Source organism: Polypterus senegalus, chromosome 10 (genome assembly GCF_016835505.1).
Source record: "Polypterus senegalus isolate Bchr_013 chromosome 10, ASM1683550v1, whole genome shotgun sequence".
Lineage (NCBI taxonomy): Eukaryota > Metazoa > Chordata > Cladistia > Polypteriformes > Polypteridae > Polypterus > Polypterus senegalus.
This window is the reverse complement of record NC_053163.1, coordinates 8,774,256-9,062,613: the sequence shown is the minus strand read 5'-3', so window position 1 is coordinate 9,062,613 and position 288,358 is coordinate 8,774,256. Positions and strand designations below refer to the sequence as shown.

The window sequence follows — 288,358 nt, the reverse complement described above, 5'->3', positions numbered from 1 at the left end:
CAACCATATGCAGCCACACACACGCTCCTCTCACCTCTCATTCGTGTGAATGTTTTTGACAGACACAGTTTCTGCTCTCTCAGCTCTTATAAATTTTTACTTTTTCCTCACTTTAAGTTCCCAATAAAAGAAGATGTATTATGTCCAAATCTTATTGAAGAATTTCATCATGAAGGGTTATCAACAGTAAAAATGAGTACACAGCCAATCCTAGCAGTGAGAAACAATGAAGTCAAATGAATTAACATCAAAAATGTCGATCAGTTACACGGCAAATTGGTTAAATGCATGTCAATAGACTCTCCTGAAACAGTTGATGGTGATCGTGCGGAAGACGAAAACATCAACTTACAATATCCAGTAGAATATCTACAACCGTTAACACCATCCAGTCTTCCACCGCATGAATTACTGTAGAAAGAAGGATGTATGCAAGAAAGATAATGTAGTACATCTTCAGTGGATACCATTAGACAGCAAAGAAGATCTTAAAACGTTAACAGTTTCCATTAGAATAGCTTTTGCAAAGACAATTAACAAATCTCAAGAGCCAAACATTCGAAAAAGTTGTTTTATTCAATAGAGAGAAAGATACGAAATTCACTCACAGGTAGTTATACATTGCATTGTCAGGATGAATGTCCAAACAACGAATCAAAATTCAATGCGACATTGATGAAAATTTAATTTAAAAAATTGTTTTACTGAAGTTTTACAGTAAAAGTGTAAGTTTAAGAAGTATTTGCGTGTTATTTTCAAAGCAAAATAGAACGAAAACCATTACGCAACGAATAACTCTAATGTAACATGAAACATAATTTACTTTCAAATTATTACATTTTACTACTTTTTAATATATTTAATTATTCACTGTAATGTAATGTAATTGCGTTTTTATTGCTCTTAATTAATATTGTTTTTATCAGTATGCTGCTGCTGGAGTATGTGAATTTCCCCTTGGGGATTAATAAAGTATCTATCTATCTATCTATCTATCTATCTATCTATCTATCTATCTATCTATCTATCTATCTATCTATCTATCTATTATGCATATATAATAATTCCCATCAAAGTAAAAATCTGTTTAAATTGTACATCCGCATCCCATTATGCAAGTAGCAGAACCGCAAAGAGGCTTGCGTGTAGCGCGGGCACGGGGGGTGACGTGCGAAGCTAGCTGGGGGCAAAAACCTCTAGTGCTACTCAAATTCCTTGGGAAAAAATCACTATTATTAAAAATTTTAGTGTAGTGCAGGAAGAGAAATAAACGCCCAAACCTATTAACCTTTTGAGACCTAAGCCCAAATGTCTACCTGGGCTGTCTTGACATTTTTGACTGAAAAACTGTGATTTTTTTTTTCATAATGTCATTAAGTGTTTTATATTCCCTTATTTAGCCCAAGACAACATGTGGTGAAAATAATTTGGAAAAAAATATATATTTTTTCTCATTTTCAATGAAATACAATGAGAACATACTGAAAACAATGCAATGATAATAGTGATAAGCACAATAGCTCAGTTTCATTTCACATTTTTTTAATACAATGCAATGAATATTTCTCCCTTAGTTATTCCAGCTGCTACTCACTGGATAGTCTATGTTTCCTTCCATGTGGCTGCACATACTCTCATCTGTCTCATGCACTGCCTATACATTTACGCTGCTTTCCACCTCTCACTGCTTATTTGGGGTCATTGGCACTCACATTCCTCAACTCCATAAATCGATCCAAGCCAGGATCCTTCCAAAGACTAGCTACTCACCACACATCCTTGACAATTGACAACAGCTGTGGCAAGTGCCTTGAAGGTACTTTCAGATCAGTGCACTCTAGTTGTGTTCGCCTTACTGTGCTCAGCACCAGAATAAATTTTTTATGCTTTTGCACATAAAAAGAAATATTGCAGAGGAGATAAAATATGTTTGTTAACAGCGCAAATTTAACTGGTTACGAAACAATTTGGTTCATAAAAGTTTTGTAAAGCAAAACTCTTATGTTTTACTGTGAATTAAATTTAGCACTAATCATTTTGCTGACCTCCAGTTATAAACGTTACTTTAAGTGTCTTTGCTCCTGCATAATCCAGTTTAACAGAAAAAAAAAACTTTTAAAATAAATCACCATTTTTTTCCCCAAATGAACTTATCTCAACTGATTGTAAGCATTCAAAATTAAAAAGGAATTCAGGATAAGTTTTTCATTTTATTTTTATAGAGCTGCAGTTCTGTTTTTGTTACAGGGTGGGAAAGGGATATTTTACTGCTTATTAATGTAATTGTGACCCAACATTTGTGCGATAGACATATGAGCGCCGACAAAATAGCGCCGATTAAAACGCGGCGTCAAAATCGCGCCGACAAAATCGCGAAAGTTTCATTAAATATGAATTACTAGTTTAAAGCATATATAATAATGTTTATTTTAGAAGTCAATATTATGAGACGCGGCACGCCATCAGCACAGCACGCAGATAGTCCTTAAGATCACACCCTGCATATGTAGGAAGAATTGCAGCAAGACATCTTGATAGTTGAGCGTATTTAGACTTGCTGGCTGCCTGACTGCTGGTAATTTCGCTTTGTATACAACGCGTTATGCCAACCCTCGACTGAGTTATTTGTTTGCGGCATGCCATCAGCAGTTATAACCTAGCACATAATGTGTACATAATGCGCACGTACGCGTCCCACTCTCTTGGCCTCTCTCGCGATTTTGTCGTGGCAATTTTGTCGGCACGCATTTGTCGAAAAACCAGTTAGCGGGTTTGTCGGTGCTCATTTGTCCGTCGCGGTTTTGTCGGTGAACCTAATGGAATACTGTCTTTAAAAAACAAACTCTCAGGGAGCTAGTGCACCCAGATAAATGCACTGAGGGCACAAAGAAGAATATTTTTCTTGACAAATAATTACATTGAGTATGTGATAGAAAATTGGAAAAAAAAAGTTTCTTAAGAAAAAAAGCTGAGACTTGTTGTAAACATTTTAATAATAACTTAAATTACTGAAGGAAGCATTATTACTTATTTTTACAACATCTGGATGGGGCAGTGCCTTCTGGCCCTTAATGCAGACTCTACACAATGATGTGCAAAGAGAAACACAAAAATGTAAATAACTTTATTACACTTTCAGATTAGAAACAAGAGGGTATACAGATTGAAAAAAAAATGGAGTAAAAACATGAATCCCTTTTGGAAATTGTTAAAGCTACTTCACGTCTGGATATTATCGTTTTCCCTTGCTTTTTTAATTCTTTTCTTTACTTTTGCTTATTCAGTTGTTTTTTATTATCCATGTTGTGATTTTTTTGTTACTAATTTCTCTCTCTCGCTCGTTGTAGTCTATTTTTTTTATTCTAGCACTTTGTTGTTTATTGATCAATTTGTATTTTTTCTTTGCCTTCTCTTTTTGCTATTTTTTCTTATTATTTTTCCAGTTCTATCAATATGGAGTCCAAGGCAGGGCTCAACACTAATTTTTACCAGGCATCAGCGTTTGCTTCCCGAAACTGAAAATGTGGTTGCCATTTTTAACAGCCTATACAATGTGATTATACATCAGCTTATCAATGAAACCACAACATATACATTTTAAATCTTTATTAACCAAGCTAAATTAATTTCAGCTTGTTTTACCTGCTCCTTTACAACATTTCACTCTAAGTGTCACTGCTTAAAAAAAGTCATAAAGTCAGCCCTCAATCCCTTGTATATAAAGTGCCATTAGTAGAACAGTTACGTATTTTCATTTTGATTATAGTTTCTTGAAAAATGAATCTGACAAGTCACTGCTTGCTCATCCATTCATCTGACTTAAGGCAAGCTGCTATAGAATACATTCTTTGTTTTCTCACCATGCACTGAACTTAATTCACATAATACTGTGGACTAGCAAATGAGAATAAATGTCTTAAACAAGACTAAACTAGCAGAGTTGGCTTCTGGAAGCCATTCTGAGCCCATTAAAATGAAAAAGATTACAATTTTTGACAGTGATCTTCTCTCTTAAAAGCTTAAATCCTCAGATCACAACAGTATAAGCAACAGTATAGATATTTCTTACAGGCTTCTACAAATTACCAGTAATATAAATATATTAACACAATATAATGTTTTATATTTTAATAGATTCATTATACATATATTCAAATTCTGTATACTGTACCAGACATAATGTGAATTAAAACATTTAACATTCCTAACATAGGGTTAGGGTATATTAGGGTATATTCGAATGCAAAATAAATCTAATGACAAAATGAAACTGAAAGATGTCAGTTAACCTGCATTACTGGTTCTTAATGACAAAAAGCAGAATTTCAGGTTTCAGCACCTAACCGTTTTTTTGTTCTCTCTATTATACAAATGTTGCACTACGCAATTTTTGTTCTCTCCTCACTATACAGTGCAAAGAACTATGGCGGAGATGAGCCTTATTGGTCTATCAGTACACATAGAGATCATTTCCTTCTAGGTAATGTTGCCTGTGATAGGTAGGCTTGTAGAAGTTGTGCTACAGAGCTGCTGTGAGTGTGAAAGTCCTCCACACTTTCTGTCAGTGTCTTGGAATGAAATACAAACAGAAGACTTGGAGGCATTTACTCTGAAGTTCTTGTCATCTCTGCTCACACACCTTCTGTTTTATATTGTTTTCTCTAAAATATTTAGGAGTATTACTCTTGCTCATTTATTAAGTTTCTAAAATAGTGATCCTTGAATTCTCTCTGGTAATTGAATGATCATTATTACTAGAAAATATATTGTTTTTTTAGTAAATTGTATTAATACTGAAGCACTTTGAAGGAACATTTAAAAAGAAGTGAACAAATGTATCAAAAGTATACTGTAGCTTTATGTAATGAAAGTTCATAAAAGTCTGAGCATTCTGTTCTGTGGTGTAATCTTAAATTTCTCATCAGATCTGTAGTGCTGTCTTTGTTTTAGTCCCATCAGGCCGGACTTTTTGCTGGCACATATTGCAGTTAGTAATATCTTTACATTTATATTCACTTATTTTGCTACTGTCTCTTTCCAAGCTGACTTACAACATTTGAGGTACTATTGGCTACATTTCTTTTGGTTTTCCAATTGGAGCACAGGCCAATGAAGTGACGTGCACAGAGTCACACCAGGACAGTAGTTTTACACACTTTAATACAGTGGTTCTTAACCTTTTATTCATCTAATGTCTCCCAGTGGACCCCTACACGGGCAATGACATTTTCTCACTTGTACTTTTCCTGCAGTCTTATATTTGAACTTACATTTATTTACATCATATTTACTGTTTGATTTTTTTAAAGCATAATACAAAATTAATAGGCCATTTATGGATTTATTAAAGAAATGTTATTTCTAATGGGTTGATTTCTTATTTTTTCTATATATAAAGCAATAACGTGTCAATCTGTCAGTCAGTCTATCTAGCACCCATGTCTGGACATAATGTCTTGGGGCATCCACAAAAGAATGGGAATATTATATGAACAAGGGCAAGTGGGTGTTAGTATAAGATAGTAAACTGTACGCTGTATACCTGTATGTCCAGGTGTCACGTCATCCACTGTCTGCACCAGGGTAGAATGTCCAATGAAAAAGGCATCAAGAAGCATAAAGAAAGAGGCATATAAGGGCTAGCATATCATGTGAACAAAAGTCTCTAAATGTGCAACACGCTTAAAAGAGACAAACTTACCTTTCTACTACTAGGTGTAACTGGTCTCCACCACACGTGCCGTACTGCTGCATCCTGGCCTTTGGCTTCGGTTAACCCTCAAAGCTTCTGCGTTGTGATATATATGCAACGTGCCGTACAAAACCGCCACGAAACAATACTGCAAACACCCTTTAGTTCTTGATGTTTTCTAATTGTTTATTAATGGTCTGAAATATTAAACAGAGAACATATAAAGTGACAATTCAAGCTCTGTGATTCCTCCTCCTCTAACAGTAACACAATGAATACTGGGAGAGGCTCACACTGATGACATCACATAACACAACAAACAGAGTAGGGAAATATAACAGGACCACAACAGGAAAACATACAACACAATGAATGTTATCAGGATTTGGTGAAGCTCTAAACAACTAAACTTTTTATTTTATACACCTGTTACATTCACCCCTCCTGCAAATCACCAACATCCTGATAATCTTTCTGATTAGTCACCAAACAACATGGTTTGCTTTTATCTGGCACAAGTATGAATGACAACTGAGTCATCTGGTAACTTGAAAGTTACCCTGAAATAAAAAAAGGTTAAGTGGTACATGAAGTTGATCAGGTTTCATAACCCCTTACAATAATGTGACTCCTGGTATGCCACATAACACTTTGCCAATATATAGAATGTATCAGAAATATATAATATAGATATCTGCATCTTATTCATGTATGCAACCCATTAGAAAAGAAATGTAATGTTTAAACAGAACAAAAAGAGATGAGGAATGACTAGTAACTGAGCTGGAATCACTCTTAAGAAAAGGTTTCTGAACCATAGTTTCAATGAGCCGGTTGACAGATTTAACCACCCTGCCAGTTTTTGTTCTAATAGCTGTAGTAGAAGCAAGGTTATGTATGGGTTGAGTGGCATGTGAATGTGTCACTACACCTGAGGGTAAATGTGGGACTACAGAAGAAGCAGGCTGTATAACTGGAGAGGCTGCTGTTTCACTCAGAGCGTCGGCGGATTGATTAGATCTCTACATGTGTTGTCTTGACATTGTATCTCACATTTTGCCAGATAAGAGGGCAGAGTTGGGGAGCAGGAAGTCTGACAACTGTCACTATCTGTGATAGCAGGCGAATGAGAAACTAACATTCTGGACATGGGTATTTGGGTAACTTCTCCCGTACCTGCATAGCTGAAATGATCCTGGTTACCATCAACAGGAGTTAAGTTAGATTCTTCTTCATTTGCGAAATAATTCCATGTACAATCTCCAAAAGAGGTGCATGAAGACGTAGAGACTGTATGAATCTATTGAGGATCCGCATCTGAGAGGTTCAGTGGCAAAAAACTAACATCTAGTACCAAGTTCCTATGTACCACTCTCTCATGTGCCAGTTCATCCTTGATCTTATAAACATGATTTTGAGGATCTCCATCCACAACAGTAAACACTGTGCTTTCCCATTTGTCAGCTAATTTTCTTTTGCCTCGGTCATTCTTGTCAGCCACAAGCATACGATCACCAGATCTGAGATGGGTGCCTATGATCTTTTTGTTGTATTGCTGTGCTTGATGATGCTACTCACTTAAGGAATGCTGCTGAGTAATAGTCATTGCATTTTGCAAGTCGGAGAGTAAAGTCTTTGCATATGTACTATAATCAACTACAACAGGGTCCTGCAAAACTTGTTTGAACATAACATCCACAGGTAGTCTCGGAACACAACCAAACATAAGGAAAAATGGAGTATATCCTGTTGTTTCATGCACTGTAGCATTGTAGGCAAAAGTTAATGTCTGAATCTGCTGAGGCCATAAGTGTTTTTATCGTAGAGGGAGGGTACGAAGCATGTGCGATTGAACCGTTCTGTCCCTCCATTCCCCATGGGGTGGTATGCAGTCATGTACTCTTGACAAATAAAGCAATTCAGCTATTAGGTCACTCTCAAAATTTACACCCTGATCAGTGTGTATCCTTTCAGGAAACCCTTAAACACAAAATACATTATCCCAAAGTTTTTTAGTAATTTGCTTTGATGTTTGGTTAGCACAGGAAATGCATGAGCCAGTTTGTGAAATGGTCTGTAACCACAAAGACATCCACAGATCTTTGCTTGTGATCTTCTGCTGACCAGAAATCAAGGCAAACCAACTCCATAGGAGCAGAAGTCTTGATACTCTCTAATGGTGCTCGTGCAGCAGGCTCAGGGGACTTGGCAAAAACACATCTCTGATAGCATTTCACATAGGCTTTGATGTCATTTTCCAACGCTGTCTGGCCAGATACAGTGTTCGAGCCTGTCCCTGATGTCCTACCAGATCATGAATGCCAGATATTGCTTTCTCCATCAACGAATAAGGAAGAACATACTGAACTTTCTTCTTACCCAGCACAGGGTCTTTAAACACTCTGTACAAGATGTCATTTGAAAATTCTAACCTATCGCATTGTTTCAACAACCTCAGAATCTTTGAATTTGCACCATGTCGTTCCCTTCGTTAAGGTCGTCTTTTTCGGATCACAAAAGTTAGCACCTTGGAAATGACAGGGTCATTTTGTTGTGCAAGTTGAAGTTGTTGCTCTGTAAATGCAGGAAAAAAAAACTCCTGGCCAGTGGAAACTTGATGGAAATGCTGAGCTAGACTAATAGCTCTAAACTCTGCACCTGTTGTGTGTGAGGACTAACCCAAAGCCTGAATCTCACTGCAGGCGTAAAAAAACGTAATTTGAGTACTGTCATGGTCACCCGGATGTTCAGTATAGCTGGGTCGTCCCTGAAAGAAAAGGAGGAAGATCAGGCTTTTCAGGGCACTGCATCCCCCAGGACGCTAGGTGGCAGCTCCCCTGGACAGCAATGGTTCCCAGGATTCCCTCAAAGCATCCTGGGACATGGAGTTCATTTCCTCAGCCCTGTTGGGTGCCACCAGGGGGAGCTCATAAAGGACCTGGGGACTCCTATTATTACGATAACCCGGAAGTACTTTGGAGTCACAAGGATGGAAGCCTGCAGTACTTCCGGACTGCATAAAGATGATGATGTGGCATTAACCCGGAAGAGAAAATGGAAATCTTCTGGGTTATAGACTATTTAAAGGACTTTGGGAAACCCAGCAAGGAGAGCCGGAGTTGGGTGGTTGAGTGACTAAGCTGCTGGGAGTGGAGGATTGTGTTGTTATTTGTGATTATTGATTATTTATTGAAGAATTGTGAAGGGTGTGGTGCTTTGTGCACTTTATTCAAGAATTATTAAAGATTGTTCTGGTGCTTTTACAAGTGTGTCTGGGACGTCTGTCTGGTGGGTTCAACGGGGCAATAGAGACCCCTAGTGTCCACAATTGGCGTAGTCGGCAGGATTCTGGCCGTCTATTTGCTCAGAAAACCTTTGAAATTTGACGTGGACCGAACCCCCAGACAGCGACACACTAAACTGCCAAACCCGTTTCGACCATTCATCATGGGGAAAAAGAAAATGACGAAGCCGACCGACAGTGCTGAGGGAAGTCTGTTGCAAAATATCCCCTGCGTCCAGAAGGAGCAACGGAGCGACGCCATCATACAGCGAGACATTTTTCCGGGTGCCGATAACAAAGACGAGGTATGTGCCGGGGGAGGGATTGAAAACATCTTTAAAATAACCCATTTTGTCCCCTGCTCATACCTCGTAGATGACGTGCACCCGGAGGTCATCATTAATACGGCAAGTCATCCCGAAGATGGTCGTACATTATCCGAGGGGAAAGAAAGCACGGAAGACTTCCGCAGGAGATCGGACAGCCTAGAACACATGACCAGCCCCGATGCATCACGGGAAGGAGAAGGTCAACTGCGGTCCGTAGGCTGGAGTCAAGACCCCTTGATGGACGCGGTTTGATCGAAAAGGGAGGGGAAGGCGGACGAAGCGTCGCACGCCACAATTAACAGGTAAGGAGTTTCGGGGAATGATCGATCGATCCACCATAAAATTGAGTCAGGCGGATCACAGTCGACTTGAAGTCAATCTCTGAAACTCCAATTCCCAAAAGGCAGTGCGAGGCCCAACTGCACAGGCGCAGGTGACGCCTACCGGCTCCAGGTCGGAGGACAAGGATTTTAAAAGTCTGAGATTGTCACCAGCCGATCGAGCAGGGGACTTAAATGTACGGGAGCTGGAAAGGTTAATCCAACCTATATCAAGTATTTTCCAGGTCATCACCTCGATGAAGGAAATCATCGAAGAATTGGGAGCGACGGCCAAGGCACCTTTAAGGCGGATGAATGAATATTTACGCCACTTCGGACGGGAGTTTTCCCAGATGACAGATTCGGCAGTACAGGTGGGTTCATCCGGTACCGTATATGGAGTCGGGACGCAGAGTACAAAGGCAGCGCGATTGATTAGTATCGGCTGCCAAGTAATCTCAAGTCCCAGAAGTGATCGGGGAGTGATGACTGAGTGTCTGGTGGAAGGAACAGGGGCGTTGGAGCAGCAGGGTAGTGCTGACTTCCGGGCTTTCCCAATCCTTAAGACATGGGAGCCAGTTTCGCCCAAATCTAAAGAGGTTCAGACAGTAAAGGGTCTATCTCTTACTCATAGGGAAACCCAAACTGTGAGTAAGCGCCAAAAAGAAAAGGAGAACCCACAGGAAAAGCCGGGAACTCCTGACAAAGAGCTTGTGTGGAGGGGACACTCTCCGCATGGGCGGGGAGACAGTCCACCCTCAGCTGGCCAAAGGGCAACGCAGATGTTGCCAGCTTTCTTCCAGTCCCGCAGGACATTACAGTCTGGGAGGCGGCTGTGTTATGAATGCCATCGGCCGGGCCATTATTGGTGAGAATGTCCAGGGAAAATCGGGGAGGTTACTAAAAGAAAACAAAACTGCCATGTCTCCCCATTTTTCTCCTGCTCTTGTTTTACAGGGAGAAACCATGGTCCGGTCAGTGCAGACAGTCCCTCCCAAGAAAGGATTACCCTAGCGGGGCTGGCCGCTTCGCATTATAATGCTCAGCTGGGGGAGGAATACTGTCATGGTCGCCCGGAGGTTCAGTATGACCGGGACGTCTCTGAAAGAAAAGAAGGAGGAAGATCAGGCTTTTCAGGGCACTGCATCCCCCAGGACGCTAGGTGGCAGCTCCCCTGGACAGCAATGGTTCCCAGGATTCCCTCAAAGCATCCTGGGACATGGAGTTCATTTCCTCAGCCCTGTTGGGTGCCACCAGGGGGAGCTCACAAAAGACCTGGGGACTCCTATTATTACGATAACCGGGAAGTAGTTTGGAGTCACAAGGACGGAAACCCGCAGTACTTCTGGACTGCATAAAGATGATGATGTGGCATTAACCCGGAAGAGAAGATGGAAATCTTCCGGGTTATAGACTATTTAAAGGACTTTGGGAAACCCAGCAAGGAGAGCCGGAGTTGGGAGGTTGGGTGACTAAGCTGCTGGGAGTGGAGGATTGTGTTGTTATTTGTCATTATTGATTATTTATTGAAGAATTGTGGAGGGTGCGGTGCTTTGTGCAATTTATTCAAGAATTATTAAAGATTTTTCTTCTGGTGTTTTTACACCAGAAGTGTCTTGGATGTCTGTCTGGTGGGTTCAACGGGGCAATAGCGACCCCTAGCATCCACAGTGTCTAGCTGAGGATGTGAACTTATCTTACCAAGTAGTTGTGGCTGGCAAGTCAATCGCACTGTAACCTTCTGCTACCTTCTCAGCTTCACATAATACCTGACAATATGGTTCCTTTAAAAGTCGGCTGCTGATTGACTTTGTAAAGAGGTCTTGACTTAGTGCATCTGCCACAACGTTTTGTTTGCCAGAGATATGTTTAAGGTCAAAAGTAAAAGATGCCAACTTGGACACCCAACTGCACACATGCATCAATTTTAGGCTTAGTTAACAGATATGTAAGCAGGTTATTATCAGTCCATACTGTAAAGTTATGACCCTTCAACCAATGACTGAATTTTTCACACATGCTCCATTTCAAAGCCAGGAATTCCAGCTTATATGCTGGATACCTTCTTTGGGCCGCACTTAAGGTCAGAAATCCATTGGTTTTTCACCAGGATGAGGCAATGTGTTGTAAAAGTCTGCAAGAGGCATACTGGAGTAAGTCAACTCACTAAAATGCTGCTTCAGAATATCAAAGATTATTTGAGGGGTCGCGAGAGTGGTCTATGGAAGGATTATTGCAAATTATGATTTTAACTATGTCTCCTGCTTTGCCAATCAGTCTGACAAGTATTTCCTGGGATTGCTCTTGCAAAGGGACATTTCGTTTTCTCAAAAAAATACGCATAAGACCTTCCCACTCATGAACTGAGTATTTGTCAGAACCATCCCCTCTGAACAAAGGAGGTTCTTTTGCATCTGATTGCAGGACAAATTTAACATTTGATAAAGGTGCATCAGAAAATTGACTCAGGCCAGCTGTTTCTGCAGATGTGCTGCTAAAGCTACTCATATTTACCTGCAACTGAGCTGTAATAGAATGACTAAGTTGATCAGCTAATTTTGTGACAAGTGTGCCTAATCCTAAACAGTGTGAGTCCAAAGGTGACGTGGAGAATTCATTGCAATGTGTGGAATCAACAGGTGGTGTACCAATTAATCCCACTCTCCTCTGTGGTGTTACATCTAAAGCCTTAAATAAAAAGCCCCTCCCCAAACTAAAGTGATTTTTATAAGAATCTTCTTTAGATTGGTTATTTATATTTTGGTATATTTTTTTCAGTCCGTGGCAGTGTACCTTGCAATTACAGGCTTAAGTTGTAGCGTCCCACGGCAAACAAACTGGCGTCATTCTGTAGAAAAAAAGAAAAGGGTCACGGCACCAATGAAACCGGTCTCCACCGTACGCGCCGTACGTACTGCTGTGTCCTGGCCTTTGGATTCTGTTAACCCACAAAGCTGCTGCATTATGATATATATGCAACGTGCCGTACAAAAGCACCATGAAAGAATACTGCAAAAACACCCTTTAGTTCTTGATGTTTTCTTTTTTTATTAATGGTCTGAAAAGTCATAAAAAGTGACAATTCAAGCTCTGTGATTCCTCCTCCTCTCACAGTAACACAACGAATACTGCTCAGTCTAAATTGCAACGACATACATAACCATGCATAGCTCAATATACAAATAAAAAAAATAACATACCTGAAATATTAAACAGAAAACATAAAATGTGACAATTCAAGCTCTGTGATTCCTCCTATTAACAAAAGAAAACCATGTGGAAAGGCTGTTGAACGCTCACATTAGCACATAACAGAAATTAATAGAAAAGCATTCAAAACATTTCAAAACAACAACTGTATACAACAAAAATCATATTATAATTGCTGTCATATACAAAAAAAAATAACTCAAATAATTTAAAATAATTTAATTAATTTTACCATACAGAGAATAACAGCGTGCTTACATCCTCTCACAGTCACATAACGAATACTGGGAGAGGCTCACACTGATGACGTCACATAACACAGCAAACAGAGTAGGGAAATATAACAGGAAAACATACAACACCATGAATGTTATCAGGATTTGGTGAAGCTCCAAACAACTAAACTTTTTATTTTATACACCTGTGTGGTAGATAGGTGGCGCTATCGCTCCCTTGAACCCCTGTCCACGACTCCAGACACCAGGTAAAAGTCCTCAATTCGACTTTATTCTTCAGCCACAGTGGACAAAACACCCTCTCCTCCACAATACTCATATAAATCACTAATAATCACAATAATACAATCCTCCAGCTCCCAGACGCTTTGCCACCCTTCCACCCAGCTCAGCTCGCCGTCTGGGAGCTCCCACAGTCCTTTTATATCTCCTGACCCGGAAGTGTTCCCAATCCCCAGTCCATGTGATTCTCAATCACTTCCGGGTCAGGTAAAAGCTCTTCTCTTCAACCCGGAAGCCCGTCGCTCTTCCTATGACGAACTTCCGGGTCATAGGGCACGAAGAAGTCCTCGGTCCTCCCTGCAGCTCACTCTTGTGGCCCCCATGGCATCCAGCAGGGCTATGCATTAAACCACATTGTCCATGATGCCCTGCTGGTCTTCTGGGGACCTCCATGCTGCAAGGAGGGCTCCACCTGGCGGCTTGGGGGTATTGGCCGGGATAAACGGCCAGCCATCCTCCACACCTGTTACATAGGCACGTTTTAATAAATGAGCAATTCACTATACTAGTTACAATGACCAGATATTTTTTATGGATAAATAATGAACAATATTTACCAAAATTAAAAATTGCAAGTGTTTTGATAACAACTAAGCTACTAGCTGGCCCTAAGTATTAATTTTTAAATTTAGCATAACATGATTAAATATTTGTGAAAGCAAAAAAAAAAATCACAAGTAATTTTTTAAAAGCAGAATTAGTCGCAGCAGGCATCTTTTCGTAACTTAATTGCAGAAAGTACTCTGTTATCCTGTGGATTCAGCACTGGAGTATTTTCATCAGTAACAGCAATCATATTTAACCCAAGTGCAAATGCAAACGAGTTTTTGCTCCACATACAACAATCAAGTCATAAGAAAAGACTAAAGCGTCATGTAGGGCAGCAGAAGCAGTAAGGTAAGCTGCAGTAGGGTGACCAGTCCTGATACCTGTGCAGCTTTAAAAATTGAGAGGAATGCTGTTAGTGGCATGTGAAGTCAACCTATCATTTCTTTAATGAGACTGTCAAATCTTTCCCATCTTGGTCAAACACTAAATCTCTTATGTGGCTGTTCTCAGGTCACCTTCTTTTCATTTTCTCTTGTTGGGTTATTACGAACAGCCCACTACCACAGATTAGATAAATGTGAGTGACCACTAAATCACAAATTGATGTGCTTATGTGGGAGGTCCATCCTGTCTCTGAACGATGACAACTTAATGCAAGGTGAAGATGTAATCAGGTTGACTATATATGGATACAATTTACATATGAAACAGACTTGAAAGAGGATCTTTGAGAAAACGTACAGTCATTGTCTACTATATATAACATGGTTTAAGATCCCAGTAGATGCAGCCCATGGACATTAAGCTTTACACACCTGGGGCCTCATGTATAACGCCGTGCGTAGAACTCCCACTATAACATGGCGTAAGCACAAAAGCCGAAATGTGCTTACGCACAGAAAAATCCAGATGCAGGAATCTGTGCGTACTCCAACTTCCACGTTCTTCCGCTACATAAATCCCGATCAGCGTGAAAACTAACGCTCGTGCACACGCATTATGTAACGCCCCAAATCCTCCCAGAATTACGCCTATTTGAATATGCAAATCAATATAAATCGCCCTTAAGCGCAGCCTTCTGTGAAAAGACAATGGGAAAAGCACGGGGAAAATATAAGAATTTCAGCGAATACCAAGTGGAGGCAAAGGAAAAACATACTATTTGTTCAAATAAACCGTCGAATAATCAACAAAAGGAAGTTGATCGAATGGCATAGCGTGTTGGAGAAACATGAAAGCTCACATTCACAAAATCGCACAGTGCCGGAAATAAAAAAGAAGTCACATATCAAAGTCGCCGTGAAAAGCCGAGTTGTAAGCCCACTGTCTGAGTGTCATATGAAAGCTTATTAGGGTACAGGGAAAAAAGGCACACGGTGGGGAAAAAGCACGAAATGTCCACTTCAATCTCGACATTTCCACTTTAATCACGTAGTTTATTTTGTCATTAAAGTAGAACATCATAAAATTCATCTTAAAATCGTTTAATTAAACAGTTTCTAAAATCACATCGTAATTAAAGTAGCCCGTTAAATGCTTTGTTTTGTATTTGATTTTCTATGTGTATGAATCACTACTTGCTTCTTAAACCGGCTCTCTTCCTCCAACTGGACACAGAGTCCATTACATTTGTGATATTACAGCTCTCTGAATAACTAAAATACTGAGATGTATACGTGATGTCATTTTCATGATGATAGGAGTTAAAGCACGTTATTAAACATGGGTTTCACTTCGATGAAATAATTTATTGCAGCACTGTTTATCTTTCTGTTTTATATTCAATATATATTGGCATAGCCGTCACTGCAGTCAGTGCTTTTCTTTCCCCAAGTAACCGATCGCCATACAATCAGCTCTGTAAGCTTAGCGCCGATTCTTCGAAACGTTTAAAGAACATTGAAATATCTTCGTAGTACATGTTTAATTATTCTATCCTTAACGACAGTCCCAGTGAAGAATATAGATTATTTAAATGAAGTTAAAGTTTTATGTGTATAATTTAACAAACATATTTTGCTGCATTTCACCTTAAAAATGATATCGTCATCATATGTAAATACGCGCTTTATAAAGTGGCTCAGGTTGTGCGATATTATAACTATAGTGCAAGTTTACATTGAGGTGATTGTACTTATAAGTACAAACAGTTCTACAAGGAGCACTTGATTAGCTGCATTTAAAGTTCTTGGGATTAAACTGTTTTGAACCGCGAGGTCCGTACAGGAAAGGCTTTGAAACGTTTTGCCGTGGCAGAGACAGCGTGTGCTTAATGCCGTATACCGATAATTCTCTTTCCGATCAGCTGCTGCTGTGATTCACACTCAGATACAGTGATATAAATACTCCGAGTCGTGCAGTGGGAGAAATATGGAAAAAGATGATCCGCTGTGGCAACTCCTAACGGGAGGAGCTGAAAGAAGAAGAAGAAGGAGAAGTGAGAGTAACAACGCTAAAGCAGTTATGGTATTTGGAATACTATGGCTATTCCCTGGACCATTATATTGTTACAAGTTAATTACAATCAGATGCGTTACACTAATAAACAATATGCGGTTAGTTTGAGTGTATTTATAAAGCCGCGTCAGGAAAATAATGAGTAACCACACAGGAACAGTAGCACTGCTTTGACGCTGGATGCCGCCAGTCTGCAAAACCGAGCGGAGAACTTGCGTACGACAAGGCATGAGATACCGTGGAAAAGTGCGTGGCTTTACGCCAAGTGTAGGTTTTATACATCATGATTTGAACGTGGAAAAGTTCTTACTCAACATTTCTGTGCGTACGCACCGTTTATACATGAGGCCCCTGCTTATTGACTTTTAGTGTTTTAATTATTTTGCTGCTATTTTGTCTTTATGTGCAGTCACCTTTCGGTAACCCTAGAAGTTTATTCCAGTTGAAAACCACAGCCTTATAAGAATTCCACATAGCAGATATACTGTATTGCTGCATTCGTTCTCTGGTCACTCTGATTACTAGACACGGATGTTACTGCAGAACCAAAAAGACTTTTTTTTTTCCTTTTGATTATCAGACAAAAATAAATAGTGCTGACAAATGCAGTCAGCCATGTTTTACAGTCTGCAGGTTGGCATAGCAGTCTCTTAGCATGTGCACCATGATGCCAGGCAAAAAAGTTTGCTTTCTGCTGTTTGACTGTCATAAACCTCTTTATGATTTTTCTACAGTTCAGTACATTTTTTCTTGGTGACTTGTTCAAAATTTTCTGAGGTTTTGAGTCACTTAGATTTTAGTTTTACTATTTTTTTTTCTCTCTATCCTTGTTATGACAAAATGTTAGCATGACCATATTTAAACTCCTGCCATTTGTGTTAATCTGCGGTGGGCTGGCGCCCTGCCCGGGGTTTGTTTCCTGCCTTGTGTTGGCTGAGATTGGCTCCAGCAGACCCCCGTAACCCTGTATTTAGGATATAGCGGGTTGGATAATGGATGGATGGATGGGTGTTAACTTTGTGGAAGTTGGAACCTTAGGCAAGTGTCTATTTTTAACCTTTTGTATTTAGAACTTTTGGCCAGAGCCTTGGCTTCAGCTTTTTGATAACATAATGGACTTTGACACACATTAATTTGTCTCTCTGATTTTGACTTTTGTTTTTTATCTCCTGTTGCTTAGGGACTTACAGTCCTGTCACCAGCTTGTACTGTAACAGTACACTGACAACAGCCTTTCCAGCTCTTCTGAGACTTTAAGTTTTCTTTCAGCACTCTTGAATTGAAATCAAGACATTGTTCTGCATAAGAAAAAAGGAAAGGAGAAATTTACTGAAATAAAGGTGGCCATTTTATGCACCTACTGTCGGTTGGCACCACTCACTCTATATAACTCAGTGGATTATTTCAACCTGGTATATGAAAAATGCTGTAGTCTTTCCTTCCACTGGAAAAAAGATTATATTTGTCCCCATGCAAATCCCTACCTTTTCACAGATGGGCAATGATATTAATGTACATTGAAAGTGTTCAGCATGCAGTCAAGTAATACATAATAGTGGTACGCTCAGATTGTGAACTTTCACATGGAAGATGAAGTGTCTTGAAATATTAAACCAATATATGCTAAATAAAGCTGAGGAAAAACACATTGCGAACAAACAAGACTTGGCATTGTCCCATAGTAATCCCCCATGCCTTGATTAACTCTCATTGATTTGATTACACACCAGTGGCACTTTCGTCTCACATCATGAAGACTTTTGAGAGCCTGGTTCTGGGCTAGTTAGTCCTCTTAGTCCTTTTAGTCCTCTTGTAGTAGACCACCTGGATGCACTGCACTTTGACTACCAGACAAAGATTGGAGTGAAGGATGCAATTATCTATCTGCTTCATACAGTAAGTCCTTTTCTTACCTGGACAAAGCTGGTAGCACTGTGAAAACTGTTTTTTGATCACTCCTGTGCCTTCAATTCTATCCAGCTGTCCCTGTTAAGGGGTAAACTCAGAGATATGCAGGTGGATGAGCCTGTGGTGTCCTGGGTAATGGATCAACTGTCAGGCAGTCCGCAGCTTGTGAGACTCATGGGCTGTGAGAGCAACACTGGATCACCATGAGGAACAGGGCCATCCCTGTTCTCTTCACACTGTACACCATAATATAAACATAACAGCAGGTCATGTCACTTGCAGAAATTCTCAGATGATTCTACAATTATGGGTTGTATTGATAAGATGAGACAGAACCCAGCCACAGGGGATGCACAAACCAGTGTGTTTCTTCGCCAGTCCCAAGCCCGGATAAATGGGGAGGGTTACGTCAGGAAGGGCATCTGGTGTAAAATTTTTCAAAATCAATATGCGGACAACAATACAAATTTCCATACTGGATCGGTCGAGCCCTGGGTTAATAACGACCGCCACCAGTACTGTTAGCCAACAGGGTGCTAGCGGAAATTGGGCTACTGTTGGCCGAAAAAGAAGAAGGAGAAGTGTCCGGAGGCAGGAGGAGAGGAGGAAAGTAAAGAGAGTGGAACTGAGGGTAGGAACTTTGAATGTTGGCGGTATGACGGGTAAGGGGAGAGAGTTAGCAGATATGATGGAGACTAGGAAGGTTGATATATTGTGCGTGCAAGAGACTAAATGGAAGGGGAATAAGGCCAGGTGGATCGGAGGTGGATTCAAATTGTTCTATCATGGTGTGGATGAGAAGAGAAAAGGGGTAGGAGTTATTCTGAAGGAACAGTATGTCAAGAGTGTTTTGGAGGTGAAAAGAGTGTCAGACAGAGTGATGATTATGAAGCTGGAAATTGGAGGTGTGATGATGAATGTTGTTAGTGCATATGCACTGCAAGTTGGGTGTACAATGGGTGAGAAAGAAGTTTCTGGAGTGAGTTGGATGAAGTGATGAACAATGTACCCAATGGACAGAAAGTGGTGACGAGTGGATTTCAATGGGTATGTTGGTGAAGGGAACAGAGGAGACGAGGAGGTGATGGGTAGGTATGGTGTCAAGGAAAGGAATGAAGAAGGTCAGAGGAGAGTGGATTTTGCCAAAAGGATGGACATGGCTGTGGTGAATACGTATTTTAAGAAGAGGGAGGCACATAGGGTTACATACAAGAGTGGAGGAAGATGCACACAGGTAGATTACATCCTATGCAGAAGAGTTGATCTGAAGGAGATAGAAGACTGCAAAGTGGTGGCAGGGGAAAGTGTAGTTAAGCAGCATAGGATGATGGTCTGTAGGAGGATGTTGGAGATCAAGAAGAGGAAGAGAGTGAGGGCAGAGCCAAGGATCAAATGGTGGAAGTTGAAAAAGGAAGACTGCAAGGTTGAGTTTAGGGAGGAGGTGAGACAGGCACTGAGTGATAGTGAAGAGTTACCAGATAGCTGAGAAACTACAGCAGATGTAGTAAGGGTGACAACAAGAAAGGTGCTTGGTGTGACATCTGGAAAGAGGAAGGAAGAAAAGGAAACCTGGTGGTGAAATGAGGTAATACAGGAGAGTATACAGAGGAAGAGGATGGCAAAGAAGAAGTGGGACAGTCAGAGAGATGCAGAAAGTAGACAAGAGTACAAGGAGATAACGTGCAAGGTGAAGAGAGAGGTGGCGATGGCTAAAGAAAAGGCGTATGATGAGTTGTATGAGAGGTTGGACACTAAGGAGGGAGAAAAGGACCTGTGGGCTACAGAGAAGGGCCAAGCTGGGAAAGATGAGGAGCAGGTTAGGGTGATAAAGGATAAAGATAGAAACGTACTCAAAAACGAGGAGAGTGTGTTGAACAGATGGAAAGAGTACTTTGAGAGGCTGATGAATGAAGAGAACAAGAGAGAGAAGAGGTTGGATGATGTGGAGATAGTGAATCAGGAAGTGCAACGGATTAACAAGGAGAAAGTAAGGACAGCTATGAAGAGGATGAAAGATGGAAAGGCCATTGGTCCAGATGGCATACCTAAGGAAGCATGGAGGTGTTTAGGAGAGATGGCAGTGGAGTTTTTAACCAGATTGTTTAATGGAATCTTGGAAAGTGAGAGGATGCCTGTGGAGTGGAGAAGAAGTGTACTGGTGCCGATATTTAAGAATAAGGGGGATGTGCAGGACTGCAGTAACTACAGGGGGATAAAATTGATGAGCCACAGCATGAAGTTATGGGAAAGAGTAGTGGAAGCTCAGTTAAGAAGTGAGGTGATGATTAGTGAGCAGCAGGATGGTTTCATGCCAAGAAAGAGCACCACAGATGCAATGTTTGCTCTGAGGATGTTGATGGAGAAGTTTAGAGAAGGCCAGAAGGAGTTGCATTACATCTTTGTGGACCTGGAGAAAGCATATGACAGGGTGGTTGAGAGGAGCTGTGGTATTGTATGAGGAAGTCTGGCGTGGCAGAGAAGTATGTAAGAGTTGTACAGGATATGTATGAGGGACGTGTGACCGTGGCGAGGTCTGCGGTAGGAGTGACAGATACATTCAAGCTGGAAGTGGGGTTACATCAGGGATCGGCTCTGAGCCCTTTCTTATTTGCAGTGGCAATGGACAGGTTGACAGATGAGATTAGACAGGAGTCCCTATGGACTGTGATGTTTGCTGATGACATTGTGGTCTGTAGTGATAATAGCTAGCCAGTTGAGGAGAACCTAGAGAAGTGGAGATTTGCTCTAGAGAGGTGAGGAATGAAGGTCAGTAGGAACAAGACAGAATACATGTGTGTGAATGAGAGGAAGGTCAGTGGAATGGTGAGGATGCAAGGAGAAGGTGGATAAGTTTAAATACTTGGGATCAACAGTACAGAGTAATGGGGATTGTGGAAGAGAAGTGAAAAAGAGAGTGCAGGCAGGGTCAAGAAATGCCATGAAGGTAGTTTCTCTGCTTTTTCAAGTAAATAAAGCTTGTTAATATCTCAAATGCATATAAAAGTAAATTATGAATGTACCGCAAAGGCTTTCCTGGCAAAACTTCAGGTCCCAAAGGGTTGAATTAATAATGCGGCAAGTGCTATCATGCTGTGTTTACTGTTGTACTTGGCTTTCATGGCAACATCCCCATCATTTTTTTTTAATTGATCTCAATGCTTTGTTATTTAAGATCCTTCAGTTCAGCAAATTCAGGAATAAATAAGGAATATAAGCTCTGATAAAAACATACATATATGACCATCGAGATGCTGCTCAGACTCAGTTGTTTGTGATGTTGTCTGTCATGTTTCAAAGACGAGATCCTAGTGGCACTGAGAGATAGGAATGGAGCTGACAATGTAAGATGCAAAAAATTTCCTCTTCTTTATTGGTTGCCATCTGAATACAATCTACTAAGTTAACCGTCACACAGCAGTCTATGTATGTCAAATATAAAGAGCAATTTCAAAATAATATGTATCAAATTAGTATTGCCTGTGCTGATGGTGTACAGTGATGTGTCACATACCAGGCAAACACTGAGTTGAGGATCATAATGAAGCAGAGCATTCTGTAACGTAAGCTGCTTTATGTCCTTTTAAATTCAGATTTACACTTTTCTAACCAAGACAAATATGTTCCCTTATATAACAATGTATCCAATAATTCAGAATGGTTGCCAGAATAGGTTTGAATCAGCCATAGTAATTAATCAGGCCCATCAATGATTTCAATTGAATGAGATAGAATGGAGCCTGTACCTTGCCTGTAGTCTTTATTTTTTCAAGATTTTAAAGATTTCCTACATTGAGGTATTCGTCCATATTTTTCAAGGCATCCTAGGACTTTCCCTTTCTGCTTTGCCTTCATTTATCACACCAAGCTTCTTATAAAAAATGTAACATATTTATCCTACATCAGTCCTAGTGGGTTTGGGTGGATAAACTTTATTTTAAGTTTATTTTTTAAAACCTATCTCTATCATATTGTGGCAGATGATTACATATAATGGGAGAACAGCAGTTTCTATATTCATTCTCACTTGTACATCCCAGACATAGAGCTTCTTTCTTTGTATGTTCTCAAATCAATGTTCATTGGATGCAGAAGCAAATGGTTTGCACTGCCCAATATATCTCTGTTGAAATGAAAGAAACTGTTGTACCAATAACAAGCTTCATCCCTTAAGGTATACCTTCAGTTTCTCATCTTGCATTGTATACAACAACTTGCAGTGGATTCAGAAAGAATCCAGACCCTTCACTTTGTGCACACTTTATCATGTTGTAGCTTTCATTTTAAATGTATAAATTTGACATTTTTGCCCATCAATCTACACTCAATAACCCATAATGATAAAGTGAAAATGTGTTTTCAGAAAGGTTTGCAAATATTAATAATCCAAAACTGAAGTATTCAGACTCTTTGCCGTAGTACTGTAAATTGTGCTTGGGTGCCTTGTGTTTGCTTTAATTCTTCTTGAGATGTAGTCTAGAACTTATTTGGAGTCTGCCTGTGGCACATTGAATTGACTGGACTTCATTAAGAAAGGCACACATGCACCTCTGTATAGAAGGTCCTCAATTCATATTGCATGTCAGGACAAAAACCAAGCCATGACCTCCAAGGAACGCTCTGTAGACCTCCATGATCGAATAATAGTAATGCATTGATCAGGTGATCAATTTATTACTTATTACTATTATTTATTATTGATTTTTTTGTGATCAATAATTTAATTTAAATTAAACAAAATTCAGCAAGTGGCCTCAATAATTGTAAAATGAAAGAAGTTTGGAACCAAGACTCAAAGCTCAGACTAAAACCTCATATAACATCTGTGGAGATGGCAGTTTACAGATGCTTTCTATCCAATCTACTAGAGCCTGAGAGGATCTGAATGGAAGAATGTGACAGACGGCCCAAATCCAGGAGTATAAACTTTGTGGAAACTGAAAGCTGTAATGACTGCTAAAAGGAATTCTAGAAAACACTGAATTAAGTATCTGAACACTTATATGAAGTAGAGGAAAAAAGAAGATGGTGCCAGAAGAAGATGTGAAATATTTTCAGATACATTAAAAAGTACATTCTAAATGTAAAAATTGGATTTAGCGACAAAAAAAAAAAATAAAACACTATAATGGGAAGTAAATCTTTCCAAAAACAGTAAACCATTTATAACACATTTTTTGTGATTTTAAATATTATTTACCTTCTAATTATTTGTTTGTTGTAATTTTATTTGTTTATCACAATGTTTGTGTTTTCCCATTTTGACATATGGATGTGATTGTTTTTATTTCTTAGCACAGACCCACATTACTAACACATCACAATCAGAAAATCAGAAGTGACGTCTTGACAGCAGGGCACTCACTATCTATTGTATCCAAAAACCTGGATTCTAGAAATACTAATTTCACTGTTTAGTTTGTGGGTTCTGATAATCTGTTAGGCTCTGTACTTTGCTAATGTTTCTTAAAACATCTTTTGATTAGCATATTGCTTTTTTCCCCCTTTTTTGTTGGTTTTGACCCGAGCTTGTTTCACACTAAGACAGCGTTTCTCAACCTTTAAGTATTTGCGACCCGAGTTTTCATAACAGTTTTAATTGCGCCCCCTAACATTTTTTTGAAATGTAGATGCATATTTTAATATACCTACTTAACTTTTATCGACATTTATCTAACTCTGTATTTATTGTTCTAGTATCAGAATGTAGTTTAAGTTCATTTGTTTTGGTTTCAACAGATGGTTTTTTTTCATATTTTTGATTCTTGTTTTCTTTTTTTTCACATCTTTGCGCCCCCCTAGGGGGGCCCGCCCCACAGGTTGAGAACCACTGCACTAAGAGTTCTTCTTTATTCCTCTGTTTTCATATTTTAAGTTTCTGCCTTTTTCTAACATGCCAGAATAACTCCAAAGCCTGCTTTTGCATCAAAACTAGTATTTTTTTAAACTGGTGCACCATAATTTACAAAACCAGATACTTTAAAGCATTCTTTCATAACTGGAGGTGCTGAGCCCTTTATTTAGTTTCTGTGGGTTGTGTTTCAAATAAAGTGATCTCTCACAGGATGCAAGCTGTCTAGCAGGCTTGTTAAGAAAGACTAAGATCCATTAACTAGGTTATGTGTGTTTTAAAAAGATTGGTGTAACTGGACAACTAGTAAGGCACTGTGTGAAAAAATCTATAAAGTGCAATGACACATAATTAGAGTGAGAGGTTGGGAGCATGGGCTGATACCGCATGTTGCTGTACACACAACCTAGATTGGGTCCCAAGTGCAGCCATGCCACAGGTGACACCTCAACACCACACTGAACAGTGTGAGATTTTTCACAGTGGCTGGAGTGCCAGTCCTGTCACCAACCCCAACACTTTCCCTGTAAGTTGGAGGAACTGTTTGCACGGCTGGATGAAGATTCATGTCGTACCCAGGATGGAGCAATTGCAGGTTAAGGTCCTTAGTCCAGGGCCCAACGGAGTAGAGTCACTTCTAACGTTTATGGGGTTTCTGTGCCTTCTGATTGCCGGCACAGATCCCTATCCTCAGAGCCACCACTTCGCCCATATGTGAGATAGTACACATACCTATCTTCACCAACTTTTAACTGCTCCCTCATGACTAGGGTGTGGTACCGTGTTAGCCATTATGAATGTAGAGAAAAGCCAAGCAAAATGACCCCTTTTATTGGCTAACTAAAAAGATTACTAAATGCAAGCTCTCAAGGCCCCTTCTTCAGGAGTTGCCTCGAAAGCTTGCATATTGTAATCTTTTTAGTTAGCCAATAAAAGGGGTCATTTTGCTCGGCTTCTTTCAACTGCTCCCTCTGGAAGAGTTTCAGATGCTCTCACGATATTTGAGAGATGTCACTCTTCCAAGATGTACTTAGTCAGCCCTCTGGATCTTCTTGCAATGGAAGGTTCCAATAGACATTTCCTACTTTAATATGTGGCAGGGCTAAAACCCTTGCATTTTTGGGAAGACTTGAAACATGGCAGTTGCAGATAATGGAAGTATGAATGGATGGATTTCTTCCCAGATCTTTTAATCAATTGCATTATTTTTAAACTTGGTCATTCAGAGTACTATTTGATGTATTCTGTTTGTGAAAGAAGCTCATTATATTTGAGGAAGTTACACAGTTAAAAATCTTAAAAGATTTTGCAGAAAGCTGCCTAATACAGTAATTGCTATGTACTGTATATTTAACCACAGAAGAGTGTTAATGCACAGGAAAGGTGATCTTGAGTGATGCTAACTTAAGAGTGTAGTCTGTCAGAACGAGGTCCCGTAGAGCTGCATTTTACTGAGTCTAATCCACCTTTCCATTTTGTTTTTTTCACAGAGCCAAATCTGACTATTTTACCTCGGTTTCGGTCCATAAATGAGAAACAGAACATTTTGTGCAAGCTGCATGGCTGTCGTTTCAGTAATTCTACAATCAGCTGGAAAAACAATGGAATACTTTTTAGCACAACAGAATGTCAAAACGTGAAGGAGTGTGTAAGTGAAGCCAGCCTACCACTCTTTAAAGAAAATATCACATGTGAGGCTGAAGTGGAAGGACTTAAGCTGAAAACTGTGCCTGCTTTATTCACTATTAATGGTAAGAAACCATCAATTTTATGATACTCCCCAAACTCATTGCATCTTTATAGCTTAGCTTCCTTAAGCTGACCCATAGATTAAATGCTATCCTGTTTAGATTATTATTATTTTTAAGGATTTTGTTTTCTGAAATGTACAGGATCTTACTGTTTCATGGGCCACTTTATTAGGTACACCTCTTCAACATCTTATTAATGCAAATATCTAATCGGCCAATCACTTGGCAGCAACTCATTGTATTTCGGCCTGTAGACATTTTCAAGACGGCCTGCTGAAGTTCAACTTCAAGCATCAGAATGGAAAAGAAAGGTGAGTGAAGTGACTTTGAACGTGGCATGGTGGTTGGTGACAGATGGACTGGTCTGAAGATTTCAGAAACTGCTGATCTACTGGGATCTATACACACACAACCATCTAGGGTTGACGAGAATGGTCCATAAAAGGAACAATATCCAGTTAGTAACAGTTCTCTGAGAAAGATGCCTTGTTGATGCCAGAGGTCAGAGTAGAATGGCCAGACTGGTCCGAGGTGACAGAAAGGCAACAGTAACTCAAAAAAGCACTCGTTACCTCTGAGGTATGCAGAAGAGCATCCCTGAACACACATGTCGAACATTGAAGCAGGTGGGCTACAGCAGCAGGAGACCATCACCAGGTGCCGCTCTTGCCAACTAAGAACAGACCACTGAGGCTACAATTCACATAGTTCACCAAAATTGGACAATAGAAGATTGGATAAACATTGCCAGGCCTGATGAGTCTCAATTTCTATTGTGACACTCGGATGGTAGGCTCAGAATTTGGTGTCACCAAAATGATAGCATGGATCTATCCTGCCAATGGTTCAGGCTGGTGCTGGTGTAGTAATGGTGTGGGGATATTTTCTTGGCACACTTTGAGCCCCTTTGTACCCACAAGTGCCACAGTCTACCTGAGTATTGTTGCTGACCATGTCCATCCCTTTATGACTGCACTGCCCCCATCTTCTGATGGCTACTTTCAACAGGATAACAACCCATGTCACAAAGCTTAAATCATTTCAAACTGATTTCTTGAACATGACAATGAGTTCACTGTACTCAAATGGCCCCCAGCAGATCTCAACCCAACACAGCCCCTTTGGAATGTGGTGAAATGGGAGATTGGCATCATGGATGTTCAACCAACAAATCTGCAGCAACTTTGTGATGCTATCATGTTAGCATTGACCACAATCCCTGAGGAATGTTTCCAGAACCTTGTTGAATGTATGCCATGATGAATTACAGCAGTTCTGAAGGCAAAAGGGGGTCCAACCGGGTACTGACAAGGTGTACCTAATTAAGTGTAGATGTAAGGAGATGTTTATAGCAGTAGTTTTGTTAAATTAAAGGTAAAATCATCACAACTGCAATATATAATTGCATTTCATGCAGCTGTCACTTCACATACCTTGTCATACTTCTCTGATGTCTTCAGCCTTGTACAATTTCCCTGTTCCAAAGATGTTATCAATCTCATTTTGTGATATTATTATAAGACGCTTTAGTTCTCATTTAGCCATATTCACTCTTTGTAAATTAGAACAAAAACAAAGAAACACGTAAGGACAATAAACTCTTATTCTGAATTTCATAATATCTTGCAAGTAATACAATTGACTTGATTTAACTCATGGTCGTACACATAAGGAATGTGATGGTCCTGAGAAGGCACAGCTCACATTCTTCCAACCTCTGTTTACATGCAGTGCAATATGAAAGTTTATCATTTAATTTATTATTTTTAACAGCATTATATTGCTGTGGGAGGTTACAGAATAAAAAAAAAAATCTGTTTATTATGGGTGTACATCCATGTTGTGTCCATCTTGTGATTTGACCCCAAATTCAGAATATATCAATGTGTTACTGAGAATGTTTTATTCATTTTGCACTTCTTATGACATTGTTTTCTGTTTTTATTAGTCTTTACACGTTTCTTTTTTGTGATGAAATGTTGTTTACACAGATACGTGAAATACTGTGGGATTCCGTTTTGCATTGGCTTCTAGCCTTTTACAGAAGCTCTCCTTTCTTTTATTTTTTGATATTTTTTTATCCTTAATTATTAATGTTAAGATTTGGCCACTGGCTTTTTTTCTAGTAATTTTCAAGTAGATTTTTAAAATGAAGATATGTTGCTTTCTCAACAAGCTACAGACCTCACAAGGTGAGTATAGAGGATCTGAAGGGTACCTCACATGAGAATGTAACAGACTCTGAGGATTGTAAAATGGGATATTTTCAATTTTCTCATACTCCGGTGGTAGTACTGCTATCACTGCCACCTAAGGAGCTCTGTTACATCTCATCGGAGAAGCTGCACATCCAAAGGTGAACAGATCCAGCGCAAGGATAAAACTGCCTCAGTATAAAGAGGAATGTTCATTTGCTTTCAAATAACTTGAATGAACTGTCATATCTCAAGGTGAGTCATGATGAGTTCAAGTACTGTCGTATTTTCGTTACTGCAGAGCAACCAGCTTAAGCTTCCTATTTGAGAAGACGGGTTTTATCTGCTAAGATCATTCAGAGTGGAAAATGCAGAAAGGGGACTGGGAATTATTAGATAGATAAATAGACTTTATTTATCCCCAATTAAAATTTATGAATGAGTAATGGTAAAAAAATGAGAAAATTATAATAAAACAAAAATTCATGATCCAGATTTTAGAATGCTGAGTGAATCCATCCAGGTTACCACCTAGAGATATAAGTTACATCATCCTGATTAATGTTTACTAGCTAAGAAACAGAAAAAGATTCACTCTGTTATTCACACTTTAATGACAAATCATTCTGACTCTAGAATACTGGTAACTTCAACTAGGGACCGTTGGAACGAATACACTTCAATCAGCATGTTCCATTTTTGGACACAACAAGCTAGACCTGCTGTATTTAAATATGTCTTCACATATATGCCAGTGGTACAACTGGGCATGTCTGACTTCATTTAACTGCCAGCCTGTTATTGACAGCAGCAGCTCTTTTATTATCAAGCCAGAAGCACTTATATGTGTTTGAGCGGTTGTTTATTATGATATTTTTCTTAAGCTTCTGTAACTAAGCACTTTTCATTTTAAAAAATTAGTTGAATAGGATTGGTGAGCTTATTGAGCCAGTTGCCCCTTTGCTCCCACCCTCTGGCTGTGTGTGTCCTGTATAATATCTGCTTTCTCAATGTCACAAGAGTGTTGCACCACACTGGTCCATGCACTTTCTTGATTATAGGAAGCAAATAATCTCTTTTACTATTGTAGTACATTTTTCTAATGTACTGATGATATCAAGTAGCTTTGTCATCAAGTGTATACACTGGAAAATATTTCTGGACTTGTGAAGTATTTGAATGAACTCATTTTAGCTAATAAAAACATGTGTCCCGCTCCTTATTGGCTTCTTCACCAACCCCACCACTCAACTTTTATATGTACTTGAAATGCCTCCATGAATGAATCACCCACCTAGAGTATATGTCAATTATACTTTGGAAAAATATTCTCTCTCATTAGACCACGCACATTCATATTAATAGCCTAGACTTCCTATCCAGAGTGGCTGTCAAATAGTCTGCTGCCGCCTTTGTTGACCTGCTATTAGGATAAGAGATTGCTTAATTTAAACATTTGTTACCCAGGTTCCTATCATAGCTGGTCATGTTCTGTACTGGTCACGCTTAAATTACTTGACAGTGTTTCTTCCATGGTGTGCTTTTGAAGTCTACTTGTAAACCTTGGATGAATGAATCTTTGTCATCTTGTATTATTCTTGATCTTTTTTTTTTTTGACTTAGATCTAAGAACTTACTTGCAGCTTTTTATGGTGTTGTTGCAACAGATATCAAGCAGAGAAAATCTGGAGTCATCGGTGAGACACACAGAACTATTGATTTTTAACTGTTGAGAAGTAGTTTACAGCTTTAATCCTTCACTGTTTCAGTTTAGATATTCTGACACACTCTTTTTCTTTACAGTAAGGCGCAAATTTTATAGTAGAGTATCTAGTTCACTCTAGTGAATAAAGTGGATACATTAGCATAAGGTATGTCACGATCCACATTACACACTTCTATTTCAACCAGCTTACACTGTTCAATAAACCAAATTAAACTATATTTGCTGTAGGTTAATTCTTAGTTAGTCTTATCTTTTATTACATGATAAAAAATAACCAGTAAGTGTACAGTGGTAAAGAGGCAGATTTTAAAATTAATGCTGATTTAATGTATGTTGCCATAATGAGCACTCTGAGTTGTCAGGCAATAAAAAATTGTAGAGATAACAGACGCAGTATGCTGGTGCTCTCTGGTTTGAAAAAGCAAGCATCAATATGCATTCTCTTTGAGAAACTTGTGAGTTTTGTTTCTGTCAGTTCTGGAAATGGTCATGTAAAGAAGAGATTAATACAAGACCTTCATTTTGTTAACAGGTCGACATACACCTGTACAAGTGTCCACAAGAGTTCACCACCTGATGTTCTCATTTCTGCTTCTTCTTTTGGTGTTGGTTGTATTTTGTGGATACAAATACATTCGTAAGAAGGGTAAGTCACATTTTATGCATTTTATTTTTCATATCTCTGTTACACACTCAAACTTTATTCTAAACACATAGATTGATATTATAATTGTCTGTTTTCTGTGTCTTGTTTGCGCTTCCTTCGTAAGCAATATTACTGTGCATGTCCCATTGGATTTTGGAATAAGTAAATATTCTTTGGTAATACTATATTTGTACTAATTTACCATACAGAAATATAATATTTCAGGATAAGGCATTATGTATATTAATGTAACATCTGAAATATATATTTATCCCAGTAAACCTGGTACCATACAAACGGCAAAAAAATAGTGTAGATCCTAGTATTTACAGTATAATTATTTGTACTGTAAGTAAATATCCTTACATACCAACCAACGAGTTCCATTCCAATAGTGAGTTTGCAAGTCCAGTTTGTTCGTAAGTCCAGCGAAGTTAGAGTAGGCACCCGGAAAACACAATGCAGCCCTCCAACCCTCAGCTCTTGTTGAAACCATATACATGTACAGCTATTTGTACAACCCCAATTTCAATGAAGTTGGGACGTTGTGTAAAACGTAAATAAAAACAGAATACAATGATTTGCAAATCCTTTTCAACCTATATTAGATATTCAATTGAATACATTACGAAGACAAGATATCGAATGTTCAAACTGATAAACTTTATTGTTGTTTTGCAAATCTTCACTCATTTTGAATTTGCAAAAGACTGGGAAAGTTGAGGAATGTTCAAAAATCACCTGTTTTGAACGTTCCACAGGTGAACAGGTTAATTGGAAACAGGTGTTTGTCATGATTGGGTATAAAAGGAGCATCCCTAAAAGACTCAGTCGTTCACAAGCAAGGATGGGGCGAGGTTCACCACTTTGTGAACAACTGCGTGGGCAAATAGTCCAGCAGTTTAAGAACAACGTTTCTCAAAGTACAATTGCCAGGAATCTAGGGATTTCATCATCTACTGCCCATAATATCATCAAAAGATTCAGGGAATCTGGAGAAATCTCTGCAAGTAAGCGGTAAGGCCGAAAACCAACACTGGATGCCCATGACCTTTGATCCCTCAGGCGGCACTGCATTAAACACCGACATCATTCTGTAAAGGATATTACCACGTGGGCTCAGGAATACTTCAAAAAACCATTGTCAGTTAACACAGTTCGTCGCTACATCTACAAGTGCAAGTTAAAACTCTACCATGCAAAGCGAAAGCCATATATCAACAACACCCAGAAACGCCGCCGGCTTCTCTGGGCCCGAGCTCATCTGAGATGGACTGACGCAAAGTGGAAAAGTGTGCTGTGGTCTGACGAGTCCACATTTCAAATTGTTTTTGGAAATCATGGACGTCGTGTCCTCCGGGCCAAAGAGGAAAAGGATCATCCGGATTGTTATCAGCACAAAGTTCAAAAGCCAGCATCTGTGATGGTATGGGGGGTGTTAGTGCCCATGGCATGGGTAACTTGCACATCTGTGAAGGCACCATTAATGTTGAAAGGTACATACAGGTTTTGGAGCAACATATGCTGCCATCCAAGTGACATCTTTTTCAGAGACGTCCCTGCTTATTTCAGCAGGACAATGCGAAGCCACATTCTGCATGTGTTACAACATCGTGGCTTTGTAGTAAAAGAGTGTGGGCACTAGACTGGCCTGCCTGCAGTCCACACCTGTCTCCCATTGAAAAAGTGTGCCGCATTATGAAGCGTAAAATATGACAACGGTGACCCGGGACTGTTGAGCAACTGAAGTTGTACATCAAGCAAGAATGGAAAAGAATTCCACCTCCACAGCTTCAACAATTAGTGTCCTCAGTTCCCAAACGCTTATTGAGTGTTGTTAAAAGGAAAGGTGATATAACACAGTGGTCAACATGCCCCTGTCCAGGCTTTTATGGAACGTGTTGCAGGCATCAACTTCAAAATGAGTGAAGATTTGCAAAACAACAATAAAGTTTATCAGTTTGAACATTAGATATCTTGTCTTTGTAGTGTATTCAATTGAATGTAGGTTGAAAAGGATTTGCAAAGCATTGTATTCTGTTTTTATTTACGTTTCACACAACGTCCCAACTTCATTGGAATTGGGGTTGTACATAAGAAGCACTTTTAAAAGTTAATATTAGTATTTTTTGTTATAGATTTCTAGCGCATTTTAACAACAAACCACTGAAGGTTATTTTTTATTCCCATTGTTTTCCATCAGCTGATCTCAGTACAGTAGACTTGCTTACCGAATGAAGCTACGTATGCAGACCTAGCATACCACTTTTTCCTCAACCCTTACAAAAACATGTTATTAATAATGTCCATACAGTACAAATAGTTTTAAAAGTTAATATTTTTACTGTGAGATTTTTGAGACCCTGACAACCCTTCTACTGTCCTGTGTGCTGAAACTCTGTTAACACAGGCAGGTTAACACTTGTCAGCCTCCAGTGCAACTGCAAGTTCAAACAGCCTGTTTTCTGACCTGTGCATGAAGTATCTCTTTTAATCTGAGAAGATGTGATCATCTTCTTGCCTGAAGAAGGGGCCTGAGTTGCCTCGAAAGCTTGCATATTGTAATCTTTTTAGTTAGTCAATAAAAGGTGTCATTTTGCTTGGCTTTTCTCTACATTCTTTGTCTTGTAAACCTCTCGCCCAGTACTCCTTTCAGATAAAACTCCTCCACTCCACCTCTGTTTCCCATTCCAAGGCCATAGCTGTACTCTTCAGATGGGGCTTTAAAACCCAGACCATGAACCACTTCTAGATGAGCCCCTCTGGTGGGACATATCTTCTAGGATGTTTTGTTGGGTTCATTTTTTTAGTGCTTTAGATTTTTACCTAACCCACTAGTTAATCAGTTTGGGTGTTCGCATGCACTCACATTAATGAGGTGATTGCCGTTTAACAGCATTTGAATGCACGCTGTTAGTTATGTTAGAGGTTGTCACACACGTGCGCATGGGAGCCAGCTAAAGGGCTTGAGTAAGGGCAGTTCCGAGACATACCGGGACGTGGCAGAGTGCACTGACTCTTTTTCTCCCTTTCCTGCAGACCATTCACGGGAGATTCCACCTGGTCCTCTTGATGTCACTTCAGGGACCGAGCCAATGGAAGGAGACCTTGCCGGCTCTGGCCCCTGTGATGTCACGTCCAGGCTCGCACCAATGGCAGAAGACCTTCATGAGCCCGACCCCCTTTGACTCCACTTTCTGTCTTCCCCGTTAAAGGGCCTCCATCTTTTCCATATTCCCTCAGTTCTGTTTTGGACTCGGTTTTGTGCACATCGGTGCTGTATCTATCAAAAGCTACTTTGTAGCCCAAAACCTTTATATGACCCTGTCTCGTGTTTGAGACAAGGTACTGATAAAAATGAGCGGATAAGCAAGGAGGAAGTTCTGAAAAGAAAGAAACAAAAAAAGAACTTTGAGGAGAAAGAGAGATTAAAGCAGAACAGGATGGAGAGAACTCTATGCAGGTTCTTGTAGCGGCAAAAAAAAGAGAGAGAAATGTGATCAAGCTGGAAGGACAGATCTGGATCTGCTGAGCGACTTTAAAGGAGAAGTAAAGGAAAAAGGCAGCTGACTAGTGGAAAGGAATGCTCTGGGGAAACCACACCAACGTGACACTGTGTGCAAAATTGCGAAAACTGTGTATGCCATAGCTGGCCATAGGCAGGTTGCAATAGGAAGGTGAAGCTGTGTGCAAAGCCAAGAGGAGTTGCTGCTGTGTGCAGGGCTTGGAGCAATGGTGGCTCAGGGGATGTTGCTAGGAGTTTGAAATGAAATACTGAGAGGGCTGAGCTAGGTGTGACTCTGTGGGTAAGTGTCTACAACATGCTTCCAATGTGGTGTAAAGGATTTGTAATTTCATTTTTTCAGATTTTATTTGATCCCTCTCTATGTGACTGACTGTTTTATATGCCTGTTATGCTTTTAATAGAATTATTTTAACGTCTGTTAATTTGTCCAATAACAGTGTTTTTAAGAGGCATCGTGGACACTTTAATTCTTTGTTGTGGAATGAACACTTTCTACTTTTTTGCACTTTACTCTTGGCTGTCTCCTCATTTGCTACTGGTCAATCCTTGGTCTACAAACTTCTAGATGGTCCACAAAGGAGCAATGCTATGGGTCTCTGGCATGGGACATCACAGCCCCCAACATCAGTTGCAAACTTTCTGGTGACAAAACAAAGTCCTGATGCCAAATGTGTAGAATTATCCTTAGTGGAATTAGATGAGTATACATGTATTTCTCACAGTAAATTTGTACCCAGAAATTCAAGAATTCACACTCTCATAAGTACCCTTGTTAATTTTAACCCTTTTCCACTTCAATAAGATTATTGGCTGGCCCATGTCTATAATAGTAACTGCTAGACATGTTGCACATCATCAGACTACACATCTCCAATTCAATAATGTTGTTACAAGTTTATTTCCAGGTTAAAGCATTCCAGGAGAAAGAATGAGACCAACCGTGCCTCAACATTTGGCCAGGAGAAGGGACTATATAAAATGTCTCACTACAACAGTTCATCGGACCATTGGAGGAAAGCAAATTTATCACTTCTGGTAACTACCAACACTGAGGTTGAGCAAAGTTCAGCCAGCTTCACTTCATGAACATCAAGCCTTATCTTATTCTCCTGTGCCTGAGTTCTGTCCTTGAGTGGATTAACACCATTCCAGCACCACGGGCTGAGCCCAGCTCAGAATTAGACCATTTAAAAGGAGGCTTTCAAAGGCCCTGACAAAGCACACCGACTTAAAAGCAGCTAACACTACTCAGATAGTCATATACTGTAAATATACTATTACTGTTGTAACCACAAGGGGGTGCCAGTGAGCCCAAAATCCGAGACACAGTAACACCCAAGATACTTTTAGGATAAAATAAAAGAAATGTATTTATCCACAGGACCTCTTCAACAAATAAACAAATTCTTACTCCTTAGTGTTGCCTGCTGCCTCACTACCCTGACTCATTGATGTCAGACACAGGAATACATCCAGTGCTATGCCATGAATGCTGGAAGCATTTCTGGGCCATAAAGAAAGTAGGACGGTCCTCCCCCAACAGCAGCGTCCATCAGCATTCCGGGACCTCAACTCCCAAGCACCCCTATTGGGTGTCCCGACTGAGCTGCCACACGAGCACCACTGCCTCCTGGCATATGGGGGATGGAACTGCTTCCTATTCTCAGCTTCTGCTGGTCTATCCAATATATTATACCAGCTGGGCACAAATAAATTTTTCTGTCATACCGTCCAATCCATCTGTCATTCCACACTAGCCTTCTGTTCGGGTAACAAAATATCCTCTTGTCTGGACTGGATGCCCATTCTTCTCCTACAGTGTATATGTTAACGATTAGCCAAGCTTACAATTGTTCACACTCTGAAGAAACCAACATTCAATTCTTTTCTAACACCCCATATTTATAGAAACTTGCTGCAGTCAATGTGAATAAATAAGGCTCAGACTCATAATTCTATATATCTAAAAGCAAGAACTTTGAGCTAACAGTTTAATCATTTTCTTTCCTTAGAAGTAACATATAAGATAATATGTACATTTTGTTATTTTAGAAATCCTAAGGCTTCCTAATGCAAGATGAAAACATGCTTAGAATGTCACTCCCATGTCATTCAAGCCCACTATCAAAGGAAGGAAAACATGGACTACAGCCCTGTAGCTTTCGTTACCTAACAGGACAAGCCCAGTTATAAGGTTTCAGCTCTGAGTCCTGCCCTATATAGTGTTGTTTCAGAAAAGGCAGAAGTTAACGCATGTGAGTGAATGCAACCTAAAGTACTAAGCATTACCAGTGCCTCTTCCATTATAACGAGCATTTTACAATAAAAGAAACTGGCGGAACTGACAAGGAGAAAAATGTAGAAAAAAAACACATCTCGGGCAAAATCCCAGGAAATCTTGTCAGCTTCTGATATTTTTTGAACGGAGTGTTATGACTATATAATGTTACCCTGAAGTTGACTTATGTACACTTGTATCTGATTACATTATCAGATCATCTTCAGATAGTTTATTAAAAACCTGTTTGTACCAGCAGTGCAAAATACATATTTACACTTACAGCACAACTAAATTAAAAGAAAAAAAAAGTCTGCTGTTTTCATTTTGTTAACTGACCACAGCCTTTAGTGGGCGAGAAGCTGAAAATGCTTGGCAGTGTTGTAAAATAGATATTTCATTGGGATTCAGTCACAGAAAGACATAATCAGTGGTTATGGGGAATTTGAAGATAATAATTTAAGCATTTTGTCCTTTAATTTGGTCTACAGCACAAGTGTCGAACTCCGGTCCTCGAGGGCCGCAGTGGCTGCATGTTTTCATTCTAACCATCTTCTTCATCAGTGAGCCATTTTTACTGCTAATTACCTTCTTTTGCCTTCATTTTAATTAACTTGACTCAGGCCCCTTAGTTGTCTTTTTATCCTTAATTAGACAATAATGAGACATCAAACAAGCCACCATATGACCAGCTCACCTCTGCCCATCACATAATATCATAATAACATAAGAAAGGTGAAGGTCTCAGTAAGGTTGTTCTCTCAGGTCACCAAAACATTTTGATGGTGTTCTTAGAAAAAATGGAAAAATCAACAGATTTGGAAATGTCTGCTGTGGCAGAATGAGAGCAGCAACAAGCCATTGAATTAAATAATGGGCTTAATTAACAGCAAGAATCGGCTTCTCATTAAGAGACTGTTTGGAGTGAAATTGGTTGGAGCTTGAAATCCCAGTTTAGCTGGTCATCTGTTGGCTCGTTTCTGTTCGGCTGTCATTTAATGAAGAAATACATCAATTCAGAGGACTGAATCCTTAAAACAGGGCCATTGAAATGAAGGGAAAAGGAGTTAATTAGCAGGGAAAACTACTCACTGATTAGGTAAAGGGTTAGAATGAAAACCCTGTTTGACAAGCGTTGAAAATTGTTTGACATCCCTGGTCTACAATATATTAGTAGATTACCACTAAATGTCACATGATCCCATTTTTATCTCCTGGTCTTTATTCATTTAAGGGTGCATTTGTATACAAATTTCTGTATGTTTTATATAGTTGACTTTCACACCTCAGACATAGTCACAGTATTGAAACCATTGAACCTTTAACTTAATTCTTTTTGGAAATGTTATTTTGAACACGCTTGATTTGCTTTTGTAGTGCCTAGTACTTCACCAGTGCAAATTGTGCATGTGAGAATGTGCAAATGGAAAACTGCCATCAGCAGACGTGAAAACAGCAATTGTTTTTTTATCCTATGAATAAGCTATATATTTTTATTTAAAATGGTTTACAATACACCATCTGTACAGTGGCTTTAGAAGGTATTCACACCCCTTTGCTTTCTTCACATTTTATGTTGCAGCCGTATGCTTAAAATCATTTAAATCCATTTTTGTCCCACACAAAGTAACTCTGAACACCCCTAAAAACAAAAACAGGATTGTAGGAAATTTTCATAAATTTTTTAATAATAAAAAACTCAATTATTCAATTGACACAAGTATTCAGACCCCTTACACAGTACTTACTTGTAGCCTCTTTGGCACCGATCATAGTCTGGAGTGTTCTTGGGTGTGACTCAATGGTTGGCTCGATGATTGTCGCTCTGGAAGGTTCTCCAGAACTCAGCCAGAGTAACCACTGGGTTCTCATTCACCTCTCTTACTCTGGCCCTTCTCAACTGCCCAGTTTGGCTGGGTGGCTACTGTAGGGAGAGTCATAATTGTATCTTCTTCCATTAGAAAATTATGGCGGTCATTGTACTCTTTGGAACCTTCAATGCTGCAGGATTATTTTTTTTTGTCACCTTCCCCAGATCTTTAATACAATCTTGTCTTTAAACTCTGCACGAACCTCATAGTTTGGTTTTAGTTTAACTGTGGGACCTTCTGTAGATAAATGTGTGCCTTTCCTAAACATCCCAATAAATCAGATTGATCGCAGGTGGATTCCAGACAAGGTCGTCAATAGAATGGCATGCCCCTGCACCAGATTTCAAGGGTCAAGTTTTCATTTTTAATAAACTGCAATATTTTCTAAAATAGCGTTTTTGCTTTGTCATTGTGGGGTATTGAGTGTTGCTGGATTAGGGGAAATTTAATTTAAATGATTTTAATACAAGGCTGCAACATAACAAAGTGTGAAAAAGTGAAGGGGTCTGAATATTTTCTGAATCCACTCTATAAAGATTTTACATTTCATGTATTCATGGCACATTACTTTAATAACCTGTAACAGATGAAGTCTTGTGCCTTATTTATCTTAACAGTCTATAACAGACTTAATCTACTTGTAATTAAGGGTTTATGGTCCTTAGAATTAACAATATTAAAAACATCCATCCATCCATTATCTGACCCGCTATATCCTAACTTATCTTACAAACATCATTACTAAAATCAAGTAAGGGTATCAAAGCCTCACAAATGCACAATTATTCTGTGTATCCTTGTAGACTTCATCTTGTGCTGCTATTTTGATCAATTTTTATTGTTTTTTAAATGTTAATATCAATGTTAATTTGCAGTGGGTGGAACATTTACATTATAATAGTATCAAGTGTTAAACGTAATATTAATCATAAATGAAATCTTTTATATACTATATATATATATTTTTTTTTTTTAATAATCCTGGGCTGGCACCCTGCCCGGGGTTTGTTTCCTGCCTTGCGCCCTGTGCTGGCTGGGATTGGCTCCAGCAGAACCCCGTGACCCTGTAGTTAGGATATAGCGGGTTGGATAATGGATGGATGGATGTTTTAATAATCCAAAAATCCTGAGAAAGCTGAATGTTCTAACTGTTTCAGCCCTGCATGAATTAACAAGGGATTAATTCCAGATTCCTTCTACTGGACATGAAAGCCCCAAAATATACCTGAAGAGGCCGTCTGTTGTTAATTCTTTAGCTGACTCCAGTAGTTATAAGCTAGTAAAACATTGACTGAAAAATGCTGTTTACACTGCTGTTTAGCATTAAACAGGTTTTGCACTCAAATAGTGTTCTGATAGTGTCCACTATCAGTACATTGGTGAATATTTGGTGACTTGCTATGTTCCTGTTTTTATAGCTTTATACTGCTGTTGTGATGAATGTAAATATTTGTAAATAGTTTGTTAGTTAATACCATCCTTCGTGATGGGTAGTGGTGCTTAGAGATGTCGCTGGAAACATGCAACAGACAGCTCTGTCGTACAGTGCTGACATGACTGTGAGGTATGTACATGTAAAAAATAGTTTGCTGTAACCCGTGTTTTATGTTCCACATGATGTATGTACCTTGCTACTACAGCAGCCTTATACTGTATATTGCTGTCATTTGTAGATTATTTAAATTACATTATTTTCTGAATTCTGTAATTTTTAGAGTTACATTATGAATATTTTTTTACATGTTCTAAAAACCTAATAAACATTTTTTATTCTGATTCCTAACTGAATGATTTGGCATTGATCTTGAAAAAAAAGTACTAAATGTTTTTCCTCTGAATAATGAAAGTTTGGCAAAGGAAAAGAGAGGTAGAAGATGGAAATGGCATTCTCTTAATTAATTAAACAAAATGTATTTTTCTTTTAACCCATTTTTCTACACGATTCTACTAAGGAGTCAGTAGTTACATATTGTATTACAGGCATTTCTTGTGGGCCTCTACTCACCGGTGCACAGTACCGACACCTTCAACACAGAATACTGGCACCTGTTTTTAACGTATCATTGAGCACTGAAATATCTTTGAGAATCTTCAAGGGGGAAGGAGAACCACCCTCCACTTCGATTGAGTTTGGATGTATCCTGGCATTTGAATATCACTGTATTGCAATATACAGAGTACTGCTAGTAATTTGCCTCCACTTCAAGCATTGATTACATGTGTTATGGACTGGGGATCCCAAATCACAGAGTTCCAAATACACTTCTAAAAATACTCAGTAGTGGGGGATATACTGCCAAACCCCAGCTAGATATAACAGCAAAACACAGTCTTTATAACACAGAGTCTTTATAAAAATAAAGTTTATTCTCACAAAACTTTTCTGTTGCACAAAACAAGCCCTGTAAGAGACAAGAGACTTTAAAGAGCTGTCTGATCAGTAAGGTAATCTAAAGCAAATAGGGTCCCAAATAGGGTACTCCGGTTTCCTCCCACAGTCCAAAGACATGCAGGTTAGGTGCATTGGCGATTCTAAATTGTCCCTAGCGTGTGTTTATGTGCGCGCACCCTGCTGTGGGCTGGCGCCCTGCCTGGGGTTTGTTTCCTGCCTTGCGCCGTGTGTTGGCTGGGATTGGCTCCAGCAGACCCCCGTGACCCTGTAGTTAGGATATAGCGGGTTGGATAATGGATGGTTGGATGGATGTCCCAAATAGATCATGTAATTGTGTAAGTTAGAAAATCACAAAAAATCACAATAAGCACATAAAATCACAGTAACTCACCACTCCTGAGCCCAATCAAAATGAACAACTAGGAACTGTGAGAGTCCCTCTAGATTTGTAAAACAGAAGGCAGTTCCTGGCAATGTTTGGCAGGTGGACCTGCCTCTTCGGGAATCACCCTCAAACACAAGGAACATAGCCCAAGCACAGTAAATAAATCAAACAATAAAAAGAAAAAGTAACATTAACATACATCAATGATTCAAAAGTGAATGAAAAAGACATAAAACAATACTCTGAATCCCAGCGAGAGGAGGAACCCTGGCTGAAATATAATAACCCATGTCTAAAGTAGGCTATGTAGTGTGAGTCACATTGATGATTAATAAATACTTCTTCCTCAATGAACACCTGTCACATCTGACATAGCACACATGTTAACTGAAGGCATTGTCTTTTTAGTAATTACAATGAATCAAGCAACTGTTGTTTTCCTATTGAAAGTGCAATCATACCAACCATCAGATCATCTGCTGTGTATCAGTTAGTACATACACCAAATTTAAGTATAATATTTTTGCAAACCCCTTACACTACTTTTCTATAATGTAAAAATATGTTTAACCAGGATATATACATATATATATATTTTAGGTGTGTTAATATATAATGTAAAAAGCACCCATTGCAATAGCCATACCTTTCTGTCTGTCCATTGCACAAAACAGCTCAGTTCCCAGTGGAACGATTCTGTTAAAATTTGGCCAGTTTTTTTCTTCATGAAAATGTCATGGTTACAGTTCAACATTTATTGAGATATCTTGAATGCAGCGTACTGTACACATTTTTGAAATTGCACAATCTCTCATTGAAAAGTATTGGTGTAATTCGCAAACTCCTCTATCTAACACAGAAAGACATTTTGTGTCAGTCCAATTTAAAATAAGTTTACTGTTTCAAAATTATCTTGATATTGGTCACTTCATCTCGTATGTTGTGCATACTTTCATCTTTTACACACTCCTGGTGGTAAAATGGTTGTCCAATACATGTTAGTCAAACGCAGAGCATGGACAGGCCTCTTTCTGGTATCTCAGCTCACTTCTGCTGCTGCATGGGGAAAATGAACCATAAAAGTATAAAGAAAAAAAAATAGAAATAACAAATAAGTGCAAGACGAAAGTAATTCTGTAAGCACATAGAGTAAAGAAATATATACTCTATATTCACTCACCAGTGAGTGAGTAAGTGCTGTGCCGAGTGGAGGCAGACCCTCTGCGTTTTTCCCAGTTGATTCAGGGGTTTGTCAGGGGTGTGTTTTTGCTCCTACTCTGTTCAGTGCTTACATGGACTGGGTGTTGGGTGAGGTCATGGGGTCCAGTGGCTGTGGGACATCTGTTGGTGAAGAAAGATTCACGGATCTTGATTTTGCTGACGATGCTGTGATTAAAACCAAAGATCCAGGCCTTTAATGACCTCTTGGGCATGGCCATCAGCAGTGTGTCTGTCTGCAGAGAGAGTGTTGACCTCATCGAGAGGTTTACTTACCTTGGTAGTGACATTGGGTTGTGTACCGCTGGCTTGACTTTGCATTGCTTTGAGTCCCGAATGAGGCACATTACCCGCATTGTGATGGAGTGTCAGTTACGGCACTATGGCCATGTGGCACGATTCCCTGAGGGTGATCCAGCTCGCAGGATCCTCATTGTTGAGGACTAGAGTAGCTGGATTGGGCCAAGCAGATGCCCATGTAACACCTGGCTGCAGCAGATAGATTGGGATCCTAGTTGCCAACTAGGATCCCAAGCTGTTTTGTCGTGTGGTGGGTGCGGTACCATGCCGTACCAGTGCATGCTTCTCAACCTGATGTGACCTGACCTGAGCCTTCTGCTAAACTTCTGTACACAAAATTAAAAGTAATGCTAGTTGTCCCTTATGAGCTCTATAATATAGCGTAGCGTTGTCGCAGAGTGCCACAATGGATGGCTTCTGTGCTCTTCACATGGCTCTCTGAGCTGGCTTGCTATCTTGTTGCTGCACTAGATGGAAAAGAATGTAACTTCTAGGCTTGCCATTTATATAGGCCCCCCTGCCACTGGTGATGTAATGTCAGCTCATACTTGAGTGACTCATCGCTGATTGATGTAACTTGTCAGTGCCGTCACATAGCCCTCCCACTGAAATCACTGTCTCCAGCGACCACTTCTAACTCCTTGCAATGGTGCATAGACTTGTTAAAATGGAAGTGTGGTCTTCTCCCATGTTTCAGTTGTGCAGTTGTTGAGGAGGGCACATCACCAGGGATCGTGAGTGCCATGTTGTTACATAGCACAGCTGGGATGTGGAGTGTTGTGCTGTCACACGGTACAGCAGAGGTGTTCAGTGCTGGTCAGTTGTAAGCAATCAGGCAAACTTCTTTTTGTGGAGATTCAAATGTTCTACTCTCTTGGTTGTTTTTCCTTAACTGAACTGGCGATGGAAACTGTGCTCCAGGTCTGAATCTCAACTCTGTATCTCTTCCTCCATCGCAGGTTCACAACACCTCTGTGATCTGCCTTGTCCTTTGCTTGTGCACTTTTACCACCAGCCCTGCTTCTCACAGGTCACTTGGACTCAGTGGCAACTCAATTTGCCACACTTTTTCACAGTTCTGTGAGCCTGAAGCTCTGCTGGTGCCAGTGCACCCAGGCTACTACACCTTAGCAGATGGAGAAACAGTGGTGGTGCTGTAGAGGCAGCAGTCTCTCAGTTGTCTTCCCCTCTGTACTGCTGCTGCAGACGGCACTCCAGATTCCGGATCTGAGCTTTGAGACTCTCCAGCAACTCCTCCAAATTACCAAGTAGATCTGTTTTAGGTCTTCAAGGCACTCAGCACTCTGTTAAGTCCGTGAGAATCCTAAATCCAAAGAGGACTGTTTCATTTATGTTAGGTAGAATGCCCAGAAGGGACTGGGCGGTCTCATGGTCTGGAATCCCTACAGATTTTATTTTTTCTCCAGCCGTCTGGAGTTTTTTTGTTTTTTCTGTCCCCCCTGGCCATTGAACCTTACTCTTATTCGATGTTAATTAATGTTGATGTATTTTGTTTTCTTATTGTGTCTTTCATTTTTCCATTCTTTAATATGTAAAGCACTTTGAGCTACTATTTGTATGAAAATGTGCTATATAAATAAATGTTGTTGTTGTTGTTGTAAGTCAGACTGTAGGTCTTCTCTTCTCACTTCTGGCACCAATGTAGCATCAGCAGTGAGTGCCCTTTGAGGTGGCTCGCTATACTTAAAAGGACTGCTTCACTTTTGTTGCACTAGTTGTAAAAAACACATGATTTTGCAGGTTTGCCACTTCTATAGGTGCCCCTGTCACTGGTGATGTAATGCCAGTTCATATTTGGGTGACTCATCGTTTGCTGATGGAACTTTTCAGTGCCATTACATAGGTATAGTCTTGGTCACAAAATGAATTCACTTTAAAACTACTATCAAAATAAGCCTAAACAAAAACACAAGTTTGGTTTAATAAACCAAAAAAAGATTTCATCATCATTACACCTCATACAGTGTGATGCACTTTGTCAGAACTTTTTCTCCCTTTTCTAAGGTTTTTTCATTGGGAGAGATATTTATAATATTTGCATTAGGGAACAGCCCTTTGGATACAATGCTGCAAATTGTTCCTGGTGATTCCCACATCTTAGCATAAGTGAGAAAGAAACTTAGAGAGTGTTAGGAAATTTATTTTTCACCGTGTGCTGCAGCAAGCTTTCCTTCTCCCCCAACTAGACTGGCATAAGTCCATTAATCATTGGGTTTATTTCAGTGTGCAAAGGTAAATAGTCTCACAACTGTTACATTCTTAAATGTATGTTTTTAATTGTGTGCAAGTAATGTGCTTATGTACTTTGTAGCAATTTAGCTATGAAGTAAGAGTTATGTTACACAGAAAATTCTTTGGAGTTTTGTGGTAATTATAAAATTAATTTACATTCTAGATGAAATACACTATATGGCCAAAATACACCTGAGTGCTATACAAGCTTGTTGGACATCCCATTCCGTAACTATCAGCATTAATGTAGAGTTGGCATTCCCTTTGTGGCTATAACTGCCTCCACTCTTCTGGGAAAGCTTTCCACAAGATTTTGGACTTTGTCCATATGAATTTTGTGCCCATTCAACCAAAAGAACATTTGTGAGGTCAGTCGATGTTTCCACTTCACATATAATAGCATTTAGAATTTGGCCTGGACAGATCTGAAATTTTATGTACTGTCTTGTGGCAAAGGTGGCATCCTATGACAGTGGCATGTTTAAACTCACTGTGCTCTTCAGTATGACCCAAAGTGTGTCAATGAAGACTGAATGATTGTGTACTTGATTTGATGCACCTGTTAACAATGAAACACCTGAACTCAATCATTTGGAAGAATATCTACATAGTTTAGGGCATATAGAGAAGGTAAATTTAATGGTAATGATAAAACATTAATTGTGTTGACCGCATTAATTTTACTGATACAAATGATAGACTTAAATATACTTCTGACAGTTTTTAATGGGATTTGAACTACAGTTCATCACAGAACTCCAAAGAAATGAAAAATAAAAAAAATCTCCCTAATATCTTTATGGTTTGTCCTACACAACAATGAAATAATGAAGAAAATGAAGACATTGTCTTTTGTCTCCTGCTTCCCAGATTTTTCTTCTGAGACAAAATACCCCACAAGGGTCATCTCCTGAGTTTCAGCAGAGATCTCAGCAAAGTCACAGATTTTCAAAGTAGTGTCTTGACATTTTTTATCAACTTGAAAGTATTTGCATTTTGTGCTCAGTAATTTAGGGTGGAATCTATGGACAGTTGTCTGTGGTAATAAAACATTTTACTAGGATTACAAAACTGTAGTTATTGCTTCTGGGCAATATCGTTGTCCTAATTTATGTTGCTGTGCTCCAGTTAGATCACACTGATTCTAGGAGAAAGGACAAGCAGTGTGACTAAGACTTTGAACTTCAAACCCTGAGGCTGTGGATTCAAATCCCACTACTGACACCACTGTGTGACGAGAAAGCCACTTCATCTGCCTGTGCACCAATTGGAAAAACAAAAGAAGTGCAACCGATTATATCTCAAATATGGTAAGTCACCTTAGATAAGGGCTTCAATCCAATAATAAGTAAAACAATATGACGGCTTGAAAGAGATTAGAACAAGACTAAAAAGAGTTCTCAAAAATATAACATGCATTTCAAACCAAATTCTCAATTTTGACTCCTGTCACTTCAGTTGTATCTCATGTCTCATTTTTGTCTAAAGCTGTTTCTCCTAAGGAATTTTAGGAGAAACATCTGGGACAAAGTTGAAAATAAAACATAAATGAGAATCTCTTTTAAGTCTCTTGAGCCATCAAAGATCAATCTATGAGCAGTCAAATTTTCCTATGGGCCTCCTCAACCAACAACTCTGCCTCAGTCAATGCCATTTTAAAATCATTTGAATTGCTGCTGTGTATGAAAGCTATTGAGCCACCACAAGCTTATGTGGGTTCCATTTTTAATCTACGTTACATGGTATTGTAAAGTGTTCTTAAAAAGAATATTTAATGTAGTCTACTGTCACATTAATTATGCTCCATTATCTGTTACTTCTGAATATCGCTCACAACAACAATATTTAATAAACTAAAATCAGATAACTGACTCTTTGAAGTAGCTAATAAAGTAAAATGCTCCACCTTTCCAAACTTTTAATTTTGTCCCTGAATGCACCTGACAATTACACCATGTACGCCAAGCAAACATTTTCTAACTAATATTACATTTACATGAGCAGTATTGTATCCAGAACACTGGTTACAATATATTCTCTAAAAGATTATAATTCACTGTACTAATAAAGAATATTTGGTCAGATATTTCCATAACTACACAAATGTCTTTGTGGAAATAAATAAAAGTGTAAGTCTGGTGCTCTTGTCTTCCTCTTTTATTTTCCTTGCCCATTAATCTTCAACTGTAAAAACAGTACTGAATTTAATGAATTTACTGGAATAATTAGGATTAAATTGTGATTTAATCTAATGACCCCTGGGTATGTATACAGAGGTTAAGGTTTAGTGGATGTAATTATAGTCATATTCTCTCAAGAAGAATGGGCTTCCCAAGGGGCAGTTGGTGATTTGGTGGCTTTTGAGTATTGTTGATCACAGTTCTCTTTATGGTGTGTGTATATTTGTATTGGTTTGTATTTTATTTGTTTGTGGTTCACTATATCATATTCAAGTGAAGCCTAGAGGTATTATGACAATAAAATACATTTAAAAAGTTACATATGGAACCCAGTATCACCATTAATTAAACATTAGAGCTTTGAGGATTTAAATTCCCCAAGGTGTACATGCAAAATCCAGTCTAAAACACAAGCAGATTTTGCTTAAAGTAAAATGGAGACTTGCCAAGAGGCAATCTCAACAAATCATGTAATGTACAGGCTATCAATAACATTTTAAATGGTTTTAAGATTAATTTTAACTGCCTAAAAATAGTGGAACAGTACTAGCTGAAATCATAGCCTTGGTGACTGTATGTTTGGAGTGTGTGCATACTCTCCAAGAATTCCCACTTCCCTCCTACATTGCAAAGACTTGTATAGTTCATGTAACAAAGTAGAAAGAAGACCAAATAAGACTTGGGGTAAACCCTGCTAATGTCAGGTGGTTCACCCTAAAAGAAGAAAAAAAACAACAACAAAAACAAAGTGAATAGTGTCAGCGCACTGTCAGGAGAGAAATGTCTTGCACAGACTCAAGTCTGTTATGACTGCCTACATACTGGAGCGAAGATATGAGAAGGGTCCAGCTGCAGACTTCTGCATCTCCACGATTTTGGAACTCTACTGAACAGTTAGTTCGATTTTATGTCCCTTGGTTTATTTGACAGTTATCATTTGTGTTATGTAACTCTTCCCACATCCCTAATCTTAATCAAAGTGTCACCAGGTCTATTACATAACATCACTGACATATAATGCAAAGCAACAACATCTTCAACAGAGCAGAGCTCTGATGGTCTGCAGCCAGACTCTATGGGATGTTTTAAGCAGATCCCTGGTGGAAGAGCAGGGACGGATTAAGACCTTTAGAGGCACTTAAAAGATTTTGGTGCCCCCATATATATCTAATTTAATTTTATATTTATGGGTTCACCAAAATTCATTAACCTCTATTACTGCTGTTTTATTGTTATTTTTATTATTGTATATCTGTATGTCATTTTTTAATTTAATGTGGGAGCCTCTTTTTGTGGTTCAGCAGCACCATTTGCAGTTTTGCACCATTTGATCCATGATAAATCAAGCAATGGAAAATTTCTGTGGTACCCACCCCCGCACCCCTTCCCTTAATGCCCTGAGCACAGCCTTATTTTACTTAATTGTCAATCCAGTTTCAATTTAATGAAATGCTGGCTTCTCTGAAGCAGGAGCAGTGGAATGATGACTCCCTAAAATTTGCGAAAAATGCAGTTGTGCTTGTCAATGGCCAACACACTCATCAACTCATGCCATAGGGTCCTCACTTTGTGTTTGGAAATGACTTATATCGAGTAGCGGAACATGTGAGAAAGCTGTTGTTAATCCCGCGAACCTACAGGTGGCAGGTCTGTGAATTAGCACACACCCACCTGCTAAAAGGCCATCCGGGCACCGAAAACACGTTAGAGCAAACTAAGCTACAACTTTTTTGGCCGGGAATTAATGAGGAGGTTTGACGTTTTTGTGTCTCTTGTCCAGAGTTTTGATTACGGCAAATTCCTAGAAGGGACTGCGCTCCTCTCGTTCTCCTTCCCCTCATTGATGTTCCATTTGAACACATCAGGATCGATATCGTAGGACCCGTGGAACCCTCAGCCCAAGGATATAAGTACATATTAGTCCTTGTGGATTATGTTACTTGGTATCTGGAGGCTGTTTCTTTGCGCTCAGCAACGTCTAAGGCAATCGCATGGGAATTGGTATGGGTCTTTGTGCGTGTTGGCATCGCTAAAGAAATCCTTACAGATCAAGGGACACCTTTCACCTCTGAGACGTTCAGGGAGACTGCCAAGTTACTTATAATAAAGCACTTAAAGACTGTGGTGTATCATCCTCAAACCGACGGTCTTGTTGAGAGGTTTAATCAGACTCTCAAACACATGCTTTGCAAGGTGGTCAGTGGGAATGGGAGAAACTGGGATCAGCTCCTCCCCCTCATTCTGTTTGCATATTGGGAAGTCCCACAAGCCTCCACAGGGTTCTCACTATTTGAATTATTATACAGAGAATTATTATATGGACGACAATCCAGGGGAATATTGGATATTTTAAAAGAAGGATGGGAAGGAGAGGTTCTTCCCTCTACCAATATATTAGAATATGTTGCACAATTACGCAATAGATATGAAAAAATTCGACCAATCTTAAAAAGTCACATGGAGGAAGCACAAGCAGCACAGGCCCACTATTATAACCGTGGCACAACCCTGTGAGAATTCCAACCTTGGGATCGTGTCATGCTCTTGGTCCCAACCTCTCATTCCAAGTTACTTGCCCACTGGCAAAGACCTTACGAAATTAAGGAAAGAAAAGGACTTATCGATTATTTGGTGAAACAGCCCAATTGTCGACCGAGCAAGTGGGTTTATCACATGAACTTGCTGAAGCTGTGGAAGGAATGGGATCCAGATCCTTTCTCTGCTCAGCCCCACTCTTTCTTTGCTCAATCTACCACCCTTAATTTCGGACCAGAGTTAAGTTCCAGGCAGAGGTTATAAGTGAGAAACCCGGAAGGACCTCTCTGATTGCACACAATATTGTGACAGAGCCCGGGGTTGTTGTTCAAGAGCACCCCTATCGACTTCCCGAAGCAAAGAGAGTTGAGATGGAACTTGAAATCAAGCGTATGCTGGCACTAAGTATGACAGAGGAAAGATATAGTTCCTGGTCCAGCCCAATTGTCTTAGTAAGACTGACGGGAGTTGAAGGTTTTGCAATGACTTCCGTCGGTTTAATCAACTTTCCCAATTCGATGCTTATCTGATGCCTCGAGTGGACGACCTTCTCGAGATGCTTGGACAGGCAAAATTTTTGACCACACTTGACATGACGAAGGGGTATTGGCAGATTCCTTTAATGGGCTCCGCGTTGGTCAAGACAGCGTTTACTACCCCTAGCAGACAGTGGCAGTATTGTGTCCTTCCATTCGAGTTACACAGGGAACCTGCAGCTTTCCAGTGTCTGGTGGATAGAGTGCTCCGCTCCGCTCCCATAATGTGTACAGTGCTGAAACAAAGGTAAATTAATTGAAATTTAATTTGATAAAAAATGTTGTATGTTCTAGTTTCTACCTGTGAAATTGATGTAACATGAGACCCGCCTATAATGAAAGCCAGAAAATAAGAGTGGCAAGAAAAGTAATGAGAACCCTTAGTAGTTACCTGTTTTTCTGCATTAATTGGTTATAAAATGTGATCTGATCTTCATCTAAGTCACAAATGGGTGGGGGTTGATTTGATATGAACATTTATTTGTATGGAATGTTATTTGATTTTAATAAATTCAATGAAATGTTTAAAAAAAGAAATATAAATATGAAATCATACAACCTAAATGATTCAAATCAGGGTCACACATCAAGCTTCATATCAGGTGACTGCTGCTTTGGCTGTTGTAGTCTTTGTTTTCCTAAACCAGATGTGATGCTTGGGAGTGGAGGGGTGGTCTGAGGGTGGTAAAATCTGACCAGGTGGTCTTCTCTTTGGCAATTGTTTGTATCTCTCTCCTCCTCCTAATGTATCTCTTAAAATCTTTTTAATTTATAGTTTCATGCTGGATAACTTATGCAAGTATTGCATCAGATGAAACAGTGAGACATCTGATATGTCCTGATTGTCCAGCTGATTGTTAATTGTTATTTTTGAAATATGTTTATTTTAGAGTCCCAGTCTTGGGAAAACTCCTTTGGATATTCATAATCTAATGAGGCCATTTGTACCCACCTGCAATTTCAAGAGCAGAACATCTCCAACATGAGCACTGAGCCCACAAGTTAATCATTATCTAAATAATTCTAAAATAAAAATATACTGAAATAAAATACACAAATGAAATATTACAAGTCATATTCTCTCATACTGTAAAGACTCAATTTTCTAACGGTGTTACACAGACATTTTTAAAAACAAATTTTTACGTAAATACTGTTATTTGACAAGGGTAAACATCCTTTTTCCTGCCGCTGTATGTCATGAAAATTTTATAGTACTATATTTAATGCTTTTTCTGTTAATTATAAGTTTTTTAAACTTTTAATATTTTCCTGTTTTTAATAAACTATTTTAAACTATATTTACTTTTGATTATTACCATAGTTGTTTTTACCCCTGAGAGTGGGGTTTGTCTTAAATTCAAGGGCATCCAAATTTCAAAGCAAACTAGTATAATACCTCCAATCCCTGCAATCCCCCCAGTTGTCTTTGCTCAACTCCAGAAAGTCTGTTATACATTCCCTTAAGAAACAAAATAAGACAACTATGAAAGACCAATCTTTTAGACAATATACAAATAGACACTTTTTTCAAAAACATTACACACAAGGTGGCAGCTATTAATTTGAATGGGCTTACGTTTGATTGATATATGCACATAGCAATAACGTGTATGTTATGGTGCTCCATGTTTGATCAGTATCACAAGTGCAACTATCATAATTGTAAATCCAGAAAATTCATAATATTTATTCTTATGTCTTATATCTTTATTCAATATATTCTTATGGAAGGGACTGGAAATATTAAAATGTGAATTTAAGTATTCTGTGGTGGGCTGGCGCCCTGCCCAGAGTTTGTTTCCTGCCTTGTGCCCTGTGTTGGCTGGGATTGGCTGCAGCAGACCCCCGTGACCCTGTAGTTAGGATATAGTGGGTTGGATAATGGATGGATGGATGGAATTTAAGTATTAATATAATGGAGTCAATGATTTAAAAATAATCCCTTCAACATAATAAGCTTTTAAACCAAAGTGCTTGCCTTCCAAGGTAGTTAAGAGGGATTATGTATAGCTGAGTGTTTTTGAAATGTAGATTATCCATCCAAAAAAATACCACCTTCTGGAAGTCAAAAAATTCTTCATATTTGACAATATATTATTAAGCTGTAATGCATCTTGATAACAATCTTCCTGTGAAGAAAAGACTTAGAAAAGAGTTACTCTGATAACAGATAAGTTTGACTTGGGAGTGACATAGTTTTGCAGTAGTTACTGATTCTCCTTTATGGATTAGGTGTCCTAGGTTCATATCCTACATATGGATGATGTATATGTAAAGGTTGAATGTTCTCCTAGTGTCTGTGAGGGTGTTCCTCCCACATCTCCAAAGACATGCAAGTTAAGATGATTGGAAATTCCAAACTGGCTTCAGTATGAGGATGCCCTATGATGGCAGGATAGACTCTGGGGACCTGAATTGGATTAAGTAGGTATGAAAATGATAACACAAGAACCTGCTGCTTTTGACACAACAGTCTTTTTTCCTCATTGTACAAACATAATAGTATGATTATTACTTTATAAATAAGTTACAATATATTGGCATTAATATTCAAATAAAAACAGCAAAAATATTTAAATACTAAACATTCCCTTGGAAATGGCAACATAATCTGGTATAATTACATTTTAGCAATCAAAGAACAGTCGAATAAAGACAGGTGATTAGGACAACTGATAACATAACTGAGCAATAAGGTTAATGGAGATGTTTCAGATTAACAAACCTAAAAGATAATGTATAAAGTTAATGAAGGTCAATGGAGGCAAAGGGGAATTAATGTAATTTGCTGAGCTGGTTACTGATTCACGTCTGCCAAAAATATTAATGAAAGTTATGTAATAAAACTTAATGGATGTAAATGTGATGTATAGTAATAATCAGCAGAAAATGTTATTTGATTGTCTTCTTTTAGAACAAAGGGACTGTCCTAAGAGAACTGAGTAGAAGAATTCAACCAGTGGAACTTGAAATGGACTGCCAGATGGTCTTACACACTTTCCTGTAAAGACGAGTGTGCAGGTAGAAAAGAACTGAAAATCTCATACTGACCTTTACGGATTTTGACATTATTGATATCCTTCTGCTGTGAAACATTCTGACCTGTCATTGTTTACACGTCTTAAACAACTATCATCATACACTGATCATTTCTGTATTATCTATATCTATGATTTATTATTTATTTATTATATTACATATCTATTAACTATATTTATGTATCTAGATTGCAAATACCATACATTGCATCAATGTTCATATTGCTAACTACACGTCAATATTGCTGCTACCTCTTTGTCTTGTCTTTGCACAAAGTCTTGTCTTGTTTGTGTTTTAATTTAAAATTTAAATCTATTTTTAATTTATTATTTGCATGTCTTGTTGTTACACTGTGGACCCTGAGCTTTGCAATTTCATCTATCTGTATACGATCAGCATGAGCTCAAGCGCGTGCAGAAGGAACTCCGAGTCCAGCGAAGGAGCAGTACAGGAGAAAGCTGGAGCAGAAGTTGCAGAATAACAGCATGAAGGGAGTGTGGGATGGGATGAAGATCATCACTGGTTGCAGCTCGAAGCAGGGTGCCACCATTGAGAGACATGGAGAAAGCAAACCAGATGAACAACTTCTTCAACAGGTTTGACAACCCTAACCCACTCTCACCTCAGAGTACTGCACCCTCCACCCATCCTTCTGCTGATACAAGCATAGGAGAGACATGCCCACCCACAATTACAGCAGAGCCGGTGAGCAGAGAATTGAGGAGACGTCGTGCCAGCAAAGCATTGGGTCCAGATGGAGTATCACCACGACTGCTGAAGGCCCTGTGCGTTGGAGCTGGGGAGTCTTCTACAGTGCATCTTCAACCTGAGCCTGGAACAGGGGAGAGTCCCTAGGCTTTGGAAAACATCTTGCATCACCCCAGTCCCAAAGGTATCACATCCTAGTGAGCTGAACGACTTCTGGCCTGTTGCTCTGACGTCACATCTGATGAAGACCATGGAGTGGCTACTGCTTCACCACCTGAAGCCACAGGTCCGTCACACCCTCGACCCCCTGCAGTTCGCATACCAGGAGAAGGTGGGAGCAGAGGATGCCATCATCTATATGTTACACTGATCCCTCTCCCACTTGGACAGAGGCAGTGGTGCTGTAAGAATTATGTTTCTGGACTTCTCTAGCGCCTTCAACACCATCCAACCTCTGCTCCTTAGGGACAAGCTGTCAGAGATGGGAGTAGATTCATACCTGGTGGCATGGATCGTGGACTATCTTACAGACCTCGGTATGTGCGTCTCGGGAACTGCAGTTCTGACATTGTGGTCAGCAGCACAGGAGCACCACAGGAGAGTGTACTTTCTCCGGTCCTGTTCAGCCAACATACATCGGACTTCCAATACAATTTGGAGTCCTGCCACGTGCAAAAGTTCGCTGACGACACTGCTATCTTGGGCTGCATCAGGAGTGGGCAGGAGAAGGAGTATAGGAAGCTAATCAAAGACTTTGTTAAATGGTGCAACTCAAACCACCTACACCTGAACACCAGCAAAACAAGGAGCTGGTGGTGGATTTTAGGAGGCCCAGACCCCTCAAGGACCCTGTGATCATCAGAGGTGACTGTGCAGAGGGTGCAGACCTATAAATACCTGAGAGTGCAGCTGGATGATAAATTGGACTGGACTGCCAATACTGATGCTCTGTGCAAGAGAGGACAAAGCTGACTATACTTCCTTAGAAGGCTGGCGTCCTTCAACATCTGCAATAAGATGCTGCAGATGTTCTGTCAGACGGTTGTGGTGAGCGCCCTCTTCTACACGGTAGTGTGCTGGGGAGGCAGCATAAAGAAGAAGGACGCCTCACGCCTGGACAAACTGATGAGGAAGGCAGGCTCCATTGTAGGCACGGAGCTGGACAGTTTGACATCCGTGGCAGAGCGATGGGCGCTGAGCAGACTCCTGTCTATCATGGAGAATCCACTGCATCCACTGAACAGGATCATCTCCAGACAGAGGAGCAGCTTCAGCGACAGACTGCTGTCACCGTCCTGTTCCACTGACAGACTGAGGAGACCCCTATGCGACTCTTCAATTCCACTCGGGGGGTAAACGTTAATATTATACAAAATTATTGTCTGTCTGTTATACCTTCATTTTTATCACTCTTCAATTTATTATTGTTTTTTATCAGTATGCTGCTGCTGGAGTATGTGAATTTCCCCTTAGGATTAAAAAAGTATCTATCTATCTATCTATCTATCTATCTATCTATCTATCTATCTATCTATCTATCTATCTATCTATCTATCTATCTATCTATCTATCTATCTACTGGTATATGGTTGAGATGACAATAAAGTTCACTTTGACTTTACTGAAAACATCAGTCTTCTGTGTCTTGGAAAATGCCTTCATCTCCCATGAAGACAGACAGTCCTAATGTTCTATGCGTTACTTTAACCTACACTATTTGTAGATGGAAATAAAAGCAGTACTTAAAACAAGCTAAGTAAAGCTAAAGACTTTGCCAGAGTCTTTACAACTGCTCAGCAATTGGAACCATGACTGCTATCATCGGAGGTATCATTTGTAAATGTATAAAACTGTATTAGATTAACCTTCTTTGTTATTAGCTTTGCAGGAGTACATTGTTGTGGTGAGCATCTATGCAGTGAAACCTTTTGTGGTAATCGTTTTATACTTTGGTCTGAGCTGGTTTCCTCAGGTCACTCATTTAAACATTTCCTGTTAACGCTTCCTCTCTAGTGGTAGCCAATGTAGTTTAGCTTTTATGTTTGTTCTTCAGAAAAAAAAAGGAACAGGAAAAAAATGTCATTTCTGAAGAACTACAATCTGAAAAAGTGAGACAAAGCATGCAGATTAATGGCAGTCAATTCTATAAAAGGATTTGTGTGAAATAGAGATGGTGGTTTGACCCAATAAGCCTGACATCGAAAGGTGCATTTTATGGAAAGAAAGTTATTGTGTAATCTAGATATAGAGAAATAATTACAGTATTAATATTTATTGTTATTTATTTTCATAGTTTTAACCAAGGCAACTTAAAAATCATAAACATTCAATTCAATGATTTAATTATTTCTGTGACTGGAGCCCTAGCTAGTCAACTGTGTTATTGTTAAGGATTTAACTGGAAACTTGCACCTTATAGTCCAAACAACCAGATGCAGTTATTTGAAAGAAAGAAAGAAAGAAAGAAAGAAAGAAAGAAAGAAAGAAAGAAAGAAAGAAAGAAAGAAAAAGAAAAATATATGGAGCAAGTCTTTAAATATTCAAGGTTCCCAAACTCTTTACAGTAATGTCAGTTTTGACTGTGCCCACAGTGTATCAATGGCAACATCCATTTGTAATATTAAGACAAAAATGTACCTAATATATAATCCATTATTTTAAGTAATGTATCACATTGAATTAAATACATTAAGCACCACAGCACACTGCTGTATATCGACAGGGTGTTCCTCCTGAGTGGTGAGCTTCAAATGCTCCCACCAAGTTTAATAAGAAGCCACCTATAAAAAAGAGCTCAGTGTCAGTGCAAACAAATTTGAAATTATTTTGGAACTGCAGAACTTTGGGGACACTGATAAAGCTAGAAATTTGTCAGGACTATATATACACACATTTAAAAAGAGATGCTCTTATTTGCTAAATAAGAGGTAAGTACATTGGCTTAATAAAAAATGTCAATTCAGTTGTCCCTTAGTATCCTCAGGAGGGTCAGGAGTCAAAATTTTTGGATGCTATTGGAGAGTCCTTTCAATCTTTCTGGATATAAAAAAAACTTCCCTTTGTAAAGGCAGTAGTCTTTGTTGAACAATCCCTGCAAACATTAAGACAAAGGAGCATTTTACTGATGTCAGAAACAAAGTCATTGCAAAGCACAATGCAGGAAATAGTTACTAAAAATAATGAAGAGTTTGAATGTTCTGGTAAGCACTGTTCCATCATCAGAAAGTGGAAGGTTCATCACAGCACCATACCTACAGTGAAATATGGTGGTGGCATTGTCATCCTATAGGGATACTCGGACTGGAAATCTTCTCAAAGTTGAAGGGACAATAGATGGACGGGCACAAACACTGCACAATGTGGCAGGAGAATTTGTTCCAGTCTGCTTATGAACTTACTGTGGCTGGGGAGAAGATTCATCTTTCAGCATGACAATGACCATAAGAAAAAGGCCAAACTGACCCTGGGATGGCTCAAAACGGACAGGTGAATGTTTTGGAATGGCTAAGTCAAAGCCCTGATCTTAACCCTGCTGAGAATCTGTGGCACTATTTGAAAACTGCTGTCCAGAGGTGCCATCCCACCAACATTGAGGATCTCTAGAAATCCTGCCAAGAAGAATGGGGAAGAATCACTCCTGAGTAATGTGCAAAACCGGGACATTCATCTCAAAAGAATGAAGGCTGTTATTGCAGCAAAAGGCTTCTCGACAAAATATTAAAGTGTAGAACTTGAATACTTCTGCAAAAACTAACTGTAGAGTTTTTCTCATTTAGTTAAATATCTACAGAAAGGGTTTACTTTGACTTTGGAAATGTATTGTTACAGCATAAGAGTCCACATTAAAAATACTGAATGGATAAATATGTGGACAAATATTTTGGCATGCAGAAAATTAGGATGGCTTTCATGGGGATTGAATGCTTTTGCATGCCACTGTAGCTTTAGGCAAAAAGGAGACATGATATACAACTGAGGTAAAAGGAGTGTATACTGTATATAGGAGTTATATTTTGAGAGATTTCTTTTTAGTCCTGTTTTAATCCCTTTCCAAGACTTCATATTTTTTGCTTATCATTAGATGGATGCAGTCTTTCAAGGTGACTTACAACATTTGAGATATGATTAGTTCTATTTCTTTTTCCAATTGGAGCACAAGCAGATGACGTGACTCATTTATGGTCACAGAGTGGCGACAGTAGTGGGATTTGAACACACAAGCACAGGGTTTGAAGTCCAAGGTCTTAACCAGTATGCCACACTGCCTGTCTTTTCTTCTAGAGTGAGTGTGATCTAACTGGAGCAATATAAATTAGAACAATTAATAATATTATTCAGAAGCAGAGACTGCAGTTTTGTAATCATAGTAAAGTGTGTTATTACCACAAATGACTGTCTGCATATTTCAACAGATATTACTGAGTACACAATGCATATACTTTCAAATTATAAAATAAATGTCAAGACACAACTTGGAAAATCTGAGCCTCTCATGTGACTTTGCTGAGATCTCTGCTGAAACTCAAAAGGAGACTCAGGATAAACATCTGAGAAGCAGGAGACAAAAGACAATGTCTCTGTTTTATTTCTTTCTAATCTCATTGTAGTCTAGGAGAAACCAAAATGACATTAAAGAAATCTCTTTTTTGATTTTTCATTCCAGTGGGAAGGTCCTTCTATCACAGATCACATAACACAATACAAGTTAAACACCTTCATACTGGTGTATATGTGCAAAATATATTGATGTGTAAAAATGGAAATACTGAGTAAAAATAACACAGAATCATTTAAAGTATGAATCACAGTAACCTACTAATAATTAATTATATGTACTGCACACCACAGATCTAAGCAAGTATTTATTAAGTACACCCTGAAATCAACGGGTGACCTGCTCAGAGTTGATTAATATCTTATACTTGATGTTGCCAGGATCCATCATCCTCATTGAAAGTAGTAGAGGTAAAGAATGAATAAAGATAAACAACACAAGTTTTATTAAATTCTTATTTCTTCATCTTAGCAGGACTCATCAAGCATGGTGCATATCCTTGTTACAATTCTGAGAAAAAATCAGAATGTCATCATTTGTACTGTAATTATTTAGGAGATTGCAAAAATGTAGTTTAAGAAAAATTGAAATGTAGCAGAAGCATTGGTGAGCACCAATGACATAAAAAGACATTCATTGTGGTCTATAAGTCTTTGAGAGGCAACTTCCAGTCATCTTTCTCTTGAATAAACATACTTAGCTAACTTAAATCTAGTTAGCTAATTTCTTGAATTTGTTTAATAATGCGGGGTTACATTGAGGAAGTTATTTAAGAGTATATTTATGTTTACATCCCTAAAATTAGTATGTGGTATTAGTGAGCAACCTTTCTGAAACAAAAAAGAATGAGTAAACTCAGTTTCTAAATATTGCATGACCTAATCTTCTATACACTTTGCACTAGCCAGGGGTTCTCAAACTCGGTCCTGGGGGACCCCTGTGGCTGCAGGTTTTTGTTCCAACCAGCCTCTGTTTTTAATTGGACTCCTGGGCTAATTAAGTGAACTGTTGTTTCCCAGATTCCCTGTTTTAGGAACAATATACAAATTAGAAAACTAAGTTTGGCAAAAAAAAAAAAAAGTATTAAAATGTACTAAGCAGTTATATGTTTTTTTTTCTTTCTAACAGTATTGTCATCTTGATTGTCATTCTTCTTTTCTAGGTGTTCCAATTGTTTAATTAATCCGTTATTTACTACTTTGTGGGGCTGACGCTAAAGTAGTTCTGGCCTTTCACGATTGAGTGTTGTTTGCTTGGGTTTCTGCTCTGCTCGTTTTTAATTGTCATTATTAAGATTCAATGAAGGGAGCAAACTGCACAGAGAAAGGGCGAAATCTAAGAAAAAGAGAGTTAAGCATTTAAATCTATAGCAAAAACAGATATTTCTAAGTTTCTTATAAATGTAAAACTCCTGCTGCTGTGCTTTTCTGAATGTAGAATAAAAGATAAATAAGACCAGCTAATTTAAATGAGATCAGTGCTATCAGGTGTTGTCACTGATTAAGAATCTGGTTGGAACAAAAACCTGCAGCCACAGTGGGCCCCCAGGACCGAGTTTGAGAACCTCTACGGTAGACTGAAATAGCATATAATATGCTTTTGGGAATGACATAAATGGCAACAATGCAATTGAAAAGTCACATTAGTGTTGAGGTGGAAATATAAGCGCCTTTTGCTTGATAAACATATTGGTAAAATTGGGATAAGATAAAGGCAATTGAGGCAGTGGCAAAGATGGTAATGTTATTGTGTTGAAAAGACAAACACAAATTTTTGGTAATAATTCCACTATGTAATAATAATGCTACTTGTATGATTAATTAGCAGACTATACAGCATGAAAATATGGATATTCAAATTAATAATGTGTATAAGTCCCCACAAGTATAAACAAAATATATTCAGAATTTAATGTCCCAATAAAACCTTCACTTGACTTTGAGTATCTGCAATAATTCAGTACCAACTGACCTTCTTTAATGTACCTTAAATATTAATCTTATGTAAAGTTTTGAGACCTCTAATGAATTATATATAGATATGCTATATAAAATTAATTGACTCAAATTTTATATCTTGGCTATGTCTCTTGCCATGAATTTTCATTGTGAGCACTCTTTGGTATTCTTAAGCAGTAGTCTCTGTTTCACCTTAAGTGAACAGACATCCTCCATTACATTCCACCCACTACACAAAGCTTTAATAATTGAATGTATTTAATGTATTTCCCCTAAGCATATTACAAGATATCTTTTTAGCAAAGATATAAAGATATAAAAATTTTGTCTTTAAACATAAGTGAGATATTTTGGCATTTCAATATACAGTATAACTGTCTTCACAAACAACTGACCACATTTCCTGAGCTGTGCAATCAGACCTGTTTCACACATACAGCAGTGTTCAGAAGTGTGTTACCCATTCGGCTGTCAGTTTTCATGAGATATGGCTGCAGAAAAAATAAATTGTGAAAAAACATTTCAACGTGGAGGAGCATCCTCTACCAGACATCAGCACTCAGGTATCCTTTTTTAAATCATTTGTAAATAGCACAATGGGAATAAAGGACCCAAATAAAAAACTGGATGCTTAACTTTCTAAAGTAACTAAAACAGATAAGCACTTCCAAAATGTATTATTTTTCTGTTAAAAGTAACTGCAAATCAGTGTTAGATTAGTAAGCTTTTCAAATAACTTGAGTGTGTCTTAATATATCCATTAATTACACCTTAAAAATACTTATTAGTATGACATTGTAGTCTAGAAGTGTTTCTAATCATATGACTATGTTTATTTCTGTGTTCTGACAACATGAGCACTAGCAGATTAATTGCCTTGCTCAGGTCTAAAACATTTATGATCCTGATGTCCACCGCCATTACTGTTAGTTTTCTTTTCATTCGAGTGGTAGAAGATTAAGAGCTATAATGCTAGCATCAGTGGTGCATGACCGAAGCTCACCTTGAAGGGAAAAACATGCTGTTGAGTATTCACAAGAGACTAGAAGTCAAGCCGTATTTTCTAATGAACCATATTTTCTTGGGAAACTTGATTTGTAACCATTAACATGGTGTCTTACATTGAGGTGACTGTCTTAATGTTCTATGTCACTGATTTAGTTAAACAATTCACTTAATCTGAATTCATTATGACTTTTTGCTTCTCATTTTGTCTACACATTTACAGTGTCATTTTAAAAATCAGATGTTGTTTTTTGGTGACCGATCTGCACTAGAGTAACTAGTATTTCACTTTCAAGTAATGAAGTGCTTATACTGTATGTATTCTGGTACACCACCAGAGATCTTGCCTTGTGCCCAGAGATGCCTGGGTGGATTTAATTCCTCAAAAGTCGAATATACATTGTGATGTATTGGTGAATTGCATGAAAGATTCTGAGAAAGGGGACTCGGTAGATAGGAGTGCTTGCCTACAAAAAACTGTGTGTGATACTGAAGTCAAATGTGTGTTGCAGGAAGAGCAAGGAGGAGTACATGAGACAGGAGTATGACAAAAAGGTTATAGGCAACTTCAACATTTAATATTCTGGTGTTGCCTTTCTGCAAGTAATAAAGTAGAAATCAGTAGGGATTCAATTTAGTGAGAAACTTCTACAATAAAGTATTAAGCATACCAACAGTGGCCTTTCATGTGTCTTTTCTCCATGGGTCATCACGATAAATACTCTATATAGAGAATATATATGTTGTCAGTCAGTCATTTTCAAACCTGTTCTGAACAGGGTCACGGGGTCTGCTGGAGTCTTCCCTTTAGCTATAGTGCATAAAGTAGGAACAAATCCTGGACGGGGTGCCAGTCCATCGCAGGGATATCAAACACACCAAACACACCTGCATGTCTTTGGACCATGGGAGGGAATGGCAGCTTCAGGAGGAAACCTGTGTAGACACAGGCAGAACATGAAAACGCCATGCAATGATGAACTGGGACATGAACCTTGGTCTCCTTACTGCAAGGCACCAGTGCTACCGCTGTGCCACTGTGCCAATCTATGTACTTTGTATTAATAATATTGGGTGGACCAGATGTAATTATGCAATTTTCATTACGCTATAACTTATTAAGTTTATTACATAGAAAATCACCCGAAGATTCCCGAACCATCGAGAAGTGTGCGAACTGACGACATGAAGAATCACCTTCGTGCCCAACTGGAATCGTCCCCGCATAAATCAAAGTCATCCAGATGATCTGGATCTGCATAATTAGATCTGGAACACCCTGTATATTGTATCTATAATAATAAAAGGCAAAGCCCTCACTGACTGACTGACTGACTGACTCACTGACTCACTGACTCATCACTAATTTTCTAACTTCCCATGTAGGTAGAAAGCTGAAATTTGGCAGGCTTATTCCTTACAGCTTACTTACAAAAGTTAAGCAGATTTCATTTAGAAATTCTACACGTAACGGTCGACAACGTCCGCCATGTTGAACTTTCTTATTTATGGCCCCATCTTCACAAAAATTGGTAGGCGGCTTCCCTGCGCTAACCGAAACCGAGGTACTTACTTATATCGATGGTATGGCGCCACTGTCGGCCGCCATATTGAATTTTCCAACGTCACCAATTCTCCAACTTCCCGTGTAGGTAGAAGGCTGAAATTTGGCAGGCCCATTCCTTACAGCTTACTTACAAAAGTTAAGCAGGTTTCATTTCGAAATTCTACGCGTAATGGTCATAAAGGTCAACAATGTCCGCCATATTGAACTTTCTTATTCATGGCCCCATCTTCACGAAATTTGGTAGGCGGCTTCCCTGCGCTAACCGAAACCAATGTACATACTTATTCCAGTGGTATGACGCCACTGTCGGCCGCCATATTGAACTTTCCAACGTCACTAATTCTCCAACTTCCCATGTAGGTAGAAGGCTAAAATTTGGTACTTATTTCGGTGGTATGATGCCACTGTCGACCGCCATATTGAACTTTTAATGGAAACCAATGTCCGTACTTATTTCGTTGGTATGACACCACTGTCGCCCGCAATATTGAACTTTCCAACGTCACTAATTCTCCAACTTCCCGTGTAGGTAGAAGGCTGAAATTTGGCAGGCTCATTCCTTACAGTTTACTTACAAAAGTTAAGCAGGTTTCATTTCGAAATTCTACGTGTAATGATCATAACTGTCAACAACGTCCCCCATGTTGAACTTTCTTATTTATGGCCCCATCTTCTCGAAATTTGGTAGGCGGCTTCGCTGCACTAACCGAAACCGACGTACTTACTTATTTCGGTGGTATGATGCCACTGTCGGCCATATTGAACTTTTCAACAGTCTTTGTTACTTATGGGCCCATCTTCAAGAAATTTGGTACACGGGTTCCCAACGCCAACTGAATCCTACTTACGTACATATATACGTCCATAGCCTGCAGCTCGGTCACCGTGTGAGGTGGCGTTGGGTCCCCCATCCCAACGCCTCCCACGTTGTTGGCTAGCTGCCTGCCTATATAAGACCGTTCGTCGCTCCGGTCTCTACATTCCCTTCCTTGCTTCACCACGGGATTCACGTCTCCCTACTGATAACTACAGCCTTTTTGTTTTATTGTTTGTTTATTACAATTATAGTTATTGTATAGGTATTTTAGACTTACTTTACATTGCTCAGGTACCCATTTCCTTTATCATTCCAATCCCCATTACCATGTCTATCGAGATGATCACTATCGATCAAAGAACTGTCACTTACCGAGTGGTTTCCATGCCCGGAGATACCACCTACCTTTTCCATTCTCTTTGTTACATATTGCACTGCCATATCAGGCTCACTCTTGATATCCGGAGGAACATTGTGTCTTATGTATTGAATGACTAGGACAGGTTCAAGGTGTGGACTGATGACGGTACAGGAGATAATTAGACTACACAGGAGCACTAGAAGAGTGAAATGCTTAAGCCCTTCACCTATGGTTCTGCAGGTGAGTTGATGGTTGCCGCTGAATTGTTCAGTTGTCGCTTTCAAGTGTACCGAAATGGCCAAATATTTTACACCTTTCGACAACCGCCAATGCCTCTTAAACATCTTAGATTCACAGGTGATGATTTCAGTAGTGGACACTTCGATGTTTATGAATGTTTAAACTCTCAAAAGCTGGATGTGATTTTATCGATGAAACCGGTTGTGTGCTTACAACGCTTGACAGATGCCGAATGTCACTTCAATACAACAAATCCTGCAAATACTGTCATAATTGAAATAAACCATGAAACTCAAACCGATTATGACAGCAGCAATCCAAGCTGTGAGATCTGAGACAAGATTACTGTTCACATGGCCGACTGTACGTTACATGCTCAAGAGTAAGCTCAGCACACAGCTTGGTCAGATTACAACCGGAGGGCCGAACTGACAACATGGTATACAAAGAGATCCTTAACAAATAATTATTGGCATATTTTCCCACAGTTTAAAAAGTTTTAATTTTCTTCTTTATAAAAATTTTAATGCAGTACTTCGCCGCTGCGAAGCGCTTGGTATTTTGCTAGTATTTAATATGCAGCTTTGAAAGAATCATTGACGTTTGTCTTTAAGAGTGTAAAATAAAATACAGAAATATTATGCTTTTTATTATGCTTGTAGTGCCTAATGATTTCAAAACATCACAAGTACATCAAGTCTTTGCAATCAGATGTTTACCTCTGTTATTTACCTTTCAATTCCTGTATTGTTTCAAATTATTGTTGCAGTGTATAAACATTGTGTGCAAACACACAATGGTGCATGGACTCTGTCAAGCATATGGACTCATTTAATTACTGCGATATTATGGCTGGACTGGCATTTGAACTGAGTGGCCACACAATACATTTTGAATTACACATTTGGCCAGGCTGACACAAGGTCTGGTACTTTGGGTGAGCTGCCCAAGCCAAACAGTGCTGTTGCAATGATATGTAATGATATTTAGTGTAATTTTGCATTGCTATTTATATTATTACAATTAATAATGTAATAATAAATTAATGTCTTCTTTTATTGAAAGATTTTGTGTTTTTTTTAAATTGATCGTTATTTTTAAATTTACAGTATTTCTAAATGATTACAACATTATGAGTTTGTAAGTTTGAAGTGTGCTGTATTAAAATAAAATGATACTGATTTGGATAGTAGAAAATTAACACTATTAAATGTCTTTACAGTTCCATGCAGTTTTTTTTAAATATTCTTTTTAAGAGCATGAATATAAATCTACTGATGATGATGTCCACTTTATCTGAAAATAACATCTCGCCACAAAGCTTATGTATACTGTATATATACAGGTGCTGGTCATAAAATTAGAATATCATGACAAAGTTGATTTATTTCAGTAATTCCATTCAAAAAGTGAAACTTGTATATTAGATTCATTCATTACACACAGACTGGTGTGTTTCAAATGTTTATTTCTTTTAATTTTGATGATTATAACTGACAACTAATGAAAGTCCCAAATTCATTATCTCGGAAAATTAGAATATTGTGAAAAGGTTCAATATTGAAGACACCTGGTGCCACACTCTAATCAGCTAATTAACTCCAAACACCTGCAGAAGCCTTTAAATGGTCTCTCAGTCTAGTTCTGTAGGCTACACAATCATGGGGAAGACTGCTGACTTGACAGTTGTCCAAAAGACGACCATTGACACCTTGCACAAGGAGGGCAAGACACAAAATTGCTAAAGAGGCTGGCTGTTCACAGAGTTCTGAGTCCAAGCACATTAATAGAGAGGCGAAGGGAAGGATGAGGTCCAGTGTAAACTTTCCACAGTCAGTGATGGTTTGGGGTGCCATGTCATCTGCTGGTGTTGGTCCATTGTGTTTTCTGAGGTCCAAGATCAACGCAGTCATCTACCAGGAAGTTTTAGAGCACTTCATGCTTCCTGCTGCTGACGAACTTCATGGAGATGCAGATTTAATTTTCCAACAGGACCTGGCACCTGCACACAGTGCCAAAGCTACCAGTACCTGGTTTAAGGACCATGGTATCCCTGTTCTTGATTGGCCAGCAGAATCGCCTGACCTTAACCCCATAGAAAATCTATGGGGTATTGTGAAGAGGAAGATGCAATACGCCAGACCCAACAATTCAGTAGAGCTGAAGGCCACTATCAGAGCAACATGGGCTCTCCTAACATCTGAGCAGTGCCACAGACTGATCGACTCCATGCCACGCCGCATTGCTGCAGTAATCCAGGCCAAAGGAGCCCCAACTAAATATTGAGTGCTGTACAAACTCATACTTTTCATGTTCATACCTTTCAGTTGGCCAACATTTCTAAAAATCCTTTTATTGCATTGGTCTTAATTGATATTCTAATTTTCGGAGATACTGAATTTGAGACTTTCATTAGTTGTCAGTTATAATCATCAAAATTAAAAGAAATAAACATTTGAAATACATCAGTCTATGTGTAATGAATGAATCTAATATACAAGTTTCACTTTTTGAATGGAATTACTGAAATAAATCAACTTTGTCATGATATTCTAATTTTATGACCAGCACCTGTAATTATTAGATAGATAGATAGATAGATAGATAGATAGATAGATAGATAGATAGATAGATAGATAGATAGATACTTTATTAAAAAGGGGAAATTCATATAATCCAGCAGCATCATACTGATACAAAAAAACAAAAAAAAAAACATTTACTCCCCCGGGTGGAATTGAAGAGTCGCATAGTGTTGGGGAGGAACGATCTGCTCAGTCTGTCAGTGGAGCAAGACAGTGACAAAAGTCTATCACTGAAGCTGCTCCTCTGCCTGGAGATGACACTGTTAAGTGGATGCAGTGGATTCTTCATGATTGACAGGAGTTTGCTTAGCGCATTCCTACAATAGAGCCTGCCTTCTTAACAAGTTTGTCCAGGCGTGAGGCGTCTTTCATCTTTATGCTGCCTCCCCAGCACACCACCACGTAGAATAGGGCACTCACCACAACCGTCTGGTAGAACATCTGCAGCATCTTATTACAGATGTTGAAGAACCCCAACCTTCTAAGAAAGTATAGTTGGCTCTGTCCTCTCTTGCACAGAGCATCAGTATTGGCAGTCCAGTCCAATTTGTCATCCAGCTGCACTCCCAGGTATTTATAGATCTGCACCCTCTGCACATGGTCTCCTCTGATGATCACGGGGTCCATGAGGGGCCTGGGCCTCCTAAAATCCACCACCAGTTCCTTGGTCTTGCTGGTGTTCAGGTGTAAGTGGTTTGAGTCGCACCATTTAACAAAGTCTTTGATTAGCTTCCTGTACTCCTCCTCCTGCCCACTCCTGATGCAGCCCACAATAGCAGTGTCATCAGCGAACTTTTGCACGTGGCAGGACTCCGAGTTGTATTGGAAGTCTGATGTATATAGATTGAACAGGACTGGAGAAAGTACAGTCCCCTGCGGCGCCCCTGTATTGCTGCACACAATGTCAGACATGCAGTTCCCAAGACGCACATATTGAGCTCTGTCTGTAAAGATAGTCCACGATCCATGCCACCAGTTGTGAATCTACTCCCATCTCTGTCAGCTTGTCCCTAAGGAGCAAAGGTTGGATGATGTTGAAGGCGCTAGAGAAGTCCAAAAACATAATTCTTACAGCACCACTGTCTCTGTCCAAGTGGGAGAGGGATCGTGTAGCATATAGATGATGGCATCCTCCGCTCCCACCTTCTCCTGGTATGCGAACTGCAGAGAGTCGAGGGCGTGGCAGACCTGTGGCTTCAGGTGGTGAAGCAGCAGCCGCTCCATGGTCTTCATCACATGTGACGTCAGAGCAACAGGCCAGAAGTCATTCAGCTCACTAGGACGTGATACCTTTGGGACTGGGGTGATACAAGATGTTTTCCAAAGCCTCGGGACTCTCCCCTGTTCCAGGCTCAGGTTGAAGATGCACTGTAGAGGACTCCCCAGTTCCAACGCACAGGCCTTCAGCAGTCGTGGCGATACTCCATCTGGACCCGCTGCTTTGCAGGCACGAAGTCACTTCAGCTCTCTGCTCACATGCGCTGCTGTAATTGTGGGTGAGGATGTCTCACCTCTGCTGGTATCAGCAGAAGGATGGTTGGAGGATGAAGTACTCCGAGGTGAGAGTGGGTTAGTGGTCAAACCTGTTAAAGAAGTTGTTCATTTGGTTTGCTCTCTCCACGTCTCTCTCGATGGTGGCACCCCGCTTCGAGCTGCAGCCAGTGATGATCTTCATCCCATCCCACACTTCCTTCATGCTGTTATTCTGCAACTTCTGCTCCAGCTTTCTCCTGTACTGCTCCTTTGCGCCCTGAGCTGGACTCGGAGTTCCTTCTGCACGCGCTTGAGATCATGCTGATCACTACCTTTAAAAGCTCTTTTCTTCTGGTTCAAAAGGCCTTTAATGTCACTTGTAATCCATGGCTTGTTGTTTGCATAGCAGCGTACTGTTCTTACTGGAACTACAATGTCCATACAGAAGTTGATGTAGTCAGTACAGCAGTCAAAGACCTCCTCAATGTTCTCACTATGTGACCCCTGCAGGATATCCCAGTCTGTAGTTCCAAAGCAGTCTCTCAGAGCCTGCTCTGCCTCAGGGGACCACATCCTGAATGAGCATGTGGTTGTAGGTAGCGCCTTCACTCTTGGTTTGTAGTGAGGCTGAAGCAGAACCAGGTTATGATCTGCTTTCCCAAGCGCAGGCAGCGGGGTGGCGCTGTATGCATCTTTAACGTTTGCATACAGTAGGTCGATAGTCCTGTTTCCCCGAGTGTTACAATCCACATACTGGGAGAAGGCAGGTAATGTTTTGTCCAGCATCACATGGTAAAGTCTCCAGAGATTAGCACAAGTGCCTCAGGGTGCTGTGTTTTTAACTTAGCAACTGCGGAATGGATGATGTCACTCGCTATCTCCGCGTTCGCTCGAGGGGGGATGTAAAGAATAATTAATTAATTATATATATATATATATATATATATATATATATATATATATATATATATATATACACTAGCAAAATACCCGCGCTTTGCAGCGGCGAAGTACTGCATTAAGATTTTTGTTAAGAAGAAAATTAAACCTTTATAAACTGTGGGAAAATATGCCAATAATTATTTGTTAAGCATCTCTTTGTATACCATGTTGTCAGTTCGGCCCTCCGGTTGTAATATGACCAAGCTGTGCGCTGAGCTTACTCTTGAGCATGTAACTTACAGTTGGCCATGTGAACAGTAATCTTATCTCAAATCTCACAGCTTGGATTGCTGCTGTCATAATCGGTTTGAGTTTCATGGTTTGTTTCAATTACGACAGTATTTGTAGGACTTGTGTTGAAGTGACATTCGGCATCTCTCAAGCGTTGTAAGCACACAACCGGTTTCATCGATAAAATCACATCCAGCTTTTGAGAGTTTAAACATTCATAAACATCAAAGTGTCCACTACTGAAATCGTCAGCTGTGAATCTAAGATGTTTAAGAGGCATTGGCGGTTGTCGAAAGGTGTAAAATATTTGGCCATTTCGGTACACTTGAAAGTGACAACCGAACAATTCAGCGGCAGCCATCAACTCACATGCAGAACCATAGGTGAAGGGCTTAAGCATTTCACTCTTCTAGTGCTCCTGTGTAGTATAATTATCTCCTTTACCATCACCAGTCCACACCTTGAACTTGCCCCAGTCATTCAATACATAAGACAGAATGTTCCTCCTGATATCAAGAGTGAGCCTGATATGGCCGTGCAATATGTAACAAAAAGAATGGAAAAGGTAGGTGGTATCTCCGGGCATGGAAACCACTCAGTAAGTAACAGTTCTTTGATCGATGGTGATCACCTCGATAGACATGGTAATGGGGGTTGGAATGATAAAGGAAATGGGTACCTGAGCAATGTAAAGTAAGTGTAAAATACCTATACTATAACTATAATTGTAATAAACAAACAATAAAACAGCGGAGAAGCCGTCAATTAAACAAAAAGGCTGTAGTTATCAGTAGGGAGACGTGAATCCCGTGGCGAAGCAAGGAAGGGAATGTAGAGACCGGAGCGACGGACGGTCTTATATAGGCAGGCAGCCAGCCAACAACGTGGGAGGCGTTGGGATAGGGGACCCAACGTCACCTCACACGGTGACCGAGGTGCAGGCTTTGGACGTATATATGTACGTAAGTAGGATTCAGTTGGCTTTGGGAACCCGTGTACCAAATTTCTTGAAGATGGGCCCATAAGTAACAAAGACTGTTGAAAAGTTCAATATGGCGGCTAACAGTGGCATCATACCACCGAAATAAGTACGTACATTGGTTTCGGTTAGTGCAGGGAAGCCACCTACCAAATTTGGAGAAGATGGGGCCATAAATAAGAAAGTTCAATATGGCGGACGTTGTTGACCGTTATGACCATTATGCGTAGAATTTTGAAATGAAACCTGCTTAACATTTGTAAGTAAACTGTAAGGAATGAGCCTGCCAAATTTCAGCCTTCTACCTATACGGGAAGTTGGAGAATTAGTGACGTTGGAAAGTTCAATATGGCGGCTGACAGTGGCGTCATACCACCGAAATAAGTATGTACATTGGTTTCGGTTAGCGCAGGGAAGCCGCCTACCAAATTTTGTGAAGATGGGACCATGAATAAGAAAGTTCAATATGGCGGACGTTGTTGACCGTTATGACCGTTACGCGTAGAATTTCGAAATTAAACCTACTTAACTTTTGTAAGTAAGCTGTAAGGAATGGGCCTTCAAAATTTCAGCCTTCTACCTACACGGGAAGTTGGAGAATTAGTGACGTTTGGAAAATTCAATATGGCGGCCGACAATGGCGTCATACCACCGAAATAAGTACATACATCAGTTTTGGTTAGCGCAGGGAAGCCACCTACCGAATTTCGTGAAGATGGGGTCAGCCTTCTACCTACACGGGAAGTTTGAAAATTGGTGACGTTGGAAAGTTCAATATGGCGGCCGACAGTGGCATCATACCATCAAAATAAGTAAGTACATTGGTTTCGGTTAGCGCAGGGAAGCTGCCTACCGAATTTCGTGAAGATGGGACCATAAATAAGAAAGTTCAACATGGCGGATGTTGTCGACCGTTATCGACCGTTATGACCGTTACGTGTTGAATTACGAAATGAAACCTGCTTAACTTTTGTAAGTACGCTGTAAGGAATAAGCCTGCCAAATTTCAGCTTTCTACCTACATGGGAAGTTGGAGAATTAGTGACGAGTCAGTGAGTGAGTGAGTCAGTCATCAGTCAGTCAGTGAGGGCTTTGCCTTTTATTATTATAGATATATATATAATTTATTTAATGAATATTTGTTTATGAAACACCTCTCAGATTGTAGGGTGGTGTTAGCAGTAAACAAAACTGAAAGCTGAGCCAGGAAAATACAGGAAGACATTGAAATTGTGCTTCTTTTCTGTGTTGCTGCACTCATTTGAATTTTTTTTAATACAGCTTCAGTCTCAAAGCATTGTCTATTTCTTTCTTTGGCAACATCCAGTATAAAATGGCAGACTCGACATAGCATAGCAACTAGTATAACAACCTACCATAAAATAAAATGTTAATGTCTATGTGTCCAGTACCTTCAGAGCAATCTGATTGGTCAGTCTGATCTTTTTGTAATGCAATGGAAAGAGAAACTGTGAGTGAGAGTGTAAGACATATAAGAAGGAGTAAAAGCAAAAGAGGCATGCTGAGAGTCATCTTCAAACACAGGAGGTATTAAAGAGGACAGTAGGTGAGATAGATGCCTCAAAATTACAAACTCTGAGAGACAGGCTTTATGGGAACACATTCAACAGAGGGAGCACCAGTCAAGAGAAGAAAAGACCTAAAGGTACATGTAGGGCAAGAGACATCAAATATTTTTAAATGTATTCTATTAGCTGCACATGGTTAGTAATATTATAAACTGTTATCCTATACTTATGTTCACAACACTTATTAAAGCTGGTCTGCATTCAGAACTTAACACAGTGCAAAAGAGTACTCTATGAAACCCTGGCACCTTCAATGGGCAAGAGTCCAATAAGAAACATTAAAGGTACAGATATTATCCTAGTTATTCAAATAAACATTTAAAACACAACCAATAATAATAACACAAATGGATAGATAACGAAGCAGAAGAGTATTCAACTCTGAACAGCTCACATACTCTGGAAAATATATGAAAATCTAAATACAGTAGATAGATAGATAGATAGATAGATAGATAGATAGATAGATAGATAGATAGATAGATAGATAGATAGATAGATAGATAGTGTAGTTGGCAAGATTATATAGATAGATAAATATTTGTTAAATTAATAAAATGGTTCAGCTAAAGAAAAAAGGGAGAGGGAAGAAAACCAGACCTCCCCATTCAAAACTGGCATTCTTAAAAATCTTCCAAATCAACAAGAATTTGAGGTAGTGTGGTGGTGATCCTGCAGAATGCAGGGAATTGAAGTCCCTCTAAGTTAACACAGCTGCAAACACTTGTTCCTAAGTCAACAGTTGCCTTATTAAGTGTGAGCATTGGGAGAGCTGCTGTCATTAACCTCCAGCCAACTAGATTAATCTAAAGAGTAAGACTATTTTCTGTCTTTAAGGGAATAGATATCTTGTGAGATGTCAAGGAGACCTCTATCTTTAAGTGGTATAAAGAGGAGATATGTACAGGAACTGTACTGTGGACCACTAAAGGAAATCTCTAGGTCTTGTTGAACACAGCAGAGTTCTGAATCGAAAATGTAAAGAAAAACTGAAGTCATATTATTGCATATTTTTTAATATATATTTTTTTTAATTGTACAGACAAGCAAAAGAGAAGAGCTTACTTTACTCTTTTGGGACTGGGGATTTTTGGCCTTCTGGTGATAATAACAGTAAGAGTTCTGGAAATAAACAGTAAGTGTCAACTGAATCATTTTACGGCTTACATAGGTGAATGAAAGCATAAAAATGTCTTTGTTCCATTATGAGGTAGTAAGAAGCCACGTGTAACTATTTTTGCCTTGTTTTTGAATATATTACTATATACTATTACTATGTAATTTGAAAACGTTATTATCTAAAACTGTGAAGAAAAGCATTAGAATTTGAATTGCATTAATACTATTTAAAAATATACTGCAAAAACTAACTCTTTTGACATGTGCGTTTCTTCTACCAGTGGCTATGAAAACTCGACCACAGTTATTGTTATATTGAAGAGATTATTGTGATGAGAAACTCTTGCCAGGTTCACACTAATGTACTGTACATACAGTATAGAGTGATCTGCAGAATACAGTTCTTACTTAAGTGCATGTACAGGTCATAGCGAAAAAGATGGAGCCTCTTAAATCTATGAAGAACACATTACCTGGAAAACAGCATATTATTCCTCGCATGTTCAGGGTAGGTAAATAAATTGATAAATGGGCTTGCACCTCATAATAAATGGATTGGAAATTTTGGATTTTTAATCCACCTACAAACTGCAGTGTGCTCTGATTGTCTGCATTCCATGTTGCAATATTTCTTCTTTCTGACTGATGCATCATCTAGGGTGAAATTTTCCCAAACCAACAGAACATATTTGAGCACTTAACAATTCTAAGAGTATGACAATAAAGTTATCAACATGTTTTCCTTGAAATTACAATAACTTTTTAAAGATTGTCTTCCATCTCAGTTAACAACATATGAGAAGGTTGTGTCCTTTAAGAAACAGGAAAATACTACAACATAGCAGCTGAATACTGATGTTTCATAGTTTTTGGTCTCTTTCAGTATTTGAAGCGTGCCAAGTAAAAGTGAAATATAAATAAGGACTATAAAATGGAGGTTGGTTAAATGTGGTAAAAATGTGAAACCACAGTTTAAAAGATTTTGCAGAAATTTTGTATACCATTGTTATGTTGTTAATGTCTTGCTATTGAAATTTAATATATTACACTCTAACTCAGTGGGGTCTGCAGGTTTTAGTTATAGCCCAGTATATTTATAAGAAACTAATTATTGCCAGTCATCAAATCAAGTAACAATACGTCCAGTTAAGGATGGCATCACACTGCACAATTTTGTCCAGCAAATTTCTGTCATAGCTGGTATTTATATAGCCTTAACAAGTAGTGAACAGCTGTGGCGAGTGCCAGTGACCACCAGAAGTGTAGTGTGACACCCTCAGCAACCTCAGTCATAGGGCTCTGCAAGCAGCCATGATGATTTTGTCTTTAGTTATATGAGTAGTGTCCTTTGTACAGAAGTGTAATGCATACAAAGAGGTTCATCTGTCCCATGTGTCATAATTGTCATACCATGAGAGCAGGGAATGTGCGGTCAGGGGAGGCAGGTAAGGCAGAGCCTCACCTGTCATCATGAAAAGTAAAAAAAAAACTAATAATGATAACATAAAATAAATTTCTTCACTGTGCTATAAATTTGTTTTCTGTATGATTCCAATGATTTTGATCATTTTTATAGTCAAAATCGCTTAATTTCCGCATTTCCTGTTCAAATACAGGAGAGAAACACGAGGTGTGGCAGTGAGAAGCCTCACCTCACCTCAGACTGCGCACTCCCTCACACACTGTAATTTGCGCGTGCCTGTTGCTGTCTCTGTGTATGTCGCCTGTATAAGGTTTGCCAACACGTTTATTGTACACACTGGCTAATATCTCTAATGAATATGTGTGACTTATTTAGTATTGCTGATCGGGCACAAAACCATAGTGAAAAGCACAAGGTGAGGCAGACAGTACCGTGGCACCCTGAAGGGAGCGCATGTGAGCCCAACAGGTGCTCGTTGCTGCTGTTTATCTACTCAGAGGCGCCAATAAGTTAGTGATATCAGAAAGTCAAGTGCACTGCAGTGGACCATTTATTTCATTTTTTGTTCTGACTGACTACCATAATGGAAGATTAAGATTTTTAAAACTAAAGGAAAATAAGGAGGACTATTAAAAGAAAGTGACGGAGATTTTCATGGAGAAGGATAGGTGCATGGACTTAATTTACAAATAAAGGTAAGACCATAAACGGTTTTCAACTTTATAAAAAAAATGGGATCAGACTAAGAAAAAAAAAATCCCATATTTAAAAACTAAATTTTGACCTTAAATAAAATATTCTTTTGTTCATCTTGTTATCCTTTTGTTGAACAGTCTGTATTAAAACTGATTAAAGCATCAGAATTAAAAGCTTTTCAAAACAACTAAATATTTCAATTAAGGTCAAAATTGAAATCTGTGTTGTTTTTTTTGTACACCGCTCTATCCTTTTATTTGTATTGAATGAGTATGAATTGTGGAATTATAATGGCAAATTTAGAACACATGGAGGGTGAGGAGCAAATGCGCTCTCTCCGCTCTTTCTCACTTGCTGCTATAAATGTAACGTTCTTTCTTGTCCAAATATGTGCCTTACCTGTCTATGTGTGTGTAAAGAATGCTGATGAGATATGAAACATAACCAGTAGTCAAGGTGCATTCTGCCAACTGATTAGTGAATAAGCTACTCTTTTGGGTTCATATCTAAATCTGTATTCTGAAGTAAATCTGATTCTGAAGGAGTCCGTGCCTCACCAGCCATGAACGTCACCGCACGTCACTGCATGAGAGAATGGGAAAGGGAAAAATACAAACTGAGACTGTTGCTGAACTCACCATACCTGGTAAATATGTGTACAGTGCTGTCAGGCAACGTGTTAACTAACTCTCAAAATGCAGTGAGCTCACAATACTCTGGAAGTGTGAAACTGTGCAGAAAAGTCCTAAAGGAATAGTGTAATTCATTATTCCTTGCAACTCCTTGTCATGTAATCTGATATCATTAGGGCAGTGAAATCCAGATCCTAAAACTGCAGTCATTACATTTAGATTGCTCTCTGATTCAAAGTCATTTTGTGTGATGTTCACTTACTTTGCTTTTTCAGACCTTCAATCATTAATTTTTTCCTTTAGTCTTAAATAGCTGGTTTCTCAGTATTAATTGATACTTATTTTCTTAGCCAACTGGCAGTTAACAATGAGATTCAAATGATGAAGGGATCTAGAGCTCGTCATCTTACTTGGTCCTTTGTTACATCTATGTGTGTTAATCATGAAGTATCCGACTTATAAAATATTTGGAAAGAAATCAAAGAACAAAAAGTGAGGGGATGAAAATTATTAATCTGTTTTGGTGTGCAAATTCCTTGGAACATATCCTCAAAAACTACAAATATAAGGATGACTTGCCCTAGCTGTATAAAAATACTAACTATCCATAAAATGAAATAAATTCTGTTGTCAGCAAGGACTGGCATCAAATTAAGCAAATCAGAGTGAACAGAAGCCTCAAGCCACAGTGTACAATAGGAGGAATCAAGAGCCATTGAAGGTTTAGAAGATGAGGGCTCCCTGATATTTCAGTGGACATGAGTCTGCACAGGTATTCAGAGTGGAATGGTTGTTTCTTTATGGTAACGTTTTGTCATAGGTCCTAGGGTGACCTTATTCTCCTTTATATTTTTTTTTATTACATATGCCTGAATGAAATATCCCAAAATCCCTGTTATAAGCCTCATATGTTACACCACCTTTTATCTTTAAGACCTCAGGCAACATGATAGAGTACCAGAACAAGAAGAAGAAAAAGATGCAGATTTATTTATTATGTACAGTATTATAGAGAATATGCCCAAAAAGTAAGAAGAGCACAAATTTGTTGGCTAAAATAAGACATCCTGATAATAGGGTACCAGGTGGCTCTTTGTCTTTATGCCTTGATTATTCCCTGATCCAATATGGTTCAGCATGGTCATTGTTCAATTGCCTTTTTTATCAGCCTTAATTTGAAGAAATTATGTGGCCTCTTGACATATCTTTTCAGCTCAATGTGGGAGCACATTCACTATTGAAACAGCACAAGCAGATTCAACGTTCCCACTCCAGCCCATGCATGTTCCTGTCAGAAATATATCAAGTTTAAAGGATGCACAAATGTTTGTTTCAAACAAGAAAGAAAGTAATCAACTAAAAACTCCTTCTCTTCCAGAGTCATAAATTTACTTGTTCCTTTCAGTCTACGCTTTCTATGCTCACATAATGTTATATGTCCCTGTCTTTGATATTTGAAATTCATACAAACTAACTTTCTGAAACCAGTTACCAAATATTGATGTTAGTGTTCTAGCTACCTGTATTTCCCCAGGCTAGTTAGCCAGTCAATTCCTGCTCTGGAATTTCACAGGCTACCTGCATGCAGAGCATTTATCTGATAAATGGACTAGCAGAAACATTAAAGTATAAAGGCTATTGTACAAATAAAGAATAAAGGATTCCCTGCTATTGTGGTTCCATGCCTACTCCTTTCTTTGACAAGTATATCCTCGGGCAATTAGGCGGAGTACCAGAACAGGCAGGAGTGAAAGGTGAACTTTTTAAAAATTTATTATAGATAATAAGCCCCATTATGAGCAGAGTACCAATGTGAGGGCTGGTAAAATAACATTCTTGCAACCTGAATAATAATTAATTCATCTTGCTTAGAATACCAGGTGGCCCTCTGTCTTACTATGCTGATTGGTCTCTGGCATGGCCCTTGGATGTATTGGCCTTCTGCATGAAAAGAACAGCCAAGAGACCTTTTGTCTGTATTACCACACTTCATTTCCTCTCTTGTTATCCTTGACACACCTCTTCGACTAATGACTGTGTATTTCCCAATGACTTTGCTCAGGCAGACTATTCATGTGCTTTCATATCGGCCACCTGTATCCACCCAGTCAGTTAAAATTAAAATAAAAGTATAAAGACAGTTTTGCAAATAAAGACAATCTACAAAAATATCTATCATACTAGATATTACCAATATTTATCTGCCCACTATGGCTTCATGTGAGTGATAGCTGTACAGTTTTCACAGACAGATTTCCTTTTTAGGGATGGTCACAAAATGTACGGTTCTCTGAATAAAATTTTGAATGAGTAAGGTCTTCTGTATTAACATCAAAATAGTGTAGTTATATCAAGCACACAAGAAAGAATATGTTTATGCAAGAAAAATGAATTAACCCTCAGACTAGCTTTTAATCTGAGTGTAGCAACTCCTTCCCTCTCTCTTGACAGCAGTTATTGCTGGGCACCCAATTTCTGGTATCAGAAAGATGGAAAGGCAATTCTGATTGAAATTCAAAGTTTCAAAATTTTTGTTGCAGATTTTTTTAGTTCCTTTAATGTATGAAATCAGTTGTTGACTGTAGTCTATTGACAGGATTTTAATTTCATTGTGCTATTTTTTTGCGCTCTGCTAAATCAACAGATTTTACTTATTTGTTTTTACTGTGTAACCATCCATCCATTATCCAACCTGTTACATCCTAACTACAGGGTCACGGGGGTCTGCTGGAGTCAATCCCAGCCAACACAGGGCGCAAGGCAGTAAACAAACCCCTTGCAGGGTGCCAGCCCACCACAGGGCACAAACACATACACACCAAGCACACACTAGGGACAATTTAGGATCGCCAATGTACCTAACCTGCATGTCTGTGGACTATGGGAGGAAACTCACGCAGACACGGGGAGAACATGCAAACTCCACACAGGGAGGACCCGGGAAGTGAACCCAGGTCTCCTTACTGTGAGGCAGCAGCGCTACCCACTGCACCACCATGCCACCCTACTGTGTAACCAGTTATTTCCCATATACTTCCATCGAGTGGACAAATGTTATAACATGCCTTTTGAGGACAAAGGTTCTGCCAACAAATTCTAAACACTTGTCACCACATCCAGTCATCATAATTAACAGACTTTTGGAAGATTTGATGAAATGACCTCCACCTAATGAAGGCTGTGAACAGCAAGTCTGTAAAAATCTTCTTTTTTTTGCTTCTTTTGCAGAAACAAAGGTAGTTACCTTCTGTCCAGAGACATGGATGCAAGTGAAAGCCAATTGCTACTACATATCCGTGAGAAGATCAACCTGGGCAGAGAGTAAGAAGCACTGCTCCTCTCACGGGGCTCAGCTTGTTGTGATTGAGGACCAGGAGGGGCTGGTGAGTCAGCAGAGCAGACAGACAATTAAACAGAATCATGAATGTGCTTATGCCCCCAAATCAGGACAAACCATAGAACTACTGTACATGCTCATAGAAGAGAGTGCTCTTTGGTGTTGGGGATGTTCCTGCATCACTGGTTCAGTCAAATAAACAGAAAGACCACAGATACTCAAACAACCATAGCTTATTGCTTCTTTCAAATGAATTGGAAGAATGTGGTCGAGGGCTTAGTTCACTGTCATTGCCACACCTAGAATGTTCAATATAAAAACTCATACCGAATCATTTATATGTTAAACCAAACATGGAGTCACAGACATGGCAGAAGAAGTGTTCAAGGTCTACAAAAAATGAAAAAGCAGGCATGGACTTTTACTGACCGTTTCAAGCAGTATGTGATGAAAAGTCAAGCAAAATGACATATTTTATTGGCTAACTAAAAAGATTACAATATGCAAGCTTTCGAGGCAACTCAGGCTCCTTCATCAGGCGAGATGTAATGTAATCTCACCTGAAGAAGGGGCCTGAGTTGCCTCTAAAGCTTGTATATTGTAATCTATTTAGTTAGCCAATAAAAGGTGTCATTTTGCTTGACTTTTCACTAAATTCATAATGGCTAACACGGTACAACACTCTAATACTACAATCAGTATGTGAAAGAGTTATACCTCATTGGTCTTTTTAAAAGAATACAACACATAACCTAATAGTAAATCATTTACTCAGGGACACCTATCAATAATGTAGAGATGCCTCCATAGACATATGGTGGATTGTGAGAAGGTTGCACAATCCTTTCTGGCTCCTGTTTTTTTTAATGTCATCTTTATCCATCCACCAATCCTATAAAGTTGCTTTACCTTGAACAGGGCTATGAGGAAGGTCACCTTTGTATAAGAGAAAAATAGGAACTGGTTCTAAGTTAACTAATAAGAGTGTAAATGCACAGTATAAAAATTGCTCAAAGATATAAATAACCAAATAACCCAAAAAATTAGTAAAACACAGTTGCGTTTGGGTCATGAGAGGTCACTTTCAATTCCTTTGTCTCTTCAGGAGTTTCTGTTTCTTCAGTGCAGACGCTTCCTAACGTTTTGGATTGGCCTGAGCAGGAGTCCACAGGAGGAGTGGAGATGGGTGAACAATGAGCTCTTTAATCACAGTCGGTGAGCGGCTTTATGTTTTCTACTTTTATGGTAGAAACAGCCCAGTTGCCTTTTATATGCATAATTTACACCATACAATTCTTTATTCTATAAAGTAATAATCTCATGAAGTAGACCTGAGCATTTTAACAAAAATGAGTTGTGGTGACAGAAGAGAGAAAATTTAAATTATATCTTTTGTAAAGGAAACAAAAATAGTTGGACCTCCAGCCAGGAATCTCTGCTCCATTACCTTTCATTCTTAGCAATAGAAATGTGTCGCACAAATAGCAACGCTCAGACCATCATTTGCTCAAAGCGACGTTCAAGGTCAAACTGACAACATCTCTTTGTGACGTCAGAGCTTTCGTGTATCCAGAGCTGAAGGGGTGGATCTGAAAGTGAGGAGGAAGTGACGTCAATTTCACCATTCTAGATTGGGAAGTGAAGAAAGAGTGAATAACTGGTTCACTTCTCCAGAAGTTCTTGGCCCCTTGAAAGACTTTTCATGCTCACGTGTGTGACTTTGAAAATAGTTAGTTTAGTAGATTAACGTTTTAACTCTCTGCAACTTTTACTAAGATGAATATTTCATTATTTGTTTTTCATTATAAGAAAGATGATTTCCAACATACAAACACGAGAACACGTTAAATGACATTTTGAGTTTTGGATGTAATAAGACATTGTGTATAGTAGTCCTCGTTTTTATATGACATGGACAGATTGACATTCTAGGACAATTTCAATATAAACAAAGACGTCAGCTCTATTTAATGAGGAACACAAAGGCAATATATAGCAAAACTATTTGGGGTGTGGTGGGGTGGGGGAGCTGGGTTGTGGGTAATTGATACCACCCCCACCTAATCTTGCTATATATTGCCTTTGATTCTTGTAAGTCTAAACATTATCCTCTGATGAAGGCCCCTGGCAGGGGCTGAAAGCTGAGGAATAAAAACTACTTTATGATACGTGATTCATTTTCTCCCTGTGTGGATCTCCAGCTGCTAATATGCAAACCGTATCACAGACCTTCTCTTCCATATATATATATATATAAATATATATATATATATATATATATATATATATCGTATTTTTTTTTTTCAGGTGGACTTTGGGTGTCTCCGCAGGAGGGCACTGTGCCTGTGTGGCTCAAGAGTCAATAGAAACTCTCAACTGCAGCAGTCAGCATCACTGGATCTGTACGATGGCTGTGGTAAACTACTGACCCGATCTTAAAGAAGGAGAGTGGCCTGTGCTCCTTTGGACTTTTGTTCTCAAAAATCGACATCATAAGATACACAGAAGCGATGGAAAAGCAGTGTCTTAAGAAAGAATGACTGTTCTGTGCAGAGTTAAAGTTTCTTACATTTGGTTCCTTCGCAACAGAAACCCAAAAGGGAAGGTTAATCGAAAAACAATTCTTGAAGCATTTAGCAATGCCACAAACATTTGAATTTATGATTCATACTTCCAACCTACCTACTGAAAACACCATCAGGTGGTAAGACAGGAAAATCCAATGGCCAGCCTATAAATCCCTGCCATTACCTCAGTCTAAGAGGGCTTCTGTTAAAAATGATAGTTCAGGCATTTCATGTTCAATTGCTCTGAAAGGTTAATTTCAAGAGAAATGATGTCACAGCAGACATTGAAAGATTACCCACATAAAAGTGTTGTATTCTAGATGACTCCCATACAGGAACTTCAACTTATGCAACTGTAAATTGTAGATTTTATTTCAATTTTGTTAAATGTCTTATTATGGATTGTATTAAATGTCAATGCTGGAAAAGATACACTTTAAATCCTGCCAGAAAGTTCATTATAAAGAGGCACTGAGGTTAGGTATACTGCGTAATTACTTTGTAATCTTTCAGAAATAAGATAAATTTGCAAGTTAGCCTCCAAAGTCCATTGCATCAAAAGGATAATGGACACACTTCGATCAGTCCACGTACAAATTTCTAAGCACAGAAGTGCACTTCCTAAAAAATGAAGTCACTTTTGGTCTGCCATCTAAAAAATCTCATAACATTTGTCTTTCATAATGACATTTGAAGTTCTGACTTTATACATTTCATATGTGAAACTGCATTATTATAGGGTTCACTAGACTTGTCACAGGCAGGTCTAGTTTTGTTCACCCTAAGCCCGACCCCAACCTACACTCACTTAAGCACCGATTACAAGTGACACTTATGGTACACAGCTGGTCTCTCCTCAGTACTCCAGCCCCAGACTTACTGGCTTTGGCTTGAGCAGACCAGGCCAGCGTCCCTTAGACTCTAGAGGCTGATACAATGGATTCAGAAAGTATTCAGACCCCTTCTTCACTTTCTGTAAATTTTATTGTGTTGTAGATTTCATTTTAAATTGATAAATGTGCCATTTATGCCTATCAATCAACACTTCATAACCATGACAAAGTGAAAACAGTTTTACAGAAAAGTACACTTTCGACACTGCATTTATATATTTTTCAAAAGTATATTTGTAAAAGGATAAAAATTGGAAAAAAGGCTTTAAAAATAAACTGAACACTTATTTTATTAATAAAAATGCTTATTAGAAGAATATGTGTCAGTATCTTTTAATATCCAGAGAATGGTGGTGGTGTTCAAGGGCAGTAAATACTTTTGCAATGCACTGGTGTTGGGGGAGAGATTAAAAAAAAAGGTGTAAGGTTATCTCCATAAGAACCCACCTAGCAACTTATGTTTGTCACATATTTGGATAAATGTCTGTGTTTGGGTTTACAGCCAAACCACTTCAGCTTTCAAGTGAATTTTGCCAACTAGTGACAACTGTACTGTCAGACAAATGTCCATCGGCCCCTTAAGCCCACATCACATTACCCGACACAATTATGTGACTAGAAATTCAGGGGGTGATCAACTACATGACTTCAAGATGATTTCCAAGCAGTTTCCATTTCCAAATTATTGCGATGAGCCCTTTTTCTGACAGCAAATAATGTGCTGCCTGACACAGCCAGTGCTGTACAAATGTACAAGGTTAGTTGCAATGTCTGCCATTTTATTTTTATTTTCCCCACATTCAGTTGTGGTACATAACATCAAACAGACTAGATTTTCTTCTATTTGTAAGCTCCAAAACACCCACATGGCTTATTCCTCTCCAACGCATTCTATGCATTGTACTTCTGGATGACCATCCATTGGTTGTCAGCTTTCATGCATGCAAGCCCATCCATACGACTAAAGATCAAATCAAACCCATCTGATGTCATGGGCCAAACAGACCGAGTCACCAAGTACATCAGAATACACAACAAGAAATCAAGGGAATGCACTGTTAAGTACCCCAAACTCACTAACATTATGTAAACACACACACACACACACACATGTAATGGGACATGTCGTTTACTCTAAACTGGACCAAGTTCCTAGAAGAGAGTGAAGAAGAAGTGAGAAGTGAGTTACTGAGCACAGGAAATATAAGGACAAGAATTATACAGCACACTTTGTTTGTAACGAACACAGAATCATGTTAAAGTCAATAAAACTCAAAGACAAATTTAAAAAAAAATTTATGCAACTTGAATCCACAGAATTTACAAAAATCAGCAAATACATGTAAAAATATTCAGTTGTTAGGAATTATAAGTGAATTCTGGTATCGTTTTATTTCAAAAATAGTATTTACAATCTTTACTTACAAATGCAAAAGGAAAGTGTCCATTATAAAAAGTGTCAATGTTTCACAGAATCAAGTTACCAACCAAAAAATACACTTCTTAAGATTTCACAGCCTGAAGGCATGACATACTGGGATTAGGGAAGGGGGAGTATAAAGTATTTTCAAAACATTTCCAAGATGGATCTCAAAGTATAAAGGCTAGCAGTTGAAGAGTACAGTCTAGGTCTAGTATGTTACACAAAATTAGAGGCAGTATAAAATGGTACAAAAGGTAGATATAAATATAGCACATGAATATCTGGGGAAATATTAAAAAATAAATATATAAATAGTAAAAATATAATACTGTACATATAAAAAATAAATAATTAAGGGAGGAAGATCTTAGCCATAAACAAAACTGTTATTTTGGAGGTTGAACAAGTATTTCACCACGTGATGGATTGGGTATCCTTTCCAGGTTTGGTTCCTTTAAGGCATTTTAAAATTTTTATACAAAGAACTGAAAGAGTGTAAACATTTACACAGAAATCTGAACTTTTTAAAGTATAAAGTTACAGCAACTAAAAATGAAGGCATGAATGGCAATGAACAATTACTACTTTAGGTATTTCAAATAAATAAATACTAACATATGAAGACCAATGGCAAAGGAAAAAAAATAAGAATGTTGCCTTGTTCCTTGCAATTACGGCATCTTTAACTCTCCCAAATTATAAAAGCACCGATTATCAGCAACAGAAGCTTGAATAAGTGTGTGGCGCATTCAGAATGAGTCTTGTGTTGTATTCTAGTGTTACTGTTAAATATGAAATAATCACTTCAATTTGTGTTGTATAGTAAGAAACCATTACATTGGATGCAGTTCAATTAGATGAGAAGGTGGTAAAAAAGGGGGAAGGTGCTAAGAAAAACAAAAGCCTTTGTTTTCACAGCCCCCTTAATACACTTTTAATGAAACCTATCCTGATAGCATAGGGTGGAAGCAGGATGCTGTCCACATTTACTCAATCTGGGTCAATGTATGGTCCTGACAATTAATACATGTTACTTATTATGACAAGCCATTTAGACTTGTAACCTGAGGAGTGACAATTATTGTCTTCTACATAATTTTAGCTGTGATGCTGATGACAAAGTACAAAACACCTGATTGGAGAAGACAAACTTCACAACTACAGTTGTTAATTTAATCTCTGGGACATGTCAATTTAGAGACTGCATGACTACTTTTAAGCACGTTTTCGTACTTCATAAGAATCATGTGTTTGCCCATTTTTCTGACAGTCAATAAAATACTGCCTGACAGAGCAGGTGCTGTACACATGGTTTATAGGTACAGGTTGTGACCATGCAGTCATGGTATTTAAAACATGTGATTATCAGACAGACAAGCCTCTCGTGTTTGAGAGGTTCAAAACATCCACACTCCTTATTACTTGTTGCTGCATTTATATACATTGCAATGTTGGGGGAGTGCTCACTGGCTGTCAGCATTCATGCACACAGAGCCTACCCTTATGACTTAAGTCAAAATCAAGCTGGTTTAATTTTATGAGGGCAAGTCACAGACTGGTTGAATTGGGGATGTCAAGACTATGCAACTTGTAGCCACGGGAGGGCACCACAAACTTCCTCCAACTCACTTAGATTCTGCAAATGAGGTCTATGACTGAAAATTGCTGGAAATGTTGGATAATGTGAAAGGCCCTTTAGTGCAAAGCAAGATCTTTATCAAAAGGCACTTTTAACAATCTTTTGTTTCTCTGACTATAGAATCAAACATAGTCTAAGTTGAGATTGTGGCATATTTATATAACATGTTATTTTTTCTAATTTTCCTGTCCGCGTTAAGCCACATTAAATTCAGGGAGTGTGCAAGACAGTACCAACATGTGGGCAAACAAAACTGTGCATTTTACCCAGTTACTTTTTAAAGTACTCTGATCTTGCACTCACTAAAGAATACTGTATAAAAGTAATCTGAATTCAACTGAAATTAACTGAAACATTGGTCTTCTTGGTTTTTGCTAATTCTTGCAGTTTATCTAAAGGGTCCAGCTTGGCCTTATGCTTGAAATGTAACAGGTAGATTTAAAGACGACATTTGCATGAAGGACATATTGATTTTAGACATTTACAAAAAAAAAATATTGCACAATTAGGGGCTTTGGATTGACACAGCAAGGACACTAAGAGTGTCAGTGGCACAGTCACCCTATAACCAGTAGCACTTAATGGTTGAGCAGGAAGGCCACTTTGAGGTTGCTGCTGTGAGAGAGAAATTTCTTAAAACTGATATCTGACAGTGACTCTCCTGCTAGAAAGTTTCTGGCTCCTGTGTCCTAATGGGTTACACATAATGATTACACAGCCCTAAACAGTCATGTATCCATGTTCCTCACTGGGCACAAATTGCTCAGAGTCAACCTCCTGAATATTAATCAGTTCACATATTTCATCTTGAATGGCATTTTCTCCAGAAGAGCACCTGGTGAAACTGACACTTTGCTCCACTTTTCTATCCTCCTTCTTCAAGGGGGAAGACAGGTGTGTATGATCTTCGGAGTGAATTCCAGTCACTGTGGAGTTGTCCTTGCAACCTGCTTGGAATGAAAAGAAAAACATAAGATATCATAGCTCAGAACATCTACTGTAAGATTACAGGCCAGCCCCTTAAATTGTGTTTGATATTCTAGATAAAGTAGTTGATGTTTTTCGTATATTTTCATGTTTTTAAAGTAAACCCTTCTTTAAATGTCATGGGAGTCTAAATATGCATCCTAAAATATAAGAAACGTACTGACAGAGAGGGGGAAACATCAAAGAAAGGTATCAGTGTCACATGATGCACAGAGAGCATCTTCAATGCATGTAATACTAATTTGATTTTGCATTTAGTAGAGTGAAAACCTTGCATGCATTCCACCAGAAGATCACAAAAGAAAGTGTATTATATATGGATCAGATCAAATTAAGCAAGCTCTTCAACACAAAAAAAAAAAAATGCTCATCAACCCAATATGTACATCAGACTAAAAACTCTGTAACTTAAAATATTATTGATATGACAAAGTAACTGACTGCTGAACAATTTGCCACCACCCTAGTGTTGCTGATACAGAAACATATAGCAAAATCACTGTATATAGTAGAACTAGCAAAATACCCGCGCTTCGCAGCGGAGAAGTAGTGTGTTAAAGAAGTAATGAAAAAGAAAAGGAAACATTTTGAAAATAACGTAACATGATTGTCAATCTAATTGTTTTGTCACTGTTATGAGTGTTGCTGTCATATATATATATATATATATATATATATATATATATATATATATATATATATATATATATATATATATATACTAATAAAAGGCAAAGCCATCACTGACTCACTCATTTATCACTAATTCTCCAACTTCCCGTGTAGGTAGAGGGCTGAAATTTGGCAGGCTCATTCCTTACAGCTTACTTAGAAAAGTTGGGCACATTTCATTTCGAAATTCTACGCCTAATGGTCATAACTGGAAGGTATTTTTCTCCATTAACTGTAATGGAGTTGAGCTGGAAAGAGGTGGGGGGCGAAGTTTAGTGTGACATCATCACGCCTCCCACGTAATCACGTGAACTGATTGTCAGCGCAGTCGTAGAAAACCAGGAAGACCTCCAAAAGCGCTTAAGAAAACATGCATTATATAATTGAGAAGGCAGCAAAACAATAAGAAGCGACGAGTGACATATACTACCATATTCATGAGTGCTGCTACCTCGGAAAGAAAGCAAGGTGTAAACCTAAACTTTAAATTAAGTTCATAGACAGGCTGCCGCTGGTGTTTCACATACCCATGGGTAATGTGGAATACAAGTTTAATGAGAGGGCGAGGATATAAGCGAGAGTTTTGATCACTTTGTAACTAAGTTAAAATTGTAGGTGAAGGGCTGTGCTTATGCAAATTCCGAGAGAATGTGTTTGTGGGGGATTGACAGTTAAGGTGGGTGGGGGACTCACATCATCATCTCCCCTCCCATTTACCTCATTTCGCTCTGAGCTGAGCTCCGCGGCTGACGCCGTCTTCCGAAGCAACTTCGTCACACTGCCACCAAATACTCACAGAAAAATCCACAAGTTAATACACACGCTGTCTCTAGAGTTTCTCCACACTGAATCCTCCAGGCACTACTTACAAAAGGTCACATTGACAATGCGTGTTACGTTATTTTTAAAATCTTTCCTTTTCTTAGCACAAGCACAGCTGAGAAGCTTCATGCATGTGCTCCATAACGTTAAAAATAATGCATTTAATCACACTTTGCATTACAAGCAAGGGAGCTTTTGTCAATGCATGATTTCCTGGTACAACGATTACATTGATCAGCGCATCCCGATTCATTTTACCCTCGCACCACCTTAGTTTGAGAAGAAGTATGAAAAATATGAGGTTAACACAGAAAAACAGATCACCAATTCAAGCTTTATGAATAATCGATTAAGCCATCAATAATTGTTTTGGTAAAGCCATCCTCCTTCCATTTTATAATTTTTCCGCCACAAGCCATGATTAAATGAACGGTAAAAAAGTAAGAGCGCGAGGGTGACTTATTTAGGCAGGCATATATATGACAGCAACACTCATGACAATGTCAATCATGTTACGTTATTATTAAAATGTTTCCTTTTCTTCTTTATTACTTTTTTAACACACTACTTCTCCGCTGCGGCGCGGTATTTTGATATATATATAATATATGAATGACCTCCAAAGAGCGCTGAGACTTTTGATATCGTGAGCGTGTCTGCAAAAACTGGGGTCTCCTGCCCAGCAAAAGTCGAGTAGCCAGCGGGTGTGCATAGCTGTGCCGGCCTTTGAGACGCTGACTGCGCTTCTGCCTTAAGTCAAAGTGAGCACTTTTAATTTTTTTCATCCTCCCCCTGAGCTATAGCCCAGACAAGTGCAAACACAGGACCCCTTTTCTACACCACGGCAAAATAATATTAAGGCGATTCACACTTTCTTTTGCACGTATACGATTATGAGGTCCTCAGCTCGGATTATGAACACACACACACGAGTGGAGGACTGACAGTGCCATCACAGCCGATTAATGGCAGGGACGTCTCACCAGTCTACACAAGACCCACCGCGACTGTCCTCAAAAGGCGATCATAACGTCAGCGAACACATCTCTCTATACTATATAAAAGAAAAAGGCAACTTTCCTTTCTTTACACCTTTTTCCCTTTTATCCCAAACCAAAGCCTTTCTCTCTTAACACTGCAGAGGACACAAAACTAATTTTCTTTAAATGCGGTAAGGCACATTACCAGAGGCACAAATTTGGACGTTCACATAGAAAATGTAATTTCTATACCACAGCCGTCGTGTAGCGCCTTTCAAAAGGGATCTACTACCGAGAGATGATCCATATACATTTTAGCTGCTGTTAGTTACTTACCTGTTGTGTTACACAGTCTTTAAAATGTAGTTTACCATAACCACTCCAGTAGTGCTCAATGTACCTGTACTTCTTAAAACGTTAATGTTTTACTGTTTAATAACTTATAGACTATATTTTATTATTTTTCCCTTGCACTCAGTGACCAAAGCTATACACACACATATAGACACATACAAACATACACACAAGTATATGTATGTTTATATATATATATATATATATATATATATATACACACACACACACACATACATATAATTTGTGTGTGTGTATGTATATATGTCTGTGTATATATGATGTAGATAGGTATGTATGTATATATATATATATATATATATATATATATATATATATATATATACATATATACATATATATATATATATATATATATATATCTATACTAATAAAAGGCAAAGCCCTCACTCACTCACTCACTCACTCACTCACTCATCACTAATTCTCCAACTTCCCGTGTGGGTGGAAGGCTGAAATTTGGCAGGTTCATTCCTTACAGCTTCCTTACAAAAGTTGGGCAGGTTTTATATCGAAATTCTACGTGTAATGGTCATAACTGGAAGCAGTTTTCTCCATTTACTGTAATGGAGATGAGCTTCAACGCCGTGGGGAGTTTGTGTGACATCATCACGCCTCCCACGTAATCACGCAGTACATAGAAAACCAGGAAGACCTCAAAAGCGCTGAAGAAAACATGCATTATATAATTGAGAAGGCAGCGAAACAATAAGAAGCGGCGAGTGACATATACAACCATATTCATGAGTTCTGCTACTGAAACAAAGCACGATGTAAACCTACACTTTAAATTAAGTTCATAGACAGGCTGCGCTGGCGTTTGTAATTTAGTGCCTGCCCATATAAGGCCGTCCGTCAGCGGCAATCAATAGCAAACTGCCACGGGTAAATATTCACGGGTGAAGGACTGTGCTTATGGAGAGGAAGATGAGATGGTCAGGGTGGTGTTTGACACAAACTCAGCGAAACTGCGAGAGAAAGTTTTAAGTGCCAGGACTAAGGTAACATTAAATACAGCCATGGACATAGCACGAGATGGCACCAGCACAGCTGGGAACCTTCGATGCATGTACACCGAGTGGCTCACGTGAACTGACGCAGTGCACAGATAAAAGCAACAGTTCCAAAGAGCTGAACAAAACCGAATTACACAATTGAAAAGGCAGCAAAAATATGAAGCGCCTGATACATACAAGCATATTCATAAATCCAACTACTGCGGAAACAAAGCACACGTTGGAAAAAGTCAATGTCCCGCTAAAGGAAGACAGTGTAAAAAACCCGTGCATGCAGTGTGTCAGGTCTCAGATAAAGAAGAAGACGAGCTGTTTATTGATGCAGTAAGAAACGAATCGATGAATGAAACCTGTCATCTTTACAACGATTGACAAACACGGAATGTAACTTGAACACAACACATCCTACAAATACGAACCTGATTGAAAGAAATAATGATAATCAAATCCTTGATGACAGCAACACTCAGTAACACTCACAAAACAAATACTGTATATTGACAGTCATGTTACGTTATTTTTAAAATGTTCCCTTTTCTTTTCTAGCTTTTTAACACACTACTTCTCGCTGCGATACGCGGGTATATATATATATATATATATATATATATCCCGATCTACATACTCGAATAATGGATACTTTATTCGCCATCAATGATTGTTTTGGTAAAGCCATACTCAGTGTATTCATTAGATGAACGGTAAAAAGTAAGAGCGAGGGAGGATGACTTATTGAGGCATGCAGGCTGTAGTGCGTCAACTCTATCTGAATTGCGATCACATTTGAAAAAATATATCTTTTCAAGTTCTATTTAGTCCATATGTGTCAAACTCAAGGGCGCGGGCCACATCCGCCCGCGTGTAATTATATCCGCCCGAGATCATTTTATATACTGTATTATTGTTATTAAAGCCGGGTATATGAAGCGCTGGTAACACAATAAACTACAGATCCCATAATGCAGCGCTTCAGCTGCCTTGCGAACACTTACCGTTAATCAAGTCTACCTTATGATGCTGCAAGTTATTGCGAAGCTAGCTCACACGATGCTGAAGAGAAAAGTTGATTCTGAAAATAGAGCCTTTAAAACCGATGGGAGGCTGAGTATATGTTTACTGAACCCGTGTGTCTCATTTGTGGAGCTAATGTGGCTGTAATTACAGAATTTAATCTAAGACGGCACTATGAGACAAAACATCAGGGTAACCTGAATGCAATGCAGAAGATACAGAAAGCAGAAGAATTAAATAAGAATCTGACACTTCAGCGGACGTTTTAACAAGTGCACAATCACAAAGTGATTTCAAGTGAAGCTGCTTTTATGGGAGACACAAATGCACCAGTGCACCTTGCCCCACTTTCCCTGTTGCCAAGTAATGTTAAACCAAGTCATCACTACGGTGTTCCCAAATCGCACTTTGCTGATAAACTGAGCGCTGCGCACTGAGTTTGCACGCGCTTTGGTGACTTTGAAGAACAAAAAGTCCGTCTACATGCGGCTCGAACCTTGTGCATGTTTGGTAGCACATATCTGTGTGAGAAGCTCTTCTCAGTGATAAAGACTAACAAAACAGCACACAGGAGTCGCCTCACTGATGAGCACCTGCAATCCATCCTGAGAATCTCCACAACACAGAACCTCACACCAAACAGAAACGAACCTGTGGCCAAAAAAAGATGCCAGGCGTCCAGCTCTAAAATGACATATGAGCAAAGACAACTGAATGATTTGATTTGTTATTGCTGAAAGGAACACATTTTATTTATATTTCCAGGTTTTGTTATGCAGCATGTTCATATTTGAATTTGTATAATTTTGACAGGATATATTTTTATGGAGAGCAAAATCTTTTGGGATATTTAAAATCTAAGTTTATTTTTATATAAAATTACATAAGAGTAAAGAAATGTGAATGTTTGTTCTTTTAACGTTTACTTTATTTCTAACTTGTATAATTTAGACAGGATAAATTTTTATGGAGAGCAAAATATTATAAGTTGTTTAAGGTTTGAGTTGATTTATTCACGAATAATATTCCTGTCTGTTTTTACCATTCCTACCAAAGATATTTCTGTCGACTAAATAAAAATTCCTTCTATTTAAAATTTAAATAGAACTTGAACAAATACGATAGTTCATAATATCCACGCAGACTTGCACGTAAGAGCGGGAGTTATCCGTTTTAACAAGCAGCGTATTGCACTGATACGAAATAGCTGTGTGTGTATATATGTAGATATGTATGTATATGTATATATATGTTTATATATGTGTGTGTGTATGTATGTATATATATGTATTTGTGTGTATATATATGTGTGTGTATGTATGTATGTATATGTGTGTGTATATGTATGTGTATATATGTAGATATATATATATGTGTATATGTATAGATATGTATATATATACAGTATATGTTTATGTGTGTGTGTGTAAATATATATATATATATATATATATATATATATATATATATACTAGCAGAATACCAAGCAGCGAGAAGTAGTGTGTTAAACAAGTTATGAAAAGAAAAGCAAACATTTTAAAATAGCATAAGATGATTGTTAATGTAATTGTTTTGTCATTGTCATGAGTGTTGCTGGCATATATATATATATATATATATATATATATATATATATATATATATATATATATATATATATATATATACACATATATATATACACATATATATATATATATATATATACATATACACACACACACATCTATACACATACATATATACAGTTATATATATATACAGTACATATACACACATACATATATATACACATACTGTATATATACACACACACATATATACATACTGTATATACAACATATACATATCTACATATATACTGTTTATACACATATATATACAAATCTACATATATATATCTACATATATATATTAGGGGTGGGACTCGATTAAAAAAATTAATCCAATTAATTAGAGGCTGTGTAAGAATTAATCTTGATTAATGTATGTAATCACACACGAATTTGCCCCAAATCGCAAATGTTTTTTTTTTTTTTAATTTAAAACGGTTTTAGTGGGCGACAGAATCAAATAATAGACATGGACATGAATATTGTAAACTGAAGCTGTTTTAATTTCTGAAAAAAAAAGCTTTTAAACTGCATTTGAATTCAAAACAGAAACAAAAATATCATCCCTGGTTAAAATTGGGCAGACTTAAAAATAAAGTGGTAGTTTAAGTACTTTAAGTACATTTTCAGAATAGTATTGTCTTTAAATAATAATAACCAAAATTTCAACATAAAGTGCAGTTTTCTTCTTAAAAAAATAAGTCAGAAACATAAAAGGTAATTTGACCAGCTTACTCTTTAAACTCTGAGTAACATTAGCCAAAATTATTTTGTACATTAGGCTAAAACAGTGTGATCATTGAACATTTTGTAATTAGATGTATTTAGAATTACTAACGGTCACGGAAGTCCAATGATCCCCAGTAAGAGCCACAAAGTCTACTTTCTGTAATGCATCTAATTTTGCTTGCTTTTCAGTGTGCACAAAACCATGCTTTTATCAAGGCTTCGGGTAGTCGAAATGATCAGTCGTAGGAACGCGCTTTATTCCGACTCTAACATTTTTGTAGCTGTGATGTGTGCATCAGTGTAATGGATGTACCAGGAAATCATGCATTGACAAAAGTTCCCGTTTGCTTGGAATTGAAAGTGTGATTAAATGCGTTATTTTTTTAACGCGTTATGGAGTACATGCATCAAAGCTTCTCAGCTGTGCTTGTGCTAAGAAAGGGAAAATTTTAAAAATAACGTAACATGATTCTGCGTTAACCTAATATTTTTCATACGTCCCAAACCAAGGAGATCGAAGGTAAAATGAATCAGGTAGCGCAGCATAGTCAGTACATCCCCTCTCGGGAATCGAACCTCGAATGTCGGCGTTAGAGGCGAAGACTCTACAATTGTGCCACAGCGTGTGGCTTGTCTATGCTAAAGTACAGTGGTGTGAAAAACTATTTGCCCCCTTCCTGATTTCTTATTCTTTTGCATGTTTGTCACACAAAATGTTTCTGATCATCAAACACATTTAACCATTAGTCAAATATAACACAAGTAAACACAAAATGCAGTTTTTAAATGATGGTTTTATTATTTAGGGAGAAAAAATCCAAACCTACATGGCCCTGTGTGAAAAGTAATTGCCCCCTGAACCTAATAACTGGTTGGGCCACCCTTAGCAGCAATAACTGCAATCAAGTGTTTGCGATAACTTGCAATGAGTCTCTTACAGCTCTGGAGGAATTTTGGCCCACTCATCTTTGCAGAATTGTTGTAATTCAGCTTTATTTGAGGGTTTTCTAGCATGAACCACCTTTTTAAGGTCATGCCATAGCATCTCAATTGGATTCAGGTCAGGACTTTGACTAGGCCACTCCAAAGTCTTCATTTTGTTTTTCTTCAGCCATTCAGAGGTGGATTTGCTGGTGTGTTTTGGGTCATTGTCCTGTTGCAGCACCCAAGATCGCTTCAGCTTGAGTTGACGAACAGATGGCGGACATTCTCCTTCAGGATTTTTGGTAGACAGTAGAATTCATGGTTCCATCTATCACAGCAAGCCTTCCAGGTCCTGAAGCAGCAAAACAACCCCAGACCATCACACTACCACCACCATATTTTACTGTTGGTATGATGTTCTTTTTCTGAAATGCTGTGTTCCTTTTACGCCAGATGTAGCGGGACATTTGCCTTCCAAAAAGTTCAACTTTTGTCTCATCAGTCCACAAGGTATTTTCCCAAAAGTGTTGGCAATCATTGAGATGTTTCTTAGCAAAATTGACACGAGCCCTAATGTTCTTTTTGCTTAACAGTGGTTTGCGTCTTAGAAATCTGCCATGCAGGCCATTTTTGCCCAGTCTCTTTCTTATGGTGGAGTCGTGAACACTGACCTTAATTGAGGCAGGTGAGGCCTGTAGTTCTTTAGACGTTGTCCTGGGGTCTTTTGTGACCTCTCGGATGAGTCGTCTCTGCGCTCTTGGGGTAATTTTGGTCGGCCGGCCACTCCTGGGAAGGTTCACCACTGTTCCATGTTTTTGCCATTTGTGGATAATGGCTCTCACTGTGGTTCACTGGAGTCCCAAAGCTTTAGAAATGGCTTTATAACATTTACCAGACTGATAGATCTCAATTACTTCTGTTCTCATTTGTTCCTGAATTTCTTTGGATCTTGGCATGATGTCTAGCTTTTGAGGTGCTTTTGGTCTACTTCTCTGTGTCAGGCAACTCCTATTGAAGTGATTTCTTGATTGAATCAGGTGTGGCAGTAATCAGGCCTGGGGGTGGCTACGGAAATTGAACTCGGGTGTGATACACCACAGTTAGGTGATTTTTTACAAGGGGCAATTACTTTTCACACAGGGCCATGTAGGTTTGGATTTTTTCTCCCTAAATAATAAAAACCATCATTTAAAAACTGCATTTTGTGTTTATTTGTGTTATATTTGACTAATGATTAAATGTGTTTGATGATCAGAAACATTTTGTGTGACAAACATGCAAAAGAATAAGAAATCAGGAAGGGGGCAAATAGTTTTTCACACCACTGTATGTATTGTAGATCGGGGTATATATATACATTTATATATATATACCCGTGTACCGCAGTGGAGAAGTAGAAGTTATGAAAAAGAAAAGGGAACATTTTAAAAATAGCGTAACATGATTGTCAATATACAGTAATTGTTTTGTGAGTGTTATTGAATGTTGCTGTCATCAAGGATTTGATTATCATTATTTCTTTCAATCAGGCTCGTATTTGTAGGATGTGTTCAAGTTACATTCCGTGTTTGTCAATCGTTGTAAAGATAAGAGGTTTTATTCATCGATTAGTTCCTTACTGCATCAATAAACAGCTCGTCTTCCTCTTTATCTGAGACGTGACAAACTGCATGCACGTTTTTTTTTTTACGCTGTCTTCCTTTAGCAAGACATTCACTTTTTCCACCGTGTGCTTTGTTTCCGCAGTAGCTGCACTTATGAATATGATTGTATAATAATAAGACGCTTCATATTTTTTTGCTGCCTTCTCAATTGTGTAATTCGGTTTTTGTTCAGCACTCTTTGGAACTGTTGCTTTTTGTCTGCGCATTGCGTCCAGTTCACGTGAGCCGCTTGGTGTTCTTGCATCGAAGGTTCCCAGCTGTACTGGTGCCATCTCGTGTAATGTCAGCTAAGACCCGGCACTTAAAAGTTTCTCTCGCAGTTTCAATGAGTTTGTGCCAAACACCACCCTGACCATCTCATCTTCCTCTGCATAAGCACAGTCCTTCACCCGTGAACATTTACCGGCAGTGTTTGTATTGGATTGCCGCTGATGGACGGCCTTATATGGGCAGGCACTAAATTACAAACGCTAGTGGCAGCCTGTCTATGAACTTAATTTAATATAAACTTACGGTTCACGCCGTGCTTTGTTTCCACAGTAGCTGTACTTATGAATATGCTTGTATGCATCATTTGCTTCATAATGTTTTTCTGCCTTCTCAATTGTGAAATGGCGTTTTGTGCTCATCGCTGTTTGGAATCTTCCTTGTTCTCTACATACTTACGTAGGAGGCGTGATGATGTCACACGAAACTCCGCCCCCCACGGCCATCTCCAACTCAAGACTCCATTACATTATATGGGGAAAAATAGCTTCCAGTTATGACCCTTATGCGTAGAATTTCGAAATGAAACCTGCCCAACTTGTGTAAGTAAGCTGTAAGGAATAAGCCTGCCAAATTTCAGCCTTCTACCTACACGGGAAGTTGGAGAATTAGTGATGAGTCAGTGAGTCAGTGAGTGAGTCAGTGAGTGAGTGAGTGAGGGCTTTGTCTTTTATTAGTATAGATATATATATATATGACAACAACACTCATCACTCACAACAGTGACAAAACAATTACATTGACAATCATGTTACGTTATTTTCAAAATGTTTCCTTTTCTTTTTCATTGCTTCTTTAACACACTACTTCTCTCTGAAGCCTGGTATTTTGCTAGTATATATATATATGTAGACTCAAACCCATTATGACAGCAGCAATCCAAGCTGTGAGAAAACAGTAAAAAGGAGGCGTGTCAGGCGTCGTGGTACATTTTCTGATGCAGCTAGACGAAAAAAACTTTGTGACGCTGCCGCCGAATACACAAAACAATTACTTTGACAATCATGTTAGATTATTTTTAAAATGTTTCCTTTTCTTTTTCATAACTTCTTTAACACATGACATCGCTGCGAAGCGCAGGTAATTTGCTATATATATATATATATCGCAGCGACACTCATAACAGTGACAAAACAATTACATTGACAATCATGTTACATCATTTTCAAAATGTTTCCTTTTCTTTCCCTTTCCTTCTTTAACACACTACTTCTCCGCTGACAAGCTGGTATTTTGCTATATATATATATATATATATATATATATATATATATATATATATATATATATATATATATATATATAAATATATAGATATATAGATATAGATATAGATATATATATATATATATATAGATATGAGAACAACACTCATATCAATGACAAAACAATTACATTAACAATCATGTTACGTTATTTTTAAAATTTTTCATTTTCTTTTTCGTACCTTCTTTAACACACTACTTCTCGCTGCGGCTAGGTATTCTGCTAGTATATATATATATATATATATATATATATATATATATATATATATATATATATATATATATATGCAGCTGGAGATCCACAAAGGGAGAAAATGAATCATGTATCATAAAATAGGTTTGTTTTTTTTTGTTTTTTTATATCAATTATTATATTATTTTTTATATCAATTCACAATGGAGAAAGAAATTAACCGACACGTCAGCTTCCTGGACATCTACATTGAAAGAAATAATGACGCCACCCTGACCACCGTAAAGAATGCTACGCAGACAAGATATTACACTTCGCCAGCAACCACCCGATATCTCATAAACGGAGCTGTCTTAAAACTCTATTCAGAAGAGTCCACACCCATTGTAATACGAAGGAAACAAAAATGAAAGAGAGACGCTATCTCTTCCACCTTTTCACTTCAAACGGATACTCAAAAACATTCATTAACTGAAGTCTACACAGAAGACGCCAAAAAACTCAACAAACAATTGACTTGGATCAGAACCCCCACCCCACCTGGCACTCACTCCCTTATCACCACAATGTGTCTGAAGGTGCAGCGCACATCCTGGCCAAGTCAGGTGTCAGAACAGCACACAAACCCACAAACAATCTGCGCACGGTCCTCTTTAATGGTAAAAACAAGAAACCGACAGCAGAAACACGAAACGCAGTGTACAGCATTCCATGCAGTTCGTGCTCAGCGGTATACATTGGACAAACTTCAAAAAGAATCGCAACACGTATACAGGAACACCGCAACGCCATCAGAAGAAAGGACTCACTATCATTGATCTATACGCATACTAAATCAACAGGACATACATGTAATTGGGACGATGTACAAGTAAAATTTAAAGCCAATAATAAAAGTGCCAGAGAGCTGGCTGAATCCTGGTTATCAAATGGGAACGCCATCAACAGACACTTGGACGTAAACCCAGCATATGCAAACTTAAGAAGAACTTATTCTTAATAAACAAGACTTTACACCCAATAAAACGACCACAGGGACCTAGCCACCCGTTACCAACCCGTAAGTTATTGCTATATATTGCCTTTGATTCTTTTAAGTCTAAGCATTATCCTCTGATGAAGACCCCTGGTAGGGGTTGAAAGCTCAGGAATAAAAACTACTTTATGATACGTGATTCATTTTCTCCCTTTGTGGATCTCCAGCTGCAAATATGCAAACCGTATCACAGACCTTCTCTTTCATTCATTCATATATATATATATATATATATATATATATATATATATATATATATATATATATATATATATATATATTCACACACACATATATAAATATATATATATATATATATATACATATATACACTCACCTAAAGGATTATTAGGAACACCTGTTCAATTTCTCATGAATGCAATTATCCAATCAACCAATCACATGGCAGTTGCTTCAATGCATTTAGGGGTGTGGTCCTGGTCAAGACAATCTCCTGAACTCCAAACTGAATGTCAGAATGGGAAAGAAAGATGATTTAAGCAATTTTGAGCGTGGCATGGTTGTTGGTGCCAGACGGGCTGGTCTGAGTATTTCACAATCTGCTCAGTTACTGGGATTTTCACGCACAACCATTTCTAGGGTTTACAAAGAATGGTGTGAAAAGGGAAAAACATCCAGTATGCGGCAGACCTGTGGGCGAAAATGCCTTGTTGATGCTAGAGGTCAGAGGAGAATGAATGGGCCGACTGATTCAAGCTGATAGAAGAGCAACTTTGACTGAAATAACCACTCGTTACAACCAAGGTATTCAGCAAAGCATTTGTGAAGCCACAACACGCACAACCTTGAGGCGGATGGGCTACAACAGCAGAAGACCCCACCTGGTACCACTCATCTCCACTACAAATAGGAAAAAGAGTCAGAATTTGGCGTAAACAGAATGAGAACATGGATCCATCATGCCTTGTTACCACTGTGCAGGCTGGTGGTGGTGGTGTAATGGTGTGGGGGATGTTTTCTTGGCACACTTTAGGCCCCTTAGTGCCAATTGGGCATTGTTTAAATGCCACGGGCTACCTGAGCATTGTTTCTGACCATGTCCATCCCTTCATGACCACCATGTACCCATCCTCTGATGGCTACTTCCAGCAGAATAATGCACCATGTCACAAAGCTCGAATCATTTCAAATTGGTTTCTTGAACATGACAATGAGTTCACTGTACTAAAATGGCCCCCACAGTCACCAGATCTCAACTTAATAGAGCATCTTTGGGATGTGGTGGAACGGGAGCTTCGTGCCCAGAATGTGCATCCCACAAATCTCCATCAACTGCAAGATGCTATCCTATCAATATGGGCCAAAATTTCTAAAGAATGCTTTCAGCACCTTGTTGAATCAATGCCACGTAGAATTAAGGCAGTTCTGAAGGCGAAAGGGGGTCAAACACCGTATTATTATGGTGTTCCTAATAATCCTTTAGGTGAGTGTACATATATATATTATATATAAATAAATAAATAAATAAATAAATAAATATATATATATATATATATATATATATATATATATATATATATATATATATATATATATATATATATACACACACACACACACACACACACACACACACACATATACATCCTCTCCCCTCCCATTCACCTCATTTCGCTCTGAGCTTAGCTCCAGCTAACACGGTCTTGCGGAAGCAACTTTGTCACGCTGCCACCAAATACTCACAGAAAAATCCACAAGTTAATACACACGCTGTCTCTAGAGTTTCTCCACACTCTGAATCCTCCAGGCACTACTTACAAAAGGTTACATTGACAATCATGTTACGTTATTTTTACGTTATTTTTAAAATGTTTCCTTTTCTTAGCACAAGCACAGCTGAGAAGCTTTGATGCATGTGCTCCATAACTGCTAAAAATAACGCATTTAATCACACTGCATTCCAAGCAAATTGTTTCCTTTTCTTTTTCATTACTTCTTTAACACACTACTTCTCCACTGCGGCCTTGGTATTTTGCTAGTATATATATATATATATATATATATATATATACACACACACACACACACACACATCCACGTATATATACATATGTGTATATATATCTACATATATACACACATACATTATATATATACACACACACATCCACATATATATATATATATACACATACATATCTACATATATACACACACATTATGAACTATTGTATCTGTTCAAGTTCTATTTAAATTTTAAATATAAGTAATTTTTATTTAGGTCGACAGAAATATCTTTGGTAGGAATGTAAGTTAAATTTAGTCATCACTGCATAAATTTTTCTTCACCATATAAATTTAAAGACTAAATTCGACTTACATTCCTACCAAAGATATTTTTGTCGACTAAATAGAACCTACTTATATCCAAATAGAACTTGAAAAGATATACTTTTTCGAATCTGATCGCGCATTTTAGATCGACTTGACGCCAAGACTACATCGAGCCAGCGTGCTATTGTGCTCTTGCCTGCCTGCCTCAATAAGTCACCGCCGCTCTTACTTTTTACCGTTCATTTAATCATGGCTAGTCGCGAAAAAATTAGAAAATGGAAGGAGGATTACACTGAGTATGGCTTTACCAAAACAATTATTGATGGCGAATAAAGTATCCATTATTCATAAAGCTTCAACTGGTGATCTGTCTTTCTGCGTTCACCTTATATTTTTTCATACTTCTCAAACCAAGGGGGTGCGAAATCGGCCTCGACCGTCACAGGGGGTGCGAGGGTAAAATGAATCGGGAAGCGCTGATATATATGTATGTGTGTGTGTATATATATATAAATATATATATATATAGAAATAGTTTTACTGTCAAATAATGCAAAGAGTACGCAACACGTGTTTCGCCCTAATTCTGGGCTCATGAGGTGTACACACTCACTGCACCCCCTCTCGGGAATCAAACCCGGGGTGAAGCCTCTTGTGTTGCGCAACGGCGTGTGGTTTGTTTATTTGACAGTATGTAGATCAGGGTATTATATATATATATAGCAAAATACCCGCGCTTCGCAGCGGAGAAGTAGTTTGTTAAAGAAGTTATGAAAAAGAAAAGGGAACATTTTAAAAATAACATAACATGTTTGTCAATGTAATTGTTTTGTGACTGTTATATGAGTGTTGCTGTCATCAAGGATTTGATTATCACCATTTCTTTCAATCAGGTTCGTATTTGGAGGATGTGTTGTGTTCAAGTTACATTCCGTGTTTGTCAACCGTTGTAAAGATAACAGGTTTCATTCATCAATTCATTTCTTACTGCATCAATAAACAGCTCGTCTTCCTCTTTATCTGAGATGTGACACACTGCATGCATGGGTTTTTTTTACACTGTCTTCCTTTAGCTGGACATTGACTTTTTCCACCGCGTGCTTTGTTTCCGCAGTAGCTGCACTTATGAATATGCTTGTATGCGTCACTTCCTTCATATTTTTTTGCTGCCTCCTCAATTGTGTAATGCGGTTTTTGTTCAGCGCTCTTTGGAGCTGTTGCTTTTTGTCTGCGTACTGCGTTCACAGTCACTTCATGTGAGCAGCTCGGTGTACATGCATCGAAGGTTCTCAGCTGTGCATGTGCCATCTCGTGCGATGTCCACAGCTTTATTTAATGTTAGCTAAGACCCGGCACTTAAAGTTTCTCTCGCAGTTTCGCTGAGTTTGTGCCAAACACCACCCTGACCATCTCATCTTTGTCTGCATAAGCACAGCCCTTCACCCGTGAATATTTAGCGTGGGAGGCGTGACAATGAGGGATGTAACTCAAGTAGCAGGCAATGGCTGGTATATATGTACATAAGTAGGTTCCAGTTATGACCGTTACGTGTAGAATTTCGAAATGAAACCTGCTTAGCTTTTGTAAGTAAGCTGTAAGGAATGAGCTTACCACATTTCAGCCTTCTACCTACACGGGAAGTTGGAGAATTAGTGATGAGTCAGTGAGTGAGTGAGTGAATCAGTCAGTGAGGGCTTTGCCTTTTATTAGTATAGATGATACTGAAAATAGAAATTACTAAATACTAGGGGCGTCACCCCCCGCTCGCTTTGCTTAAACCACCATTGCTACGCGCCTACCACTTTCACTTCTCTGCCGCTCGTGTTGTGAAGAGGGGGGCTTAATGCACCCCAATTAGATGCGGTTGCTCCTCTGACACCCCCTCTTAAAAGGTGATACAATGGGAAACAAATATAGTTTTTTTCTTTTTTTAACCTCCTCTTTGCTCGTTCAGCTGCTGGCTTGCTGCTGCTGTGCCGTGTGATCTGCATTTTGCGCAGCGCACTTCTGTCATATCACCTATGTGCATATATTCAATCTCTTTTCGCTTTTACCTTTTCGTCAATATCGCACTGAATTTTGATTCAGGGTTTAGAATTACGTCATGACAACGCAACCTATAACTGTCCGTGAGTAAATATCGTTTCTTTCTCTCTACAAGAAATGTGTCCGACATAACCATGCAGGACTTTTCTAAATCTTTTAGCATAAGCCCTTGTCTCTTGGGGCTTTTGGCTCCGGGCGTGGTTACATTGCTTGGCATGCAGACTCGTCTCGCGGGACGTGAAAGTGTCTCTAAGACAATCACGTCTCGTCTCCTTCCAAGATTTTTTTTTATAACAGAGAGACAAAATAATGTAAGAGGATAAAACATGCAACACATATCTGATAGAAGCTAAGAATGGTCAGTAAAACTGAACCAGTAATGCAAGATGGTTGTGCTGGTGTTTAGAAAGACAGATTACAAGGAATATTCTAGATAGTTCAGACAGTGTCAATGTGGGTTATCTTCTAGCTAATCAGGTTTTCCTCTCACATGCCCCAAAATACAAATTTCTAAAAATGAGTTTAGTCAGGTCTGGCTTTTAGTATTACATAGATGGGAGGCTAAGAGGAAAATTACACTAAAGTCTAGTACTTCTTTAATTTATTTTGTACATACAAGTAATCTGATATGACACCTTTAAGAAGTGAAAAATTACTTCCATAGTAAACTAAATATAAATAACAACCAAGACCAAAAGAAGACAAAACAAATTAGATGTCTGTGTCTTGTTGTCAACAAACAGATTTGAGTTGAAATAAGAAAATACGTGGGACATAGAAAATGTACATACAATAAGACATCACCTGCTGTTTTGCTAATACTTATACTTAGCATCTCTTATTAAAAATACTTTTATATCTGATTATATAAAATGTGAAACAAGGAAAACAATTGCAGGCAGTAGTGGGCAATATACCACTTGATCCAGTAGGCCTGGTAAAATTCTTCTTCAAGTATGGACGGATTTAATAGTATGCTAAAAACCAGTGAAATGCTTGCAAACAAATTTAAACACAAAACATGAATGCGAAAGTAAATGGGAAATGTGATTTATTGTTGGAATATTCATATTTTAAAGGTTAATGTCTCTGTGTATGGACTAGTATGTGAACATTGTGTAATAACCCCTTAAGAGTATTACTCAAGTGTGCTGTGCTGGGTGTCAATGTTAACAAGAACAGTTGACAGGAAGAAGCTGCACTTTGTGCTGTGTTTTTGTTCAACAGTGGCATAAGAGCAAGTTAACAAAAGAACAAATGAACAAGCAAGTAAGAGAATGAAATTGTACTTTTATAGGTTCAAGACAGGTGAACACCTGCAGTCAAATCTGTTGAGTTACTATATTAACTGGCACTTCAATGGATAAGATATGTGTCTGTGTTAATTACATTAATCAGTAAATGCATATTCTACTTCAGTCTGAAAGGTATATATGAATATGCTATACTGCTGTCTAGCAAAACCGTCAATTTAGTTACACTCCTAACTGAAAGCATGAAAAAAGTTGAGAAACACAAATCTGCAGTGTGGATGATTAGAACAAACTGTCAGCTAGGCCTGCTTAGTGGCTTAAATACTGAACTTTAAGCTGCTGATATTTTCTAATTACTTTCAGCGAATTTATTCAAGGGCCACAGGAACTGGAGGCTATTCTGCAGAATAAGGCAGAGTGTTGAAACCAACCCAGAACAGGCTTCCAAGCTACCACAGTTCACACTCATGCATAACAAACCCACATTGACTCACCCAATTTACATACACTAATCAAATACTTGGGTTAAACATTAATTGAGTAAGTATAGCAATCTTCGTAAACAATATACATTCAAATTTTAAAACAAACTTTAAAATTCAAGTAAAAAGAGCATTAAATTGGTCTTTTGTAAACAACTGTTCAGTAAATAAACACACACACAAACAGACCACTAACACACTTAAAAGGCTTTGCACAAATGTACAATGTACTTTTGTGCAAATAACGACGATGTCTTTGTAACTTAGAAATTTGCAGAAAAAAAGACTAGCTTGTCCAAATATTCTTCCATGAGGTGAGCTCTTGTTGGGCTGCAAATGAGCCCCAACATACTAAATATACACTCTAAAGCACAGCTGGAAGTATATAAGCACATGGAGGAGTTGCGCCACTGTGTATGCAATTGAGCTTTGAAAAGTTATAGCCTCTAACATTACATAGTAAAAATGATGAAATAGAATTTTAAAATCTCACATAATAAAAAAGTTGCACACTATGGCAGCAAACTTTGCAGCGACAGTTTAAAAATCAAGAGGGTGAAGGACCCCCCCAGGGTCAAATGCTGTTGCCCTGAATGAACAGCACAAAGTAAAACTGGCCTGCAGATATACCTGTCACTCAGACCAAACCTTAAGGTGGGCAGGCACTAGTGTATATGAACTTACAATTTCAGATACAATTAGGCAAAAAGATTCACTTTAACAAAGTAATGATTTCAAAAATAAATGACCAGCAGAGATGATGAGGCACTGATCGATCAAGCACTCATTTGAAGAGATAATGTGTAATTACAGGACAGATGAACTTGCATCAACAGGGAAGACACCTCACATAGAAGGCATACAACAGAGTTAACCAAAGCACAGCAGTAATCACAGACCACTAAACTAACAATGGATCCAGTCAATAAAAAGCACTACAGGCTTTTGAATATTGCTCAAATGCTAAAGACTATATTAGTAACACAGTCGGGATCAGAATAGTGCATAACCAAGGCAGAAAGCACTTGTGTATAAAGTAAAACAGACATTGTGCTGGCTGCACCCACATGCATATAGCACAGTAAGAGATCAAAGTAAAAATTTGCCCTACATTAAGCTCCCTTTGTGTTAATTTAATACAACTTGGTAAATAACATCCATGTCCAGGTCACCCACAGTGATTGAACTTGGCAAACACCTTATTCAGTCCGACTCTGTTCAGCATCTTCGTCACACAAGCCCCATTCCTACCACTTAACAGCTGAATTCTGTTGCCAATATTTTTTTTTCAGTGAAATAATCAGGTAGTCATGTAATTGAAGAGCTGGAGTAATGTCTGACATTTTCCAATATCTATAATGTAACTTTCTGAAATTGATGTGCTGTAGTTTTTAATTATTAACAGTCTACATTGGTGATTTTGGGCATGCGCACAACTACCTGCTGAAGGTAATGCTTAGTTACCTGTCTGTGCTGATTACCAGTTTGGGTATGATAGGTCATCATACTCCCAAAAAGGGCATGTATCAAAAAATCTCCTGTTCAGTTCTTTGTGAATTTATAAGTACGTATGTACTGTATATTTTATATGGAACAGTGCTTTTCCTCTCTAAAAATGCATTGATGAGCCTAGTGGTTCAGTTGGATTGGAATGGCCCCCTGAGGACTGCCCATAGACAGTGATGGCACAGACTGCAGATCCCTGTCATAATGAGTTGACCAAAAAAAAAAAAAAGTTTTAACCAGCAGGAAAAAAAATAATGGTACATTCCTACTTTAAATGCAACAATTTACAGGTTTATACTTACTCTTTCCATAACTTAAAAATAAAATAGAAATTCTATGTATTAACATGCGTGATGGACCTTTAAGCAGTGCTGGTCAACCCATGGTGCCATTTAGGTAAGTTAAAGGGCATGTACCCTGGACACTAAGGGGGATCAGCTCCCCACCACCTCCACCCCATCTAGCGATCAATATAGCCTTTGAACTCTTTAGCTGGTATTGTGCAGTTGCATATTATCTTGTGATTTTTTTTTTTTATCCCCATTGGCCACAAAGCCAAAGTAATTCCAGACGCCACTCTGACTGCCCTCTTTGTCAATTAAACATGTTACTGAATGCTCTGAAACCATGGAAGTTACCATATTAACACCTTTGAGTGGGTGGAAACAGGGCTGTCAAGTCTAGCCATGGTGATTTGTAAAGCAAGCTGCAGAAATGATACCCTGAAAAATAGATACTGAAGTAAATTTAAAATGTTAAACCAACACTTAAGAGATTTTGTTACTTCTGACAACCATAACCAACACACATTATTTTAGAGTATGAGAAAATAATTTATGTACCAGGTGAAAAACTATACAGATGAGGGAGAATGTGCAAGTACCATAATGTCCAAGAAGAGATATGAACAAAGTACTTTGGAGGGGTGGGGCAGCAGGACTAGTCACTGAAAAGATCTCGTAACCCATAAACCATCCTTAACAAAATCAATACAAATGCTCAATGCTCATTCTTTTGAAAATATACCTATGAAAAACTGGTATATACTCAAAATGTAAAGTACAGCATGAATTTGGTTTAATCAGAAAAAAATGTGATGGGCAGCATTGTGGTAATGAAATACAAGTGATGCTCAAGAATAAAACTGAAATCACTTACGTAATAATTCTGTGACCTTCAATATCTGCCGTCCACATTTCCCTTCAGTGGGAAGAGAAAGAAAAAAAAATTAACAGAAGTCAAGGTGAACTATTTTTGAAAATGCATGAATTATCATCTTTCTTTATCTTATGGAATTTGTTCCTAATATTCTTTACAAATGAAAAGCAAAAAATTTAAATAGCATTGCTGAACCTCAGCTGATTTATGATGTGAGCCAAAAAAAAAAAAAATAAGTATCAGACCTATATGCACATCAGAAGGATAAAAAATAAAATAAATCACACACACATAAAGGTTCTCCTCTGTGTATTCTCTCTCAATCAGAAATACGTTTGTCAACAATAAGACTTTAACAAGCTATTATTTGTATTTTTGATGGCAGCTTTTATTGGAAGGGAGTGGTGATGGCATACTGTATGTAGCTTCAACAGTTTAAATAATATTAATATAATGTGCTTGTCTATATAGCCAGGATGGAATTAATTTACAAACATGAAATAAACACACAACATTCATTTAGCCTGAAACTTTTTTCTCCAAACCAGACTAAAAAGTGCAGTTTAACCTTCATTGAAAGGTTCACAATGTTTGCTAGGAATGTAAACATCTGATAAGCTCTTAGAAATGAATTATCCAAGATATCGGCCAAAGATGACCTCGAGGTTTAATTTAAAGGGATGCCGAGCCACTGACTTAACAAGTATAGAGTTGGAAAGACATTACAGGGAACATCTCTGTAGAGAACAAGAAAGATCAACATCAAGGGGAGAGAGAGAGAGAGAGAGAGAGATGAGTTCTAGGCTCTTCTTTTTATAGAATAAAAAAACTAATTTGCAATACCCTTTGGTTTACTTGGCACCACTGAAAGTGTACACTATTAGATCATGATATTAACTTGTATTTAAATTCATTTTGTTTACACAGCAAAAATACAACTGTAGCAATAAACACTTCATTTACAGGTAGATGTTTGAGAAGCAAACAAATTAAAAATAAAATCTGAAAAAAAATTCTAACTTACTTTTTATGCATATTCCCAAACATATAGCACATGCCAGCAGCAACAAAGACAAACAAATCCAGACAATTTCATTCCAACAACTGGGTTCATCTATCAGAAAAATACACATTACAAAGTGAATTTCTTTTGTAATAGACCTCACTGCAGTTACAATCACAATTACTGCTGAATCTGAAGCAAATGACTTCAAAAATTAGATTTTGAAGTCTGAATCCTCCTTTTCACCTTTTCCCTTTTTTAATAAACATAAATAAATTTAAGGAGTTATGATTAGCATAAGTAATCAAAAACTTTAAAAGAATACGCTATGTTCGCAACATACATATACAATTGAACTAATGGATATACCAACAGATCTTTACCATTTGAAATTAACAGTGACATAGGAATGTTGGTAACTTTTACTTACTACTGCTTAAATATCTCTCTATTATAAAAGGAAATCTTGAGATGAGAGAAGACTATTTCCAAGAGATTTTTTCAAGTCCCACCAGACGAGAGATGAAACTTTTGCCATGAGATTTTTTCAAGTCCCGCCCTCCTCTCAACCATATTTAAGCATGCACACGGTCCTCTCTGAATGTTTTTGTCAGACACAGTTCCTGCTCTTTTAGTTCTTATAAATTTTTGTTTTCCTCACTTTAAGTTCCCAATAAAAGAAGATGTATTATGTCCAAATCTTATTGAAGAATTTCATCCCAAAGGGTTATCAACAGAAGAAATGAGTACACGGGCAATCCTAGCACTGAGAAACGATGAAGTCAAACGAATTAACGTCAAAATCGTTTTTGGTTACACGGCAGATTTTTTAAATGCATTTCAATAGACTATGCTGAAACAGTTGGTGGTGATCATGCAGAAGATGAAAACGTCAATTTATAATATCACGAAGAATATCTACAACCGTTAACATCGTACGGTCTTCCACCGCCCGAATTTCTGTTGAAAGAAGGATGTATGCAAGAAAGGTGATGTAGTACATCTTCAGGGGATAACATTAGACACCAAAGGAGATCTTGATATGCCATTCATATTAAAACGTTAACAGTTCCCCATTAGAATAGCTTTTGCAAAGACAATTAACAAATCACAGAGACAAACATTCGAAAAAGTCAGTTTATTTATTAGAGAGAAAGAAACGATATTCATTCACGGGCAGTTATATGTTGCATTATCACGATGCAAGTCCAAACACAGAATCAAAATTTAATGCGATATTGACGAAAATTTAATTAAAAAAATAGTTTTTACTGAAGTTTTACAGTAAGTGTAAGTTTAAAAAGTATTTGCATGCTAATTTCAAAGCCAAACAGAACAAAATCGTATAACGCAACGAATAACTCTAACGCAACATAAAACTTAATATTTTGAAAGTAAATTATGTTTCACTATCTTTTAATATGGTTAATTACTCATGTTAATGCAAAATAGTTCTATTATGCATATTTAACAATTCCCATGAAAAAAACAATCTGTTTAAATTATACATCCGCATCCCCATACGTGAGTGGCAGAACCACAAAGTGGCTAGCATGTAGCGCCTGCCTGGGGATTGGCGAGCGAAGCGAGCAGGGGGCAAGGCTCCCTAGTGTTCTATATTTTCTTTTGAATTCCATGCTTTCAAAATACTTCACCTTCAGGTTTTTTCACATTGTTTGCCTGTATCTGTATCTCAAAAATGATGTGTATACTGCAAAACACATAACAGGGAGAGGATTGCACATAGAAAGCAAAAGGAAAGTAGAAGAATTTTAAAAAGTTCTAGGTACACAAACGGGTTAATATCATTATTACTTTATATGGCAGCAGCTGTCTTTATTAAAAAAAAATCATCCCTAATGCAAAATGCCAGGAGGAGGAGTATTTTGGATATTTTCAGATTTTGGAATGGGGTATTTGTATACACAGTAAGATATCTTAAGGACACCATTTATTAAGCAGAGACACCAGATAGATAGATAGATAGATAGATAGATAGATAGATAGATAGATAGATAGATAGATAGATAGGAATGGCACTATATAATAGATAGATAGATAGATAGATAGATAGATAGATAGATAGATAGATAGATAGATAGATAGATAGATAGATAGATAGATAGATCGATCTTTTGAACTACCATGAATGTGTTATTGTATTGAATCATGGAGTAGCATATTAATGCTGCAGTTCATTTTCTTTGGAAGTTGGATCCTGGAATGACATCACCCATGTTGCCTACAATCCACTAAAATATCTGAAAAACCCAATCTAAATGCCTCTAGGAAAACCTTTGTTATGCTTGCTGTTTAGGAATACAGACAATGCATTATTTGGTATTTTGCACATTCACTGTAGCAACATATCTGCATACAGACGTTGGACAGTATTATGTGTACAAGTGATTTAACAAGTAGACAGAAGTGCTAATAAATAGCATAACTACAGATGTAACTTTGTTCATGCATGGTGCATATGTGCAGGCGTCTTGGATTTTGAAGTCAGGGTTGGTAAGACTTTCCTGACTTTGAAAGTAGGAAATTCGACTTGTCGGAGCATTCCAGTTGAAAATTCCTACTCAGAACTCGGAAAATCCCATCTTCCCAGTTCCCAATGCAGCATAAAACTGTCGCACAGCATCTGCACCATATCACTACACTTCATGGGGGACCATCAACACCCTTGCTCTGATTGTCAACAGAGTACTTGGTACTTTGGGGTGCACACAACTTCGAAATGGACCCTAAGCCCGGTCATCAATCGTGTCGCCTAGCTTTGTGGCGCTCGATGCTTCAAGTGGAACACCAGCTCTGTAACCCTCCCAAGCTCCCAAACCCCTGAATATCTTCCTTTTGGAACCTGCACGCGTTGTTCACATCCAGTCAGCGGTTAAAACAAAAAAAAAAAAAGGTGAACACAGATGGCGTAATGTAGATGTTCAAAAAGATTCAAATTTTTACATTTTGGATCAAGGATACTCTACTTGTACCAAATCAGGATTAATTCTTGTTTAGCCAGGTAGAGTGGTTAATCTGCACAATCTTTGTAACACAACATTCTACACAAATTTTTCTTTTTATCTCTGATTTGGACTTCACTATCTCTTTGTCAGTAACCAACATTCATAAAATAATCATACAAAGAAGGAATTTAAATACTGTATTCTAAAACAAGGTTCATTAAAGACTCAAATAGCCCAGTGTAACAGTGATCTGAAGCAGAAATATCTCATGTACAGCACAGCTTTCTGTCTTGTACTTAATGATTGAGGGGGTGTCTGGGTTATTAATAAAATTTAAAAAATCTAAAATCTGAATGAAAGGAAAACTACAGTGAAATTAAAGCCTCAAAAATTCCCTGAAATAGAAACGACCTATTTTGATTTTTTTTTAATACTAGGGGGCTTCGCTCGCCAACCCCCGTGTTTGGTTTTATGGATACACACTTTTAAGATTTTTTTTTCTTTGCATTGTTGCTATTTCATTAGTTTCACTTTTATTTCAGAACTTCTATAACAACAATATTTAGAATCTTTCAAGTCCCAATATGCTGAATCTTTTAAATGAGGTCAAAGAGACGTGTTTAATGACTTTGCACCATAATTCAGGATAGGTTTCTCTGTTTGGAATTCCAGCACAGACAAAACGATCTTTATCATCAGCAGTTAATAATTTTTTTTGCAAAGTAACCAATAAATGCATGTGAGTTAAAACACGTTTTTGAAAGTCCCTGACTTAAACTTCGAAGCCTTACAATATTTACATACTTCTGACATATCACCTGTGTCCATATATTCGATCTCTATTCGCCTTTTCGTTATTTCTCCGAGTAATAATTTCTCTTTGTTTGTGCTAATGCAATGTTTACTTTCTTTTTTGACACTGTTGTTTTTTTCTGCCTTCATATTCTGTACCTTGCTCTACATGTGTTTCGCGCCTACGTTTTTTTTTTGAGTCTTTTGAATTCCAGCTTTCATTATCTCTAATATGCTCTGGATGTGTTTGGCCCCCTTGTTTTTAACCTCTTTAAGATGTTTTACTTTGTTTTCTACTCTGTCTTTTATTTCTGACCTCGCTTTGTCCTGCTTTTGTTTCAATGACACCTGGTCCGTGGTGATTATTTTCCCTTTTTCGAGTAATAATTTCCGTTTGTTTGCGCTACTGCGATCTTTACTTTCTTTTTTTTTTTATACTTTCTAATTTTCCTACTTTCATATTCTTTAACTTTCTCTGCATTTGTATTGCGCCGTTTTTTTTTTGAGCCTTTCGAATTCCACTGCTTTCATAATCTCTAACCTGCTCTGTATGTCTATAGCGCCAACATTTGTGAACGTCTTTATAAAGTTCTACTTTGCCTTTTACTCTGTCATTTAATTCTGAGCCCGATTGGACTTGCTTTGTTTCAGTTCCACTTGTTATGGGCTGATAATTATTTTCCTTATTTTCTGATTTTGCACCTAGATTATTTTTTCTTTTTTTCTCTCCCAACGCTTTTGAGTCTCTTTTCTCCGCGCTGCTTTCTTCTTCGCTTAGTCGTCAACGGTTCATTTGTAACGTATTGTCCTTATATGCTTTTTATGCGCTGAGAGCCCTGGATCTGTATGTGGTCAAAGCCATAGTTTACACGACGGAGTGTTTTGATGCTCGTGGTCTTATTTGATATTGATTGTAAGTAGGGCGTGTCTTGCAAGAATCTAATATTCTACATCATCGCAAGACGGTCCTGGGTCAATCTCTTGGCACAATGTCTCATTATTAAGGTCCCTGCGAGACGCTCCATGGTCATTCTCTTTCATCTCGCGGGTCTTTTAAGTGTCTTCCATGACCTTAACGTGAAGATCACGTCTCGTATCCCTAGTGTTTCTCTCCAGGATTTTTTTTTATAATAGAGAGATAACTTAACTATCTGTTGATGGTCCCTCCTTTGTCACAAAGTGCTTATGTTAATAATGAGCATATCAGCTGGTGGATGGCTAGAAAGAACATGGACACACAGCAAAAAAGAAATTGTTATAAATTATAAAGTATTGTGTGGATTTATGTTGAGTATGACATGCATAGTAAATAATTAATGTAGGTAGTCAAGTTTATGGACATGAATTAAAGAAAAAGTACAAGTGAATTCCATTCACAACTATGTCTTAAAAAAAAATCTGGGGACCATGACATGCATTAAAACAACAAAACAAAAAATCTTATCAAACAAACTTCATATCTGTAAAAAGCTGTTGCCTGTTCAACTCAGTTAATCAAACATAATGTTCAAGGAAAACTGACAATCAAAAGATATAACCCAAATCTATATCTTGCCTTGAAATACAGGTGTGAAGTTGATCACAATTGTCTGAAAGTCATCCACTTTAGCCTCACATGAAAAGTTTACTTCCTTGACCTTTGCTGTGGAGGGCAGGATTTCCACTTTAGTCACACACTCTTCTACGTCCATGCAGTACTTTTCTCCCATATGTTTGCCGTCTTTATTCACGCTAATACGGACTTTAGAAAATTGACAGCCATAAAGCTTACAAGTGACATTCATCCCTGTGTTCCCATGTGGAGTTCTGGGTGACCATTCAAAAACTGGATCTGTGGAAAAAGAAAACAAAGGGGTATTTGAGGTTTGTAACTGTTGGTTTTGTGGATAAGGTCTTCATTTAGGATCAGAAGGTTGAGAATTCAACAGCAAATTAGCAGTTCAGCTGTTAACAGACATACTGGCAACTGTAGACAGCTAACTGCATTAAAAATCCCTTTACTCACAGCATTCAATCAATGCATATGCAAAAAATATCATGGAGGGTTAGAAACACTTCTGTTTGCATATGGCTGCATTTTTCTCCCAGTTACCTGGTTTATTTACCAAACACATCTTTGTGAGCAAAACGCTTATTATCGAACAAATGGAAATCTTCTTGAAAATTATCAGCTACTATGTACGGCAAGAAAAGGACATATTTAAAATAACAGGTGTAAAAAAGAAAGCCAGCTCTGCTGAAGGCATGTTCTTCAGATTTATGACAGTAGACATAAGCAAGCAAGTTTCATTTAAATATATGATTTTTCCATATGAATGCAACATGTCTACTGCATTAACTCTTGAATAGATTTGTTAATAATACTCATTTTGGATTGTGATTAACAATTGCTACATATGTCAAAGTGAGAGTGTGCATTGACAGGTCTCCCCATATGCACGCATCACTTTCATAGTGTAAGATTAGGGGGCTTACTTGTCCATCTCATGGAGCACTGATGTTCAATTCTTGCAACCTGTGTATATGTTTTTAGCAACATTATCACAAGTGAATTCACAACTGTTGTCTGATAACACATATGAGAGAAGCAGTGAGTCTGATCAGATGCTTAGGTTGCTTGAATTGACTGGTGCAAGCATTTGTATGCTGTGTTTCATTTGAACCTAGAAATGTTTTTATTAGTATCTTTATTTTTTAATGCTCCGTTTTAAACCTCAACTCATTATGCTGTGAATGAAATTCCCAAATACAGACAGAAGACTGCTTAGCATGACTACCACAGCATGTACAATTCACCCATAATGCACAGTATTTTATATAGTTAGATTGCTCCTATGTTGGATCATATTCTTACCTAAACAGGAAAGGAACTAAATGTGAACCCAATCACAACAACAATATTTTTCACCTAAACAGAACAAAAAAAATATTGAACGACTAGGCTACTACGTTTTGATCAGTAGGATTAAAACTATAGTTAAGAAATCCTTTGTCTTCCCAAACACTTAATCATAGAATGGACAACATGAGGGGAGTTTGCATGAGCGTTAATGATAAATCAATGGGCAAATGTGTCTAATTTATACATTTAATAGCTTTCTGCAAGGTAATCAATATTATGATGTATTCAATAAGCATTGTATTCTAATAACCTGCTTATGAAATTTACTTTTTTCCATACATAGTATGAAACCTGTTTTGGAAAAAGATCACAGTATAATTGGTTTTATGTTTAGTTATTTAAACAATTATAAATGTCTCATCTTAAGTTTCACCATATTTAAAGTATACACACTAATTTTTTGCACTTAAATGAAGCTTCACTTTCCTGTACAACCTGGAAAAAAGACCACAAATTCTCTGCTCAGTTAAAATAGGAAATGTCACTTACTGCAGACCTTGAAAGTTTCATTCATCAGCTCTTCTAGTGCAAACTTCACCTGGCAGTAAAAGGGCACGTCAATGTCCTCACTAGTAGGGGTGTAGGTGTACTCGCTCACTGCGCTGAAGGTACCATTTGGATGGTTGTAAATTTGTGGTGGTTTCTGAGCAGGAAGAGGATTAGAGCCTCTCATCCACACAATAGATATGTTGCTAGGGTAGAAATCTTCTGCTCGGCACTCCAATGTACTTGTCTGATTTATAAGCAGCAGACGGTGCTTCAAGAAAACTTTAGGAGGTACTGGAAAAGAAAACGTTTTGTGAGAATGGCAAAAGGTATTAGAAAATAAAGGTCAGCAAGTCTGAAATAATGGTGTGCTCAATAACAGATGAGCAATTAACAATCACCAATTTAGAACACAGCATGTTAAAGCACCAACACGGGGTGAAGCCTGTCTGGATTTAGTATTCTGTAATAATCAGGATAGAATTGAGGGTGTAGAGGTGATTGAACCACTAGAGTCACGTGACCATAATGTAATACAATTCTCAATATTTTGTAAGAGTGCAGATGCAAAGACTAAAATTGTTAAGTTGAACTTTGGTAGGGCTAATTTTGAGCAGATGCAACAAAGTCTAAGTAGGATAGACTGGGATAAGCTTTTAAATGTGGAGACAGTCGAGGAGCAGTGGAACAGGTTTAAAAATGTTTTACATGTAATGCAGGACAGATACATACCTAAATTTGGAATTAATAGGAAACTAAAAAAAACTCCACGATGGATTAATAAAGATTTAAAAAAGAAGTTGCAAAGGAAAAAACTGCTGTATAAGGCATATAAGACTAATGACTGCAAAGAGAATCGTAGCGCGTATGAGAACATGAGGGCAACCATTAAGAAGGATATCAGAGAGGCTAAAAGACAGTTTGAGAGGAATATAGCAGATAAGGCGAAAGAAGACCCCAAGAGATTCTTTCAGTATTTTAGTAGTAAAAGAACAGTTAAGGAGGAGGTCAAGTTCATCAGGAATAGTAAAGGGGCATTAAAAGATACAGACAATGAAATAGCAGATACCCTAAACTTACATTTTTCTGAGGTGTTTACAAGTGAGTAAGTGGATAACCTCCCAGAGGTAATAGGGACTACTAAGGAGGTACTGAGGGATTAGGAAATTGTAGAGGGAGAAGTGCTGCTCAGATTAAATAAGATGAAATCAAACAAATCACCAGGGGCCTCAACGTATAAACGGTGCGTACGCACAGAAATGTTGCGTAAGAACTTTTCCACGTTCAAATCGCGATGTATAAAACCTACACTTGGCGTAAATCCACGCACTTTTCCACGGTACCTCATGCCTTGTCGTACGCAAGTTCTCCGCTCGGTTTTGCAAACTGGCGGCACCCAGCGTCAAAGCAGTGCTACTGTTCTTGTGTGATTACTCATTATTTTCATGACGCGGCTTTATAAATACACAGAAACTAACCGCATATTGTTTATTAGTGTAATGCATCTGATTGTAATTAACTCGTAACAATATAATGGTCCAGGGAACAGCCATAGTATTCCAAATACCATAACTGCTTTAGCGTTGTTACTCTCACTTCTTCTTCTTCTTCTTCCAGCTCCTCCCGTTAGGAGTTGCCACAGCGGATCATCTTTTTCCATATTACTCTCACTGCACGACTCGGAGTATTTATATCACTGTATCTGAGTGTGAATCACAGCAACAGCTGATCGGAAAGAGAATTATCGGTATACAGCATCAGGCACACGCTACCTCAGCCACGGCAAAACGTTTTAAAGCCTTTCCTGTACAGACCTCGCGGTTCAGAAACAGTTTAATCCCAAGAACTTTAAATGCACTCAATCAATTGCTCCTTGTTGAACTGTTTGTACTTATAAGTACAATCACCCCACTGTAAACTTGCACTTCAGTTATAATATCTCACAACCTGAGCCACTTTATAAAGCGCGTATTTACATATGATGACGATATCATTTTAAAGGTGAAATGCAGCAAAATATGTTTGTTAAATTATACACATAAAACTTTAACTTCATTTAAATAATCTATATTCTTCACTGGGAGTGTCGTGAAGGATAGAATAATTAAACATGTACTACGAAGATATTTCAATGTTCTTTAAACGTTTTGAAGAATCGGCGCTAAGCTTACAGATGGCTTAACGCGTCTATTACAGAGCTGATTTTATGGCGATCGGTTACTTGGGGAAAGAAAAGCAAGGACTCTTGGGCGCCGCCAATATATATTGAATATAAAACAGAAAGAGAAAATAACAACACAGCTAAAAACGCAGCGACAAATTTCGACAAAAGATAAATGCTTGTCATGAGCACGAGGCTCATGAAACACATGTTTAATAACGTGCTTTAGCTCCTATCATCATGAAAATGACATCATGTATACATCTCAGTATTTTAGTTATTCAGAGAGCTGTAATATCACAAATGTAATGGACTCTGTGTCCAGTTGGAGGAAGAGAGCCAGTTTAAGAAGCAAGTAGTGATTCACACACATAGATCACATACGAGTAGAAGATCAAATACAAAACAAAGCATTTAACGTGCTACTTTAATTACGATGTGATTTGAGAAACTGGTTAATTAAACGATTTTAAGATGAAGTTTATAATGTTCTACTAAATGACAAAATAAACTACGTGATTAAAGTGGAAATGTCGAGATTGAAGTTGACATTTCGTGCTTTTTCCTCACTGTGTGCCTTTTTTCTCTGTACCCTAATAAGCTTTCACATGACACTAAGACAGTGGGCTTACAACTCTTCTTTTCACGGCAACTTTGATATGTGACTTCTTTTTTATTTCCGGCACTGTGCGATTTTGTGAATGTGAGCTTTCAAGTTTCTCCAACACGCTATGTCACTCGATCAACTTCCTTTTGTTGATTATACCACGGTTTATTTGAACAAATAGTATGTTTTTCCTTTGCCTCCACTTGGTATTCGCTGAAATTCTTATGTTTCCCCCCGTGCTTTTCCCATTGTCTTTTCACAGAAGGCTGCGCTTAAGGGCGATTTATATTGATTGGCATATTCAAATAGGCGTAATTCTGGGAGGATTTGGGGCGTTACAAAATCTTGCGTGCACGGCGTTAGTTTTCACGCTGATCGGGATTTATGTAACGGAAGGACGTGGAAGTTGGAGTACGCACAGATTCCTGCATCTGGGGCCTCATGTATAAACGGTGCGTACGCAAAGAAATGTTGCGTAAGAACTTTTCCACGTTCAAATCGCGATGTATAAAACCTACACTTGGCGTAAAGCCACGCACTTTTCCACGGTACCTCATGTCTTGTCGTACGCAAGTTCTCCGCTCGGTTTTGCAGACTGGCGGCACCCAGCATCAAAGCAGTGCTACTGTTCCTGTGTGGTTACTCTTTATTTTCCTGACGCGGCTTTATAAATACACTGAAACTAACCGCATATTGTTTATTAGTGTAATGCATCTGATTGTAATTAACTCGTAACAATATAATGGTCCAGGGAACAGCCATAGTATTCCAAATACCATAACTGCTTTAGCGTTGTTACTCTCACTTCTTCTTCTTCTTCTTCTTCTTTCAGCTCCTCCCGTTAGGAGTTGCCACAGCGGATCATCTTTTTCCATATTACTCTCACTGCACGACTCGGAGTATTTATATCACTGTATCTGAGTGTGAATCACAGCAGCAGCTGATCGGAAAGAGAATTATCGGTATACAGCTTTAAGGACACGCTACCTCAGCCACTGCAAAATGTTTTAAAGCCTTTCCTGTACGGACCTCGCGGTTCAGAAACAGTTTAATCCCAAGAACTTTAAATGCACTCAATCAATTGCTCCTTGTAGAACTGTTAGGACTTATAAGTACAATCACCCCACTGTAAACTTACACTACAGTTATAATATCTCACAACCTGAGCCACTTTATAAAGCGCGTATTTACATATGATGACGATATCATTTTTAAGGTGAAATGCAGCAAAATATGTTTGTTAAATTATACACATAAAACTTTAACTTCATTTAAATAATCTATATTCTTCACTGGGAGTGTCGTGAAGGATAGAATAATTAAACATGTACTACGAAGATATTTCAATGTTCTTTAAACGTTTTGAAGAATCGGCGCTAAGCTTACAGATGGCTTAACGTCTATTACAGAGCTGATTGTATGGCGATCGGTTACTTGGGGAAAGAAAAGCAAGGACTGCAGTGACGGCTACTCCAATATATATTGAATATAAAACAGAAAGAGAAAATAACAACACAGCTAAAAACGCAGCGACAAATTTCGACAAAAGATAAATGCTTGTCATGAGCACGAGGCTCATGAAACACATGTTTAATAATGTGCTTTAGCTCCTATCATCATGAAAATGACATCACGTATACATCTCAGTATTTTAGTTATTCAGAGAGCTGTAATATCACAAATGTAATGGACTCTGTGTCCAGTTGGAGGAAGAGAGCCAGTTTAAGAAGCAAGTAGTGATTCACACACATAGATCACATACGAGTAGAAGATCAAATACAAAACAAAGCATTTAACGTGCTACTTTAATTACGATGTAATTTTGAGAAACTGGTTAATTAAACGATTTTAAGATGAAGTTTATAATGTTCTACTAAATGAAAAATAAACTACGTGATTAAAGTGGAAAATTCGAGATTAAAGTTGACATTTCGTGCTTTTTCCCCACTGTGTGCCTTTTTTCTCTGTACCCTAATAAGCTTTCATATGACACTCAGACAGTGGGCTTACAACTCTTCTTTTCACAGCAACTTTGATATGTGACTTTTTATTTCCGGCACTGTGCGATTTTGTGAATGTGAGCTTTCAGGTTTCTCCAACACGCTATGTCACTCGATCAACTTCATTTTGTTGATTATACCACGGTTTATTTGAACAAATAGTATGTTTTTCCATTGCCTCCACTTGGTATTCGCTAAAAATTCTTATATTTTCCCCGTGCTTTTCCCATTGTCTTTTCACAGAAGGCTGCGCTTAAGGTCGATTTATATTGATTTGCATATTCAAATAGGCGTAATTCTGGGAGGATTTGGGGTGTTACAAAATGCGCGTGCACGAGCGTTAGTTTTCACGCTGATCGGGATTTATGTAACGAAAGAACGTGGAAGTTGGAGTACGCACAGATTCCTGCATCTGGATTTTTCTGTGCGTAAGCACATTTCGGCTTTTGTGCTTACGCCATGTTATAGTGCGAGTTCTACGCACGGCGTTATACATGAGGCCCCAGGACCAGATAATATTTATCTTCGTGTTCTTAAGGAGGCTAGTGAGTACATATATAAACCCATAACATATCTTTTTAGGAAGTCACTGTGCACTGGAGAGATTCCGAAGGACTGGAAAATGGCAAATATTATCCCATTATATAAAAAGGGTGACAGGGCTGATCCAAGCAACTATAGGCCAGTAAGCTTAACAAGCATCACAAGAAAATTAATGGAAGGAATTATTAAGGATAAGATTGATCAACACATGGCAAAGACAGGAGTTATTCTGAACAGTCAGCATGGGATCAGAAGAGGGAGGTCGTGTTTTACTAACATGTTGGAATTCTATGAGGAGGCAACAAAAGGATACGATCAAAGTGGAGCTTATGATATTATTTATCTGGACTTTCAGAAAGCATTTGATAAGGTGCCACATGAGAGGTTGGGAATCAAGTTAAAAGAAGTGGGAGTTCAGGGTGATGTTTTTAGATGGGTGCAGAATTGGCTCAGACACAGGAAGCAGAGGGTGATGGTGTGAGGAACCTCATCAGAACTGGCCGATGTTAAGAGTGGTGTTCCACAGGGGTCAGTGCTAGGGCCGCTGCTATTTTAAATATATATATATATAAATGATTTAGATAGGAATATAAGTAACAAGCTGGTTAAGTTTGCAGATGATACCAAGATAGGTGGATTAGCAGATAATTTGGAATCCGTTACATCATTACAGAAGGACTTGGATAGCATACAGGCTGGGGCAGATTTGTGGCAAATGAAATTTAATGTCAGTAAATATAAAGTATTACACATAGGAAGTAAAAATATTAGGTTTGAATACACAATGGGCGGTCGGAAAATCGAGAGTATACCTTATGAGAAGGATTTAGGAGTCATAGTGGACTCTAAGCTATCAACTTCTCAACAGTGTTCAGAAGCCATTAAGAAGGCTAACAGAATGTTAGGTTATATAGTACGATGTGTGGAGTACAAGTCCAAGGAGGTTCTGCTCAACCTTTATAATGCACTGGTGAGGCCTCATCTTGAGTACTGTGAGCAGTTTTGGTCTCCAGGCTACAAAAAGGACATAGCAGCACTAGAAAAGGTCCAGAGAAGTGCGACTAGGCTGATTCCAGGACTACAGGGGTTGAATTATGAGGAAAGATTAAAAGAGCTGAGCCTTTACAGTTTAAACAAAAGAAGATTAAGAGGTGACATGATTGAAGTGTTTAAAATTATGAAGGGAATTAGTACAGTGGATCAAGACTTGTATTTTAAAATGAGTTCATCAAGAACACAGGGACACAGTTGGAAACTTGTTAAGGGTAAATTTCGCACAAACATTAGGAAGTTTTTCTTTACACAAAGAATGATAGACACTTGGAATAAGCTACCAAGTAGTGTGGTAGACAGTAAGACATTAGGGACTTTCAAAACTCGACTTGATGTTTTCTTGGAGGAAACAAGTGGATAGGACTGGCGAGCTTTGTTGGGCTGAATGGCCTGTTCTCATCTAGAGTGTTCTAGTGTTCTAATGTTCTAACTGCAGAGGAAATACCCTGAAACATGTGGAAGCAGCTAAATATCTGAGACTGGTGTTTAGTGCTAAAGGAGGGTGTGAGATGGGTGTGAGGCAAAGGAATAATGCTTCTTAGCAGAAATGGAAAGATCTGACTGAAGTTCAGTGTAATAAGAAAATACCAATTACAGTTAAAGAACAGTGATATAAAACAATGATTAGACCTGTGTTGACAAATGCAGCAGAAACATAGATTGAGGGAACAAAAAAGAGGAGGCACTTATGGAAAGAACTTGAGGCTGCTTAGATGGATTCTAAGAGTCACTGAGGGAAAATCATTGGGGTTGCATGTATTACAGAAAAGCAAGCATGTGGCACATATTAGGTGGTCAGGTCATGTTCAAAGTAAAGTGGAAAATGACTGTCAAAATGATTATGAAGGCAAAAGTATATAGATATCGGAGTCATGGCAGGTAGAATAAAAAACCGATGGACATAATAAACCAAGATCTGAAGGCACTTCACATCTCATAACTGAGGCTTCTGCAGGCAGAAGTGAATGGAGAAAGGGAACCCATGTGGCTGATCTCACCCCAGGGAGGGACTTAACAGCATGAAGGAAAGAGATTCTTTACTAAATTTAAAAGGGGTGAAAGCTTTTGGTAGGACTCAGCAATACAGCATGCATGAAGACGGAAAATGCCACTATGACATGAAAATAACAGAAGTTTAAAAAAAAATGATAATGTAATGAAACATTATTCCTTCAAAGAAAGGTATTATTAATAGTTATAAGACTATCCTTATGCAGAGAAAAATGTTACAGAAAGCAAGCTGTGACATGGTGGGGAAGGAACTTACATCAAGTAATTAGTTGTTTTTTTCTTTGAGGATGCACTTTCTAATCTGAAATCTGCCTAATTTCATTGGAAATCAGACCTCTGTCCATAAATGCTGAATGTTACTAAGAGATGTACAGTACTACTTAAACATAATTTAGTTAGTTATTTAACTCTGTATTCATGATGTTATTTCAAACTAATCAGTCTCTTCAACAGAATACAGTATCTTCAAATGCCATTGTGCAGCAGGACTTTCCCACAACAATTTCCCTCCTAGAAATCTTTACTTGGCCAATTTTTTGAAGATTAGAATTATTGAAAAGTGTATTGACGTAGGTGTGTTAATGGATCCCTGTCCGTTCTTGCATATGTTCTGGAAGTGTCTCCAGTCTTGGCTTTCTGGATGTCTGTTAATTTTCTGTTGACATTCTTTTACAGTATCATTACTTCCATCCTCATATTTTCCTTTTACCTCTTTCTCTTTCTTCTAGCTATTTTTTTAGGCACAATAACTGCTAAATCATCTCTAGCCTCTCACCGGAAATCTTGCGAGTCTTTCTCATTTACATCTTCGCAAGCTTGTTTTTCCAACATTATTCCTCTTGAATGATCAGTAGCATCGATCAATGGTTCAGACATGAAAGAATAATGTGCTTTTGGTGCAACTTCTGTGGATCCATTTGGACATGGCTCTTTATCCCTCTTACTACCTATATTTTATTGCAGTAGGAATGGGTGTCCTGGATCTATTTCCTTTCTAGGTTCGCAAGGACAATTAGTTTTTTCACTTTTTCAAAAGGGCACATTTTGTAGGTGAGGTGGAAGTTACTGTTAGCTGTGATAGTAACTTTTCTCATGATTATCTTTTAGTGTTATTAAAAGACAAACCTGCCAAATGTTGTTTTTGCACATTGTTGCTTTTAAAACTTCAATAAGCAGTTAACCATAGGGACGTTCAAAACTCGACTTGATGTTTTCTTGGAGGAAATAAGTGGATAGGACTGGCGAGCTTTGTTGGGCTGAATGGCCTGTTCCCATCCAGAGTGCTCTTATGTTCTAAAAAATCCACTGTACACTTTAACTGATATTAACCACAATTTAATCTCTTAAATAAAATTCAGCTGTTCATCATTTTAATCGCTCTTAAGACAAATAAAACGTATGCTAAATATTGGATTAGGAAATGTTTGCTGGCTTACTCCTTAAACATATCAGTTTTCTAATCAAGTCAGAGTCTGAGGGAGCTGGAGAATATTCAGGAAGTATATATAATGTGTAAGACGAGCCAGTAATTAATGGAGCGGGGCACCAGTCTGATTGGGCAGTCTCACTCATAAAGGATTAGTTTAAAGTTGTCAATTAACCCTTCCCTAAAACCTTTCACGATTTCAGAGAAAAACCCTGGCAAATTCTAAAAATCTCACACAGACAAACGAAGTATGTTTTAGACTTAAACTACAGATGCCAACACCATACATTCAATATTTCAAAGCAAAATAGTTCTCCTTTCAACACATAAGAATAGAGATGGACTTCTCCTCTTACCTATAACATTAAGCTGTATTTTACCCTTCCCCTCACTTGGAGCCTCTGCCACCTCACACTCATATACCCCTTCGTCTGCCATAGTAACATCTGTGAGGATGAGTGAAGCATTTCCTTCGTGCAGCTCACTTTTCAAAAGTTCTGCCCTGTTGATGGTGGTTTTCACTTCCCCTTCCTTGTATTCTGCCAGTTTCACATTTCTGTGCTTCCAGGTCACAATAACAAACGTCAGATTATTTTCCTTCTTTGCCACAGTAAAGTAACAAGGCAGAAAAACTTTGTTGTGAACATGCGTGGTTACCACTGATTGTGGAGTACTGAAATCAAATTTGGCTGATGTACCTAAAAACAAAGACAGAAAAGCAAAATAGGTGACATCTAACAAAACAGTGTTTAGAAAAGAAGCAGACCAAAAGTAAGCATTACGGGGAATATGAACTAGTAGTGTTACTCAACTTTTTGTTGAATAATTTTGTTAAATAAATTTCAAGCCTGTAAAACTGAGTCAAGCACTCCAGCGGTATTATGTTATTTGAAAGCTGGCATAAGATTTTACAATTGTTCTCTTGGCACAGCCGAAATCTTTGTATATGATTAGATGTGCCAAAAATTGTACTTTGTCTACATTGCACACATTATGAAACCTTAATATAACTGATGCAAAAGAGTATTTTTCAAAACAAAAAAATACATACAGTATTTGTAAACAGACAGCAGTATTTATGTTATCAGTAAATGTCAGATTGCAAATCAATTTACAAATCCAGTATACCATTTCTTTTTTTTGTCCATTTTTGTACGTTTATAGTGCCGATTACAATGTCTGTACTCCAAATGCAGTACAGCTCTCTAGCTGTAAAGCTTAGAGATAGAAACATACAGTCAGGAGCTGTAAAAAATAAACATTGTTTTCCTTGTTGCATCTTTACTATTTCATTTAGTGCAACTAATGACTTCACAATGAATCTCCAATATTTTTCAGTTCTGGCTAAACATGCCCCATTCACTAGAACACCACGTTATCCACCTACTGAGAATTTCTCTCTTAATGAATCTAGTGGACAATTACGCAAAGTCACCCAGTAACCTTTACATAGCAATTTCTATAGTCGTGCAGTAACTGATCTACTTCACTACCATGCTTTAATGAACACATCTCACTTTCATTTAACAAGTTCTGAAAGCACTGGAATCACGGACTCATAGAGGACATTAAATAAATAAATCTACCAAATAGTTTTTATGTTTTGTAAGCAATAACATTGTTTCTTTGCAGCGGCCGTTTTCCCTCAATATTTTCAACTTTTTGTATAAAATAATTCAATAGGCGGCAGGGGACTTTTATAACAAAACGTATTTTGACAGATCTTTTTATACCTACGATATTTAGTACTAGCGGTGTTTGCAAATTCTCCGAAGCCATAAACATTTGAAGCTGATAATACAACACAAAGCAATCAATTAAATTTTATTACAGTACACATTAGAAAGCTTAAGAAAACTGTCTTTGTATTAAAATAAATTTAAAGCCTTAAAGATGTATTTGGAAAAATTACCTTTCACCAATTGCTTAAGAATTAGGAACTTATTTACGAGTAATCAGAGACAAGTCAATTGAACAAATCGTCTCATGAAATGAAACCGACCGCCATCAATAGTACGATTGAAAAAATATATAATAATAATAACTCGTGAACGTAGGCTTTTGAGTAACACCAAACGGCAATATTTGGTATCAGGTCTACAAGATCGCTATTTAACGTTAACTCAATTCACGATGGTCTTCCTTCCTTTTACTGTACAGTATATTTAACAGTCTCGTACTGATTACTAAACGGTTACCAAGTGTTTCCGAGTATCCAGTTAATGCCACTCGTCCGTTTTTTACAGGTTTATCAAAGAAGTCTAAAACAACTGTTTTATTACCGACAAGGTTCATTAACACATAATAGGTAATAATTCGTGTTATGTGGCTTTAATCAGAATAGATTAAAATGCGATACGCTGTGTAAAAACAACCTTTCAGAGGGTTAGCGAGAAGAGGCCACAGCTACTAAACATTTCCGGAACGAGCGCCTCTCGAGATACAATAAAGACTTCATTTCCCACATAACCTTGCGTAATACAGTCATCATCAGGAGCCAGGCAGGAAATACAAGTCCTGAATAACCTGTACCGGAAGCGACGAGTATAAAACTATACTCACACACCGAGGTATCTTGAAGGAGCATAACAACTTCAAGAAGAAAAGGAGCAAAAAATACATTTTAAAACCACGTTCCATCAAAGTGAAGTTTCAGTAGGGGAAGAGTAAAAACAAAAGAATGGATTACGCGTTAGAAAATGCTTTAATGAATTGCATCTCCCCGTTCCCCTTCTTGTCCATCTTATTTATTATGACAAATTAAAAAAATATCGACGGAAACCCATAGGTAAGCACTGTGGTGGCTCAGAAATACTGTTAATAAAGAACGCGTTAAGTGGACTTAAATTTATCCGTACCACGTGACGTGATTGTATAAAATATTACAGTAGTTCTTTCTGGAGTTCAATTGCTCCTTTGTAAGTTCTTACCTGGTTGGCCTAAGCGAATGCTTTACTTTTTGACTAAGATTTTTTTTTTTTTTAATCTGCTTAATCAAATTAAGAGTTATGGGGACTGGAGTCTGTAGCAGCAGCATTGGGCCCAGGGTAGGAAATAGATTAATTTACCTTGACCAAAATCATTTTCCATATTTTAACTTGAGTATTAGGAAAAACTGACCATTATTTAGCTTATTGTAAATGCTTACTGGTCATGCTTTTTAGAGTTTAGAGCATGGTTCCTCAGTCACAGTCCTGGAGGGCTGCAGGTTTTCCTTCCAACTAAGTTTGCTAATTGGAAGGCAATCCTTACTGATAATGAAACTTGACATGTGACTGTTTTGTTAGTGCTTTCATTCATCCACGAGAAATATGAATTGCACTGTAGAGTTTCCTTCTCTGGGAACAGTATCCATGTGTTTTGTGGACCAGAACAGATTTAAATGTAGGAGTCCCTCTAATTTCCCTCTCATTTATTTCTAAACATTTTTAACACAAATACTGCATATGCACAGGTTTAAAAGGAAGCATGTTAACTGGAGAACTGCTGGTTTATTGGTTATCTGCATTTCATTGTTAACTAATGTCTCGTTAAGAAAACAGGCAACAATAAAAACTGAAATGTAGCTGCTAAAAACTAAAATAGAAAATTAAGGGCTCTGAATTGTATCAAGCAAGATTAACTAAAATTAATCCCAAAAAACGGATTGCTTTAGTAGTAAATAAATGGATTCTAATTAAGAAATTTGCTCAAGTGAAAACCTGCAGCCTTTCTGGATCTCCATGACTGTAATTGAGGACCTCTGATCTACAATGTAATTAAAATGGTCTTTGATCAATTTAAAGTGCAAACAAGGCATAGAGTTTAATAGCAAGTTTCATTATCAGGAAGAACAGAGTTCCAATTAGGAAACGGGCAGTAATTAGCCTATAGTCACTACAAACCTCCAGGACCATGACTGCGAACCCCTGGTTTCCAGTGTTATAGCATTATACTATTAGCCTGACACAATAGATTTTATTTGTCCCCAAAGGTTGCTGGAAGGATTACTAACCCAACCTTGCCCAATTTGGATTGTCCATTTGTTAAACTTTATAATCTTGTGTTTCAAAGGGATTACAAAACTGGTTAGCTTGCAAGAATTCCTTTACATCGCTGCAATCATCTTACAGATTACAATTTTCACCCAGCTTTAGAAACACTCTTCTGTTCATCAATTTTCTCACACTTTGCAGCACTCTGAAGTGATGATGCTACTAGTTTACTCATGTGGTGGCCTTTTTCTCTTGCATACTGTATTTTGCTCTGTTCTTCAAGTCCTACATTCATGCCATTCCCATAACCTTACCATACATTTCTTATTATGATACTGTACATCATCCAAGTGAAGCCTTGCCGAGTGCATTCAGCTGCATTCTCCAATGGGTCAGCTCAATTCCTGGGTCAGTTATTTTTTCATCCATATAAAGTCTACAGGGCAGCACGGTGGCGCAGTGGCAGCGCTGCTGCCTCGCAGTTAGGAGACCTGAGTTCACTTCCCGGGTCCTCCCTGTGTGGAGTTTGCATGTTCTCCCCGTGTCTGTGTGGGTTTCCTCCCACAGTCCAAAGACTTGCAGGTTAGGGGGATTGGCGATTCTAAATTGGCATTGGTGTTTGTGTGTGTCCTGTGGTGGATTGGTTCCTGCCTTGTGCCCTGTGTTGGCTGGGATTGGCTCCAGCAGACCCCCGTGACCCTGTGTTCGGATTCAGTGGGTTGGGAAATGGATGGATGGATAAAGTCTACAAACACATCTGACTTATTTACCCTTCCATCATCATTCCCCATTCATCTCTCTGTACGCACTTGTAATGACTCTGCCAATTGTTCTCCAAGTCTATTTTTTACAGAATCTTGACAATTTTCTTAAGGACAGTCCTTGTCACTCATCCAGCTCTGGCCCTCAGCCCTAGGTCCACTTTGGTTGCTCTTCACCCACAGGAATCTGGATGCAATGTGCAGCGGGGAAAACAAGTATTGAATAAATTCAGTTATGTGTAATAAAGTGAAATGACACAGGGAAAAAGTATTGAGTACACAAAGAAAAAGAGGTGCACAAAGGCATGGAAAGCCAAGAAACCAGCTGAAATCTGTCAGTATTTAGAAAGCAGTCCTGCACCCTATCAGTGCATATGAATATCGGCAGGGTTAGTCCTAATTGATGGCGTAGAGAAAGGTTTCTCATTGCCAAGGTGTCACACAAGAGGCATTTCATGATGGGTAAAAGCGAAGAGCTCTCTCAAGACCTTTGCAACCTTATTGTTGCCAAACATACTGATGGCACTGGTGACAGACACATTTCTGAACTTCCAAATGTTCCAGTGAGCACCGCTGGAGCCATAATCTGCAAGTGTAAAGAACATCATTTCACCATAAACTGGCCACAACCAGGTGCTACTCGCAAGATTTCTGACAGAGGAGTCAAAGGAATAATCTGAAGAGCCAAGGACCACTCCCAGAGAGCTTCAGAAAGACCTGGAATTAGCAGAAAACAATAAGTAATACACTCAACCACCATGGCCTCTATGCACACTCACCACGCAAGACTCCACTGCTGAAGAAAATGTATGTTGAAGTACATTTAAAGTCATAGGAGACCAAAATTGAACTCTTTGGATGTCATTGCACACACCATGTTTGGAGGAGAAATGGCACTGCACATCACCCTAAAAAACACCGTACCAATAGTAATTTTTGGAGGTTGGAACATCATGGTGTGGGGCTGTTTTTTAGCATATGGTACTGGCAGATTTCATATAATTGAAATAGATAGATAGTTTATATAGGACATTCTTGATAAGAATCCGCTGCCATCTACCAGGTTGCTGAAGATGAAATGTGGGGTGACATTTCAGCAAGACAAGCACACAGCCAAGGATTTCTCACACCACCTGAATTCTCTACTTCTCTGATGAGACCAAGATAGAACTTTTTGGCCTTAATTCTAAGCAGCATGTGTGGAGACAACCAGGCACTGCTCATCACTTGTCCAATACAGTCCCCACAGTGAAGCATGGCGGTGGCAGCATCATGCTGTGGGGGTGTTTTTCACCTGCAGGGACAGGACGACTGGTTGCAATCGAGGGAAAGATGAATACGGCCAAGTACAGGGATATCCTGGACAAAAACCTTCTCCAGAGTGCTAAGGACCTCAGACTGGGCCGAAGGTTTACCTTCCAACAAGACAATGACCCTAAGCACACAGCTAAAATAACAAAGGAGTGGCTTCACAACAACTCTGTGACTGTTCTTGAATGGCCCAGCCAGAGCCCTGACTTAAACCCAATTGAGCATCTCTGGAGAGACCTAAAAATGGCTGTCCACCAATGTTTACCATCCAACCTGACAGAACTGGAGAGGATCTGCAAGGAGGAATGGCAGAGGATCCCCAAATCCAGGTGTGAAAAACTTGTTACATCTTTCCCAAGAAGACTCATGGCTGTATGAGCTCAAAAGGGAGCTTCTACTAAATACTGAGCCAAGGGTTACTTAGGACCATGTGATATTTCACTTTTTCTTTTTTAATAAATCTGCAACAATTTCAAAAATTCTTTTTTTTGTCTGTCAATATGGGGTGCTGTGTGTACATTAATGAGGGAAAAAAATAATTGAAATGATTTTAGCAAATGGCTGCAATATAACAAAGAGTGAAAAATTGAAGGGGGGTCTGAATACTTTCCGTACCCACTGTATTCATAGTTTTGTAATTTTACAATACACTTTATACGTAAGAATCTTTAGAATACTGCCAATTCTTCTCTCTTTTGAACACAATACACCTCCTTACGTACTATTTAAATTCTGCCAAGTATCCTTTGTAGCTCCACATGGTATTTGTCATTATTGCATTGAACTACTTAGTTGTAAATTTCATATTGTATTGAAATCTTATTGAATCTGAAAAAGACTTCTATTTGTGCATGATGCTGATGACATTATGTACAGTAAAAGAATTCACCAATTTATTAGAGACCATGACATCCTTTTACTAGCAACCTTCAACACAGACACAAGCAATTAAACATGTACATTTATTAAAAAAAAAAGTGAAAATTGAAAGAAAAACACTTCCATTTATAGAAATTTCAGACCTTATAAGTACTGAAATACACAGAAAGAAAAATTCACTTACCAAAAAGAAAAAATAAATAAATAAAATGAACAAGCATGAATGTAACATTCAAACATACTTAACTAGCCTAATTTTTATTAATAACAATCTTATTACACCACACTCCTCTCGTTTTGAAACTTAAATCTCTGCACTTTGATGCATTTCACTGATGATTAAATCAATTAGTACTAGAGAACTTAATACTGAAATTTGTACACAAATTAATATTTTCATAGACACAAATGCATTTCCAGAAATATTTTCAGTAAACACTGGAGAACTACTCATATGCTTAAACAGACCAAATTTTTTATACAGTACATCAAGAAAAAAAATGGAATGTACATCTTAATTATCATATGCCCTATACAGATATCTTGAATGCCCTCATTATTTTGCACAGCTTCACATCGGGTATATTTTAAACTCCTACTTTCACCTAAGCCTTAGAAAGAAGAAGAAGAAAAAAAAAAATTTCCCCACCAATATGATATTATTAACCTCCTTGCTAGTAATTACGTACCTTATTTATAAGGATATAGCGGGTTAGTTAATGGATGGATTTATAAAAAAATATAAAAAGATTACACTGGGGCCAATAAATTTCAACCTGAACATTTAGCTACCAGAATTTGTAGCATATATTCAAATGTATAAATATTTCTAAAATTAGACTCGATTGCTAACACCCATACACTTTCTTCAGAGAGAGGACCAGTCACTTACAGTGCAAATAAACTAGTATATACTTTTGAGATATGGGTGATAAGGAAATACCCACCTGTCAAAAAAAAAAAACATGATGCTATGGGGAAATGTGAAATATCAAATTTTTAAATTACAGTAAATATTTTCAAGCCCACTTTATCCATTTTTTCAAGATGTAGACCAGAAAGAATCACTTTATACAGTTACTGGAATTCAGAACAAACTACCAACTCATATAGTTGAAACAGAAACCTTAACATTTAAGGAGTAGCTGAATTAGATATTGGGACAATTTAGCAATTAGCTTAACAAGCTGTATGGACTGAATAAATAGTCTTGTCTCATTTGTCAAATTTCTTATAGACTTAAGTACCTAACTCAGAGCGTGAATGATAATGAGTTACTTGACTGAAAACCATTCCAAAACCATTAGATGCGTCCAGAGGTTGTTTCTCTATTGAAAAGCCCAATCACACAAACCCCCACACAATGTAGTATTTATAATGTAGACGGAAATTTGAAGCAGGTTCTATTCATTTTGCCATGCCCTGTCCAGATTTAAACTTTTGCAGTACACTGTTAAGAATGCATTTTATTATTGTGTTTTTATAGAAGATGCTACCTTAAAAAAATACTTAGAGCATGCATTTTAGCTATATATTACTTGTATGGGATGCATTTTCTGTTCTGAAATATAACAACAGGTTGATGTAAAGGATTACAACAGTACAAATGTGACAATCACCTAAAATAGTAATATGCTCTTACAAATTTAAATAATACGGAAAAGGCTGGTAATGAAATGTTGGGCAGATTTAACTGCCATCATTGTAAAAATGTCTGATTTTCTCATTTTGTGTCTGAGATAGGAGAAAGATTTTAGTGGAGGTAAAAAGGCAGGAAGAAGGTTGGTGACTGGTCAGAGAATGGATGTTGTTTTGGTAAGAAGTACAAGTTGGAAAAGTGTATTGCCAGAGGAAGGATAGCTTTTATGGTAGAAGGGAGAATGCAGTTAGATGGACACCATACATTAGGGACTAGAGACTGAAATTGAATGATTTTGAACTCAAACTCACCCCACCCAACTTCAAAACTCTTGCAAATTTTATAACGTGCATTAAATACCGTAGAAGTTTTGAATTCACTTTAATAGACTTTGTAGACCCTAAATTGTCCTGTAACTTTGATTTGAAACAGTTTTCAGGGTCACTTAAAAACTGTAGTAAAAGTAGTTTTCACATACGCACTTGCTCATACTCAAAAGTCCAAGCATTTTAGATTTGCAGTACAACTGACATATTTGATTACAGTTGGTTAATGTGTTCATGACCACATTGATGAATGGACCTGTACAGAAAAAAAAAAAAAATCATACCAGGAACAATTTAACCATACTCCAAGATGTGTAAACAGTGTAATAAAATCAAAATTCTGAAGAGGTTTACCTTTCTCCTTCTTGTGTTAAAATGTTACTGTCAAATCTACAGTATTTGTAAATCATAATAATCTTCCTGTTTATTTGATGAGTTTCATTATGAGTGGTTTGAGCCACTTGTCAAGCTTTGTCTCATGTTGCTAAAAAATGTATGGCATAGTATTGTTTTAAATGGATATGCATGTAAAAAACTGACTCAAGTGTGGCATTTTTCACTCTAAAAAGAAAATGATATCACGATTTTATAATTTACACTAAATTTATTATGAGTTGGCAATACTTGAAGCCTTTTCTTAAATTGAACAGGTTAATTCTGCCAGTTATATTGTATGTACTTAGCACAAATACCATGAAATATTTTAAATACATATCTAAAGGATAAAGTCAATCGCGTTCTACTAATTATGCATATATAAAATAATCAGCTAAACAGTGCAAAATTTTTCTTCAAAATTGTACATCATATAGTAAACATCTTCATATCATTTTTTGTCCTCATCTGGAGAATACAACGATGAGATCCTCATGTCAATACAACCAATTTCACATCAAACAATGTACATTATGCACATCCACTCTGCTTAGAATAGCTGTAGTTCAACTGTCCAGCAGTTTAGGAGGTCAAGGGTTCGCGTCACATGTCCTTCAGTGGACTGGAGAATGGGCTACTGGAGAGGCCAGGAGTTCACCGCACCATCCATATATATATGGTGTTAGTTTCTTCTGGTGAAGTGCGCATGCGCGGGGCCACACGGCACGTGTTCAGTCTCTTCCTGTGCAGAGAGAGAGAGACACACACACAGGTGCGTGCGCGCGAGAGACAGACACACACACACACACAGGCGAGACAGACAGACAGACACAAACACAGGCGCACGCGAGACAGACAGACACACACACAGGCGAGAGAGACACACACACATACATACATATACATATACACACACATATATATATATATATATATATATATATATATATATATATATATATATATATATATATATATATATATATATATATATATATATATATATATATATATATATATACACACATACAGTACAGGCCAAAAGTTTGGACACACCTCCTCTTTCAATGTGTTTTCTTTATTTTCATGACCATTTACATTGGTAGATTCTTACTGAAGGCATCAAAACTATGAATGAACACATGTGGAGTTATGAACTTAACAAAAAAAAGGTGAAATAACTGAAAACATGTTTTATATTCTAGTTTCTTCAAAATAGCCACTCTTTGCTCTGATTACTTTTTTCCTCTCTCTTGGCATTCTCTCGATGAGCTTCAACAGGTAGTCACCTGAAATGGTTTTCACTTGACAGGTGTGAAAAATAGACAAACCACACGCTGTGGTGCAATGGTAGAGACTTCGCCTCTAGCTCCGAGGTTCGATTCCCAACAGGGGGTACACTGAGTATGTACGCGTGCTTCCCGATTCATTTTACCCTCGCATCCCCTTGGTTTGAGACTAATGAAAAATAATGCCGTTTAACGCAGAAAGACAGATCACCAATTGAAGCTTTATGAATAATGAATACAAAGCGCGTTCCTAAGACTGATCGGAGGCAAATTTCATTTCAAAAGACTACCCGACGGAAGCCTTGGTAAAAGCGTGGTTTTGTGCAAACTGTCCAAATACAAACCTGATTGAAAGAAATTATAATCAAATCCTTGATGACAGCAACACTCATAACGGTCACAAAACTATTACATTCACAATCATGTTACGTTATTTTTAAAATGTTTCCTTTTCTTAGCACAAGCACAGCTGAGAAGCTTCGATGCATGTACTCCATAACGCGTTAAAAAAAAATAACGCATTTAATCACACTTTCAATTCCAAGCAAAGGGGAACTTTTGTCAGTGCATGATTTCCTGGTACATCGATTACATTGATGCACACATCACAGCTACAAAAATGTTGGAGTCGGAATAAAGCGCATTCCTATGACTGATCGGAGGAAAATTTCATTTCAAAAGACTACCCGACGGAAGCCTTGATAAAAGCATGGTTTTGTGCACACTGAAAAGCAAGCAAAAGTAGATGCATTACAGAAAGCGGACTTTGTGGCTCTTACTGGGGATCATTGGACTTCCTTGACCGTTAGTAATTCTAATTACATCAAATTAAAAAATGTTCAATGATCACACTGTTTTAGCCTAATGTACAAAATAATTTTGGCTAAGGTTACTCAGAGTTTAAAGGTGAAGTTGGTCAAATTAACTTTTATGTTTCTGACTTAGAAGATTAGAAGAAATTTTTGTTATTATTATTTAAAGACAATACCATTCTGAAAATGTAAAGTACTTAAAATACCACTTTATTTTTAAGTCTGCCCAATTTTAGCCAGGGATGATATTTTTGTTTCTGTTTTGAATTGAAATGCAGTTTAAAAGCATTTTTTTTTCAGAAATTAAAAGAGCTTGAGTTTACAATATTCATGTCCATGTCTATTATTTGATTCTGTCGCCCACTAAAACCCTTTTAAATTAAAAAAACATTTGCAATTTGGGGAAAATTTTCATGTGTGATTACATACGATTAATCAAGATTAATTATTACACAGCCTCTAAAAATTAGATTAATTTTTTTAATCGAGTTCCACCCCTATATATATATATATATATATATATATATATATATATATATATATATATATATATATATATATATATATGTGTGTGTGTGTGTGTGTGTATGTATATGTATGTGTGTATATGTAGATATGTATATATAAATGTACTGTCGAGGATGCCAGGGGCCACGACCCGGCCGGGACGCCTTGGAGGACCGGAAGTGGGCGTGTGCCCATCTGGGATCACGTGGGGCCGCCTTCCTGGTTGCATTTGGGGCCACAGGTTCAGGGCGTGGAAGCCCCACCCTGTAGGGGCTCGTGGTCACCGCCAGGAGGCGCCCCAATGCCTTGGGGACCCTGGACCTCAGCACTTCAGCCACACCAGGAAGTGCTGGGGGAAGAGAAGCAGGGACACCCGAGAGCTTCGGAGAACAGCCGGCACTTTCGCCACACTGGGGCGTGTCAGCGGGAGATTGCCGGGGAGCACCTGGAGCTTATCCGGGTGTGGATAAAAGGGGCCGCCTCCCTTCATTCAGCGCGAGAGTCGGGAGTGGTGTGGACTAAGCCTACAAGAGGAGGCAAGGAGGCGGCCTGAAGGAGAAAGTAAGGCATTGTGTGGCCAGGACTTTGGGGACTTTGGGGGTATTATGGTGCACTTGTCTTTTGTATAATTGTAAATAAACGTGATTGTGGGTGACATGAACGTGTCTGCCTGTCTGTGTCCGGGTCAACCTCCACAGTATATATATGTGGATGTATGTGTAATATATATTTGTGTGTGTGTGTATATGTGTATATGTATGGATATGTATATATATATGTTTATATGTTTGTGTGTGTATATATATATATATATATATATATATATATATATATATGAGACAGCAACACTCATCACTCACAACAGTGACAAAACAATTACATTGACAATCATGTTACGTTATTTTCAAAATGTTTCCTTTTCTTTTTCATTACTTCTTTAACACACTACTTTTCCACTGCAAAGCGCGTGTATTTTGCTAGTATTATATATATAATATATACACACACACACACACACACACACACATGACCGTAAACATGAGACTTGGAGCCAAGAGATTGTCCCAGGGCAGTCTCGCGGAGACGTGGAACATACGATTCTTACAAGACACGCCCTTCTTATCAAATAAGACCACGGACAGCCAGCAAAACATTCAGTCATGTAAAGTCACGTGGCATACACAGAGCCTGTGCTCTCAGCAAAGAAGAAAGAGGCACAATACATATGCAGAGAAAGGTACAGAATATGAAAGCAGTAACAGTCGAAAGTATTGTAGCGTCCCAGCCAAGCTGAAGCCTTTTTTGTTTTAAGTGACTGTTAGCTCCGATTGAGGGAGGGCAGAGTACAGTATGGCAGACTGATAGCTAGGTGCTGACTGATGCGGTAAGGGGGAGGGAGGAGGGGTTGGAGAGGGTGCTAGAAAGTTGTGTTTGGGGTTTCGCATTCAGCGATTGTTAAAGTAGAACTTTTGTGACACTTTATTACGTCAGTCGCTACAGTATCAAAAAAAAAAAGCACAGATTGCATTGACGCAAACAAAAGGAAATTAGTTTAAGTCAGAGAATTTCAAAAACGGGGTTTAACTCGCATGAATTTATTGGTTGCTTTGCAAAAAAAAAAATTATTACCTGCCAATGATGTAGATCGTTTTTTCTGTGCTGAAATTCCAAACAGAGAAACCTATCTTAAATTATGGTACAAAGTCATTAAACACAACTCTCACAGACATCATTTAAAAGATTCAGTACATTGGGACACAAAAGATTCCAAATATTGCTTTACAGAAGTTCTGAAATAAAAGTGAAACTAATGAAATAGCAACAATTCAAAGAAAAAAAAATCTTTCAAATGTGTATCCGGAAAACCGAACACAGTACACACACACACACACACACATACATACATATGTATTGTGGCAGATTGCTGGGGTTCTTACCTGGCTAGGATGCCTGGAAGGACCAGAAAGGGACATGAATAGCTTCCGGATCACGAGGGGACAACCATCCTGGGCTAGGAGAGGACCACGGGAGAGGAGCAAAGAGGTTCTGGCCTGTTGGGACCCGTGGCCACCGCCAGAGGGTGCCTCAAGCCTCGTGGGACCCGGAGAATTGTTACTTCAGCCACACCAGGCAAGATGGCGGATGAACCTGCCAGGGACGCCCGGAGTGCTTTCGGTGCAAAGGGCAGCACTTCCGCCACACTAGGAAGTGCTGCCGGAGGGTCGTCATCAGCCACCTGGAGCACATCCGGGCGGGAATAAAAGGTGCCGCCTTCATACAATCAGGGAGCTTGAGTCGGGAGTGGGAGCAGGACGAAGCTCAGAGGAGGATACAGGCGGCCAAGGACTGAGGAAGAAAAGAGTTATTGTGGTGATTGATTAGCTGTGTACATTGTGTGGTGTTCGGGACTTTAAACCTGTGTTTATTTGTGATTAATAAACGTGTGTGTTTTACGAAAGATGTGGTTTCCGACTGGTGATGTCCGGGAAAGTCTCACAGTGTGTGTATATATTATATATATATATATATATATATATATATATATATATAAAAAATATGTATGTATAATATGTATATGTATGTATAATATGTATATAATGCTGATGTTCGAGGTTTGATTCCCCAAGTGGGGGGTGCAGTGAGTGTGTTCGCCTGATGAGTCCAGAATTAGGGCGAAACACGTGTTGCGTACTCTTTGCATTGTTTGACAGTAAACTATTTCAACCATATACATGTATATATTGTGATGTGTGGCCGGCCATTCATCCCGGCCAATACCCCCACGCCGCCAGGTGAAGCCCTCCCTGTAGCATGGAGGGGCCCCCGAATGCCAGCAGGGCATCACGGACATTGGAGTGTTTATTCACAGCCCTGCTGGATAACATGGGGGCCGCCAGAGGACGCTGCAGGCAGAAGAAGCAAATATTTGCCCTACGTCCCGGAAGTACGTCCGAGTCACATGGTCAAGAGGAATGACGTGCTTCCAGGGTGAAGAAAAAGACTTTTTTATCAGACCCGGAAGTGATAGGAGATCACTTGGACTAGGGATTGGAAACACTTCCGGGTCAGGGACTATAAAAGACTCTAAGGAACACCAGAGCGTCGAGCTGAGCTAGGTGGAAGTGTGGCAATGCGTCTGGCAGTGTGGAGGATTATTGATTATTGTATTTGTGTGGATTTATGAGTATTGTGGAGAGGAGGGTGCTTTGTGCACTGATTTGCTTTAATAAAGTCAACTTTTGGACTTTTACCTGGTGTCTGACGTATTGTCCGAGAGTTCAAGGGAGCGATAGCGCCCCCTATCTGTCACACTATATATGTGTATGTATAATATGTATATATATGCATGTATAATATGTATATATGTATGTATATATGTATAATATCTATGTATGTATGTGTATAATATGTTTATATATGTGTGTATGTTTAATACGTAATATACACACATACACATACACACCCACATACACACACATACAGGTGCTGGTCATAAAATTAGAATATCATGACAAAGTTGATTTATTTCAGTAATTAAATATAAGTTTATATTCAGTAACACCAGCAGATGACATGGCACCCCAAACCATCACTGACTGTGGAAACTTTACACTGGACCTCAAGCAATGTGGATTCTGTGCCTCTCCTCTCTTCCTCCAGACTCTGGGACCTTGATTTCCAAAGGAAATGCAAAATTTACTTTCATCAGAGATCATAACTTTGGACCACTCAGCAGCAGTCCAGTCGAGACGCTTCTGACGCTGTCTCTTGTTCAAGAGTGGCTTGACACAAGGAATGCGACAGCTGAAGCCCATGTCTTGCATACGTTTGTGTGTGGTGGTTCTTGAAGCACTGACTTCAGCTGCAGTCCACTCTTTGTGAATCTCCCCTACAGTTTTGTTTCACAGTCCTCTCCAGGGTACAAGCGGTTATCCCTATTGCTTGTACACTTTTTTCTACCACATCTTGTCCTTCACTTCACCTCTCTATTAATGTGCTTGGACACAAAGCTCTGTGAACAGCCAGCCTCTTTAGCAATGACCTTTTGTGTCTTGCCCTCCTTGTGCAAGGTGTCAATGGTCGTCTTTTGGACAACTGTCAAGTCAGCAGTCTTCCCCATGATTGTGTAGCCTACAGAACTAGACTGAGAGACTATTTAAAGGCTTCTGCAGGTGTTTGGAGCTAATTAGATGATTAGAGTGTGGCACCAGGTGTCTTCAATATTGAACCTTTTCACAATATTCTAATTTTCCAAGATAATGAATTTGGGACTTTCATTAGTTGTCAGTTATAATCATCAAAATTAAAAGAAATAAACATTTGAAATACATCAGTCTGTGTGTAATGAATGAATCTAATATACAAGTTTCACTTTTTGAATGGAATTACTGAAATAAATCAACTTTGTCATGATATTCTAATTTTATGACCAGCACCTGTATATACACATATACAGACATATATATATATATACTAGGGCTGTTCGATATAACGATATATATCGGATGACAATATGAAAACGTCTATCGCTGCACATTACGCTATCGTTTGTTTCGTGGTGTCGCAAAATAAACTGTTTACGGCAATGTTTTTTCATTGTTTTGATGGCCACCACGTGAATGCAGACACACTAGCATGGCTGATGAAGACGAGGCAACACCAGGTAGCTCCACACAGAAGGACCATGTTCCTAAACGAGGGGCTACCTCTGTAGTATGGAAATGGTTTGGATTTGAAAAGTCTGACATGGACCAGAAAACGGTACTGTGCAAATTATGCTGCAAACCGATCACTACCACAGACTCCAACACGACAAACCTCTTCTACACCTCCGCAAAAAGCACGTGAGCGAGCATGCAGAGAGTTTACAACTGAGAGGCAGGCCACGTAGGATATTACAGTTGTAAAGGTACCATTTAAACGAGCATGTTAAAAGCTTGGAAGATTAATTGCTACCAAAACAATTTGCTTAAGGCATAATTTTCCCTGCAGCGTTTGCTGTCAGCGTTAATCCTGTTAAAATTATGTTTACGCCACAACTGCATTAACACGGCAAATCTCCGTTAACGAGTTACCGCGGATCGCCCCGTGCTTGAGGCTGGACGGCATCAACACGTTAGCGCCGTCCAGTCCCACGCACGGGGCGATCAGCTGTAACTCATTAATGGAGATTTGCCACACTACGATGTGCAAATTAACATTTTATTAGAATGTAGCCTAAAAAATATTATATTTAATATCCATCCATCCATCCATCCATTTTCTAACCCACTGAATCCGAATAGGGTCACGGGGGTCTGCTGGAGCCAATCCCAGCAAACACAGGGCACAAGGCAGGAACCAATCCTGGGCATGGTGCCAACCCACCGCAGTATATTTAATATTATATATTTAATATATTTTTGTCGTAAGCCTTATTGCTGCTACAGTTTGAAGTACAATGTTTACATTTGGTTTTGACAGTTAATGTTAGACTTGTATTTATTTTGTTTAAAGGGTTTATTGGCCTTATATAGTTTAGTTGTTAGTGCTTTGATCCTTTTATATTTAATATATGTTGTGAGAGTTATTGCTGCTGCAGTTCACATTTTGTTTATGTCAGGCATTTTATATAGCAGTATTTTATATTGGGCCTTTAGTAATTTGTTTTTGAAAAGTGTTTTATATTTGATACATTAACATTTTATGTTTACATTCTAAGTCAAACATTTGCTCAAATGTTCTAAATAAAAGAACAGAAATAATTACAAGTTGAGTACTTCTCATTTTTGATTTTTTAATTTAAATGAAAAAAGGAGTGGTGATTATATAAACTATTTACTGAATACAAAGAAAATGTACTATATCGTGATATGAAATGAAATATCGGGATATAAGATTTTGGTCATATCACACAGCCCTAATATATACACACATATTTGTATATATTACACATATACGAGTGTATATATATATATACCCACACACACACACATATATACTTATACATACATATATATATATATATATATATATATACATACACACACAAACATATATATATACACACATATATATATTTTATCTATCTACATATATACATACACACACACACGTTGAATAGTTTACTGTCAAATAATGCAAAGAGTACGCGACACGTGTTTCGCCCTAGATTGTGATTCAGACTACGAATGCCGTGAATGTAATTACCCCGATCTACATGCTGTTAAGTAAACGAACCACACGCCGTGGCACAACGTAAAGATGCTTCGCCGCTAATGTCCGTGGTTCGATCCCCGAGAGGGGGTGCAGTGAGTATGTACGCCTGATGAGCCCAGAATTAGGGTGAAATACGTGTCGCGTAGTCTTTGCATTATCTGACAGTAAACTATTCAACATTCTATGATTTGCTTCTCGCAACTGAAAGAGGGCACCGTGGCGGATGTTTGCCAACTTGCAGACCAACCACAAGCGTTACCTGGTAGGTAACCACCCATACAATCAGATTGTGTATATATATATATATATATATATATATATATATATATATATATATATATATATCGCACTGGCGCTTTGCATTGCAGTCTGTGCAGCACTGAGAAAACGCTTGCCGAATAAGTCGATTTTTCAACGCAAGACAGTTGTTGCGTAGTAATCCGTAGTCTTGTAATTACACTAACACAATGTAAAATAGTTCATTCATGTAATTTTGAACCAAAAAACATCAAACTCAGTAATAGGAGTTTCCGGCATTTTAAAAGAACATCAGCCTAGGACGCCGGCTGAGCACTTGGCATTATTGTGCAACAATCACACCCACCAAATGACATTACTTCCGTTTGCAAAAAAAAAAAAAAAAAGTAAGCTTAACTCGAGAATATGCGATAAAATTATTATTTCCAAATCCTTTTTGTTGTCACAAACATGCGTCGGCTTGAAAAATTGGCATTTTATATGGTTTTAAACTTTTCCTCCGCGCCCTATACCCTCAATTGTAAAGCGCCAGGATGGGCAGTATATCGGTTTTTGATTTATGGAAAGCGCTTTGCTTTAGAACACAATTTATCTTAGCAAATGCATATATACCATGTTTGTGAAAAAAATAACTTATCGTTTAGAATTTTTACTACCGGTTGTTAAACCAGTTGCCATCTAACCGGGGGAAGAGATTTCCATACCATTAGTTTAGGAAATAGATTTCCTTCCCGGTGTAAAATGATGGCAAAATATGGCCACTGTAGCCTTTGTAGCCTTTGTAGAGCTTAAGAAGTGCACAGACTCATAAAGGGCGCTCATTAGGGGCTACTTCTCTGAAAAATGGACTTGCCTTGACGCGAGACCCCTCTCTCTGCCCCCCGTTTCATATTAATATTTTATATATTTAATTTCCGAAAACCAGAACATAACAGCATTCTACTAACCAAATAAAGAGTAATATGCCAGGCATAATCATTTACTTCGAATTAAACCTAATAAAAGCAAAGATAAAAAAAAAAAAGCAAAACGAATTACATATCCATGTTTTATAAAACCTTCAACAGAAGTTTGACATTCAACATTTTAACCTCATTTGACGCCAAAACCCAAATAACCACTGTGACTGCTGAAGTGTAATTGATGATTTGGCCGGTTTGATCTGGTTTTGAAAACAGCAGAGTGTCGGAAGCAGGACAGCTGGAAGACATTTAGAAAACGGCAAATAAAAATAACAACCACAAAGTAATCTAAAAGAGATAAAATTATACATACCTGAATATAACAGGAAAAAAAAAAAACTTAATTTTACAGATATGGACATTATAAATGATTTTTTTTACAAAAAGGAGCTAAAACAAATCTAAACTAGATTAAAAACAACAAGCAGCTTCTTCCCTCTGCGTCAAGTGGTAAAATGTCGACTGTCGACGAGTAGATATTAGCAAGTAGATATTATTGCAGACGGAGTAAAATGGGCGCGGCAAATCATTTTCGACTTCAGCCAATCATATATTAAGCAGATTTAAACGTCGCGGTTAATCACCTTTTATTCAGCAAATCGACAATCGGTGTTATTTGTCATTCATGTTCCACTTTAGCCAATTGCCGTATGGATATGTAAAAATGAAGGTGGGAGTGATTTATAAAGGTGGATGTGTATGATAATTTCTAAAGGTGGACGGTCAAGATAAAGTGACTGTAAGAGACGGAGTGTATATTCGTAAAATACTGTACATCTGCTACTGTAGTCCACTCGTGCCACTATCTTACACTATAGTACTTTGTCGAGTGCATTATTAAGACTACAGTGTATTTTTACCACCGTCATTTATTTGTTAGCAGTTTTGAAAAATAATGATCATAAAAGTTTGGATATGAGATATTTATTGTTACTAAACAACATCTGAAGAAAATTTCAATGAACATATGAAGACATGTTTGTGTCCGCCTAATTTTAATGGATTAACGTAGGCTTAAGTGTGGGCTCTACTTGAATAAATCAGTCAGATTAAAACAAATATTTAACTGTTGTTGATTACTCGAATGTCCACATGAAATAGCCGCCTGCATTTAACAAATCACCTTAAAGACGGGCTATAAACGTATGACAATTTTAAACTTTGAATGAACCATCAGAGTTAAATTTTTACTTCTATAATACACAACCCTAAAAAATGTGTTTTATTCATTTCTTTACTATTTATCAACGTTTTTTTTATTTATGTATTCCTAATATTCCCTTGTAGCCCCTTCTGCCCACAGATCAGCCTCTGTTCTTTGTTTGCTGATGTGTGTCAAATATTCTGCGATATTCATGTCTGTTCTCAACACACCAGCAGCTCTAGTGAGTTTGTTGCCTGTGGATCTCGTATTCAAGTTTGTTTTTAGCTCTATTATGATTACTGAATATTACAAATCAAATACTTGGCACTGTCACGTTCATGTATTAGGGAACAGGCAACATTAAGAAATCTGACAATAAAATTGTGAATTGAAAACATCTTTTGGCTGTCTCTGCATGTTATCAATGTTAAATATAAGAAACGCAGTTATCATAGAGCTAATAGTTACCTTTCAATTATTATTTTTGTAATGAAATTTACCATGTTAAATAATCTGTGAAGAGCAAATATTTTTCCTTAAAAAATGTTACAGTTTTTGTGACTGTACACCTGTTAATCAGGCTATTCAATTATTTGACTCAATTGGACCTTTCTTACTTTTGGAATTTTAATACACACATATATATATATATATATATATATATATATATATATATATATATATATATATATATATATATATATATATATATATATATATATATATATATATATATATATACTGCTCAAAAAAATTAAAGGACAGCTTTTTAATCCGAGTATAGAATTAAGTCAATGAAACCTGTGGGCTGTTGATCTGGTCAGTTAAGTAGCAGAGGGGGTTGTTAATCAGTTGCAGCTGCTTTGGTGCACTAGAGGGGCAACAATGAGATGACCCCCAAAACAGGAATTAATGGTTTAACAGGTGGAGGGAGGCCACTGACATTTTCCCCTCCTCATCTGTTTTGTCACTCGTTTTTTCATTTGGCTATGGTCAGTGTCACTACTGGTAGCATGAGGCCATATCTGGACCCTACAGAGCTGGCACAGGTAGTCCAGCTTCTCCAGGTTGACACATCAATACATGCCATTGCCAGAAGGTTTGCTGTGTCTCCCAGCACAGTCTCAAGGGCATGGAGGAGATTCCAGGAGACAGGCAGAGCTGGACAAAGCCATAGAAGGTCCTTAACCCATCAGCAGGAGCCACCAGTATCTGCTACTTTGGGCAAGGAGGAACAGGATGAGCACTGCCAGATCCTACAAAATGACCTCCAGCAGGCCACTGGTGTAAATGTCTCTGACCAAACAATCAGAAACAGACTACATGAATGTGGTCTGAGGGCCCAATGTCCTCTAGTGGGCCCTGTTCTCACTGCCCGGCACCATTGAGCTCGATTTACATTTGTCATAGAATACCAGAACTGTCAGGTCCACCACTGGTGGGCACCCTGTGCTTTTCACAGATGAGAACAGGTTCACCCTGAGCACATGTGACAGACATGAAAGAGTCTGGAGAAGCCATGGGGAATGTTATGCTGCCTGTAACATCATTCAGCATGACCGGTTTGGTGGTGAGTCAGTGATTGTCCAGAGAGGCATATCCATGGAGGGACGCACAGACCTCTACGGGCTAGACAACGGCACCTTGACTGCCATTAATCAACGGGATGAAATCCTTGGACCCATTGTCAGACCCTTTGTTGGTGCAGTGGCTCCTGGGTTCCTCCAGGTGCACGACAATGCCCGGCCTCATGTGGCGAGAGTATGCAAGCAGTTCCTGGAGGATGAAAGCATTGATACCATTGACTGGCCCCCATGCTCACCTGACCTAAATCCCCCAGGACACCATCTGTTGTCTCATTAGGATCATACCCACACCCCGACTTTGTCAGGCATGCATTCAAGCACGTGGGTGCCATACAAACTACTGAGTACAATTTGGAGTTGCTGCAATGAAATTTTGGCAAAATGGACTAGCCTGCCTGCCGCATAATTTTTTCCCTTTGATTTTTGGGGTGTCTTTGAATTCAGCCCTCTGCAGGTTGATCATTTTCATTTCCATCAATGTGCCATCCTTTCGTTCCTAACACATTACCATATCAGTAGAGATATCCAGCAGGATTTTTTCCCATTGAGATCTGATGTGTTTTCAAAGTGTTCCTTTAATTTTTTGAGCAGTTATATACAGTATATTGTGGCAGACAACCAGGGATCCTGCCCCACCTGGACGCCTGGAAGAAGGACGGACCGCGAGAGGGGCGCTATCTTTCCCTGAGCGCAAGAGGGCAGCCCCACTGGATTCTATCAGGGCCACAGAAATGGAGCTGGGAAGCTCAACCCTGTGGGGACCCATGGCCACCACCAGGGGGCGCCTGGATGGTCCTAGAGCCCTGGAGGACAGCACTTTCTCATTTAACTGTTAAACTGCTCAAAGTAGAGTCACTATTGTTTACTGTTAATCCAAAAAGAAGTATAAAACCTGTAATATTTTTTTTTGTTTGTTTAATAAATAAATTTAGTTGTTTATGTGATGTGATGTAAATAACATCCATCCCCTTTTTATATCCTCGACCTGAGCCACTAATGATTCGTGGTATGGACACTGGCTGCTGCATCATCCATTGACACTGTTTCAACATATCTATAGAAAATACCTGAAGAAAACTAAACTGACACTTTATTAATATATTTCTGATACTGGATTGGCCACATGTCACCTATACTACATTTTTGTTAAACAATGTTTTAATGTCTGTATGTTCATTCAGGTTGTCAGCAATCACATATTACTATAAGGAATCTATCACTTTTTTAGTTTGCGTTTATAAACACAATTCAACTGTATTAGCTTTATAATACTTTTTTCATCTGCTAACACACTTTTCAATACTGAAATTATGTTTTTGATACCCTTCACACACTTACCATAAGAGCAATTTATCTGGGCTAAACTGAGGATCAGTTCTCATTTCTTTTACACAATATGCATTTAATAACTACAAAAATCATGCATTATTAACTCATTCAAAATCCACCACTCGCATATTGTCATGTATTATGAGGCAATTTTGTCCAGGCTTAGATAATGTTTTCAAAGCTGTTAACAAAACATTCAAAACTAGTGCAGTTTGTTACATCAAAGCTATATAATAAAAAAATAAAATAATAAAAGCAGACCAAATACAGCTGGTTCACATGTCAGCCGATTACTGAAACAGGTGCTTTGCTGTCAGCTGATTTCATTACCATCCACATATACAGAGGTCATGTTGGAAATGACCTCCTTTGTAAACATGGACCAAGAAATATAACATCTTACAGGTAGAATTGTTTCAGGAAGAGGGATCAGGAGAGGCCAAGACATTTGCAATGGATGAAGCAGAGGAAGATCTAGATCCATAGTTTCAGACAAAATAAGAACTACAGTTGCTGACTGTGTTATCAATCATGGACTCTCTTTCAGAAAGGCAGGGTTAAGAGTGCAGACAAATCTTTAGCACACATTGGATGCATCAATTATAAGACTTTTCCACCAAACCTCTGTTTTGTCAAACTGAACAGCACATTACTGTGATCAAACTATTTGGACATATATTGTGTTTTGCTGTTCTTCTCTAGGACTCAAAGATTGCCACCTTTAGGGGATTCAGAATTTTCAGTGATGTGCAGGCAGCTGCCATTGTGGTCATGGTCATTGCTAACAATGTCATACGACTCAGGAAAATCAGGGCAGAGCTCTGGCGGACAATATAACATTTGGCAATAAGGAAAGTGCCAGTATGGCTGCAATTGCTAGAGTCCTTCAAAAATATAAAATGACCGTGAAGGGTCTGTTCCTATCAAACAGTGTATAATGAACAAGTGAAGAAACTAAGGCATCAATATGCCACGGTAAAACGTCTGTTCAATACAGTAGTGGTATTGGTCATTGGTTGCTGTGGCCTAGAGGTAGGACACTAGACCATAAATTACAGTTATAGGTACTAGGTTCAAGTCCAACTACCCCACAGAGCCACTGAGCAAGACACTATAACTCAGAGCTGCTCCCGGAATACTTGTTTAAGTTACTGTAAACCCTATTAGGACACAGCATACAGCATTATGTTTTACTGTATTATGCTACTATAATATTGTAATTCCTGATTATGATACCTTCTGTTTTTCCTGTATTTTAGATAGTTATGGAGATTGAGCCCATATATTCATCTTTGTCGATGAAACCGAGTTTAACCTAGCAAAAACATGCCAACAAGGAAGGAATATAATGCAGATTATAATCGGGCAAAGAGCAACAATACAAGTTCTAGGCAGAGACGAGCCAACATCACAGTGTTTGTGGACGTTTACATTTATTTACATTTACATTTATTTGCTTGGCAGACACTTTTTTTCAAAGCAACTTACAAAAGAGGATAAACATAATCAAGTAATATTAGAGTTAGGGGGTGTTTGTTCAGCAAATGTAATTGAGCAAAGGTTGAAGTGAAAAGATGTGATAACTAATAATTAACAATCATAGATTAACAATCAATAAAACAATTAAATTGAATCTATCAAATTAACCAACAATATAAAGGATCACAGAACAAAAGATTTTTTCTATCAATTAGACAGATATTCACAGAACAGATAGATCTTCAATTGCTTCTTAAATACAATGAGGGAGTCAGTATGGATGGAGGTGGGCAGCCCATTCCACAAAGTGGGAACGGCACAGGAAAAGAGTTTGGACTGAGACTTGATACCACACAGAAGCAGCATCACCAGACGCTGTTCAGCATGCACATTGACTACTGGTTATATTTCACTTCTCATCAGCATTCTTTACACACACATAGACAGGTAAGGTGCATATTTGGCTAAGAAAGAACGTTACATTTATAGCAGTGAGAGACAGCAGAGAGAGCGCATTTGCTTCTCACACTCCATGTGTTCTAAATTTGCCATTGCATTTCCACAATTCATACTCATTCAATACAAATAAAAGTATAGAGTAATGTCCAAAAAAAATCAATTTTGACCTTAATTGAAATATTTACTTGTTTTTAAAAGCTTTTAATTCTGATGCTTTAATCAATAATACAAATTAATACAGACTGTTCAAAAATGGATAACAAGAAAAACAAGAGAATATTTTATTTAAGGTCAAAATTTAGTTTTTAAATATTGGATTTTTTTTTCTTTGTCTGATCCCATTTTTTTCTAAAATTGAAAACCGTTTATGGTCTTACCTTTATTTGTATATGAAGTCCATGCACCTATCCTTCTCATGAAAATCTCCTGTAACTTTCTTGTAAAATTATTCCTTATTTTCCTTTAGTTTTAAAAGTCTTAATCTTCCATTTTGGCAGTCAGTCAAAACAAAAAATAAAATAAACGGAGCACTGCAGTGTACTTGGCTTTCCGTTGTCGCTAACTTATTGGCGTCTCTGCATCAGCAGCAATGAGCCCTTCTTGGGCTCACATGCGCCCCATTCAGGGTGCCATGGTACAGTCGGCCTCACCTTGCACCTTTACACTGCAGTTATCAGCAAGACTAAATATGTCCTATACATTCATTAAAGATATTAGCCAGACGGTGGAAAGTCAGTGTGTATAATAAACGTGTCTGCAAACCTTATACTGTATTGGCGACATACTGAGAGACAGCAACAGGCACGCGCCAATTGCAGGCATCAACCCAGTGTGTGAGGGAGAGTGCAGTCTAAGGGGAGGGTGAGGCTCGTCACTGCTGCACCTCATGTTTCTCCCCTGTATTTAAACAAGAAATGTGCAAATTCAGCGATTTTGCCTCTAAAAGTGATCAAAATTATTGGAATCATACAGAAAACAAATTTATAGCACAGACCAGTGGACAAATTTATTTTATGTTATCATTTTTATTTTTTTTTACTTTTCATGATGGCAGCTGAGGCTCTGCCTCACCTGCCTCCCTTGACCGCATGTCCCTGCCTTCAATGAAATGATGTCCATACGGGATCAATTTCTGGCTCAATGCTATTAGAATAGACATTGCTTTTCATTCTGCTTCTCTGGTACACTATATTATTATTATATTGGTGCTTGAGAGTAATGATGTGTAGGATATTGATCAGGCATGCAAGTAAGAGTACATACGACAATCCTGCCACTATTTCTGCTAGTCCTATTTGCACTGTTGATATATTTTGTTCACTTGCAATGTGAATTTTGGAAATATTCTGATGAAAATGAATTAACTTTAAAATGTAATCCCTTAGCTCATTTTATCTGTTACAACTGTGTTCTGAGATTTTCTGAAGTAAGATAGTTCTACTCGCTAATTACAGTGTTACAAGTATGAAGTACAGTCGGAGTGGCCCTGAAAGATCCTTTCTTCACAGAAAGAATAATGGTATTATGGAACAAACTATCAAGTAGAGTGCTTAAAGTGAAAACACTTCAAACTTTTAAAAAGCACCTGAATAAAATTCTGTATTTAAACAACTTGACTATTAGCATGTACAAAAATTAATGTTTCTGAAGTTCTTATTTACTTATTACATTTTTATTCTTGGTGCTCTGGATAGCACTGAGAACTCTTGCTGGTCTTGTTCTATTTTTGGTTACTGGTGGAAAAGGAAGACCAAACGTGTTAGAAATTCCTGCAAAACCAACAAAGAAATATCCTTGCAGAGTTGTGTTATGGAGAAATTATCAGGAAAAATGAGCAGAGTTTTCAGAAAGGCATTGACAATTTAGATTTTATTGCACAACTTAGAAAACAATTGCAGAGCAAATAAAGCCTGTCTTAGTTCATGTAGTGAGCACCAAGTGTTTGGTGGCCCTGAATATATTACAGTTCTTATCACAATATTCCCCCCTCTCACATTAGTTTCCCATCATCTACTGTAAAGGGTTTCCCATGATGTTGTTCCCTCTCTGCATCTTTCCCCATAACAATCACTTGGGGCCTCATGAATAAACGGTGCATACACACAAAAATGTTGCATACTCCCATTTCCACGCTCAAATCGCAATGTATAAAACCTAAACTTGACGTAAAGTCACACACATTTTCACGGTAGCTCAAACCCTGGCGTACACAAGTTCTCTGCTCAGTTTTGTAAACTAGTGCCACCCAGTGTCAAAGCAGTGCTACTGTTCCAGTGTGGTTACCCTTTCCTATTTATATCCACATCCCTGACGCAGCATTATAAATACACTGAAATTAACTGCATATTGTATATTAGTTTAATGCATCTGATTGTAATTAACCTGTAACAATGTGATGGTCCATGGAATGGCCAAACTATTCCAAAGACCATAACTGCTTTAACATTATTACTCTCACTGCACCTTTTTCTCCTTCTTTCAGGTGCTCCCGTTAGAGGTTGCCACAGCGGATCATCTTTTTCCATATTACTCTCACTGCACCACTCAGAGTATTTATATCACTGTATCTGAGTGTCGAATCACAGCTCTACAACAGCTGATTGTAAAGAGTATTATCAGTATACAGTACAGCATCCAGCACAAGCTGCCTCAGCCATGTTGTCTATTGAACTGCTCGCATACGGCAAATGCTTCAGAGCCTTTCCTGTATGGACCTCGCAGTTCAGAAACAGAGTCATCCCAAAAACTATAAACACACTCAATCAGTCCATCAAGTGCTCCTGGTAGACCTGTTTGTACTTATAAGTAGAATCACCTCACTGTAAACTTGCGATACAGTTATAATATTACACAACCTGAGCCACTTTATAAAGTGCATATTTACATATGATGATGATATCATTTTTAAGATGAAATGCAGCAAAAAGATGTTTATTATATTATACAGAGGTGCAGCACGGTGGCGAAGTGGTAGCACTGCTGCCTTGCAGTTAGGAGACCTGGGTTCGCTTCCTGGCTCCTCCTTACGTGGAGTTTGCATGTTCTCTCTGTGTCTGCGTGGGTTTCCTCCCACAGTCCAAAGACATGCAGGTCAGGTGCATTGGTGATTCTAAATTGTCCCTAGTGTGTGTGCTCGGCCTGCGGTGGGCTAGTGCCCCGCCCAGGGTTTGTTTCCTGCCTTGCGCCCTGTGTTGGATGGGATTGGTTCTAGCAGACCTCCGTGACGCTGTAGTTAGGATATAGTGGGTTGGATAATGGATGGATATTATACAGTAAAACTTTAACTTAATTTAAATAATCTATATTGTTAATAATTAATCATGTGAGGACACAGTGCCATAGCGCTAGCGAGGAGTTGGCGCTTCGTTCATGTATTGTTCCTGCCTTGTGCTGTATTCTTGCTAGGGCTGGCACGACACTGGAAAGATAGATGGATAGAATAATTTAACATGTACTACGAAGATATTTCAGTGTTCCTTAAAAGTTTTGAAGAATCGGCATTCCAAGCTTACAGATGGCTTAATGTCCATTACAGAGTTGATTGTGTGGCGATTGGGTACTTGGAGAAAGAAAAGGAAGGACAGGAATTGGAGGTTAGTACGTTTGAAAGAGACAGTACTGCTGCAGTAAATTATTTAATCAAAGGTCGCGCACAGCGCAGCAAGCACCTTGCGTGAGGCATGAACAATCACTGTGCCACCGTGTTCCCATGTTTAATAACATGCTTTAACTCCTATCATCATGAAAATGATATCACGTATACATCTCAGTATTTTAATTATTCAGAGAGCTGTAATATCACGAATGTAATGGATTCTGTGTCCTGTCAGAGGAAGAGAAAGCTGGTTTAAGAAGCACGTAGTGATTCACACACATAGACCACATAGAACATCAAATACAAAACAAAGCATTTAACGTGCTACTTTAGTTATGATGGGATTTGAGAAACTGGTTAATTAAACAATTTAATGATGAAGTTTATGATGTTCTACTTTAAAGACAAAATAAACTACGTGATTAAAGTGGAAATTTCGAGATTAAAGATGACATTTCGTGCTTTTTTTCCCACTGTGTGCCTATTTTTTTTTCTCTGTACCCTAATAAGCTTTCATATGACACTCAGACAGTGGGCTACGACTTGCCTTTTCACGGCGACTTTGATATCTGACAACTTCTTTTTTATTTTGGGCACTGTGTGACTTTGTGAACTTGAGCTTTCAAGTTTCTCCGACACTCTATGTCACTCGATCAACTTCCTTTTGTTGTTTAACCCACTGTTTAAACCAACAAATAATACGTTTTTCCTTGCCTCCACTTGGTATTCGCTGAAATTCTTTTGTTTTCCCCAGTGCTTTTGTCATTGCCTTTTCATAGTATGCTGAGCTTAAGGGCTATTTATATTGATTTTCATATTCAAAGAGGCATAATTCTGGGAGGAGTTTGGGGAGTGTTAGCAGGCACGTGCAGGTGCGTTACTTTTCATGCTGACCGGGATTTATGCATCTGGATTTTTTTGTGCGTATGAACATTTCTGCTTTTGTCCTTGCAACATGTTTTAGTGTGAATTCTATGCACAACTTTATGCATGAGGCCCCTGGTGTTACAGACAATATTCTTGCCCCTGTGGACCCATAATAATCCCCATAATAATCTTCTTCCCAGTAGACTTTCTCATAACAAAATTTCCTTCCTAGTCCATCTTCTAAGAATAACTTGGCTGGAAGGACGTATTTGTCACCTGGAGGTGAGCATCACCTGACTATCCCTCCCTTAATTCTCACGGCATAATCCTGAGCTGTTAAAGATTAATGGCCTTTCAGTTAATCAATTCTTAACAATTCAATTCTTAACAATTAAGTTGGGATCAGAAGGACCCATATATGAAAATTGGACTGCCTAATTAATAAGTCAATTAATGGTTACTTATTGCATTAGCATCCTGTAAGGCTAAAATAACAGGTAACTCTGCCAGTAAGCAGCAATGTGCAGCTTCACTGATAACAGCCAAGCCGAGAACAACCTTGACACGGTGCTTCATGCTTGAAAGAAAGAAAGAAAGAAAGAAAGAAAGAAAGAAAGAAAGAAAGAAAGAAAGAAAGAAAAAAGACAAGCCTTTTAATAATTGCTTATTTAAGCTAACTAATAAGTGCTACTGTATCTTTTTTGTTATTATCACTAAAATGTATAAGGAAGCATCGGCATATAACTTAAATGCTAGCTAAATTAGACATATATGTGCACGCTAATATAAAAGCCCACAAACTCAGACAGCAGCGCTGATATGTTGCACCGGGCAGCTTCACACTTGTCTAACAGAAGCTAAGCTGCTGCTTATTTCATGGACATCTATGTGCAGGAAAAGGTCCCTAACGTTTGATAATCAACTCTTAAGCTCCTATATAGCTAAAACTAGCTAGATATCATAATGCATTTTATTGTAACTTTATTGCCTAAGGTATTGAAGAGCCCTAATACTTCGAAATGTCATTTGAGTGCTTAATAGTTTTATACGCTAGCTTGAGAGCTTACCCTTTACTCACACAGGCAAAGGCCCTGAATGAAGTTTGTTTCGTCTTCTGTCAGTGAGAAGCTCAGCACTTGCGTTCCCAAAACAAACTCTGCCTGCTTCCATCTTCAGAGAACATACTGTAGCGACCTTGATTCACAGAAGTTTAAAACAAAGCAAGTGAAAGGCAGGCAGGCTAGGGCCTATCTTCTTAAATAAATGGTGTCCTTATTAAGCTGCCTTTGGCCTAGACGTTTCATAACTAATAGTGCTAAAACTAATAATAAAGCACATTGATCCTTAAACGAAATTCTAAACAGTTGCAGAATATCAATAGAAAATCAACTAAGGAAAGAGGAAATGCTTTTTCATATAAACTGAATGTTTAATTTATATACTTTACTATTTACAGACAGAGATCCATATTTAGCTATGTATGTATTAATGTCATATTCCTATTTATGGATTTGTTTCTTTCTTTCTTCATCCATAAAGATCTATCCCACTTAGTTCAATTTAATTCTTTGAAGTTCTTCTTTTTATATATTTGTTCTTTGACTTATTTCAAAAACCATTTCTCTCTATGAATTACACTGGATGTGCTGAAATTGATAATCTACTTATTTTATGTCCATTTAAGTACTTCAAATGTACATGAAAGAAAATTTAGTATTATAAATAAAGTGTAGACAGCATTAAGTTTATCTAGGATAGAAAATTTGGATGTGATTGGATTAAAAAAGCATAATAGTGATGTTTGGATTTATAAAAGTCAAACAAAACCTCAAAGGATCCTGACTCCTGCTTCTGTCTGAGGTGTTGCTGTTACACATTTGTTTTGCTTTCCATATTTATTTCTAGCTTTATTAATAAGTAGAATAATATTGAATTATGACAGCTAATTAGTTCATTTTATTTTTATGGCGCCTTTCATTTTTTCCATAGACGTATCTGTAATGTGCTGCCCCAAGGAGTGGACACGATACAAGGAAAATTGCTACTACTTCTCCATTAATAAAATGACACAGAAGAGAAGCAGTTCATACTGCACCTCTCAGAACAGTCATCTAGCCGTGTGCGAGAAAGTTGAGGAGTTGGTGAGCCACACCTGACAGACACTGGTACAGTTAGGTCCATAAATATTTGGACAGAGACCACTTTTTTCTCATTTTGGTTCTGTACATTACTACAATGAATTTTAAATGAAACAACTCAGATGTTGTTGAAGTGCAGACTTTCAGCTTTAATTCAGTGGGTTGAACAAAACGATTGCATAAAAATGGGAGGCAACTAAAGCATTTTTTTTAACACAATCCCTTTTCCTTTAGGCCAAAACAGAAGGTTATGATTTAAAACCTGAAGGGGCGCTTCTATCTTATCCAACGCAGCTTTTCTAGTCTTTACATTAATGTTTTAGTGGATGAGGAAATGCACAGACCAATTGTATGCGAGTTAAGCCATTTCACGTGTTACCACTCAGCCAATCAAGTCTGTGGATTCTAGGTGGTGAATGTTGCTTTACTTTACAGAGCAGACAGATGAGAGAGTTAGAGGCAAGGAAGAGAGACGGTAGAAAGAAAAAGAAAGATAACGATACATGTAGAAAAAACAAAGGGAGAGATAAGCCGAAGAAAGTGAGAGATACAGACGACTGAGCTGGAAAAAGAAAAGGCGGGCGAGACGGAGAAATGGACAGAATAATAAGGAACAAATGGCGCTCCCAAAAAAAAAAAAAAGGAAAGCGGACAGCGAAAATAGGGCATTTAATCCGGAATGGGCAAACTCATTACTGTTCATACTTCCCACTGGTGACTGGGAGCACTAAACCAGTATGTCTCTTATGTTCAGAAAGTTAAAGTTAAAAGTGCCAACGTGAAACGACATTATGAGACGAAAAATACAGTAAAGGTTTCGAACAAACATACCCACTCAAATCAGAAGTGAGACCACAGAAAATAATAGATAGATAGATGCTTTATTAATCCCAAGGGGAAATTTAAATAATCCAGCAGCAGTATACTGATAAAGAACAATATTAAAGAGTAATAGAAATGCTTGTAAAAGCAGACAATAACTTTGAGTAATGTTAGCATTTATCCTGAGCCACACATTCACTGCCCAACAACGTGCTTATGAGTGTTCCCTCAGAGTTGCTTGGATTTTGGGTCAACACAAAAAGCCATTTACTGATGGAGGGGTTGTCAAAAAATGCATGAGTCCAGTAGCTGAAACACTGCTTGAGGGAAAACAAAGACAAGAGCTGTGTGATAAAATAAAGCAAATACCCATGTCAGCATCATCTGCCACAAAGCAAAGTTATATATTAACTCAGGACATGCTAATCCAGCTTGATGAAGCAATGCATAGGGCGATGAATATAAGAGGGGAAGAAAGTGAGCATTTAAAACTGTTTAATTGTTAAGATGAGTTGAGATTTAATATCTGTAAAATTGGTTGAGACTGTTGAGTCAAGATGTGAAACAGAAATGGGGAAATTCAAGCATTTCTCCATTTATTTTAAGCACTTTATTTAAACATGCACAATTTTCACATTTATTTTGTCTTATTTTGAAATGCAGCCCTACTTTTATTTAGTAAATTTAAGAACATTATATACTGTGACGGAACATTATACATATCTGCAGTCATACATACATGTTCAGTTCTGTGTTACGTGACAATAAATATTGTCAAAAAGTTTTTGAATTATACTGAACTCATTTGATTTGAAAGTCTGGTATTGATTACATGCAGATGCTGATACAACTACTAGGCTACTTAAATATATATGATACTAAATAGATAGACAACATGATCTTCCGGACCATTGCTACAAGAAATTTTCTCTAATTGGACCTCTTTAGATTTTAGTTGAATACCCCTAAACTCATATTTATTGATGAAAGCTTCACAATGCTTCCTTTTGAAGGGTTTAAATGCAAGACCCTTCCCGTTTTACTTCTGTACCACACAAGGGCGCCATTAGCTTGTAAGTCTGTGAAGATTCTCAGTCATCCAGGTGAAATTATACTGGTAGTTGAGTCATGGCAACTGGACTTCTTTCTTGTTAGGTAGACTCGTTTCACTACTCATCCAAGCAGCTTCGTCAGTTTCAATTAGCTTTTAAGAGGCAGAGGCGCTAAGAAGTTTTTTATTAGTAAAACGAACAGCAACATGACCACAGAACTTGTTTTCCTGTCACAAGAAAAAAGCACAAACGATTTATTTTCTCTTAGAACAAATCGAACAGCGATCTGCTACTCATAGTTTAATGAAGGCAAGTAATAAACATGTATAGGTTAAAGCTGCCAAATTTTAATTCATTTTTGAAAAGAGGATTTGCAGGGTCATATTTACTTTCTCCTGGGCGACATGGGGACGATTTAACTGCTACTAGCGAGTAGAACATGGAAGGGAGGCAGGGCTCTGTCTCTGTTCCAGATCACTTTACTCAGCTGTAACAGTGATGTCACCTATCGCACACCTCCAGCCGTCATGTACTAGTACCTAGCATGGCAAAGGTTCCAAACATGGTGTGTAAAATAAAATGAAGATGTGAAAAATTAATTAAGACAAAATTACTTAAAAATAAGAGTTAGGGTAATAAAGGATAAAGATGAAAATGTACTTAGTGAGGAGAGTGTGTTGAGCAGATGGAAAGGGGATTTTGAGAGGCTGATGAATGAAGAGAACGAGAGAGAAGAGGTTGGATGATGTGGAGAGAGTCAACCAGGAAGTGCAATGGATTAGCAAGGAGGAAGTAAGGACAGCTATGAAGAGGATGAAAGATGGAAAGGCCATTGGTCCAGATGACATACCTATGGAAGCATGGAGGTGTTTAGGAGAGATGGCAGTGGAGTTTTTAACCAGATTGTTTAATGGAATCTTGGAAAGTGAGAGGATGCCTGAGGAGTGGAGAAGAAGTGTACTGGTGGGCTGATATTTAAGAATAAGGGGGATGTGCAGGACTGTAATAAGTACAGGGGAATAAAATTGATGAGCCACAGCATGAAGTTATGGGAAAGAGTAGTGGAAGCTCAGTTAAGAAGTGAGGTGATGATTAGTGAACAGCAGTATTATTTCATGCCAAGAAAGAGCACCACAGATGCAATGTTTGCTCTGAGGATGTTGATGGAGAACTATAGAGAAGGCCAGAAGGAGTTGCATTGCGTCTTTGTGGACCTGGAGAAAGCATATGATAGGGTGACTGAGAGGAGCTGTGGTATTGTATGAGGAAGTCAGGAGTGGCAGAGAAGTATGTAAGAATGGTACAGAATATGTATGAGGGAAGTATGACAGTGGTGAGGTCTGTGAAAGGAGTGATGGATGCATTCAACGTGGAGATGGGATTGTATCAGGGATCGGCTCTGAGCCCATTCTTATTTGCAATGGTGATGGACAGGTTGACAGATGAGATTAGACAGGAGTCCCGGTGGACTGCTATGTTTGCTGATGACATTGTGATCTGTAGCGATAGTAGGGAGCAGGTTGAGGAGACCCTGGAGAGGTGGAGATATGCTCTAAAGAGGAGAGGAATGAAGGTCAGTAGGACCACCAAGACAGAATACATGTGTGTGAATGAGAGGGAGGTCAGTGGAATGGTGAGGATGCAGGCAGTAGAGTTGGTGAAAGTGGATGAGTTTAAATACCTGGGATCAACAGTTCAGAGTAATGGGGATTGTGGAAGAGAGGTGAAAAAGAGAGTGCAGGCAGGGTGGAATGGGTAGAGAAGAGTGTCGGGAGTGATTTGTGACAGACGGATATCAGCAAGAGTGAAAGTGAAGGTCTACAGGACTGTAGTGAGACCAGCTATGGTATATGGGTTGGATACAGTGGCACAGGAGACAGAGCAGGAGGTGGCAGAGTTAAAGATGTTTGCATTGGGTGTGACGAGGATGGATAGGATTAGAAATGAGGACATTAGAGGATCAGCTCAAGTTGGACAGTTGAGAGACAAAGTCAGAGAGGCAAGATTGCTTTGGTTTGGACATGTGCAGAGGAGAGATGAGGGGTATAATGAGAGAAAGATGCTAAGGATAGAGCAAGGAAGAGGAAAATGAGGAAGGCCAAAGAGAAGGTGTATGGATGTGGTGAGAGAGGACATGCAGGTGATGGGTGTGACAGAGCAAGATGTAAAGGACAGAAAGATATGGAAGAGGATGATCCGCTGTGGCAACCCCTAACGGTAGCAGCTGAAAAAAGAAGAAGTAAAAATAAGAGTACAATGAAATACAATTTAACAAAAATCAAAAATATAACAAACTTAAATGATATAGTTATTATTTGTGAATGCTCCTTTCATTATAAGTATTCTACTACTTTACAGAGGAAAGTGAAAAAAAACAAGCTGAGGTCGGAAACAAAAGTCAATCCTATCTTTAAAACAAACTGGGAACATATACAAAAAAAAAAAAAAAATCAGAAGACAGAACCAAGACTAAGAGATCAGAAACCAGTATGATAAAAAAAAGATTTTTTTCCTTAAAACCAAAATATTTTCAAAAAGGCAATAGCAAATTCTCAATAACTGAAGGAAAAGGCTTTAATGTAAAATCTGCATAAAACAAGACAGCTCGAGCCAACCTTAAAACCTTGACCTAACAATGTCATGGTCACAACCTTTCATAACACACCCACTGGAGAACATATCAAAGCAACAGGATCCACAAAATTAAATTTTAAACTTTCATTAGGTGCAAAAAAAAAAAAAACACACACACAAAAACAAATCTCCAATTTGGAATCTTATGTGTGCCAAAACCTAATCTTCAATAGAAGAATTTGAAAATCAGAGATCCAGTATCAGCTGGAATTTTCAATAAGAAATGTTTGCCAGATAAGACAGACATTTGCGATTTACATTTAGCATGAGCCACACAAGTTTTAGAACAGTGGTTTTGAACAGAAAAAAAATAAATATATATATGCATTTGCACACATTTGAAAAAAGAGAGCATTTTACATTCAGAATTATCTGAGAAAGAAAATTTTATTATGTAAATTGCAGTATTTTATAAACAACTTGCTATGTAACTTGTTGAAAACAGGTAATAGAATACATTTGAAAATATTTGATATGTCTTGCCTTACATGTACTGTCGGTGATCCTCATACGCCTTTGTGCATCTCAGTCTCTCTTGGCCTTTACTTTCTTGATTACATTCTCATAAAGCCTTCTTCTCAGACTTGCCTATTGTCTGCTTTTTGTCCACCACCTTCAACAGATTGGCTGTCATTATGTGCTGCAAAAACATAATTCGTTTTCTTGTCAAAACTTCCCTTCTTTGAAGGCAAATCGGGTTGCGCTTCATTAATATTCCGTGTTGTTTTAGATTTTGAAATAACACAAGAGATTAGATTTAAAAAATGCTTTCCATATCTAGATTATCTTGTTCATTACTAATATCCCTAATTAACAATATGGCTAGACAGTATTGTAAATATCTTTAACTATCTTGACTGGCAGTCCAACCTGCAGAAAGTGAAAAAGAGAAATATGGCTTGAAGGTGGTACAACAATGCAGCAATTAGCACTGTTGTTTTACAAATCCAACATCATATTATTATATTTAAACTGGATGAAGTGGAGTATCCAATTGGACAGTTGTATTTAGAAAGGCAGAGATGAGCAAACATTTATTTGGGTGCAAACTAAAATATAAACTTCTTAGGAAAGATCTATATGCTCCAGAGGTCGCTATATTGCTACTAAAATAAAAGGATATGCACAGGCGAGAGTGTGATTTCTGTCATGCAGTCCTACCTTATAGAATCAGGAACCATGGTTTGATTTCAAGAGACAATCACTTTCTAGTGATTCTTTCTCCAGTCATTCTAGTCTCTTCTCAAAGAGGTGCAAGTAAGTTTAATTGGGGATTCAAATTGGCTTGGGATATCAAGGGATGATTCTTACACAAAGACTGTCAGGATGGGCCTCAATCTATCCTGTAATAATAAAAGTGAGTTTGAAAAGTTAGTGATATTGAAGCTTCAATTAAAACTTACTCTGAATTGTTAGTAATGCTATAACTGCGCCTTTGCCACTAGCAGATAAAGTATAGTCCCCATAATAATAAGATTTGTTTTTTTCCCTCTTCTCTGCTGGAAAAGGAAAACTGCAGCAAGAAATAATACACACTGGAAACACATATAGGGAAACAGGTTTATGGCAGTTTTCCATTGAGAATGAGTCCCCTTAAGTCATTTTTAGGTTAGTGGGGTGCCAGACTGTATACACGGACAACATCCACACAAGGTTGGAATAAACCCTGTATGGGACATCATACTGCCACACCCCAATGCTCAGTAATATAAGGTGAATCTGGAGTCAACATTAACATGCATGTCTTTGAGATGTTGAGGGAAAAATGGAAGGAATCTACATATGTACATTCGCTGGGGGCACTAATTAGTTAGAATATAAAACATATGCTTGCTTGTTTATCCCATTCTGAACCTGAAAAAATAAGTTCTTCAGACTCTTCAGACTCTTCAGACAAAGAAAATGTGAATAATTGTTGTGCACCCAACGTGTGTCATGTGTGGGCATGTATAGGGGAGAATTTCAGGGTTCTGGTGATGGTAATTCTCTGCCACTCCAGGGACTGGCACTGTGCGATAACGCCTTCTCTTTTCCTTCCATTGCAGACCGAAGATTGACAGCTTTTCTACCACCAATGTCACTTCTGGTGTCTGTCTTTTCGGACCCACTTCTTCTTGCTGGAAATTAACATAACTGTAAGTTCTGTCATTTTGAGCAGTCAGAACCAGACTCCCATCAAAAAGACATTTGCTCTAACATGATTAATTGCATTTGTTTTCTTTTTTCAAATTCAATTATATGGGGTTTACCGACAGGTGCCCCAACACTCTTTATTGCCTGTGCTTGTTATCACACTGGCTCTGTTGCATATGTTCCCTACAGTTCTCCTGAACTTCTCCTCCATCTTTAACCTAGTGTTTGTGGTTGACGCATTGTTAAAAAATACCTGTTAAGTTACAAACCTTTGTTTCTTCTATAAAATAATACTAAGAAAATAATTACTGCAAACATCTGCTTGAGCAAATACTGTCTTTTTTTAATATTTAAAGAACATTTTCATTATTACAAATATTAGCTAATGGCTTATGGCTTGGGCAGCACGATGGCGCAGTGGGTAGCACTGCTGCCTCACACTAAGGACTCCTGGGTTGGCTCCCCAGGTCCTCCCTGCATGGAGTTTACATGTTCTCCCCGTGTCTGCGTGGGTTTCCTCCCACATTGCTGGTCCTAAATTGTCCCTAGTGTGTGCTTGGTGTGTGTGTGTGTGTGCCCTGCCCAGGGTTTGTTTCCTGCCTTGCGCCCTGTGTTGTCTGGGATTGGCTCCAGCAGACCCTCTGTGACTCTGTAGTTAGGATATAGTGGGTTGGAGGATGGATGGGCTTCTGGCTTTGAATTCAAAATCTGAGTACATTTTGCACACATTTTGAGTGAGTTACACATACAGTAAATTCTCTCCCAAAACCAAAGACATATGTATTAGGATAACTGGTGGCCTCAACCTGTGTGGGCAAGTGTACAGTCCAGGCCTTCTTTTTATTTGCACCTAGTATTGATGGTATAGGCTCTGACTTCCTATGAACACAGCCACTGAAATGGATGGATTACTGGCTAAAATGAGCTGATAAATAAACAAATTTAGGCATTTTGGTATTCCAAGAAACACTCTTAAATATAATGGTGTTTTAATGGTGCTTAACTGGGTTGTGTGGTTCCTCGTTGAACTATTGCTTGACAAAGGACAGAAACCTTTAATGTCTAATGAGCAACTTAGCAGGATGCAACACATCAAAAAACCTGAACATAACCTGTGTGGATATATGCAATGATACGTCTTTTAAAATCAGAAATCCAATTGTATTTCACAAATCTGTTATCTATACTAATAAAAGGCAAAGCCCTCACTGACTGACTGACTGACTGACTGACTGACTGACTCACTCACTGACTGACTGACTCATCACTAATTCTCCAACTTCCCATGTAGGTGGAAGGCTGAAATTTGTCAGGCTCATTCCTTACAGCTTACTTACAAAAGTTGGGCAGGTTTAATTTCGAAATTCTACGTGTAACGGTCATAACTGGAATATACTTTCGTCCATATATACAGCTGTAGCCTGCAGCCCGGTCGCCACCCACGTAATTGAGTGCATGCCCATATAAGGTAAATATTCACAGGTGAAGGACTGTGCTTAGCATATTCATAAGTGCAGCTACTGTGGAAATCAGCACGCCTCCCACGTAATTGAGCTAAATATTCGCGACCACACACTCGGTATACGAACAAGCCAGTTTCCCTTTCGGTTTGTACATGTTCAGTCTCTCCCTGTGCATTTCCTGTGCAGCGAGCAAGAAAGAGAGCGCGAGTCAGCGCGACACACACACACACACACAGACAGTGCGACAGAGATAGTGCGACACACACACAGGCAGCGCAACAGAGATAGCACGACACACACACACACACACAGAGGTAATGTGAGAGATGGATGCAGACACATAGGCAGTGCGAGAGAGAGCTGGACCCATTAAGGTAGGAAGGCAGTTAAAGAATGCACTGGTCTTGATTTTGTTTTCACTTCTGTTTCCAGCAATCTGTTCGTAGCTTGCATTGTTGCAATGTTATTTTTCTTGGTGGTTTATTAAATTACGGATTTTTTCAAGTGTTCATTTTCCCCTGTGCTTAAAACTCATTAAAAAAAGTGCTTTTAGCCAGTGGTTGTTAGTGCTGTGGCGTGAACTCTTGCAGTGTTAGTTTTCTCTGTTGTTCAAGGTTTTCTCAGTGTTATTCAATGTTTTTACATTTAGTTTACTATTACGCTGTGCATTCTATGGTATAATTATATTGTGCTTAAAAACTAACAAAAAAATATATTTACATACAGTTCATATGGTCTGGAAAGGATTAATTGTATTTACATGCAATCCTATGGGAGGAAATTGCTTCGGTTCACGACCAAATCGGTTTACCTCCAAATACGAACCGGATTGAAAGAAATAATGACGATCAAATCCTTGATGACAGCAACACTCATAACAGTGACAAAACAATTACATTGACAATCATGATACGTTATTTTTAAAATGTTTCCTTTTCTTTTTCATAATTTCTTTAACACACTACTTCTCCGCTGCGAAGCGTGGGTATTTTGCTAGTAATCTATTTATGACTGTTTATGGAGCCTGTTACTGACCTAAATAAATAGAAGTTGTTTCCACACTTTCATGTGGATTTTTCTTTTGACAGCTGTGGACTATGGCCGGCTTGTTATCCTGGCCAATACCCCCAGGTCGCCAGGTGGAGCTCTCCCTGCAGCATGGAGGTGCCCCGAATACCAGCAGGGAATCATGGACAATGAAGTTTTCCTGTAAAGCCCTGCTGGATACTGCAGGGGCCAACAGAGGATGCTGCAGGGAGGCCCAAAGAGTCGTATGTGCTCTACAACCCGGAAGTACGTCTTAGGCAAAGCGACAGGAGAAATGACATACTTCCAGGATGAAGAAGAGGACTTTTTATCTGACCCGGAAGTGATAGGAAGTCACGTGGACTGAAGGATTGGAAACACTTCCAGGTCAGGGAATATAAAAGGACGATGGGAAATCCCAGACGTCGAGCTGAGCTGGGTGGAAGGGTGGCAACACGTCTGGGAGTGGTGGAGTGATTATTGATTATTGTATTGTGGAGTGTGTTTATGAGTATTGTGGAGAGGAGGGTGCTTTGTGCACTGTTGATTAATAAAAAGTCGAATTATTGGACTTTTACCTGATGTCTGGCGTCAGATCTGAGGGTTCAAGAGGACGATAGCGCCCTCTATCTGTCACACAGCCAATAGTGCTTCCCCATATCATTGCTCTGAAGAACCACTCCAGTTTCTTGATTTTTAAAAAATGTGCACATAATAAATGTATGTCATTTTCTTTAATACTAAACATAAATGATATCTTTTGAAGACTCAGCACCTTATTATGAGTTCATTACATAAGACAATGTACCTAGAGAACAGAAGCTATTGCAAAGGCAATATGAAAGATTCAAAATTGTATCTGATGATGAATGAACATCTTTTATGGATTCCCAAATTGGCCTCTTTGAGACTGAATTGGATTAATGTTTGAGTTTTCTAATCACAAACGAAACTGTATTATACTTCTACCATGTCTATAATCATTATGTGTTTTAATAAAGATTGTTGTCTGATTTTGACATTAAATGTTGAAAACTGACAATTGATACATGTATGGATTATTTTGTTAGCTATATTTTCTATGTTTGCTTGTTTCACATCCATCCATCTATCCATCTGGCTGAGTCACTAGGTTGCCTGTTATTTATTTATTTTGTAATCTCTTGTGTTTAAACACTTTAATTATCTTGCATCTGTAGCAATGGACTTCATTTTTTCTACTATAACAACAATGGCCTCAGTATAAACACAATGTTGTGTTAAACATATTTTACTGAAAGAACTTACATTACCAAGATTAGAGATTTTTTGACATACAGCTAATGTTTAATTCAGTATTTCCTGCACTGCCTTGCACTTTGTATGCTTGTGTTTATATTCTTTGTCTTGTCTTTAACCCAGGTGTGTAGTTATCAATTTTGTCCATGTCTGTCATAGGATACTTGGAGAATCATCAAAAAAGTGGAGTCAGATTCTTTGTATGGGAGTATACTTGACGAATAAATGTGATTCTGATTCTTTTAATCAGATCTTCTATATTTCAATGCATTTTTAGTTTTACTATAGTCTTCCTTTCACAAGAAATATCCTAGATCATTTAAGGTACTGTTTTCGATTATCCAGTATCTACAGTGCTTTATGTGAGTGTACCCCTTGACAGATTTATTTATACCAAGCTGAACTGGTTCATTTTTGGAGTGGTTTATATCTATAACAGAAAGGCAGGTTATTGAGTCTGTCTCAAAACTGGCTTCTGTTGTTTAACTATATTACTGTTATATTGTCTCTCTGGAAGAAACCTCGGAAAAGGCAGTTCATTTTTTCCCTGCAAGGGTTTTTTTGGGAATTGTTCCTTGTCTTCTTAGAGAGTCAAGGCTGGGGGCTGTCAAGAGGCAGGGCCTGTTAAAGCCCATTGCGGTACTTCTTGTGTGATTTTGGGCTATAAATTGTATTGTATTGTATTTTTCTTTAAATTTCCAAAACAGTTTAAAAGCAATTTCAAAACTAAGAGTCTTTATGCAATAAAGAATAAGTTCAGGTACAGATGCATGAGTAAGACAGATCCTGACATACAGTATTAGACCTTGTAAATAACCTCGGATTAAATGTCAGACACCAGATAAAAGTCCAAAAGTTAAATTTATTATAATAATAAAGTGCACAAAGCACCCTCCTCTCCACAATACTCATAAACAAATACAATTCTCTAATCAATAACAATCCTCCACTCTCCACTCTCCCAGATGCATTGACACCCTGCCACCCAGCTCAGCTCTGGGATTTCCCAGAGTCCTTTATAGTCCTTGACCCGGAAGTGTTTCGCTCCTCTCAGTCCATGTGATTGGCAATACTTCCGGGTCATATATAAACTCTTCTTTTTCATTCCAGAAGTACGTCATTTCCTCTGTCCCTGTGACGAGGATGTACTTCCGGGGTATAGGGCAAATACAGGTCTCTGAGCCTCCCTGCAGCGTCCCCTTGTGGCCCCCAAGGTATCCAGCAGGGCTGTGAAGGAAAACTCCAATATCCATGATGCCCTGCTGGAATTCGGGGCACCTCCATGCTTCCAGAAGGACTCCATCTAATGGCGTGGGGGTATTGGCCGGGATGAACGGCCGGCCATAGTTCACAATACATATATACTGGAGAATATAACTTGACAAAAACACGGACCTCAAAAGCGGGCCTGGGGCAGTCATCCTACTTGCATCCCCTAAATGCAGCTCTTGATTTATTGTATATGGTTGCAGAAGTTAGAGCATCTCACTCTATGAAATAAAAAAAGAGCTAGCCAAGTTCTCTTTTTTAAGCAGCCATTTCTATAACTCAAGTCTTTAGCTAAATGTCCTTAACATTTCACTATTTTATATAGGCTGCCATCCATTTGGAAATTAATAATCTTATATATAAAAAAATGCTTTCTAGGTGAGGAGAATGAACTGCCCTGGGTAGGTTTATTTTTAGGTATTGACGTTTATGCCAGCCTTGGCTGAGAAGAGTGGAAACTTTAACACCACATTCAAATTTACACCTATTTTGTGGTTACATGTTTTTTTAACTTAACAAGTAACTTGTATGAGAGAATGAGGTTAGACATAGCAACAGCACACAAGCAAGCAGGAGTTAATGTCTGGTTTTCATTTCATTAAAAATTATCCACAGTATTGCATAGTCCAGCTAGTAAATGTTTAAATACACTTTGTAGTTTGGCTGATCTAATTAAGTTGTCAGTGATAGGCTAAATCATTTCAGTTACAGAGAAAAGAATAACTTACATTTATAACTGAAATGTTTTACACTGACTGCATAATGTGATACTTTATTTACATAGTTAATAAACTGTACTATTTTAGTTAATAATTAAATGCATTCCAGGACTTTAATTCATCCTTAGAACCTTTGTTACCAGAGGTCAATGTACAAGATTATAACAGCGCTAACAAGCTGCATTAGCCCCAAGATGAGTCTCCATCCTTATGAGCACATACATTTCATCATGCAAATAAGCAACTTTAAAGGCAACTGTAGGGGAGCCTAAAAAACAGAAACTACGCCAAAGTCACATTAGCAAAGCATAGAATTCTGCAGAAGCCTGAAATGGTCTTGCTGAGCTATTCTGTGAGGTTGCTGGAGATTTTTCGACACTGAGATCCTCAATCAGCAATGCTGGCTGCAGCAACTATACAGGCTGGAAGACAACTGCGTGACTGTTACATCTGCAACTCCATCACCTTGGAAATGCTTCACCATCTGCTAGTCCTGGCTGCATGGTCGATGGAGGAGCTTTGGCTCATTGAGCTGTAGAATGGTGTAGCGGTTCCAGTTTCCACTGACCCCAGGTAAGCAATGTGAGGCAGGGCCAGCAATAATATTGTAGAGTTGTTACAGAGCAACAGCAGAAGGAGAGTTTCAAAGCTGAGATCTGGATCTGGAACCCAATTTGCAGCATCGGCTCCGTAAAGGAGTATGGTTATGTATTTATTTAATTAAAGAGCAGCTGTAAAAAGCCAAATTTTGCCCAGGGGACAAATACAGTTTTTGTCTTCTCGTGTCCCTGAAAGACAAAGACAAAAGCACAGAGCTATAAAGTTACAATACAGACACACACACACTTATTTATGTATGTATGTATCAATGTATTTTTTTTTATCAAGTTAGTTTTTATACTGTTGTTTGGTACAAGATGCACTCTGATTGCTGTGGGCTGCTTATAATCAGTCATCTTATGAATTAGCATATAGCTGAATCCTTTTTTTGTTGTTTAAAGTGGTGCTTTATCATTTGCTTTGTTTTTTTTTAATGACAAGACCACCGTTGCCAATTCTTAAGACTGTTTAAACTGAAATCATTATGTTAAAATGACACAGAAGAATATTTGCTGTGGCAAATTGAAAGAACAAGAAGCACACAGTAATCTGATTGGCACAAGGCCCTAATTTATTCAGTATACTGTCCTTTCATGGAGTTGTCGCCATTGAGCACATGCCCAGTGTAGACAAATGTCCCTAACATATGCATTTTCATGTGGTTTAGTATGTACATGGTTATTATTGTAAACAAAGCAAAAATGGCACATTGTTTCCATTTAAAAACTCCATTTTGAGGATATGGTAGTGCGGATGTAGCCTAAGTCTTGTCTGCCAAAATGAATTATGTAATCAATCTCATTACCAAACCATTGTATGTTAACTATCATTGTACATGCCATCACATAAAAAACAATTCAACAAATATTCATAATAAGTGAAGAATATACTGCATAAATGGACAGCACGGTGGCACAGTGGTAGCGTTGCTGTCTTGCAGTAAAGAGACTTGGGTTTGTTTCCCGGGTCCTCCCTGCGTGGAGTTTGTATGTTCTGCCCGTGTCTGCATGGGTTTCTCTGGTTTCCTCCCACAGTCCAAAGACATGCTGGTTAGGTACATTGGTGATTCTAAATTGTCCCTAGTGTGTGCTTGATGTGTGTGTGTGTGTACCCTGCCCGGGGTTTGTTTCCTGCCTTGCGCCCTGTGTTGGCTGAGATTGGTTCCAGCAGACCCCCATTACCCTGTGTTAGGATATACAGTAACTGGTTGGAAAATGGCTGACTGAATATATTGTGTAAATTGTGGGATGCTTGGTTATTAATCACTTGTCATTTATCTGATTGTTTAGGACAAAATCAGCTTTCATAGAACAAATCTGAGAATGGTGCCCACTCAAGGATGCAAATGTTTCCCACCCTATTATACTTTCTTGAATCCAACTGAGAAATTATTTTTTGAATGGAGATGGAAAGTTTTTAACCATCAGCTTAATGAACAAATATTCTTGTTGGTTGCAACAGATTATAAAGGCATAACAGCAGACACTCATAAACAGTGGGTACACAAGTCAAGATAATTTTTCCCATGTTGCACTGCAAGGGAGAATATAATGTGTGGTGTTGATAAAAAAATATGTAGCCAGATAGACATAAGCAATAGGAGGTGCAGTGAAGAGGACTTCTATACTTCTGCAGTACTTTAGATTCTAATGTTTTGTTGCCAGGGTTCAAATTGCCATTTTCTGTTTTTGGATATTTTGCTTTTGTGCTGCTTTGTGTGTGTTTATACAGTGCTATACAAATCTTCTTTTTTGTTTTGCATTGTAATGGTACTGTTATGAATCAACCAAGATCTTACATTGCATACTGTATATGTATCCATTTTTTATTTTTTTTGCTAGTGAACTTTACTGTACTACATACTATATTGTACAGTATATGTAATAAAGAGCTTTGGAATACTACAGAGGTTCAGACGCACCCCAAGGTAATGGTATATCCTCACCAACTCTACATCTTCACCATCAATGAGAACCTGTAGCAGAGTGGGCTTGACCCTCCTAAAGTTTGTAATTATCTCCTTTCTCTTATTGAAGTTGAGCGGCAGGTCATTCAATTTGTACCATTCAACAAAGTCCTTCACTAGTGTCCTGTATTCATTCTCCTGTCCAATGCTGATACATCCAAATATGGCTGTGTCATCAGAAAATGTCTGCAGAAGGCACGATTCAGTATTGTATCTAAAGTCTGAGATGTGAGAATCCTAACCCTATTTTAATGAACAATTCCTTTTCTTAATAGGACTTATGCTCTCTCTAGTGAGAAAAAGGCTCTTAACCTAACTACACTAAAACTATCCTAACTCTAGACAGGAAACAATCCTGTTCTAACAGCAGATATAACCCAGCGCCATATTCCCAAAAGAACAAATTAACATGCCCTCCTCCTACTGTTTCAGGTTCGACGATCGGATCACCAGAGGAAAATCCTGTGGAGATGGGAACAAGTCCGTTCTAATTTTGCATCGTCTGCTTCACATCTTTCGATATTCTGCTGAGAGTATGGAACATCTTAACGTTGGGCGGCAAAAAATGTGGTAGAAATTTAACATCTTATTAAAGAAAGAACCTAAGAGGACAAATCGGTTATCAGGCAGGAGAAAAGCTGTGCATTATCTTGTAATTACTGCTCGGCAAAATGCCTTCGAGGAAGCATTCTTTAAATCAGTCTGTTACAGTCTGGTCAGAATGATCACAGAAACAAAGAATAGAGGTTAATTTTATAAACTAACTAGCAGAATACCCGCGCTTCGCAGCGGAGAAGTAGTGTGTTAAAGAAGTTATGAAAAAGAAAAGCAAACATTTTAAAAATAACGTAAGATGATTGTTAATGTAATTGTTTTGTCATTGATATGAGTGTTGTTGTCATATCTATCTATTTATATATATATATCTATATATATATATATATATATATATATATATCAAAATACCTGCGATTGGCAGCGGAGAAGTAAAAAGAAAAGGAAACATTTTAATAATAACGTAACATGATTGACAATGTAATTGTTTTGTCATTGTCATGAGTGTTGCTGGCATATATATATAAATATATATATACACACAGACACATCTATACACATATATATACAGTATACAGTTATATATATATACATATACACACATACATATATATACAAATCTACATATATATCTACATATATATATATTAGGTGGGACTCGATTAAAAAATTAATCCAATTAATTAGAGGCTGTGTAAGAATTGATCTTGATTAATCGTATGTAATCACACGTAAATTTGCCCCAAATCGCAAATTTTTTTTTTTAATTTAAAACGGTTTTAGTGGGCGACAGAATCAAATAATAGACATGGACATGAATATTGTAAACTGAAGCTGTTTTAATTTCTGAAAAAAGCTTTTAAACTGCATTTGAATTCAAAACAGAAACAAAAATATCATCCCTGGTTAAAATTGGGCAGACTTAAAAATAAAGTGGTAGTTTAAGTACTTTAAGTACATTTTCAGAATAGTATTGTCTTTAAATAATAATAACCAAAATTTCACATAAAGTGCAGTTTTCTTCTTAAAAAAATAAGTCAGAAACATAAAAGGTAATTTGACCAGCTTACTCTTTAAACTCTGAGTAACATTAGCCAAAATTATTTTGTACATTAGGCTAAAACAGTGTGATCATTGAACATTTTGTAATTAGATGTATTTAGAATTACTAACGGTCACGGAAGTCCAATGATCCCCAGTAAGAGCCACAAAGTCCGCTTTCTGTAATGCATCTAATTTTGCTTGCTTTTCAGTGTGCACAAAACCATGCTTTTATCAAGGCTTCGCTCGGGTAGTCGAAATGATCAGTCGTAGGAACGCGCTTTATTCCGACTCTAACATTTTTGTAGCTGTGATGTGTGCATCAGTGTAATGGATGTACCAGGAAATCATGCATTGACAAAAGTTCCCGTTTGCTTGGAATTGAAAGTGTGATTAAATGCGTTATTTTTTAACGCGTTATGGAGTACATGCATCGAAGCTTCTCAGCTGTGCTTGTGCTAAGAAAGGGAAAATTTTAAAAATAACGTAACATGATTCTGCGTTAACCTAATATTTTTCATACGTCCCAAACCAAGGAGATCGAAGGTAAAATGAATCGGTAGCGCATACATAGTCAGTACATCCCTCTCGAATCGAACCTCGAATGTCGGCGTTAGAGGCAAGACTCTACAATTAGCCACAGCGTGTGGCTTGTCTATGCTAAAGTATGTATTGTAGATCGGGGTATATATATACATTTATATATATATATACAGTATATACCCGTGTACCACAGTGGAGAAGTAGAAGTTATGAAAAAGAAAAGGGAACATTTTAAAAATAACGTAACATGATTGTCAATATACAGTAATTGTTTTGTGAGTGTTATTGAATGTTGCTGTCATCAAGGATTTGATTATCATTATTTCTTTCAATCAGGCTCGTATTTGTAGGATGTGTTCAAGTTACATTCCGTGTTTGTCAATCGTTGTAAAGATAAGAGGTTTCATTCATCGATTAGTTCCTTACTGCATCAATAAACAGCTCGTCTTCCTTTTATCTGTGATGTGACAAACTGCATGCACGGGTTTTTTTTTCACACTGTCTTCCTTTAGCAGGACATTCACTTTTTCCACCGTGTGCTTTGTTTCCGCAGTAGCTGCACTTATGAATATGATTGTATGTATAAGACGCTTCATATTTTTTTGCTGCCTTCTCAATTGTGTAATTCGGTTTTTGTTCAGCACTCTTTGGAACTGTTGCTTTTGTCTGTGCACTGCGTCAGTTCACGTGAGCCGCTTGGTGTTCTTGCATCGAAGGTTCCCAGCTGTACTGGTGCCATCTCGTAATGTCAGCTAAGACCCGGCACTTAAAAGTTTCTCTCGCAGTTTCAATGAGTTTGTGCCAAACACCACCCTGACCATCTCATCTTCCTCTGCATAAGCACAGTCCTTCACCCGTGAACATTTACCGGCAGTGTTTGTATTGGATTGCCGCTGATGGACGGCCTTATATGGGCAGGCACTAAATTACAAACGCTAGTGGCAGCCTGTCTATGAACTTAATTTAATATAAACTTACGGTTCACGCCGTGCTTTGTTTCCGCAGTAGCTGTACTTATGAATATGCTTGTATGCATCATTTGCTTCATAATGTTTTTCTGCCTTCTCAATTGTGAAATGGCGTTTTGTGCTGATCGCTGTTTGGAGTTCTTCCTTGTTCTCTACGTACTTACGTAGGAGGCGTGATGATGTCACACGAAACTCCCCCCCCGCGGCCATCTCCAACTCAAGATTCCATTACATTATATGGGGAAAAATAGCTTCCAGTTATGACCCTTATGCGTAGAATTTTGAAATGAAACCTGCCCAACTTTTGTAAGTAAGCTGTAAGGAATAAGCCTGCCAAATTTCAGCCTTCTACCTACACGGGAAGTTGGAGAATTAGTGATGAGTCAGTGAGTGAGGGAGTGAGTGAGGGCTTTGCCTTTTATTAGTATAGATGAATTTACACAGTGTCAATCAATCCATACATTTACTTTGGTTGGTTCATTGGTTTACACCCAAATGATTTATATAAAATAAAAGTCTATTATATTATATTCTGCTTCTTTTTGTACCTTTGAGTTGCGCCACCACCCTTTAAATTTCTGTGTGTATAACAAACTATCCATTCTATTTGTTTATCTGCTAATTTCTTAGTTATCTCTTTGTCGTCTTTCAGTACATTTTATTGTTCACTTGACCTTTATCTGGTTTCCTGGTGTGCCTGCAAAGGTTTCTGACATGTATTAACCTTTTATGCTATTTCTTTAAGCTGAATGCTCTGTTACCCTACAATTATTCTTTCACACTGACCAATGAGTCATTGTCACGCTGCAAGCAGACATGTCATGTACTAGTGGTATCAGACACAATGTGTTAAACCACAACATGGTGTCCTTACTAGAAGATGTTTCAGAAAACCAGCATATCAGATGACCATTCAAGATCTGGTCTCCCTTGAATGACTACAGCAGAGAAGGACTGACAGATCAGACTGTGGCATCTGAAGGATGATTTCACCCATACTACTTAAACTGCCAGCAGACACAATGCCAACATCTGTAAGAGGACAATGAAGGACAGGGTCAATGCTACTAAAGCTAAAGCACAGTGACCTGTCAGAGGTCCTCTGCTAACACCTTCTATATATATGATCCTACAGTAGAATAATGCCAGGACATATATGGCTGTTTTGTTCCCATCTGTCCTGAAGAATGAATGTTGGTATGCAGGTGCTGCATCTAGCTCCAAAGAACACCTATGGGATGACATTCAGAGATTAGAGACACTGACTGCCAATGGCAACAACCTCGTCAGGTTCTTTTTCAGGAATGAGATAACATTGAACAAGTACATATCCAGAGACTTATTAGCTCAATGGGTCGGAAGGTAAAGCAATGATTGCTGCAAGGAGTGATGATGTGGATACCAGGAAACTTGACAAGATCACAACAACAAGAATAAAAGAACAAAATCCACTCATCCTGAAAAGGGTCATGGGGAAGCATCCAATGCAAGGCAGGAACAATTCCTGGACGACCATTGCAGGGTGAACACAAACACACATAACACATCATGGGCCAATTTAGCATCATCAAGTCCACCTAACCTGCATGTATTTGGACTGTGGGGGGGAAACCAGAGTATCCACAAGAAATCAATGCAGAGTTATATGAAATAAAATGGAGCTCTGTATTTCAATTCCTGTTTGTTTTCATGATACCAGATTGTGCCAATGACTTGTGCGCTCAACAGACACGTATGTAAGAATTAGTGCTGTTGGTAGATTTACTACATATACTCGTAGGGACAAAGATGCTGCTAAAACACTAAACATGTCATTTATCTTACATGATCCTCTCTGAAGCTTGCAAACAGAATCCAGATAGTGTTACAAAGCCAAAATAACTAAACAAATGTTATACTGTAAATGCTGTGTATAAAATATTATAAAAGGTATTTCATGTTATATCATTTAAATATATTTAGCCAGCTTTTTTCTTTTAAATGACGGCATCAGTAAGGCTTGACATTGTTCTGTGAGTGTGTCTGTTTGGCATGTTTTTTCTGATAAATTTTTAATTTGACTGGGGTAAGAGCATAAATTTGTCAGCAGCACCGTTCACATCTTGTGCTTCTCACATCATCTGGTGCCTGTTTTAGTTTCTCTTCTGCTCTTTCTATTGTTCAAGAATTCCGATACTTCAGTTTTTTTTAAAATATGACTTAACTTCTTTCAGTACTGCTTTCTAGTTATTATGTTGACTGATGCACTTAGTAAAACATGCTGATTTCAGAATTAACTGATTGTGCTTCTTGGCACACATCATTAGACTGGTATTGCCTGCTTATTTAAATAATTTACCTATTTCAGCTTCTTGTTTTCTACAGTGATACATGGATTGGGCTGCTCCAAGAATATTCATAGTCCTAGTTATGTAAAGCAAGGTGAGAAATCCTACTTGTGAGCCAATGTTTCTGTTTTTTTTTTCTCTGGCATAGTACTTTCTTACAGTTTTTATTTGGTAACATATTGAAACCTGGATAATCTCTCCATTTTTGAATGATACTATGAGAGTGGTTAGGAGCACATGGAGATACAGCGCATTGCTTCACCCACCCCAATAAAAAACTTACTCAGGATCCCAGATTAGGACCCGAGTGCAGCCATTCAGATGGAGTGGAACAGTTTTTCATGGTGGCTGGAGTGCCAGTTCTGCTACCAAACCGCAGGTTTTCCTTGCAAGTTGGAGGGTCTACATGCAGGGCTGGATGCAGATTAACATCAATTGCGGGTTAAGGGCCTAAAGAAATACAGTCACTTTTAGCATTTATGGGATTCGAACCGGCAACCTTCCGATTGCCAGTGCAAAGCCCTATCCTCAGAGCCACCATTCCGCCCCAATGATACTAAGCTGGGATATAAAGGATATCTCCCTTTTTTTTCTTTAGTACACACTAAATAAGGTGCCAATTATAGTTCCCACTTGCTGGACACCAGTAGGTATACATAGTATTAGGTTAGATTTTGCAAATGTTTACTTTGGATCCATAGGAGCTGCTTTAAGCTTAACTGTTAACTATGGGCAGATTTGTGGCAGATGAAATTTAATGTCAGTAAATGAAAATAAAGTATTACACATAGGAAGTAAAAATGTTAGGTTTGAATATACAATAGGAGGTCGGAATATCGAGAATTCACCTTATGAGGAGGATTTAGGAGTCATAGTGGACTCTAAGCTATCAACTTCCAGACAGTGTTCAGAAGTCAGTAAGAAGGCTAACAGAATGTCAGGTTATATAGCGCCTTGATGTGTGGAGTGCAAGTAACAGGAGGTTCTGCTCAGGCTTTATAATGAGCCGGTGAGGTCTCGTTTGTAGTACTGTGTGCAGGTTTGGTCTCTAGGCTACAAAAAGGATATAGAAGCGCTAGAAAAGGTCCAGAGAAGAGCGACTAGGCTGAGTTCAGGGCTACAGGAGATGAGTTATGAGGAAAGACTAAGAGAGCTGAGCCTGTTCAGTTTAAGCAAGATTCAGAGGTGACATGATTGAAGTGTTTAAAATTATAAAGGGAATTAGTCCAGTGTGTTGAGACTTAAGGGTAAATTTCACACAAACATTAGGAAGTTTTTCTTCGCACAGAGAATCGTAGACACTTGGAATAAGCGACCAAGTAGCGTGGTAGACAGTAAGACGTTAGGGACTTTCAAAACTCGACTTGATGCTTTTTGAGAAGAATTAATTGGATAGGACTGGCAAGCTTTGTTGGGTTGAATGGCTTGTTTTCATCTAGATTGTTCTAAAGTTTTAATGTTCTATCCAAAAGCATCACTACTCTTAAAGACGTCCACTGCTCAAACCTTCTAGACATCTAACCGAAAAGTAGAACAATGACAAATACACAATGCTGTGCCTGCTAATGGCAGCAACATTGTCAAGTTCTTCTGCAGGACATTCTAGCTTTTTATGGTGTCAGATTTCGGCAATGACTTGCATGCTCAATGGATGTTTAAGTAAGAATCAGTTTGAGTTGGTTTTAATGCTGTATGTACTGTAGGGACATACTGTAGATGATGCTGAAACTCTAAGCACACCAATAAAGAAACAAAAACTGTTGAGTTTCCTCATTTTACTAACCTCACGTTTTCTTCAGTCTTGAGTGTGTGCTGAAAGATGGAGAACACATCTGTCGTCTTTATCCTGCTGCTTTCAGGTATTTGTACTTTTTATTGATTGATTTCTGTTTTGTTGTAGTTTACCAAAAATTTTTACATATAACTACAGATTTAATAGTATTACCTTTATTTAGTTGTACAGTTGATGCCATAGATTTCTCTTTGGGTTAAATATAAAAGATGTAACTGTAGATGTGTCTATTCTATATTCCCAAAGTCAATTAGCTACTGAGTTACCAAGGCAGCATCTGACATGAGCCAAATGCATAACAAAAGATATCCCACAGTTCAAAAAGTCTGTTTTATAAAGTTTAGTGAAAAAATAAAAAATAAAAGATCACAAAAAATTAGAAAAAAGTTATTACACATGAAGTATAAAAGGGGAAAAAGGTTTCTTCTCTTTTTCACTACAATCTTAACTTTCTCTTGTTTAATTCAATCGTTTTCTACACTTAAAGGTTGTTTCTTTTCTTTTGCTAACTTACAGGCTTCACTTTAGAACATCTGCAGGTTCAGCACGGTTTGAAACTGCGTGCCTTCCATGTCTTACCAATAGCAAGGCAGGTCATAAACTGAACTAGTCTGTAGACAGAATGTCAAGAAATAATTAAAATATTCTATTTACAAGTTAGCTTGTAGCAGTTATAATAGAAACTCACATTGACTATGCACTAATATATAGGCAAACATTTTAACATAACTAAGAAAATACTTCTATCAACTTAATATAGCCTACTGTAAATAACTAACAAATGGCTCTTACAATCACAACACAAAATACAAAGCATATCCAACTTAACCAAAGCATTATATGCAATATACCCCAATTTGTGACAGATGGGTATCAGCAACAGTGAAAGGGAAGGCCTACAGGACGGTAGTGAGACCAGCTATGTTATATGGACTGGAGACAGTGGCACTGACCAGAAAGCAGGAGACAGAGATGGAGATGGCAGAGTTAAAGATGCTAAGATTTGCAATAGGTGTGACGAGGATGGATAGGATTAGAAATTAGGACATTAGAGGGTTAGTTCAAGTTGGACGGTTGGGAGACAAAGTCAGAGAGGCGAGACTGTGTTGGTTTGCAAATGTGCAGAGAAGAGATGCTGAGTATATTGGGAGAAGAATGCTAAGGATAGGGCTGCCAGGCAAGAGGAGAAGAGGAAGGCCTAAGAGAAGGTTTATGGATGTGGTGAGAGAGGACATGCAGGTGATGGGTGTGACAGAGCAAGATGACGAGGACAGGAAAAAATGGAAAAAGACAATTCGCTGTGGCAAAATAAGAAGAAGACTGACATTTGTATAATGAAGCTCCTGTGGTGTTTCTTGACACACTTCTACTAAATAATTTGTTGGCTGAAATTCTGATGAGTTTTATTTTTAGTGTGTATTGGAAATAAAATGAAAAAAAAAAAAATCTGTAGGTGTAATTAAGTGAGGACATCACAATTATTACAAATCTCAATCTCACAAACTAGTCCAACATGGAGAGCATCCCTCCTGTTTAGAAATTTACCTTTATGACCTTTCCCACTGGACGCTCTCATCTGTATGTCTGGAACAGTTAGAGAAATTTAGGACAGTATCATTATCTTTTTTTAAGTTTGTGTTACAATTTACATGTCAGGTTGCAGAGTGTTTAACGCTGTCATCTTAGAGCCTCTGAATCCCAGTCTGATCGCTTTCTGAATGGAGGTTTCACATTCTGGCTTGTGTGGATTTTATAGACCTCCACTCCTGTGTTAATATACTATAGTATAGAGACTTAATTTTGCACAATGAAGAATTTCATTTCAGAGTAGACAGCAGGAGAGGGCAGGACTGAAATTGGGCCTGTGATTAAATTGGTAAGAGAGGAAGTAAACCTTTAGAATGCTGATGTGAGCAGGGAAACACACAATATTTGAAACTAGACTAAGTGTGCAGTAAGACACCATTTTAAATTAACATACATAATGTGGGAGTCATAATATTTTCTCATTAATAAATTCCTTCTGGGCATTTTTTATATACTTTGTTAATCCCCAGGGGGAAATTGTCTTTTTGCATGACCTTTGGGGTCAAAGTGTAGGCTCAGCAATTGTAGAGAACTCCTGGAGCAATTTTTCAGGTTATGGGCTTTGCTCAAGGGCCCACTGGAGTAGGATCTTTTCTGGCAGTAACAGGATTTGAACTTTCAAACTTCAAGATACTAACACAGATCCTGAGCCACAAAGCCACAACTCTGAAAATTTTGAGCAACTTTATGTGTGTAAATGATGCTTGAAGAATTTGCCCAAGGTGCATGCAGTGAGAGTAATAAATCTTTGTTTCTTTTATATGTAATTTATCAACTCTTCTAATTTTACTTTTTAGTTACTGAGGCCAAATTTAGTATCTCCATGCCACAATCAGAGCTGATTTCTCCTCTTCACACCAATGTGCTGCTTCCTTGCTTCTTCACTTTGGCAAACAGTAAGCATGGATTGAAGTATGTAATTGTAACTTGGAAACAGAATAATATTGAACTGGCAAAGTACAGAGAAGGAAAAGTGAAAAGCACCAGCAAAGTGACACTCTTGGAAAGTCAGCTGCAGAGAGGAAATGCCTCACTTCTCATTAAAAATGTCACTGTGGGAGATGAAGGACATTATCTTTGTGAAGTGTATGAGGTTCCAAACCTTTCCAAAGGAAGTGTACAATTAAGAGTTACAGGTAAGGAAACACTGTCTTTGCATTTACACCCCTTCTTTACATAGATTTAATTTGTATTCATTTTAGAATTGGTCAGAATTAGTTAAGAGTGGTGGCCAGCAGGGGTCAGTGCGTAACAACAACGTACTAAACTGGAAGGTGGTCTACACATGCGTGGAATTCGCGGACAAAGATCAAGATCTAAATGAAGATTTCTTTAGTTAATTTAAAGCACAACAATTTGTTTAGTTTGAATGTCTGTGTTTTGAGGTGTGACTGGCGTACTACAGTCTTCAGTAGTATAAGCCTGGAGGAGATTCTTAATGCAATGCATATGTTTTAGCTGTCTCTCTACTGACATCTAGTGTTTCTTCTTCTAATTCAATCGCGGACAAACAAAGATCAAGATCCAAATGAAGATTATATATAGAGATGATTTAGATAGGAATAGAAGTAACACGCTGGTTAAGTTTGCAGATGATACCAAGATAGGTGGATTAGCAGATAATTTGGAATCCGTTATATCATCACAGAAGGACTTGGATAGCATACAGAATTGGGTAGAATTGTGGCAGATGAAATTTAATGTCAGTAAATGTAAAGAATTACACATAGGAGGTAAAAATGTGAGGTTTGAATACACAATGGGAGGTCTGAAAATCGAGAGTCCACCTTATGAGAAGAGTTAGGAGTCATAGTGGACTGTAAGCTATTGACTTCCAGACAGTGTTCAGAAGCCATTAAGAAGGCTAACAGAATGTCAGGTTATATAGCACGATGTGTGGAGTAGAAGTCCAAGGAGGTTCTGCTCAAGCTTTATAACACACTGGTGATGCCTCATCTGGAGTCCTGGGTGCAGTTTTGGTCTCCAGGCTACAAAAAAGACACAGCAGCGCTAGAAAAGGTCCAGAGAAGGACTTAAGGGAATGAGTTATGAGGAAAGTTTAAAAGAGCTGAACCTTTACATTTTACGCAAAAGAAGAGGAGTCCTCACTGAAGTGTTTAAATTATGAATAGAATTAGTCCAGTGGATTCAGACTGTTACTTTAAAATGTGTTTGTCAAGAACAGACTCATAAGACACTTGGAATAAGTGATCAACTAGTGTGATGAACAAGAGGGCTTTAAGGACATTTAAAACTTGACTTGATGTTATTTTAGAAGAATTAAGTGGATAGGACCAGTGAGCTTTGTTGGTCTGAATGCCTTGTTCTCGTCCAGATTGTCCTAATGTTGTAAAACTTTTTCCTCACTGGTTGTCTGTTTAACAGTTAGCAGTTATCAATGATCAGTCCTTTCTTCCTTTCTTTCGCTCTTTCTCTATCCTTCTTCCGCCTCCACTCCTCTCCTTGCCACCTCTGTCCTCCACCTCCCGACTCCTGGTGGTAGTATTGTGCCATCATTTCCTGCTATAAGAAGTATGACAACATGCCCAAGTTTTAGATCTTTCCTACTAGAAAGTATTTGGGCCTCTGGTTTGAAACCTTTGCTGTTGGTGACTTTTTGCAGTCTGGCACTGGCATATTGATTTAGTTTTGTCTGTCCTGGTTTTGAACTTCTTGCCAGTTCTGTGACAATGTATTTCCTAATAGTGCCTTCCTCCTTTCAGTTTTATTTAGGCTCAAAAATATATTTCTGAATACTTGCATCTTTCCAAGGTGTTCACCATATCTAATGAGTACTCTGCAGCAGCAAGTTTTTGTGTTGGGCGATTACATCTGGCAAGACTTTATAAAGCACATATCTGAGTTTATTGTTAAAATAGGAAGAGAGCCATATGTGATTGTTTCTGGTGGCTGCTAAGTTTGGTTCTGTTAGATGAGGCAAAATGTATTGATGAGAGCTCCACGGTGGGCATGACACCCTGTTTGAAGGTTCTGTTTTGGAATGTTCTAAATGTTTTCCTGTACTGTACATTCACTTTTTCAGTACCTCCAGTAGTGTCACTGAATCCACCAATGGCTGAAAAGGGTAAGTCGGTGACACTGAAGTGCCATGTAGAGAAGTTCTACCCTGAAGTCATCTCTATTCGGTGGAAGAGAGGTACTAAGTGTCTGGATTCTCAAGAGCCCTCAAAGATCAGTAGAAATCCTGAGGGCACATTCAGTGCAATGAGTTTCTACAATTACACATCCATTTACGAAGGCCTCAGTGAAAACATCTCCTGTATTGTTAAGCACCAGAGTAAGGAAGGGCATAAAGTGGAGATTCCGCTTCAGATCTGCAGTAAGTGTCCCCTACTATTTCAGACAAACACATGTGTTTGATATTAACATTTAAAAGGGTGCAATCACTGTCTAATCAAGTTAATTTATTAATTTTGTTAATGCATTTGAAAGTTATTCAACTGAAGGAAAAAAACAGAAGTGTGTTGTAGTGTTGGTGGACTAATTGCCATTATTTTCTCAACAAATTCCAATCTTTAGTAATGTGCACATTATTAGTACTTGTTTGAAAGTCTTCCATTTGTGATGCCCAGGTGTATTTCACATAGTAGAGCTAAAATTACCTAATTTCAGAGAAGGAACCTTTTGTTTTAATTTTTGGTAGTTAAGTTTGTCTTAAACCTAAACAGTAATTTGCTGTCCTGTGGCTAAATAGTGAGGCTCATTCACTCTGCAGTAGTCAGCTAAGCAACTATTGTTACCTATGTTGTCTGTCTGTCTGTCTGTCTTTCACATATCACATTCATCTCACTTTGTTCTTTTCACACAGTGTCTGTATATATTTCAAAATCTGCTTACTCATATCTTTATGTGTGTTTGGACAGTTTGGGTCCGCTATCACTCCCATGAACCCTTGTCCAAGACATTAGACACGAAGTAAAAGTCCAAATGTTGACTTTATTAATACAGCACAGTGCACAAAGCACCCTCCTAGCCACAATACTCATACATTAACACAATACACAATCAATAAACAATCCACCACTCCCAGACGCGTTGCCACCCTTCCACCCAGCTCAGCTCGCCGTCTGGGAGTTCCCAGAGTCCTTTTATTATCCCTGACCCGGAAGTGATCCAATCCCCAGTCCATGTGATCTCCTATCACTTCAGGGTCAACAAAAAAGTCCTTTTTTTCACCCCGGAAGCACGTCATTCCCCTTGTCCATGTGACTCGGACGTACTTCAGGGGCGTAAGGCAAATAATTGTCGTTCCTCCCTGCAGCGTCTCCTAGCGGCCCCCATGGTATCCAGCAGGGCTGTGCATAAAGACTCCAATGTCCATGATGGCCTGCTGGTCTTCAGGGCACCTCCATACTGCAGGGAGGGCTCCACCTGGTGGCGTAGGGGTATTGGCCGGGATGAACGGCCGACCATATATCACAGTGTGTATTTGTGATGCAGTTCTAAAGTACTGCTGCCTCACAGCTCTAGGGATCTGTATTTGACTGCTAGCCTGATCACTATCTCTGTGGATTTTTTGTTACTTTCTCCCTGTGTCCCTTGGGATTATTTTCCAAGTATTTTGGTGTTCTTTTACATCTTAAAAATGCACTAGTTCATTAATTAGCGAGTCTAAATTACAACAGTATAAGCAAGTATGTGTGTGAGTGTCCCTGTCCTTGCTTATTCCCATTTAGGTGCCAGAATCTTGGGGCTTGTCCTGCTAGTGTTGGGTTAATGGAAGAAACACCTTATACCCAATACTAACAGGACATTCCCCAAACACGTATGACCTTAATGGGAATAAGCAAGAATGGGAAACTATATGTCATATGAAAAAAGTTGGGGAACCCCTCTTAATTCTTTAGATTTTTCTTTATCATTGGCTGAGCCTTCAAAAAAGCAACATTCTTTTAATATATGACATGCCTTATGGAAAAAGCAGTATTTCAACTGTGATTTTAAGTTTATTGGATTAACAGAAAATATGCAATATGCATCATAACAAAATTAGACAGGTGCATACATTTGGGCACCCCAACAGAGATATGACATCAATACTTAGATGAGCCTCCTTTTGCTCCTTTGAGCCTCTAGACACTGTCCTCCTATAGCCTTTGATGAGTGTCTGGATTCTGGATGGAGGTATTTTTGACCATTCTTCATACAAAATCTCTCCAGTTCAGTTCAATTTCCTTTATTTTTCTTGACCTGCCAGACCTGCTGGGTTTAACAGCAACTGTGCCTGTGGCCTTCCATTTCCTGATTCCATTCTTTACAGTTAAAACTGACAGTTTAAACCTCTGAGATGGCTTTTTGTAGCCTTCCCCTAAACCACGAGACTCAACAATCTTTGTTTTCAGATCTTTTGAGAGTTGCTTTGAGGATCCCATGCTGTCTGTCACTCTTCAGAGGAGAGTCAAAGGGAAGGAAGCACAACTTGCGATTGACCTCCTTAAATACCTTTGACCACTCATGATTGGACACTCCTGTCTATGAAGTTCAAGGCTTAACGAGCTCATCCAACCAATTTGGTGTTGCAAGTAATCAGCACTGAGCAGTGACAGGCATTCAAATCAGCAAAATGACAAGGGGACCCACGATGTGCACAGCCAGATTTTCACATTTGATTTAATTTCATACAACTAAATACGGCTTCATTAAAAATCTTTGTTTGAAAAACACCGCAGTACTCAGATGTTCCTAGGAAATTAAAGACATGCCACTGATATCTGTTTTGTTGAAAGGAGAGTCAATTATTATGCAGGCTGAGAGGGGTTCCCAAACTTTTTCATACGACTGTAGCTGGTTAACTATTAGTATATGTGGATTGTGGTGAACTGGCAACCTGTCTAGTGCATATGAAAATCTAAAATAGAATAACCATTATATTGTATTGTGTCAGAGAAAACATGGAAAAAGAATATTTATTTATTATACAAATTCATTATTTAGGGCAAAGTTAATAATCAAAACTCAAAATGTTCCAACAATTCTTCCTTTTTCACTGCCTTTGAGGTGGGTTTCAAATATTATTTATAATCTAAAAGAGTTTGAAAAATGTATATTTAAAGAAAACATTTGAAATAGAATTCAGTGACATAACTGTTTCATTTGCTACCCTTAAATATAAGTAATGTAGGTTCTCTATGTGTGTATTGGTTTGGTTCTCCTTTGTTTGTATGTTTATGTAAATGTAGAATTTGCTAAAATTAATAAAAATAACTTATATAATACAATAATGTTATAGCCATCAAATTATCTCTGTGTAACATTTCAGCCAGCCAATATAGTCAAACACTTAGCACCAGGCCTAACACATTTAGAAAGGAATAAATCAGTTCTCCTACCTTAGGCATCTGTCTTATTGAAAAACTGACCATTCAAGGTGGCAAAATATCCATACCAGTGCATGTGGTTCAGCTTCCAAAACTCATCTAGTTAAATTTTTAACTGGCCAGTTTAAGGCTTAATGTTTGGTGACAGGTGTAAAAACAAGGTATGAAAAGCAGGCTTTTATTTGCTCCTATTTTACTGTGCAATTTTTCTAGATTAACCTTGTTGCTAAAGTTTTTAAAGTTTGTGAGAATGATACAGTAAAGGTAATGACTATTTAATGCACCTTTATAGTATGTGTAATAATTGAAAACAGGCGGAAAGTCATGATAATGTCATCAAAAATGCTACCATAAGAGCACACATTTTCTTGTTTTATGGATTATACCCAATGTTGTAAAATATGCTGACACGTGATAGAATTTGCCAACTGGCATTTCCATCATGTACTTGACGGAAAGGCCATTTTAAAGGAATGGTAACTTACTATTTAAATAATTGATCTGAATTTGGGTGGTGACAGGAGGGGATGGTGGAGGGCGAGTGCTCTTATTGTCCACTTTAAGACATTTTCATGTAATAATGGGGCAAAAGTAACAGTGCAAATCAAAGGCACACCACTTTTAAACAGCAAGGACACAAAATGCAATCCAATAAACAACTAAGATACACCTGTAGGTGGTGTGCTCTTTAGTCTTCCTGGGTTAGCAGGCAATTTAAATGATTTATACATTTACATGGGATTTTCAATGTGGAGATTGCAAAAAGTGAAGGATTAGTGTAGTTAGGTAGTACAAGTCAGCAATACAACTTGCTGTAGGAATACACAGAGCTTGAAATGTTTACAAAACCGCACGAAATTTGAAATGCAATAAAATTAAAAGTTTCACCACAGAAATTTCAGTCCAAATCCAGTAGTGTAAAAAGTGCAATACTGAAAACCAATAAATAACTTGGCTTTCCAATGGGACCCTGTTCCCCATGAATGTGCATAGGCTGCTATCAAAAATGTTAACACAGAGAAAAAGCAACAAGCTTGGTTGGTGTATAATAATAAGGGATAACATTTAATTTTTATATTTTATTGCGGGTTTTGTGTCCTGTTTTAGATCTTTGGGACAAACATAGTGATTTGAATAAAATGAATGTAATGACGTAGAGGATTATGTTTATATGTAACCATGCTCTGATGTTATGGTAAAACTAACCTTGAAATTTGAATGTTTGTTGTCTGTACGGATGAATTCCACCGAACTTCATTTTATTGACATTGATGTCTTCTTTCTCTTATTACTGAGCCCACACTCACCGTTCCAGTAAAAACTCTGCACAGGGGCAAGAAGCAGAAAGTCATGTGTAAGCTGCAGGGTTGCCTGTTCAATAAAGCCACTGTGAGCTTGAAAAGAAATGGGAAGACTTTGTCTAAATCTCAATGCTGGGATGTGAAACAGTGTGTGAGCAAAACAGAATTTGTACCGTCTACCTCAGATGGCAAGATGCATTTCACCTGTGAGGCTGTCATAGAAGGACTTAACACCTCTGTTGCCAAACATGTTACATTTATTGTTGAAGGTAAGAAATATATTTTTAAAAACAGTAGTATACTCTTAATGTCCAGTAAGAATAGATGTCACAGAATCAATGTTCCAGGACTATTTGTACTGGCTAGAATACATTCAAAGAAGCACTGGGGTAAGGGAGTTCAAACCAGCAAAGAATACCAATACCATGCATCATCAGCAAATGATTATATCATGAAATGTGTTGATGATGTAACCATCAAAGAAAAAACAATACTGCCTTATCAGAAATGATGGATGAGCCGTGAAATCCATTTGCTTGTCAAATAAGTACTGACAGCAACCAGGTGAGGCATGTTATTTAACTTAATGAGAAAGAAAAACGCACAAAAGAACTATTCAGTTTCTTAGCAGCTATATAAATATACTGAGGACATGACTTGAGCTCTAATATAATCCTCCTCTTAACTGCAGTTAAGGAAAAAAAATAAAATAAATAAGAAATAATAATAAGAAATTATTCATAAGTATGAAAAAAGTATACATCAAAATAGTCACACACACAAAAAAACTTTTACAACAATAATTTTCCAGAGTGATAAAATAAAATCAACAAGAAAAATATTTATGTAACTTGTAAACACAAAACGCCTTAACTAGACATTTAGTTTATAAAGAAGTACAATCTTTAGTTCCCCTAGTGATACAAATATTCCCTCAAAATACATAACAAACAATAGAAATTAAATTGTAAAATTCCCACTGTTCAAGTATTCAACTCCAATCTGGTATCAAGTAAGTAAGTAATTAAAGTAAAATTGTATTTATAGAGTGCCTTTTACAGACAGAAGTCACAAAGTGCTGAACAAAAAAAAAATTAAATGAAATATCAAAAACATAAAGAACATAGAATATCAAAACATAAAACATACTTGTATAAAAAAAAATATATCAAAAAACAAAAGAACAAAACAAGGTTACCCAAACGCCTGTTTGAACAAATGCGTCTTAAGCTGACACTTAAACAGTTCAGTAGATCCTGCTAATCTCAACAACAGTAGAAGACTGCTTCATAACTTTGGAGCAATTGTTTAAAATGTGCGATCCCAACGTGACTTTAATCTGGTACGAGGAACTGAAAGGAGATCCAAATGAGTAAATCTCAGAACATGGCCTAAGGATTACGGTTGAAGGAGGTTCACAATATACTTGGGAGCTTGACCATGCAGAGCTCTGTAAGTATGAACCAGAATTTTGAACTGGATCCTAAATTCCACATAAATACAGTATATACCACATAAATCAAGATTCCAACATCAACTTTGATTTATATAGGCACACAGTCCAATTATGAACAATAGTGTAGTGGAGTTTGAAATACAGAGTGCAAAGACTGAGCCATTTTTAGTAAACTCAATGGGATACAAATACTATAATTACTATTTTAGTAAACTCAATGGGATAACTAATACTATACTAATAATATAATGAATTAAGTCTATGCTAAAATGTTACTCAGAATAATTAGAAAATTACTACTGAGCTCATATTGTCAATATTATACATGTACCCATTGTTTTCAAAGGCCATATTTTTTCATTTTGGGTGGGCACATGATTAGAAATATTTCTTTGATTAGTACAAGTTAAATCACAAATGTGAAAATTAAATTATATTTTCCAGAATTGGACAATTTTGTTTATGAATTTACTCATGTTTCTTTTGATTTGAATAATCTGGAATGCATATTTAGATCAGCCGAGGATGTTCTTTATATTGTGCTTACATTTATTTTCTGTGTTTTAGAAAACTGCATATTAATAGCAGATTACAAATTTAGTATTCTCTAATTTCCACACTTGTGATTTTACTTCTTATATCTTATATAATTCTGTAAACTTTACTTTTTGTATAAATAAGCAACAATTGACACATTCCTTGCAGAGGTCATTAATCTTATAAGGTAAATCTAGTTAGATGCCAACCCAAAAAAATACATTAATCTTGTATAGCAAGACAATAGGTACAGGCATAACATTGAACACATTAGTTGAACATTAATATGCATATTATTTCAAATAATATTTGACACAATTCACAAACCATAGTATAATTTACTAAACTAAAATGTCCCTGAGCATCTTCTTTGTCTTCTTCTTCCTCTTTTCCTACTTCTATGTGAGGTTGATATGCTTAATCAACGTTCTCCATACAGCTCGATCCTGTATCTCCTCCCCAGTCAGATCATTCTCCTTCAGATGTTCTTTTAGTTTCTTCATTCACCACCACTTTGGCCTTCCTCGCTTTCTTTTCCCCTTTATGTCCATGTCCATCACCCTTTTGAAGTCTTTTATCATCAGAAGTCCTTACCTCTTCATCCTTCTTTCCTGTACTTTTTAGATGTTCCTTCTAGTTTTGTTGTACCTCTGATAGTCTCTTTTCTGATTTTGTCCTTTTTCATAACTCCACACATCCATCTCAACATTTTAATTTCTGCCACATCCAACATCTTATCCTGCACTCGCTTTACTGCCCTTACCTCAGCTCCATACACCATTGATGGTCTTCCCACTGTCTAAAAAACCTTACCCTTTAATAATTGCCTTAATTCTTCATTCTCTCAATACTCCTGATACCTTCTTTCAATTGTTCCATCTTGAGTCCCTTCACACTATAAATTTCAAACTCCACTCCATTATAAAAATTCAAAATTTGACTTTTTATGTTATAAATTCACTATATGATACATTATTTTGTGCCACCTAAATGTCATCACCTGAATATATGAACGCAATACTGTATATATAAAGAAACTGTCTGAATATATAATGTAACATTTCAACATACACTGAACAAATACAGCAAGTTTGGCTGCCTTTTGCTATTAAAACAGCCACAATTTTGCATGACGTGGATTCCACAAGATGTTGTAAACATTTCTTTGAGATTCAGGTCCATGTTTCCATAATTGCATCACGCAATTTCTGCGGATTTGCACATTCATTCTACCACATCTCAAAGGTTATAGGATTGAGGTGCAATGGTTGGGAAGGCCGCTGAAGAAACCTGAACTTGAAAACTGAAGAAATGCCTGAACTCATTCTCATGTTCAATTAACCATTAAAAAAGAGTAAATTGTGGCCATTAAGGGCTGTATATGGTGAGCAACAACACTCAAACAGGCAAGCAATGATCGATTGGTATTAATGGGCCTAAATTGTGCCAAGAACCAGTCTGAGCTGTTGAAACAATGTGGGTTGGATGCCTGGATTCATGCTCTTGGTCCCAAATTCTGACCCTATTATCTGTGTGCCTCAGAAGGAATCGAGATTCATCAAACCAGGCTACATTTTCCAGTCTTTCCTGTTTTAAGGAGCCTCAGATTTCTGTTCATACTGTAGGTGATGGAAGTGGAACCAGATGAGATTTTCTGCTGTTTTAGCCCCATCCTCTTCAAGGTTTGACATGCTGTGAATTGTGAGATGCTTTTCTTCTCACCACAGTCATAAAGAGTGGTTATCTGAGTTACCGTAGGCTTTCTGTCAGCTCATCTTAGTCTGGCCATTCTCCTCTGACTTCCCTCATCAAGAAGGCAATTCTGTCCACAGAACTGCCACTCACTGGATGTTTTTGTACCAACTCTAGAGATTGCAGAAAATCCCAGGAGATCAGCAGTTACAGAAATACTCAAACCACCCTGTCTGGCACTAACAATCATGCCATGGTCAAAATCTCCAAGACTCCATTTTTTCCACATTCTGGTATTTGATATGAACATTAACTTAAGCTCCTGACCTGTAGCTGCAGGACTTTATACATTGCTAAGCTGCCAGATTATTGGTTGATTAGATAATTACATGGATAAACATGTGTATAAGTGTTCCTGATAAAATGTTCATTGAGTGTATAAACTCAATTCTAAATACGTAACATAAATTCCCAATATATAAAGTTACCGTCTAAGTATATAAAGTAGTTTCTGAATATATATAAATTCAGTGTCTAAATATTTAAAGACATATTTGTTATATAAGTAAAGTCACCATCTAAATATATAATATCAGTTATAAATATACAGTCAATTCTGAACATATAAAGTCTATCCATCCATCCATTATCCAACCCGCTATATCCTAACTACAGGTTCACGGGGGTCTGCTGGAGCCAATCCCAGCCAGCACAGGGCGCAAGGCAGGAAACAAACCCTGGGCAGGGTGCCAGCCCACCGCAAGGCACACACACACACTAGGGACAACTTAGAATTGCCAATGCACCTAACCTGCATGTCTTTGGGAGGAAACCGGAGCGCCCAGAGGAAACCCACGTAGACACAGGTAGAACATGCAAACTCCACGCAAGGATGACCCAGGAAGCGAACCCTGGTCTGCTTACTGCGAGGTAGCAAAGATACCATTACTCCACCGTGCCGCCCCATATAAAGTTATTGTCTGAATATATCGAGTCATATTCCAAATATCTGCAGTGGGCTGGTGTCCTGCCTAGGGTTTGTTTCCTGCCCTGCGCCCTGTGTTGGCTGAGATTGGCTCCAGCAGACCCCCGTGACCCTGTAGTTAGGATATAGTGGGTTGGATAATGGATGGATGGATATTCCGAATATACTGTATGTAGCATTAGGCTGTTACACTCTTTCCATTTTCAAATCATCATTTTAACCAGCTTTAATTTCTATTAGAAATGCCATTTAGGTAACAACATCTTCCCCTAAGCATCAAAATGCGACAGTCGTGTGTCTTTTCTTATTCCGAACATTGTTACTCCTGCCTTGATTGATTATGCTACAAAAATGTGCATGCTGAAAATAAACACTGACTTTGAAAGCACAGTGCAGTTGTGGGTTTAAACCCCATGAATGTACAGCACAGGTCACAGGAAGATCCAAGAGGTCACTACAATGTCTGTGTTAACATAAACAGAGGAGTGTTTCTTCAAAAAACTCACAGGTAGCTTTGCTTCAATGAATATCAGCGGTACTTTACACTCCAGTGCTGTCAGTAAAGGTTTACTTGCTACAAAATGTCATATTTCTTTTTACAGATCTGCATGATCCAGAGGAACATTGGTATATAATTACAGTTATCATCATGATTGTTGCATTTTGTTTGCTGTATGTGACAGTTCACCAAGCATGTAAGTTATAGTTTCATGATTTTTCTTTTCCTTTTACACTTGTTTCTATATATTAAATATTTGTTCTGCTTATGACCTTTAAATATTTTAGTTCTACTTCCCTCCTCTCTTCTATGCATGAACATCGCTAACAGGTAAATTAGTACAACCTAAAGATGCCATCACATTCCAACAGCTCATTTTGTGCACTTAGGGGTGAAATCTATGAATGTGAATGTGAATATGTATGCAGCTGTTAAGGACTGAGATGTTGATAGAAATGTATCTTTGGTGGTATTGTTGAGATTTTTGTTAGAATAAGACACTGATGAATAATAACCTAAACAAAATGCTGAGCTGGACAATTTATACCGATAATTGCAAGAACACCTTAAGAATGACAGAGTGCCCCAAACAAGGGGCAAAAAGGGAAAAGTTTTAAATACTAATGTGAAAAGTAATAGAGGAGAAAAAATACTTGTCACCAAGTCAAGAAAATTAAAGCAATGACCAGGTTGGAACTTATAGAGATTCTCCAAGAGCAACTGGGAACAGGTGCCAAGGAGCTTTAAACTTAACTCAACTCTGACAGTGAATGATATTATGGGAGGGTGACATGTTCCCAGAGAACTTCAAAACTGTTAAGTGACAGAAGGGGTTCCTTCCCTGTGAAGGGTCCTGGTTGCTTCATTAATGTCTCCATAACAACATTAAAAGTGTTAAGAAGAACCCAGTCTTGAGAAGAAAGAGGTGGAACTGTGTTGTTATATATTGCAGAGTGAAGGTTGTCCTTTATGGCACATTAAAGATGTACAGGAAAGCTTTGGGTCACTACAGGGAATGAGTCCAGAAGTGGGTTAATGTCTGACTGGATACAACAACAACAAAAACAACATTTATTTCTATAGCACATTTTCATACAAATTATGTAGCTCAAAGTGCTTTACAGGATAAAGAAAGAGATAAAAGACAAAATAAATAAGTATTAAAATTAGGGAACACTAGTTGACATAGAATAAAAGTAAGGTCCGATGGCCAGGGAGGACAGAAAAAACAAACAAACAAACAAAAAACTCCAGACGGCTGGAGAAAATAATAAAATCTGCAGGGATTCCAAGGCCACAAAACCACCCAGCCAGCCCCCTCTAGGCATTCTACCTAACATAAATGACCTCAATCAGTCCTCATGGTATTCACGGTTCACATGGAAGAATTTGATAATAACGGTCATGTGGACTTCTGGCCTTTAATCCAGAAGGGACATCACGGTGCATTGATCAGGTGGTGGTGGCGCAGATCGCCACCACAGAAAATCGGAAAAAGAACAGAAGAGAAAGTAGGGGTTGGTACGGATTTTGGAGCCACCATGAATGATAATGATAATTAATTAAATATAGAGAGCATCAGGATTAAACTAAAATGAAGCTCTGAGAAAGCCATGTTAAAGTAAAGAGTTTTTAGCAGTTTTTTAAACTGCTCCACTGTATCAGCCTGGTGAATTTCTATCGGTCAGCTGTTCCAGATTTGAGGTGCCTAACAGCAGAAGGCCACCTCACCACTTCTTTTAAGTTTAGCTCTTGGAATTCTAAGCAGACACTCATCTGAAGATCTAAGGTTACGATTTGGAGTGTAAGGTGTAAGACATTCTGATATATAAGATGGAGAAGATTATTTAAGGCTTTGTAAACCGTCAGAAGTATTTTAAAGTCAATTCTAAATGACACAGGTAACCAGTGTAACGATGCTCAGACTGGGGTGATGTGCTCGGATTTTCTTTCCTAGTTAGAGCAACAGAAGGCAGAGAGAGAGAAGGACGGATGGGTAGTTCCTTTTTTGTTACATGGCACAGCATTCAACATCACTGAGACCAAAGCAAGTACTATCAGCTGCATGGAGCGTGTATTCATACTTTGTCTCTGAAAGTCTCTGCCCTCTCTCTTGAATTCTCCGAGCTTCATCAGATAACATGCTGTTGTTCCCTTCTGGATGGATTGCTATCACTCAAGCATCTTCATTCCTCATCAACCATTTTTTTAATATGTATAATTTAGCATTTTACAGTTTTCTCACTATACTATACTGTTGGGTTAAAATAATCTAACATTTTTTTTGGATTTCTAAGGTTTAACACATCTAGATTTTTGACTGTTACCCTGCTGGCATTGCACCAGGACTTACTCTTCATCTTATTGAGCTTAAATCCACATGAATGTTCAATGTTGGATTTTTGGTTACGCTTAACAAGGCTGCATGGGTAACTTAGCCACCTAATGTTTGTTGGTAAATACTAACTTCAGGGCTGTCTCCAGGAATGAGTCCTAGTACCCTTGCTGTGAATGTAGTTTACTTAGATTTGAGAGTCATTTTTATTTTTTGTTCATTTCTTGATACCCCAAAACTCACTATCAGCCTTTAAAGTTACCTATGGAAAATTGCTTATTCAGAAAACACATGCCTAAAGGCCATTGAGACACAAAAGTGCATCCACCATATTAAAGAGGCAGCTTTCAGGATATACTAAAAGTGAAGTTTAAGGTTTTTTTTTCTTTTTTTGTTTGAATGCATTGTACCTCTTCTACATTAAAACCTGACACATACACTGATGAGCCAGAACATTCTGAGCACTTCCATATGAAGGTAATGATGCATACCATCTTGTAACAAGAACGCATGTCACGGTCAGGGATATATTAGATGGAAAGTTGACTTTAGTTACTCATAGTCAAGGTGCTGAATGCAGAAGATATTAGCAGGTGCAAAGTCCTGTGTGACATTTTTAAGGCTAAAATGTTATTGCCAGATGACTGGGTCAGAGCATTTCCAAAAAAGAAAGGCTGGTGGGGGGATTTTGGCCATCCAAGTTGAGTACTGATAGTGTTTCAAGGCAAAAATTACAAACTGCCAACAAGGTTGCCAAGACAAATTGATATGAGATTTCAATAAAGGCTATCCAGTCTGATACAAACCAACAAAGGTACTGCTTTGGCAAAAACCGCAGACAATTTTAATGATAGTTATGGAAGTTATGTGACACATAGTTAATTGAACACTATTATGAATGGGACTAAATAGCCTCAGGGCAGTTACGGTGCCTATGCTAAATCCTATCCACTAATGAAAGTGCCTACAATGGGCATGCAAGCATCAGAACTGGACCTTGGATCAATGAAAAAAGGTTGCAGCGTCCAATAAATCCCATTTTTTGTTGCATGATGTGGATGGCTGAGTATCATATGTGCATCATTTGACTGAAGAAGAGATGTCACCAAAATGAACTGTAGGAAGAAGAAAACCTGGTAGAGGGAGTAAGATATGTTGGTCAGCTAGGAAATCCACAGTCTGGGCATTCATGAGGACCATAATTTCATGTTATTGTCCACATGATAACCATGTACCTAAACATCATTGCAGATTAGGCCCACCATTCATGGCAGGGGTATTTCCAGATATAAGTGGAAAAATGGATAATGCACGACGCCACACTACATAAGTTGTTTGAAAAGAGTTTAAGAAACATTATGAAGAGTTCAAGGTATAGTATTGCCCTGGCTTCAGGATCTCAATCCAATTGAGCATCTGTGGAATATGTTGGAACAACAGATCTTATCCCCAGCAGCTCCTCCTCGAAATGTATAGAAGTTAGAGAATCTGTTGCTAATGTCATGGTGCCAGACCACAGGACACTTCAAATGTCTTGTACAGTCCATGCCTCCATGAGTCAGCACACAGCAGGAAAAGAGCTTATTAGACAGTTAGTAATAATGCTTGAACTCATTAGTGTGTATTAAGTGTTACATGAAACTGTTTCAGTCTGTGCTTTCTAATGCTCAAAAACAAAAAACAGTACTTATCATTTACATTTTTGTTGTCCTCAGATCAAGGAAAGGAGAAAAGGAGCTTCATCATGTCTGACATTGAAGTTATCATGGAAAACTACCCAAGTCACAGGATCACTTTGAATTGCTGTCTTAGTGGAAACCAGTATGAACTTAAAAGGCTGACATGGAGAATCAAATGGAAATCTTTACTGTTTAAAGACATTTCATTCCATGACACTAGTATGGTACAAAGCATCAAATCCAACAAGCTTGAGGCATTTTGTAGTGTAAATTCGACACATTACCAAAGGGCAACATTGCTTCAGAATCACAAGCTTTGCTCGGTCACATTTGTACCCAAAGCACAGAATGTACAGATCACTGTCCAGTGCCAAGTTGCCATTGTCATCTTAGGGAGAACACAGAATTGTGTGAAAACAATCAAATTCATCCCTCAGGTCAACTAAAATCTACCAAGAATTTAGCTGAGGCTCTCTTCACAAACAATGCAAACAATGGTGGGAACTTGAGTCCTGCTTTCATTTGTGCTTTAAACGTAAAGCACTTTAAACTCCATCCTCAATTTATGATAATATAGCAGAATACCCGCGCTTCGCAGCGGAGAAGTAGTGTGTTAAAGAAGGTATGAAAAAGTAAAGGAAAAATTTTAAAAATAACATAACATGATTGTTAATGTAATTGTTTTGTCATTGATATGAGTGTTGTTCTCATATCTATATATATATATATATATATATATATATATATATATATATATATATATATATATATATATATATATATATATATATATCTATTGTAAACTTGGACCCGAACACACACAGACGGACATCATATTTTCACCACATATCGTTTATTTACAATATTTACAAGTTTAACGTGCTCACAAACCCCAGTGCCTCTTGCACTGATTCCCCCAATGTCCAGGCCACACAGTTTCTCTGCCTTTCTCTCGACCGCCTCCCGTCCTCTCTCCAGTTCTGTCCTCTTCCACCCGACATCCACTAATGACTGGAGGGAGGCGCCCCTTTTATAGGAACCCGGATGGGCTCCACCTGCTTCCCGGCAATCTCCCACGGACACACACCCGTGTGGCGGAAGTGCCGGCTGCACACCTGGAAGTCATCCGGGTGTCCCCTGTCGTCTTCCCCCCGGCACTTCCTGGTGTGGCGGAAGTGCCGGGCTCCTGGGATATACCGGCATCGGGCGCCACCTGGTGGTGGCCACAGGTCCCTACAGGGCTGGAGGAGGCACAAGCCCTCCTCTCGTCCTCCTGGGCATCCCGGCCAGGGACCACACTATATATATATATATATATATATATATATATATATATATATATATATATATATATATATATATATATATATATATATATATATATATAGCAAAATACCCGCGCTTGGCAGCGGAGAAGTAGTGTGTTAAAGAAGGAAAGAGAAACAAAAGGAAACATTTTCAAAATAACGTAACATGATTGTCAATGTAATTATTTTGTCACTGTTATGAGTGTCGCTGTGATATATATATATAGCAAAATACCCGCGCTTCACAGCGATGTCATGTGTTAAAGAAGTTATGAAAAAGAAAAGGAAACATTTTAAAAATAATGTAACATGATTGTGAAAGTAATTGTTTTGTGTATTTGGCGGCAGCGTCGCAAAGTTGTTTTCGTCTAGCTGCATTAGAAAATGTACCACGACGTCTGACACGCCTCCTTTTTACTGTTTTCTCACAGCTTGGATTGTTGCTGTCATAATGGGTTTGAGTCTACATATATATAGAGATATATAAAGAAGATAACACACGTTGCAAGATTTGGGGTTTCCGCCCCGTATACTGTAACCAAAATTCAGACAGTTAGTCAATCACAAAACATTCAGAAAAGCAAAAGACCATGAGGGGAGAAAGGAAGGACTTTTTATGGAGGCGGACCGGAGATTGATGTGAAGGATGCTGGGTATTCGTGGTGGATTCTGGGAAATGAAGTCATCAGGGTCGTCAGAGGGGATAAACAGACCCGGAAGTGTGTGCTTCCTGTAGCCGTCATGGCGTTTGTTTATGTCGGTCAGGCCTCTGGCTTTCTGAAGGAGGAAGGAAAGAGAAGTTAGTACCCTGTCGTTGACCCCTCGCGGTACGTTTTCCATAGCAACCCAGGTCAGTCCACCGTTCCCTAAACACTCGTGCGTGACAGGACCCCCCCGTTAGCCCAGACCCATCGGAGCGGGCTACCCGAACCGTGAGGTCGTGCACACGAGAGAGTGCATCAGCGTTAGCCTGCAGGCTGCACCGGCGATAAACGACGGTGAACTTAAAGGGCTGCAGGTCCAAAAACCACCTAGTGACCCGGGGATTCGACTCCCGGTGCAGAGCCATCCAATGGAGAGCGGCATGGTCCGTCACGAGGGTGAATTCCCAGAAGCAGGTAGTACCGCAGGTGCTCCACCGCCGCATACCTCGTCTCCCGGTCCAACAGTTTCCAGCTTAGGTAAATCACCGGGTGTTCGACACCATCGATGCTTTGGCTCAGCACGGCACCCAGGCCTGTGTCCGAAGCATCGGTCTAGAGGAGAAAAGGAAGCGAGAAGTTAGGATTCCTTAACACAGGTGCCGAAGTAAGGGCCCGTTTCAAGTCACAGAATGCCCGCTCCGTGTCATCGGTCCACACCACATGCAAAGGGGCCCCTTTCTTTGTCAAGTTCGTCAAGGGTGCTGCTCTCTCGGAGAAGTGAGGCACAAACCGGCGGTAGTACCCCGCCAACCCCAGGAAGGCTTGCACCTGCTTCTTGACCATCGGACGGGGCCATTCCAAGATGTCTTTCACTTTGGTGCACTGTGGTCTCACCAGGCCTCCCCCCACTAGGTAGCCCAAATAACGGGCTTCGCTCATCCCAAAATAACATTTGCGCGGGTTGATGCGAAGTCCGGCCTTCGCTAGCGTCAGGAGTATCGTGTAGACCTGCACGACATGTTCCACCCACGTGCTGGAATAGATGACCACGTCGTCTAGGTAGGCAGCACAATAGGACTGGTGGGGCCGCAACACTTTGTCCACCAGATGCTGAAAGGTCACTGATGCCCCGTGCAGCCCGAATGGGAGTACCTTGTAGTGCCAGTGACCGCTAGGGGTGCTAAAAGCAGTTTTTTCTCTGGCGGATGCAGCTAAGGGAATTTGCCAATACCCCTTCGTCATATCAAGTGTGGTCAGAAAGTGGGCCGTCCCCAACCTCTCTAAGAGCTCATCCACCCGGGCATGGGGTATGCATCAAACTTCGAGACCTGATTAAGACGCCTGAAGTCATTGCAAAACCTCCACGACCCGTCCGGCTTGGATACGAGGACGATAGGACTTGACCACGGGCTATGGCTTTCCTCAATGATGTCTAGGTTGAGCATCTTTTGGACCTCTAGCTCCACCTCAGCGCGTTTCGCCTCTGGGAGGCGGTAGGGTCGTTCCCGGACAACCACCCCCGGGTCGGTTACAATGTCGTGCTCAATCAGCGGGGTCCGGCCTGGTGCCTCACTGACCACCTCCGGGACAGACAGGATGGCTCTTTCGAGCTCCCGTCGTTGGGTAGGGGACAGGTTTGAAGCGAAGTGAAGTGGGTTTTTTTCTGAGTAAAGGGAGAGCGTGGGGCCGGAAGGCAGGGCATTCTCCCTGTCTCTCCACGGTTTCAGAAGGTTGACATGGTACACTCTCTCACTCGGTCGACGATTTGGTTGACTCACCAAATAGTCCACGAGCCCTTTTCTCTCTTTCACTTCGTAGGGCCCCAGCCAATGAGCCAACAGTTTTGAGTGGGAGGTGGGCACGAGCACCATCACGCGGTCTCCCGGTTGGAACTCGCATAGCGAGGTGTTTCTGTTATAATTCCGGACCTGCGCTGCTTGAGCCCTAGACATATGATCCTTAAGCAGGGGCCGGATTTTAGCCAATCTATCGCGTAAGTGCGCGATATACTCCAGGAGGTTAGTGGAGGGAAGCGCCTCCCCTTCCCAGCCTTCTTTAAGTACATCCAATAAGCCCCGGGGTTGTCGCCCATATAGTAACTCAAAGGGGGAAAACCCTGTGGAGGCTTGGGGGACCTCCCTGTAGGCGAAAAGCACGAGTGGTAAAAGTTGGTCCCAGTTCCTACCGTCCGCGCTGACCACCTTGCGGAGCATCTGCTTCAGTGTTTGATTGAAGTGCTCAACTAGTCCATCCGTCTGGAGATGATAGACGGATGTCTCGAGGTGCTTAATCTGGAGTAGTTTGGCAATTTCCCTGAACGTATCCGATGTAAAGGGCGTACCCTGGTCCATGAGGACTTCTTTGGGTATGCCCACTCGGGAAAACAGGGCTACCAATTCCCGTGCGATGTTTTTCGTATTAGCAGAACGCAGGGGGACTGCTTCGGGGTATCAGGTTGCGTAGTAAACCATTACCAAAATATATTTGTGACCACGCACGGAAGTCTCCAAAGGGCCAACTAGATCGACACCGATCCGCTCAAATGGGATATCTATCAGGGGGATCGGGATCAGTGGAGCACGGTCCCTGCGGGGAATTTGACATAACTGACAGACCGGGCAGGACTGGCAGAAATGACGGACCTCCTCATTGACCCCGGGCCAATAAAACCGGAGTTTTATTCTCTCCAGCGTTTTCTCGGTTCCCAGGTGGGCACCTAGGAGGTGGGTGTGAGCTAGCTCGCAAACCTCCTGCCGGTAGGTTCACGGCACTAGCAACAGCTTCCGCACCTCGCCTTCGTGCTCAGCAACCCGATAAAGCAGATTGTTTTCCAGTACAAAGTAGGGGCCGTGTGGTGTAGAGGTTATGGACAAAATGTCGTCACCGGAGACGATGGCATTCCTGGCAAACTTCAAGGAATCATCGTTCCCTTGTTCATGCTTAAAGGAGGCCGGCGTGGACCGGTATTGGGTGTCCAAGCCGGCGAATACGTCCGTGCGGAGCCACGGGGCGCTTGCCGGCTCCGGAGCTCCGCTCGGGGCGTCTTCCGGGTCGGGGTCCTCCCGAAGAGGATTCTCCCGACCTGTCTATGTCATCGACAGTTGCCGAGGTGCACGGTGTGGGAACAGCGGGGAGGGGCCCCTGACCCTGCATGAGCAGACCTAGCTTCGGCAGAGCAGCGGTGACAGTCCTACCGCTATTAATATCCGACCAGTCTCGTCCCAAGATGACCGGAAAGGGGGGTATTATAGCCACCACTAGCTGTTTCAGTGCCCCTTCCCACATAATGAAACACCTTGCAGATCTATAGGATTAGATAGGGTTAGACAGTGCACTGTACCTCTCCTCCTTTGCCCAGCTGCAATCCATCAGCTCCTGGTTAAGCGGGCAAGACGGCGGCAGATGTCCCGGCTCACCGCACTTGAAACAGCGCGGTAGCGCGAGCCTTCGTTCCTTTGGCTTAACCGGAGCCTCCGTGGCCCGGTGAGTGGGCTCGGGGACACTGGTCCGTCCCTGCCGCGACCCGCGCGCTGGGCTCTCAGACCTCTCGAGTTGATTCACCGCCAGCTGCCTCTCTAGAACTTCCAAAAGGCCGTTCATATCAGCGAACGGGTGCCTCCGGACCTGTTGAGCAAGATAATCCGGCATTGCGTAAATCAGACCCTCGCACGCCACTTGCTCCACCACTTGGCGAGCCTGGTTTCTGTCTGGCCGTAGCCAGCGCCCGAGCTTGCCCCAGTACTCAAAGGCCTGGGCTTGAGCCGGTAGTGTGGGGTCAAAGCGCCAGTGACGCCAAGCGCATGCCTGTTGGCCGGAGGTTACCCCGTATCGCTGATAAATCTCAGCCTTCAGGAGCTCATATTGGGCGGCCTCCTCCTCAGGGAGATCGTGATATGACCATTATGCAGGCCCCTTTAGGTACGGGGCCAAAATGGACGCCCACTCTGCCCGCGGCCACTTGTGGCGGGATGCCGTCCTCTCGAATATGGAGAGGTACGACTCTATGTCGTCCTCCCCGGATAGCGGTTGCATGGGAGGGTGCGATGGCCGAGGAGGCTCCAGTCTTACCGTTTCCGCAGCCGCCAGCCGCCTCTTCATCTCTGCGAGCTCCGCCTTGGTTGTGGCCTGTTCCACCTTAACGGCCTGGAGCTCCGTGACCAAAGTGTTGAGGACCGCATTCAGGTCTTGCCCTTCTGTCATTGTTCGGACCCTCGTCAATCCTGCCGACTACGCCACTGTAATAAAGAAGACAACACACGTTGCAAGATTTGGGGTTTCCGCCCCGTATACTGTAACCAAAATTCAGACAGTTAGTCAATCACAAAACATTCAGAAAAGCAAAAGACCATGAGGGGAGAAAGGAAGAACTTTTTATGGAGGCGGACCGGAGATTGATGTGAAGGATGCTGGGTATTCATGGTGGATTCTGGGAAATGAAGTCATCAGGGTCGTCAGAGGGGATAAACAGACCCGGAAGTGTGTGCTTCCTGTAGCCGTCATGGCGTTTGTTTAAGTCGGTGAGGCCTCGGGCTTTCTGAAGGAGGAAGGAAAGAGAAGTTAGTACCCTGTCGTTGACCCCTCGCAGTACGTTTTCCATAGCAACCCAGGTCAGTCCGCCGTTCCCTACACTCGTGCGTGACATTATATATATATATATATATATATATATAGCAAAATACCCGCACCTCACAGCGGAGAAGTAGTGTGTTAAAGAAGTAATGAAAAATAAAAGGAAACATTTTAATAATAACGTAACATGATTGACATTGTCATGAGTGTTGCTGTCATATATATGCCTGCCTAAATAAGTCACCCTCGCTTCGCTCTTACTTTTTTACCGTTCCGTACCGTTTTACATGGCTAGTGGCGGAAAAATTATAAAATGGAAGGAGGATTACACTGAGTATGGCTTTACCAAAACAATTATTGATGGCGAATCGATTATTCATAAAGCTTGAATTGGTAATCTGTTTTTCTGTGTTAACCTCATATTTTTTCATACTTCTTCTCAAACTAAGGTGGTGCGAGGGTAAAATGAATCGGGATGCGCTGATCAATGTAATCGTGTACCAGGAAATCATGCATTAACAAAAGCTCCCCTTTGGTTGTAATGCAAAGTGTGATTAAATTCATTATTTTTTAACGCATTATGGAGCACATGCATCGAAGCTTCTCAGCTGTGCTTGTGCTAAGAAAAGGAAAGATTTTAAAAATAACGTAACACGATTGTCAATGTAACCTTTTGTAAGTAGTGCCTGGAGGATTCAGTGTGGAGAAACTCTAGAGACAGCGTGTGTATTAACGTGTGGATTTTTCTGTGAGTATTTGGTGGCAGTGTGACGAAGTTACTTAGGAAGACGGCGTTAGCCGCGGAGCTCAGCTCACAGCGAAATGAGGTGAATGGGAGGGGAGATGATGACGTGACTCCCCCACCCGCCTTAACTGTCAATCCCCCACAAACACAGTCTCTCGGAATTTGCATAAGCACACCCTTCACCTGCAATTTTAACTTAGTTACAAAGTGATCAAAACTCTCGTTTATATCCTGTGTCCTCTCATTAAACTTGTATCCCGCATTACCCGTGGGCATGAGAAATGCCAGCAGCAGCCTGTCTATGAACTTAATTTAAAGTTTAGGTTTACACCTTGCTTTCTTTCCGAGGTAGCAGCACTCATGAATATGGTAGTATATGTAACTCGCTCGCTTCTTATTGTTTCGCTGCCTTCTCAATTATATAATGCATGTTTTCGTCAGCGCTTTTTGGATGTCTTCCTGGTTTTCTACACACTGCGTTGACAGTCAGTTCACGTGATTACGTGGGAGGCGTGATGACGTCACACGAAACTCCGCCCCCACGGCTTTCGAGCTCAACTCCATTACAATATATGCAGAAAAATAGCTTCCAATTATGACCATTACGCGTAGAATTTCGAAATGATACCTGCCCAACTTTTGTAAGTAAGCTGTAAGGAATGAGCCTGCCAAATTTCAGCCTTCTACATACACGGGAACTTGGAGAATTAGTGATGAGTCAGTGAGTGAGTCAGTCAGTCAGTGAGGGCTTTGCCTTTTATTAGTATAGATAAAAGTACCTGGTAGCACTAGCTCAGAATAACAGAGCTAAAAGACTCTTAAGAAAAAATGCACTCTGATATTAAATGTCTGCATGAGAATGAGAAAAGTAGGAACACTCAAATTTTGAAAATAAATAGAAAGACAACAACAACAAAATTACAGCTTCACTGTGTATCTATGGCATATTTAATACAACTGCATAATACCCTTTATTGCCGGCTTTCTTCCTCCTTTTTCCTTTACAATCAAGGGAGCAGACATGGATGTTGTTGAAAGCTTTTAGACTGATCCTCATATGAAGATGGCACAGGCAAGATATTGAAATGAGATTCGCTCAATGCCACAATGTCAATGTTGCAACACTTTAGTTGTCCTCCGATGCAGTGGAATGTTGTCCATATTGTCAAGTTAGGTCTTTATATTCCAGGAAGCAAACTTTAAAATTCTTATATTTTTCTGACTGCCAATGAGAATGTTCCACCAGGCATGGTCTCCTGGCTGGAAACCTCAAGGGACAAGCAGTTGGTTGTGTCAAATTTTCTTGAGACACCCCACCCCCCCATAAGAGTTAATTAGTGCTGTCCCTAAATAGGGCTGCTCAGTCAGGTAAGTAGGACCTGAAAAGACAGCTGTCCCTGGTTTAGTCTCAAATGACCAAAATCATTTCAGGTATTCTAGGCATTATTTTTGACACTAGCCTGCCATTTTAAGCGCACATTACAAAACTGTCCCAAACATGTTTTTTTGCATCTTAAAAATGTTGTAAAAATGAGGTGTTTTCTAAATATGCAGGATACTGAGAAATTAATTCATGCATTTATTTCTACAGTAGTAGGACTGACTGATACAGTGCGGTATTCACTGGCTGTTTAAGTTTTTCTTTATATAACTTTCAGTTAATTCAAAATGCTGAACAAGAAAATATATATAGATATCTCCAGTTCTTAAATCCTAACACTGGCTCCTGGTTAAGTTTAGGGTAGATTTCAAAATCCTTCTTTTAACATATAAAGCCTTAAATGGGAGAAGCCCTGCTTACTTGTCTGAACTTATCATTCCTTACAAACCAGAGTGCACATTAAGATCTCAAAATACCAGCCTGCTTATGATTCAAAGAGTAGATAGATAGATAGATAGATAGATAGATAGATAGATAGATAGATAGATAGATAGATAGATAGATAGATAGATACTTTATTAACCCCAAGGGGAAATTCACAATAACATAATAAAATAACAGTGGGAAGTCAAGCTTTTAGTTACAGGACCCCTAAACTGTGGAGTGGTCTGCCTGCTTCTATAAGAGATGCCCCTTCAGTCTCAGCTTTTAAATCCTAGCTGAAGACTCACTACTTCAGTTTAGCACACCCTGACAAGAGCTGCTGATTAACTGTACAGACTGCATCTTTGTCATTAGCACTAAGACATAAGTAATATGATAGTTAGAATTTGTTACTAACCCTCCTCTATTCTGCTTCTCTTCTTTGTACCCACATATGGCACTTGGTGCCACTGCTCTACAGCCAATTTCTTTGTCTGCCTATGGAAAACTCATCTATGATAAAGGAGTACTGGAATCATCAGGTAGAAGGATCCTTTCATCAGATTTGCTAGCCCAGCACTGACTCAACTGTGGAATGGCATTAGTCTGTCCTGCTTCTAGCTTTAATTCTGTAAAGGGGAATGGGTTACTTGATTGCTGTTGAGCAGGACACAGAGCAACCGTTTTTTTGACCATTTTAGTTGGATGTAATTGCACAGGTTTACAGTAAAGGAACTTGTATTTTTGGAAATATTTTTGGCCAAGTTTGATAAGCTTATTACGTTCTTTAATGTACCTATGTTTTGTAATAAAGTTCTTTAAATCATATGGAATGCTCAAAGTTCATATAAAGTCACTGTTATAAAAATGACAATATGAATTTTGAAATCACAAGAACAAGACTTTCTGAGTCAGCAGCTGGCTGGTAAAGAGGCTCTGTAATTACCAGTACAGATCTGTCTCCTTTTCTCCTTAATCATCTGCATGCTATCCTGACACCTTTTGTCCATAGTCAACCCATTACTAGTTTTTCATGCACCTCATGTTGTGAAATTCTCATGCCTTTATTGAATATTAGATAAAGCCTCCTACAGGGGACTTATTTGGAATTAAGACTACATTGATCAGCTTTTCCCAAGAACTGAGAAGAATTTTAGCAAATATTACTGAATGAGCTCAGTAAAGATGTTCACATCTGAAGGTTCCACAGACACGTTACTGCTTCACTTCTTGTTGACTTTTTTCCCCAGTGCTTGAAATGCAGAATATGCATAAATATTCTCTAGGTTTATCTTTATTCCTGGATTAAATACACTTTACTTATTTAAATGTACTGCATATTAATCCAGTTATAATCCCCAAACAAGCAGAAGAGGTGATAAGCAGAAATCAGCCTCACAGAGGGCGTTCATCCAATGCCCAAACACAGATGCACATTGATTCAAACTGGATTAACTCATACAGAATAAGACAAATTTATATTTTTTTAATGCAAATGTATTAAATTTTGCATTTGCAGAATATAGTGTGAAGGACAGCCGTGTCCCATGCCCAGCAGGGACGCCCCTGCTGATTATGTTCCGGGGGAGCCGCCATGTGCAGTCCAGTACCTCCCCCGGGATGCTTGGTGGCAGCCTCCCTGGCCGACGGTGATTCCCCAACCGCCTGCAGGGCTCCATGGGAGATGGAGTCCTCCACAGCATGGTTGGGGCCCGGGGTGGCCGCTAGGGGGGGCTGTCTGCTTCCCACAGCCCGGCTGGACGAGTCTTCAGCTCCACCCGGAAGTGCAATTAGGACCAGGTGGTTAATCACCTGGAACGCTTCCGGGTGGGCTATAAAAGGGCCCAGCCACCACCACTCGAGGAGCCAGAGTTGGGAGGAAGGAGACGAAGCTTGAGGAGGAGTGGTGGTAAAGGAAGGAAGAGAACTGTTTTGTGCTGGTGTTTTGGGGACTGTGTTTGGGCTGTGTGGCACGGGGAAGACGTGTCCCACAGCCGAAGAAAAATAAAGTATTTGTGTTTTTTATACGTGCCTCTGTGTCCATCTGTGCTGGGTCAGGTGCCTATATAGTGCCTTTGTTACAATAGATATAAATACATATACTGTATATAGGTATAATTTCAAGACTGTTGAATGCATCATTGAGATTCTCTGTAAGTAGAATAAGCCTGCCTTTGTACTACTGAAAGTAAGTTTTGTCATACCTTGACCATTTCTTCTTTCCTTTGGCTTTTCTATTATCCTGGATCACTTCAGTGGAGATGAATCTCTCTTTTTTCCATCACCTTCAATTACTGACCTTCTCCTCATTACACCCAATCTATTGTGAATTTCCCCTTGGGATTAATAAAGTATCTATCTATCTATCTATCTATCTATCTATCTATCTATCTATCTATCTATCTATCTATCTATCTATCTATCTATCTATCTATCTATCTATCTATCTATCTATCTATCTATCTCTACTGCATATGCCTTTAACCACAAGCTTCAGTCTGTTCTTTTGTCTCGTTCTTCTTCTTTCTCCTGGAAAATCCATCTTTAATACTATAATGTACTTGAATGTTTTTCTCTGCCAGAATTTGTCTTGACTGTGAATGACAGCCAGAAATACTGTGGTCAGCAGAGAAAGTTTAAGCTTATGTGCGTTTCTGAGCAAATGTAAGCTAGTTTTATGTTATTGCACAAATTCACATGTATGGCTTCTAAAGTTATATAGAAAACTGTTTATGTTAAGAGTTATATTAAAATATTTCATTATTTCATACTTTGTTGTAGAAATAACTGCATTTAATATGTTTCAGCAAACTGGACAATATTTATAACATATTTAATATAGCACATTTACAATGTTTAGAAGGACAAACCAGTTCTTAGTATTGCACAGTGACTCGGACTTAAACAGCAATTTAAATTTTACAGATTGAGGCTTAAATGTACTAAAATGTTGATTTCTTTTTTCGTTCTTCTTCCTTGTTATACTAAATACCTTTTCATACCTTATATATTCCAAATGACAGACCATACACAAATGATGGGAGTAATATTGAGGGAGTCAGTCAATGCATCACTGACTATATTAACTTCAGTGTTGACACTGTGGTACCCTCAAAGACAGTGAGTTGCTTTCCAAACAACAAGCCCTGGATTACTAAAGAGCTGAAAGGTCTCCTGAATGAGAAAAAGAGAGCATCCAAATCCAGTGATAAAGAAGCTCTGAAGGACACACAGTGAGCGTGTAAGAAAAAGCTGACAAAAGGAAAAAAAGATTACAAAGCTAAAATAGAAAACAAACTCACTCAGAATAACATGAAGGATGCCCGGAATGGACTGGACATAATTACTGGACTCAAGCTACACACAGTAAAAGCTGTGAGACCAGATGGAGTCAGTCCTCAAGTTCTTAAGGCCTGTGCTGTCCAACTTTGTGGTGTCCTCTGTCACTTGTTCAGTCCATCTCTAAGGTTTCAGAAAGTGCCACTGCTGTGGAAAGCATCCTGCATTGTAAAGTGGGCGCCTCTTCGCCTAATGACTACAGACTATTGGCACTTGCATCTCGCATCATGAAGACCTTTGAGAGGCTGGTCCTGGACTATATGAGTCCTCTTCTGATAGACCACCTGGACCCACTGCGGTTTGCCTATCGGATAAAGACTGGAAGTGGAGGATGTAATTACCTATCTGCTTCACAAGGTTTATTCTCACCTGGACAAAGCTGGCTGCACTGTGAGGATGATGTGTTTTGATTTCTCCAGTACCTTGAATACCATCCAGCCATCTGTCAAGAGGTTAACTCAGAGATATGCAGGTTGATGAGTCTGTGGTGTCCTGGATGATGAACTGTCTGTCAGGACAGACCCCAGTTTGCGAGACTCAAGAACTGTGTGAGCAACACTGGAGCATCACAAGGAACAGGCCTGCCTGCTTTTCTCTTCATTCTTCACTCTCAGAGGTGTACTGATAAGGGGATGAGACAGAGGAGAGGAGTCAGGGGGAAAAGTTAAGTTTTTTTGGTGCAAAGAGAAGTGTCTGCAACTTAACATCAGAAAAACCAAAGAACTGTTTATTCCTTCCTGTTGATTCACTGCTCCAAAGAGTCTCAATGTCCAGTCAATATTCAAGGAGTGGATGTAGAGGTGGTCCACTCCTATAAGTTATTGTGAGTCCACATCTGTGACAGGTTGGACTGGTCTCTAGGAACTAGAGAAGAAGGGGCAGAGCAGGCTCTTTTATCTTAGCAGTCTGTGTTCCTTTAATGCGGAAAATGTCATCCTTCACATTTTCTACATTCGTATACGCTCTGGTGGTGGCTGATAGCATCACTTGAAGGAAGGTCCACCAAATCAGCAAGCAAAATAAAAGGGCAGGCTCAGTTATGGGATGCACTCTGGACTCCCTGGAGATAGTAGTGCCATTCTGAACAATGCTGCACATCCCTTTCTGACCCACTAACACTGAGGACTTTTCAGCAGACAATTATTTCAGTAGAAGTGCATCAAGAAATTCGAAGGGAGGCTCCTTTATACCAACAATAATATACCTGTATAGCCTCAGGGGACTGGGACTGCCAGGTCATGAGCTGTCTTTTCTTTCTTTTTAAATTTTCTTTCTTTTCAGTCATTCTGGTGCACTATCTATCTATCTATCTATCTATCTATCTATCTATCTATCTATCTATCTATCTATCTATCTATCTATCTATCTATCTATCTATCTATCTATCTATCTATCTATCTATCTATTTATCTGCACTGGCTGCATTTCATCATTGAAAGAAATATTTCACCAGGGGCCAAATTAGTTCCTATGTTTTAAGCATCATACCACAGCATTCACATCTAACTTGAAGTAAATATTTTCTTAAGCTCTAAATCTACTCCACTACACTCTGTATTGCCTATAATGGTATTAATGTGAAATCGTTTTTACTGCAGGAATAGTGGGCCTTCTTTTCAGCCAAAGTGTTTGACACCAATGCCACATAATGGTAGCTATCATCACTTTAATGCTTTTCAGATTCAGATAATTTAAATCATATTGTGAGTTCTCATTCAACAAAATTTATGTCAGGTTTCAAAGTAGTTGTTATCAGATTGTCAAAGGTAAGGAAACTGCTCATTTGGAAGCCATATTTGAGTTGAACAATATACCTGTATAGCCTCAGGGGGAATGAGACTGCCAGGTCATGAGTTGTCTTTTCTTTCTCTTTAAATTTTCTTTCTTTTCAGTAATTCTGGTGATCTATCTATCTATCTATCTATCTATCTATCTATCTATCTATCTATCTATCTATCTATCTATCTATCTATCTATCTATCTATCTATCTATCTATCTATCTATCTATCTGTTGAGAAGAAAAGCTGGTGGGGGCAAGATGGTATAGCGGAACCAACAATAATTAAGTTTTAAAATACATAACATATTTTTTATATTTGTGCTCTGATTTTAATAATGTCTTTAGACAGATGGTGACATAGAGTATTTATTCACTCTTAATGGAACCATTTAACCTTTCACTTTCCAACAGAAAAAATCCAAATCTCTATCCATTTAAACATTACAGTATTCAACACTGTCAGTTTTTGAAAGCTAAAATGAAGGCTCTAGTCTTCTGTTTAATGTAACACTCTCTCACTCTTTCACAATACTACTCTAAGACATGTGAAACCACAATACCTGCCTTTGTCATGCAACATTTTCGTAAAGTCACCTAAACTAATCTAGAATTTTCCACTCTTCTAACATTTTTGATAGCATATATATTTAAAGCCTAGAAGCAAAGTACTGGTAACTCATAACCTACTGTTAGGACCCACCACTCCCTCCCACTCAACAGATAGTCCATCACCACAGGCTCACCCACGTGAATACCTCTGAGTTTGCCCCTTAACAAGTATGGCTGGATGGTGTTGACAGTGGTGGAGAAATAAAAAAACAACCAAAAATAAAAAAAAAAAAAAAAAAAAAAATGAGCGGCATGGTGGCGCAGTGGGTAGTGCTGCTGCCTCGCAGTTAGGAGACCCGGGTTCGCTTCCCGAGCCCTCTCTGCGTGGAGTTTGCATGTTCTCCCCGTGTCTGCGTGGGTTTCCTCCCACAGTCTAATGATATGCAGGTTAGGTGTATTGGTGGTCCTAAATTGTCCCGTGTGTGTGCCCTGGGTTTGTTTCCTGCCTTGCGCCCTGTGTTGGCTGGGATTGACACCAGCAGACCTCCGTGACCCTGTAGTTAGGATATAGCGGGTTGGATAATGGATGGATGGAAAAAGCAAAACAAAATCCTCACAATGTGATCAGCTTTGTCCAGGTGAAAGTAAGCCTTGTGGAGCACATATATAATTGTATCCTCCACTCCAATTTTTGTCAAATAGTGCTAAGAGGCAAAACAGGGATACACTTATTTTTTTCCATTTATCATCAATTTCTATCCATTAGTTTCATACACTCTCTTATTAAAGTAGTTTTTTTCTGACAGGGAAAAGTGAATTGATTAAAAATGCAATTTTCAGTGTATTTTAAAATTAAGTCGTCTTTAGTAACATTAAAATGCGTGTCAGGTTTCCAGACTTTCACATTCATTAAAAAATGCAGAACTTGCAAGAGCAGACTTACTCTATCATTTCAGTATTAAAGATTTTAGGTGCTCGCTACCGTTTGAAATACATAGGTTGGGGAAAAGAATTAAGTTCATATCACAACTTTAACTTCCTGCGTGAACATATAAGGTGCAGTTCAGATTTGGTGTCTTCTTTTAAAGCTCCGTCTCATTTTTTACTCCGAGAAACCTCAGATGGACACAGAAGTAACCTATGCAGATATAAAGCTTTCCGGTGGAAAGAGACCCTACAATGCTCAACGATCAGGTACAAGTAAAGATATTTAGTTTGTTTTAGCAGAAGCAAAAGAAAAAACATGGTGAAACCAATGCATAAATAAAAATCTTTTTTTCTCAACATGTTTTTACACTCAAGCGAATTATTTAAAAATGTATCATTTAGCTACCGCAACACTGAACTTCAGCAGATCAGAAAAACGTACAGTATTTGCCTAATGCAATATTGCCACAATGAATTACACATTTATGCATCAATTTAACTGGTATATTTTCCAACCTTTCCGTCACAAAATGGTTTGGTTAAACATCCTTTCACAATATACGTTTTTATAGAAACTCAGTTCTTATTTAACCTAATACTTTTGTGCAAGCGCCGTCGTAAATAATAATTTCGAACAAAAAAAAAAAAAAGAAATGGAAAAGAAAAACGTTACTAAGTGGCGAATTGGCAGAATTGTAAGACGGCAAGAATTTCGGATAAAATAATCTGAGAATAATAGTCTATACCTGAAACTACCTTTTAGCAATTGACGCGATTCAAAAGTTTCAGGAAATCATCTTTATTAATACAAAATGATATGTAAAGTATTATATCGACATATCTGGTTGAACGTTGTGACATGCTGTTTCTGAAGATTCTGGGAATATGATACAACCCTGTTTGCATTAATTTAAATATTTTAATCAGAAATCTCTGATTTCAAAATGGCCACATTTTGGTAATTGATGTTTAGATTTTCAACTAAATGTATGTTTCAACTGAACTAATTTTCGGTCAACATAAATTATTCCATTTCTTTAAGTAATATAAATCTAACATTCTGTGATCAGTCCAGGGGAGGGGTCCCTCATTTTGATGGGGTTGATGAGCTCATCAGGAGCTTATGGACTTGTTAGACAGCTCATCAGACCTCTGTGTGTAAGTGGACTGGTTGACAATATCAGAAGCAGAAGAAATAGAGAACTGCAGAAAAAAAAAAGACTTGACTGTTGCATGTGTTGGGTGTAATTGTGGGTTATACAGTACCTTTTGTGTTCTATTTTGAGACAGTTATAGGTTTTCGTTTCTGTTATGACAAAACAAATGTCCTCAGGCAAGTACCGTGCTGGGTTTTCTGTCAGACTCATTTCCTCACCTGACCTGGCTGGTGATTTATAGCCTACCATGGTCTAGAAGCAGAATATTTAAATTCAAAGTCCTTTTGTTTTGCCCTGCTAAGCAGGCAAAACATCTGGGAAAATGCAATGACTTATTGCAGGGCTGACATGGACTAACTGGGACAATTCAATATTACCAGTACACTTAATGCCCCTTTAAATCCCTGTCTGGTGATGAACTGATGCCTCACGATGTACCCTGTGCTGAGCAGGCATAACAAAATTATCCAACCTGCTATATCCTAACTACACGGTCATGGGGGTCTGCTGGAGCCAATCCCAGCCAACACAGGGCTCAAGAGCAGGAAACAAACTCCAGGCAGGGCGCTAGCCCACCACAGGGAACAGTTGGGACAATTTGGGATCACCAATGCACCTAACCTGCATGTTTTTGGACTGTAGGCAGAAACCCAAGCAGACACAGGGAGAACATGCAAACTCCACACAAGGTGGACGTGGGAAGTGAACCCAGATCTCCTAACTGCGAGGCAGCAGCACTACCCACTGCACCACCATGTCATCCTAACAAAATTATGTTACAACTGTTTCCTTAGTGTTGAAATAATTTGATGGGGTAGGTTAATTGAATTTACACCTTATATTTATACTAATTGTATAAGTAATGCTAGATAGATAGATAGATAGATAGATAGATAGATAGATAGATAGATAGATAGATAGATAGATAGATAGATAGATAGATAGATAGATACTTTATATGTTACTATATGTTCTTATTAAAATAATGCAAACAATAGGTGATGTTGATGAAACAGAACCCAATTATTTGTAAACACTGCACATAATTTTTTTTCATGTTCTTTTTTTTTCAATTTTGAGTGCTTAAGAATCAGATTTACAAACATATGTTCAATGTCTGCTTTGTATTTAAATGTTTTAATTGGAAATCCCCATCTTGTTCTGTCTTCACTTGCTCTCTGTGTCTTATAAGACTGAGTATAAAACTTTATTATCAACCTAAAAAGCTTTAAATGGCTTTGCATGTGACGAGATCAGTGACCATCTCCAGCACTATGCTGCTGTTAGTCCATAAAGTCCACCGATTTTGGCAGTCGTGCTCTATGGGTGACAGATAACACCAAGACTTGGGAACAAACTTCCTAAATTAATGAGATTCATTTTTTGGAAAAAAGAAAAAAAAAAACACCGACTCATTTATTCAGGATGGCATTGAACTGACTTGACATTTTGGGCCTTTTAAGTTTACTTCTCCATTCAGGTGCTCGGAAGGATTTGGGTTTGTATCAAATTTGACATTATTTGTTCATGGTTTTTGTTATATATATATATATATATATATATATATATATATATATATATATATATATATATATATATATATATATATATATATATATATATAGTTGTGTTTTATTCCTATTTATTGTCTCTTATTCGATTTCAAAGCATTGTGTTTTCTGTATTTATCTTAATTTGGTTTCTTATATCCAGTGCTGTAGATATCCTGCTGTTCAATTATTTAGGTGAAGCATTTATTTATTTAGGATGGGAAATGGACTATATAAATAAAATGTATTATTATTATTTCAAAATTGACACATTTAGGTAAATTAGCTCTGATTTCCCAGCTTCATTAACACAAGATCCTGCGCTATAGGCAGCCACTGTTCATCAGTGTAGATGCTGTTTTAAGGGGTTTTTAACGGCCTGTAGAACGTGCAGAGACACACAAAGATATATCATACCAATGTCTTGAGCCTGTGTAGCAACAACACTAACAACTGCGCCACCATGTTGAACCATTTATATTCCTTTTTTTATTTATTTATTAATTTTTCCATCATTAATGACATGTTTTATCAATGAGTCCCGTTTTATATACAGATATGAAAAAGGAAATGTAAACCATAGACAAACGTAACTTGCTCGCAGATTACAAAAACGACAAGATAAATCAAACCAATTACATACTGAAACATGTCTGTGTAGATTCTCAGTCATCCAGGTGAAATTATACTGGTAGTTGAGTCATGGCAACTGGACTTCTTTCTTGTTAGGTAGTTATGTTTCACTGCTCATCCAAGCAGCTTCGTCAGTCAGATACATACTGAAACATTTTTTGACAAAGTATTAGAAAATGTACATCACATTTTAATATTTTATTTAATTTTTTGTGATTTCAGCTATATTTTGTGGTGAATACAAGTGTTTCTGTGTAAATATCTATCAAAAGAAGCAAAAAAAAAAAAAAACAATTTCTGAGATTTAAAAGGCTCGATTATTTATTTTTATTAAAATCATGTTTTGTCCAGTAAGGTAGCTCTGGTCTTCTAAAACCTGCTTTTTTGTGATATCAATGCACTTCAAAGTCTTGTTTTTTAAAACTTAAACAGCAGATTATCCATTTAAAAAAAAAAAAAAACGTTGATAGCAAGACCTACTGTATGCAAGTGAAAAATGTACTGTATGATTACAAGGTGGTTTTATAATATAACACTAACAAACCGGGGGCATGGAGGACTTCTATCTCATTTAAACCAAATCAAATTGAAAAATTGTTCCTTTGGTTGACTGCTTGTCACAGATTAATAATTGGCTTTGTAAGATCTACTCGCAGTTGAACTCAAAGACTGAGGGTCTAATTGTTGCTCCTTCTAGCCTTCACTCTAAGATTAGTTTTAAGAAGGCCTCTGTCTTTCCAATTGCCAAATTGAATTTATGTAATCTGGAGGTCATTTTCAATCAGTCTTTAACTTGATATTCACATGTATCACCTATTATCCACTCTTTGTTTCCTTCATTTAAGACACCTTTCTAAACTGAGGGCCATACTCCAAAACTAGAGATGCTTGTACATGCTTTTATCTCCTCGTGTCTTGACTATTGTAATGCCCTGTGTACTGATCTGAGTGGATCATCCCTTTCTCGGCTACAGTTAGTCCAAAATGCAGCTGCTAGGCTTTTGACTCGATCTACTTGGAGGGCGCATATCACTCTCATCTTGTATGAATTGTACTGGCTTCTGGTCTATTACAGAATTTCCTTCAAAATGGTGGTGCCTACCTATAGAGCTCTCTGCAGACAAGCCCCCTATGTATATGACTGGCCTCCTGCATCACCATACAGTCTGATGGGCACTCAGGGCCTCGTAGTCATCCCTCATACTCAGCCTAAGCTATGTGGAGATTGTGGTTTTCAGTCCATTGCCACAAGGCTCTGGAGTGGTCTTATAGTTTAAATTTAGTTATGTTTTTTTATTCTGTTTTATCTTTCTATTTGTCTTGTCTTGTTATATTTGAATTGCACTTTTATGTGGTTTTTGTTGTACAGCGCTTTGTGATGCCATGTCTGTGAAAGGCACTTCATAAATAAATTCTACTTACTTACTTACTTATTATATAGTGCATTTCCTATCTATCTATCTATCTATCTATCTATCTATCTATCTATCTATCTATCTATCTATCTATCTATCTATCTATCTATCTATCTATTGTGACATGGGCTTGGCGTCCTTAACTAGCCGGGACGCCCCTGCACAGTATATTCAGGGGGAACAGCCATGGACATTGCAATACTTCCCCCTGAACGCTAGTTGGCCACCTCCCTAGGGTGGAACAGTGTCTCAGGTTCCCGCAGGGCATCCTGGGAATTGCAATTGGATGCAGCCCTTTTGGGTCCCGCAGGTACTGCCAGGGGGCGCTGTATTCGGGACTCCTGAGCCCGTGTGGGCAGCCAATTCATCATACTTGGAAGTGCAGCCGGAAATCAGGGATCAAGCACCTGGAGCACTTCCGGCTGAACTATAAAGGGAGCCAGCGACCACCACTCAGGGGCCAGAGTTGGGTGGAAGGAGGACGAAGCTTGGTGAGGAGTGGTGGATTGAGAAAAAGAGGAGAAGAAAGTGTTTATTGTGTGCTTGGGACTGTGTTGGGCTAGTGGGACACGGGGAAGACGTGTCTCACAGCTGAAGAAAAATAAAAATGTATTTAATTTTACACGTGCCTCCTTGTCTAATCTGTGTCAGGTCGGGCGCTATATAGCATCTTTCTTACACTATCTATCTAGGAAAATAACCAGTTCTCAAAAATATGCTTGTTTCCGCAATACACTTTTAAAAATCAAGGTTCCAAAGCAATTCTTCTGAGCGCCGCAATAACAGAACCATCCACAATATGGTTCTTCAAAGCTCCTTAGTAGATAACATAATACATTGATGATGACAGATTTGTACAATACTAGTGGGTTGCTAATTTTTAAAGAACTCTTACTCAATACAATCACATAGGCTAAGTTTAGGATTTTTCTTGTCCTGTTTCTCAAATATTAGGAGGTTTTTCAAAGCCCAAAGAACCAATTTCATTATTATTATTATTATTATTATTATTATTATTATTATTATTATTATTATTGCAGTGGGCTGGCGCCCTGCCCAGGGATTTGTTTCCCTGCCTTGTGCCCTGTGTTGGCTGGAATTGGCTCCAGCAGACCCCCGTGACCCTGTAGTTAGGATATAGCGGGTTGGATAATGGATGGAGTATTATTATTATATATTTTATTAAGAAACACTAATAATTTTTCATAAAAAAGTTAAAGCAGAGGCACACAGAAATAAAACAGATACAAAAGTAAAACATTATAAATTGCAATAAAACTCTATCAGCACCTAAATCTGTTTAAAAAGATCTACAAGTTATGTTTAAATAGCTAACTGTTGAATATAGAGAGGTATGGAGTTCCATAGCATGAAGCTGCAATAAATGCCTGGTCTTTCTGCTGACTTGTCTTCAGCATAAGGATCAACAAGTAATTTATCTTTAAACATAAACCAACACTTCACTTTTCAACACTTAAAAACATCCCTGTTAAACCCTGCGCTAAGCAGAGCATATCAAAGTTATGTTAGAACTATTTATTTAGTGTTGAAATAATCTGACAAATTAGGTTGACTGAATAGGTATCTTACATTTATACAAGTTGTAGAAATAGTGTTAGTTGGTTTGTTGTTATAAAATAAAAAAAAAATCATTTTGACAATGCACAATTCAATTATGTGTTTTTTCCGAGTATGTCCGGTTCATTTTTTTTTTTTAGTGTAAAGTGCTTTTAAGGGTTCATGAATCAGATTTACATAGGCATGTGCATATTAAAAATACAGTTTTATTAGTTAGGCTCATTTTGGCCAAACAGAATACTCTACCAAAGGTACTTTAAAATGCACTTCATGAAGCTGTCTGACTTGGTAGACAGAGAACCCACATTTCATTGCTGAAAGTTTGGTTCAACTCCATGTTTTTTGAAAGTTCAGTTTATGGCTGCTGTGTTTACAAACTTAATTCCTGTATGTGTAGGTAACAAAAATTAACATAGTAAAGTTAAAGCAGTGAAATTATGTTTAAAGAAAGAAGAAGAGTGAGGTACAAGCTAAAGTGAATTTAAGTTCAATTTAAATTAATTCCAAAAATGTATGCAGTTACTTTCCTGGGATATGCAGTTCACACAGAAAACAATTTATAATGCATCCTATTACGTTGCTTGAACTTTAAATTATTTCAAACAAACAGGTTTGATTATAAAAATGTCTGTGTCTGACTCATTTAACTAAATGAAGTGTAATTCAAAATTCAGCAGCTTTCAGAGCAGGGAGGAAACGTGGTTGTGCAGTGGCTGCTTTCTTCTGGACAGAATTTGAGTCCTTTTTGACGCCATCTTCTTCCTGTTGGTTTTTGTCCTCCTCTTTAGGTTGATTGCAACAAGCCTTCTGAAATACCTATTCATACCAAAATGTTCAGAAAATGTCAGTCACTTTCACAACAATGCAGAACTTGTAAGATTGTTCTGTTTCTGGTAACAAACAAAGATGTTTTCTGTAATGAACAGGTTGCCACAGCTCAGCAATATTTACTTTGTTCAGGTCTTCTTTGTTTCCCACAGCACTTCCCTGCTGGCTTTCCAGAAGCTGCTTTAGCACCTCTGCTTTGAGATTTGGCAAGGGTTACAGAACAAACTTCCTGAATCTCTTTAACTAATCTAGGGGATACTATATTGAGGGCAAGCAGTGGTGAAGAACAATCAGTGATATACCATTCATTTCATATTCTGGCATTGGGTAATGATCAAGGAGGCTTTCCTGGTTAATACAATTGTGCATTTTTGCATTGGTGTGAACCTAAGACTTTGAGATCCTACATCAGCATAACAAACAGACTGGTGATTCTCTGTTATAGACAGCAGAATGTTCGTGAATGAGTATCATTGAGATTTTAGCAAGATGATCCCTCCATCATTTTTGCTGATCACCACAAACATGTTGTTCTTGTATCTTGTACCCTTCATAGTCAAATCATGAGCAGCAATTGTATCTAAAGACTCAAAATTGCATTGTAAAACTGTCTGTCTTATCTCTTTATTATAGTCACTCACAAAAAAAAATCTCCACAATACCCCCCTGATACTTACCAAGACTCAAAAATGTTTGGGGGAGAAGATGTCTCTCAGCAAGTGCAGTACAGTTTTTAAAGTTATGTTAATTTCTTGCACACTGTTTGAAATATGCTGCATGTGCTTTCTCCCAAGCCTGAGGATCCACAAATAAATGAGAGGCCTCAAGGAAATGATAAGCTCTAGGCAGTGACTAATTTATAATTATGTTTGGGTTTCAGTGATGATTAGAAAATAATTTAATTCAAAGGTTAAGTTATTCATCATTTTAAATCTTTAAATCTGCTATCTGAGCTTGAGTATGGGCAGATGTACAACAAATGAGCGCAGCAGTCTGGTGAAGCTGTAAAACCAGTTGTCCTACTTCATTTTTATCTGGATGGTCAGTTTTTTCCCCAACAATCAACTATCTCAGCAAACCTGAGTTTATGACAAAATGACCACCAAGCTTTAAATTCCATAAGCTAAGTATTATCATGGAATATGTGGGACTTACCCAATATGTTAATAGATTGGTCTACACCTGCACTTAAAGAATAACGTACGAACACAGATGCACACACATACACATAGAGATCTTATTCAGGCAAAGCCTCAAGTGGTACCCATCACCAGTCACATTTCCATATTCCACATAGGACCCCTTCACATCAGTATGTGTAAGAGTGATGCCAAATACTTATCACCCTTATTACTCTACATAGGGACTCGCCATCTCCAGCACTAGGCTCAATCACTTCAGCTATACGACCACTTTTCTACCAATAGTGTTTTACTTCTACGCTACATATTGAGGAGCAACCTCTCAGCCATGATAATTCTGAGGCCAAGAAAGTGTTAAATTTCCCACACTAAATGTCCTAGTATTTATTTCAATCACTCAAGTTATAAAGACAAAGTATAGACATTTAAAAGCAACATGGTATTTATTAAAGTATAAGAAGCACCAAATAGGAGAAGATATAATAGAAAACAAATATATAGCAAAGTCTGGATGTATATAGTCTTAAAAAAGCTTACTGAAAAATTAGCAATATCAGGAGTGGATGTTGTCCTGAGTGGCATATTGATTTAACAATCAATGTTATTCAAAGGTTAAATTCTCCGACGTCCAGATGAAATGGTCACACACATCTTAATCTCTGACTTTGCTTTCTATGTTGTTGCTGCCTTCTGTTGCCTCCTTTTGCTCCCTCAGACAACACATATTTATGTTAAAATTTTCGTGGGGGGCTTGGGACATGTGACATTGAACACATTTGATTGGCTGGCCATCCTTATGATTAATGGCTTTGTTCAGAGTCTTTGATATTTCTATGGCCCTGGAAGTGCTTTCCTTTCCAAGGCTATAAACTTATTGAAACAGATCCTGGTCCATACTTATTTTCTATTCTCAGGTTACAAACTTATTATAACAACTGCCTTAATGTTATAAATTTACTGGTGCAATACAGAAAGACAAATATTCCCGATGTGAATTGCTATTGTAATTAAATTGCTTTTAAGAGTGCTGCAAATTGAGGTCATACTGGTTTGTTTGAACAAAAATTTATAAATTAAAATAAGCAGTATGCAGTTTAAAAAACTGATGATTTTCAGTTGAGAAGTAAATGTGACTGGTTGTTATTACAGTATGTATTTCATGAAAATGCCTTACAATTGCATGAATAATAAATGAGAGAACTAATAACTTAGCTTTAAATAAAAAAGACTAAAGTTTGGAAGAAACGGACCTCATCAGAATTTTCTGACCAAAGCTCTCACTGATCACCAGTACTACCGGTGGTACAAACATCTTATCTCCATTTGGCATTGTTTGTCACTAATATGAAACAAATGGAAGCTGACCAAATGAGTCTCTAAGCCTTTCCATAGAACCATTTTTTATGTGTTCAAGATAAATGTTGATAAAACTATAAACTGTTTATTGACTTTCACCACACAAAAGAGCCCTTATGTGTATATAGAGGTGGTTCATGCCTAAGAGTACTTGGGGGTCCACATCAACCGGTCTTGTAACACAGAGGAACTGTAGAAGAAAGGGCAGAGCGGGCTCTTTTTTTTTTAGGAGACTTTTTAAAATCAAACACTTTGATACCTTGCTGGTGGTTGATCAGCTGTTTGCTGTCATGGCAAAACACACAAAGGGTATTCCAGATTTTTCTGCATTTCATATTGTACATAAATGTGCATTCTGTGAGGTGTTTAAAGTGAATTATTGAGAAATGAAAAATCCTGGCACCATGAAAGTCCCTAAATAAGCATACCGCATATATTAAACCTTGTAACTCAGAATGTTGAATGGTGTTGCAATTACCATGTGTAGATGACAATTCAATTATTGAAGAAAGAAAAAAAAACAGCTTTATGAATTATGAAAACATATTCTACTCAAAACTGTTAGTGAATGTAAGATAATTACTAAATGCACATGCGTTCAGTAAAATCGCTACATACACCACACAGGATGATCACTTTTAGCCCTTTGAAAATGAATGCAGTGATTTTGTTACTCAAAAGCAAGCACAGGGCTGAACTTTAGTAAGCCTATGGAAATTTTCCTGCAAAGCAAGACATAAATACCCAGACAACTAAGACACGTTGTGCTCACCTTGCGTAGTCCCCTCTTCATGTACACTTGTAATGATTATGGGCTAGCACCCAACTCATCACAGCTCAGTAAGTATTAGGACTCCTAATTTTTGCCTTCTCAACTGATCCACTGCACGTAGTCACTTTTAAAGTTTACCAGGTGCACAGATTCTCCTTGTGATTCCCAGGTTGTCCAGAGCTGGTACTCTCTCTTTACACCCTGATATCAATAGTCTTGACTAGGATGGCTAGGACACTGAGGACACATGAATAATGAAGGCTGGTGCAAATCAGTGTGCTGCACAGTTTATTTAAACATTCAGTGTCCAATAAAATAAATAAAGTGCAGTGCAGTACATTAAATAAATACTTCATGATAAAAACAAGTGTTTCCTCCATGGATGAAAAAACAGGAGTGAACATCAAGGGAATAAAACCAGTTGTTTCTCTTACTGTTCTCTTAGCCACCCTGCCTCCCTTAATCTTGTCAGCCCCCATTCACTCACCAGGTGTGCTTAGCAAGAGCAGATATCAGCAAGTATGGACACCCTTTTAAACTGGCTTGTGTTGCCAGCCACTCCAGCTAGTCATTGCTGGAATGGACAAGTCTGGCTCCCTCTTCCTATTACATTCACACTGGCATCAGAAGACTAATCTCCAGACTCTCCCTGGATGTTCAGCAGGAATGACTGTACCCCATATGTGTTGTAACTCTTGCTCACAGAGAGGTCAACTCTTGACCACTAAGGCTCCAGTCCGTGGCAATGCCCAATTTTATTCTTTCTTGTTAAATGAGATCTCATCCTTGATCTGTCTTCCATATTTCTCTCAGTCCTTTCTCTTATTACAATATCTCCCAAGTAATGGGGAAAAGTCAGTATCAAAGTAGAAATGTAGTTTCCCATAGTATACTTAAAAATCCAGTAGGATTGTCTCTGTCAACATTCTTTTTTTTTTTTTCCTTTTTGACTTCTCATTTTTTTCTATTCAGGCTTCTTTATACTTTGTGGGTGCAGGTGCTTTAACAACCTGTGGAATGCCAAAGAGGAAAACGGCTGAACTAATCATGTATTCATGCAAATACAACTAGCCAGTTTCCTAATTAAACACTCAGTGGCTGCAGAGCTTTACAGTTGCAAACAACCACAACCACACCCAGACAGCCTGAGCCACACTATTTTTTTTTTAAATCCTACACCGCCATGGAACCCAAATATGTTTCACTGCACTTCTGCACTCAGTAACTTCACATCCCCTGGATTCATTCTGGAATACTGCGACATGCTGGCACTGTCACCTGGTCATCACACTACTTGTATAGCACTTTTGTATGTCTTTATTTATAATTTAGGCAAACCAATGTAATTTAGTGGTACCTTGGTGAGAGGCATTCTTGTTTATCTCCCCCATGTTTACGACTTTTCTTTGTAATTTTACGACAGGATTTGGGGGATGTGTCTTAAACCAGCTTGATGAGCATTTCTTTGCTAAAGTCTTTTCTCCCATCCCCCACACAAAGCCAGGTTAGCGTAATATATGGTCTTGGGGGGGCAGGAGATAAGATGTTCTATTTCACTCATTGGTCTGAGGTATGGCTGTTTGGAATTGGCTTGTCTCAGAGGCCTTCAAGTACCATGATATCCTATTCGCTGTAGGGAGTTGGACAGAAAACCTATAAATCTGCTTGCTCAACCACATTCTCTCTCTCTAACCAACATATGATGGAAGAAGCATCTCTCTTGCTAACCTGTGATGATGAAGACAACACAATGAAGAGCACAGCTCAACAGCCATATTGAACAGACATGTGGCTGAAAGCTGAGCACCAATGATGCCTTAACTAGAGAGATTTTAAGTAACTGCAAGTCTGTGTGCCACCTGAATTACACATCACCATTTTATCAGGTTGTATGGCTGCCAATATTCAAATGTACTTTGCATTTTGTTATTATTTATGAATATTATCAGTAATACATTATTTTATGTGTAACTTAACTCCTGCTTGTCTTTTTACTACATCTAATTGCCTGAGGTTATAGATATAGAAGGGAAGGTGGGGAGAAGTTATATACAGCGGTAAGTCTGTGAGATTAGGCATTCTAAGGCTACATATTTAATAATACAATAGGGGAAAGTAGAGCAATATATATATTACTCTACCAAGATAAAACAAGCACTCAGTCAATAAATAAGTGCTCTTGTCTGCCAGCCACAAGTTAAAATAATTTGGACATTTGTTGACTCCATGTTTGCATTTGTTTGAATGGTTAAGACTATTTTACTACTAATTATTAAGATTTTTTTTTTAATTAAAGAATTCATTTTGTCAGCTTGCTGACCCGTGGCTAGTGTAACACACTTACGTAGTTAACTTATCTAAATTCAGGCTTGTTTTTATTGCTTATTTTCTCTAAGAAACAAATACAGTGTACTGGGTTTTATTGTCAAACTGTACATATTTAAATGAGTTTGAGAGCAATGTAAAAGTAGCTTAACTTGTAACGAGATTACTTTTTTCTGGAAGTAATATTTATCTTATTATAATTTGAGAAAAGTAATTACCAATTGTGGAAGACAGCCCAGACACAGACAGGCAGACATTGTGTTACTCACCCAACACACGTTTATTTACAGTATATTTACAGAAGTGAAGCACACAACCCCAAAACTCCCCCAAAGTCCAGGCCTCACAATGCATCTTTCACTCTTCAGGCTGCCTCCACTCCTTTCCACCAAGACCTCGTCCTTTACACTCCCGACTCCAGCCCTCGAATGGAGGGAGGTGGCCCCTTTTATTCACACCCTGATGTACTCCAGGTGCCTCCTGATTAGCTTCCACCGACACTCCCCAGTGTGGCGGAAGTACCGGCTGCCCACCTGGAAGCACTCCGGGTGTCCCTGGTCTTCTTCCCCCCAGCACTTCCGCCACACCAGAGCTCCTCAGGCATTGGGGCGCCCCCTGGTGGTGACCACTGGCCCCTATAGGGTTGAGCTTCTAAGCTCTGTTCCCGTGGTCCCCAAAGCCACCAGGACGGTCGCCCCCTTGTGGTCTGGAGGAGGCATAAGCCCTCCTCCGGTCCTCCTGGGCGTCCTGGCTGGGTACACCCCGAGCCACTCGCCACACAATTTAAAATAGATTACTTTCTTTCAGCTCTGCTCATGATAAGAGAGCAGTAAGACAAATATAAATGGAAAATATTATATCATACTGCCATCAGTAAGGATATCATAATACAACAATAAAATAACCTAAAAAAAGAACTGTGATAGTTTACAGAACACAGTACTTGATTTTATATATAATTATTTATTAATTGTCATTGACTTGGTTTCCTTTTCTTTTTTTATTTAGCAGTGAAGAAGAAAACCTTTTTAATAGTTATGGGATGTGGAGTTTGTCTCTTTGTGGCAATGGCAGTAATAATCATGGTGATGGCATTGAAGAGTAAGTTACCAACCTGTTAGAATAATTTAAATTCTGACATTAACTAATATCCAATATTTTATGCATTGCCCATTATCAGGGTTGCTAAAGGTTTTGTTTATACAGGTTGCAATGCAAGACATCATCAGCACAACTATTTATAAGCCAGCGCTGCATGCTAAATGATGTCTGAGATGGTGGATACTCAAACAAAAACCATCTGTGTGTGATTCTTGATATATTTAGGAGTTCTGACCTTTAAATATTTATTTTTGACCTTGAGTTTTGTCTAACATTTTGGCTTTCTGTCTTCCTGGTTTTAATATTAATGTTTCTTCTTTTGGTCCTTGAAAAGCTGCGAAACTATGACCTGGAGGAATGGGTTAGAAAATTGGGTAAAGAAATGGTGTTTTAATGCTGAACTACATTAGATTTCGTCATATAGCAGGTACTGAGCATGTGATGTTTACATGCTGTAATGAGGACTTTAGCACACAGTGTTTGCTTTACTTGTGATTATTATAGATGCTCTCTGCACAAGCTATCTACTGGATATCGCTGGATGCTGTGCTTGAGGTTGTGCCAAATTACAAGCATGACTCTAACATTCAATCAAAGAGCAGATAAGGGATGGCCCTCATGAAACTTTGAGCACCACAATACAAAAACATTAGAGTGAAGCTGGTTTTGTGTTTCAATAAAAACCATCAGTGCTCTGGTAAAACAACATTTAATGGGAGAGTTTCCCCATGAAACTCTGACCACTGAGATACAATTACATTCAGGCAAAACACTGCCTGGGTGGACTAGTAGATGGCTCTTTTCTAGAGCATTGTTGTGAACATGATACCAGTATGTACCCGTTTATGCACCCCTTGTTGAAATTTGAGATTTATTGGTAAAAAAGATAATGTACAACTTTGGGACTGACTTTCAATTACAAAAGGAAACAAAAAGCCAAGCACAGAAAAAAATATAAAATGTTCATAGAATTATGAATTCTTGAGTAATGGTCACAGCCTGGAGAAGAAGTCTGTCAAAAGGCGAGTACCATCAAAAGTATTTTATTTAATCCACACCTAATAAATTCAATTAAATTTAACCAAGCAATCAAGAGTGATAATGACTTGGCCCAGGTTACAACTTCAAAACTCACCATGATGTATGTCTCCTTCTATTGAAAAGAAAGATTTCCTTTTGCTACTGGGTAAGCAGGCACTTTACAGTGTGACTGAACTTTCTTGATCAATCCACGAAGCTGTATCAAACAGAAAGATACAGCACAAATGAAGATAATGACAAGTTTGTGACCTGAGGAGCTTCAGGAAAAGATCACAGAAGCAATAAAAATCTCCCATAGTTCTTGCTCTATTGAACCAACAATTTTCTGTTTGAAATACAGCTTTCATTGACATGTACGTTGTCAGTCGTGATTTTGAGCCTTTATTCTGCATAAATCTTGAGTCTGTAATTTTTGTATGTTTATTTCAATTAGTTCATTAATTTTATTGTTATTTTGACAAAGCAATTTGAGATTTTATTTCCTTGAATGGTAACCACCATTTTGAAGTTAGCATTGAACTGCTATAATCATATTGTTTAAATTTGATATGTACATTGCCACTCATATTATGTGGAGATCATGTGGTGTGTTGTGTTGTCATGCTTCACATATTAGTGGGCTGTTTAGTCACAAATCCATTCAAACCATTCTTGTTGTTACTGGTATAGTGTATCTACATGGACTTTTCAGACTATAACTAATTTTAAACAAATTCCAAACGTGTCCCTGGCCGATTCTGTACTACATTGGCAGAACTCTCAATCAATGACATTTTTGTTAATGCTTTACAACCCCAACAAATTTGATAACTATTCAAAGAGATACTCATGGCACTACTGCTGCAAAACAAACACTGCACAAGATGAGGCTTCTTTATATCCAATTAAACATTTATTTTGTTTAAAACAATTCAAGCCTTAACATAATCTCTTTAAGTTTCTTCAGAATGCCCACTACAATTTTTAGTTGTGATAGTCAAGTCACTGAAATATCTACCCTTGTGGGACACCATTTTCCAGCACTGGCAGTAGCAGATATGAGTGGGTTGGGACTTCACAGAAGTCAGTCAGACTTTGCTTATTCAAAAGAATGCTGACCCAAACCAGATTTTTATTTTCTAGAGGAATCATGTTCACTGACATCTTTTGGTTTTCTCACAACCACTACCAAATGGTATATTTTCCATTATCTTTATTTATTTATTTTTTTTATTTCATTTAAACATTTTTAAAATTCTTCCACTGGAGCAGTAACAATAAAATGAATGTGCCTCATTATTATTGTTCATTTAAATAGCTGTGTTTATTTCTGTAAATGTTGTTATATTTTCTAGTTTTGTTTCATACTATTTAACATTTATTAGGTAACTGATGTGTTTAAATTGTTCCTGTAATAATGGCTTGAGCTACATTATTTGTATGAAAATGTGCTATATAAATAAATGTTGTTGTTGTTGTAAGAGCTGACTCCTGTGATAAAGAGTCTCTCTCATTGTGTTCTCCACTAAGCGTTGTGAGGATAGCTTCAATCTTTTTCACCAAAAGAGTTCAGAAAATGAATAAGACTACTTATTTAATACTATCTCAGAAAATTATTCACATCTGAGATGTTTTCCACCCAACTAAGCTCTGCAGCCTCCAGTTGGCATGATTCTACATCTGACACTAATGATGTACATGTAACCATTCTGCTAATTTGAGTTGCATGTTGCCGATGCATTTTAACAATCTAATCTTCTACTTCTTTTGGCTGCTCCTGTTAGGGGTTGCCACAGCTGATCATCTTCTTTCATATCTTTCTGTCCTCTGCATCTTGTTCTGTTACACCCATCACTTGCATGTCCTCTCTCACCACATCCATAAACCTTTGTTTAGGCCTTCCTCTTTTACTCTTCCCTGGCAGCTCTATCCTTAGCATCCTTCTCCCAATATACCCCTCATTTCTCCTCTGCACATGTCCAAACAACACAATCTCGCCTCTCTGACTTTGCCTCCCAACCGTCCAACTTGAGCTGACCCTCTAATGTCCTCATTTCTAATCCTATCCATCCTCGTCACACCCAATGCAAATCTTAGCATCTTTAACTCTGCCATATCCAGCTCTGTCTCCTGCTTTCTGATTAGTGCCACTGTCTCCAACTCGTATAACATAGCTGGTCTCACTACCGTCCTGTAGACCTTCCCTTTCACTCTTGTTGATACCCTTCTGTCACAAATCACTCCTGACACTCTTCTCCCCCCATTCCACCCTGCCTGCACTCTCTTTTTCACTTCTCTTCCACACTCCCCATTACTCTGTACTGTTGATCCCAGGTATTTAAACTCATCCACCTTCGCCAACTCTGCACCCTGCATCCTCACCATTCCACTGACCTCCCTCTTATTTACACACATGTATTCTGTGTTGTTCTTACTGACCTTCATTCTTCTCCTCTTTAGAGCATATCTCCCCCTCTCCAGGGTCTCCTCAATCTGTTCCCTACTATCACTACAGATCACAATGTCATCAGCAAACATCATAGTCCACGTGGACTCCTGTCTAATCTCGTCTGTCAACCTGTCCATCACCATTGCAAATAAGAAAGGACTCAGAGCTGATCCCTGATGTAATTCCACCTCCAACTTGAATGCATACATCACTCCTACTGCAGACCTCACCACTGTCACAGTTCCCTTGTACATATCCTGTACAACTTTTACGTACTTCTCTGCCACTCCTGACTTCCTCATACAATACCACAGATCCTCTTGAGGCACCCTGTCATATGCTTTCTCCAGGTCCACAAAGACACAATACAACTTCTTCTGGCCTTCTCTAAACTTCTCCATCAACATCCTCAGACCAAACATTGCATCTGTGGTGCTCTTTCTTGGCATGAAACCATACTGCTGCTCACTTCTTAACGTAGCTTCCACTAATCTTTTCCATAACTTCATGCTGTGGCTCATCAATTTTATTCCCCTGTAGTTACTGCAGTCCTGCACATCCCCATTATTCTTAAATTTTGGCAGCAGTACACTTCTTCTCCACTCCTCAGGCATCCTCTCACTTTCCAAGATTCCATTAAACAATCTGGTTAAAAACTCCACTGCCATCTCTCCTAAACACCTCCATGCTTCCATAGGTATGTCATCTGGACCAACGGCCTTTCCATTTTTCATCCTCTTCATAGCTGTCCTTACTTCCTCCTTGCTAATCCATTGCACTTCCTGGTTGACTCTCTCCCCATCATCAAACCTTCTCTCTCTTTCACTCTCTTCATTCATCAGCCTTTCAAAGTACTCTTTTGATCTGCAGAGCACACTCTCCTTTCTTGTGAGTATGTTTCCATCTTTATCCTTTATCACCCTAACCTGCTCCACATCTTTTCCAGCTTGGTCCCTCTGTCTAGCAAATCGGTACAGGTCCTTTTCTCCCTCTTTCGTGTCCAACCTCTCATACAACTCACCATACACTTTTTTCTTTTCTTTTTTCTTTTTCTTTTTTGCCTTATCTCCTTGTACTCCTGTTTACTTTCTGCATCTCTTTGACCATCCCACTTCTTCTTTGTCAACCTCTTCCTCTGTATACTCTCCTGCATTACCTCATTCCACCACCAGGTTTCCTTTTCCTCCTTCCTCTGTCCAGATGTCATGCCAAGCACCCTTCTTGCTGATACCCTTAGTACATCTGCTGTAGTTTCCCACCTGTCTGGTAACTCTTAACTGCCACCCAGTGCCTGTCTCAACTTCTCCCTAAACCAACCTTGCAGACTTTCTTTTTCAACTTCCACCAGTTGATCCTGGGCTCTGCCCTCACTCTCTTCCTCTTCTTGACCTCCTACATCATCATACAGACCACCATCCTATGCTGCTGAACACCACTTTCCCCTGCCACTACTTTGCAGTGTCCAATCTGCTTTAGACTGACCTTCCAAGATATAATCCTTCTGTCTGCAACTACCTCCACTCTTGTGCATCACCCTATGTTCCTCCCTCTTCTTAAAATACATATTCACCACAGCCATGTCCACTGACCTTCTGCATTCCTTTTCCTGATACCATACCTACCCACCATCCCCTCATCTCCTCTGTTCCCTTCACCAACATGTCCATTGAAATCCGCTCTAATCACCAGTTTCTGTCTCTTGGGTACATTCTCCACCATTCCATCCAACTCACTCCAGAAACCTTCTTTCTCATCCATTGTACACCCAACTTGCGGGGTATATGCACTAACAACATTCATCATCACACCTCCAATTTCCAGCTTCATAATCATTACTCTGCCTGACACTCTTTTCACCTCCAAATCACTCTTGACATACTATTCCTTCAGAATAACTCCTACCCCAATTCTCCTCCCATCCACATCATGATAGAACAATTTGAATTCACCTCCAATCCACCTGGCCTTACTCCCCTTCCATTTATTCTCTTGCATGCACAATATATCAACCTTTCTTCTCTCCACCATATCAGCTAACTCAATTTCACTCTTTTTACCTTCCTCCTGTCCTGGTGCCTCCAGATATGTCTCCCCCATCTTCTTCTCCTTCTTATTCTTCGGCCAACAGTAGCCCAGTTTCCACCAGCACCCTGTTGGCTTACAGTACTAGTGGGGGCCATTGTTAACCCAGGCCTGAACCATCCGGTATGGAAATCTGTATAGATGCCTGCATATTTATTTGGCAACATTTTATACCAGATGCTCTTTCTAATGCAACCCTCCCAGTTATCTGGACTTGGGACCAGCACGAAGAAACACGCTGGTTTCTGCATCCGCTGTGGCTGGATTACCAAGCTACTTTGCCACTTTTCATTTTAAAGTCATTACAACTTACAATACAGTAATACAATATTTGTGGTTTGTCTGACTGGTGCAGTTACAATCCAGTGACCTAATGCAGCAAACAATAGTAATAAACATTACATTAACAATATTCTAAATTAAAATAAATGGCATGTGTATTATTCTTACTGTTTGAATATGTGTACAGATATGCATGTATTAAAAACCTGCTTTAATTGTAGCCATATAAGCATCCAAATTCATACAAAAAAACATGTGCCAGCCATATAATCAGGGAAGACAGGTATAAAACATATCAGATATGTGAAGAAAGCTAGGTAATATCCATACAAAAGGAGGAACACTCTCATTGAATATTCTTAGAAACAAGCAGGATGGACTTGAATTCAAATTTGTGAAAGGGCAGAAGACAAAAACTAAAAAACAACAGAAAGATAAATAAACACTGTGTTCATTTCATTGAAATCCCATGTTAATATAATGCCATGTAGTGACTAGATCTTTTATATGCTTTCCAAATAATACTTCATGTCTTTGAGAAAAGCAGACTGCTCCACTAATGCCTGGAATTACTGCATAAAACTTTTTTTTTTGCTTCCTTCTGTTTGTTTTAATGTTAGAATCAGTCAAATCCTGTCCCGAAGAATGGATGCAAATGAAAGAGAACTGCTATTATATATCAACTTTAATGGCAACTTGGGAGTACAGTAATGATAACTGCTCTTCTCTAGGAGCTTCACTGACTGTGATAGAGGACCCCAAGGAACTAGTAAGTTAATACAATTGGTGCTACGTTGACAAATTGCAAGGGTAATATCACTCTACACCACCCTTGTAGTTTTGTTTTACTTTTAAAACTTGTATTCTGGTATGAACTTAATCCATTCTTACATAATGTGTGTATAACACCATGGATCTTCTGATGCTCATTTTATCAGTGGATTAATCTTCTGAGTTTATTCCTTGGTTAGGTTATTAACAAATTAAGCATGTGATCCTATTTTACAGTGTATGAGGATCATAATTGTATAATTATGTCTCATACCAAGACTGGTAATGAGCTATGTTAATGTTTTTTGTAAACCTTTTGTGACTGCAGACCCCTAAACAAATAAGTGTTGATAAATGGAACCCCTATGAAAATTAACACAAAAAAAAGCAATTACAAAATAATCAGTTATACTTAAATATTTAAAATCAAGAAAATGTTTTACAAATATATACATACATTATACAATACCTATTTGTTCAAAAACAAACAAACAAAAAAAAAAACAATATTACCTTAGTTTTTGTTTCTTTCATGTTCTGGCTGTTCTACTTTATGGTTCTTAAATATAGGGAATCTAATGGCACCTTTATTTTTTTATGAATTCTAATGTTTAGAAATATTGTTTTCTTTTAGTGTTAAGCTTTGGAATATCTGTGATACTGTTTTGTTTTTTCTGTGGGTGCTGTCATTTGGGTCATGGCTACTAGGACAAGGATTCCAGTTTCTAGGCCACACACCCCCAGGAAGTTGTATCATATGATCTTAAAAGTACAACACTGTTTAAGCCTGTCTCTCTCTCTCTCTCTGCTCTTTTTGTCCAAGATTATAGATAGATTTGAAAACCTTTTCTGTGCTTGTACTTTCTTAAAAAAACAGATGGTTTACAAATATTGCACCCTGATTTCTAACTTTGTGGCTTAGTGATTTGGCCTTGATGTACATTAGAATTGATTTTCTGGTTATAACCTTCAGTTGGTATCTTGAATATATATATATATATATATATATATATATATATATATATATATATATATATATATATATATATATACATGCGCGTAACGGTCATAATTGAATCCTACTTACATACATATATACGTCCATAGCCTGCAGCTCGGTCGCCTTGTGAGGAGGCGTTACGTCCCCCATCACCACGCCTCCCACGTAATTGACTGCCTGCCCATATAAGGCCATCCGTCGCTCCGGTCTCTTCATTCCCTTCTTTGCTTCGCCACGGTATTCACGCCTCCCTGCTGATAACTGCAGCCTTTTTATTTAATACATGGCTTCTCCGCTGTTTTATTGTTCGTTTATTACGATTATAGTTATTGTGTAGGTATTTTAGACTTAGTTTACTGTTCAGGTACCCATTTCCTTTATCGTTCCAACCGTATCCCCATTAACATGTCTATCGAGTTGATCACCATCGATCAAAGATGCTGCCGCTAAATACTCTCAGGCAAATCCACAAGTTCATAGAGACACTGTCACTAAATACTCGCAGGTAATTCCACAAGTTCATAGACACGCTGCTGCTAAATATTCGCAGACAAATCCACAAGATGATACCGGGAATGCCTGTTAAACATCATAGATTCACGAGTAGCGATTTGGGTAGTGAGCTGTCTATTGAGGTGATCACCATCCATCAAAGTACTGTCACTTACCGAGTGCTTTCCATGCCCGGAAATACCACCTACCTTTTTCATTTCCCTCTCTTCCATTCTCTGTGTTACATATTGCACTGACATATCAGGCTCAATCTTGATATCCAGAGGAACACTGTGTCTTATGTATTGAATGACTGGGACAGGTTCAAGGTGTGGACTGATGACGGTACAGGAGATAATTATACTACACAGGGGCACTATAAGAGTGAAATGCTTAAGCCCTTCACCTATGCTTCTGCCGATTGTCGCTTTCAGGTGTACCGAAATGGCCAAATATTTTACACCTTTGGAGAACCACCAGTGCCTCTTAAATATATTAGATTCACGGGTGACAATTTGAGTAGTGGATACTTTGATGTGTATGAATGTTTCAACTCTCAAAAGTTGGATACGAAGTTATCAATGAAGCCGGTTGTATGCTTAAAACGCTTGACAGATGTCGAACGCAACAAGTCCTGCAAATACTAACGTAATTGAAACAAAACATAAAACTCAAACCGATTATGACAGCAGCAATCCAAGCTGTGAGAAAACAGTAAAAAGGAGGCGTGTCAGACGTCGTGGTGCTTTTTCTGATACAGCTAGATGGAAACAACTTCGTGACGCTACCGCCAAATACCTGCAGAAAAATCCACAAGTTAATAGACATGCTGTCGCTAAATACTCGCAGGCAAACCCACAAGTTAATACCGGGAATGCCTGTTAAACATCTTAGATTCACGAGTAGCGATTTGGGTAGTGAACACTTCGATGAATGAAACCTGTTATCTTTACAATGGTTGACAAACATGGAATGTAACTTGAACACAACACATCCTCCAAATATGAACCTGATTGAAAGAAATAATGATAATCAAATCCTTAATGACAGCAACACTCATAACAGTGACAAAACAATTACATTGACAATCATGTTATGTTATTTTTAAAATGTTTCCTTTTCTTTTCCATAACTTCTTTAACACACTACTTCTCTGCTGCAAAGCGTGGGTATTTTGCTAGTATATATATATATATATATATATATATATATATATATATATATATATATATATATATATATATAATTACAAAATTACAATAAAAGGGAAAAAGTTGCCAAGACTGCGGTGGGCTGGCGCCCTGCCCGGGGTTTGTTTCCTGCCTTGTGCCATGTGTTGGCTGGGATTGGCTCCAGCACACCCCCGTGACCCTGTAGTTAGGATATAGTGGGTTGGATAATGGATGGATGGATGAAGTTGCCAAGACCTAAAAAGACATTATAAACTGTGAACATATCAGCAATATTATAATAAATACTTTGAAACTGAAAGATGAACAGACTTAGTTAGTAAGATAATTAACCAATTAACTTTTGGAAACTATATGTTGAAAGGTATACCATTAAAACTCCAGCTGGAGACATACAGTACACTAAAAGGATGGTAGACTTCAGACAATTCATAGTATGATATATATAACTTGCAGTAATATAAAAGGAGACAAACTGTTTCAAAGTTTAAACATATGAAAGATTTCAGTACATCTATTATTAATAATGTAGTGAGTTTGGGAGTTGATATATAATTGTACAAATACCAGCTAGAGAAATTGTATAACTGTTTGTTTACTTGATCATATATCAGACTTTTTCCAAATTTTCTTGTGTTTGTGGGTCCATTTATGAAGGCATTTCTGGTTCGTCAGTGTAGACGTTTTCTAAGTTTCTGGATCGGCTTAAAGAGGACACCTCAGATGGAATGGAGATGGATTAATAATCATCCTTTTAACCAAAGCTGGTGAGTATTTCCCTCTTTTTTCTTTTTATTCAATGTAACATAATTAACTCTGTCATTTTTGTAATAGTTTTAGATTAAATTTGTTATATTATTACTATTTTTATTGTAGTATTAGTTTTGGTGGTGCTATTTTGTAAACAACATACACACTGCCATTTTATTAATTTTTTGCAAGGATGCCAACATTTTGTTTACTGTTGTAATGGGCTAGAAATTAGTGTTTTAAAGAAAATTACATTTCTGTGTGTTGCTCTTGGGCATAAAAACCTGTAAATAGCAAATGTAAAAGCCAATAGGTGAAATAGCAATAGACACACTTTGCTTGAGACTGGAATGATAAGTGAAAAGGAAAATGTCCTGAATAATTCTGTTACAGGTTATTGGTGATAGCTGTCTACAGGATTCAGATACTAACCTGCCTTGCAAAAGAGTCAGCTGCTTTGAAGATCAAACTGATTTGATTGATATCTCAAAAACAGACAGCAATGTGATAACAGAGCTACCTGCTTCTTTAAATAAAAGCTTGCAATTACTTGGTTTGAAAATCAACATGTTCTGGAGACATTGGTTTCTAATCAGTATATCAATCAATCAATCAATCAACATTTATTTATATAGCACATATTCATACAAAAAAAATGTAGCTCAAAGTGCTTTACAAAATGAATAGAAAAATAGAAGACACAATAAAAGATAAACATAAGTCAACATTAATTAACATAGAATAAGAGTAAGGTCCGATGGCCAGGGTGGACAGAAAAAACAAAAAACACCAAAAGCTGGAGAAAAAAATAAAATCTGTAGGGGTTCCAGACCACGAGACCGCCCAGTCCCCTCTGGGCATTCTACCTAACATAAGTCAAACAGTCCTCTTTGTATTTAGGGTTTTCATGGAAGGACTTGATGATGATGGTCACGTAGACTTCTGGCTTTCAGTCCATCAATATTTGTGCATCATGATGCTTTGAGTAGGTGGTGGTGGCGCAGTATACAGTGGTATATGTTCTTCTTGAGAGTTAGCAATAATGCTATTATTTAAATAATTATTTGTCTGCAATATAGCTAAGCAAAGGAAATTGGTATGTACCATTGTTTAATCGATTATCATCTTGATCTAGACAGAGACTGAAGCAGTTATATAGCTCTGGTAAAACATTTTCAGAGACTCCTAATTTCTGCTTGATTTTTTAATCCTTTAGGCACCATACTGCTGTAGCTACACCCTGCAGTAACAGTGGCTTGTATCTCACCCTGATTTCCGTAGGCCTGAGGCCATTAACACTATCATGAGTTAGATGGTAGTGTTTACGTTGGAATGACCACATTTTTAAAGACCCAAAGCAGGACCTTTCTTATTAAATGTTCTACCCCTTGGAGTTTCATGCATGTTTAAAGATGTATATTAATTGGGAGCTTGGGATGGTAGTTCCCCTTGAAGCTCTATATATTAAAAATGAGACATTTTTTTATTTTTCAATTGTTAAACAGGACACATTGACTTAAAATAAGACTGTATCAGAAAAATCTAGTGTATACATACTTTGACCATCTTAAATGATTTCCATGCTCCCTAACAATATAATGTAAGAGGAAGTACAGGTCAGATGACAAGAAGAAAATAAACAGTCACAAGTTGCACCTTACCTCTCCATGCCTTTTATTAGACAATTCTTTTGGCTCATGCTACTGTTTTCTTTATTATAGTGTTTTTTTTTTTTCATCTGTTATTTTTAGGACAACACCTTTATGTTTTTTCATTGGTTATAATATTTGGCTTTTATTATCCATTAAACAGACAGTTCATTTTTGATTACTTCAGTTAATTTGCAAAAATGACATCCATCCATCCATTATCCAACCCACTATATCCTAACTACTGGGTCACGGGGGTCTGCTGGAGCCAATCCCAGCCAACACAGGGTGCAAGGCAGGAAACAAACCCCAGGCCAGGTGCCAGCCCACCGCAGGGCACACACACACACACACACACACACACACACACACCAAGTACACACTAGGGACAATTTAGAATCGCCAATGCACCTAACCTGCATGTCTTTGGACTGTGGGAGGAAACCCACGCAAACACGAAGAGAACATGTAGACTCCACACAGGGAGGACCCAGGAAGTAGCAGCGCTACCACTGTGCCACCGTGCCACCCGCAAAAATGACATATAACTTAAAATTAATTGTAATCTCTCATAACAGCAACACAAAAATCAATATTTGGCATTATAGAAAAATTGTAGTTAAGAATTTCTCTTGCAAATGAAATGCAATAGACATTTCCAAAAAATGCATCCAATCTGATGTCATGATTAGGGCTGAATTTTGAGGTCTTATAGCCTTTTACTGTTATGGGAGCCATTTTTGCGTACCATTGTCAGGGTCATGTCCCGCGTTTCTAGGTGTCTGGTCTCTGGGGTTGTGACTTCAAATTAATCAGCAGATGGGATAAAAGGTTAACCTTTGCACTGAGCCTCATCCAATCTGCGGATGAAATCTTCTAAACCTTTTTGAATTCATTTTGTGTGATTATTTTTCATGTCTTGCTTGGTGTTTAACTAAAGGTGATTTTTGCCTTTTGTGTGGCTTTCGGTCACTTTGTTTAATTTTATTTTCATTTTTTTCTTTTTGCATGCATATCCCAGTTTTAACTCATGAAACTAGTTATCTGTTTTCCTGCCAGGTCAGGGCCATTGAAAGTGTTATGTTTAAAGAACCTGCTCATGTTTGTACCTGTTCTAGGATGGAATACTACAACAGACTTCATTTTGTGAATATAATATTGAGAAAAGACAGGACATAATTATATTGTTAAATTCTATATTTTTTGTTTTCATACTCATTGAAAATTAAGCTCAAAATTTAAATTTTGCACCTACAAATTCATAGCTAGCAGTTTTGTGAAGTACAGAATAAAAATAATGATTTATTTTGCTATATATATACTATAGGTGTGCTGCAAGTAAATAGAGAAAGTGTTATAACAGCATCAAAATTTCAAGTTGAATTTGTAAAATAATTTTTATGTTTATGACATCCATGAGCATGCTTTAACTGATTTAATAGACATATTTATCTCAGTTTGTGCTCAGTCTAAATGATACAGCATTGTAAAAATCAAAGAGTCTATTATTTTTTAATAAACTTACTCCAAAATCTTCTGTGGTAAAGAAAATGTTTTTTTTTAAATATAATTTGCTGATAAAATCTCAGTTTTATGTAGGCAAAATAAGTTGTCGAAGCTGTCGTATGTAAATTCTTACTTGCAGGTTCAGCAATCTTGCAGACTTGTTGAAATTATTCTCTGGTGCCATGATGAACATTTTATGGAGCACAGTCACCTGTTGAATTCATATTTTTTAGATTAATAGATATAAAGTTGAGTGTCTGTGCCGATTTGAATTAAAATTTAATTAGCATCAGCTGAACTTTACTACTAACTCCACTACTAACTACTAACTACAGGAACAAAAGGCAGTGGTATGTCTGGCGTTCAACAGCTAAAGTGGGTACATGTCACATTGAGTAGTCAGTGGGTTAGCACTTAGCACTTATGTATAGGAAGACAATGTAAGTTCCTGTTCTCCTTCTTACCCACTCACATCTGGTTATGCCACTTCTGAGTGGCATCAAGTCTCAGTCCAGACTCTCTTCATGTGGAGCTCCTGGCTGATGAAATGAGCTGCCCACCTCTATTTGAAATTCTGACTCCCTCAACGTGTTTAAGAAGGGTTTGAAGACTCTTCTGTTTGGTGAATTTCTGTTTAACTGATATTAGCTGTTAGGTTTTTTTATAACTAAGGAAGAGTAACTTGCTTGTATTTTAATCTGACCTCTTCATAGTGATGATCAATTCTATAACCTTTCTCAAACAGTCCCCCAGACCAATGTTTATTGGATTATTTTGACCTCTTTTGTAAGTCGCTTGGGTAAAAAAAATGTAAATGTAAATGTAACTTAAGGCTAAAAGGCAAATGAAGGTTTCTCACTTTAAATATAATTGAAGATCACAAAACAAATACATTAACGTATTGCTTTATTACATTATCATTGTGGCTGATGAACTATTTCCTGTGTAATGAGGTATGTCATTCTTTATCACTTATCAAGATGCAAAATTATTTCTGGCTCAGAAATTACCATGGCAATATTATGTTTAAGGTAGGAGCCAACGAGGATGAAGGACCAGAGAACTGCATGTCAGACATGCGCACACAGACAATCATCATAGTAATCACTGTTCCAGAATACATAACTAATTCAAACTGATTAAATTGCAGGTTTGTGTTTTTAGCTCTAATTGTCTTTTTATGCTATAGTAGTCATATTTAATGGTTGAAATCTATGATTACTACACAGATGAGCCTTATAAACATTCTAGAGAATCCAAGCTGGTGTTTGGTGTTGAAAGGCATATAATCAAATGAATCTCTATTTGTAAATTATCCCCCATGAATCAGCAGCACCAACTTCAACTGGGCTTGCAACTCCACCAGCAGAGTGCAGAGAAGACCGAATCAAACAGTCCGAGCTGAAGGTAACGATCATCTCAATGATTACGACAATAACTACCGCACTCAAGGTGGCGGGCATAAATGAGATAAAGAGTAATATATAAAGATGGTTACAAAGGATATAAAGAAAGGTATAAAGGACTTAAACATGATAAATGAGAAACTGCTTCAGGTTATTAAAGACCAACAGAGACATTTAAGTAATTGTTTTGGGGAAACCTTTAAAGGCATGCTAGAAAAAATTGAGGGAAAAAAACAGGAAAATACAAGTAAGGTTGAGAATAAAATTATTGAAATAGTTGAACAATTGGCATCTGCCGCTGATGGAAAACCAAGGCTGCACAATCCAAATGCAAAGTATTGGAGAGAGACTAGCTGTGCTGAAAGATGGTTTCAGAAGGAATAAAATCAGAAGCAAAGGGCCCCCTGAAAACCGCAAAAGTCCAAACCCAGTGAAATTCTTAGCTGAACCATTCTCTAAAATAATTGGAGAGGACATTGAAACAGATACTGAGATATGAGACAGCTTACCGTATACGTGGATTGAAAACCTCAAAACCATAGAAGCCTTATTTGTTTCGACAAAATACAGTCTAAAGTAAACAAGAGATTACTTGACCGAAACAAGAGATCTCATTTTAAAATAACTGCATTTGTATTTTCTCTTATTTCTCACCTTCAACAGCTGCTAGATGTTCCACATTTTACAGCATTAAACAGTGCTTATGAAAAGCTATAATAAGATGCAGCCTCTTGTATCCAGCTAAATTGAGAGTAAATATTCAAGGCAAGTTCTACATTTTAGTTCTCCCGATGAAGCAGGAAAAAAAGGGCTAAGAAAACTAATCACAACAGTCTTTGAAATACATTCACGAGTCACATTGTCTCCTGGCAATGCAAAGAAAATTCTACCTGTAATTTGATCCATTCCCAATGAGACTTTTGTTGTAATTATACATTCTATTTCATTCTTGACCACTTGGACGTTTTAATTATAATTATAATATCACACTCTCTTCCACTGAATATATGCTCATTTGGGTTACCATAAATAACTAGTCTTTTTTTTTTTTAAATATCTCTACTTTAATCTTCTCTACACCGCTGCTGGGGGACTTGTTTTGTTTTGGACATGCTCTGTCACTAGACATGTTAGAGGATTGGGACTTTGTGAAGTGTGCTCTAGCCTCACTTGGGGAGGCAAAATGGGGACTGGAATGGGGGAGAAAGAAAGAAAGCTATTTCTAAGCAATCCTTTTTATTCCCACAATTGTGTCAACACAGAAACAGACTTCATAGCCATAACGTCTGGCAAAATTGAAAATTAAGGTTAAAGCTATCATATGTAATAATGTACTACCCTAACTTTAGACTATAAAATGAGAAGCAACAGTGAATTTTGTGAGCTGGAATGTCAAAGGTCTCAATCATGAATTAAAGAGATACTTTCCATTCTCTCACCTAACAGGTCTAAACGCCAAGATAGTATTTTTACAGGAGACTCACTTAATAAGAAAAGACCAGTTTTTGGTTGCATAGAGATTGGACATGTCAAATATTCTACTCCAGCTATTAAAGGAAAACAAGAGGTGTGGGAATCTTAATACATAGAACAATTTTATTTGTAGGATCAGATGTAGTATCTGATCCTGAAGGCCGATATGTGATGATGACGGGTATTTTATTTAATAATAAAGTGATTTTGACAAATACCTACGCACCCAATAAGGATGATAAAAGACTTCATCTAAAACATGTCTGCATCCATCCCTAATGTGAACACTCATAAAATAACAATGGCCGGAGGCTTTAATTGTGTTTTAAATCCAGACTTGGATAGGTCTTCAGCTAGGGTGGCGATAACATTTAACACTGCAAAACAATTACACAGTTTATAATCAATGATAACTTATCAGATCCAAGTAGATTTCAAAATCCAAACTTAAGAGCATATTCCTTCTTCTTTCCATTACATCACTGTTACTCAAGAATTGATTATTTATTTGTAGATAACTTTTTGTCCACGATCAAGTCTTCCAAGTACAATGCTATTCTTATCTCTGACCATGCACTTCTGATCATGGAGCTCAAATCACTATGCCCCATATACACATCTCACAGATTGTCTCTTAACCCCTTGTTAATTTCTGATGAGATCTGTACAAGCAAATGCAGCCTCAGAGGTCTCTGCAGGAATACTCTAGGAAACTCTGAAGGCATTTTTAAGAGGAAAGATTATGTCATATCTCTCCAACAAAAATACATTTTGAAAAAAGGAAGGTGTCAGAGTTAATCAGTCAAACTACCAGAAAAGATCAAGAACACACCAGGTGCCTCATGTATAAATGGTGCGTACACACAAAAATGTTGTGTACGCCCATTTCCATGCTCACATCGCGATGTACAAAAGCTAAACTTGGCGTAAAGCCATGCACATTTTCACACCAGCTCAATCCCTTGCATACACACGTTTTCAGCTAGGTTTTGCAAACTGGCGGCACCCACAGTCACCCAGTGTTATTGTTCTTGTGTGGTTTCCCTTAATTTTTTAGATTCACATCCCTGATGCGGCTTTATCAAATACACCAAAATTACCGGTATATCGTTTATAAATTTAAGGCATCCGATTATAATCAACCTGTAGCAATGTAATGGTCCACAGAATGGCCAAGCTATTCCAAGTACCATAGCTGCTTTAGCGTTGTTACTCTCAGTGCACCACTCAGAGCATTTTACCCATCTCTATCTGAATGTGGAATCACAACTCTACAGCAGCTGATCAGAAAGAGGATTATCGGGATACAGCATCTAGCACATGCTGCTTCAGGCATGCGTACAGTCTATTTCAACCTCTCGCATACCTCAAATGCTTCAGAGCCTTTCCTGCACGAACCTCAAGATTCAAAAACAGTTTCATCCCAAGAGCTACAAACACACTGAATCAGTCCATCATATGCTCCTGATAGAACTGTTTGTACTTAGAATTACAATTACCTCACAGTAAACTTGCATTACAGTTGTGATATCTGCATTATATGTATATGCATATTGTACTTATGCTTTCATATTGTTTTATTTTCATTGTTTTTGATCGTATTATTTTTATTATTATTTATTATATTATCATTCTGCGGTGGGCTGGCGCCCTGCCTGGAGTTTGATTCCTGCCTTGCGCCCTGTGTTGGCTGGGATTGGCTCCAGCAGACCCCTGTGACCCTGTAGTTAGGATATAGCAGGTTGGATAATGGATGGATGGATTATATTATCATTTCATTAGATAATAAGTTTATGAAGGATTTGCATATTGCATCTTAATGTACCATACAATGGCAATAAAGGAATTCAATTCATTTCAATAGAAGAGAGCGCATATTCACAGATGATGACAACTGGCTTCTAAGTCGATTTAGATTTCCAAATGCTATTTTATTGGAGCTCTTGATATCATTTTTAAGATGAAATACAGAAAAGTATGTATATTACATTATACAGATAAATTATAAAGATAACAGCGATAGTGCCAAGCTGTTGCCCCATTCAGAAATTGTTCCTGCCTGGCACTGTATGCTTGCTGGGTCTAGCGTGACCCTGGATGGATAATTGAATGGAATAATTAAACATGTACTATGAAGGTATTTAAATGTTCCTTAAAAGTTTTGAAGAATTGGTGTTCTAAGCTTACAGATGGCTTAACATTAATTACAGAGCTGATTGTGTGGTGATTGCTTACTTGGAGAAAGAAAAAGAAGGACAGGAATTGGGGGTTAGTACGTTTGAAAGAGACAATACTGCTGCAATAAATTATTTAATTGAGGGTTGCGCACGGCACAGCAAGCATCTTGCGGGGGGCAAGGATAAAGTGCCCCCATGTTTAATACATGCTTTAATTCGTATCATCATTTAAATGATATCAAGTATACATCTTGGTATTTAAATTGTTCCAAGAGCTGCAATATAATGAAAGTATGTATTCTGTGTCCTGTCAGCGAAAGAAAAATCCTGTTTAAAAAGCATGAAGTGATTTACACACATAGAATACATACTGTAGAAGAGCACATAGAACATGAAGCATTTAACATGCAATGTTTAGTTATGATGGGATTTGAGAAACTCTTGAGATTAAATGATTTTAAGATTAAGTTTATGATGTTCTAATTTAATGACAAAATAAACTACATGATTAAAGTGGAAATTTAGAGATTGAAGTTGAGATTTCTAGTTTTTTTTCCATTGTGTCCTTATTTTTTTTTCTTTTCTCTCAGCCCTAATAAGTTCCATATGACACTCAGACCAGGGGGCTACGGCTTGCCTTTTCATAGCGGCTTTGATATTGGAACACATCTTTTTTATTTCGGGCACTGTGTGACTTTATGAACTTGAGCTTTCAATCGACTTCCTTTTGTTGTTTATACGATGGCTTAAACCAACAAACAATACCATACAGTGCATCCGGAAATTATTCACAGCGCATCACTTTTTCTACATTTTATTATGTTACAGCCTTATTCCAAAATGGATTAAACTCATTTTTTTCCTCAGAATTCTACACACAACACCCCATAATGACAACGTGAAAAAACGTTTACTTGAGATTTTTGCAAATTTATTAAAAATAAAAACTGAGAAATCCCATGTACATAAGTATTCACAGCCTTTGCTCAATACTTTGTCGATGCACCTTTGGCAGTAATTCCAGCCTCAAGTCTTTTTGAATATGATGCCACAAGCTTGGCACACCTATCCTTGGCCAGTTTCACCCATTCCTCTTTGCAGCACCTCTCAAGCTCTATCAGGTTGGATGGAAAGTGTCGGTGCACAGCCATTTTAAGATCTCTCCAGAGATGTTCAATCAGATTCAAGTCTGGGCTCTGGCTGGGCCACTCAATGACATTCACAGAGCTGTCCTAAAGCCACTCCTTTGATATCTGGGCTGTGTGCTTAGGGTCGTTGTCCTACTGAAAGATGAACCGTCGCCCCAGTCTGAGGTCAAGAGCGCTCTGGAGCAGGTTTTCATCCAGGATGTTTCTGTACATTACTGCAGTCATCTTTCCCTTTATCCTGACTAGTCTCCCAGTTCCTGCCGCTGAAAAACATCCCCACAGCATGATGCTGCCACCACCATGCTTCACTGTAGGGATGGTATTGGCCTAGTGATGAGCGGTGCCTGGTTTCCTCCAAACGTGACGACTTGCATTCACACCAAAGAGTTCAATCTTTGTCTCATCAGACCAGAGAATTTTGTTTCTCATGGTCTGAGAGTCCTTCAGGTGCCTTTTGACAAACTCCAGGCAGGCTGCCATGTGCCTTTTACTAAGGAGTGGCTTCCGTCTGTCCACTCTACCATACAGGCCTGATTGGTGGATTGCTGCAGAGATGGTTGTCCTTCTGGAAGGTTCTTCTCTCTCCACAGAGGACCTCTGGAAGTCTGACAGAGTGACCATCGGGTTCTTGGTCACCTCCCTGACTAAGGCCCTACTCCTTCGATTGCTCTGTTCAGATGGCCGGCCAGCAATAGGAAGAGTCCTGGTGGTTTCGAACTTCTTCCACTTATGGATGATGGAGGCCACTGTGCTCATTGGGACCTTCAAAGCAGCAGAAATTTTTCTGTAACCTTCCCCAGATTTGTGCCTTGAGACAATCTTGTCTCGGAGGTCTACAGACAGTTCCTTTGACTTCATGCTTGGTTTGTGCTCTGACATGAACTGTCAACTGTGGGACCTTCTATAGACAGGTGTGTGCCTTTCTAAATCATGTCACATCAACTGAATTTACCACAGGTGGACTCCAATGAAGCTGCAGAAACATCTCAAGGATGATCAGGGGAGACAGGATGCACCTGAGCTCAATTTAGAGCTTCATGGCAAAGGCTGTAAATACTTATGTACGTGTGATTTCTCAATTTTTTTTATTTTTAATAAATTTGCAAAAACCTCAAGTAAACATTTTTCACATTGTCATTATGGGGTGTTGTGTGTAGAATTCTGAGGATAAAAATGAATTTAATCCATTTTGGAATAAGGCTGTAACATAACAAAATGTAGAAAATGTGATCCGCTGTGAATGCTTTCCGGATGCACTGTATGTTTTTCATTGCCTCCACTTGGCATTCACTGAAATTCTTCTTTTTTCTCGTGTTTTTGCTATTGTCTTTTCAGAGAATGCTGAACATAAGGGAATATTTATATTGATTTGCATATTCAAATAGGCGTAATTATGGGAGAAGTCTGGGAGGGACTGCAGTCACGTGCACGAGTGTTACATTTCACTCTGACCAGGATTTATATTGCGGACGTTGGCTTACACACGGTTTTGTGCATCTGATTTTTTGTCCGTATGCCATGTTTTAGTGTGAACTGTACTTATGGCGTTACACATGAGGTCCCAGGTCTCCAAATGAAGCACTTTATAGGAAAAGATAGGCTGTGCAATCAGAATTCAACCTCTTTGACAACAAATTAAACAGAACAGCTCATCTTTAAATTGAGACATCATTACTATGAACATGGAGAAAAGGCTAACAAATGAATCTCCATAATTCTCCATCATGATGATCATATCTTAATTTGGATAGAAAGTATATTCAGTAATAAAGCTTTCTTATTATTTTCCAGGCGTAGTTTGGATGCCACAACAGAAGGCGACTGTGTCAGTGTTTCCCAAGAGACTCTCCAAACTCAGAATTGTAGCACACTGCAACTGTGGATTTGTAAACGGGTAGTGGGACCATAGAGATTACATATAAATGTATTTTAAACTAACAATGAAAAAAAAATACCATCTGTTCTGTGCAATCTATATTTTTAGAATATGTTTTTCTTGTTTTATGTTTTACTTTGATTGTACAGCTTTGTCAATTACTGCAATAGCCATTAAATGATGCAAATGTGCTTGAGTGCTTTACCCAAAAAATAGTGTAATAAAGACTGGTGGCCATTTTGTCTGTGAACAGGTGTTTAAAGGGTATGGTGTTGTAAGTAAAAAGCTGTTTGAAAAGGAACATTTATTACAACACATGGAACCATAGGATCTTCCACATTGTTGGAAGCAGAACAATCAGGAAAGGGAAAAATGCTTTGTAATTTAAATTCAAAATGCCATTTTATTGAAATTTGTCTTGAAAATGTCTTTTTTTCAAGAGTGCTTGCTATAGGAACATTTGTTATTATAATTGCATGGTTTTATAGTGAGGTGGAAATATTTATTAATCATTTAACCTTATTAGAAAATTGATTTTGATTAGTTTATGACTTATGATATATTCAGTGGATTCAGAAAGCATTCATTTTTTGCACATTTTATTTTGCTGTAGATTTAATTTTAAATGGATTAATAAACACAAATTTATCTATACTCAATAACTCCTAATGACAAAGTGCAAACATGGTTTGATCCCCTTGTGCCCCCCTATACCTCACCAGAGTTAGACTGTGGAGGTCCACAGAGAGGTCCTCAGACTTCATGGCTTGTTTTGTGTTCTGACATGCAGTGTGGATTGTGGGACCTTCTATACACAGGTGCACATGTGCCAATCCAATCCACAGGTGGACTCCAGTCAAAAATATGGAAATCTTTACATGGGAAAACTATGCTTTTTGGATACTTTTCTAAAAATAAAAACTTGTCAATTTTTGCTGTTCCTTTCTATTCAGTTTTCTTGTTTGTATTCACTGGCACTTTTACCAAGCTACTGTTTTTGATCATGTAACACCCAAACCAAATACTAAAGGATTGATTGACTACTGATGGAGCAACAGGCCATTTTACTTTACACCTCAGCATACAGTTTATGATACTACCTGATGCCAAAGAGATGACCAGCTGATGTACATCTACCAACATTTGACTCTGCTTCTTCCAAAAAGGATACCCAGACATTAATTTTCTTTGTTAATTATGTTTACTGGATTTTTTTCTTTTTTTTCACTCCACCTAATAATCACATCATGTTACAAGGACTTGGATTACCTCTTAGATAACAACATTGACCTTTGCAGGATTGCATTTTTAACTTCATACACACATGTTTAAGAATGTAAATGGTGAATGGTAATAACTTTGCTGTTGTCATGTTATATCTGGAATTTAGTTTAAGTGCTCTGAGCCTGTAGTCTCTGAAGGGCTGTGTTTAAGGGTGCATTGAATTTTATCCCAGTTGCTATCAAAACGTTAAAGCTTCTTGCTATAATAACTAATATGCTGTTTTGTGCGCTGGGGGTCTCCAGCTGTGATGTCACTGACATTACTGGGGCATGATTGTCCTTCTACAAGAGGAGTGGCCATGCATGTGATCTCCATCGCTAACTCAAATGCCTTCACTCTCTCCTGGGGTAGAAATAAAATATCTTAATTAAGAAAGAAATGTATCCTCTAACAGGACAAGTCTGATAACCTTTAATCTGTAATCAGGCAGGAGAGCAGCTTGTCCATCTGCATCATTTATTTTCATCTGCAGCACCGGGCTGAGGAAGGAGCATCTCTCACAGCAGTCTGTTACAGCATGATGAGAATGGGCAGAGAAACAAAGGATACAGGCTCATTTTATAAAGTATAGAATTACATAACATTGTCAATCAAAGCATGCATTGAGTCTGGTTGATTCATTTGTTTACACATCAGAAAACGTATGAAAAATAAAACTTAAGAAAAATAAAGTCTAGTTTTATTGTACTCTTGTTTGTCTTATATAGGTTTAGCTGTTATCCTTGAACTTTCTGTGTGTATAACAACTATCCAATCTTGTTTACAGGACATCTGATCTCATCTTTCAATACAGTTTGTGTATTACATCTTTGTATCTGTTGTTCACTTGATCTTTATCTGGTTTCTTGATATGTCTAAACAGATTTCTGACAAGTATTATCCCTTTATGCTATTTCTTTAAGATGAATGCTTTGTTACCCTAAAAATATTCTCTCTTACTCCATTCCCATCTGAAGTTTAAAAATTGTTCAGATTGACATGAAACTGAAGGTTTAAATTCTTACTGAGGGCATATAACAGACACCCTGTGTATTGGTAAGGTTCGCACCTGCCCACACTGTGGCCGTTTTGTAGTTTGGGATCAGATCTGAGAGAAGTCAGATATTTCCAAAACAAAAGTGAGTTTTATTTACAGCCACTGCAAAACGACAAAAATTATGTCCCAATCAAAAGTAGTGAGACATATATACAGTGAAGTTTCTAGACCCCAAAAAAATGAAAAATAAATACAAAAATGTACATACACAAACTGTAGTCTTCCTAAAAAAAGAAAATGTGCTCAGGAACAAGCTACATAAAACGAAGACCAAAGAATACACAAGACAAAAATTACAAGATAAAAAATGGTATATACAAGGCAAAAGAAAGTGCACCACAAACCCAAAATCTATATAAATACCTCCACCCAAAATCAAACTACAACTGGGAGATATTAATAATAATAATAAAAAAAATATTTACAAAATAAGGCGCGAGGCGCTGTTTGGTATAATAAACGAATGAGCCGAGCCGAGCCATGCCATGCCATGCCATGCCATTATCAACACCACATTGAGTGAAAAGACAACTATTTGTGCTTCTTTATAGTCGGGGAACAAAGTCTTTAGCCAATTCCGCGACATGTTGCTCCCTTTCACCAATTGCGACTGACGCAGGAGCTCCTCTCAACCTTTGCAAGGCTTGTATTAAATAGTGCTAGCGGCCTCGCGTGCACGCGAGCGAGTACGAGCGCGAACTTGAGCGCATCCTGATGCGCACTACAAAGGTAAGTTTCTTTTTTCTTTTGAATTCCTTCCACACACAATGCAGACACGCACTTTCTTAACTGAAACGCTTCGCACCTTTCTCTTTGGTAACGGAAGAGGGATAAAAAGAACCGCTCGACCTGATGATGGGATACGCTCAGTGTCCTTCAGCAGACCTGACTAGAGGCGCGCCCGACCCGTCGTGCTGCGTGCCCGTGCCGAAGACAAAGTTAAAATTTTCGCGAAGCGCACGTATGCATTTCACTGAGTTAAACAGGTAAGTGCTTTAACTTTTATTTTAGAAAAGTCCACTTTTTGTTTACATTAATGATGCCTAACGGGCAATGAGGGCTTATATACTGTGTGACTATATAACAGGCCGATGCTGGTCCCTCACTTTCGTTTTCGATATCCATCTCCAGAACAAGTCCGAAAAGCCAGAGTCCGATTCAGTGATAATACGTAAAACGTCCATGGAGTATTTTTGCTTTGCAAATTTGTTTTAGTCTCTCACCAGATGTCAATGCCATTTTACAGGCGGTTTGCTTTTCATTACTCATGCATGCACAGGAAATCAAGGTCAAATCAACAAAGCTACATAGCTTTCCTTCAACCAAATATAGTCAAACTAAAACATAAGGGTGAGTTTTGTCACAGTTTACAGCCCATTACTATCCTCTACCCTGAATTTTGACAAAAGTCAACATCAGCCCTAAAAGAGTTAATTGTGAATAAGGAAATGAGATGAGTTTGTGGTAAAATGACAGATTTCGCAAACAGACAACTGTGAAATATCAGTTGTGTTTAGTAATGGCAAATATCGAAGTTGCCAGAAGTTACAGTCATCATTTGCAGATCAATAGCCAGGATCAATACCTACCACATGTCAAACTGATGTTTCTTATACTGATAATGCCAGGTATGTGTTTATTATTTGTCTTTTTCTTACGTTTGTATTTTATTAGCTTTATAATGGTTTTTAGTTTAAAATAGTTTATTTTTCTGGAATTATATTCACCCATGGTACATCCATCTGTGACAGGAAATGGGTGCAGAAAGGCTACAGAAAGAGAAAACCCAGAGATTTCAAGTTAAGATGCATGTTGGACAAATTATTCGCAGGTCATAGAGCTGGAGAGTTGTATATTAAATAGTCATGCAAATAAGAATTGTATTATATACTCTGCACATGTGACAAAAAACAAAATTAAATTAAACAAAAATGAAATAAGCAAACTCTGAAAATCAGAGCACACCTTTCTCTACAGGCCCCAGTGCTTGTGGTTTGAATGTCAAAAGCCAGTGATGTAGTCCTTGAGGTAGTCTAGTTCTCATGGGTCAAATGTAAGGTGCAGGTACAGAGCAGATGGGGTCCAGTCTTCCTCTAAACTAAACAATGTTTCCAAAACCAAGTTGACCATACCTGATGCTGTAGTGTGGTTATGTCCATTTTTAACATCTCTATTTATTCTGGATCACCTCATCAGATTTCAGAAATGCTTAAGGGGCCTTCATGTGCCATGCCCAAGGTAAATCATCCAAAGACGTTTATTTATTTTTTTGTTCTTTATTTTGCCTTATACATTTTCTCGTATTAGGAATTTGTTAGTTTTCACATACCCTTTGGGGCAATAGCGCATGGTCAGCCATTGTACAGGGCCAAGCAGAGTTGGATCTCTTTTGGCAGTGACGGGGATTCGAACCGGCAACCTTCGAGATACCAGCACAGATCCTTAGCCTCAGAGCCACCACTCCGCCAAGTATAAGGGTAATACTAGTTCAGCTAAGCATGTGAGCTCTGTTTCTCTTGCACTGTAATCAACAGAGTAACTGCAAGTTCCAAACCTCCTTTTCTTGATATTCTTATTAATTTTCTGTGACTTTGATTTAACCGGCCACAAATTCTTCATACTTAACTCAGTTTACATTCAATATTCCATATATCAAAATGACTGACAGGCATTTCTCTTTCATAATATGTACCTCTGGAGAAGAAGTTATGTTTTGTATATTAAAAACAGCACAGTAAGTTGGAAAACTCACATTTTTGCAAAAAATATACTTTGAAAGTTGTTCTTTTTAACATAAATGTTGGAATAAGCTCCCAAACACCACTAAAGTGATCCACAGTGTAACAGCAATACATTAAAACATTGGTTATTAAAGAATCACGGATAACATGTCTGTTTTTATTTTTTTTTTGAAGTAGTAAAAGAGAACAGGATTCTTTTTTCAGGTTTTTCTGTGTTCAGATAACTTTTATGGCCACTCTTTATTGAAAGAACAAGCACTAGATATGCAAATAAAGACTAGGGTTTGCACTTTCAGAATTTGTACAACTGTTGAAGGAATTAGGCTCAAGAGATGAAGTTACAGAACAGTAAAATTGCAAACAACTCCCTGAGGACACCTGGAAAAAGAAAAAAAGTTATGAAATTCTAGCAACCAATTTTCAGAGTTTTATTAAATATTATATTTTTATTCAAATATTAAAGGTGTAGCTCTATTGTATAAGCAACTGAATTTACATAACAGTGGCAATCAATGCATACATTTACTCTGGTTATTTCAGTAGTTTACACCCAAATGATATATATAAAATGTCTGTGTATATAACGACTGTCTAGTTTTGTTGAATACACGTCATTTGATCTCTCAGTCATCTTTCAGTGCATTTTGCTTATTATAATTTTATTTCTGTTGTTCACGTGACCTTTATCTGGTTTCCTGACTTGTATTAACCCTTTATGCGGTTGCTGAATGCTAAGTAACCCTAAAATTATTCTTGCACTTTCATTTCTGTGACAAAAACTTTTTCAGACATTGTCATTGCAGAATATTCTGCTGACAGTTCCTTTTTAATGAATTGCTGATAGATAGACGTAAAATTTAATTATTTATTTTTTACTTCTTTAAATTTACTGACAGTTGGCAACCCTCCATGAAATCCTCCTGCTTTAGTAGGCATCCCAGTTGGCCTACATGTAATTGTTGGGAACCATTAGTGCTCAAATATACCTGTGACTGCTCTCTTTGTACTGAAGATTTCCTGATAAGCTTTTCTGATTAACAGCCATGTTACGTTAATGCTCAAATGTGTGTGTATTATTAAGTGTGCACTATGATGAACTGATGCCTTTCCCAGGGTTGGTTCCTTCTTTGCACATAACACAGCCTGGACTTTGGTTCTCCATAATCCTGCACTGGAATATGTATGTAGTAACATTTTTCCTGAATTTCTGGTGCAGAATTGCGCATGGGGATGTCACAACAAGGCAGACAGAATGAAATGTAACATGAGGAGTACCGTGGTGATTGAACCTTCTTCTTTCAGCCTTGCTCATTTTGTTCACATACATCATAGTGTCAGTCCAGCCAACAAGACAAATGTCTCAGTTGCTTACAAATTCTGTCTATAGCCAAAGAGTTTGGTATTTAGAAGGACTGTTGCATCTCACAGAATTTTCAAGAGGGAATAGTTGTGTAGAACATGGTCTGATATTCAGCTTTCAAAATGACGCAATCACATGTGGTCTCAGAGCAGTTTTCCCAAGCCCCCCCATAAAACTGAAATCATCTCAATTCGTGCATTAATTTTTGGCAAGTTTTTTTGCTGCCTCATGCCTGGAATTTCATAGAGGGCAGGTACTCACTGCTGGACTGCTCGTTTCCTTTCAGCAGTCTTTTGAGGTTTCTGCATGTGGCAAGGATGTTTGTCTCCTGTGGAAGGATCTAGAAAAAACAGTTTGTAAAATTTTATCATTGAGTCTAGATCTTTGGCTACTATCTGGTGAAAGTCTAAACCTTTGCATTGTAGTTTAAACAATATGTACTTTCTTGTGGGCATTTCAAGCACATTGTTATGCTGCTCTTGTTATATTTATAACTACACTATTTTCTTTCTTTTTTAAGGTGGAATGGCCATATTCCACATCTATACACCACAAGCTGAGATCAGTGCCTCTCTTCACTCAGATGTTCTTCTGCCCTGCTTCTTCAGCCTGGCCAATAGTAAAAATGAACTGAAATACGTTATTGTCACCTGGAAATGTAATGGAGTGAGAATTGCACAATACATGAATGGGGAAGTGAAGTCCTCCAGCAGAGCAGAAATGTTAGAAAATGATCTGGAGATGGGCAATGCCTCTTTGATCCTCAGAAATGTCAACCTTAATGATAAAGGTGACTATGAGTGTCAGGTGTATGAAGTTCCAAACTTAGGAAAAGTGAATATGTCACTTAAAGTTACAGGTAAGAAAAGACGTCATAATCCTCTGTTCTACTCAAAAATAAACAGATAGAAAGCCATTTTTCTTTGAAAGTAAGTGAAGCTTCCATGTTACGTGGTGACATATCGGTAAGCCTCTCAGTGAAGCAACAGAAATTGTGGTGGTACTTCATGGAAAGTGAGATCTGTAATGAATAAGGGATTCCCTTTCAAAACATATGTCGGCTTTACAAGTGCACAATGTGACTTTAAAATTGAAAACATAGTACTTGAAATAATAGTCTTATGTACAAAGTTAATGCCCAGTTTCACAATGAATTCCCAGTTTAATATTTTCAGTACAGTATGCTTCTGGATGTAACAAGTACCAGACTTGAATCTATTTTATGTGTATTAGTCTGCTCATAGTATGCTAAAGCAGGTTTAGGTTTTTACGTAGTTTTCGACACTGAAAGGTACTTTTAAATATGTAGTTACCTCTCAATATACATATTTTGCCATTTTATGCAACAGAGGTGGGTGTAGTTAAAGCCACATTTGCTCAAGGTTCCATTTGAAGACAGAAATCATACAAATTTCAATTCAATTTAATTCAATTCAGTTGTTTTTTTATATAGCAATTTTCAATGGCTCTAGGCTCAGAACACACAAGAGTCCATATATAAAGCAATAGTAAAACAAATAAAATAACATAATTTATGTTTCTTTACACAGAGAATAAGTTGAATACACAGTAAATGTAGAGCAATCTCAGTTTAATTAATATTACAATTAAGAAATCAAAATAAAGTTTAATGCATTCTAATAGAAGAAAACAAACCTCTGTCGGGGTACATGGTTGGTTATAACAGAGAAAGTTAAAATTAAAGTAAGCCAAAATAATACAAAGCCAAGGACAGCATCTAAACATCCTTCAGAGAAACACCACACTGAGCAAAACTGAAGAATCTATAACGCATGACAATGTCAATAAGAACAATGATAAGTATGTAATTATTGAAGATTGTTTAAGCAGGTTCAAAGATTCTTATTCGTCTGAGAAGAGGAATGAAATACACAATACCAAATCATTCTTTAGACATTTTAAACGTTAAGAGTATACCAAAAGGGAAACATACTATTGCTAAATCTTTGATGATCCTGAATTGTTATGCACATGCTTCCAAAACTTACACAGTTGACAGAATTGCTCATAAATACTGCTTAGATTTAAAAAAAATTAAGGCTATACCACCAAAAAGAGGATGTCAAGAAAAAATACAAAAGCCACATAGTGTGACCAAATTCACTGCATGCTGTAAAGAACAGTCACAAAAATTAACAAGCTAATATTCCAAAATTCACAACTGAACAACTAATCTTCTGACTACCTCCATTCCTCTTCAGATTTCAGCATTTCCTTTAAAATCATCAGAACATTAAAAAAATTCTGAGGAGAACGGGCCATTCTGCCCAAAAAGCTTATCCATCTTATTCATCTGGATTCTCCAGTAGAACATCAAGTCAAGGTATCTAAAGTCCTGGGGTCTCATGCATACTCATTACCATACTCGTTATTTTGTGTGTGTGTGTGCCTTTGGTTCTTTACACAAAGAAGACCTTGATAGCATTTATGCCAGATATGCCTTTGACAAGTATTTATCTATTTCTGTGCTGTTGTTGTAGAATTTATTTTAAAGTAGCAACTGAGATCCACTATATTAATTACTTTCAGAATTCTATCATGTCACCTCTTAATCTCCAATTTCTTAAACTGAAAGTTGAACTCCTTTAGTTTCTTCTCATGGCTCTTACCTCTCTGTCACAGATTTGCTGTTCTCCAGGATTTCTTTAGTGCTGCAACATGTTTTTTTTTTTTATTATGAAGACTAAAATTGCATGTAGTTTTCAGGATGAAGCCTCACTGGTGCTTTATAAAGTGTAAGCATAACCTCCTTGACTTGTATACCACACATCATGGGTGCCACATAATCTGACAATCTTTCTTGATCATTTCTGTCCCCTGTCTGGGTACAGATAGGGATGTGTCCACTGTGATCCCCAGGTCCTTCTCATAAGTTGTACTTTCAGTTTTCAGACCTCCCATTGTATGTTCAAATCTAATATTTTTACTTACGATATGTAATACATTTCATTCACTTACATTAAAGATCCCCTGCCACAAATCTGTCCAAGCCTCTATACTCTCCCAGTCCCTCTGTGACTTGTTTGCTGATTCTTTGTTATCTATCCTTCCATCTAGTTTGGTATCATTTGCAAACTTAACCAGCTTATTGGTTTTATTCTGGTCCAGATTGTCCTCAAAACACACTGCATTCCATTGATCCATTGCCCATTTAGGCCTGAAAGTTTTCTAATGTGTGTAAATCTTCAGCTGTCTTTAACTGTGCATTATTCTATGCATTCAACTATCCTAGTGAAGTCCAGAATGGAAAGTTTGCTGTTAAAGTTTCATTGATATTTGTTTCTTTTCCAGCTGCTCCACAAGTCTTCCTAAAGCCTCCTGAAATTGCTGTTGACAGGATTAAACTCCTAGAGTGCCATGTAGTGGGCTTCTACCCTGAAAACATCTCTGTGGAATGGTGGTCACATTCAAGACCCCTCTTTAACATGACACCTTTGCTGGTGTACCAGAATCCAGATGGCACCTACAGTACAGTGAGACACCTCAATTACACATCACTTGGGATGAACGTCAGTGAAAAGTTGTCCTGCCAGGTGACTCATGAGTCTCAGGAAGGAAAGCCAATTAAAATCCCATTGCAGATCTGTAGTAAGTGAATTTTCAAAATTCAATTGTCTGTTTTCTTTTTTCTTTTTTTTTAAATTGATTTTATTGTAAATCACACAACATTCCATACAAATAGATCAATTTTTGCAAAAATAGGATTGAAAACAAATCAACCCCCATCCCTGAGAAAGAGAGCTAAGCCAGCAGAGTAAAACTTAAACCTTGTAAAAATGAGTAAATAGATGAAGTAATAAGTGAATAAAAATAAATGGAGAAGAAAAAAAAAAAGAAATGGGAAGAGAATTACTTCCTCAGTGCTTTAAATGATTATTCTAAAATATTATTGATTAGCTCCTGCCAGGTTTTGAAAAAGTTCTGCACAGATCCTCTAAGTGAGAATTTGATTTTTTCCAGTTTCAAATCGTATAAGACATCAGTTACCCACTGACTTAAAAGGGGAGAGTTGGGATTCTTCCAGTTTAGCAAAATAAGTCTGCGTGTCAAAAGTGTAGTGAAGGCAATCAGTTTGTTTGTCCTTCTCCACTTTAAGCCCCTCTCTGAGCCCACCAAACACAGCTGTTAATGGGTTAGGAGGGATTGTGACACCAAGGCTGTCTGAAAGGCACTTAAACATTTTTGTCCAGAATGATGTTAATTTGGCGCAGGCCCAAAACATGTGACCCAGTGAGGCTAGAGCTTGATTGCAACATTCACAGGTTGGATCTTGTCCTGGAAACATTTTGGACAATTTTAAACAAAACAGATGTGCTCGATATTTAATTTTAAGTTGAATAATTGTATTTTTTGCACATATGGAGCTTGAGTGAATTCTCTGCATTGCTACCTTCCACTCCTTTTCCGAGATGTTGAGTGAGAGATCCTTTTCTCATTGTCCTCTTGGATCTTTGAAAGGGAGGGACTCTAAAATCCATCCATCCATCCATTTTCTAACCCGCTGAATCCGAATACAGGGTCACGGGGGTCTGCTGGAGCCAATCCCAGCCAACACAGGGCACAAGGCAGGAACCAATCCTGGGCAGGGTGCCAACCCACCGCAGGGGACTCTAAAATGATTTTATATATTAAAGAAATGCTGTCCGAGTCCTCGAGACTGAGCAATATCTTTTCCAGCATAGAGGGATGTGGGAGTTGAGGAAAATTGGCAGGTTCTGTTTAACAAAGTTTCTAATTTGAAGGCAGTGAAAGAAATATGTTGCTGGAAAGTTAAATTAGGAATTTAATTGTTCGTAGGATGCAAAGACATTGTCTATGTACAGATCTCTAGGTGATTTAATACCAAATGTTTTCCAGATATTAAAAACTGCATGTGTTTGCAAGGGTTGAAAAAGGTGGTTCTCATGCAGAGGTGCCACCAATAAATGTTTCTCTATCTTAAAATGCTTCCTACATTCGTTCCATATTCTGAGTGAGTGAAGCAAAAACGGGTTGTTAGTATATTGGCAATAACTTGCATTTATTGGGGCACAAACCAAGGAATATAAAGAAGTACTGCAGGATTTTATTTCTATTGTAGACCAAGCCTGTTTGTGTTCATCTATTTGTGTCCATGTCCAGGTTTTTATTGTTTGTATGTTTGCTGCCCAGTAGTAAAATTGAAAGTTAGGTAGAGCCGTGCCACCTTCTGCCTTAGGTCTTTGTATGGTCGCTATTTGGATACGTGGATGTTTTAGGTCCCAAATAAATGAGGTTATAGTTGAATTGATTTCTTAAAAAACTATTTATTGAATTGTTTTGGAATGTTTTGAAATAAAAAGAGAAGCTTAGGAAGGATATTCATCTTAACAACGTTAAATCTTCCAGCTAGAGTGAGATGAAGGGTTGACCATCTATGCAAGTCTTACTTAATTTTTTCCATACAGAGGGCAAAATTTTATTGATAAAGAGCTGTATGTTTACTTGTGATGTTTACCCATAGGTATTTAAACTGATCAATTGTATATTTTCAATAAAATAAGAGGTGTTGCCACATAGAAAAGATGAGGACATCTTGAGACTTTGAGCAAAGAACAAATGTAATGTAGGCTTGTTCTTCAGGTTACCCTGGTGGCTCCAAAAATAAGCTAAATAAAAACTGTTTAAAATCTTTGAACAACTTGTATGAAGGTGTACATCCTTGCAAACTAATTAGAGGCATAATTGGGTTTCATGCGTTCCTTTCCCAAACCTGCATGTGTTGAGGATTTGTGTAACTATCCTCGGTTGCCTCAGGTTTATAATTTGGAGTTACCAGTCAATCAAAGGTCCACTACTACATGTTGTCACCATGTATATTTCATACACAGTGACCAGGCTAGTATTGTAATCCAGAACTCTGAAACTGTGTGACAGCAAGGCCACCTTGCTGCTACTTTGCCAACTCAAGCCAAACGACATTGTGACTGTGACTGAGTAAAATGAATGACTCTTTACTATTTTGTCCTTTTGCAGAGCCAGTCTTGACGTTGTTCCCCCAGACTGTGTCCACAGAAGGAAAGCATGATAGTGTGTGCCAACTGAAAGGCTGCTTCTTTAGTAAGGCTGTTATCAGATGGATTCACAAAAACACTACTATAGCAAAATACACATGCATGGACGCAAGGGTGTGTGGGAGCAAAGTAGTCCTCACAGTTTCCATAACAAAGGACAAGATGATGGAAGATCGAGGGGCGCTCTTCTGTGAGGCAAAAATAAAAGACTTTGACATGCTTCTCACTCAGCCTGTCACTTTTGCACATAAAGGTAAGAAATGGATTTGTCTGTATGGTGATTATGAATAATAAAATGTTACATTCAAGTGAAATACTCAAAAATCTGTTGTATGTGTTTCTGTATTTGAAAGGTTTGAGACTGGCTTCAGCTTCCGCAAGACCCTTTTCAGGATAGAGTGGGCTTGGAAATTGAATAGATGGATTGATTATTTTACAACATAAAAACAAAAGCAGATGAAAGGATGATTTAATATAAAAATATAACTCTGCTTTGACTAGGTTGTATGGAGACCTGTGAGGTACGGTGCCTTGCTTATTCATATTGAAGGAACTCAGCCACTGGCAAGCTGTGATCAACAAGGCCGTTGTTTTATGAAAATACTATATGTCCTTGGTTAGAATGAATAGCAGATGTTGGAATTCCTAACCGTTAACAGAAACTAGATAACAGGCATAAGTTCACTGATGGTGACGGTCTGCTGGCTAACGTGTTATTTTAATTGTCCTGAGTAGGTACACGAGGGGCACATAGTTTTGCTCGGGTGATTTTGGAAATCTACTATGATAAGCTTCAATTGGTTGTCATGGATTATTCTGTTTACTCTGCTATCTAATGCAGTCACTTATACAAAATTAAAATATTCACCGGATGAATTTTATTGACATCAGACAAATCATGAACTGCCTGCTGATCTCCTACTGCAATGCAGCATTCTACAGCATCCAAAGTACATTCACCAAGGAACTTGTTACTGTATGGTGGTGCTCACGTGATGATGTCAGCTTTGCAAGCGAGAGAGAAGCAGCTGAGAGCAGAGAGTTTTTGTGTTTTCTGTGGTGTGAGAGTTAATTAAATAATACATTTTACTCCTATAAACTTGTGTTTTGGTTGGCACTAAGGAATGATGTGGAAATTGTTAAAGCTATTTTCCCTTTAGAAGGGTTTTTTTGATTTTTTTCCGCCTGCACAGAAGCAAAAGTAGCCGGGTGTTTGGGGCTTGCACTTGGAAAAGTTACTTGCACTTGTACATGTATTTGTTCTTGTTATCTGTATTTGAACTGGCATCGAAGAGGCAAAGCAGAAAACGGCAGTAACTGATAACGGCATCTGTAAGTAAATAATCATGTTGTAGCAATAAATAGTTAATAAGTAACAGAAACACCTATTCCTTAGTTTTAAAAAAATCAGCAGTGAGGCGCCTCAACCCGCTTCTATTAGCTGACGAGAATTGTAAGGAATTTATATCCAAACAAATCAAATTCTTTCTAGAGACAAATACATCACCCGAGATCTCTGCAGGAATACTCTTGGAAACTCTTAAGGCCTTCTTAAGAGGTCAGGTTATTTCATATCTTTCCCAAAGAAATAAATCCGAAGCCAAGAAAGTAGCAGAGATAAAAAGCGAAATTACTAAAATAGATAAAGAACACGCCACTCTACCAAGCGAAACCCTACATAGGAGGAGGCAGGCTCTACATTCGGAATTAAACCTCTTGACAACTAAAGAAACTGAAAAACGAATCTACAAATCCAGACATCATTATTATGAACATGGAGAAAAAGCTAATAAGCTTTTAGCTCAACAAATTCACAAGCAAGAAGTGCGCAACGGAATCTTGGTAATCACCAACACGAACGGAGATAAAATCGTTGAACACAAAAATATAATGTACACTTTCAGAGACCACTATAAATCCCTATATGCTACTGAGTTTAAAGAAGACAATACACAATCCAATACATTTCTGGATACACTACAGATACCACAAATAGACGCTTTTAGTGCGGAGGAACTTGATAAACCTCTGGCCTTATCAGAATTACTAGATGCTATAAAGTCACTCCAAAGCGGGAAAGCAGTAGGCCCTGACGGCTACCCTGCAGAATTTTACAAGAAATTCCCCGCTCAGCTAGCTCCCCTCCTATTAGCAACATTTACAGAAGCCAGAGATAACCAATCTCTTCCTCAAACCTTTCGCCAAGCACTAATCACTGTTTTTCCAAAACAAAATAAGGACTTATCAAAATGTGCATCATACAGACCAATTTCACTTCTGAATAACGACGTTAAAATACTCTCTAAAATCATAGCTAGAAGGATGGAGAAAGTGCTCCCCTCGGTAATATCACAAGACCAAACTAGATTTATTAGGGGCTAACACTTATCTTCAAATCTTCGCTTGTTTAATGTAATATACTCACCAACTAAATCAAACACCCTAGAAATATTATCATTGGATGCAGAAAAAGCATTTGACATGATTGAATGGAAATACCTTTTTACTACATTGGAGAAGTTTGGGTTTGGCCCGAACATTTGTGCATGGATTAAATTACTGTATACTAACCCAGAAGCTTCAGTTTGCATCAACAACATTTGCTCAGACTACTTTAAACTAGAACGTGGCACTAGACAAGGATGCCCCTTGTCACCGCTGCTGTTTGCGATTGCCATTGAACCACTGGCAATACATTGTCGAAATACTGATCAGATAAATTAGAGATCTTTATATAGACAATGTCTTTGCTTCCTATGAACAATTACATTCCAAATTTAACATTCCAGCTACACATTTCTTTCACTATATTCAAATCAGGAACTTTGTTAAACAGAATCTTCCAGATTTGCCTCATCTTGCACCCTCATCCATGCTGGAAAAAATATTGGTCAATCTCAAGGACTTTGACTCCATGTCTACAATATATAAAATCATTTTACAATCCCTCCCTTTTAAAGACCCAAGAGGACACTGGGAAAAAGATCTCTCAATTAATATATCAGAAAAGGAGTGAAAAGTAGAAATGCAGAGAATTCACTCGAGCTCCATATGCACAACTCAAAATTATTTATCGAGCACATCTGTCTCGACTAAAACTCTCCAAAATGTTTCCAGGACATGATCCAACCTGCGAACGTTTCAACCAAGTCCCAGCCTCGCTGGGTCACATGTTCTGGGCCTGCACCAAATTAACATTATTCTGGACAAAAAAATGTAATTACCTTTCAGATAGCCTTGGACTCACAATCCCTCCTAACCCATTAACAGCTGTGTTTGGGGTTCTTCCAGAGGGGTTTAAAGTGGAGAAAGACAAACAAATTGTGATTGCATTCACTACACTTTTGGCACGCAGACTTATTCTGATAAACTGGAAAAACCCAAACTCTCCTCTTTTAAGTCAGTGGTAAACCGATGTGTTATACTATTTGAAATTGGAAAACATCAAATACTCAGTTAGAGGATCCGTACAGACTTTTTTCAAAATATGGCAGGATCTAATCAGTAATATTTTAAAATAAGTTCATGAAGCATAGAGAATTTATTAATTTAGGTATGTTTAAAAGCTGTAAAATTTTCACGCCGTTTGGCTTGCTCTCTCTCTCAAGGGTGGGGATCGAACTGTTCTTACCTCAATTTTTCTTTTTGTAAAAACTCGATTGCTTTGTATGGATTGCAATAAAATGAATAAAAAAAAAAATCGGCAGTGGTCTCCCCTGGACTTTCTCGTCTACTCAGATATGGGGATGGATATTTGAGGAGTAAACCACAAGACAATAATTATATTATGTACATTAGAGAACCATTAACAACAAATCTAATCAAATTAATAATATATTGAACATTTAATATAAAAGTAATGTTGAATAAATCAGACTCTGCAGCTGCATGAATAAAAAAAAACTGAATATGTGTTCAGGTAAAATACCACTTCTGGTTGATGAATTTAGCCCAAACGTTAATACAGAGCTATAATTTTGTTGTAACAACCACATGCCAAATTTCATCCATCTGTCTTGCCTTTTTGAGTTATCGTATTTATATATACACACACACACACACACAGACATAATTCCAAAAAACAGTATTATCAACTCAGGGAGGTCTAAAACATCAAGATTCATCAAAATCTTGGGGTCAAATTTTTTCATGATTTCTATACTTTATACTTTGTATACGAGAAAGTAAAAAAGGCTGTGGATTACTTCAAAGCAATAAAGGGGAAAAGCTCAATGGTGCGAATGTAGGCGACCAGTGTTAAGACGTTCGATCAGGCACATGGGGCTGTAGGAGCAGATAAAACAGTAAGAAATTAACTAGCAACAGATATTCACTAAGCAAGTTTTATTTATTTATTTTAGATTGAACAGTTCTTAGTCATCTGGAAGTAGAGTAGTTAAGTTGGTAAGCCTAAGAGTTTATTAATACAGGGGAATAAAAAACAGTGTGAGTGGAGCACTTTTAAATAAGGGGAGCACAAAGTTAGGAGAGCAGACAGAGAAAAGTAAAGGTTAACCTCATGGAATGACAAACAGCAGGCAGTTGAGAGGGAGAATATTAGCTTAAAGGGACAGAAGGTGTAAAGTAGCTGTCACAGTTCTATAATCTTATATCTGTGGCTTAAATTTTTTCAAGTTTTACCATTTAAGTTAAATTATTTAATTTTAATTAAGAAGAAAATAACAAAAGGTTAAGGTAGTTTTAGTAATCCTAAATCAAATTATAATAATGAGGCCAGTGCAAGTCCTGTTGGATGAAGGACTTTTTAGATGACGGTTTAGAACAGCCAGACTTCTATGATGGCTACATCTGAAGGAGATGCCAGCTGATCCAGCACCGCAAGCTCAGAGTCAAACATTTGCCATTTTCCAGTCATTCGGAATCTCACAAGTGCACATTGACTTTCTAAAAATATGTGTCAAGGGTTTATACAGTATATGTACTCGATGATAAGAGATGTGACCAGCATTGGTCAGTCCTATAGTCGCTGCTATTTTTAATATATATATAAATGATTTGGTAGAAATAGAAGAAACAAGTTGGTTACGTTTGCAGATGATACCAAGATAGGTGGATTAGCAGATAATTTGGAATCCGTTATGTCATTACAGAAGGATTTGGATAGCATACAGGCTTGTATGGAGGAATATTTCGGACAAAATTAAATAAATAAAAGTAGACCTACTGTGAAATGTGAGCATAAATAAATAAATGTGTCATGAAATGAGAGCCTAAATAAATAAATTTGTCATGAAATGAGAGCATAAATAAATAAATGTGTCACGAAATGTTTTTTTGTTGCTTATTTATTTATTTCATTTTGTCCGTAACATTCCTGCAAACTGTCATGAAATACGACTTGAAATAAAACTGTCACTTTCACTCGTCAAAGTTGAGAGGGTGGGCTCTAACATGCACTCTAGTTACTGATTGGTGAATCGATAGCACAAGAATTAATTAGAAAAATGCTTACTACTGCCGATGAAATGGATTCTGCCGAAGATATTACGTATTTCAGTGAGAGAAGTGAAGATTTGTCGGAAGAAATTACAATGTTTGCGGTGCATATTCGCAGCTACTTTTTCAAACAACTCTACAGCTCTGATAAGTGGCATGGTTGTTTGAAAAAGTAGCTGCGAATATGCACCTGACTTTATACTCGTAAAACAAGGGTCAAATACTCAGTTCAAAATATTAGTTGACGCTGCTTTGGGCATTCCATGTCAAAGTACCTAAACTAATGCAGCCGTTGCAGCTTACCGTATATCAAACTGGCTCATTCGCCTTGTGATCGTCTTCTCCGATACACCACATAGATCTGCAATCTGTCGTACTTTTAAACCGCATAACAGAAGGTGTTCTATTGACTCAGCTGGAATGTCAAAGGATGGACGTCCAGAGCAGGGTACTGCGTCACCTGAACTGGAGTGTAGTAGAGTCTGTTCCACCTATTCTTCGATAATTTCAAAAATAGTTTAATCTACATCAGAGTCTAAAAGGGCCGCCAACATTGTATTTTTTTTCCGATAAATCCTCAATTCTCTCTCTGAAATACGTAATATCTTCGGCAGAATCCATTTCATCAGCAGTAGTAAGCATTTTTCTAATTAATTCTTGTGCTATCGATTCACCAATCAGTAACTAGAGTGCATGTTAGAGCCCACCCTCTCAACTTTGACGAGTGAAAGTGACAGTTTTATTTCAAGTCGTATTTCATGACGGTGTGCAGGAATGTTACGGACAAAATGAAATAAATAAATAAGCAACGAAAAACATATTTCGTGACACATTTATTTATTTATGCTCTCATTTCATGATATATTTATTTATTTAGGCTCTCATTTCATGACACATTTATTTATGTTCACATTTCACAGTACTTTTATTTATTTGTGCATTTATTTATTTATTTATTTATTTAATTTTGTCCGCAATATTCCTCCATAGGCTTGGGCAGATTTGTGGCAGATGAAATTTGATGTCAGTAAATGTAAAGAATTACACATGGGAAGTAAAAATGTGAGGTTTGAATACACAATGGGCGGTCGGAAAATCGAGAGTCCACCTTATGAGAAGGATTTAGGAGTTGTAGTGGACTCTAAGCTATCAACTTCCTGACAGTGTTCAAAAGCCATTAAGAAGGCAAATGGAATGTTAGGTTATATAGTGCATTGATGTACGGAATACAAGTCCAAGGAGGTTCTGCTCAAGCTTTATGACGCAGTACTCATCTGGAGTACTGGGTGCAGTTTTAGTCTCCAGGCTGCAAAAAAGGACAAAGCAGTGCTAGAAAAAGTCCAGAGAAGAGCGACTAGGCTGATTCCAGGACTACAGAGGATGAGTTATAAGAAAAGATTAAAAGAACTGAGCCTTTTCAGTTTAAGCAAAAGAATATTAAGAGATGACATGATTGAAATGTTTAAAATTATGAAGGGAATTCGTCCAGTGGATCATGACTGTTATTTTAAAATGAGTTCATCAAGAACACGGGGACACAGTTGGAATCTTGTTAAGGGGAAATTTCGCACAAACATAGGAAAGCTTTTCTTTACACAGAGAACCATAGTCACTTGGAATAAGCTACCAAATATTGTAGTAGACAGTAAGATTTCAGGGACTTTGAAAACTCAACCTAATTTTTTTTTAGAAAAATTAAGTGGATAGGACTGTTGAGTTTTGTTCACCTGAATGGCCTGTTCTTGTGTAGATTGTTCTAATGTTTGTCACCATTTGTATCTCAGCAGGAGTAACAAGGTGTCAATTCATTCATTTCAGTCTGAAAGAAGCTATCATCCATATATTTCTGGATGACATGTTGATCATAACTTGCTGATTAGCAAGGCAATGGGCCTGAATACATTTCCTTATGTACAACAAGACCTGTCTGATTAGCTAGATGCTTCAACCATCTGGCCATGACATTGAGTTGATGGAGTTCAGGTGTGAACCGGGGAAACGTGTGAAAAAATGAAACAGTCTGTGTTTATAAGGCAGCCAGTGTTTCGAATGCAGAAGACAGAACACACATAAAGTCATGAATGACTGACAGTTTTCTCCAATTAAATAGCAATAAAACTCAGATGATCCTCAATGGTTGTAAATCTATATTCGCTAAAGTTAACAGTTCTTCCATTTTAATTAACAGTGCTATCACGAAACAGGTCAAGAGCCTGGCCAGCATTCTCGACAGTATCCTGTCTTTTTCATCCCATATAAAAAATATTTCTTGGACTGCCTTCTTTCATCTCCGAAACATTTCTAGACTTCAGTACCATGTTGTGTAAGAACAGAATGATGTATTAGTTAATGTCTTTTTGTATTTTTTCATAGTGGTTCTCAATTCTGTATTAAAACTTGCTTCATAAACACTAATATGAACAAGTTTTTTGCTGCAAGTAAAACCAATTTTTTTCTCACACTTAAGTTAGTGGCATAACCAAGCGAAAAAATTGGTAGAGTCCAGTAAAAAAAAAATCTGAAAATGCAGGGTATAGTCTCCAAGTGAAAGCCAGACTATGGGATGGATAGTCAGGATCACATTATGTGCCTAAGCTTTCACTGATGATAACAAGAAGGCAAGAACGCAATAAAGTCAGTAGTAGCTGTGGTTGTTTTAATATCTGTACTGCTGTGTTTTATTTGGCTATGAATAGGAGGTTTCATGCTAATTATATTTACTTGTATTTCTTATTTTTCCAGAAAATGGAAGCATGCTTGCTTATATATTACCTGTGGTAAATGGAGTAGGACTTTCTCTCTTGGTTTGTCTTGCATGCCTGATGTATTGCAACCCATGTAAGTGAACCTTTCTTAACTTCATTTATAATCAGTTTGATATTACATAAACTCATTCTCCTGAAGTCAATTATTTTTGATAATAAAAGTTCAAAAGAGAAAAGACCCCTCAGCCCAAATAATTAATTTGTTTAAGAGAATACAAACATGTGTAAAAAGTGTTTTTTGTTGTTGTTTTTTTTTTTCTTCAATGATTAATGTTTGGAAACTTAATGTACTGTTTTCTACTGACACACTAATGCAAAAGACAACACATAATCTAGGGTGCTTAAGACTTTTGCACAGTACTATGTAAATGTATATTTTTTGAATAAAGCCAGCATATCAATAGTTAGTCCTGAATATAAAAAGCCTTGTGTCTAAATATATGAAGTCAAGCTTGAATAAAGTGAAATGTGAACATTTAAAGGGAGCTCAGTCATCCTTTGTTATCTGATCTGTTTCTGAAAAAAGGATGGAAAAATATTTTCTATTATTTTAAATGGGGAAAAGTAGAAAGCTTATCAAAAAAAATCTCGAACCAATTTTCTCAAATTTTACTCCAACCATCTTAAGCATCTACTATATAACCATTAATTGTTTATTTTTTTTAATGATATAAAACAATCCATTCATCCAATTATCTAATCAAGAAACTGTTAATAAGGTCATTCATTGGAATGTTTTGGTATATTAGTCTACTGTACATTCGAGATACAAGTTTCCAACTATGAGACTGTTAGAGAGTTAAGATGCATTTCACTTTCACTAATGAGAAGAGAAATAGTATATAAAACATTGTGTTGTTAATGCTTTTTAACTATAAATAAATACAGTTAATGGGCGGCAAAGTGGTAGGAGACCTGGGTTTGCTTCCCTGGTCCCCTCTGCGTGGAGTTTGCATGTTCTCCCCATGTCTGCGTGGGTTTCCTCCCACAGTCCAAAGACATGCAGGATAGGTGTGTTTGGTGTGTGTGTGTGTGTGTGTGTGTGTGCCCTGTGGTGGGCTGGCGCCCTGCCCTTGAGCTGGCTGGGATTGGCTCCAGCGGACCCCAGTGACCCTGTGTTAGGATATAGCGGGTTGGAGGATGGATGGATGGAAATACAGTTCATTTATTTCCATTGATTCCTAAGAAAAATGCTCTTATTCTCAAAATGATATCATGGTACACATGAAATAACAAAAACTTGTCTGTTTTATTTCATATACATTTTAAAATTCTGTACAACCTGTTATTTCTTCTTATGGATGAAATGTCTCTCTCTCTCTAAACATACATTATGGAAGAAAAACTTAGATTCCTACAAATTTGTTCTCTCATGTGTCTTAGGTAAAATGAGCAGAGAGCGGTCAATTTACAGCCAGCACAAAGTAAGTGAGGTTTAATGAACTCTGTGGATTACACAAAAATCCTGTTTTCTGCTGCAGTCAAACTATGGCTTATCAGTGCACAAAAACACACTATAATTTCTAGTAAATGGATTAAAATACTGTATTAATTTTTAAATACTGTTCTTAACATATTTATCGGAAATTCACTTATTTCTGCAATTAGTATATTATAGAATTAATGCTATTTATATTTGGGTTAAAAATAAATTAAAACACTATTTATAATTGTAAGCAATGCTTTAAAAGATTTTAAAAAATTACATTTCTTTGAACTGAATATATATGTGTATATTTATATGATACCAGTGTATATTATTTTCAATATTTCAGTACAGGACTTAATTTGTAGAATAATACATACTGAGATGGAAGAAACCCTGCATGCCACTCTAACCTTGAGCAGGGGCAAATCAATGGGGAAAGGTAGCTGCTTTATCATTAAAAAAATAATAATAACTTCAAGGAAGGTTATAATAAAGAGGAGAGTCATAACAGAACAAATACAAGCAAAATCTTACTAAAGGCTATCTGGGCCTTACCACATAGGTTTTAAAGACTGGCTACTCTCTGGGTTGGCTGTTTCATGTGTCTGCCATCCATAATATGGTTTTACAACCACTAAATAACTTCCAATTTTCCAAAAAGACTCACATTATCTCTTCCACTCCACACACTACTTGCCTTCCAGCTGAGATCTTGCCATAGTTCACTCATCGACTCCAAACTAGATAGGTTACAGGTTAAAGGACACCATTATACCCCAGTATTTTACTTAGTGTAAGGCTAAGGGTCCATGCCGGTATCCAGAATGTTCCTGGTTTATATCCCTGTTACTGCCAAAGGGGATCCTACTCTGCTGGGCCCTTGAGCAATGCCTTTAACCTTCAATTGCTCCAGGGGTGCTGTACAATGGCTGGCCCTACTCTCTGACCATAAGGGGTATGTGAAAACTAACAAATTCCTAATACATGAAATAGTAAAAGGCGAAATAAAGAAAAAAAAGTCCTCTCTGGTCAGAAGACAAGGCATCCTGAAAAATTGCTGGTTCTTTTGTAACCCCGTGCCCTAAGGAAACTTTGCAAAACATTTACTTTCTCTCAGGCCACAACATTCTTCTGTTAGTGATAGAATCCCTGTCTATTGCTCCTCCTGCCCATATACAGAGGATACCACCACACTATGATGGTTTACCCATACCGACACTTGCAATACCTTTCCTATCACCATTATATGCTATTGTTTTCCAGATATAGTACAACAGGTATATTACAAAGCTCAACTAGTTATACAGGTATTTCAATAGAAGAAAATTTGATGTTCAAAAACGTAATCTGTAAAGGATCAAAGTGATAAAGTTTACAGCTTTACTATTTCACATTTAAAGTAGTTTCTGGGCTGATTTTCCTGGCTTTTACTAATTTTATTCATTTTAGCATGGAATCTTTACTCTAAATAAAGACTTGCGCTTTTCTTGCTGCAAGTATTTGTTTGCATACACTTGTGAAATATTCAAGTCAATGGTATTTCTTAACTAGTTCTTTTAAAAGAAGGTGGATTTGCCCAGAGAAAAGGATTTTTCCAATTAAACAACTCAGAAATAAGAATCAATTGTGTTTTAATGATTTTATCCAAGGATACCTAACTGGGAGCTTGAAAATAAGTACTTTATTTAGAGTGTACTGTTGTCATGAATTGTTATAGATTACGACATTTTGGGACATCATGTTTTTCCATTTTTCATTTTGTTCTTTGTTGAAAAAACTATATACTGTACCAAAGACTGTTATATACTTATCCTTCACCCTATTTCTTACTTAGGCTCAATACAATATAATTGCAGACTGGATTATATATGTGAAAAAGTAAGCATATTGCATGGAAACTGTTGACTTTTTCAACATATTTACAAAAGGTAAACAGTGGGTCTTTATGTCAAAAGGTAAAGGTGATGAAAAATGACATATAAAATTGACATAGTGTGTTAATTCTCATACTCTTCTTCTTCTTTTGGCTGCTCCTGTTAGGGGTTACCACAGCGGATCATCTTGTTCCATATCTTCCTGTTTTTGTCATCTTGTTCTGTCACACCCATCACCTGCATGTCCTCTCTCACCATATCCATGAACCTTCTCTTAGGTCTTCCTCTTTCCTCTTACCTGGCAGCTCTATCTTTAACATCCTTCTCCCAATACACTCAGCATCTCTCTTCTACACATGTCCAAACCAACGCAATCTCGCATCTCTGACTTTGTCTCCGAACCGTCCAACTTGAGCTAACCCTCTAATGTCCTCATTTCTAATCCTATCCATACTCATCACAAATCTCTCTGCCACCTCCAGCTCTGTCTCCTGCTTTCTGGTGAGTGCCACCGTCTCCAGCCCATATACCATAGCTGGTCTCACTACCATCCTGTAGACCTTCCCTTTCACTCTTGCTGATACCCGTCTATCACAAATCACTTCTGACACTCTTCTCCACCCACTCCACCCTGCCTGCCCTCTCTTTTTCACCTCTCTTCCACAATCCCCATTACTCTGTACTGTTGATCCCAACTATTTAAACTTGTCCACCTTCGCCAGCTCTACTCCTTGTATCCTCACCATTCCACTGACCTCCCTCTCATTTACACACATGTATTCTGTCTTGTTCCTACTGACCTTCATTCCTCTCCTCTCTAGAGCATATCTCCACCTCTCCAGGGTCTCCTCAACCTTCTCCCTACTATTGCTACAGATCACAATGTCATCAGCAAACATCACAGTCCACGGGGACTCCTGTCTATTCTTGTCTGTCAACCTGTCCATCACCAATGCAAATAAGAAAGGGCTCAGAGCTGATCCCTGATGTAATCCCACTTCCACATTGAATGTATCTGTCACACCTACTGCAGACCTCACCACTGTCTCACTTCCCTCGTACATATCCTGTACAACTCTTACGTACTTCTCTGCAACCACCAACTTCCTCATACAATACCACAACTACTCTCGAGGCACCCTGTCATATGCTTTCTCCAGGAAATTGCATCTCCCCCTTCTTCTTATTCTTCTTCTTCTTCCAACAGTAGCCCAATTTCCGCCAGCACCCTGTTGGCTAACAGTACTGGTGGCAGTCGTTGTTAACCCGGGGCTCGACCGATCTGGTGTAGAAATCTGTATAGTTGTTTGCATGTTGATCTGGCAAAATTTTTCACAAGATGCCCTTCCTGACGTGACCTTCCCTATTTATCCCGGCTTGGGACTGGCACAAAGAAACACACTGGTTTTTGCATCCCCTGTGGCTGGGTTTTAATTCTCATACTCTAAGTGAAAAAATGCAGATTTATCACATGAAAAAAACTAAGTCTACCCCAAAATTAATCACCATTTCTGGGGCTCCTCTGGAATTAAGGGCCCTGAAGTTTAAACTTCATTAGTTTCATTATAGATCAACCCCCTGCAGATAGACTTTTTCCTATTTAAACCACAGATATTAAAGGTCTGATGTCCTCTTTGCTATTGATGTGTGTAGTGTCATTTTGCAGAGAGCAAAAGAGCTCACTTAAGGCACCCAGAAAGAGGGCTGTCAATACCTATTTGTCTAGCAATGGATTTAAAAACATGACCAAATCTCTTGAAATGAGTCATTCCACTGTAAGGGAAATCGTCTTCAACTGGCATAGATTTCTAGCGACGGCTAGTTTGTCCAGCACTGGCAAGATGAGAAAATTCAGCCCAAGTGCTGTCAATATGACACTAAAAAAAGTCGCCAAGAAATTCAAACTTTGCAGGTAACACTTAACAGTTAGTGTTAAAGTTCATGCTTCTACAATATGAAAGAGATTACACATATTTAACCTGCATGCAAAGTGTGGCAGGACAAAGATTTTGCTGTCCAAACTGAACATTAGGACTAAAGTTTGGCATTAAGCATCCAGGCAAAGACTACACAATCTGGAACAATGAGCTCTGGACAGATGCCTCAAAGCTAGAATTATTTGGCTACAGTAACAGTATACCTCATTCTGGATGAACCAGAAGTGGAACTTTGTATATGATAATACACCAAAGCACACTAGCAAAGCCACCAAGGAATGGCTTACAGTAAAGAGAGGAAATAAAGGGTGGCCAAGTCAAAGACCTGAATTGAGTAATATTGATATGTTGTGGGTGGATTTAAAATGGGCAGGGCATGCAAGAAAACCTACAAACATTTACAAATTAAGGAGAATGGCAGAGAGGAGTGAGTGGTCAAAAATGTCACTGAGTCAAAATCAGAGACTGGTGGGCAGTTATGCAAAATACCTACAAGACGTCATTTCTGCTAAAGGGAGAACCACCAGCTTGTGAGTCTAAGGGTGGAATTGCTTTTATCCCCCGGAAGTGATGTCATCGGGGCCAGGCGGTATTTCCCATAATTGGTCTGCAGAGAAGTGAGAGAAAGTGTTTGTGCCCATCGCCACCCCCTGCTCTGGCATGGAATTACTCTCATTCAGGCCCTTCAGCTGCCTCCCATGTGTACATACTGTATGTGACACCTGAAAACAATACACTTGTAGACAGCAGATCTAAAATATAAGACTGGAGGGAGTGGAGATCAGGGAGTATATGGATGTTAAATTATTAAGTGTCCATTAATGTAAGACATAAAGTATTATGATTGTTTCTAAAAAAATTGGGACAGGTGACCTGCCTGACAAAAGTAATTTTGGGTAAGAGACTGGGGCATAGAGCAGTAGCCAATAAGATCCATGCAGAAAGAAGAGTTGGTAGTGACAAAGCACATCATTATTTCTGTGCTGCAGAAGGTCAATGCCAAGAAGGAGTATTCCCAGTAAATGCATGGATGCCCTGGAAGGGGGAATACACAGACAGACGGAAGGACAGCAGTTGTTTTTCTCGTAGTGTTTTAGAGTGCAGGTAACCCAGTCTAAGTGTGCTATGTCACTGTAACAGCAAAAGTGTAATAATTCAGTATAAAAGTTAAAAGATTAAAGAATAGAATAACCTACTAACCATCTAATAGCTTTTATACCAAAATCTTATTACATAAAATCTTCTGCGCAGTTTAAGCCACCTGATATAAATAATGCAATGTCAAAAATGATTCAGATGTGAAAAGCTTAAGCTGATAGATATTAAAATAATATTTTTATTTTTTGTCCTTATTTCAATCAGACTGCAAAATGGAGTTCATATAGCAGTGAGGTTACCACAGAAACTCAATTACTGTGAAATATCAATTTAAGAAGATATAAGAAGTTCACAACGTTGCCCAAGTGGAGCGTATGTTCTTCCCATGTCTGCATAGGTTTACTCAGCAGTTGACCCAATACTGTAAATAAGTTGAACTTCAACATGTGTACCATGGAGTAGAAGAAGATCGATGAATCAAGGACTTTAACTTTTTTTTTTTCAAAACTCTACCACTAATTATCAAATGTTTCCAAGACAATAAAGAGCAGAAACATGACATTGTCAACAATGGTCCATATAGTTAATGCTGTGGTGCTTCCAGCAGTGATATATGGGTATTAGAGTTTGACCTTCACTAAAGCTGAATGTAAAAGAAACAATGCTTTTGAACTTTGGTGCTTCACAAAACTGCCGAGGTTTCCTTGGACAGCAAGAAGATTTAACAAAGCAGTTCTTGAAGAAATACAACTAGAGTTCTCATTGGAAGCCATGATTGTCAAAGAAAAACTCAAATACTTTGACCACTTAGTGAGAAGACAATACCTCTTTGAGAGAAATCTAATGTTGTCAAAATTTGGAGCAAAAGGAGAAGAGGAACACAAAAATGAAAACAGATAAACAACATTACTGAAAGTATGCATATGACCTTGAAGGAAGTAAGAAATGCAGTTTCAGGTAGAAAGGCCTGGTGTGCTGAAGTCCATTGGGTCAAGAACAGTCGGATTTGACTAAAACAGTTTAGTAACAACAACAGAAACCTCTAACTAGTTTTTATATAATTGTTTTCATCTTTGTTTTGCTTTTTTGGTATGGGGTGCTTTTTGTAAAAAGGTGTACTGTTTTTCTTTTTTGTCTTTTTTTTGTTTCTAATATTATGAACAAAAATTATTTACAAAGATAAAAATCAGTGTATATACAAAAATACAAAAAAGTACACAACAAAGCCAAATCATGTGAATACTGCCTACTGTAACTAGGAGACATTTATCTCTATCTATCTATCTATCTATCTATCTATCTATCTATCTATCTATCTATCTATCTATCTATCTACAAAATAAGGTGTAAGCCACTATGCTTGATGTACTATAAGGATAAGCTACTCCAAAATCACTCTCCACCATGACTGAGTCAGTACATTCCTTTGCCCCTCAAAATAGATTCTTGTTTGCAAATTCTTTGTCTAGATAATGACAGGCAATTTTTTACCATGATTATATTGTATGGAAATTATGTGCATTTTAAATTATAATTTGAAAATTAAGTGAAAGATTATTGATAGGCATGTGAAGACTGATTTAAGATGAATGATTTAAGTGAATGCCTCCTGTAATCCATCCATCCATTATCCAACCAGATATATCCTATCCACAGGGTCACTGGGGTCTGCTGGAGCCAATCCCAGCCAACACAGGGTGCAAGGCAGGAAACAAACCCCGGGCAGGGCACCAGCCCACCGCAGGGCACACCCACACACCAAGCACACACTAGGGACAATTTAGGACCACCAATGCACCTAACCTGCATGTCTTTGGACTGTGAGAGGAAACCCACACAGACACAAGGAGAACATGCAAACTCCATGCAGGGAGGACCCGGGAAGCGAACCGTGGTCTCCTAACTGCCAAGGTAGCAGTGCTACCCACTGCACCACTGTGCCACCGCCTCCTTTAATGAGAATGATAAATAGCCAGCTTCTTTGCAGAACTTCAGGGTACAGAACGGTTTTCTCTCCATAGTACCATGGGTTCTGTTTTGATCCTTTGAAAAGGAGTACATAATTTTAGTGCTGTGGGAGCTGCGTAATTAAAATAAAGAACTCAAATAATCTGAATTTGTTTTAAGTCCTTGTTTAAATGTACTAGAGAAGTCCTAAGTTATTGTTTAAATCTACACTGCTATGCAGTGTGATGGGTGATAACACAGAGTGGCTATTTAGTACACAGATGTAATAAGCAGTAAACATTCCTGTCATGCTGGGAGCCATAAATAGGTTATTGTTTGGTTATTGTTTATTGAATGACTTTAAGGATGTTAAAATAATCAAAGGAAAAGTCATACATATGGTATGGGGTGCTTTTTGTAATAAGGTGTACAATTTGTTCTCATATTTTTTTTTGTTTACATTTACAGTATGACAAATATAAAAATGCTGTTTTTTTTTCAAATGTATGTGCTTTTTGCTGACAACACAGATAAAGTGCTCAAAGTGTCATATTTAATTGACAGTTGAAATAAAGCAATTATAAGTTTGACTTTTTCAGCTGAAAGGTTACTTCTGGAGGGGCATTAATCCATCACCTTCAGAGGCGAGTATAAGAATAAACACTGACTTGTGGTTTCACATATTCTCATATTTTATCAAGAGTGGATGGGATGGCGCATCTGTGGTGGAATGGGAGGTGACATTACTGGTCTTTCCTATTTTCTTTCACTAAATTAAGGGTAAAGATAAAGCAAATCGTTATCATTGACATTTCCCCACTCTCAATTCTGGCAGTTCCTGTTGTTTTGAGCCCTGAAGATGCTTACTAAGTGGACTTGCCAGTCAACACATAATGTATGGTACAAATTCAATGTAAATGGAAAATATTTTGCTTATAAACTGTATACCAAAAAAAAAAAAAAATCACAAAGTTAATGAAAAGCAAGATAAGACAAAATTATTTAGCATTTACAGTACCTGGTATTATCAGTGTAAGCACAGTCCATATCCACATATCAAAGTTAGTAATGTAAGTTGCGAGTTGTATGTCTTAATAAAACAAACATGGAAATCATCAAGAGCTGGTGCTACAGAAACTTCATAGTTTCCTTGCTGGAGCTCATGTGACACTTCTTTTTTAAAACTTCCAGACTGATGTCAATATGAACAGCTTTTAAAGTTCCAACTGGAATGGAGACTTTGAAGGTGTTTGAGTTTGAACCGCAGATCACATGCATGGGGCCTCCCCCGGGTCAACTGTTAATGTCAGTGACTTTAAAATAGGAAATGTTCTGAACAAACAGCTTATTATCATTTATTATGGCAAGTATCTGTAAAGTTTTGATAGCAGCTTGAACAAAATCAGACCTTCCCATTCAGTTTATCCTTAAACAGACTCCTTCATAGACCACAGACTCAGAGCACTCCAACTGATTTCCAGGTATAACATGAGAACAGAAGAGTACTTTCCTATACATCATTTACAACATAACACAAGCATGCAATTTAAACAGCAATGGTGTTAACATCTGTGTTGTTACCTAAAAGGTCATCCAAGTTCTGGTAACATGATATGGTCATTAGAGAGGAAAAAAAGCAAAAATTCTAGTAAGCATATTAAAGAAAAGAAATGTCTGGAGAAGTCCACTTTAGAAGATGCAGAGTCGAAAGGTGGTGGACCTACACAAACTACCCCTCTCATGGGCATCCATAAGTATTATATGCCACATGTTGAAGTCTCAAGTTAGATGGTGTGATAAATGCACTATATAGCGCCCAACCCGGCACAGACTGACGCAGAGGCACGTGTAAAACACACAGACTTTTTATTTTAGTCTTCAACCGTGGGGCACGTCTTCCCCATGTCCCACAGGCCCAACACAGTCCCAAAAGCACGTAACCACAATGGCAACAACTCTTCACCTTGTACCACCACTCCTTTCAGACAACCTCGTCCTCTTCCTCCCGATTCTGGCCCTTGAGTGGTGGAGGCTGGCCCATTTTATAGCCCACCCAGAAGTGTTCCAGGTGTTTGACCACCTGCTCCCAATTGCACCTCCGGGTGGGGCTGATGACTCGTCCAGCCGGGTTCTTGAGACTCGGCAGCACCCCCTAAGCAGCCATCCCAGCTCCCAACCTGGCTGTGGAAGACTCCATCTCCCATGGACCCAGGTGGGAGGCTTGGGAATCATCGTCGGCCCAAGAGGCTGCCACCAAGCATCCCGGGGGAGGTATTGAGCTGTCCAAAGTTGCTCCCCCGGAACATACATACCAGGGGCTTCCCGGCTGGGCATGGAACCCAGCTGTCCATCACAATGGTCTGGTGCTTCATCAGTAACCGATGGATTCTTCATGACTCTAAGCATGTGGACAGGTTGTTACAACACCAAACGAGTTAGCAACCATTCAGGTGCAGACCGTCAGAGGAGTATCACAAATTTTTTGATTACTTCATCCAAGAGCCAGCTATCACATTTTTGTTCCCTAAATACTTTTGTCACAGTGATAACAGAATGTAGTTACATATGTTAGTAAAGCACATTAAATACCCGCTTTTTAACAGCATCTGACAAAGTTATGTAGTTAAAAACGTATCCTAAAAAGATTTGTGGTGGATTAAAGGCTTTCACAGACAGGTCAGGTCAGGTCAGGTTAGGTTGGGGAGCATGCATTGGCACAACACTTTGCTGCGCCCATCACATGACAAAACAGCTTAGGACCCCGGTTGGCAACCCCCAGGCAGACACGCAGTCAAGTGCCATCCTCCAGAAATTACCATCTATTTGCCGCAGCCAGGTGTTACACGGGTGTCCCCTTGGCCTGGTCCAGCCACTTGAGCCCTCAACAATGAGGGATCATTCTCAGGTAACCGCACCACATGGCCGTAGTACTGTCACAGACAGAAGCTACCAATTCAAGTGATGTGAAAATGGCATCAATTGATGTGTGTTAGAGATGGTGGGTCTGAGACTAACTGAAGTTCAATTTACCTAACCATGACATTTTTAGAAGTATACCCAACAGAGCAGTACCCACTAATTACCAAAAGAAAAATAACTTAATACAAAATGTACAATACTAGCTTAAAATCACTATCGGTTTTACCATATAAAAAGAGAATACGCAGCTAAACTAAAGTAAGTTCCCCATCTAAATGATTAATATTAGTTAAAAGCCAGTGTGTCATTAAAATAATATAAATAACTGAGAACTTGGAAAGAAGCTAATTTACGGTGTAACGGCAATATATAAGATGTCAAATATCTTAAAGGTTTTAATTGCAGTCTGAAGTGGCTCTTCAGGTCTGGGTAAACTGTAAAGTGTGCTCAGTCAGTTATACATTTTGCCACAAAGAAAACTGCAATCCTGCCCTGCCCTTGTTACTTGTAGCACAAGCACTTATTTGTGCACCGTAGCAACTGTATACAGCAGCGCAGTCCTTTTTGCATACCCAGCTCTCCAGATCTTCTGCCCGCTCTTCAGCTACATTCTGTGTTTATATCACTTCGGGGAGCTGCACCGTTCTTGTGTAATTCACTTGCTCAAACACATTTTAGCTGCAGGTTGATAATGGTGGTTCTTATCTCTGCTAATTGCTTTCCTCTTCGTGAGAAGTGACTTTTTTTTTAGTTTTATGGCTAACTTACCCAAAGCAGCAGGGGAAGGTACTGCTGTATGTTTCTGTACCAGGGATCAGAGAAGCTGAAAAGTAAGATATAGAGGAAAATATACAAAATGTACAAGTTACTGTAATTCCTGCCAATGTGACATTGAAACAGTAAGTTAATTTGTAGTTGAAATCACACAGAAATCACACTCTGTTTTAAGGGAGACAGATTTGCAGTTTTGCCAATACTTTTCAGAGAAGATTTTCCAAGTTCAAAACTTTGTACAGCACTATCTGCTCATTTATCTGAAAGTTAAACTGTCTCAACAGATGTCAACCAAACAGAACAGACAGAATTGGCTACTACAATAGGTGCTCTTTGCATTATATGTGAATGCTCCTGAAAACAGTAGCTTGGTCAAAGTTTCAGTTGATACAAACAGAAAAAAGAGTGGAAAAGGAACAGCAACAGTTGACAAGCTTAATGTTTTAGAAATATCTAAAAAAAACATAATTTTAACATGAACAGTTTCATAAAATGTGGACAGTCGCAATCTCTTCAAGAATGCAAACTCTGATGGAAGGTGGACAATGGATGTGAACTCTGGTGCTGTGAGTGGGCAGATTTGATTCTGGACATCATGAGGTAATCATCCAGTTGTTGATTTCAATATAAGAGATGAAAACTGCTGCGAACTGACTAAGCTTCTAAGAAAACAGAAGGCAGACAAGATGTTGTGCAACATTTTTATTTAGTATCTTCATGTAATAGCATAACTGCAAGTTAGTGGTATGGACATTTTAACAATGGTACTAATGACACTGGACAACTGTTCTTTTGTTTTCACAAGTTTTGCTTGCTAAAAAATTCGGCATCAGGGCATAGGTATATTTTTCTGTACCATTTTCTCTGGCTATATCACTAAAATTACACTAAAACACATTTATATACAGTAATCCCTCGCTATATCGCGCTTCGACTTTCGCGGCTTCACTCTATCGCGGATTTTAAATGTAAGCATATCTAAATATATATCACGGATTTTTCGCTGGTTCGCCGCTTTCTGCAGACAATGGGTCTTTTAATTTATGGTACATGCTTCCTCAGTTTGTTTGCCCAGTTGATTTCATACAAGGGAAGCTATTGGCAGATGGCTTAGAAGCTACCCAATCAGAGCATGTATTACATATTAACTAAAACTCCTCAATGATATAAGATATGCTTCCCGTGCGGTGCTTGAGATTGTTTGCTTCTCTCTATCTTTCTCACTCTCTCTGCCTGACGGAGGGGGTGTGAGCAGAGGGGCTGTTTGCACAGAGGACACGGACGCTCCTCTACAAAATGCCGCTTTATCGCGGTGCTTCTGTATACTTAAAAGCACGTATTGATTTTTTGATTGTTTGCTTTTCTTAGCGAGCGCTCTCTCTGATATTCTCTGCTCCTGATGGCGATCCTTTGAAGAGAAGATATGTTTGCATTCTTTTAATTGTGAGAAAGAACTGTCATCTCTGTCTTGTCATGGAGCACAGTTTAAACGTTTGACTAAAGGGTGTTATTTCATGTCTAGAGGGCTCTAATAATGTTAACAGGGTGGGAGAGTTTATAAGGGCTTCAAATATATAAAAATAACCATACAAACATATGGTTTCTACTTCGCGGATTTTCACCTATCGCGGGGGGGTCCCCGCGATCGAGGATGGATTACTGTAATTACCAGCTGATTGCATCAAGAATTATTACAAGAACAAGAAAATACGAACACATAACTCCATTTCTTAAATCCTTACACTGGCTCAAGGTAAAGTTTAGAGCAGATTTCAAAATTCGCCTTTTAACGTATAAAGCCTTAGATGGCCGAGGTCCAGCTTATTTGTTTGAATTTATCATTACTGACAAACCAGAGCACACATTAAGATCTCAAGATGCCGGCCTGCTTATGATTCCAATGATTAATAAAATAACAGTGGGCAGTCGAGCTTTTAGCTACAGGGCCCATAAGCTGGGAAATGGTCTGCCTGTTTCTATAAGAGATGCTCCTTCAGTCTCAGCTTTCAAATCATAGCTGAAGACTCACTACTTTGGTTTAGCATACCCTGACTAGAGCTGCTGATTAACTGTACAGACAGCATCTCTGTTGTTAGTCATTAGCACTAAAACATAAGTAACATGATAGTTATAATTTGTTACTGACCCTCACTTATTCTGTTTCTCTTCTTGGTACTCAAATGTGGCACTTGGTGCCACTGCCCAGCCCCACTGCCAAGCTGTTTGCCTGCCTATGGAAAAGGCACCTCTGATAAAGGAGCAGTGGAATCATCGGGTAGAAGGGTCATTTTATCAGATTGACGAGCCCTGCACTGACTGCGCTGTGGAACAGCCAGTAGAAGAAAGGCAGCTCGATTGCCGAGGTATCCAGGACTCTGAACAAATCTGAACTGTGTTATGTGATGTCATCTTCTTTTGCATTTTGATCTGCACTTGTAATGTTACTATCGTATTATTGTATTTTATTGAGGATTACTTATGTTCTGTTCTGTGTATTGTATTGTATTTACCCTTTTTTTTGACACCTACTTGGAAAAGGGTCTCTCTTCAAATTGCCTTTCCCAGGATTTCTTCCATTTTTTTTCCCTGCAAGGGTTTTTTTGGGGGTATTTGTTTTCAAGTCTAATAAGAGAGTCAAGGCTGGGGGGCTGTCAAAAGCCAGGGCCTATTAAAGCCCATTGTAGCACTCCTTGTGTGATTTTCGGCTTTACAAAAATAAATTGTATTGTATTGTATTGTATTATAAGTGAAAAAGCAGTAAAACAAAGGTAAATCATGGAATATTCAAAACACATTCTAAAAAATGATCACACATATGTTTTTATTTTCATTGTTTGCTCACAGTACATTTACATTTAATCTCTACGGTCCCAATTCCCGTCTACAAATCCATAGTTGCAGTGTGCTGCAATTCTGACTTTGGAGAGTCTCCTGAGATGCGCTGACACAGTCGCCTTGTGTTGTGATGTCCAAACTCCACCTGGAAAACAATGACAGGCTCCATTAATGGTTATAACCTAAGGCCTGGTCATCACAGAGAAGTATCATGGAGACTCATTTGATTATGCGTCTTTGAACAATAAACTCTAGCCCAGATTGTCTTTACAATGTAAATAAATGTAAAAAATTGTAGTAGCGATATAATATACTGTAGCTATAAATACCATTTAAATGTAACAGTGGGAGCCTAACATGTCTATAAGAGAGGAAAAAAGACACCTGGAATTTAACAAAAAGGAAAACGATCACCTTAAGTAAGTATTCTGGGGTATTTCAGTTTTGCTGATGTGCAGGTTAAGTTTTTTGACTCTCTATAAAAGTGTGACCTTCACTACTCTGGCCCTTCATCCCCAGCTGGCTCATCCTAATGAGTAACACTGCCATTGTAATTTCTGATATCTCAATAATACTGCATCTGTATTTGTGAAAGAATGAAACTATTGTGACTCCTCTCCTCCATTGCCCCGCAGGATGGAAGGTCTTCTTGTTACGGGTAGACAACCATCGTCTATGTTTATCCTGGCCATGATGGTGTTGCTCCCTGCCTCAAGTGCAAGGCAGCAATAATGGACAGACACAAACAGATTGTCTCTCAAGAGCAAATATTCCCCCAGAACGTTAGTTGGCAGTACTCCTCTGGCATGCCATCCAGTTTGGATTCCCACTGGAGTTCATGGAAACTGTAGTTTGAGAGAGAAGTCCTGCTGGGTTCCTCAGGGACTGCCAGAGGACACTACTGGGAGAGGACACTCTTGTTTCATGAGTGTTTTGCTTGGCCCAAGAGTGCTTCCTATGTATGATGCTCTGGCTCTGGAAGTACCTGGGTCCAACATCAAAATGGCTGCCCCACCATACTTGAGGTGTCAGCATAGGGACCACACTCAAAAGAGGTGGAGAAGGAAACAAAATGTCTTTTGAGTGTAGTGATTCTTATATGTAGGGGATATTTGTGCTAATGAAAGATCTCTTGAACCTGGGAGTTTTGTATGCATAGTTGTGTCTTGGATTTGGGCTGTGAGGTGCCCCATACTGGCCACAGTATATTTAATTTCATGTTACACAGGAGATATGACTGAAGCAGTATAATTGAAACATAATGCAGTATAATTCCAAACTACATCACTGTGTATGTGTTACTTTGCTTTATTTTTTGTTTTTTGTTGTATTGAAAATGGTAAACCATAATTTGTCTTCCAGACTAGAGTTGGTAGTTAAGATCAGTGATTACTGATTGAGCTTTAATTCTAACCGAAAAAAATATTAAGCTGTGTATCTGTTATAGTTGGTAAAAAAAAACGAAACCAGAACATGGCTTTTTAAGATTTTATGAGTAAAATATTTATAGGCAATATATTAAAAAAAACATAAAATCATTCTCTCAAGAGCGACATATACTGAAGCAATTTAGTTACCGTATATACTTGCGTATAAATTGGGTCTGAAAAATTGTTCATAAAATCAGACCCCGACTTGTACTACCATTCAAAAATGCGACACTTCATTTTTTTTTTTTACATCTTCTTTCCTCATTCATTCTTATCAGTTTCTCGGACACATCGAATTTTGTTGCAGCAGCGCAGATACCAATTTTTTTTGCCACTTCAATGGCTTTTAATTTAAAAACAGCTTCATATTTTCTTCAGATTGAATGCTCCATCATAGATAAGGGATGCTCTTATGATAAAAGTGTATGAGGGTGTGAGACACAAAAAACACAAATCAGCGCAAACGTCACTTCGGAATAGTGTGGGTATTACTGTGTGGTCACGTAGGCACAAAAGGCTGTGTGCTCTGTGGTTACTCTCTCAGGTGGGCATTAGCATATCATACATTCTCTTGGACCAATAGTGTGAGTTTTCCACATTCGACTTATACGACTGATATTATAAAATACCAGAAATTATACGGTAAAATCAAGTCCCGACTTATCCACGGGAAAACTTAAACACAAGTATATCCTGTAAGTAAAAAAAAAATTAATAGGCTTTCTGACTTTCACAATGCTAAAAACTATCATCTGGGTTTTAGTTTGTGTGCACAAACTTAGAGACAAATGTTATTCTGAAGTACAGGAGTTAATTCACGCTTATGGATGCCTAAGATATGTAAATCTGTTGAAAACCTGAAATAGTTTACACGAATTTATGCTTCAACTATTTGGAAAAGTGAGGTCACTGTTGTTTTGTTACTTTGTCTGTAAAAAAAAAACAATTAAAATTAAACTGTATTTCTTTCATGAAAATAAAGAGCAAACTAAATGTATTAAATGTCTATAATACTTTGGTCCAAATGCAATTTGACCACAAAGGTGGTATTTTTGGATGACCAGGTTATATATTTTATTTTATGCAATTGACTAATGTGCAAAGTCAGAGTTACGTCACAACTTGGAGAATTTAGGTAGCTCTGTTTTCTGACTTTGTCTGAGTTTTGACTTCTCAGGGTGTTCAAATCAAATTTCCAATGTAGTATCTCATACTTACCGTCTTTCTGATAGAATGTGAACAGCATGTCTGTGGCAAATGCAAAAAACAAAATTTAGAAATCCTTTGAATGAGACATAAAACCGAGGTCCTGACTCTCTGTGGTCAAGAAAGATCCCAGGGCATCCTTTGTAAATAGCAAGGCGTATCTCGAATGCTTGGCTAAACTGTCCATCTTGGCCTTGTCATTCTGGCCCCCTAATCATTCCCTGTTTCTGATTGGCTAACACTATCTCACCATTTCAGAGTTAATGTGTGGTGAGCGTACTGGTGCCAAAATGGCTGCTGTCACATCATCCAGTGGCGCTTTTCCACTGCATAGTACGGCACGACACGGTTCAGTTCAGCTCACTTTTGGGGGGTTTTCCACTGGGAACAGTACCTGGTACCTGGTCCTTTTTTTAGTACCACCTCAGCCGAGGTTCCAAGCGCGCCGAACCGTTACCAAAACATGACGTGTAAAAATCATCATTACTGCGTCACTGAACTTGCGACACGAGACACAACAGACCCGCTAGATTTTTAGCACAGCCAGCGAAGGTTCGGACGCACTATTTTGTTTTAACCAAAAATGTCTGTTTCGTGGTCTATTGAGGAAGTACAGACGTTCCTCTCATTGGTAGCCGAGGAGTGGATCCAGCGAGAGCTGGATGGGGCGATGCGGAATGAAAAAGTTTTTCAGGAGGTCGGCGCAACTATAACGACACGTGAATAATCCCGCCCACTCTAAAGCGGTACTAAACTGCAGTCGAAACGCATACCGAGCCGAACTGAGCCGAACCAAGGTGAGCTGTACTGAACCGTGCTGTGCCATACTATGCAGTGGAAAAGCGCCACAGGTAGATGCTACGCATTAGTGGTGGTTGAAGACGCTCCCCACTCACTAAAGAGCTTTGAGTAGAGAGAAAAGAGCTAAACAAATGTAAAGAATTATTATTATTAAATCCACAAGAAAAGTTAAGAAAATAGTGGTGCTTATTTTATTTAGAAAATTGCATTACTGGAAATGAAAAATTCATCTAAAACAAATGCAAAAAATATGAGACGGTGAATTATGACATTAAGCACAAATAAAGTAAAATAAACAGGGAAGTTCTCACCAGCTGTGGTTGAAAGGATGTTCATTAATCCAAGTCCATTCCTTCTGTGGTGTCCTCACCAGGCCGATCCAGAAACTCAGAAAACGTCTGCACTGGTGAATCAGAAAGGTCTTCAGAAATGGACCCACAAGCACAACAAACAATGGGGAGAAAGACCTAAATTTAATTTTCAATCCAACTCCGCATCAAAGTCAACTGTAATGCAACATGGACAACTTTTTTTTTAAAAAAAAATTTATATGAAATACTGAAAGGAAGAAAAGATCAAAAACAGATTTTTTTTATACATTGAACTCAAATGAGCCTATTAAATATCGTACTTGATATAAGAGCTGAATTTATATGTTTCCAATTAAATGTAATTTCTCAAACAAAGACTCCAAAAGTTTTTCAATTCGATTTTTTCTGCTAACGTTAATTTCAGTTTACTCCCGTTTTTTGCTTCCATTTTGCTTTTTGGTTCAGCAGCGCTAAATTGAGAGTTGTTTCCCCGCCCCCCACCCCCGTAAGGGGCGTGGCTTCAGAGGTCACGAACCTGTCAGTCATTACTCAGAAGGATAAAAGGGTCAATATCGGTTCACTCGGGTTCCATAACTTTTCTTGCGCTTTAATTGTGTTAATTTGTGTTTAAATATTTATTGATTTTGAACTCTTTGATCTTTATGACCTTGTCTTGCAGTTTTCAGCTTTAGACTGATGGGTTTTGGTTCATCTTGTTTCAGACCTTTTCGTGGTTTGTTTTTCTTTGTTTTTTCTTTAATTCGTTCTTATTTCCTTTCGTTCTCTGGGAAGAATTATTAGTTGGATCATTATGAGCCTCTCTGAGGGTAGTTCATGAGTAAGTTAAAACTGTAAAAAAAAAGACCGCTTAAGGGTACAGAAAAGTCCA

At 38.3% G+C, this 288,358-nt stretch overlaps 4 protein-coding genes and 2 long non-coding RNA genes across 7 annotated transcripts; 4 read left to right on the top strand and 2 right to left on the bottom strand.

Moving 5' to 3' along the window:
- The first annotated feature begins 8,849 nt into the window (after positions 1 to 8,849).
- On the top strand, positions 8,850 to 10,802 carry LOC120536672. The gene is made up of 3 exons (XR_005635166.1): positions 8,850 to 9,998; positions 10,259 to 10,492; positions 10,582 to 10,802. It is a non-coding gene; the product is annotated as an uncharacterized LOC120536672 (long non-coding RNA).
- Positions 10,803 to 84,352: 73,550 nt separating this feature from the next.
- Positions 84,353 to 144,691, bottom strand: LOC120536670. 2 transcript variants are annotated; one of them, XM_039765104.1, is made up of 7 exons: positions 144,539 to 144,691; positions 125,291 to 125,632; positions 116,137 to 116,427; positions 114,301 to 114,576; positions 109,009 to 109,098; positions 107,985 to 108,026; positions 84,353 to 86,637 (listed from the first exon to the last, which is right to left on the bottom strand). In XM_039765104.1, the coding sequence occupies exons 1-7, from the start codon at positions 144,585 to 144,587 to the stop codon at positions 86,408 to 86,410; spliced, it is 1,320 nt and encodes a 439-aa protein (XP_039621038.1). In that variant the 5' UTR covers positions 144,588 to 144,691; the 3' UTR covers positions 84,353 to 86,407. The 2 variants fall into 2 exon arrangements, with proteins under 2 accessions (XP_039621038.1, XP_039621039.1); XM_039765105.1 differs by having other exon boundaries at positions 84,353 to 86,634.
- An 18,722-nt stretch (positions 144,692 to 163,413) lies between these two features.
- On the top strand, positions 163,414 to 198,046 carry LOC120536180. The gene is made up of 8 exons (XM_039764509.1): positions 163,414 to 163,465; positions 177,256 to 177,312; positions 179,018 to 179,077; positions 181,395 to 181,733; positions 183,641 to 183,937; positions 188,230 to 188,505; positions 193,509 to 193,601; positions 197,456 to 198,046. The coding sequence occupies exons 3-8, from the start codon at positions 179,038 to 179,040 to the stop codon at positions 197,863 to 197,865; spliced, it is 1,455 nt and encodes a 484-aa protein (XP_039620443.1). The 5' UTR covers positions 163,414 to 163,465; positions 177,256 to 177,312; positions 179,018 to 179,037; the 3' UTR covers positions 197,866 to 198,046.
- Positions 198,047 to 226,862: 28,816 nt separating this feature from the next.
- On the top strand, positions 226,863 to 248,245 carry LOC120536368 (killer cell lectin-like receptor subfamily B member 1B allele A). The gene is made up of 4 exons (XM_039764692.1): positions 226,863 to 226,941; positions 233,395 to 233,543; positions 236,885 to 236,994; positions 248,128 to 248,245. The coding sequence occupies exons 1-4, from the start codon at positions 226,878 to 226,880 to the stop codon at positions 248,243 to 248,245; spliced, it is 441 nt and encodes a 146-aa protein (XP_039620626.1). The 5' UTR covers positions 226,863 to 226,877.
- Positions 248,246 to 252,051: 3,806 nt separating this feature from the next.
- LOC120536367 lies at positions 252,052 to 276,119 on the top strand. Its single transcript, XM_039764691.1, has 7 exons — positions 252,052 to 252,160; positions 255,154 to 255,492; positions 257,946 to 258,242; positions 260,649 to 260,939; positions 268,886 to 268,981; positions 270,292 to 270,332; positions 275,511 to 276,119. Exons 1-7 carry the CDS (start codon positions 252,052 to 252,054, stop codon positions 275,565 to 275,567), a joined length of 1,230 nt encoding a protein of 409 aa, XP_039620625.1. The 3' UTR covers positions 275,568 to 276,119.
- A 7,662-nt stretch (positions 276,120 to 283,781) lies between these two features.
- Positions 283,782 to 287,887, bottom strand: LOC120536669. The gene is made up of 3 exons (XR_005635165.1): positions 287,790 to 287,887; positions 287,470 to 287,579; positions 283,782 to 283,866 (listed from the first exon to the last, which is right to left on the bottom strand). It is a non-coding gene; the product is annotated as an uncharacterized LOC120536669 (long non-coding RNA).
- Positions 287,888 to 288,358: the final 471 nt, after the last annotated feature.

Coding starts and splice junctions, on each gene's coding strand:
- LOC120536670 (XM_039765104.1), bottom strand. CDS start 144,587: ATGTCCATATCTGTAAAATTAAGTTTTTTTTTTTTCCTGTTATATTCA. Junction 114,577..116,136: donor TGAAACTTTCAAGGTCTGCA/GTAAGTGACATT, acceptor CTTTTTCCACAG/ATCCAGTTTTTGAATGGTCA. Junction 86,638..107,984: donor GAAGGTCACAGAATTATTAC/GTAAGTGATTTC, acceptor TTTCATTCCAAG/CAGGTTGCAAGGACAACTCC.
- LOC120536180 (XM_039764509.1), top strand. CDS start 179,038: ATGGAGAACACATCTGTCGTCTTTATCCTGCTGCTTTCAG. Junction 179,078..181,394: donor CTTTATCCTGCTGCTTTCAG/GTATTTGTACTT, acceptor TTTACTTTTTAG/TTACTGAGGCCAAATTTAGT. Junction 181,734..183,640: donor TGTACAATTAAGAGTTACAG/GTAAGGAAACAC, acceptor TCACTTTTTCAG/TACCTCCAGTAGTGTCACTG.
- LOC120536368 (XM_039764692.1), top strand. CDS start 226,878: ATGGGATGTGGAGTTTGTCTCTTTGTGGCAATGGCAGTAATAATCATG. Junction 233,544..236,884: donor TAGAGGACCCCAAGGAACTA/GTAAGTTAATAC, acceptor CCATTTATGAAG/GCATTTCTGGTTCGTCAGTG. Junction 236,995..248,127: donor CATCCTTTTAACCAAAGCTG/GTGAGTATTTCC, acceptor ATTATTTTCCAG/GCGTAGTTTGGATGCCACAA.
- LOC120536367 (XM_039764691.1), top strand. CDS start 252,052: ATGGCAAATATCGAAGTTGCCAGAAGTTACAGTCATCATTTGCAGATC. Junction 260,940..268,885: donor TGTCACTTTTGCACATAAAG/GTAAGAAATGGA, acceptor TTATTTTTCCAG/AAAATGGAAGCATGCTTGCT. Junction 270,333..275,510: donor CAATTTACAGCCAGCACAAA/GTAAGTGAGGTT, acceptor TATTTCAATCAG/ACTGCAAAATGGAGTTCATA.